The 288,358-nt window shown below is 38.5% G+C and overlaps 2 protein-coding genes across 2 annotated transcripts; both read left to right on the top strand.

Annotated features, from left to right (window-relative positions):
* The first annotated feature begins 4,638 nt into the window (after positions 1 to 4,638).
* On the top strand, positions 4,639 to 6,198 carry LOC147614744 (putative aspartic proteinase GIP2). Its single transcript, XM_086779762.1, has one exon. The coding sequence runs from the start codon at positions 4,689 to 4,691 to the stop codon at positions 6,003 to 6,005; it is 1,317 nt and encodes a 438-aa protein (XP_086635888.1). The 5' UTR covers positions 4,639 to 4,688; the 3' UTR covers positions 6,006 to 6,198.
* Positions 6,199 to 53,234: 47,036 nt separating this feature from the next.
* On the top strand, positions 53,235 to 54,590 carry LOC147614743 (uncharacterized). Its single transcript, XM_086779761.1, has one exon. The coding sequence runs from the start codon at positions 53,253 to 53,255 to the stop codon at positions 54,543 to 54,545; it is 1,293 nt and encodes a 430-aa protein (XP_086635887.1). The 5' UTR covers positions 53,235 to 53,252; the 3' UTR covers positions 54,546 to 54,590.
* The last annotated feature ends 233,768 nt before the right edge of the window (positions 54,591 to 288,358 follow it).

Genomic DNA, 288,358 nt, shown 5'->3' with positions numbered 1-288,358 from the left:
AATTTGTACATACACAATTTGATCTAATGACCTTTCGCTTTTCTGATGATGTTTGGGATTCTGTATTTCCATGAATCCATTTGACAGTTTCTACACATGTTAGCTACGAGAGTTTTTTAGGCATAACGACTCTGCTGCCCGCATGACCTAGCTTGACTATGGTTGGCTTCTTATAGAGCGGATATATCCCCTAGCTTTACACATGCATGGGGTGCTAAATAGTGTCAATTTCCAAAACAGTTTGCTATGTAATTTTGGGCATACACATTGGGCTTCTGCATGCCCTGATGAGTATCTTGTTTTTTTGATGGTCATAACTGAATACGGTTACTCTTTTTTTTAAATGAGTTTTATAAGGAGTCTTTAAAGCACATTTTTTTGTGACAAATCTGGTCTGGTTCTATCAGGTTGCATCCTATAGATAAACGATGAAGAAATGAATTCCCGATTGGGGTGTGAACATTCTAAACGGTTGAATAGATAAGCTCCTGGAACCTTGGATTATGATTTGTGTACCCTAGGTGATGGACTACCTGCATGATACTCATTTTGGTTGTTTGTTTTTACATCTTTGGATAGTACGACTAATTGTCCTATCAGTGCATCAGTATAAGGTCCTTACATCAGTTATTATTGTTATTTTTTGAGGATCTTAAGGGCATACACATTTTGTTAATTACTCAATGATGGGCATGATTTGCTGTTTTCTGAAAGCTGTGAATCTGGTTATGGATGGGCGACTATGACTGATGATGGGTATGATTCTTCATTCTTTGATTTCTAAAAGCTTTGAATCTGGTTATAGATGGGCGAATATGTATTGATGACTTATCTTGGAATTAATGTGTTAACATATGCAACCTAGAAAAAAAAATTGATTTACTGAACGACTGCTTCAGTTTGTAGATTAGACAAATGGATTGTTTACTTATAGCCATGTTGTTGATCTAATACAGATCTAGCAATGGATTGTTTACTTATGACAAATGTTATAATATGTAGAGGTGGTTTTGTATTGTATGATTGTGTACAATTAAATGAAATTGCTCTCTATCTGTCTTTCTCTCTTAACTTACTTTTATGATTCTTGAATCTTGATTAGTGAGTTGTGATCATAGCTAGCTACTTCCGATCTTGGTGGAGGACGTGGACCTGCTGGCTGCAATTTATTTCCAGGTTGGATTCTTATTTTGATTGTTTTAACATTTTGTTAAGCTATCTTCAGCTATTGGGTGTCTCCCTTTTGTGTCTTGTTTTTGTTGTTAGTCTGTTGTTCCCCTGCTATAGTAGTATAACTGCCTTGTATAAATGAACATGCTTAACCATTAAGGAGTATAACGGCCTTGTATAAATGAACATGCTTAACCATTAAGGTATGCTCTCTTCTCTTTATTCTCATGTGGCTTCTTTTTCTTATTTTATTCTTATATTTTCAGTTATGGTTGACCGTCCCAATCTAGTGCCTCATAGAGGACACGGCAAAAAGAAAAAGTCACAGCCTTCAATAGATTCTTTTTTGTCAAGACAAACCATTGCCAATGTAGGACATGAGAGTAGTGGTGGGAGCTCGAAAACTTGTAATGAGATTTCCCAAGAGTCTTCTCCCAACAATAAACCCAAAAGGAAGTGGAGGACTCTACATGTAATGAGGACCGCATAAAATGCACTTGGTGTGAAGAAGATGGAAGAGTGAATACTTTCACAATGGGTGGATCCCAAAGCACTCAGCTTTCAGCCTTGAATGAGCATGCAAAATCTACAGATCATAGGAGACCTGCAAGTATTTATCATGCAAAGCTAAAGGCTATTGGTGGCAAAGGACCAATAGATGGGGGTATTGACACAATGGTGCATTCTGAACAGTTTAGAATAATCACTTGTATGAAGCTGGTACACTTTTGTGCATGCAATGATATTGCATTGGAGAAATATCCCACTCAATGTAAGTTACAAAGGGAGCTTGGCACTCCTAATATGCCATCATCTGATGAGTATGGTGCATATACCAATCTCGTACCTGGAAGAGACTTCTTGATGGCTTTACGAGATTGTACTAGACAAGATGCTGAAATTTGTGGAAGTCCATTTTTTTCAATCCTCATTGATGAAAGTACAGATAGAACCATGGAGAAACATTTGATTATCTACATTTTGTACTTGGCTAGGAATGGCAAAGGAGAGCCCAATTATAAATTTGTGAGATTTCTACCAATTGATAATGGATCTGGGGAGGCAATCTACAATGATGTCCATGCCATGCTCTTAGAGAGTAATCTGGATTTGAAGAAACTAGTTGCATTTGTAACGGATGGTGCCTCAGCAATGGCAGGTCATAAGACAGGTGTAGTGGCACAGTTTCAAGCATCGGCGGCTTCATGAATTATGGGCGTGTATTGTATTGCCCACCATGAGGCACTTGCAGAGCAAAGGATGGTTTTGCATCGAATCCTCATGTGTTTGCTTTTGTTGATAAGGTTGCAAACAAGGTATATGCATGGCTAGGGAAATCAACAAATCGACATGTCGAACTTCGAAACTTGATGCATGAGTATCATATTGCAGACTTGAAAGTTTTACAAATCCATGCAATTCGATGGCTATCTAGAGGCTAAGTAATGGAAAGATTGGTTCCCTTAATGCCTACTATTTTGGAGCAATGGAGAATGCATGAGAAAAAATGGTACAATTATGCTACAATCTTTCAAGTCCAGTTTATGATGCATTTGCTGGCTGATGTTTTGGTTGAATTGAATAAATTAAATGCAGGATTTCAGAGGGAGAACATGGATGTTACTATGATTGGAGTCTACTTGGATTTGACATTTGAGAAGCTCACTAAAAGGTATATATCTTATGAGGGCCAATTTGGTGCTGGTTCAAAACAGCTTACAAAGTTTTTGAACATGGATGTTACTATGATTGGAGTCTACTTGGATTTGACATTTGAGAAGCTCACTAAAAGGTATATATCTTATGAGGGCCAATTTGGTGCTGGTTCAAAACAGCTTACAAAGTTTTTGAACATGTCAAAAGATGGGAATATGTTATATGTTGATTCTAATGGGTTTACTCATAAGCATGTGCTACACTTTGTGCCAGTTCCAAAATTAGCTCCAAAAAAGAAACGAGGCAGAGCAGTAAGTGATTCAGAAGAGGAGGATGCAACTCTTGATCTCAATGTACTGCCTCATGATGCTGGAACTGCAAGTGGTTCCCTCGCTGAATGTATTTGCATTGGAAGGACATTTGTACAAGATGTTTTGAATGCTTTAAATAATAGGTTTCTTGATCTTGGGGTTTTCAACTCGGTCAAGCTATTTAATCCCTCTGCCTATCCTTCAGATGTAATTGAAATGGATAAAAGGACTGAAGAATGGTTAGAGAGGCTTATTGGCAAGCTTAATGTTGATGATTCAACAATTGACATTAGGAAATGTTTGGGTGAACAGGAGGATTTTGTTGGCATGCTGTACAGGGTTGCTAGGAGTAGAGGTATGCATGATGCTTGGGCAATCTGCAGCAACACAAAGACTTGGTGGGACACATTTCCAGGACTGATGCATTTATGGCAAGCAAGCATAGTAATTCCAGCGAGTACAGCATCATGTGAGCGAGGTTTCTCTCGACAAAATGACATAAAGAGTAGCTTGAGAAGTAGCATGTGTCTGGAGACGCTTGATGCATTGATGTTGTTATCACTTAATGCAAGTGATGCATCACAAGTTTGTTGGAAAGATGTTTTTGATATTTGGTTACAAGGAAAAAAGAGGAGGGCGATGCCATTAGAGTGATTTGTTCACTAATTCCATGAAGTGCAACACAACTAAACAATAGTCAAAGGCCTAATTTTGGCAAGTTGGACATGCAAGGCATCTTGACTGGACAGCATGTTGGCCAATGTATGGGTACATAAGATGGTTGACAACATCACTCCAGCTATTTTGCCTTGAACACAACTAGTGAGTAGGTTGTACTAGGGTGGCTAAGCCCATTTTGGCAAGCTGGACACACATTTCAGATGGCTGGGCAGCTAGACACATTTCAGATGGCTGGTAGCCTGGTAGAAGAAATAGTCATAGATATGTCTATATGTAATACAAGGATAAGCTATCGCGCATCTCTCACATTAGTACTTTCATAGCATAAGTATTACATTGAAGCCTTTTGTTTGTAGATTGGATGCTTTATGTATATACAAGTTTCATCAACAATTATACCTAAATTTTTACTTTTAAAAAAAGCTTGTTTGTAGATTGATTGTTTAATTACATATAGTTTTTTAGTTTTTAAAAAAGCTTTTCATTTTGATAAATTGCTTGCCATTTGAATAACATGATTTTGGAAATTCATGTCACTTGAAATTTTAAGTAAACGGTCAAATTTAGGCCCTGTAGGAGAGCACTTTGAACGGTCAGCGGTCAACGTGTTCCGTACAGCTAGCAGTTGCCCCTTCCAATGTGCGAAGGGTTACCGTCGAATCTCGATTCGTCGAAGGTTCAAAAGAAGATGATGACAAAAACGACACGCGTGACACGTGTGCGCTTGGCCCAAAAAGCGTGTGGGCGGCGTCTGTCGACACGCGCAGCACGAGCCATATATATTTCCACATATCTGCTGTCTTCATCAACCTCTCATCTTTCCACATATCTGCTGTCTTCTTCAACCTCTCATCTTTCCGAGATAAATCCATGGCTACGCCTGTGCCTTTGCCCTTGTTACTATTAGTGTTGCTCCTGAGCCAGTACTCCATAGCTGCTGCTGCTCCGAAAGCTTTGCTTGCTCCCATTGCTTATGATCCTGCAACCTCTTTGTATTCTGTAACTCTTGGTGGTGGCGGCAAGCCCCCTCTCTTGCTGGATCTGGCAAACAGCAATCTATGGCGAGATTGTGTTAATCCCACATACAGGTCTCCAACTCTGAAGCCAGTGTTCTGCAACAGTGCTATCTGCCATTCAGCTAAGGTCTGCAGCTCTCTTGTCTGTGGCACGGCTGGCTGCCTCACATGTGATGGGCCAGCTTCTCCTGTTTGCTTCAACAATAGCTGCAGCACCCTCATCTCCAACAGTGCCATCTCCACATCCACCAGTGGCCTAGTGTGGACGGACACCATCAGTGTCCTCTCCACCGATGGCCACAACCCTGGCCGCCTCCTCCAGGTGCCCAAATTTGCCTTTGCCTGTGGCGATGATCTGCTCCTAAAAAACCACTCTGTCCCGCATGGTGTTGTTGGTGTTGCTGGCCTTAGCAGAGCTAAGCTTGCCCTCCCAACCCAATTAGCAGCTAAGCAAAGCCTTAAACAAAAATTTGCCTATTGCCTCCCCAGTACCAGCAATGCTAATGGAGTCCTCTTCTTTGGTGATAGCCCTTATGTTTTCCTACCAGGCATTGACATCTCCAGCAGCCTTGCCTACACCCCTCTTCTCAAGGACCCAAATGAGCCAGACTCCTACTTCATTGCTGCAAATTCCATCTCTGTCAATGGAGTTAAGCTCCCCATTAACACTAATCTGCTCAAGCTTAAGAATGATGGCATTGGGGGCACTAAAGGGGGGACAAGGATAAGCTCCACTGACAGGTATACAGAGCTAGAGCCCTCTATATACAATGCCTTGGCGAGCGAGTTTAGGGCGGCGGCGAAGGCGAGGGGGGTTAAGGAGGTAGCCCCAGTGAAGCCCTTTGATACATGCTTTGATGCATCAACTGCAACATCAACAAGGGTGGGCTACAATGTGCCAGAGATTAGCATCTCATTGAAGGGGAGTGGGGGTGTGGTGTGGCAGATTGTGGGGGCCAATTCAGTTGTGTCCTTGGACAATGACAAGGTGATATGCTTAGCTTTTCAGAGAACAAGTGAGTTTGAGCCTAGATCTATTGTGGTGGGCACCTTCCAGCAGCAGGATGCTCTGTTGCAGTTTGATCTGGCCACCTCTAGGCTGGGTTTCTTGCCCACTTTGCTTGGATTTAGGACCACTTGCTCCGACTTCAACTTCACCTCCTCCCATTGATGCGGCGTATTGAATATCCTATTAAATTTTATTTGTAAATAAAACCATTTGGACACTGTTTTTTTTTGGGAATTAGCTTGAATTAGAAAGTACATCACAACACACACACCCATGCGTGCCACCGCTTGCACAGTGAGGGCTTGAACCCATGACCTTGGGACTCTCAAGCAACACCTCTATCCACTACCCTAACTCGCGGTCGATTAATCTTTTTTTAATCAATCCATATTTATAAGAAACCAATAGGTTGACAATTGATTCTTAGTGTTGCAAAATGATTCTAATCGGTCATCGACGTGAGAACAAGACGTGCTATTAGACATGCACGTGTTAAAATGCACGTGTTAAAATGTTGAGACTAATTGTAAGAATCAAGGTGGATGCTAGATTATTGAAATATAGAAGAACCCTTTCACACAATCCTTGCAAACCTCTGAAGCACGGGATGCCAAAAATATTTAGGCTTTGATTAAGTTAATAGTTTTAAATGTACCAACGCTTCTTCTGTACATGTAAGTGTGGGGGGAGGGGAGGAAGAGACCACACACAAAGTCAAGCTAATTTATGGCCTTCAAATTTCAGCCCTACATTAAAGGCATGTAAATAGAGCACATTCTTATTGTGACTCATTTTCATAAAACAAGGTAATAAATAAATTCATTAATCCAATGCACATATATGGCACAAAAGAGAAGGCATTGAAACTTTTAGAGACCGAAGAAAACTATGGACTTGTCTCATCTCCTATAGGAAAGCTAAACTATACAAACAATTTACCATGGCTACAACTCTAAGGCACACAAGCTCACCATCTGGAAGGATTGGCTTTGAAATGAAAACTAAATTAAAAGACCGACAAGCTAAAAGTATGAATCACAAAAAGGACAAAAAATCTCCACAATTACAGGGACTTGTAAGGTAGGCTACATATGATGCCTTTCACTTTCCAAAATAAGCTCTCCATAGGCTTTTGATTCCATGGGAGTCTTCCTATTTTGAAGGCAAGACAAAAAGAGGAAAGAAAGGATCACTTCTTTTTAAACTCGTGTTTTGTAGTATTTGTGTGTAATAGAAAATGGAAAGCTTAATTTAAACAAAGACACGTAGATTAATTTTGTGGCTTCATGCTCACAAATGTTCTTTCTGGTGCTACCCATGTAAAGAGAATATGGGATTAAAACACTCAATAAAATGAACACTATATGTAGTAAACGCCTTTCAGAAGCTAATTCCATTCAATGACAATTTTACGCTAAGGTTTCATTAGGGAAAAAGGGAGCTCATTTTGGGGCCTTTTACGGTTTGGAAAAATAAGCTCTCAACCAATGAACAGAGGGCCAACGTAACGTTGGAAATTCACAAAAATAAAAGAAAATAGATAAAAGAAACAATATTTTATGTAGGTACAAGCGTGCTACATTAATGTGGAGATTGGTTTTTTATTCTCACAAGATCTTTGGACATGAAGATAGAATCTAGTCTGACATTTTCTCTGACAAGGGCCTTCCCGCTTCCACCTCCCTTTGAACTTTGAATTGTTGTGCTGCCTTTCCTTCGAAAGGTCTACCATTCTACACCACTACCTCATTGTGCAGTAACCTCTTCTTTTCCAAAACTGCTCCCTTGATCCAGTTTGGCTTAGAGTAAGATGTTTCTTGTCAACTATCTGTCTGCCTACTTTCTCTTTCTTGAAACGTCACTTTGTTATCTTGTTTACATTACTTTGCTGTGGTTACAGATTCACAAGGTATCCATGGTGAATAAAAACTATGGTCGTTCTTGTGGAAGACGCTCTGTGGATGATAATGCTATGAAGGCAGAATTATACCACACATCCTTACCCCGTCGACCTGCTTCTTCTATTTCTTCGGTGGAGAATTCAAGTACAGTCAAAACGGAAGGAACTTGGGAAAGGTTTACTGTTTCGAAAGGAGCATGGGTGCTCATGCAACCTAGTAAAAGAAGAGACCCCAGACAAAAAATATTTTCTTGGCATCATGGAAGGGAAGAGTACGAGATTTTAAAATCACCAGAGGAAAGATATCGGTGAAAGAAGTTTTGATTCAGCATGTGTACATGCATAAAGAACTTGTCTTACGAGACTATCCAAATGATCTTCCGCAACACAGGCCTAATTGTATATTTTTCTATTGTGGTTTTGTTCTTTATGAGGTGTATGGATTTTTAAGACAAAGCTTTCTTTCTTTGCTTATTGATATTCTTGTGTTATTTTATTTCAGATTTATACCCTTCATCGTATGAGACATGGCAAAACATCGATTGTATTCTGGGATTTATAGATGTTTTGCAGGATCGATAGGAGAACAACAATACGAAGGTCGATGTGCAACAGAGCTAGCTCAATCCGGTATATTTTTTACTGATCATTTTTATCAGTTGCTGGACAATGCAAACACACATGGTGTGTTAAGAAAACAAGACCTTCCAGCATGGAATTCAGTGGATTGGCCTCTCCCATATTTTAGTGTTATAGAGGCATATAGAGCCAAGCTTTTCAAAGAAGTGCAGAAAGCTCTTAGGCCCAATATTGCCACAAGGATAATAAAAATTTCTTTGTGCATGCCTCTCACAGTTTTTGTAGACTTGTTTAATACCTTTCCAGTGAAGGTTTCAAAAACAATGTTCACAGTTAAAGCAACAAGTCTGGCATGCATGCCACAATTTTTGGATAAAGGTTGGGATAAGAAGACATGTAGTTCAGTGTTTTGTGAGGTTGTCCAACCTTCTATGCAACTGAAGTACATGGTTGCATCACAAAATTTCATTTTTTCTTTTTATTATAAGCGCAGTCGAATGCTAGGTACAAAACTAGTCCCTATGGATCAAGATGAAGATTCTTTTGGTGCAGAAAATAAACTTCTTGATATTGATGTTGTTGAGAATGGTGATGTGCTAGTCAATATCACATTAAGACAATGTTGTTCCCTAGCTCAATTGCGCAATGACATTCTATTTGAGACAGAAGGTTCTATTTCAAAGGACTTTTTATTTATTTACAACAATAAGAAGGTATACCATGTGACTTATCCTAGTCTCATTAAGCACTGCTATTAGTTTACTTTACCCTATTGTTTCATATTGCTTTTTTGCAGGTGCTCAAAAGAAGAGAGAGATCAATAAAATGCAAAGACATTGAAAATTTTAAAATTGAGATAACACAGACTCCATAAACAAAGGTATTATATTCAGAAATGTAAAATTCTGTACAGAAGTGTTTAATTACATATGTAGAACATATTCTTGACAACAATTTTCTATTTATCTACAGGTTGATCTAGAGGCTGCTCTACATGGTCCAAGCTCACCGTATCATCTTTATTTGGAGAATCTACTTTCTGTTGCTCCATCTTGTCGTGTACAGTCTCTTGGTGCTGCTCCATTGTCTCCTCTACTACCCTTGGAGCATCTGTTTGCTGTTGCTCCATCATTTCCTCAATAACATCAGCAGCAACAGGTCCTTGTTCTTGTGGCTTCTCCTCATCAGCACTAGGTCCTTGTTCTTGTGGCACCACATCTGCATCATCTGTGTCATCAAGGTGTATGACACCTTCTCGGACTTTAGAGCTCTCACCTAACTCGACAGTAGCTGGTACAATAGGTTTGGGGAAGGCATACTTCAAAAACTTCCAAATTATATCAGCTCTGAAACTATACACATAGCTCGAGTTGAAGCTATCTTCTCTCATCTGCAATGAGATATGATGATTTAGAACACTTTGTACCAATATCAAATTTTTTGAAGCTAAATGAAAATTATTTTTTCTTACAAGCTCTGGCTGTCCTATCTCAAAATAGCTTGAAAGTATATATTTGGCACTAATCAGCACTCTCCAGCCACAGCTACTTGAATCATCTTGTTGTGGTGTCTGGATAGTTGGAAAGATATGTTAGAAACTGTTAATGTCTGAACAAAATAAAATTATTCAATAAGTTCAAAGGCATAGCATGAAATAGACATCAGTAGAGGGAGCAACTTTCTACCTCTAAATCTATTGGCTCTATTGAATCCAAAAGATTGACATTAGGAGGACACTGATCCAATGCATCTAGAAGTCTTCTAATACAACTGCAATACATATAATTCAGTTAGTGTGCATTAAATCCAAATAATGAAGTTTAAAGTTAAAAATAGCACACAAACCACTTACAATTTAACCTCTCTGTGTGTGTTTCTAAGAGAGTTGAATAAAAAGCATTGCTTCTGCTGGATGTCAATAGAAGCAAAGCTCCAGTGGTCACTGCATAAGGAAAAAAGCATTAAGAAATCAAAGGCTACAAGAGTACTCAATCTTGAAGGAAAATCCCAAAAGAAGCAACCACACACATACTTGTTATGGTATGGAAGTAGCAAAATATCAACATGATCAAAATCACAGTGTCTGAACCAATTGGAAATATCCATGGGAGTTTCCTTTGGATCTCTTAACTTGAAGGAAATTGCAGGATCAATAATATAAACTGTATGCTGTACAGCATGGTTCAGCCAGCTTCTCATCATGCTACATTGGACAAAACAATAATTAAGGTAAGGTGTAAGGGAGGAGGTACAATAAGGATTGTTTTGCAAACAAATGTAAAATAAAAGACACTTACTAGAGCATTGCAAGAATGATAGTATCTGAGCAATACTCATTCTTATGAGCCAATGCTGCCAAGCATGCTCTTGTCAAGTCAAAATTATTCTCTGAAAAATCATCTTCAATATGGACAACTATGTTAGAGCCCAGCTCCTGCAACCTTCTCTGTATCTGTAGCTCCATCTGTACAGTCTCCACATTTATAGCAGACTTGGATTCCTCTATTTGCTGCTTCAGTGACTCCTCATAAGCAGCTTTCCCTCTGGTGCTCATTGAGTGGGTCACTTCAACAACCTTCACCTTGTCTGCCTTCAATTTCCTTGTAGGTGGAATTAATAATATGTCCCTCATTTTAATGTCCTGCCATTCCACAGGATGGACCAGCTTGTCATACCTCCACCTCACTCTGGACAATGTGTTGAAGTCCTTGGCCATCAGAGTTACCCTGTGAGCATGGGCTGCTACAAGCATTGCATCTTCAAAGTACTTCTCCAAGTAATCCTCTGCCATTTCCTGTAAGGAAAGAATGGCAGTCCTGTTCCACCTGAAACCAAGGTGCCAGCTATCACAAATTTCTCTCACTAGCCTCTGAAAAGGTGCCTTGGGGATTGCAAAGCCTATAGCTTTTTGCTGTTTCCTGATCTCCTTTAGCACACGAGCAGAATGCTTTAACCTCTTGGACTTTTGCTGTAGCATGCTCATTGGCTTCCCCTTCCTGCCATGTGCAACTCTTCCTTTTGTAGGCACACTAGATTCCTTGACATCAGCCCCAGCTGCTGCTGCTGCAAGCCCTGGCCCCTTGCCAGACCTCCTTGCAGTTGCCTTGGTTCTTGCCATCACTCTGAAAAGGTCCATACAAAGCAATAGTAAAAGATTAGAAACATGGCGAACATAGAATGATTAAAGAAGGTGATGACAACTTGGATGAAGCAAAATTGAACAATTTGCAACAAAAGGCGATTATGAAGATTTGAAATTTGTAACAGCTCAAAATCGCGTTTTTCTGCAAATGCTTGAAACAACATGCTTTTGCATTCATATGATGAATTCTCTATCTTTCCAACTATAAACAATATGTATTGTGTTTATAGAAGAACTATGCAGGCTTGAAATGGGTGGATGAAGAAGCATTTTAAAATTTGCAACAAAATGCGATTTGAACTATTTTGAGATTTCTAAAATCCTCTCTTCGCGTTTTGCTGCAAATTCTAGAGACAACATACTTCAGCATGCCTTTAGTCATTTCAGTGTGTATGCAGCTTGGTGCAACATGGATTGAGCCTATGGACATCAAGAAGTGATCAAACTCTCATTCAACAGGGCCAAATAAAAAGTCTTCCTGCTTCTACATGCAGTGGAGAAAATCTAAAAAATGCATAAAATATTTATCATAATATGTAACCTACATCACATCAATCAATTCCTTACCCTAATATACTATTAAACAAGAAGAAGAGGAAAAAGATTTTCTTACTAACCTGGAAGCTATCTGCAAGTGTTCTGTGCTGATGATGAGTATCCTGTGCTGGGTATGAACCTCTGCTGCTGGTCTGGATGCTGATGGTGTGGAGTAGGGAGGTAGAGATGCAAGAGAACTGAGTTAGGAGGGTAGATTATTACAAAATACAAATAATGGAGTTATTAATACCACACGTGTGAGATATAGTCGTTTTTTAACATGTGTGGGTCCCACCAAATCTTTTGGGATTTGAAATTTGTGGGTCACTTTTTGCCTTGGAAATTGTGCCAATCATGATTTCATAATTAGATCCATTAACACTTTTCCCTCCCCGTATTCCATCCCTGCCAGCACCCTCCCATCATCCTCTTCTCTCCCACTTTGACCACTTTCTACCCAACACACTCCATCCACTCTGCAACCTGTCTGAAGACTACTACCATTACCAGATCTCCAGGTTACCAGTGCTACAGCTCAGTTTTGGAAGAGAGCAGGACAATCTCCAGGGCTATTCCATCAGTATGGAAGAGGAAAAGAAAGGTCAGAGATCTATACCATTTCCAATGTTTTCTGACATATATTTCTTCCATCTATAGAATTCTTAAATCTCAGTGCCTAGAAATCTGGCAGATCACCCTAGGATTTGATTAGAGATGGATATGAGTAGGATTTAGAATTTTGCAACAAAATGCGATTAGAGAGGTTTATGTTTTCCAAATGCTTCAAATCGCGTTTTCCTGCAAATTCTGATATTTGTTCTAGTTTTTATTTTTTCTCCTTCTTTTAATCTCTTTTGCACTGGGGAATTCCTCCTTGCATCATTTACTGTCCTGAACATTGTGAGATATCCCTAGCATTTGATTGGAAATGGATGTCAGTAGAAATTCAGAATTTGCAGCAAAATGCGAGGAGAGCACTTTACATTTTTCAAATGGATCTGCATCGCGTTTTGTTGCAAAGTCTTGTGTCTCTTTTGGTTTTTACTGTTTGCTCATTGTTTTGCTTTCTATGTCCATGGAGATGTCTTTCTTGATGATGAGAAATGTTTCTGCTTTGGAACAGTTGATCCTCAGGCCCCTCCTTTCAAGAGGAAGTTGGACTTCTCTGCTGCTATACTCAGACCACAGCAATCACCAGGTGATTCATGTGTGCTGATGAAGAGTTTTGTTTGGTGATATCCTATACATTATCTGATTGCATATGTGAGCATATAGAATTCATGTTATATAAATTTTGCTTCAGGCAAAAGCAAGAGACTAGAGCAGAAAGGTGAGTCTTCCCTTTCAAAACAAAGGGAACCAGAAGAGGACAAATCTCTAGATTTGCTCCTATTTGACTTTCTTCACAAGTGCAAGGCTCAAAGGAACTTCCACATATACCACAGTATTTTCAACAGGGAGTTCACTATGAGCTCTCTTTTGGACCATCACAGAGATTTCCTTTCAGACCATTGGGATACCTTCAAACAACTGACAGAGGCAGGAAGGATTGTGGAAGGTGAAAAGGTTTTTGTGCATTTAAATCATATTGTCTCCATTGACAAGCTGAGGTACCATGTGAATAGAAGGTTTGACAGCCTGCCTGAGGAATATAAATTCAGTTGTAACTTGCACACCAGAAAGTGTAGAGTGCTTGAGGAAAGCATGGCATTCCTTATGTACATTGTCTTTCAACAGCAATCTCTAGAAGAGCAAGGGCAGGAGACTGAAGAAGAAGATATATCTGTAGCAGAGGTAAAAGAGGATATTCCTATGGCAACAGATATAGCAGAGCAGGAAGAAGATATCAACCTCGAGGATGAGGGGCTGCAAGTGGCTGCTCTTGACCTTGTTCAACTAAGGACTGAGACTCTTAGGGCAGCACAGCCAGTTGAAGACTTTGATGTTCAGAGCAGCAACTATGCAGTGCCCATGCTTCCAGGTGTCTTGATTGGTGGTAAAGATTATGTTTTCCTCCATGATATAGAGTGTATGTTCAATTTGAGGGAGGACTATGCCATTTTCCTTATTGCCCAGGCTTCAAGGCTTGACAAGGAGGTTGGCATAGAGGATGACCATTCACTGCTAGCTTTGGAAACAACCTTTGATCCTGCAGAGGCCCTTACTATTTGTTTCAAAGAGGCTGAAAGTTTCCAAGAGCCAGATGAAGCTGCCTTCCAGCTCACCCAGGAAGCTATGAATCTCTCATCACTTCATAAGGAAAAACTTAAAGAAGAGGCTGGACTGGAGGGGAGAGGAATAAATATTTGGAAAGATGAACTTCTTGTTGCTGATGAAAATGAGAGGGTATGATATTATTACTTCAAATCAAATACTTTATGTTGTGTTTAAATGTTTTGTAGTTATGTATCATTGTCTCACTATAATCTTTTGATACATGGCAGCTACAAATTGAGGATGACACATTCCTCCAGAGATCAAGTGGAAGCAGGCCAGCTGGGTTTGGCAAAATGTCAAGCCTAGCTCATTATATTCATGATCTAGGTAGTGCTAAGATCTTGATTTACCATAGGCAGTTGAGCAACAATGGAGAAGCCATTGTTTACTTCTTTAAATGTTTGTCTAGGGTATTAGGTGGACATGATCTTCCATGGCAAAAGGAAAAGATCATTTTAATAGAGAGGTTGTCCGCCATAGATATATTTGGGGATTATGTGAATAAGCAGGCCTCTAGGGCCTCTTACTTTTTGTCTTACACTTCTTATGCATTAGCATGTGGTGTTAAGGAGCCCAAATGTCTAGAGGGCTATGGAAAACACAAGCTCATAAGGTTTCGAGAGCCACCCATGATTGCATCAGGCCACACAATCCAAGAAGAAGAACACGTGGAGATAGCTGAAGACAAGGATACCCCTCTCAGACAAGCAACAGAGGCAAGCATTGATAAACAGAAAGTCGACATCAAGCCAATAAGGAAGAAAAAGAGTCCAATCAAGTTCAAAAAGAGAGTTCCGACTCGCAAGCCTTGGGAGTAATAGGATTTAGTCATCAAATATAGCACAAACATTATGTTGAAGTTGAACTGATTTGTACAAAGTCTTTGATCCTCATCAGTTCCTTGTCCGTACGGACGATCAGTACCCTTTTGCATTTGTCCCATCACCGTACGACACTTCAGTACTCTTCCCACACTCAAAAGTATGTCTAGCATAATTAAGTAGTATTGATTGAATTTTTTGTGTGTTAATATATGGATGTATTGATGCTTGTTAATATAGATCACATGTTTCACAAAAGACTTACTTTTGATGGAGTCTCAAAACATATAGGCATTACACCAAGAGTCACTTGTTCCACAGAATAAAAATCTATTGATTGAGTTTGAAAACATGTGGACATAACACCAATAAGTTACAAACTGCTATTCATGTTTACTTGTCCATTTATGGTTTCTAAATATCTTCGAATCCCTCCACTGTCTATGTCTCTCTGCTGCCATTGAATTGTCCAAAGTTTGTCTTCGTCTTTGCTTTTGGGCTAGAATAAAAGCAAGCTTGACTTTGGAGTTAGCAACTTTTCTTTTAGCATGCAGCCTTTGTAGAATGCCTCGGTAAAACCATTGGAAGACTTCCTTCAGACTATTTGCCTTTTGACTCCCTCCATAGTGTTGTGTGTGTCTGAAAAATGCATTACGTGCCATGTAGTGAGATTTCTCCATGCCTTGGGTAGACCAAATTGCTGGGCATCCATACTTTTTGACAAAATAGGGAAGGTGGTTGTAGATGATATGTTGTTTTCACAAAGACATAAGAATGCATAGTAAGTTATAAAAGAAAAGAGGATCACACTTAAGTAAAAGAAGAAGACATCACTTTACCATGTAGTGAGTTATATTGCAGGCTGTCCATGCGTCTTTCATTGACTTCCCAAAATGTTTTATTGCCTCTTCAAAGTTCTTGTAATCACTCTTTGTCCATGTTACATTGTCACAGAACATGAAGAGTTGATCAAGAGACCTCCACACCTCTGCCTTCACATTTCGTGCTTCCCCATCTGCCTCATGATCTTTCACGGCATTATGGACTTGCTTCCACAATCCATAACTAATCCTTGAAACTGTTTTACCTTGCCTTACTTGCTTACTATTGTGTTTGGGTCGAGACAAGAATCTTCTTGCCTTAACACCACCAATAGAGGGCTTGATTGGTACCTCCTTGCCATTGCTAGACTTTTTAAAATCCTTTGTGATATGAACATCACCTCCATGCAGACCTATATCGGATAACACTTTTTCCAATGCATGAAGAGCATCCTTTCTATTTCTTTCGGGACGAAGTTTCCAAGCAAATCCAATATACAAAAATACCAATTTCTCAATAATTCGACATAGAGCATGCAATGTGCATATGTGAACATTACATAGTGGAATGTCAAGAATGGCCTTGAAGTCAGGGTCAACTTTATCTCTATTAGGTGCTCTCTTCCACCATTTAGAATCCATTACTTGCGCTGATTCTTTGCAGTAAAGACAAGGAGACTTTGAGTTACCTCCTTTACTAACGTTATACATGCACTTAAGTGTTTTAAGATCCCCCGCCATGTGCCACTCTACTTGAAAATCACCTTTTCCTGCAACATGGAGATTCTCTCCTTGCACCTGTCTTTTAATTATTCTTGGTATTTCCGTGTGGTGAAACACCCAATCTAGTGTTTCATGGTCTTCTGTCTTTACCTGTGATTATACAAAACAAAAGTCTTACTATAAAAGATTTGAAAACATTGACTAAAATCAAGTACGAAATAAAAAATGATCATACCTGGAATGAGCCCAACCACCATATGTGTTTCTCCGACTGCACACTAAAATACTTCGAACTCGCTTCATTCAATGATGTATCAAATGCTCCATTCATCAATGTGATAGTAATCCTTTCCATTTTCTTTTCCTTTACAACCTCACACTCATCCAGTTTGATAACAAATTTCAAAATGCCTTTGCACTCTTCAAATGTTATTCCATAAAACTCGACCATTCTTCTTTGAAGTTGTTGTAGATCTACAAATATATTGTTCCAAGGGTCATACACAGTGGTTCCTTTAGCACCATGAAATATATCTTCAATATGGATATATGGTCCAATAAACTCATCTATACTTTCATTCAAATGACCTCTTATCTTCCACACTGTTGCTGGATTTGGCAGTAAAACTCGTTTAATCCTTTGATCTCTCAAAGTTGAGGATATCGCATGGAAAATCGAACTATATCCCTTCCTGCTAACTCCACTAACATCAAGAGCCTCTTGGATTGTAGTACCATCAACTTGATTATTGGATATAAAGTCCTCTACAACATTGCGTTTGATTGTTTTGTATTTTTTTTCTTCAATCAAACCTTTTGCTACACCACAAGAAAGCAATCCTTTCATTTGTTTAACTGGAAGAAGGTTGGGATCCATATTTTCTTTTGCAGGCTCCAATAATTTCCTATAGTAACAATATAGTAACAACACAATATGCCTATATTATTCAACACTTCCAATCCTGTTTTGCATTAATGAACAAAATACATAGTCATTTGAGAGTATTTTTGAGTTTAAAAAATAAAAAATTGCAAACTAACCTTGCTTCCTGAATTCTTCGCTTGCATCCACCAGTCCCAGCCTTCAAATTTGCAATGTTTTTAATCTTCCTACTTCGTTGTCTGTCTCCAAGCATGGTTCTCTTCCTTCTTGATCTTGTTAACTCTTTTTTACTCTTTGAATGCTCCTCAATTTCATTCTGCAACTGCTGCTCCAATTTTGTACGAATAGCTATCTCTTGAATCCTGGCTCCCTTTTCTTGTAGGTACATTGTTTTATATGTTTCTGCAAATGCAGACTGTGCTGAAATATAACCAAGAAGTCCATTTTGTCCATCGCCCGCAAACCTCAATAGTGTGGTTGGATTGACAAATGGAGGTGTAGAGTTTTGTACTAGACATTTTGGATATATACTTCCATCACACCATAAGTCAATATGTTGGAGCCCTTCTCTTCTCATATTTTCCCGTTGTTGAGCATTTAGCACCGTATCCTTTCGTCTTTTTTGTGCTGGAGCATATTGTTCTTCTAAGTCGATGTGAAGATGATATAATCGCTTCTTCTGAGATTGTACTTCACTAGTATCGGCCATTTTTGTGCTTCTGAGGTTGCAAAGTTGGCTTGTTAATCTCATAGTCTTTTTGTAACATGAATTGTGGAAGTGTGGCGGTATCCATACAATCATTAAGTTCAGTGATGGATTCTTTATGAGAGGCCTGCACACGTCGTCAAAAGAGATGCGAAATCTTCGAGAAACAAAAAAAATTAAGGAGATATTTAATGCAAAATCGTGTTAGTTAGACAAAAGATTATCTTATTCTTTTCTGAACTGACAGTTCAGTGGTCCTTACTGACAGTTCTGAGCCACGTTTCCATATTTTGTTATTTTTGAGATCTTTTAGGAGAGAAATAAATCAAAAAATAGTGAATTTCTTACAGGGCCCCAAAATGAGCTCCGTTTTTTCCTAATGATACTTTAGAATAAAGCTTTATTACAAGACATCTTTAAAAATAAAGCACTTAATATAACCAATCTTTTGATTAAGATCTATTTTAGTTAAATTTTAGATTAATATTTTAATGATATTTAAGCCTGGGATCAACTTAATCCTCTTTATATATTAACATTTTCGCTACTCTCCATCAACTTCTTGGACCCAAGGTCTAGTCAATAGTAAAAGTAACCAAAAAGGAAAGTTTCTTCAAGAGTCTCTTCTTGGATCCAAGGTCTAGGTAAGCGGTAGAAGTAACATAAAAGCAAGTCTTCTTCATAACCCTCTCTTTGTGAGTGTCTATCAACGCATTTCTCATCATAATTTGATAATTTGATAAGCCTATCATCTCTCTCTCTCTCTCTCTCTCTCTCTCTCTCAAAGATGCAAGGATAAGGGAGCTTGAGCTCTTGCAAGCACGCACACACACTCACACAAACCCTAGAAGAGAACACACAAGATGAGAGGCTGAAAATTATTCTTCTTCTTCTTCAACAAAAGAGGTCTACCAAAGAGATAAAGTGACTAACACACATACTAGAGTATATACAAGTGGTGAACACACCAAAGTGGAGTGTGTAGATGTGGACTAGTTAGTGTAGTCCACCTGTAGAATCTCTAGCAAAGATATGTCAGTGCCAGCTACCAAACCCGCAAGTGATGTAAATGTCGAACGGTCACGCAGGCGCCTCATGAGTGTCAGCTCATGTTGAGCTTGAAATCTCAACACTCCCCCTCAAGCTCTACTCCAGCTCATGAACTCCAGGGTGGTTGCAAGATGAGGTTATCTAGTTTCATGTCGTGGGCGCCCTTGGCTTTAGTTGAAAAACAGGCATTTTTTCAAGAAGAATAGCCAATCTCTCATAGTTAGCCAAGGAGTTTCACTTCAAGGTCTTCTAATGAAACATCATATGCAAAGTTGGGCACCTAAAACTATAATCTGATCGAATATCCAATAATTGCAAATCCCCTTTTCTTTGGGAACCAAGTTTGTATACAGGCCCTGTCCTCCTAGGTTTAGACAGGTATAGTGAATGTGAGTAAATTGCCTATAACTTTTACATTATTACTCATACGATGTTCCCACTTTGCATATCACAAATACAAATAACATAGAGCTTAACTTGATTTATCGAGTAATTTTTGATGTGTTCTACTATTTTCTATATTATTTAAAAGATATTAGAATTGTTAAAAAACATACTATTTTATCCTCCCACCACATCTACCATTTAAAATGCTCAAATTGTATGGATCTAGTGATGATTAGATTGGGAAAGATTAGTATAATGTGGGTATAAGATAAAATTACAAATCTAATGGTTTGATTTTTGTAGATTTACTTTGGAAAATTTATTATGACTGTCAGAGGCCCATTAAATCAATAGTAATTTAATTCTAGAAAATTAAATATTGAATCTTTCAATCTAAAAACTCATGGGATCAATACTCTTGTTGCCATGAATTTATCAAAAAAAATTTGGCTTGATTTGAGTATGGGAAGGTCCATTTTCAATCCTCCCAAGTGAAAATTCCCATATTGTGTCCACTCTCCCCTTTTCAAGTCTAAAACCAATCCTAGTTAGGTTTGGAAATCTAGGCTTGGTAAACTTCACAGCTTAGGTTTCATTCCATGTGTGAGGCTTGGGTAGGCCCAAACCTTATACATGCATGCCACTTTATGTCCACGTGAGCATCGAGAGGATCCACATAAGCAGCTTGCCACCTCAGCTTGCCACCTCCACCCTCCATGTCAACATGGTCAACCTAGTTGACTCCCCACCTCATCATCCTAGTCATCATTAATGCCACATCATCTTGCTACCTTTGCATGCCACCTCGCACATGGTGACATGGCATGCCACATCATGGAATTGCCACATCAACCATAATAGTGCCACATGTCAAGAGAATGCCACATGTCGTGCACGCTTGTGACACGTGGCATCTCCTTCCCACCTCCCCTCTTTTTTCAAAAACATATTTTTGGAAAAGTTAATTTAGTAATTTAGAGAAATAGAATATAAAAATTTAAATAATAAAATATATGTAACTTATTAAATAAAAGAATTTAAAATCACTAATTTAAAAGGATTATATTTTGAGATTAGATCAATAAAAATATTATTAAAGATCATATTATTAATTTTAGAAAAAATAAATTTTTTATTTTTATATTTCTTGAAAATTTTTTATGTAGAATAAACCTTTGAATTAAATATGAAAAAAAATACTTTATTTAAAAAAAGCAGTTATATAATTATAAAATAAAAGATTTCTTTAAAGATATATTTATATATCTGGTAATGATAAATATTTAGACTTGTTAATAAATATTATAAATAATATTAATTTTTAAGTGGATAATAGTTTATCTTTAAATATCTTTATGTTTATCTTAGTTATCCAATCAATCTTAGATAGGAAATCCAGTGAGATTTGAAGTGGATAACCTATTTTTCTTATATAATCACACATCTCTAGTACTATCCCACACTTACCTGTAGTACTATCCCATCATTGAGCCCTTATAATATTTTCTCTCTTAGCTTCCTTGAGAATGGGTTCTCAAAGTCGTAGGAGTCGGAAACGTGATAGGACTAGACTCCTCCCCATCCACCAAGTTCAAGAGGAGGAGAGGAGAAGGGTAGCTCGTGAAAGAGAGTGGAGAGCACGTCAACGTGCAACACCTTCCGTTGGCGATGATCCAAGCCTTGCTCCTCCTCTTCCACTTCCTCTCCCTTCGCCCTCTTCCCCCCCACTACCCCTTAGTTTAGATAATCCACATGAACCCGCCCTTCTTGAGTCCTCTCTTCTACAAGAACCCACCCCCCCTCCTTTGGGCGCCCTTCGTGTGGATAGGAAAGAACTATCAAAGTCAGGGGCACATCGTCGTGCCCATGCAATCTTCCAATCCTATTTCAAAGACCTCACGTCTTCATCACACAGGCATGTGTGCTTGATGCTTTGATTGATCTGCCCAACATGGCCAACTGCAGGGCGCTTTCCGACATTGGAGGTCGAAGAGAGAGGAGAGCTGGCATGGCGGTGCTACAAAGTGTTTGTCATTCCTATATAGTTAACAAGAAGAGGAACTCTGCGGACGCTTTGGCTGCTCGACGGGCTATTGTGGCAGCCATAAGTAGCTCCCAAATGAAGGGTAAGGTTAGTGCCACATCTCGCATCCTTTCCATAGCACCACACGCACTTAGAGTTGGGTCTATTAGGCGACAAAGTTTAGATGCCAATGAGGTTGGTGCTATGTGGGCGAGTAGTGGTCGTGTAGCTAGGCATGATCGCCTACTAGATGAAACCACTAGAACCTTGATAGAAAGTTTTTGGGAGGAGAATTGTCGTGCATCGCCAGTTTTCAAGAAAGCTTTGCGTAAGAGAGTGACAAGAGGAGTGTTCATTGAGCACGGTGCTTGCTTTCTTGAAATGTCCCAAACTGAGTTGTATTCTCAGTTTGTGGCTTCGCCAGAGCTTAAAATTGGGCAAAGGTCATTTGAGGGGTGTAAGCCTTGGTTTGTGAGGTACTCACGTCAGCGTGACACATGTTGTTGTCGCTACCATGTTGAGTTCAATCTTTTTTATGATGTGTTCCGTTCTCTTAGTGGGCATAGAGAGTTGCCTCGTAGTCCACGTGATTTCATCCACTCTCTTTTGTGTGCACGCACGGAGGATGCCCAGTTCCACAGGATGCCTTGTGTGGAGAGCAATTGCACATCATGTGGTTCACTTGCACATCTACAGATGGTAGATCTTGATGCAAGTGACCAAGAGATAGTGGCATGGCAACGTTATGAGTATGTGACACACCAGCTCCAGAGTGGTGGACAGTCCAAGAAGTTGCAGCTCGTGGACAAACATACACCACGTTGTCACTTCACAGCCACATTTAGGGAGCAGATCTACCCCTACATACGGCACAGTCATTGTGCCAAGTGGCAGGATCGTCAGTTCCGAGCATGCCTAGCAGAGTTTCCTATTGGTGTGGTTGTCTCTGTGATTGATTTTGCAGAGAACTACACTTTCACACCTTTTCAGGAGATACAATCTGAGTATTACTTCTCAGAGCAGGTAATGGTTATATTTTGTAATATTTGTTTTATGTTTGAGCTTCATTACTTAATTGATTTTTTGTGTCCTAAACGTATGTATTGCTTCCCTCACCAGGTTGCTATTTTGGTCCACATTAGCTATCGACATGCAGAGGCTCATGTAGATGGGATAGCGAGTACCCCCGAGACCCGTGTCATTATTCGAGAGTATCATTTCTATATCAGTGATGATCGTTCACATGATGCACATTTTGTGCAACACTGTTTTCGTCTCCATGACGATTTTTTAGGAGATTGTGGGATCAGACATGTCCAGCGATGGGTTTGGTCGGATGGTTGTGGCGCACAGTTCAAGTCATCACGTCAATTCTATTGGCTCTATAGGTTGTACTTATGGCTTTCTTACATTTACAATTAAACTAAATTCACTAGAACATCTTAAAGAAAACAATAACTAAGACTATCTTTTATGGATTTATAGGTGGCATGTGCAGTCTAGTATCCCAGTGATTTGGTCATTCTTTGAGACTGGTCACGGGAAGGGTGAGCATGATGGTGCAGGCGCGTGTGTGAAACGTGCCTTGAGGCGTCATCAGCTGCGACAGGATGCTCAGCGGTTCAGAGATGCGGGCCACGTAGTCGAGTGGTGCTCCCAACATTTGTGTGGGAGTGCAGCATCATCGTACCCCAGACGTGATGCTCAGATTGTCAGGAGATTTTTTTGGCATGTGGATGGTGGCACGATTGACCGCAGAGCCTCCCATGATTGTGACACAGTACCTGGCACCTTGGGCTTACATTCCATCAGGAGCACGTGCATGGCGGCCCCCACGATTTACACACGACGGTTTGCATGCTTCTGTGGAGCATGTATGGATGGCGATTGGTCACATTGTGCCTCGAGAGGATGGGCAGATGCATGGATACAGACATTCCTCTCCCCCGAGCATCCTTCACATCCAGTGGTGTCTGATGAGCACACAGGTCCTGCGTTCATGGTCAGTTATGATGACCTGACAGATTTGCTACAGGAGGGTGATGTATTTGCTGTTATTGCCAGTGAGGGAAATAGCGAGGGAGTAGACTACTATCTGATGAGTTGCACTAGGCCAAAGTGCATGCTTGACCAGGATACAGTGGATGATCATGGGTTTTCTTATGACGCCCATAGCATGATTGTGGCAGGCCGGTTCTACCAGCAGATTCGACTTCATCGGGGGAGTCTTGAGTTCCAGCAGTGGAAGTGGGAGTTAGAGGCATTTCAGTTCTCTCATCTAGTGGTTGCTACCAGGCTCACTCTTGTTCGAGTACAGAGCCGAAAACACAGTTCTCACCCTCGTTTTCGGCTTCGAGTGGATGACCATGAGAGCATTCTAGAGCAGTTGAGAGCTAGAGAGGGTGCTGCTGACTAGATCTCTATCTTGAGAGTGACTAAACTCAGACTAGCTGGGTTAGCTCACTTACATTGTACTTAGATTTTTGGGCAGTGACTAACCTCAGACTAGCTGGGGTAGCTCATTTTCATTCTGATGTACTTATTTGATGTTTATATCATTATGAGTTTTCTCATTATTGAGTATCATTACATTTTAGTTGATGTTCTTGATTTTATTATATTTTTTAACACTTTGGCTATCATATTGTTTGTTGAAAATCTCCATGCCATCGTACCCAAACATGCTCCGATGGGGACCAAACTTTGCAAGCATGTGGGGGTGGGTCCCCCCCACATGCTTGCAAAGTTTGGTCACAATCAGAGCATGTTTGGATTGGCAATTGGCGCCCAGTGCGGGTTTTTCAAGTCTCTTGGTACTTAAGAGGCCATGGAAAATCCGGGCCTTCCCCATACCATCGTACCCAAACATGCTCCGATGGGGACCAAACTTTGCAAGCATGTGGGGGTGGTCCCCCCCACATGCTTGCAAAGTTTGGTCACAATCAGAGCATGTTTGGATTGGCAATTGGCGCCCAGTGCGGGTTTTTCAAGTCTCTTGGTGCTTAAGAGGCCATGGAAAATCCGGGCCTTCCCCATACCATCGTACCCAAACATGCTCCGATGGGGACCAAACTTTGCAAGCATGTGGGGGTGGGTCCCCCCCACATGCTTGCAAAGTTTGGTCCCCATCGGAGCATGTTTGGATTGGCAATTGGCGCCCAGTGCGGGTTTTTCAAGTCTCTTGGTGCTTAAGAGGCCATGGAAAATCCGGGCCTTCCCCATACCATCGTACCCAAACATGCTCCGATGGGGACCAAACTTTGCAAGCATGTGGGGGTGGACCGGTTGAATCCCCATGAGATCTCACCTGAATCGCCTCATCTATCTATTCCTGAAGAGTAGTTTGGTCCTGAGACCCAGTCTATGAATGTACCTCGTGTCTCATTTAGAGGAATCCCGTATGGGCATCCCCGTTAGCCTAGAGAACGACGGGCTGGTCCACCTTACCCGGCGTTCTCACCACTCTCCCACCACCCGTTTGCTTGATGTCTCACTTAGACAGAACAGCCAACGCCTCCTGGGGGTTGAAATCCCGGTGGAGCGCAAGGGGTAGTGCCCTGATTGAGGGGGAGACCAGTCAACCTATTGAAACTAGTAAAGTCTTGAGAGTATCGACACTATCGACACTCTTAAGCACCAAGAGACTTGAAAAACCCGCACTGGGCGCCAATTGCCAATCCAAACATGCTCCGATGGGGACCAAACTTTGCAAGCATGTGGGGGGGACCCACCCCCACATGCTTGCAAAGTTTGGTCCCCATCGGAGCATGTTTGGGTACGATGGTATGGGGAAGGCCCGGATTTTCCATGGCCTCTTAAGCACCAAGAGACTTGAAAAACCCGCACTGGGCGCCAATTGCCAATCCAAACATGCTCCGATGGGGACCAAACTTTGCAAGCATGTGGGGGGGACCCACCCCCACATGCTTGCAAAGTTTGGTCCCCATCGGAGCATGTTTGGGTACGATGGTATGGGGAAGGCCCGGATTTTCCATGGCCTCTTAAGCACCAAGAGACTTGAAAAACCCGCACTGGGCGCCAATTGCCAATCCAAACATGCTCTGATGGGTACCAAACTTTGCAAGCATGTGGGGGGGACCCACCCCCACATGCTTGCAAAGTTTGGTCCCCATCGGAGCATGTTTGGGTACGATGGTATGGGGAAGGCCCGGATTTTCCATGGCCTCTTAAGCACCAAGAGACTTGAAAAACCCGCACAGGGCGCCAATTGCCAATCCAAACATGCTCCGATGGGGACCAAACTTTGCAAGCATGTGGGGGGGACCCACCCCCACGTGCTTGCAAAGTTTGGTCCCCATCGGAGCATGTTTGGGTACGATGGTATGGGGAAGGCCCGGATTTTCCATGGCCTCTTAAGCACCAAGAGACTTGAAAAACCCTCACTGGGCGCCAATTGCCAATCCAAACATGCTCCGATGGGGACCAAACTTTGCAAGCATGTGGGAAGGACCCACCCCCACATGCTTGCAAAGTTTGGTCCCCATCGGAGCATGTTTGGGTACGATGGTATGGGGAAGGCCCGGATTTTCCATGGCCTCTTAAGCACCAAGAGACTTGAAAAACCCGCACTGGGCACCAATTACCAATCCAAACATGCTCCGATGGGGACCAAACTTTGCAAGCATGTGGGGGGGACCCACCCCCACATGCTTGCAAAGTTTGGTCCCCATCGGAGCATGTTTGGGTACGATGGTATGGGGAAGGCCCGGATTTTCCATGGCCTCTTAAGCACCAAGAGACTTGAAAAACCCGCACTGGGTGCCAATTACCAATCCAAACATGCTCTGATTGTGACCAAACTTTGCAAGCATGTGGGGGGGACCCACCCCCACATGCTTGCAAAGTTTGGTCCCCATCGGAGCATGTTTGGGTACGATGGTATGGGGAAGGCCCGGATTTTCCATGGCCTCTTAAGCACCAAGAGACTTGAAAAACCCGCACTGGGCGCCAATTGCCAATCCAAACATGCTCTGATTGTGACCAAACTTTGCAAGCATGTGGGGGGGACCCACCCCCACATGCTTGCAAAGTTTGGTCCCCATCGGAGCATGTTTGGGTACGATGGTATGGGGAAGGCCCGGATTTTCCATGGCCTCTTAAGCACCAAGAGACTTGAAAAACCCGCACTGGGCGCCAATTGCCAATCCAAACATGCTCTGATGGGGACCAAACTTTGCAAGCATGTGGGGGTGGGTCCCCCCCACGTGCTTGCAAAGTTTGGTCCCCATCAGAGCATGTTTGGGTACGATGGCATGGAGATTTTCAACAAACAATATGATAGCCAAAGTGTTAAGAAATATAATAAAATCAAGAACATAAACTAAAATGTAATGATACTCAATAATGAGAAAACTCATAATGATATAAACATCAAATAAGTACATCAGAATGAAAATGAGCTACCCCAGCTAGCCTGAGGTTAGTCACTGCCCAAAAATCTAAGTACAATGTAAGTGAGCTAACCCAGCTAGTCTGAGTTTAGTCACTATCAACAGCAACCTAATCAAAATCGTCATCTCTAACTGCCGGTCGACGTGCGCGTCGAGGCTGCTGTGCACGTCGAGGAGGCTGTGCCGGCTGCGGGGGTCGTCGAATGTCTGCGGGGAGGTCTTCCTCAAAGGAAGGATCGTGAGCTGGTGCCGGTATACTCGGGAGCTCACGAGTCCCAAAAGCTGCTATGGCCCTCTCTCTCTCTCTCTACGTCGTGCTAATGCAAGACGCCTCTGTCTGTAAACCCAAAATCTATAATCTGCAATGGTGCGTGTCTGCCACTCTGCTCGTGTAAGCTCCTCTGCTGTAAGGACACGCTGCTCATGAGAAGCAGCACTGCTGCTAGCACCATCACCCGCTGTGCCACTAGGGCCAGCACCACCCACGCGCTCAAATGCTGTCACCTGGCTCTCATGTAGGACTCTCTGGTAAGCGTCGAACTCATGTGAGCTCCACTCTATCTCAGGAGGCACCTCAGGCTCCTGGGCTCTATCGTCGAAGGCGTCGAGTCCCAAGTCCATAGCTGATGTAAAGTCGACAGGCCTGCCAGTCCTGGCATCTACCCGTACAAGGCCTGGGTGAAGATCATCGATGCCCAATACCCTGTACGTCGCTAAGTCGACGCGTGTACGGCAGGATGGGCATGCTGAGAACCGGACGAGCTCCTGGGTGATGCAAGACAAGTGGAAAATATGTCCACATCCTAGGGCATATCCTCCTGTACTATCAATGTCCTCGATACATAAACAGCAGCACGCATCACGTAGGAAGGGAGGTGCATCCTGAGGGAGAGGTCGTCGAAAAACCTCTGTGACAGGCCGTGGATATAACGGTAGGTAAGGCACTGTCACGTCCGATGATCTACGATACTCTCGAACATGCAGCATCAGCTGCTCTGCCCTGTGCTGGGCAATCTGCTCCATAATCTGATGATGCTGTGCCTCAACTCTGGAGCTCTCTACCTCGGTCCGAGCCTACGCAAAAAAGTAAAGCATTAAAATATTTGATTAGTCTCTCATTAGGTATTACTTAAAGAAATTTGTAACTTAAACGTGCAAGAGAAACCTACCTGCTGGATGTCGAACTCTCTCAGATGCTGTGCCTCTGCAGTAGCTGCCTCTGCCATCTGTAATGCAGCTCGGAGGCGGTCTATCTCCGCTCTCGCCTCTACCAACTCCTGAGTGAGCCTCTGAGTGGCAGGTGTGGGAACCTGCGTGACACAATCAACCATGCTGCTCATGTAAAAATATAGAAAAGTATATATAAACATGAAGATAAATGACCAAAAAAACTTAAGACGTAATATATATGTAAATACCTCCACATCTGTCGTCGATATAGCTCGTGAGAATAGGCGCACCACGTGCTGGATGCTCTCCGTGGTACTCCGTACGTCAATGCCGACCTGCGTGCCAAGAGCCTCTACTGTCGACAATGGCACAAATGAAGGATCTGTGGCAGGTGCTACACGAAGTGCTGGTGGAGGCCGCCTACCCTGGTCCTGGAGACGGCCTCGGCCAGCACCACCACTCGGACGATGGCTGGTGTAATCGACCTCCTCCCCTAAGACAAACTCCGCATATAACTGCTTTGCGAAGTATATGGGGATCTGGCGGTTGTTCGGCATCCTCCCATATGCGGCAACATATCGACTATAGATATGTGCCGCCATACGAGGATGCGAACACCGCGAAATAGTGAGGGGCTTGCCCGCCCCGGGCCTCATCCCACGACTATCGAGGAAAAGATCTAGGAAAGCCCCATCCCTAATAGGAGCAAGATCACAGACCTGACGATATGTCAGGCCATGTGACACAGGAGCAGCGCGATGGTGGGCTATCCACTCATCTACATAAACAATATCGTGAAGGCTACGAAGGGACGCAAGCATCGCCTCCAAGTCTGCCACGATATGTAATGTAGACGGAGTGTCTCTAGCACTCCTACGGATAGCCGCTAACTCACGGTCTATCTCCGCGATGAGGTCCGCAATAGATGAGCGGCCCTCCTCGTGGCCCTCCATGCTAAAACCTAAGCCAAATGTGAAGGGTCCAATGTGAAGGGTCTAATGTGAAAGGTCTAATGCTTAGTGCTAAGTAGCACTAATGAAGCTAAAAACAAAGCTAATGGGCTCACTAATACTAATCCAAATCAAGAGAGAGCAAGAGAGTGAAAACGACTTGTGAAAATGAGGCAAAAAAAAAAGTTTTCCGGTTTTATAACCTCGATCGAGGTTCGGAAACATCATGCAATTTAGGGTTTGCAAGATTAACGCTCTGGATATTAGGGTTAGTGCAACATACGGCCAAGATACACACATAATTCTAGGGTTGGGGAAGGATCGACGGCTGAGATTTGATATTAATATCTCGATCGAGGTAAATGGACGGCCACGATTTAAAGGCATTACCACGACAAGCTATCTCGACGGTCAAGATTCATTACATACCTCGATCGAGATATTTAAACGGCCGAGATCGCATCTTCCAGCGTCCGTGAATGGACGGTTTGGATTGCGTTTCCGTATCTCGATCGAGATAATTGGACGGTGGATATTGCATCTACGTATCTCGATCGAGATATTCGGACGGTGCAGATTGAATCTCTGTATCACGATCGAGATATTTGGACGGCTGAGATTTGAACTCAGTATCTCGATCGAGATATGGGGACGGTGGAGATTGTATCCGATTATCTCGAACAATGAATGGTCGCGATTGGATGTATATTTCTCGTTCGAGATACGTGGACGATGGAGATGTGCTGGTCAAATATGCCTACGGGGATACAGCGTGGCCCTGATGTGGATCCGAGTGGCATAGATATCTCGATCGAGATATTGTGGTGGCGGTGACATGTATTGGTGACATGGATGACGCCTGGAAAGCCGGACCTGCTAGCGTGGCATTAGTTGGCATCTCGATCGAGATATGTCGATTTAGGCTCGGGAGGCACGTGTCGTCTTTTGATTCGCGGCACTATCACGATCGAGGTACTCCGCCCGAGATGGATGGATGTCCCAATTTTGGAGAGAGTGAACGAAAGTGAGTACCCTCATCTTGCAACCACCCTCCAAGCATATCTCGAAATCTATGGAGCTTCTCAGCTCCCAAGGCCTTCGTGAAGATGTCAGCGACCTAATCCTGTGTGCTGACGTAGGTCGCCGATGTCACAAACCTGCCCCAAGACTCTCTCCTTGATGAAGTGTACCTCAATGTGTTTCATCTATGCATGGAAAAATGTGTTCCTGGCCAACTTTATATTGCTAAGATTGTTACAATATATGATAACCTTTCTCTCCACATGCAACCCCAAATCAGCAAACAAGTAGCTTACGTAACCAAGCTACCTCACATGCTACCATCGTAGGTCCTCTGTGATAAAAAACAGAAGAAAGAGGGAGCACACACAAGAGAAGCAAACCCTAATCCATATCCATCAATCATAAAGAAGGAGAGAAGCCATAGTCATCATCTCTCTCACACACACAAAAGAGAACACAACATAGTGTTATGTCCACACTACAAAGTAAACCTAATGTACTGTCCACACCACACATGACCAGCTGGACGCGGTCATAAACACACCACACGATATCCATCTACCATACTGTCACTCTGTCAGCACCCATGTGCTATCCTCCAGCTGTATACGAGCTTGACATTTCAACACTCCCCCTCAAGCTCGACATGTCCATCTCTAGGACTCCCAATCTAGTACGGAAATACTCGAACTTATCCTTACCAAGTGCTTTGGTAAAGATATCTGCAACCTGCTCATCTGTCTGTACATATGTCAAATCAACATGCCCATTAGCACTTTCTCTCTGATGAAATGATAGTGGACCTCAATATGTTTGGTCCTAGCATGATAAACTGGGTTGCTAGCAAGCTGAATACTACTCATGTTGTCACAATGAATGACAACTCTCATATCACTCTGTAACCTGACATCGTCTAGCAACTTCTTCAACCACATAGCCTCACATGCAGCTATGGCTGCTCCACGATACTCTGCCTCTGTGGTAGATAAAGCAACTGTAGGTTGCTTTTTACTGCTCCAACTCACAGCTCCACTACCAAGGCTGAAAACATAGCCACTGGTAGACCTCCTATCATATGCACTACCGGCCCAATCTGCATCTGTATATCCATAGACATGCATGTCTTTTCCTGCCTCATAGAAAAGACCATAATGCACGGTAGTTTTGACGTATCTCAAAATACGTCTCACAGCATCCAAGTGAGGTTTATGAGGACTTTGCATAAACTAACTTACCAAACCAACTGCATAGCTGAGATCTGGCCTCGTAATGGTCATGTAGATAAGGCTACCAACCATTTTTTTGTACATGGTGATATCATCAAGCTCATCACCCAAATCAGCCCTAAGCTTCATATTTTGCTCTAATGGTGTCAACATTGGTTTGCTTGCTGTCATACCATACTTTGCCAGCATGTCAAGTGCATATTGCCTTTGCACCAGCCATATACCCTTACTTGTTCTTATCACCTCAATGCCAAGAAAGAACCTTAAATCACCAAGGTCTTTCATATCAAACTCTTTGCATAAAGAGGCCTTAACCTCATCAATGCCTTTCCCACAATCACTTGTGATAATCAAATCATCAACATAAATGACTATCATCACGATACCATCATGTGTCTTCTTCACATAAAGTGAAGAGTCTGCATTTCCAACCACAAATCCAATACTGACAAGATATCTGCTGATCTTGTCACTCCAAGCACGAGGTGCTTGCTTCAAACCATATATTGCTTTCTTTAACCTGCAAACAAAAGTAGGATATTCTGGATGTACATATCCTTCTGGCTGTTCCATGTACACCTCTTCTTGTAGTTCACCATTCAAGAAAGCATTTTTTACATCCATTTGATGTAAAGCCCAACCTTTTTGTGCTGCTAGTGCAATGATAGACCTCACAGTAGCCATCTTAGCCACCGGGCTGAAAGTTTCATCATAATCAAGACCATAAGTTTGTGCATATCCTTTAGCAACGAGCCTTGCTTTATGTCTCTCTAGGCTGCCATCTGACTTGCACTTTACCTTATACACCCATTTGCAACCAATTGCATTCTTTCCTTGCGGTAACTCAGCCAATTCCCATGTATCATTTTTGTCCAAAGCATCCATCTCTTCATTCATGGCTTTCTCCCATACATGCTCTCCAATAGCCTCTGTATAGCATGTAGGTTCCACATGCTTCACCATAGATGTCATGTATGCATAGTGCATAGCAAAATCTCGATATGTCAATCTGTCAACTGGATATCTGACTCTCTGGGATCTCCGCAATGCATGCGGGTCACTCTGTACACCTGTGACTCTAGCATGTGGGGGCACATATCTGTCCTGCCTAGCACCAGGTGTGCGTAAAACAGGTATGCCAAGCTCCTCATCTAAACTCTCTGAACTAGATGACTCATAACCTGTGATTCCAATTCCTTCGACCTTCTTCTTTCTTTTATCCATAGCACTACTCCCAGTGCTCACACTCTCATGCCTCAAACATCCTGACCATGGACGTACACTGCTACTCTCAGCTTCTGCTGCTGGCCCAGACATAGTAGTAGAACTAGAACTTGCTTGTGGCAAGTTCACAGGCACATCTGCCTCAAGTGACTCAATGACTCCCTCATCTTTTGCTTTGTACCAACTAGCAAGCTCATCAAACACCACATCTCGTGAGATGACCACTTGTCTAGTTTGAGGGTTATAACATTTGTATGCCTTTCGATCCTGTGCATATCCAACAAATACACATTTCTCTGCCTTAGGATCCAACTTCCTTCTTCTTTCGTCAGGCACATGTACATAAGCTACGCATCCAAAGACTTTGAGATGTCCAATGTCTAGCCTGTAACCTGTAAGCCGCATCTCTGGCGTGCTTCCATGAATGGCTGTTGTAGGTGTTTTGTTCAGAATGTACACTGCAGTAGCACATGCTTCTGCCCAATAGTAATCTGGCATGCTCTTTTCATTGAGCATTGCCCTTGCCACTTCACATATGACTCTATTCTTTCTCTCAGCCACACCATTCTGCTGAGGTGTATACCTGCAAGTCAACTGTCTTCTTATTCCACGTTTCCTCAAGAAATGCTCAAAAGCTTTTGAGGTGTATTCACCACCTCCATCTGTTCTCAAACATTTAATCCAACAGCCATATTGCTTTTCTACAAGAGCTTTGAAATCCATGAACTTTTCCAACACTTCACTCTTCTCTCTCAGAAAGTATATCCATGTCATCCTGCTGAAATCATCTATAAATGTCACATAGTATAGAGTGCCTTTGATAGATGTGTTTTGTGCAGGACCCCATACATCACTGTGTACTATCTCAAGTGGCCTGTTACTCATATTTCCTTCTCTAGGAAACCTCAACCTTGCTTGCTTTCCAAACTGACAGGCTTCACAAACATGCATATGTCCATCATATTTGAATCTAGGCAATCCACTGACAATGCCTCTTGTTTGCATGTTCTTTAATCTCTGTATATTGACATGTCCAATCCTTTTGTGCCACATATCAATGTCTTGCACAATCCCATTGCTTTTAGAAAACATGGCTGAGCTCAATTCTGGTATGCCTGCATCATCCAATTTGAACAACCTTCCTTCCTTCTTGCCCTTGGCAATCAATCTACAGCCATGCTTAAAGTCTTCCACAAAACAACCATTCTCATTGAATCTTACTTGTAGTCCCTGCTCAACCATTTGGCCTACTGATGCCAAATTCTTTGTAATGGATGGTACATATAGCACTTCTGACATATTTTTCACATTTCCATCATGCATCCTCAAAGACACACTGCCAACATGTGTTATAAGATGCTGAGTATCATCTCCTGTGACCACATAACCATTTGTACCCAATGGTTGCATCTTCTCAAACCACTCACCATGACATGTCATGTGGTTTGAGGCACCCGAATCCATATACCATGACTCATCTCTAGCATTCTGAGAATCCATTGTCCCCATAATGTGCTTCATTGCAAAAAGATGATTTGAACTCCCATCATTGTTACTAGTAGATGCATAATTTCCATGTTGTGGTCTTCCATTCCTGACATCATTCTGCTTTTTGTAACAATCTTTTGCCATATGTCCAAGTTTGCCACAATAGTGACATTTAATCCCATTCAAATTTTGTTGAGGACCTTGCCATCGTCCTCTACCACGAGCACCTGTTCCAACTCTCCCCCTATGGGATTGAAATCCACGACCTCCACGTGGTCCAAATGATGACTGTGAATTCTGAAAATTCTGATTTGATTGTGGTTGAGTAGACCTGTCATTCCAACCACGTCCTCCACGGCCTCGAGGGGTAAATCTCCCCCTGCCTCGAGAGCCTCTAGATGAGTAAAAAGCCTGATTCCTTGCATGCTCATCATTACTGGATGAGGATGCACCACCTGTAATATTCATACCACCAAGTCCAAGCTTTAATTCTTCCACAATGAGCAATGACACAAGCTCATTAAAGTCTGGCATTCCTCCCAACCTTACTGAGATGGAAGTATCAAAAGATTTGTACTCCCGACCTAAACCACGTAATGTGAGAGCAACCAAATCATCATCATCCATTGGGGCATGAATTGATGATAGTGAATCTGCATAACCCTTGATTTCCTAAACATACTCATGTATACTCCTATTCCTTCGTGTTACACTGTGAATCTGTTGCTTTAGTTGTATCTTCCTTGCACCAGTGTTGTCTGTCTCATACATTTGGCACAATATATCCCACGCTTCTTTCGGTGTATCTGCATCTTGGATGTGAATAACCAAGGCATCTGTTACACATATTGAAAAGTAATGCAACACTTTCGAAGACCGCTCTACCCATTGCTTGTGAGCCACTAACTGCGCATTATTTGGTTGAGGAGGTAGAAATGGCTCCGGGTCTTCATCCGACACGAGACTCCATAAACCTTTGCCTTTCAAAAAACTCTTCATTCGAAACTTCCACACTTGAAAGTTAGTTCTGTCAAGCTTCTCTCCAACAATTTGTATCGGACCATCTCCCATGTTTGCAAGGTAGTAGATGCACCCCTTTGATCACAATGTATGAAGTACCTGTAATGCTCCAAATCTCTCCAAATCACATCAAATGATTGCAATATATGTGCTTTTAGATCCCACAATGCTTCATCAACAATGTATACTCGATCAAGGTTGAAAACAAATGATACTTCTTCACAAAACATTTTCTGGTTTTTTTCTCGCCAGAGAACCAGTCAAAGATCTTGCTCTAATTCCTTCAAATCTTGTTCAAATTTTATGTTTATGCATTCATTGGCTTCATAACACATTGCTCCAACATATCCTAGAAGGGTTTGATCAAATTCTTCAAATTGAGTGAGAACCACCAAGTTTTGTAGCTCCCTGGTTTGCCTTTTCCTGCATATGTCAGGTACCACCTCTCACTAAAAGTGCTCTATCTCCTTCAAATCTGATCCAAATTCAAAACTTTTTGAATCAAAAGTTTAGCAACTCATAGCTCTTTGCTTGTACCAAAGGAATTAGTCCAATTTGATATAGACAAGGATTAATGCCTTGATTAGTAATGCTCTGTTTCTGGACAGAACTTCTGCAAACCTGTAAATCTCTGATAAATGACTTCAATGAGCTCCAAATACATCACATGAGCTGCCCCAAATGTAATACAACTCTCAATCACACTTTTGCTAAGCACTCCAAGCTTTAAAGCTCCCAAATTGATGTAGAAATGAGTGTGCTATGCCAAAAACACCATAATCAGTCCAAAATACTGCATGAAGTAGCGCCGCCTGCTCTCCTGGGGCCTGTAGAGAAAGGGCTTTTGCTCATTGACAACATCAGCACCTTAGCAATGACCTAAGCTATTTTGTTCTTGAAGGGTTTGGCTCAATTTTTCCTCTAGCTTCTGCAATCGATCCTCCACGGGGGGTATGTTCACTGTTTTTGTGAAAAACCAGAAACTTTTGCATAAATTCACTTTCACTTGATTTTGCTCAAATCTGTATGCATCAATCTGCTTCAAGATTCTGTATGTTGCTTGTGCCCACTTTGCTAATACATGTGCAAGCTCAAATACACGTGCCTTTGTGTATACATTTGTCAAGAGTATATTCACTTCAAGCTTTCCATGAAAGCTTAGAGAAAAACCAGAAATTTTCTGCTTGCTTTATGCACTTCAATCTTCACTGAACCTGCTCTTTGGCACCTGCAATCCGCTCAAGGGAGTTTTGCTACTCTTACCAATTAGGCCAAGCTTCAGATCTGTAACCGAGGTGAGCTCCACAGCTTCAATGGAAATCTTCACAGCTTCTTCTTCTTCTTCCCTCTTCTCTCACTCACTCTCACAACACAACTAATGAGCTCTAGGCTCTGATACCATGATAAAAAACAGAAGAAGGAGGGAGCACACACAAGAGAAGCAAACCCTAATCCATATCCATCAATCATAAAGAAGGAGAGAAGCCATAGTCATCATCTCTCTCACACACACAAAAGAGAACACAACATAGTGTTATGTCCACACTACAAAGTAAACCTAATGTACTGTCCACACCACACAGGACCAGCTGGACGCGGCCATAAACACACCACACGATATCCATCTACCATACTGTCACTTTGTCAGCACCCATGTGCTATCCTCTAGCTGTACACGAGCTTGACATTTCAACACTCTGTACTCGACAAGGCAACTGTGGGTTGCTTCTTGCTACTCCATGTCATAGCAGCAGCACTCCCCAATGGAAACATAAATCCATTGGTAGATCTCCTGTTTGATATGGTACCTGCCCAATCTGCATCTGTGTACCCATATAGCTCCAATGGTACACCTGCATCTGTGTACCCATATAGCTCCAATGGTACACCTGCTACAATCTGCATCTGTGTATCCATATAGCTCCAATGGTACACCTGCTACAATCTGCATCTGTGTACCCATATAGCTCCAATGGTACACCTGCTACATAAAACAATACATAATCACAATGGCCCTCAAATACCGAAGTGAGCAATGTCATCCCCTGTTTCAACAAAACCTGGTATTTCAAGACTCTTCATTTCCTTGAACCACATAGACCATGACTTATCATGTGGTTTGAAGTACCTAAATCAACATACCATACATCATCCTTGCATGCTGCTACATCATTTCCAGACACAGCATTAACTACATATGTTGCATAACAAACAACCTCTCATTATTCTCATTATTTCTGCTAGAGGACATAGTTATTTTTTTACACTTTTTCATTTTGTATTTCATTCTGCTTCTTATAGCAATCTGCCTGCACATGTCTAGGCTTACCATAGTAAAAACAGCCTCATGTATCAGTATGTTGCCTTTGCCAATTACTATGACCTCTTTGACTCCCCCTGCCTCTAAACTGGCCTCTTCCACCTGTGTGTTGTTGTTGTGATTCATGGGACTGTTCTTGCTAACCATAATTCTGATTACCTATTCGGCCACCTATTCGGCCACCACCTTGACCACGTCCACGACCTCTACCTCGTCCTCTACTTGAACTTATGTACAGGCCTACTGCTCTAAAATGTTTTTGTTTTATGAATATTGTTAATCTTCACCCAAATTCTTCTCTTCCATGATTAGCATTCACACCAAATCTGTAAAGATGGGAATGTTTTCCTGAGTCTGAATAGACGTCTTGAATTCCTTGTATTGTGGTCCGAGACCACTTCCACCTTATCATCATCATCAACAAAACACCAATAGATGCAAGGGATTCCACAATGCCCTTCATCTTCAAGGCATAATCATTCACAAACATGTTTTTCTTCTCTACAGTCTGAAGCTCATTCTTCAACTGAATCTTTCATGCCTTGGTGTAAGTTTCATACAGCTTCACCAAAGTGTCCCATGCCTCCATGGGTGACTTGGCATCCTATATATGCCCAATCATGGTGTCCTGTATGCTAATAGAAAGCCAATACGTAACTTTCCTTACTCCTTGATTCCAATCCTTGTATTCTTTTACATTTGTAATAGTTGGATTAATCTCTGGTATCTCTCTAGTGCCTCCTCATGTTCACCTTCAATGTAGTCCCAGTAGCCTTTTCCCATCAAAAAATTTGTCAATCTGGACCTCCAAGCATGGAAGTTGTTCATGTCAAGCTTTTCTACAACAATCTGGTTAATTCCATCATTCTACATCTTGTCTGCAACACAAACTCACCAAAAATCAACACTTTGTTTGACGTGGACAAACTATTGTATTCTTTGCAATGGTACTATGCTACACCTAAACTGTCACAAACAGTGACCTCAACTTGCATATATACACCCAATAGCACCTATAAGACCTCTTACAGCACACATAGTGTCTGCACAACCAATCGCCCTTCCTACAGTACCAAAAATAGAATCCTGTAGAGAATCGAAACTTACCCAACAGTGCCTGTGAATGCATGCAAACTAAAAAACGGAGGTCCAGACGTGCCCGAAACATGTTTTCAGTTTGAAAAAATTCGTTCAAAGGACCCTATAGTTTCCTTTAAGCTCAACTCCCACGAAGAAAGCTCCTCAATCAGAGTTCGTTTGCCGGTACCTCCCGAAGAGCTCCCGACAAGTGTGTAGTAGTCAACACAAAGGGGGAAGAGTAGATGAAGCTCTTACCCTCGTATCGCTTCCTGTGCTTCTCTTGCTTGTTGCCACTCAGCTCCTTATCATGAACCAGGATCTATTACCATGAAAAGATGTAGGGGAGAAGGGAGCCTGAACTCTTGGAGACACACATAGAGTCACACAAACCCTAGAAGATGTAGGGGAGAAGGGAGCCTGAACTCTTGCAGACACATCTATTACCATGAAAAGATGTAGGGGAGAAGGGAGCCTGAACTCTTGCAGACACACATAGAGTCACACAAACCCTAGAAGAGAACACACAAGATGAGAGACTGGAAATTGTTCTTCTTCTTCTTCAACAAAAGAGGTCTACCAAAGAGATAAAGTGACTAACACACATACTACAGTATATACAAGTGGTCCATAATGTGAACACGCTAAAGTGGAGTGGGTAGATGTGGACTAGTCGGTGTAGTCCAGTTGTAGAATCTCTGGCAAAGATATATCGGTGCCAGCTATCAAACCCGCCAGTGATATAAATGTCAAACGGTTACACATGCGTCTTGTGAGTGTCAGCTCACAAGACGCATGTGAGCTGACAAACCCGCCAGTGATATAAATGTCGAACGGTCACACATGCGTCTTGTGAGTGTCAGCTCATGTTGAGCTTGACATCTCAACATCTCTCTCTCTCTCTCTCTCTCTCTCTCTCTCTCTCTCTCTCTCTCTCTCTCTCTCTCTCTCTCTCCATGCTTACCAACCTCAAGTGGATTGACAGACATAGCAGATGTGACCTCTCCCTACGTGCCTGTCAGAAGCAAGGAGGATTGCCAGTGAACTGGGTAGATCATTTTTCTACCATCATAGCATCTTCACCAACCCTACGCGATAAGTTCGGAGCTGCCATGGTCCTCAACAAAGTACTATGCCCCATAGGTTGGGAAGAGCTCTACGAGCCATATAGCCTACCAATGTGCTGCCACCTCAAGCAGGCCTCTTCCGTAAAACGACCATTTGGCTCCCTCCCCCACAGACTCCCCTCAAGCCGAAAAACTGAAGATGGATCAAATCCAGCAGAGGCTACCATAGATTCTTTCCAAAATTCTTGGAGACCCAACAACGGACAACCCCACACAAAGCAAATGATGAGACAGAGCTGAGGCAAGTGGTAGCCAAGCACCTAAAGAGCATACCGAATCATGAGGCCCCTCCACTAGAAAGTTTCCCATAGTAGAAGGGGTACAAATGTGCCTTGCTGGAAACACAAAGGAATGTGGTAATTGCATTGAATGACCAGCTTATAGGTGCAGGCTCTTGAGGCCAACTCCGATATCCATCGCCTACTATAATGGGAGCTAGATGTGTTACACACAGTGTAGGCCACTCTATGGGCTATCCATAGGTGTCACTCATTCCTTGGTATATGCCTTGTAGGCCTAGATATTATCAATTAGGACCTATGGTACAGTTAGTACTAGTTCCAATTGGGACACCTAGTACACGTATGACACCCAGTTTGGGTTTCATCATATTAGGTGTATCTTTTGTACTTTTTATAATTCAGCAATACATCTTCTATAGCACGCTTTGCTTCTAGCCTTCGTCTCCTGTTGCTTTCGTTGTCCACTCCACCCAACAGTGGTATCAGAGCACGCTTTGCCCTTCAGTTCTCGCCAGTTTCAACCTTCCCGAGCCTCCCCCTTGCTCATTGGAGCTGATTTCTTGCTGGTCGACTGGTTTCTACTGCTCGAATCCACACATGTGAGCTCCTACAACTGTTCAGAGGCATTCCATCGCTGAGAACTCCATCTTCTTGCTATTTCCAGCTGGGCACTAGATGACCGTTTCCAGCCATTTCGAAGCATCTAAAAGTATTTTGGATAGTTTTTTTGACTATTAAACCCTGGAAATTTGGGGTTTTGCTGAATTTACAGCTGTACTAGTGCTCTAAAGCATTTGGAAGTTGGCAGTGATATTCTGGTTGAGTATTGGGTAAAATTTCCTTCATCGCACATCGAGTCGGCTCCCGTCTTCTCCCGTTGCTCTTTGTACTTGGTTTTGGAGGTTGTTTGATTGTTGACCTAATCAAAACAAAGGGCTTTTGAGGGCATTTGCTGTCCTTCACCTCCTCTTGCTGTTCGACCCTCCCTCAAGCATTTTTAACAGTTTGGGAAGCTCTTTTATTGAGGTATTTCATTTCTGCAAATTTTTCCCTTTCATTTGCAGCTTCTTTGGCATTGGATAAGGCCCCGTGCTGCCTTGGGAAGGTCCCGTGCTGTGTTGGGATTTTTTATTGCAAGTCTATACTTTCTGACAGTTGCATATTTGCAGTCATTTTGTGGACAACAAGCATCATATTTGCAGTTGAAAGCCTTGAGGCTCATTTGGTCACTTTATTTGCAGTTGAGAGCTTGAGGCTCCTAATCTTGCCTTTGTCACATTTGGATTTGTGCATTTGTTTGCATAATGGCTAGTGGTGGCAAGGATGATCTTTCTGGGGCTTTCGGTGCTGAAGACAAGTGAATTATCCTATGTGGTCATTTATGATGAAGCATGTCTTGGTGGCCAAGAATTTGTGGAATATTGTGAATGGCAATGAGCCTAGGCCTGTCAGGCAAGCTACATCTTCCACTAGTGATGTCACATCCAGTGGTTCTTCCCGTGTTGCCTTTGTACCTCCTACTCAGGAGATGTGGGATGGCCGTGATGCTAAGGCACAGGCATTGATTGCTCTTTTTGTTAAGAAGAGTATTGTACCTCATATCAGATCATGCGTTATTGCTAGGGAGTCTTGGGATAAGCTTGCCTCTTTGTATCAGGTACGCAACGAGGCCCGTGTTGACTATCTCCGCAAGCAGTTAAAGGATCAACATATGAATGAGGGTGATAGCATGGATGCCTATTTGACAGCTATCAAAGATTTGAAAGAGCAATTGGCCAACATTGATGAGGATATTCCTGATTCTCAGCTTGTATCCGGCACATTGGATGGATTGCCTGACTCTTACCAAGGTTTTGCTACTACCTTGAGGTTGGTTGCCATGGGAAATGCCAACTACTATTCCTTTGATCACTTGGTTGCACTTTTATTGCAGGAGGAGCAGAGTCGCTCTAACAGAAATGCCAGTATGTGTTCTGATCAAGCATTTGCAGCCAATGATAGGAATAAGGGAAAATTTCAGAAATATGCCCCTAAAAATATAGCAAATCAGTCTTCTTCTTCATCATCCCACAGGGTGATCAAAAGAAGAAGAGGTGTAATTACTGCAGGGTTGCAGGCCATGATATAGCTGAATGCAGGAAAAGGATTGCTTTTGAGAAGAAGGAGAAAGAAAAGGGACTTGCGGTCTCCACTGCCTCTGGCAATGATGCCATTCCTAATGAGCATGCTCATTTTGCCACGAAATAGTCTTGGAGTTTCATAGTCCAATGCCATTATGATCCTTCTGTACATGATGCAGGTGATGCTTGCATGTCAGTTTCATCTTCCACGTGGTTCTTTGAAAGTGGTGCTTCTAAGCACATCACTGCCTGCAGGACACTGTTCACTTCCCTTGCTGATGCCCCAAAGGGGGGTTCTGTGACGTGTGCCAACAATGCATCCTATATGGTTAACGGTGTTGGGCAGGTGTTGCAGTCACTTCAATTGTTGCAGGCAATGTTGTCACTCTGGAGAATGTTTTGTATGTGCCAGCCATACGCAAAAATCTTATTTCCATTTCAGCTTTTGCTACTTGTGGACATAAGATTGTTTTTGATGGGCATAGGTGTGCAGTCTATGACTTGAGTCATGCCGATGCTATTGTTTTGACTGGTACTCTTTAGGGAGGCTTGTATAGCCTGGATGCATATGATAGATGCAGTGAGAGTTCAGCCCATGATGCCCATGCTGTGGATGCAGATATACTCCGTGACACATATTTATGGCATGAGAGGTTTGGTCACCTCAATCTTAATGCCTTGGTACGGTTGCCACACAAATGGTTGAAGATATGCCACAGATGTGCATGCCTACTAAGAAACATATCTGTGAAGCTTGCCTAAGATGCACCGCTTTGCTCTCCCCAAAGATGGCAGAGTTGGGGCATCTCGCAAGTTATTTCTTGTTCACAGTGATGTGTGTGGTCCCATGAAGACCGCATCTATTGGTGGCTACTACTTTGTCACCTTCATTGATGACTTTACCAGGTACACTTGGATATTTGCATTGAAGTCCAAGTCGGAGGTGTTCACATGCTTCAAGCACTTCATTCCCTTGGCTGAAAATGATGCAGGCTTGAAGATTGCCAATATGAAATCTGATAGAGGGGGTGAATACATGTCTAAGGAATTCAATGATTACTTGGCAGCTCGTGGTATTCATCACAGTGCCTTACACTCCTCAACAAAATGGAGTTGCTGAGCGGAAAAATAGGACCATTATGGAGATGGCTAGGTGTATGCTTAAGGGCAAGAATTTGCCTAATATGTTTTGGTTGGATGCAGTGATGTGTGGAAATTATGTCTTGAACAGATGCCCAACTAAAGCATTGAGAACAATCACCCCCTATGAGTCACACAAGCCATCCATTTCCCATATGCGTACATTCGGGTGTTTGGCCTATGCATATGTACCTTCACAGAGGCGAACAAAGTTGGATGATAAGGCTATCAAATGCATATTTTTGGGATACAATGCAGAGAGTAGAGGTTATAGACTTTATGAGCCCTCATCACGTAGGGTGGTTGTCAGTAGAGATGTTATCTTTGATGAGACATCCTCTATGCCTTTGCGGGATTGCAAAATGCAGTCCACACTTGGTGTCTCGGACCAGCGTGACCGAGGAAGTCTACCAAGCAGTTAAAATGTATAAGTGATGGTGCAATGCAATTGCTTTCTACCATGCATTTGAACAAGGCTGATTCTTCACTTATCATGCATGGGTTCACTGATAGTGATTGGGCTGGTTGCTATGATACACGCCGATCCCATAGTGGCAATTGTTTCATGCTTGGCTCTTCATGCATCTCTTGGTTCAGCAAGAAGCAAGCGACAGTTGCCACATCTAGTTGTGAGGTTGAGTACATGGCAACTTCTTTCACAGCTACAGTAGAGTGTGTTTGGCTATGGAAACTACTTGCATATCTTCTAGTTGGTCAGACTACTCCTACAGTCATTCATACTGACAGTCAGAGTGCTTTGGCTATTGCAAGAAATCTTGTGTTTCATGCTCGCACCACGAAACACATTGAGGTTCATTACCACTATGTCAGAGAGCGATGGTCAGATGGTGACATTCAGTTGTCTTACATTTCGCAACACACAGAAGTTGAGGGAGCTAGAGCAGCAACCAAGGGTAGAGATTCAAGAGATGAGCTCACACAGACACCACTACATTGCAAAGGTCTTGAGACAATGGCACAACAAGAAAAATCTCATGGGGATGAAGTCAACAACAAACTTTTTGACATAAAAAGGACTTTAGGAGAGCCATAGATGCAAAAGATAGAATCGCTTCACAAGTGGAGCAGCATATCATAGACATGAGAGTCGGGTCACATTAGTTGGAGCATGTCACACTCGATGCCGAGAAGGATGTTGACATCCTATGGATTCGGCTTACAAACCTTGCAGACCTCTTACCCCTCCCCAGTAGCCACCCCATGGCATCCTCAAGTTGTAGCACTAGAGCCTCTAGCTCAATCTTCTCCAACATAACATCTACATCAATGAGGAAATCCCCACATCCACCTTCCCGACCATGCTCTCTAAGGTGCCATGGGAATCCCAACCCACCATTGCTATACTGAACACCAGATAGCCCTCCACCATCTTCTGCCTCCCTCACCTTGTCTCCTCTGTCTCAACTTTTATTCCTAGTGTAGGGTCCTCACCTTTTATAACCGCATGGAAGAGGGCGATCACATCGAGCTCTTTGTCTGTATCCTTCCTCAAGATCACTAATTAGCAATGCCATAATGGATGCATACTAATCATTGGTATGTAGTGTGGATGACACTTAATTACATATATCTTACATCAGAGGGAAGAATCTTATACAAACCTTTTGGCACATTGGTGCTGTATAGGATTTGGAAGCAACTGCAACTCATGAGGTAAAGCCACTGACATTTATTTGACACTACCCCACAACGTTTTTGATGATGAATATAGGGAGTCCCATGAATATATAGATCCATGAGACCAATGGCCATTCTGAAGGAAGAGGAGGAGGACACCAATGACACTGCCAAGGACAAGGATGATGATGATGCAAGGATTACTCAGTGGAGGAGGACACCACTCACACTGCCAAGGACAAGGACGATGATGATGCAAGGAACCACTCAATGGAGGATCAACTTCAACAAGATTAGATGCCAAGTGAGGCCCCCCAAGACCCTTCCCCATTCGACCCCTCTTTAGATACACCCACTCGAGATGCTTTTGCCAATTGAGGCTCCCCCCAGAACCCTTCCTCGTCTGGCCTTTCTTCAAATACACCCACTCTAGATGCTTCTATACCCAAAGGCAAGGCCAAAGAACTTCAAGCCCAACCCTCAACATCAAATCCCCCTGCTCTTGACACTATCACATAGAACCCACGTGTAACAGCCTTACCTTTGGGAGTGTTAGAAGAGGGTGAAATCCTAGCACCTCCCATCAGAGAGAAAGAACATATGTTTCCCCTCAACTGCCCATTCATCAATTGCTGCTGGGTGAGATCCACTCGATGGAATTGACATTGACAGAGCCATTAGGATCCTAGAATAGAGGAAGCACCTTGACCCCACACCAAATATCAATAGGATCATTGATCGACTAGACATCTTCTTGATCAAAGTTTATCTAGAAGAGAAGTTCAACCCCAATGGTCAAGAGCTGATTGCAAGAGGGGCTGAAGGGGATACAAGTCATCACAAGTCAGATCTACCCCAATCACGCATGCCCTCATGGGTGAACAACCTATATGATGGTAGTGGCCCTACCTTCTCTAGGCCAAATATTGGAAAGAGTACTACTATGCTCCCAAGTTCTTGAGAATCAAACCAATCTCTGGTATGGAGGGGGATATAAGAGACCATAAGTCAAATCTACCACAATCACTCATGTACTCATATACTCATGGGTGAACAACTTGTATGGCATTGGTCCTACCCTCGCTAGGCCAAATATTGGAAAAAGTACTGCTATGCTGTCAGATACTTGACTCAGAGAGTCGGACCAATCTTTGGTAGCTCTTTGAGAAAGAGTTGGAAAAGAACCCGAAGCTGCAATTCAACTTTCTATGAATACCTCCACCTCGACCACCATCCCTCCTTCTCCATGAAGATTGGATGCTTCACACAATGTCCAAGTTTATCCAGGATTATGATATGAGGTGCTTGACCCTGACATAGTCATCACACAATGCATAAGTTTATCGAGGATTATAATGAGGTACCCTTACATAGATATCACTATTCACTTTTCTTGCCTCATCTCATCATTCTGTTGGTGGAGTTTCCAAAATGGCATGCTTTTGATGAAAGTCTCTAGGGCATGGCCTTCAACATTAACAAAGGCCCTTCCCTACTACGACAAATACTCAGTTGTTGCTACTACAAGAGAGTTTAGTGGATGGAAGGCTATAGGATGCTAGCATTCAAAGATATGATTGAAACCACCATTTGGACATCCTACAAGGCATTTTACTGCACCACCCAGTACACGAAGTCCTGATTTTTACTTCTACTTCTACTGGAACTTCACTGGCTTCCACCATTGACTCCCATGGAGCTTCACAACCGATTTTGAGGATGAAACTATGATTAGGGAGGGGTATGTTGACCACACTAGCTAACATTACTCTGAGCGTAACATTACTCCAAATGCACTGTAAATGATTATAGGAAATTTTTGAGCTTACGACTTGAGGATGAAACTGTGATTAATAGGGAGGGGGTATGTTAACCACACTAGCTAACATTACTCCAAATGTATTGTAAATTATTATGGGAAATCTTTGAGCTTACAGTTTGTGTAATTTTGGTAGTTTATACTTAGACTAGAAAATTACCCTAGACGAGCTTTTGGGCCCTTGAACATTACTTGTTAGGAGCGACCAAGCGTAATGTTAGCCAATGTGGTTAACAGAAAAGATGTTCAATGATTTAAGAATACTTGAGCGAAGAAGAAGAGGAATAATTTAAGGTTCTTACCGACTTGCACCTCTAGCCACTCTTATATTTGAGTAACCTTCTCTTGTGGAGAGCTAGGGTTTTCAACCTTGCCTCCTTTGTTGTTACTACTACAAGGGAGCTTTGCAAATGGAGAGAGAGAGAGAGAGAGAGAGAGAGAGAGAGAGAGAGAGAGAGAGAGAGAGAGAGAGAGAGAGAGAGAGAGATGGCAAGCTCAATATCTACTTCAATGTCTCTGTGAGTGAGAGCATGGGGGAGAATGGAAGAGAAGGAGAGAAGGAGAAGAGAACTTGAATCAACATACTATCACTCACCCAGACAATCCTTGAGCATTTATCCAACAAGGAAAAGAGAGTATACAAGCAAGTTTCAATCATAAGAGCAAGAGACTCAAACTCAATTATAAGAATGGGATTATGTCTTTTCTCATTAGTTATGTCTTTTATATAAGACTCATAAGTACAATGCCAACGTGTGTGAAAATGTCTTTGAGCCATATTTGTTTACCACGCAATGGCTAACATTACTCTGAACATGTGCAACAATGTTTTTGAGCCATATTTTTTTACCACGCAATGTGATTCATGTAAATGATTATGGAAAATCTCTGAGCTTACAACTTGTGCAATGTTGAAAGATAGTCAAAACCAAGCTTACGACTTGTATAATGTTGGTAGTGTATACTTAGACTAGAGCCGTATGCATGCATAAAGTGTTCTATGCATGCATAGAGTGCTCTATGCATAGATAGAGAGCCATATCCATGGATAGAGAGCCCTCTATGCATGCATAGAGTGCTCTATGCATAGATAGAGAGCCATATCCATGGATAGAGAGCCCTCTATGCATGCATAGGGCACATAGAGAGCCCTCTGCATGCATCGAGAGATCTATCTATGCAAAGAGCTCTCTATACATGGAGCTCATATAGAGAGCTTAATGTATGCATAGAGTGTCCTCTATGCATACATATATATTGTAGAGAGAACATGTGCATGCATAACATTGCACAAAGCTTGTAGATAGTTCTCGTGCATGTGGGAAAGCAAAGAGAATGAAGTTAATGATTTGAGGTATACCTATTAAATTGATGAAATAGTGAGAATATATACAAGCCAATATACCACACCAAAATGTTTTTTGCATTTCCATTAAATACATTCTGTGAGATTTTCAAGAATAAGAGTGTTTTCTAAGGTTTCATTTTAGTATGTAATGATTAATGCTTGAAAAAGTCAATGAAATGATGACCCTCCATATCCTCTCTATTTAAGGCAATGAAATGATGACCCCCCATATGCTTTCTATTTGCATGCATTCACCCCTCCATATCCTCTCTATTTAAGGCAATGAAATAATGATCCCCCACATGCTTTCTATTGCAAAAGCATTCACCCATTTCCTTTCTATTTAAGGTCTCACAATTCTCTATAAAAGGCTTCAAAGGGCATTCAACGAGTAGACTGAGGGAGAGAGAGGGGGTGGGGGGAACTCATGTACTAAGGTTGTATTAATTAAATGCCACGTTAGTGGCATTTAATTAATACATATACAATGAAAGTTGTGAATATATTGTGAACACGATTGTAGTGGAGCGGTTAAAGCGGAAGAAGTCCAAGCCAGTGGTGCGGGTTCGATCTGTGCTCTCTATAGTGTTATGCGTCTATGTAACCGGAGTTGGGTGTGTGATTAGTGTATATAAAAACCGGTGATTCTTCCTAAACTTTTTTAAAAAAAGTTGTGAATATACACCTAAAAGCCATTCGCTGTGGTGAGTGAAAAAGACAATATTCTTAAGCAATGATGTAATTTTTTCATACCTTCATTAACCTTTGACCTATATAGTGAACTCCAAATCCATGTCCTCAGCCCTTCATCTTCCTCTCGGTGCAACAATGTTGCAACCAAGCTACCAACTAGCTTAACACTTCCCTCATCCCTACCTATTTCTCTAAGCTCACAAGTCGCCACCATCAAACCAGAGATACTCACAAGCCCCAACTTTATAGAACTTGGCCCTGCTTGGTGCTTAATGCCCTCAGTGCAACACATTCACCCACACCTCCCACCACAAGCTCCAATGAATTGTTCATGAGTTGAGCGCTTCTGCCAAATTCCCTAGTTACAACTCATTTTTCGCAAATGTACCATTAGCAACAAGTGGGATAATGTATTGGGTATGTAAGATGTTCGTCACTAATTATACTATCTCTTATTAATAAGTTTGATTGTAGGTAACGGATCAACCTCGGAAAGATAGCAAGCAACTCAATCTGCATTTAATGACACCACAAGAAATAGCCCCCACCCTGTAGTTTGTTGGTGGGGATGATTCCAAGATAATTTTGATTTTACTTTCATCATTGGAAATCCTATTTTTGGACACTATCTGTCCTAAGATGACTTTGTGTTTAACCCTTTAATTCATGTGCATCAAGTAACAATGTAACCACTAAAGGCAATGATAAAAGTAAGGAGAAGAAGGTACAAGTGCACATTTTTATCAACTTGAAGATTACAATTTTAATAGGCATATCCAAGGATTTGTAATTTTAATTTCTATTAGAATGGATAAAGTGAACATGTCTCTTTTTTCTAATTTATGTTTCTGTATATTGAGCTATGATAAATTTGATCTTTAGAATGCTCAATCTACTTATTTAAACATGATTTTTTTGGTGGTCGATTCCTTGTATAATTTGCAAAATGTGACAAGAAAATGTGTGTTTGAGATTGGAAATTACCAAAAATAAGGTTAATAAAATTATAGAAGAACATTAATTACCAAAAATTACCTTCAAAAGAAGGGTAAGGTGTATTTTCACCATTCAAAGAAGAAATATAAGTTTATGGTTTGTTCTTCTCAAAGGAAAAAAATAGGTTCACCCTTCAAATTCAAGGACTAGTAAGCTTGGCCCATTTTCTCAGTTCACAAACTGCTTACTAGGTATTGAATCTAGAAAAGGAGTTCTTAAATACTATTTTTTGCAAGAAGCCCATTGGTTGTGATAGCAACTATGGAGAGTTGGGACATGGCAAAAGATGAGGTGGCACACAATGAGTGGAAAAAAATAGGGGTGTGCACAATGAGTTAGGACGTGGCAAAAGAATAGGGGCACACAATGAGTGAAAATTTCAAATCAATAATTAACAAGATACATTCGCAACTAATTAATGTAAGGTTTGTAGATTCAAGAAAATTCAATTCATTAAATGTTGCCAGCACAACTGCATGTGGATTATCAGTCTTCCATTTTGTTTTTTTCCCTTTTTCTTCATCAAATCATTCTCAGTTTTCATCGTGCATTCATTCTATCCGAACTCATCTTAAGTTAGTTTTGAATTCTCACATACGTTTCTAAAGGCCATTCACTAATTACTAATGCATATTACATTTTTTTAAATGTTGGATAAACCCATTTTGTTCTTTCCCCTTTTTCTTCATCATGAAAACATTTTCACTTTGCATTCATGTGTATTTTCTATCATGATATTTTTGCATTCACACATACATTTTATTAATAGTTTTAAAAATGCTTCATTTATTAAATACTCATTCTCTTCTCTCTTTGTCTGCATGTGTGTAGCATACATTTTCGACCCCATCATGCCTATAAACACACCAATTTATGGTGTGGATGATCTCAAAAATAAAGTTTGTCTCAATCCAACAAACATTTTTTTATAAAGCATTGATATTTTGGAAGTTCTATTTAAATTATCCTTTAGGAAATAATTTCTATAATACAATTCATAAAATGATCAAGATAGAAAAGTACTACCCATCTTCTAATTGGATAACACCATATCAAGTAGAGGAATGGAGATTTGAAAAAATGATGCTTTATGGAGGATAATGGTATATCCATCCAACATAACAATGAAAGATATCTATGATATTTTTATTAACAAATCAAAATTTTAATACTTCACCTCCAAGTATAGGTTGGTTCATGAACAGATGGAAAAGTAATGAGAATAAAGTTGATGATTTGAGGTATGTCTATGAAATTAATGAAATAGTAGAGGATGTATACAAGACCAAAAAGTAAACAACTGAAATAATGAAATAGTAGAGGATGTACACAAGACCAGAAAAGTAAACAACTGAAATAATGAAAACACAACGTAGACCTAGAAAAGAGATAGTGAAAGAGAATAACATTACTATAGAAAGTGAATATGATGATAGTGACAATGAGAAATATTGGTGTTGTAATCACATAAATATTGATTAAATGATAATTTTAATATGTTTTTCAAATTTGAATCCATGGGAATTTTCATTATCAATAATAAAAAACATCTACGATTTTGGTTTTATGTTTAGCTTTTTATTCAAGGTCTTTAAGAGAGCGATCACACCGGCAAGCAAGGGCCAAACTCTCAGTCCGGATTCGAGCCCATCGTGCAAATTGGCACATTATATAGAAATCCAAAAGCGGTCTAAACACTTGACCACTTCTCAGGCTAGGAAATGCCACGAATGCTGGAGACTGCCGTGGGTATAAAGCAAATATTTATGAATGTGTGTGTGTGTGTGTGTGTTTGTGTGTGTGTGTGTGTGTGTGTGTACTTCCAAAACCCTCACTAGTGCCATTCAGCCTTGCATTTCATGCGATTATTCCACTATGCCATTACAATGCTAGGTGATTGGCTCAGTAAGCTATCATTTTTTTTTAAAGAGTAGCTAGGCATTGGCAATATTGGTACGTGGTTTTTCAAACTGCCATATCTCAACTCTCATCTGGACCAATGAATGATTCAAAACATGTCTTAGGACAGTGTTAAAAAATAACTTCTTTTAAAACTAATAAAAAATAAGGATGACCTTAAAGCTCAACCAGCCATTATTGAAAAAATGCATAGATTAACCAGTTTTATAACTAAATTTAAAAAAAATGAATCTTTAAATTCAAGACTATGCAAAATTACATCTGGTTTTTCTTAATTTGAAGCGTAAAAATTACACTAAAGGACGGCTTTTTTCTGGCAGTGCCTTGGGAGCAGTTGGAGCTAGAGAGGCCACTTGGCACCCTAAACTCATGTGAATTAAACTCAGGAGGCCCATCCATAATTAGATATGTAACTCGATGATTTGGAGTGAACTAAATCCACAGTTTGCCAATTGTGGCCATATTTTGTACAACACACAAATAGCCTCATATTTAGTCTTCAAATGGAAAGGCCCTAGTGATGTGAAAGTACACTCAGTAATTTCATATTCAAATGTTGGGGTCTCAATACCCTTAGCCATTTCTTATATATGTAAGGTGTATGTACATCAACATATTATCTCTATTGTCTCCAAAAATTCATCTCTCCCAATATACAGTATAATGAAAAAAAATGCATCCATAGATTTTTTAAAAAATACCTATCTCTATTGTCTCAAAAAATTAATCTCTCCCAACATACAATATAATGGGAAAAAATGCATCCATAGATATTTTGAAAAGCTCATGCCAAAAATTCCTATGAAAAACTTTCTTTTTGTTCATGATCAAAAAAAGAGAGAGAAAAACTGTAAGAGAGAGGGAGAGATTCTCTATGGCCAGATCTCCCCACCATGAGAGAGATTTTCTATGTAGGGGTGAAATATTTTCTTTGCAAAGCTAGAGTGCTCTCCATCATGTGTGTCAAGAGAAGAGAGATCTCTACAACAAGCAATCTGACTTTAGAAATCATGATGATTCAGATTATTGAATTGTGATCCAACGTGCTATCGATCATGACGATCCAAGTCACAACATAAATTGTAGCAGAAAAAATTGCATGCAACGCCGTCAGTGTCCTCTCTCACCAAAAAAAATAGTAACGGTCTCTTTCTCGTTTAGAATGAGGAGAACCAAATGTTTGAAGTGATGTACAACATCAAACATTAGAAAGTTGCAAAGCAAACATTAAAATTTATAGATTGAATCTTTTTTTTGGATCTTTGTGCTCGTGTGTATGTGTGCTTTTTCATGCCGCCATCAACAGCCACCAGCAAGTTTTAAACCCAGCACCTCATGCATGGGACTTCAGCACCTTACCGCTAGGCTGTGTCTCCATTGGCTTACAAATCGAATCTTATTAATTAATGAATTCATTTTTCCACTCACTCATTGTGTGCCCCCTTTTAAGGTGATAATGGGCTTTTTTACATTATACTTACACCATGTTATTAAGGTTATTAAGAACTTTTACACCATGTTATTAAGGTTATTAAGAACGTTTTTACATTGAAGGCATTTCGTAAACGTTAGGGAACGTCGCGTCCCATCCCACAAAAGCACGAGCTTAATACGTGACCAGCTTTTGGCACGTGCGCTGGATGGAGCTTCTACGTGAGGTTGGCGGAGATGGCGGCCATGCAGATGACCTCGAAGCGGAGGCTGAAGACGCCGGGGCCCGGCACGTACAACGCCAACGTGCGCCCGGTCACGCCATGCCCGCCTTCCTTCAGCATGGGTGCCAAATGGGGCGAGCTCACCACAGGCCTCGACTGGGAGCCAGGCCCCGGCTCATACGCCGCTTCTGCGCACCGCACCCGCTGCCGCGACGGCCCCGCCATCACCATCGCGCCTCGCACCCAGTCCTCCTCCTCTCCCCTCCTCTCCAAAAGCGATGTGCCAGGCCCTGGCTCCTACAACTCCGACAAGTGCACGTTCACCCGATGGCGCCACCCGGCCTACACCATCGCCTCCAGAACACAGAGTTTCCATCGCGAGATCAGCCCGGGTCCCGGCGCCTATTCTGTCATCTCTGAAGCCTCCGGGCCTGCTTTCTCCATGGCTCTTGGCCGGAAACCGGCAGCGGCAGGCCTGTCTGACACCCCTGGCCCAGGAAGCTACTCTGCTGTTGAGCTTCTGCAGCGCCCACGCAGTCCCGTCATCTCCATTGCAGGCGGCCGCGAGTGCAGGGTTCATACGCTTGGCAGCACAAGCCCCGGACCAGGTGCGTATAACCCCGCCCGATCGCCTCGCGGGCGTGCATTCACCATCTCTTGCAGGAAGCCCGCCAGGCCCATTGAGGAGTCCCCGGGGCCGGGACAGTACTGCGCGGAAGCGGGAGATGTTCACACGCACCCCCGCGATCCCATGGTGTCCATCGCAGGGAAGACGAAAGGGAGCAGCAGCGGTGCCTCTTGCGCCCCAGGCCCCGGCGCGTATGACCCTCAAAAGTGGACCCGTTCTACATCGGCATTTACTATCTCTGGGCGGCCAAACACCCGAAGGCGCCCATTGTCCGGAGATTTCACACCAGGACCCGGGGCTTACTTTTTGGCTTCACCACCCTCTACAAACTACTCCTCCCCATCCATCAAAATTGCAAGCAAATACTACAGGCCTCCCCCTACCCCTAACCCAGGCCCTGGTGCTTATTCTCCTAGGCTTGACCATAATGGACGTGCCATTACCATCACATCGAAGAAAACAAGCCTTTATAGCCATGAAGGTCCTGGCCCTGCTAACTATTTCTGGGACAACAAATACTACACTAACCTCAGCTCGCCATCGATCTCAATGGGTGTTCGGTTTCCTAAAAGAGCAAGTGAGCTGAGCCCTGGGCCTGGTGCTTACTCAGTACTACATAGAAGGGCAAGCCCTGCTTTCTCTATGCACAGTGGATCGGAAAGATATTCCTTTGCATGAATTGGTAATTGATAATGCCGTATCTATTTGCGCGGCAATGTTAATTATGATTATAAATGCTCACATGAAAGCTTTGAGTTGTGATGTATTCAATCATCCTTTCCTTAATTGCATGTTTTTATTTGAAGTATTATGAAGTTCACTCAAGTTGGTAGTGAAGGTTAAACTTTCACATCTATAAATTCTAAGCTTTAATTTGTTTTGACACCTTCTTTATATGGAAATTTATGAAATTTCAAGCAACTAGCTCGATTCATTACACCAAACAATGACCTCACCATGAAGATTGTGCGCGTGCATGCACGGCACATGAGAGAGAGAGAGAGAGAGAGAGAGAGACCTTGCAAATAAATAGTTTATTGTCTCACATGTTTTAATTTTCTCAATTCACATGCTCCCTTTTGGACCCCTTATTTTGACTTTAAGATCCTTAACATGTATTTCACTTTCAGAGCTTGATTGCCATGTTTACCCAAAATGTTCCTTAAAAGTTTTATCATAATGCACCAATGCTTGAAAATAACCCAAGATTTAAATACCCCTCAACATGTATTTTGCCTTTAGATCTTTACTATTCTTTACCAAAATATTTTTAAATTTTTTACCATCATGCACTGATTCTTGAAATCCCAAATTTTGGTGGGTATACTTCGTTATGCTTAAAAACCAATGTAAAGATATACCTAGTATAGTTCTTGATGGAATGCATAAAGATATGTTTCTCTTAAACTAGGCTTAAACCTTGTCAAGATTGATTGGTCCACATTTGTTTTGCTAATGTTATGGCTTAAGGCCTGATTTATGTCACTATAGAGCTTACAAGACATGAGGGTTATCATGAATTTGTATATTTATTACCTTTCTTAGGCCTAAAGGGCCAAGGTTTTCAACCTTAGGAGACCTCATCAATTGTTAATATTCTCCATTTCTTTGAATAATCTAAGAATACAAGCTTAATAGCAAAGCTTCCGTACACAAGGTAAAGCGTAAAAAGACCATGCATGAGCATACATGTGTGTAGAAAGGAATATGTTCACAACAAGACAGCACCTGTGAACAAGGGATGAGGCTAGGAGCAATAAAAAAGGAACATAATGTCATCCACGAGCATGTCCATGAAGCAAGCACAGGTAGGCGAGCAGAATTTATTTCTATCATTTGTAGAAAGTTGAGCAAGCAAAAAAGGGTGAGAAGAAAGTAATGGAGTGAGTAAAAAAGGCAAAAAAGAGAGAGAAGTGTGAGCAACAAAGGTGAAAAGAAGAGAGTAGAGTGAGTAGAAAAAAGGTGAAAAGAAGACAGTAGAGAAAGCAAAAAAACGATGAAAAGAAGTTTATAGTATAGAATCCTAACAAAAGTGTTGTAGCCTTTCTAACTTTATTATTTAGAAAAATCCTTAAAACCTGGAGTTGCTAATTAGGGAGCAGTTTAAGGAATTAACTCTTGTGAGTATACTCTGAGACAAAAAGCAAGAAATGTGATCCTTACTTATGGAATGTCATTACCAATCTATCTTTGCCAATGGAAAAATTTCTTAAGAAAAGCCAACTTCAAAGCCTACAAGAATGAGTTTTCTTGCTTGCATGTTTGTCAGTTTGATAAATCTACGCTCACAGAGGATCTTATCTTGTATTGTGGTAAATCTTTGATAAGTGTTAAGTGGATAAGTGTGAACACCTCCTTTTGGACAAGTGTTAAGTGTTAAGTGGACAAGTGTGAACTTGTCCTTTGGATGGGAAGGTTTACAATTTGTGTGTGAGAGAGATGTATATAAATAAATTATAATGATTGTTCTTCTCTTTGAATAAACAGGCCAGTAAAGTCAATATTAGATCATTCGGGAATCAAATTTTATGTATAGTTTTGGACATATCTTAAACATAACAACTCTAAATTTTTTAGAGATTATAGATTTAGATTCCACTCTTCAAGATCTTTCTAATGATATGTCACATGAGGGGGTTTTGACAAAATTTTGGACAAGTTCACCAACCATGATCCCATTTTCCACATGGGAATGGGAATTTTCCCAAACTCTCTAATATGATGTTAATAGCAACTCCGATGCATCTATGCAAAAACCTCAATTCAATCCACAGCAAAAATGAGATGGGTATCATTATATGTCGCACCACCTCCTGGAAATCCTTCGTCTTCTTCTGACTCTGATATCAATGGGATATTTTAGCAAGGATATGCTGTTGTGCATGCTAAGCACACGAGTTTACAAGAGGATTTTGTGTTCGACCTCGACGGGGTGACTTTGTACACTTACTTACTCTTCATCTCATATTGATTTAAAAAAATGATTTTTTAAACTCATTACTTGTTTAACATGTAGGTTGCATCACATAGTCAAGCACTAGTGGATCCTAGCCATGATAGCTCAGACTCCTCCCATGATGATGAGGTGTCAAGATGTCTTATCATAGTGTGTGATACACATCATCACTTGACTACGATCCAAGCTATACAAGATCGTCTATGTCAATTGAGGAGGACATAGACTTATAGCTAGGTCTTGTTGGAGAGACAGCTAGTGGTTTTTTTCCACCACCACATTTTGTCTAGGCTTCTTTATGACCATAGAGCAGCAGGTGGATGGATAGCACAGGATCTTGTGTCCGATTAGGAGGAGTTTAGTCATTGGGAATGTCACTTTATTATAGCACCATCCACCACAATTTGAGGTGCAAGTCATGGTTTATACATTGCTCAGGACTACATGTACCCACAAGAGGTGTAATGACACTAATGAGCTTTTGTGGTCCTTTATATTCTTGGGGAGTATGGCAACTTACTTGTTATGTGATTAGCATGGCCATGTACATGATGTGCTTGAATGTAGCATCCATTGTTGAGAGAGAGCACACATATGGTAGTATGGTCACTTGGAGAGCACACTTTCATATATGGTTGCCCTTATACACATGGGAACATAGCAGGATTGATAAATAGTAGCAAGGGAGAGCTAGGAGTGCAATCGAACTATATTTTAGCACATTAGCATTGAGAAGATGAGAGCTGCTAGCTATATAGTAGTGGTTTTGCTACTAGGAGTTTACAAGATGGGGAGGAGTTGTTAGTGGACTACATATTTCATGGACCCACTCCCACTCATCATACACATGAGCAAGTAGGATTTCCATTAGATGATGTAGGAGATGCAGGAGGGCCAGATGATTATGCTCAGATATTTTTGTAGTCACATGATTATACTCATATTGCTTTGTACTCATAAATTGTTGTACTCATATACTTTTTTACTCAAATATTATTATACTCAAATACTTTTGCACACTGAAATATTGTTGTACTCTTATACTTTTATACTTAGATATTATTGTCCTTAGATACTTTTTCACTTAGATGATTGTTCTCAGTTATTTATGTTCTTAAATAATTGTACTCACATATTTTATAAAAAGAAAGAGCATGTTTTTGTTCATGTGTACAATCAATTTTTATGAGCTACCTTATTCATGTGTAGATGATTGTGTGTGTGTGTGTGCACGCGTGCACGCGTGTGTGAAAGACAAAGAGAGAGAGAGAGAGAGAGAGAGAGAGAGAGAGAGAGAGAGAGAGAGAGAGAGAGAATGTTGAATTTTGCTTTTGTTTTATTAGTTTAGGAAACAAACGATATGGATAAATAAGTCTGTAGAGATCTCAGCCCTCACCATGGACCACATATTTTGTAATTTCCATGAGAATATGCCAATCTCATAAGAGATAGGGATCCCATCGGATATCAAAATCTAAAATGTCAAAGATCACTTATTGATAACTCAGAATATAATGACACTTAGGATGACATCATCATCTATATGTTGTGCGATATATTTGATAATCATGAAACATATAACTTAGATGGACCGAGTGGGAAAAGGTAAAAGAATGTGATCAACATAGCCATGATAATTTAATGAAGGAAGCCTCAACTCCTATTTTTTAAAATGCAAAACACTCTAGGCTTTCCACAAGCCTACTCATTCGAAATCTACAAACTCAACATGGATGGACCAATAACTCAGTGATCACACTACTAGAGTATGTCTTCCTTTCTCTTCCTTGCAATCATCAAATATGAGAGTATACTTTATATGATCTTCTTCGTGAAAACATGTCAAAAATTCACAAATGTGAAAATTGAGTGTCTTTTTGTAGATCCCTATTGACAAGATTGTTGTTGCTGGTAAATAATATGTTACAAAAGTCAAGATCCGAGGAGGTAAAGTCTAGACTCTCTAAATTGGATTACAAGAATATTCATGCTTGTGTCAATGATTGTATCTTATATAGAGGAGAATATACAAAAATTATACATTGTCCTAAATGCAAAGAGTACTGGTTTAAAGAGGAATCCACAAGAGCAATGTGCCAACAAAAGTCCTACGACATTTTCCTCTTAAACCTCGTCTAATGTTTATGTTTGGCACTAATGGAAAGCTCCAAATCCCTATAGATTGTGAAGAATTTCAACATTTGAACGACAATGGTGGCCAGTCTTTCAAAGAGGAACCCTATAATCTATGGCTTGGACTAGCACTTGATGAAATCAATCCTTTCTCTCCATACCATCATCTAAATGGTCGACTTGGGCTATTGTATTGGTTAACTACAATATTCCACCCATATTCCACCTTTCATGTGGCGATAAAAAAGGAGCACTTGATTCTTAGTCTTTCGATTCCCAGTAATAGTTCTTATGGATCTCTCCTTTATTTATTTATCAAGATGTATAAAGGTGTAAGATTAACTTGACTATATTCATGACATGCTAGGAAAGCACCAAGTATCAAACATGAACATGTAATTGGCACCTCTTATCAAAGAGCTCCAAGAGCTTTGGCGGGGTTTTGAGATGCAAGATAGATCTAGAGATCAGACGAGCATCAAAACTTCCTTCTACAAGACATACTCACATATGGACCGTTCATGAGACTGGCTTTCACTGTGTTCAGGTATGGATGAAAGGTCTTGCTACAAAAGACCATCATGCTTATCCTACACTTGTGGACCAAAATTTATTCAAAATGGAGCGAGAACTTAAATAAGTGTGTATACCCATTTTATACGAGGTTTTTATCCATGCACCACTTGTTCAAGACTACCGAGGCACTAAAGTTTAATGCAAAAATAGACAATCAACCCCCACCTCGCGCAAGATGACTCCACACAATTAGAGTTTAGCATGGACTACATTTGAAATTCAAAGATAGGGAGAGACCCATCAAAATGAAGCCTGAAAAGTCAATCTTCTATAGACTAGAGTATTGAAATAAGTTAAGAATTATTCACCTACTAGATCCTATGCACATTTTCAAGAATGTTGCAGACTCCCTCTAGAGGCATCTTACAGGTAAGGACTCGCTCGCATTCAAAAATGATGTTGTCAAGTTTGAAAGTAAACCACATAGATATGGCCTCAATAAAACTCAGAATGGACCGTAAGCTTTTATCATCCTACTCCATGGGCTCTTTCAAACCAAGAGCAAGCAACAATGTTGGAACAAATCAAGGAATTACGAACACCAATTGGATATGGACCTTGATTTCAAAACCTTTTCACCTCAAATAATGACAAGTTTTATATCAAGACTTAAGTCCCATGATTGGCATAACTTCTTATAGATTGAGCATAATGAAGCACTAACTCAAACCTACATTTCTCATTTTCTTATGTGTGCTAGTCTAATTATCACTCACTTGATACTTTATTTTGTAGTATGTTCTACCATTGGTTATGTTCAGGGCTTCTTTTGACTCTTAGGATATGCGATATTATGTTCAGGGCTTCTTTTGACTCTTAGGATATGCGATATTATTTATCGATAAGGAGCACTTTCTCGATAAGGAATACTTCTTCAAATCATGTTTTTTAACCTACATATTACTTGAAATATGCATAGGTTTATGGTTGCCGAAGAAATTGACCCCACTGATTTGCCGAAGATAAAAGAAGATACCGTAAAATACTCTTATGCCTTATGGAAAAGAAATTACCTAGAGGCTTCTTCAACATATAAGTGCTGCATGGTCTTATCCACCTCATGGATGAAAATGTCTCTTACAGATGTCATGAGTAGCTAATGGATGTTCTTTATTGAGCTTTTCATGGTGGTCAAAAATTTTGTCTACCAAAGAAAATGACGGAAGGGCTCCATGATGGCAGAAGGTTGACAACAAACACTCTTTTTTACATAACCGAGTACATGGATCCTAATGCATCAAGATTTTGGATAAAAGAATAATCTGATAAAGTCACACGAGAGGTGCTATCTAGAAAAGGCAAGGAGATAAAGCTCTCATAACAAGCTTTGCCAACAAATAAACACCTTTCTATTGTATAATACATAATGCATGCCAAAGTGGGTTGACTTGTACAAGGAGGAAAGAATGCATCGCAAAATGGGCTGACTTGTATGAGGAGGAAAAGAGCATGAGACTCCTTGCAAAAAGCAAGAGACCATGACATTTCCACTCAACTACAAGCATGCCTAATGCACTTAATTGGATTCATTTGACTTTGGATAGGGTGGCAAGAGTAAGGAAACAACAATTTCTCATAACGAAGTTGAGATATCTCATGGGTGTGATTTTCATGTAAAATACATGTATTTGCAATTTCTACCGTTATGTAAATAATTTTATTTCTAAACTCACACACTATCACTCTACTTGTCTGGATAGGCATGATATTATAATGGTGTGTGGGCTTATGGTCGGCATCTTTGGATCGTAATCTAGCTTTTTTGTGAAGTGTCATGATGGATTCTAGCATTGTTGCCTCATTTTAAAAACAAATCCAAGCTATAGTTGTATGGATACAAATCTTGTCGTGATGGTGACCTCGGCTATGTTGATGTGTATTTGTTCCCTGAAAACTTAAATTCACATAAAGCAGGAACCAATTGGGAAAAATAACTCCAACATGTATAGTAAGTATAGCACTTATACCAAACACACAACACCTAACCCATTATGACATTTTTTTATATAGAAAAGGAGCTAAGCACATATTTAAGTAAAAGAGAATACATAGAATATAGTAAATGAGGTTTCTTTGCATGACCTATAGATCTTGAGCAATGGATTTCATTTTGTGCGACACAAGTGCACGGATTCTAGACCTAGACTTTTAAGAATGGTATTATCAGGGAGTTTCCAACATACTATCTTTCTAGACCAACACTCATTACTTTTATGCATCTTTAGGAGAGACTTGTTGTGGAAATAATTTTATTGATATGTTTTTATTACAATTCCATCCCATTTCTCCATATCATGCATGTAAACGACGTATGCTCTTTGTTGTGTCCTATCTTTGTTGGCAATGTAGGACATATTTTGATGCTATGGGATTGCATTACTCCAATCCATGGTAGGAGTGACACCCCAAGGTCATTTTAAAAAAAATCTTACATGGCATTTCTTAGAGGACCCCTTTTTGAGTCCAAACTTTACCTAATGTGACTGACAAGTTATGCTATGGGTCTATGCTAGGGTTGTTATGGTAGAGCTTGTTGTACTTTGTGACTAGATGTCCTATTGGGATTCGACTCTCTTGAACAAGCATTGGAATAGTAAAGCAATCAAATATTTGTAGCAAGTTCTATAAGAGGAGTTTACACTAGCCAAGATAAGAGCTAATAGACTTAAATAAATGATTTGAATGAATGTCAAGATCTAAGGATTTGCTTACATAGGCTTATTCTCCTTATGTATTCATGAAGATGACGTGAATTAAATTACGAGGGAAAATATGTTACGTCCCAATCGGTGTAGGGTTAGGGTAGGAAACACGTGGAATTAATGTGGACTAACCCAAGATTAAGATTGGAGTTAAGACTTAGCACAAGCATGGGCACCTTGAGGTTTCACACGTGGGCTAAGGGTGCTAACAAGAGGAGGCCTAGATCAGACCGTAAGGTCAATAAAGCTATAATTAATAGCCTAAGGCTAAAGTCTTATAAAGTAAGAAAATTTTATAATTAAAAGCAATCTACTTATAGTGAGGTTATTACTATATAAGTGACCTTAGGGACACTTTTTTATAAATAGGGTTATTACTAATAAGTGAGCAAGCCACCTATAGCGAGGTTATTACTATGTGAGTGACCTAGGGACACTTTTTAGAAATAGGGTTATTACTAGGGTCACTTATTAGATATAAGAGATCAAATAGCCTAGGGTTACCAAGAGAGCGTACAGGATCTCATGGCCATGGATCTTCAAGCATGTGGTGCCATTTGGTGGTATGGGATGCTAGGTTGGGTCTACATAGCTTGGCAAGCTCGTGATAATCTAACCTCATGCTCGGGGTGGTTTAAGGTATTGAACCTATAGCTTTGGATGATGAGTCACTAGCCACAATCTATCATAGTCATGTGACAAGTTTTGATGTCAGGTCTATGGAAACCTTGCTAGGGTTTCTTAGGTATGTCCTATGTCTTGATTCATAAGGGTTCTATGTTAGGTGATCCTAGGACATAGCCCAAGGGTTCTATGCCAGGTGATCCTAGGGCATAGCCCAAGGGTTCTATGTCAGGTGATCCTAGGGCATAGCCCAAGGGAGGTTCTTAGGTATGTCCTCTATCTTTATATATAAGGGTTCTATGTCAAGTGATCCTAGGGCATAGCCCAAGCGGGGATCTTACATTTTCCTATAAGCCAATTAACATGCAAGCATGTAACATAAATACCACACAAGCATGCTCATTCCATGCATACTTTTTGACTTACAAGCCCATCAACCAACAAGCATGCAAGTCGGAAGTCCACAAGAAAAAAGCAAGCATGCAAGAAAATAGTCCCAAAGTATGAAAGCTATTTATAAGCATGCACACTTCCTAGCTTGCATGCTTGCAAACCAGCAGGGTGAACATGTAGAGTTCCTAGCTTCCTTGCTTTTGCAGGTAACTTCTTAGCTTGCATGCTTACAAACTTCCTAGCTATCTTGCTTATAGGCTAAATGGCTTACATCCTTGCTGGCATCTTGGCTTTGGAAGCTAATTTATGGCTTGTAAACTTGTAGGATAACCTACTTATGCTTGTGGATTGGACTTCCCAACTTGCATGCTTGCAAACCAGCAGGGTGAACATGTAGAGTTCCTAGCTTCCTTGCTTTTGCAGGTAACTTCTTAGCTTGCATGCTTACAAACTTCCTAGCTATCTTGCTTATAGGCTAAATGGCTTACATCCTTGCTTGCATCTTGGCTTTGGAAGCTAATTTATGGCTTGTAAACTTGTAGGATAACCTACTTATGCTTGTGGATTGGACTTCCCAACTTGCATGCTTATGGCGGGCGAACTTAATTTTATGCTTGTGGATCATCTAGCTTGCAAGCTTGTTAGCATGAAAACGTGTAAACTACAAAATCTACAAGCATGCAAGGTAGTTAGCCCATAAGCATGTGGATTTCTCAGTTTGTGGACTAACTAATTTGCATATTGACAAGCACAAAAACTGAGAAGCTCACAAGCATGTTCTTTATTATCCCTATGAGAGATCCCTTGGAACACTAGATTACCAACACAAGAAAATAAATTAATCTATTAACTAAACAATACTTTATTGTCGATGTTAAATATCCATAGATTCTTAATGCGCAAGTACAAGTTTACTAGGAGAGCTACTTAAATGCATCGTGGTCTTCATCCTACGCATCTCCTAGGTAACCTCCTCCCAAAGGTGTTAGTGTCGGAGTAGGTGATGGAATCTCATCGAGGCTCTCGAATGGTAATTAACACCTCCCTCTATCTACTAGTGATTGGCCCCCTCCAGCCAATGAAATCATAGAATCAGAGGCCATAGAGGCCATGGTATCCTCCAAAACCTCCCCTATGAAACCATTATCTACTAGGATCTACCTAAGAAAGATCAATAATGTGGAAATAGTAAGATCCATGGCTAAGGATGCGAACAATGCCAAGTGTATGCAGGCAAGAAAGTAGGCTATCAGGTGTGGAGAAATAGGCTGCTAAGGTGGAGATGCAAGAGAGTGCAAATGCAGTCAGCTAACTCTGTAAGATTCCTCCCCAGCCTCTCAAAATGACCAGCATATTTTCCTGTAATCAATTCCCTCTTCAGAAATATAAGAGATCTTGTTTCTAACTGTTTTAACCTAGAGAGAGAAAATATTCTAGAGAGAGAATATTCAGATTTTTAATATTTTTGGATATAAAATTATCTCATCTTATTAAAATAAGTTCCCCTGAAACAGAAATTCAAAAAGAACTTTCCAATGTGCAATTGGGATTAATTGGAAAATGGGTATAAAGGACCTTAGCCTAAGGGTCTAGATTTTCAGAAATTTTTGGATTATGGTCCAATTAAGGTTCCTATGGGCCAATAGCATCAATCCATGTGTAGGGAGGAGATAAATCCAATTTGTAAAAGAAGATATCCAAAAATGAGTAAATGCTCACATAAGATGAAGAGTTGAAAATGTACAAGGTTTATTAGTAAAAAACTATGAGCAATATTAAAAATATGAGATATTTTGGGTATAATGATTCCATTTTGACACATATGTAAGGAAGGGGAGTTCTTTAAAGGAGGTGCATATTTCACATAAGATAAAGAGTTGAAAATGTACATACAAGGTTTATTAGTAAAAAACTATGAGCAATATTAAAAATATGAGATATTTTGGGTATAATGACACATATGTAAGGAAGGGGAGTTCTTTAAAGGAGGTGCATATTTCACATTAGATGAAGAGTTGAAAATGTACAAGGTTTATTAGTAAAAAACTATGAGCAATATTAAAAATATGAGATATTTTGGGTATAATGATTCCATTTTGACACATATGTAAGGAAGGGGAGTTCTTTAAAGGAGGTGCATATTTCACATAAGATGAAGAGTTGAAAATGTACAAGGTTTATTAGTAAAAAACTATGAGCAATATTAAAAATATGAGATATTTTGAGTATAATGATTCCATTTTGACACATATGTAAGGAAGGGGAGTTCTTTAAAGGAGGTGCATATTTCACATGCTTGAATGAGTTTTAAACTCATAAAAATTGAGATATTCATCTCTCCTCTCTCCTAATTCAAGTCTAGTTACAAAAAGTTAGCTCAACTGACCTAAAAATGGTCAAAAATTGACCAAACTGAGTTGGAAAATTCTAGAATCAGTTTGTTTGGTTAGGAACTCACTTTTTCCTATAAAAAGAGGCCTTCCCCTTTGTTGAAACTCAACAATGTTTAATGCATTGTTACTCTACTTCACCTAAGCCAAGAACTGTGAATTCATTAATAATTCACTAGTTTTTGATACTTCCTTCTTTCTTCAATCCCCATTGGTGGCTCCATCAACATACTAAACCAATTGATTGGTTGGGGGCCTCTACCGTGAACAAAGAATCAAGCAATTTGTAAGGTAATTAGTGAATATTGATCTTTTCTATAATTTCTCAATGTTTCTCTCTTCTCAACCCCTCTCAAGCTTGAGAAGCTTAATTGGTATGGTTTTTAAAGGCTATTGAAGTTAATTGATGAATAGTAGTGAAGAGTTACATAATTTGATGAATGCTATTGAAGTTAATTGATTAATGATAGTAAAGAATTACATAAATTTTTATTTATATTTAAATTCTAATGGTTTTTATGTAATTTCTCTCTCACTCAAGAAATGGTCATACTCATGACCCATTCTCAATCCAAATGAAGCTTTTCATAAAGCTTTTCCTTAATCCAAGATTAATCTATGCTTGATACCAAATTAATGGTTTTTTTTTCTATGCTTTTAGTTTATGTATTTCATGATTAGTTTTGATTCAATCCATTATTGGTTAATGATCCAATTAGGAATCATTCTAATCATTCCCTTAAAGATAAGCTTTATCTTTTAAAATAATTGAGATTTATCAGTCATAGCAGCGGAGCTATGGCAAAATTTTATAAAAATTTACACATAAAATAATTTCATTCAAAGCATGAAAAGAGGACTTCCTACCATATTCTAGGAATTATCATCCTAGATTAATTAAAAGAATTTCATTGTAATCATGGAGAAATTGAATTTTTATATTATGCATAAAGGATAAATTTTTATATCAAAAGTGTTACTTTTATCATTTTTATTTTCATGCATAGAAGTATGCATAATGGATAAATTTTTATATCAAAAGTGTTACTTTTATCAATTTTTATTTTCATGCATAGAAGTTTGCATAAAGGATAAATTTTTATATCAAAAGTGTTATTTTTATCATTTTTATTTTCATGCATAGAAGTATGCATAAAGGAAAAATTTTTATATCAAAAGTGTTACTTTTATCAAATTTTATTTTCATGCATAGAGGTATGCATAAAGGATAAATTTTTATATCAAAAGTGTAATTTTTATCATTTTTATTTTCATGCATAGAAGTATGCATAAAGGATAAATTTTTATATCAAAAGTGTTACTTTTATCATTTTTATTTCATGCATAGAAGTATGCATAATGGATAAATTTTTATATCAAAAGTGTTACTTTTATCATATTTGAATTTCATGCATAAAGGTATGCATAAAAGTTGATTATTTTATTATAAAAGTGTGACTTTTATCATAATTGAATTTCATGCATAAAGGTATGCATAAAAGTTGATTATTTTATTATAAAAGTGTGTCTTTTATTATATTGAATTTCATGCATAGAGGTATGCATAAAAGTTGATTATTTTATTATAAAAGTGTGACTTTTATCATTATTGAATTTCATGCATAGAGGTATGCATAAAAGTTGATTATTTTATTGTAAGAGTGTTACTTTTATCATATTGGATTTCATGCATAGAGGTATGCATAAAAGATATTCTTTTGATACTAAAAGTGTGATTTTCATCATAAATGGATTTTATGCATAACTTAGATGCATAAGAGAAATTCTTTTATTCTAAAAGTGTAATTCCTACCAAATTGAATTTATGCATAAGAAGATGCATAAAAGTTTGATTTTTAATTCAAATTGAATTCATGCACAAGAAGATGCATAAAAGAATAAGATTTCAATTCAAAAGCGTTATTCTCATCCAAATTGAATTTACGCATAGGAAGATGCATAAAAGATGGATTTTTAATTCAAAAATGTCAATTCTCATCCAAATTGAATTTATGCATAGGAAGATGCATAAAAGATTGAATTTTAATTCAAAAGTGTCATTTTCATTTAAAATGAAATTATGTATATGAAGATGCATAAAAGATTGATTTTTAATTCGAAAGTGTTAGTCTCCTTAAATGAAATTTATGCATAAATAAAAATGTAGAGAAATCTTATATCAAATATAAGAATTCTCTTGTATTCTATAAAAAGATATGAAATGTGATAAGACGTGATAAGAGGTGTATGAGATGTGATAATATGTGATAAGATGCGTATGGGAAGTGATAAGATGTGATAAGAGGTGTATGAGATGTGATAGGATATGATAAGATGTATATGGAATGTGTAGGGCGAGAATGGATGTAATATGGATGTATGGATGTAGATACGGATATGTATGTATGAATGTGAATGTGGATGTGGATGTGTATGTATGAATGTGAATGTGGATGTGGATGTGGATGTGGATGTATGGATATGAATGTAGATGTGGATGTGGATGTGTGGATGTATGGATGTATGGATATGAATGTAGATGTGGATGTGGATGTATGGATGTAGATACGGATGTGGATGTATGTATGTGGAAGTGGATGTATGAATGAGGATGTGAAAATGGATGTATGCATGGATGTGTATGTAGAATAATGAATGTGAATGTGTATGGAAAATAATGTGTCGTCGATATGAGTGAATGGATGATGATGAATACATATGAATGGGATGTGGAATAAGTAATGTGGACTAAGGAGGATAAAATGGAAAAGACGAGAGTTCGATATAGAAACTGTATTTTGTGAACTGTTTGTAAATGAATGTTTTATGTCAAGAATGCTGGGGAAGCATTTTGACCGTCTTGTGGATTAAGGTCAAGGAGACCTAACTGATAAAGTTGCAACTGCTGACGGAGAGTCAATGAAGGACGTCTCGCGTATCAAGGTCGGCCGAGGTCTTTATCCCAGCCTGGTGAGCTTCCGGTACGGTGGATTAGGGACCAAGGAAACGGCCTATGAGTGAAGCGCTAGGTCACCTGCGAAGGATCCTAGAGGGTGCTAACCATACAGTGCTCGGGCTCTGGGTCGCCGAAGATACCCACACATGCATCGTGGAAGATATTGGAACAAGGAGTAAGAGTTGTTTTCTGAAACCGGGCATGGATCTGGTTGATTGACCTTGCTGGTCCTTAACGGATGAGTCCATGGCTCTTTTATATGGATCTGTGGGTTGATCTTGCTGATCTTCCACGGAGATTCCATTCTATTATCTGAATATATTGCCGGTTACTATGAGCTAGGAACTATGGAAAAGGCCCCTGAGTGAACAGGTAGTGAGCGTTCTGGTTGCCAATGATGCCATAAGTATACCGAGATGAATGAATGACTGGAAATAAGGATTCAACCAGAGACTGAGGATTGTCATCAGTGACATAATGGTTTCATTAAAGGATTGTTTTAAAGTTAGCTGATGCTAAGAAAAAGGCAATTTGTGTGACTAGTTTTATGTTTGTATGAACTTCCGGCTAGGGGACCTTGGAACTCTTTTCATTGGTACCCGGGAGAAAACCTAACCAAATTCTTAATTGGATCCCATCACTACAGTGGTTGGGCGGTTCCATGGGACTGGATGGGGTTAGGCTGGACTGATGGATCCGTAAATCGAGATTTAATTTCTATTATTACGATAGATGAAGTAAATCCCGGATAGTAATTGTTCTATGGATAGGAATCAACGGCTGTGCCTCTTTTAATGGGGAAAAGAGCGTTGATCCCACTGATCCAAGTGCAAGTTTCTTCCTTGATCTGACCAAGTACCGTTAGAGGTGCAGTTGAATCAGTTTGATCAGTAATGATCTTGACTACGTTAGAGTAAAGAGATATCCATTGGTGGAATCACCCGTGCTTTCCGGTAAAGGAAGTTTTTCCGGTTTCGGTTTTGGATAAACCGACGGATTAGTCTCTTATCCGGATATCCGTAGGCGAGGCCCCGAGTGTGAGACCCCTGCCCCGCGCACGATGTGTTACTTCCGCTGCTAGTACCCCGAATCCGTTGCGCGGTGGAGACGGGGATCTTACAGTTGGTGGAATCACCCGTGCTTTCCGGTAAAGGAAGTTTTTCCGGTTTCGGTTTTGGATAAACCGACGGATTAGTCTCTTATCCGGATATCCGTGGGCGAGGCCCCGAGTGTGAGACCCCTGCCCCACGCACGATGTGTTACTTCCGCTGCTAGTACCCCGAATCCGTTGCGCGGTGGAGACCGGGATTTTACAGTTGGTATGAGAGAGAAATTGAAAGCTAATAAAGATAATTAAATTCTTATCTGAAATTGGTAATAAGAATTCAGAAACAGCATTTTCATAATGTATTTTCATTCCGTAAGCTTCTTTAATGAAGAAATTTTAATCAAAGAAATTATTTTTATAGATGGAAGTTTCCCATTTATCTGGTATTCCCGACCTCACCCAGTCTCAAGATGATATGATTGCATTTGCCTTCGAGGATCTCATCTCTTCCGCTTCAACTCGAACAAGCCGAGCAAGACTCGCATGCCATTTCGCGGATTTATATTTTCCTACCCCAGCGGAGAGAATACAACATAAGTGGTTTGCAGGGCAATATGTCCACGCCCCTTGTGACCGCCGTACAATGCTGTGGCAGAATCTCTCATTGGCTATGATCCTGTTAAAGCTGAAAATGGTGCGTGGTGTCATTTTATATCATTCGACGCCTCGAAATTTCAGATTTTCATGTCGAATTTATAGACTCCTTAGTCGATTTATCCCTAAGGAGAAAATAATAACTCCCTTTGCAGTTAGAGAACTTATGTAACAGGGCATGACTATGGCCCAGTACGGTCCTCTTATATGTCTTTCGAGGAGATTTTGAACTCAAAGCCGAGTTGCTCTATGTACATATTGCAACTTTTATATAAATAAAGAAACGTTTTTTGGTTAAAAAAATTCCTGTTGGATAAATGATTGTTTATCTGCTCTGCTGATAAAGAAAAAAAAAATCTGTTATCGAACATATGTCATAGATCTCCATTAAGATATTGTCTTGTATAAGAAATTATTTTCCGAACTCTTAAGTCTTAGGATCTCGTGAATAATATCAAAATAAAAATTTAATAATATATAAATTTTGGCAGAATCATGAGACGAGGAAACCGTGGTCGTCAGCCAGACCTTGTCTCTGAAGATGACGAGCTTGACCTTGATATTCGCAAGGCTCTTCATAGGTCTCAGCCAGGACCCTTCAAAGGAGAAGGGGAGAACCTGGGCGAGGCTGTGGAGAAATGGGTGGAAGCCTTGGAAGAGTATTTTGACGTCACAGGATACAATCATCAAAGCAATTGGCTAATAAAGATCAACTGAGAAGCCAAATATGTCAAAAATTTATCAAGAAACACAAAAAGGTTGTAATTGTGTGATATAATTCATACAATTTGATATTCAAACTGAAAAATTTGTAATTTAGTAATTGGGTTTTCAGATGGAAGTACCGCAATTGTATGGAACCCTGACTTGCTTGAGACCTAGACATGATGGTATCTATCTTATAGTTCCAAGTATCATGACTACCCGTATATACCGAGAGTATAACTGCAGCTCTTTACTGACAGTATATACGAGTAAATCTAAGACTTGAAATTATAAGCGTTAATGCTATCCAGATGATGATTTCAAATGTGGTTGATATGATTTTTAATTCTGTTTGAGAATTGATGAATTGATTTGGATTCTGATTGAAAAATAATGATTTTTGAAATTTAGTTGAAATATTATAACCTGAGCGAAACCACAATGAGGATGAATGGGACGAGTCTCTGTTATGATACTCATAACTAGAATGATGATAATGATTTCAGCAAATCACTATGAGATTAGTGGATTGTGCTGTCAAATTGCTACTGTTAACACTTGTCATGGTAGATCAAGTTAAGGGATGACAAATTGATAACTTACTTAACTGAAATTCTCGTGGAGGAATGTTCAGAAGGAAATTTTTCGGTCTAATGGACCATTATCGTAGGAATGATATGATCTAAATGAATTATTATTTAATGATGAGTTCTATATAAGGAATATTTATCCCAGTATTATGTTGGGTTGACCAGAATCTAAGGAACCCAGAATAAATTGGATCTTAAGAAAAAGAGTTGTCCTCTACTTTGCGAGATGAGGACATCTCGCACCTTTTTAAGTGGGGTAGAAGTTTGTAAGATTCCTCCCCCCAACCTTCGAGGTATATAGGAGTAAGAATCTCCCTTTCTGATCTTAAAATTATTCCCTCTCTAAAATAAAAGAAAGATTCTGTTTAAAAAGGGAAGACACTTTTCCCAGAATACCTTATCAGAAGCCCACCTGTTTTAAGGATTCAGAACAATGAGTTCAGAAGTGAGAACCGGTGTTTTGGATGCCAAGGTTTTGGTCATCAGTTAAAAGACTGCCCGACTCCTACCATGAAAAGGGCACAGGGAAGTCTAGAACCCAAATTCAGAGACCAATTTCTTCATACCAATCTAATCAGGGTCCGTCTTCTCGGACAAGATTGCTTAAACTAGGTCCAACCCATTGATTAGGGTCGAGATGACTAGTCAAATGCTTGGCGACTTAGAGCAACAGATGCAGGCAATTCATAAAGATATAAACGCTGCCCAGGATCGACAGAAACAATATACAGATAAGAAGAGGACAGTCAGAGAATTCAAAGAAGCAGTTATGGTCTTCATTTGAATACGGACCAAAAGAATTTCTTTATCTCTAGGGGAGTATAAGTAGCTATCCCCCAGATATTGTGGACCAAAGAAAGTAGGTGACTTAGCCTACGAACTTCTTTTATCTCCTCATCTCAAAGTTTTTAATGCCTCCTATAGAAATATGTGCCAAAACCAAATCATGGAAAGACGATAAAACTTCAATGGCAAGATACCGTTGGCTTCTAGGTTACGCTAGCTCCTTCCTTTATATAAGTCATAACTTTTACTTGTCACTCAGAGTAATCTTACTTCCATCGATCTCCTTTGTTTCTTAATCTCCTTCATGGCTTGGCAACAAGAATTAGTTTTATCCATGATGATTTCTCACCTTCAAGACGCAAGCGAGTCTGTGAAGAAGGATTTTATAGAACAGTATGAGCGCTCACTTTTTCCTCACTTGGGAACGTCTGTAGCTCAGACCAAATGGCGGACCTATCAAGACATAACTAGGGTAACACCTTGGGGTCAGCAGCACTTTCGTAACAATGTCCGCTTGGCCATGGTTATTGAAGCCTTGGGTTTGGGTCCCCGATACTATTGCGTCATGAGATCAAGACATCTTGGGTTTTCTGAGCGGGTCTTCTTACTGGCATGTTTTCTTCCTCATCAAAAGATATGCCTTTTATCCCGTTTTTGGCTTGCCTCTCAGAGGTCCTTTTGTTAGATCACCTCATACCACTGAGATAGGTGCGACAATAACCAACAGAATTATTCCCATAGATGAGTTACCTTATACGTGCGCAGCTTGTGAATGCTGCTTTTGTGATCATATGATGGACAGGCTTATGCAAGTGTAAAGAGTTCTTCTATCTTTACTGTATATGTTCCAAGAATGAATAAAGTTTAAATCTTGTTCTTGTCTTGACCCTTACTCTCTTGAGACTTTTTTTAATTGGTGGTTAATCTTAATTAAATTTTTCTCTAAGTCTCATGTTCGTGCATCTTGCGAAATTATCCCAAGTTTGCGAGATGAGGACATCTCGCGTTTTTCAAGTGGGAGAGAATGTAAGATTCCTTCCCCAGCCTCTCAAAATGACCAGCATATTTCCCTGTAATCAATTCCCTCTTCAGAAATATAAGAGATCTTGTTTCTAACTGTTTTAACCTAGAGAGAGAAAATATTCTAGAGAGAGAATATTCAGATTTTTAATATTTTTGGATAGAAAATTATCTCATCTTATTAAAATAAGTTCCCTTAAAACATAAATTCAAAAAGAACTTTCCAATGTGCAATTGGGATTAATTGGAAAATGGGTATAAAGGACCTTAGCCTAAGGGTCTAGATTTTCAGAAATTTTTGGATTATGGTCCAATTAAGGTTCCTATGGGCCAATAGCATCAATCCATGTGTAGGGAGGAGATAAATCCAATTTGTAAAAGAAGATATCCAAAAATGAGTAAATGCTCACATAAGATGAAGAGTTGAAAATGTACAAGGTTTATTAGTAAAAAACTATGAGCAATATTAAAAATATGAGATATTTTGGGTATAATGATTCCATTTTGACACATATGTAAGGAAGGGGAGTTCTTTAAAGGAGGTGCATATTTCACATAAGATGAAGAGTTGAAAATGTACAAGGTTTATTAGTAAAAAACTATGAGCAATATTAAAAATATGAGATATTTTGGGTATAATGATTCCATTCTAACACATATGTAAGGAAGGGGAGTTCTTTAAAGGAGGTGCATATTTCACATTAGATGAAGAGTTGAAAATGTACAAGGTTTATTAGTAAAAAACTATGAGCAATATTAAAAATATGAGATATTTTGGGTATAATGATTCCATTTTGACACATATGTAAGAAAGGGGAGTTCTTTAAAGGAGGTGCATATTTCACATAAGATGAAGAGTTGAAAATGTACAAGGTTTATTATTAAAAAACTATGATCAATATTAAAAATATGAGATATTTTGAGTATAATGATTCCATTTTGACACATATGTAAGGAAGGGGAGTTCTTTAAAGGAGGTGCATATTTCACATGCGTGAATGAGTTTTAAACTCATAAAAATTGAGATATTTCATCTCTCCTCTCTCCTAATTCAAGTCTAGTTACAAAAAGTTAGCTCAACTGACCTAAAAATGGTCAAAAATTGACCAAACTAAGTTGGAAAATTCTAGAATCAGTTTGTTTGGTTAGGAACTCACTTTTTCCTATAAATAGAGGCCTTCCCCTTTGTTGAAACTCAACAATGTTTAATGCATTGTTACTCTACTTCACCTAAGCCAAGAACTGTGAATTCATTAATAATTCACTAGTTTTTGACACTTCCTTCTTTCTTCAATCCCCATTGGTGGCTCCATCAACATACTAAACCAATTGATTGGTTGGAGGCCTCTATCGTGAACAAAGAATCAAGCAATTTGTAAGGTAATTAGTGAATATTGATCTTTTCTATAATTTCTCAATGTTTCTCTCTTCTCAACTCCTCTCAAGCTTGAGAAGCTTAATTGGTATGGTTTTTAAAGGCTATTGAAGTTAATTGATGAATAGTAGTGAAGAGTTACATAATTTGATGAATGCTATTGAAGTTAATTGATTAATGATAGTAAAGAATTACATAAATTTTTATTTATATTTAAATTCTAATGGTTTTTATGTAATTTCTCTCTCTCACTCAAGAAATGGTCATACTCATGATCCATTCTCAATCCAAATGAAGCTTTTCATAAAGCTTTTCCTTAATCCAAGATTAATCTATGCTTGAGACCAAATTAATGGTTTTTTTTTCTATGCTTTTAGTTTATGTATTTCATGATTATTTTTGATTCAATCCATTATTGGTTAATGATCCAATTAGCGATCATTCTAATCATTCCCTTAAAGATAAGCTTTATCTTTTAAAATAATTGAGATTTATCAGTCTCATAGCAGCGGAGCTATGGCAAAATTTTATAAAAATTTACACATAAAATAATTTCATTCAAAGAATGAAAAGAGGACTTCCTACCATATTCTAGAAATTATCATCCTAGATTAATTAAAAGAATTTCATTGTAATCATGGAGAAATTGAATTTTTATATTATGCATAAAGGATAAATTTTTATATCAAAAGTGTTACTTTTATCATTTTTATTTTCATGCATAGAAGTATGCATAATGGATAAATTTTTATATCAAAAGTGTTACTTTTATCAATTTTTATTTTCATGCATAGAAGTTTGCATAAAGGATAAATTTTTATATCAAAAGTGTTATTTTTATCATTTTTATTTTCATGCATAGAAGTATGCATAAAGGAAAAATTTTTATATCAAAAGTGTTACTTTTATCAAATTTTATTTTCATGCATAGAGGTATGCATAAAGGATAAATTTTTATATCAAAAGTGTAATTTTTATCATTTTTATTTTCATGCATAGAAGTATGCATAAAGGATAAATTTTTATATCAAAAGTGTTACTTTTATCATTTTTATTTCATGCATAGAAGTATGCATAATGGATAAATTTTTATATCAAAAGTGTTACTTTTATCATATTTGAATTTCATGCATAAAGGTATGCATAAAAGTTGATTATTTTATTATAAAAGTGTGACTTTTATCATAATTGAATTTCATGCATAAAGGTATGCATAAAAGTTGATTATTTTATTATAAAAGTGTGTCTTTTATTATATTGAATTTCATGCATAGAGGTATGCATAAAAGTTGATTATTTTATTATAAAAGTGTGACTTTTATCATTATTGAATTTCATGCATAGAGGTATGCATAAAAGTTGATTATTTTATTGTAAGAGTGTTACTTTTATCATATTGGATTTCATGCATAGAGGTATGCATAAAAGATATTCTTTTGATACTAAAAGTGTGATTTTCATCATAAATGGATTTTATGCATAACTTAGATGCATAAGAGAAATTCTTTTATTCTAAAAGTGTAATTCCTACCAAATTGAATTTATGCATAAGAAGATGCATAAAAGTTTGATTTTTAATTCAAATTGAATTCATGCACAAGAAGATGCATAAAAGAATAAGATTTCAATTCAAAAGCGTTATTCTCATCCAAATTGAATTTACGCATAGGAAGATGCATAAAAGATGGATTTTTAATTCAAAAATGTCAATTCTCATCCAAATTGAATTTATGCATAGGAAGATGCATAAAAGATTGAATTTTAATTCAAAAGTGTCATTTTCATTTAAAATGAAATTATGTATATGAAGATGCATAAAAGATTGATTTTTAATTCGAAAGTGTTAGTCTCCTTAAATGGAATTTATGCATAAATAAAAATGTAGAGAAATCTTATATCAAATATAAGAATTCTCTTGTATTCTATAAAAAGATATGAAATGTGATAAGACGTGATAAGAGGTGTATGAGATGTGATAATATGTGATAAGATGCGTATGGGAAGTGATAAGATGTGATAAGAGGTGTATGAGATGTGATAGGATATGATAAGATGTATATGGAATGTGTAGGGCGAGAATGGATGTAATATGGATGTATGGATGTAGATACGGATATGTATGTATGAATGTGAATGTGGATGTGGATGTGTATGTATGAATGTGAATGTGGATGTGGATGTGGATGTGGATGTATGGATATGAATGTAGATGTGGATGTGGATGTGTGGATGTATGGATGTATGGATATGAATGTAGATGTGGATGTGGATGTATGGATGTAGATACGGATGTGGATGTATGTATGTGGAAGTGGATGTATGAATGAGGATGTGAAAATGGATGTATGCATGGATGTGTATGTAGAATAATGAATGTGAATGTGTATGGAAAATAATGTGTCGTCGATATGAGTGAATGGATGATGATGAATACATATGAATGGGATGTGGAATAAGTAATGTGGACTAAGGAGGATAAAATGGAAAAGACGAGAGTTCGATATAGAAACTGTATTTTGTGAACTGTTTGTAAATGAATGTTTTATGTCAAGAATGCTGGGGAAGCATTTTGACCGTCTTGTGGATTAAGGTCAAGGAGACCTAACTGATAAAGTTGCAACTGCTGACGGAGAGTCAATGAAGGACGTCTCGCGTATCAAGGTCGGCCGAGGTCTTTATCCCAGCCTGGTGAGCTTCCGGTACGGTGGATTAGGGACCAAGGAAACGGCCTATGAGTGAAGCGCTAGGTCACCTGCGAAGGATCCTAGAGGGTGCTAACCATACAGTGCTCGGGCTCTGGGTCGCCGAAGATACCCACACATGCATCGTGGAAGATATTGGAACAAGGAGTAAGAGTTGTTTTCTGAAACCGGGCATGGATCTGGTTGATTGACCTTGCTGGTCCTTAACGGATGAGTCCATGGCTCTTTTATATGGATCTGTGGGTTGATCTTGCTGATCTTCCACGGAGATTCCATTCTATTATCTGAATATATTGCCGGTTACTATGAGCTAGGAACTATGGAAAAGGCCCCTGAGTGAACAGGTAGTGAGCGTTCTGGTTGCCAATGATGCCATAAGTATACCGAGATGAATGAATGACTGGAAATAAGGATTCAACCAGAGACTGAGGATTGTCATCAGTGACATAATGGTTTCATTAAAGGATTGTTTTAAAGTTAGCTGATGCTAAGAAAAAGGCAATTTGTGTGACTAGTTTTATGTTTGTATGAACTTCCGGCTAGGGGACCTTGGAACTCTTTTCATTGGTACCCGGGAGAAAACCTAACCAAATTCTTAATTGGATCCCATCACTACAGTGGTTGGGCGGTTCCATGGGACTGGATGGGGTTAGGCTGGACTGATGGATCCGTAAATCGAGATTTAATTTCTATTATTACGATAGATGAAGTAAATCCCGGATAGTAATTGTTCTATGGATAGGAATCAACGGCTGTGCCTCTTTTAATGGGGAAAAGAGCGTTGATCCCACTGATCCAAGTGCAAGTTTCTTCCTTGATCTGACCAAGTACCGTTAGAGGTGCAGTTGAATCAGTTTGATCAGTAATGATCTTGACTACGTTAGAGTAAAGAGATATCCATTGGTGGAATCACCCGTGCTTTCCGGTAAAGGAAGTTTTTCCGGTTTCGGTTTTGGATAAACCGACGGATTAGTCTCTTATCCGGATATCCGTAGGCGAGGCCCCGAGTGTGAGACCCCTGCCCCGCGCACGATGTGTTACTTCCGCTGCTAGTACCCCGAATCCGTTGCGCGGTGGAGACGGGGATCTTACAGTTGGTGGAATCACCCGTGCTTTCCGGTAAAGGAAGTTTTTCCGGTTTCGGTTTTGGATAAACCGACGGATTAGTCTCTTATCCGGATATCCGTGGGCGAGGCCCCGAGTGTGAGACCCCTGCCCCACGCACGATGTGTTACTTCCGCTGCTAGTACCCCGAATCCGTTGCGCGGTGGAGACCGGGATTTTACAGTTGGTATGAGAGAGAAATTGAAAGCTAATAAAGATAATTAAATTCTTATCTGAAATTGGTAATAAGAATTCAGAAACAGCATTTTCATAATGTATTTTCATTCCGTAAGCTTCTTTAATGAAGAAATTTTAATCAAAGAAATTATTTTTATAGATGGAAGTTTCCCATTTATCTGGTATTCCCGACCTCACCCAGTCTCAAGATGATATGATTGCATTTGCCTTCGAGGATCTCATCTCTTCCGCTTCAACTCGAACAAGCCGAGCAAGACTCGCATGCCATTTCGCGGATTTATATTTTCCTACCCCAGCGGAGAGAATACAACATAAGTGGTTTGCAGGGCAATATGTCCACGCCCCTTGTGACCGCCGTACAATGCTGTGGCAGAATCTCTCATTGGCTATGATCCTGTTAAAGCTGAAAATGGTGCGTGGTGTCATTTTATATCATTCGACGCCTCGAAATTTCAGATTTTCATGTCGAATTTATAGACTCCTTAGTCGATTTATCCCTAAGGAGAAAATAATAACTCCCTTTGCAGTTAGAGAACTTATGTAACAGGGCATGACTATGGCCCAGTACGGTCCTCTTATATGTCTTTCGAGGAGATTTTGAACTCAAAGCCGAGTTGCTCTATGTACATATTGCAACTTTTATATAAATAAAGAAACGTTTTTTGGTTAAAAAAATTCCTGTTGGATAAATGATTGTTTATCTGCTCTGCTGATAAAGAAAAAAAAAATCTGTTATCGAACATATGTCATAGATCTCCATTAAGATATTGTCTTGTATAAGAAATTATTTTCCGAACTCTTAAGTCTTAGGATCTCGTGAATAATATCAAAATAAAAATTTAATAATATATAAATTTTGGCAGAATCATGAGACGAGGAAACCGTGGTCGTCAGCCAGACCTTGTCTCTGAAGATGACGAGCTTGACCTTGATATTCGCAAGGCTCTTCATAGGTCTCAGCCAGGACCCTTCAAAGGAGAAGGGGAGAACCTGGGCGAGGCTGTGGAGAAATGGGTGGAAGCCTTGGAAGAGTATTTTGACGTCACAGGATACAATCATCAAAGCAATTGGCTAATAAAGATCAACTGAGAAGCCAAATATGTCAAAAATTTATCAAGAAACACAAAAAGGTTGTAATTGTGTGATATAATTCATACAATTTGATATTCAAACTGAAAAATTTGTAATTTAGTAATTGGGTTTTCAGATGGAAGTACCGCAATTGTATGGAACCCTGACTTGCTTGAGACCTAGACATGATGGTATCTATCTTATAGTTCCAAGTATCATGACTACCCGTATATACCGAGAGTATAACTGCAGCTCTTTACTGACAGTATATACGAGTAAATCTAAGACTTGAAATTATAAGCGTTAATGCTATCCAGATGATGATTTCAAATGTGGTTGATATGATTTTTAATTCTGTTTGAGAATTGATGAATTGATTTGGATTCTGATTGAAAAATAATGATTTTTGAAATTTAGTTGAAATATTATAACCTGAGCGAAACCACAATGAGGATGAATGGGACGAGTCTCTGTTATGATACTCATAACTAGAATGATGATAATGATTTCAGCAAATCACTATGAGATTAGTGGATTGTGCTGTCAAATTGCTACTGTTAACACTTGTCATGGTAGATCAAGTTAAGGGATGACAAATTGATAACTTACTTAACTGAAATTCTCGTGGAGGAATGTTCAGAAGGAAATTTTTCGGTCTAATGGACCATTATCGTAGGAATGATATGATCTAAATGAATTATTATTTAATGATGAGTTCTATATAAGGAATATTTATCCCAGTATTATGTTGGGTTGACCAGAATCTAAGGAACCCAGAATAAATTGGATCTTAAGAAAAAGAGTTGTCCTCTACTTTGCGAGATGAGGACATCTCGCACCTTTTTAAGTGGGGTAGAAGTTTGTAAGATTCCTCCCCCCAACCTTCGAGGTATATAGGAGTAAGAATCTCCCTTTCTGATCTTAAAATTATTCCCTCTCTAAAATAAAAGAAAGATTCTGTTTAAAAAGGGAAGACACTTTTCCCAGAATACCTTATCAGAAGCCCACCTGTTTTAAGGATTCAGAACAATGAGTTCAGAAGTGAGAACCGGTGTTTTGGATGCCAAGGTTTTGGTCATCAGTTAAAAGACTGCCCGACTCCTACCATGAAAAGGGCACAGGGAAGTCTAGAACCCAAATTCAGAGACCAATTTCTTCATACCAATCTAATCAGGGTCCGTCTTCTCGGACAAGATTGCTTAAACTAGGTCCAACCCATTGATTAGGGTCGAGATGACTAGTCAAATGCTTGGCGACTTAGAGCAACAGATGCAGGCAATTCATAAAGATATAAACGCTGCCCAGGATCGACAGAAACAATATACAGATAAGAAGAGGACAGTCAGAGAATTCAAAGAAGCAGTTATGGTCTTCATTTGAATACGGACCAAAAGAATTTCTTTATCTCTAGGGGAGTATAAGTAGCTATCCCCCAGATATTGTGGACCAAAGAAAGTAGGTGACTTAGCCTACGAACTTCTTTTATCTCCTCATCTCAAAGTTTTTAATGCCTCCTATAGAAATATGTGCCAAAACCAAATCATGGAAAGACGATAAAACTTCAATGGCAAGATACCGTTGGCTTCTAGGTTACGCTAGCTCCTTCCTTTATATAAGTCATAACTTTTACTTGTCACTCAGAGTAATCTTACTTCCATCGATCTCCTTTGTTTCTTAATCTCCTTCATGGCTTGGCAACAAGAATTAGTTTTATCCATGATGATTTCTCACCTTCAAGACGCAAGCGAGTCTGTGAAGAAGGATTTTATAGAACAGTATGAGCGCTCACTTTTTCCTCACTTGGGAACGTCTGTAGCTCAGACCAAATGGCGGACCTATCAAGACATAACTAGGGTAACACCTTGGGGTCAGCAGCACTTTCGTAACAATGTCCGCTTGGCCATGGTTATTGAAGCCTTGGGTTTGGGTCCCCGATACTATTGCGTCATGAGATCAAGACATCTTGGGTTTTCTGAGCGGGTCTTCTTACTGGCATGTTTTCTTCCTCATCAAAAGATATGCCTTTTATCCCGTTTTTGGCTTGCCTCTCAGAGGTCCTTTTGTTAGATCACCTCATACCACTGAGATAGGTGCGACAATAACCAACAGAATTATTCCCATAGATGAGTTACCTTATACGTGCGCAGCTTGTGAATGCTGCTTTTGTGATCATATGATGGACAGGCTTATGCAAGTGTAAAGAGTTCTTCTATCTTTACTGTATATGTTCCAAGAATGAATAAAGTTTAAATCTTGTTCTTGTCTTGACCCTTACTCTCTTGAGACTTTTTTTAATTGGTGGTTAATCTTAATTAAATTTTTCTCTAAGTCTCATGTTCGTGCATCTTGCGAAATTATCCCAAGTTTGCGAGATGAGGACATCTCGCGTTTTTCAAGTGGGAGAGAATGTAAGATTCCTTCCCCAGCCTCTCAAAATGACCAGCATATTTCCCTGTAATCAATTCCCTCTTCAGAAATATAAGAGATCTTGTTTCTAACTGTTTTAACCTAGAGAGAGAAAATATTCTAGAGAGAGAATATTCAGATTTTTAATATTTTTGGATAGAAAATTATCTCATCTTATTAAAATAAGTTCCCTTAAAACATAAATTCAAAAAGAACTTTCCAATGTGCAATTGGGATTAATTGGAAAATGGGTATAAAGGACCTTAGCCTAAGGGTCTAGATTTTCAGAAATTTTTGGATTATGGTCCAATTAAGGTTCCTATGGGCCAATAGCATCAATCCATGTGTAGGGAGGAGATAAATCCAATTTGTAAAAGAAGATATCCAAAAATGAGTAAATGCTCACATAAGATGAAGAGTTGAAAATGTACAAGGTTTATTAGTAAAAAACTATGAGCAATATTAAAAATATGAGATATTTTGGGTATAATGATTCCATTTTGACACATATGTAAGGAAGGGGAGTTCTTTAAAGGAGGTGCATATTTCACATAAGATGAAGAGTTGAAAATGTACAAGGTTTATTAGTAAAAAACTATGAGCAATATTAAAAATATGAGATATTTTGGGTATAATGATTCCATTCTAACACATATGTAAGGAAGGGGAGTTCTTTAAAGGAGGTGCATATTTCACATTAGATGAAGAGTTGAAAATGTACAAGGTTTATTAGTAAAAAACTATGAGCAATATTAAAAATATGAGATATTTTGGGTATAATGATTCCATTTTGACACATATGTAAGAAAGGGGAGTTCTTTAAAGGAGGTGCATATTTCACATAAGATGAAGAGTTGAAAATGTACAAGGTTTATTATTAAAAAACTATGATCAATATTAAAAATATGAGATATTTTGAGTATAATGATTCCATTTTGACACATATGTAAGGAAGGGGAGTTCTTTAAAGGAGGTGCATATTTCACATGCGTGAATGAGTTTTAAACTCATAAAAATTGAGATATTTCATCTCTCCTCTCTCCTAATTCAAGTCTAGTTACAAAAAGTTAGCTCAACTGACCTAAAAATGGTCAAAAATTGACCAAACTAAGTTGGAAAATTCTAGAATCAGTTTGTTTGGTTAGGAACTCACTTTTTCCTATAAATAGAGGCCTTCCCCTTTGTTGAAACTCAACAATGTTTAATGCATTGTTACTCTACTTCACCTAAGCCAAGAACTGTGAATTCATTAATAATTCACTAGTTTTTGACACTTCCTTCTTTCTTCAATCCCCATTGGTGGCTCCATCAACATACTAAACCAATTGATTGGTTGGAGGCCTCTATCGTGAACAAAGAATCAAGCAATTTGTAAGGTAATTAGTGAATATTGATCTTTTCTATAATTTCTCAATGTTTCTCTCTTCTCAACTCCTCTCAAGCTTGAGAAGCTTAATTGGTATGGTTTTTAAAGGCTATTGAAGTTAATTGATGAATAGTAGTGAAGAGTTACATAATTTGATGAATGCTATTGAAGTTAATTGATTAATGATAGTAAAGAATTACATAAATTTTTATTTATATTTAAATTCTAATGGTTTTTATGTAATTTCTCTCTCTCACTCAAGAAATGGTCATACTCATGATCCATTCTCAATCCAAATGAAGCTTTTCATAAAGCTTTTCCTTAATCCAAGATTAATCTATGCTTGAGACCAAATTAATGGTTTTTTTTTCTATGCTTTTAGTTTATGTATTTCATGATTATTTTTTATTCAATCCATTATTGGTTAATGATCCAATTAGCGATCATTCTAATCATTCCCTTAAAGATAAGCTTTATCTTTTAAAATAATTGAGATTTATCAGTCTCATAGCAGCGGAGCTATGGCAAAATTTTATAAAAATTTACACATAAAATAATTTCATTCAAAGAATGAAAAGAGGACTTCCTACCATATTCTAGAAATTATCATCCTAGATTAATTAAAAGAATTTCATTGTAATCATGGAGAAATTGAATTTTTATATTATGCATAAAGGATAAATTTTTATATCAAAAGTGTTACTTTTATCATTTTTATTTTCATGCATAGAAGTATGCATAATGGATAAATTTTTATATCAAAAGTGTTACTTTTATCAATTTTTATTTTCATGCATAGAAGTTTGCATAAAGGATAAATTTTTATATCAAAAGTGTTATTTTTATCATTTTTATTTTCATGCATAGAAGTATGCATAAAGGAAAAATTTTTATATCAAAAGTGTTACTTTTATCAAATTTTATTTTCATGCATAGAGGTATGCATAAAGGATAAATTTTTATATCAAAAGTGTAATTTTTATCATTTTTATTTTCATGCATAGAAGTATGCATAAAGGATAAATTTTTATATCAAAAGTGTTACTTTTATCATTTTTATTTCATGCATAGAAGTATGCATAATGGATAAATTTTTATATCAAAAGTGTTACTTTTATCATATTTGAATTTCATGCATAAAGGTATGCATAAAAGTTGATTATTTTATTATAAAAGTGTGACTTTTATCATAATTGAATTTCATGCATAAAGGTATGCATAAAAGTTGATTATTTTATTATAAAAGTGTGTCTTTTATTATATTGAATTTCATGCATAGAGGTATGCATAAAAGTTGATTATTTTATTATAAAAGTGTGACTTTTATCATAATTGAATTTCATGCATAGAGGTATGCATAAAAGTTGATTATTTTATTGTAAGAGTGTTACTTTTATCATATTGGATTTCATGCATAGAGGTATGCATAAAAGATATTCTTTTGATACTAAAAGTGTGATTTTCATCATAAATGGATTTTATGCATAACTTAGATGCATAAGAGAAATTCTTTTATTCTAAAAGTGTAATTCCTACCAAATTGAATTTATGCATAAGAAGATGCATAAAAGTTTTATTTTTAATTCAAATTGAATTCATGCACAAGAAGATGCATAAAAGAATAAGATTTCAATTCAAAAGCGTTATTCTCATCCAAATTGAATTTACGCATAGGAAGATGCATAAAAGATGGATTTTTAATTCAAAAATATCAATTCTCATCCAAATTGAATTTATGCATAGGAAGATGCATAAAAGATTGAATTTTAATTCAAAAGTGTCATTTTTATTTAAAATGAAATTATGCATAGGAAGATGCATAAAAGATTGATTTTTAATTCGAAAGTGTTAGTCTCCTTAAATGGAATTTATGCATAAATAAAAATGTAGAGAAAACTTATATCAAATATAAGAATTCTCTTGTATTCTATAAAAAGATATGAAATGTGATAAGACGTGATAGAGGTGTATGAGATGTGATAATATGTGATAAGATGCGTATGGGAAGTGATAAGATGTGATAAGAGGTGTATGAGATGTGATAAGATGTGTATGAGATATGATAGGATATGATAAGATGTATATGGAATGTGTAGGGCGAGAATGGATGTAATATGGATGTATGGATGATACGGATATGTATGTATGAATGTGAATGTGGATGTGGATGTGTATGTATGAATGTGAATGTGGATGTGGATGTGGATGTATGGATATGAATGTAGATGTGGATGTATGGATATGAATGTAGATGTGGATGTGGATGTGGATGTATGGATGTATGGACATGAATGTAGATGTGGATGTGGATGTATGGATGTACATACGGATGTGGATGTATGTATGTGGAAGTGGATGTTCTATTATTACGATAGATGAAGTAAATCCCAGATAGTAATTGTTCTATGGATAGGAATCAACGGCTGTGCCTCTTAATGGGGAAAAAAACGTTGATCCCAATGATCCAAGTGCAAGTTTCTTCCTTGATGCCACCTCTCCCATGTCTCTCTCTCTCTCTCTCTCTCTCTCTCTCTCTCAATCTCTCTCCCCCATGTCTCTCTCTCTCTCTCTCTCTCTCTCTCTCTCTCTCTCTCTATTTTTCGCTTACCCACTGTATCTCTTTCCATCTCCTCTGTACCCTAAACCTGCTGCTGCTGCCACCTTGTTGTTTACCTCTCTCTCTCTCTCTCTCTCTCTCTCTCTCTCTCTTTATTGGCAGGCCCCTTTTACTATTGTTTCACCCGACACACACACATACACACAAGGACCTTTCACCCATCATAGATTCCCAAGCATTTGTAGGCAAATGTGTAGAAGTTCAACTTGTGGTATAGAGGGTTGCGAGTCATGCGTAAAGTTTTCTTCCAATGCAATGAAGGATTATCATGCGCAGAGGAAGCAAGCACAACGTGCAAGGATGAAGTCTTAGGTACAATAAGAACAAGAACACAATGCAAGTCATGGTGCAAATAAGCAGAAACAACAATGTTGTTTTTACTTTAACCAGCGGGACCAAGGGTCTAGATGAGAAGACTAGGTTTGATATATTAGCTCAAGTTCTCCAACATCGCTCCATGAACTATGGAACCAGACAAGTCTAATAGATCGCATACAAAATACACTTAAAGCAGTCAAAGTGCCTAGAAACTTTGAGGAGCTATTTCTTAAAAGTTCTATTCCAATGATTCTTATGAATGGCGCTGGCACAAATACATCCTCTCTTAACATTGCAGATGCTTCAAGGCAGTTGGACATACACAGACGTAATTTCTATGCAACTAGAGAGAATTTGCAAACCTCTACTAATGGTATTTTGCCATTATCTTCATGCCATCGATAAGCCCATGTAGTAGGCATAATCAATGATGAGGTGAAAGAGCTTGTTTTCATTTTTTGGTTAAGCCATACTCGTGTTTCACCCACCAACAAAAAGGATGTATGTTGCAAGCGCCTTGGCATAAAATCTTATGTTAAGCATCCGACACACCTTCTCGATCAATCTCAGGTAACAGCAACAACCCGTGCTCCCAACAAAAAGGATGTATGTTGCAAGCGCCTTGGCATAAAATCTTATGTTAAGCATCCGACACACCTTCTCGATCAATCTCAGGTAACAGCAACAACCCGTGCTCCCAACACCTGTGCTAATTTGGTGTGCTTTTATACATTGCATATTCCTTCAGTATAGATTCAGATACTAGATTAGATGTTTCCAACCTCTATACAAACAAATGCCAAATTCTCTACTCTTCTATGATTCTATCATCCTTGTATGTGCGTTGTTTCCTTCTTTTATCATGTGTCTATGTGTGTATTATGTCTGACTATCAAATTTCCAGTCAGCCAACCTATAGATCTTGGACTACTTGGAGAAGTTAAGTGGTTCAAAACGGTTTTCAACTTGGGGCGGCAATAAACAAAACCAAGAAAACCGATAAGAGATTGGTGTTAAACTAGTAAGTTACCCGATCGAAAACAACCTTTATACACAGGCTATAGCAAAAAAAAGCATTCCTAAGGCTTTTCACCAGTATCACACCACTCCCAAACCAATATGATACCGGTTATGAAATAATAGTTGTATACAACTAACACTACTGATAGGGAAAAGACCACCTGTGCCAGTTAAACATTGCTATCATACTGGCTTAAGAGCATGGTATCCTCTAATGTACTCTGTACATAGCAAATTTTCTAATCGGTATTATACCAGGGTTGAACATTGGTATATGATACCAGGTAAAGACCGGAAGGAGAACTTGGGGTGGCCATATAATACCAGTGTTTTGTACCGATATGATGATACCGTTCGGAACATTATCTCTATGCAACATGCATGAGATATAAGGTAAAGATCAGCTTTGCTTTAGACAACACCAGTTTTGAAACAATATAATATCGGCGTTAAACCAATAAGATACTGGTTGGTGTACCAGCTGCATACACCTAGGAACCTATAACTACAAACCAGTTTCAAACGAAATGTTTAACTTGTACGATGGTTTTGTATTGCAGGTTGAAATATATTTGTTGTTTAAAGAGATGTATCCATAGGCACCAGTTCATCAACGAGTTTTTGAGAAATTAAAGCCATACTTTGTGTGCAAGCATAAGGATCGATACACTTGTTGCTGCATAACACATGTCAGATGTCATTCTTAAAAGATGCATTGAACCAGATTAGAGCATCTACTTTTAGGTTTCATGGCAAATAATGTCAATGTAATTGTGTCATTTGTAATGTGGGTTCTCAGCCAGGTGGGTGCAAGGCTACAGAGAAGTCCTACAAGAGCATCACAAGCTCATGGGAGTTCATCCTATGTCCCAAAGTTGCATTGTTTGTGGTCCTCGAAACATAGTAGTTTGTCTAGTTGCATCTGCATCTGTTAGTCGACTTGTCATCGTGAAGATCTTTCATGACAGAGACTGTGGAACCACTGATGATGTGGCAAGACAAAGAAGAGGAAAGAGTTCATACACAAGGAAATGTCATGCAAGGCACTGAATCAAATGTTTGGACGAACAGCTCATAATTTTGTGTACATTTGGCAAGCTGAGCAATACAAATAATGACTATCCAATTTTCCTAAAGATGTGGTAATATCTGTTGTAGACTTTGCTGAGAATTACTCTTTTAAGGAGCAAAATGAGATATAGTCAATGCACTGGTATTTAAGCCAAATGTCCATCCACAAAACGATTCACTTTTATATCTCTGATGATAAGAAGCATGATACCCATTTTGTGCAACATTGTTTCATGCTACATTATAATTGGGTATTACCCTGTGGTATTCCCCTACAATGTCATTGGGTTTGGTCTGATGGTGCTTCATCTTAATTCAAATCAAAAAGGCCTTTCTACTTGTTTCCAGGTACACTGCCATCACAGGTTTACAAATGACTTGGAATTTCTCTAGCTCTGGTCATGGAAAGGGAGAGCACGATGGTGCAAGGGATGTGGTGAAGAGAGCACTAACTCATGAACAACTCAAGCCTACTGGTTCTAAGCTCCAATGTGCAGCTGATGTGGTAAAGTTTTTGCAAGAAACGCTTCACCACTAGCCGAGTCCACATATGAATCACAAGCTCGGTACGTTAGTAGAGTCTTTTGGGAGATAAAGTTGGGTGATATAGATAGAGATGAGGCATGGAATGTCAAGGCCGTAACAAACACAAGATCCCTACATTCAGTCTCTGCATACTCTCAACACGATCCAACAGCATTGAGGGTGCGTCGATTATCATGTTATTGTAGTAATTGTCTGGAACAATTATGGCGTAGGTGCAATAATCAGTCTCATATTCATAGTTGGGACTACATTGCCCTTGAACCATTGATTGATGGCACTGAAGAAGGCAATGTTGACATTGATGTGTTAACATCGCAAACATTGAAGAGGCCACCTATGAAGGGCACCATCATACCCTTAGTGATGTCCTTCTTTTGTAGGAGACAATTTTGTGGTGATAGTTTAAAAAGGAAATCCAGAGCATGCGGACTTCTACATTCTCAAATGCACAAAGGAGAAAGAGCTCTGCAAGAGACCTACAAAGGACGGATGGGGGAATGCCATTGCACAAGGTTGTTTTACTATGAAAGGGTTCTTCTATGCACCTAAAGACGAGCAAACCTACAAGTTGTGGGATTAAAAGTCGAAGGCCTTGATAGCGACACATCTTGTACAAGCAATCAAATTTCCAATGGACCTACACCTAGTTAACAAAAATCTATTTTTCCTATCCCCTGAGGTACACGGAGCTGTGTACAATAGTATGCCATTCAATTTTTAGCATAATTGTTAGATACAAAGTTGTGTAAAACAGTATGCCATCCAATTGTGTGCATACTTGACATGTTTCTATCTGCGCTCATGAAATTTAGTGCTTGGGGACTATGTATTATGTAGCTTTGATGATTCAATTCTCGTGAATATTTGATTGGATGCATGTAAACCTTGTCTAATGAAGATTTTGATGATTTGAGGTAGTTATGTATAGAAACTTTAATGATCCGTCTGCCATTAAAAAGAATTTCATGCATCCTTTTACTGATCATGCCAATTCCCTTTTCAACTCGATATTGTTAAAAAATGCAGAGAACACTTGCTTTGCAAATGAGAAAATTAATCCTAAATTGGGGATTCCAATTAATACAACACCGACACATGAAGAAACTCAAGTATGCAATAACAATAGTAGAAATGACACACCAAGAAGAAGAAGATGACTTAAGAGAATCTCAATACTTCAAGTCTAATTTATACATACATCTGGTTTTGTTCTATTTATGACTACAAAATATATTGTGTAATCATACACCATATTTTAGAGTTGATCTGCTTTGGGAGGAAGTGGGTTTGATGAGGAGGTGGGCTTTATCTTCTTTGGTGGTCTTCCTACTCCTTCGTCTTCTTCTTGAATGTTACTGCTGGGAGATATATTCTTGGTAGTTGCACCTGTGGAGGCAATAGTTCTGGAGGAACACACCGGCTCTTTCCTATCCTCAAATTAGATATATTTTGCCATAAGGAGGCAATGAGTCTGGTTCATTTATTCCTGCCACAAGATCCTGGGTTTTGTATGATAGGTAGTAGGGGCATCTTAGCACTTGACACCCATGCCCCTGACCAAACACCCGCAGAGCAAACTATTTCTCCCACCAGCACCACTTTCTTAGCATTCAATGGCACATCATATCCACCACAAAACCTAGAGAGTACTTTTAATGCAAATAAAGGAAATTTTGCATTGTCTTTTAAGAATTCTTTATGAAATATAGAAATTCCCAAACTCCCCAATATGGTGTTATGCTATGGAGGAGGCCCACCAAACCAAGATTATATGGATGGATCTTATATTCCACATAAGTGACTAAGTCTATTGTTGCAAAAGTTTTTTGAGGTTGGCAGATGAGTTTGAAATTGTTGCCAAACACTCACTCAGTTCATTAATTGCTCATTGATAGACTTTAAATAGACTTAACCATATAATATTTGTTAACCTTGATTGTATAGAAAGAAAGCAACACTTGTGCTAGTGAATAAGACTTTGATGTAGTAGAAGGCAGTGGTGCCCCTTATTATATCAGGAGGAAAGCTTCAAGGGAGGCTATGACTATTCTGTGCTTTGAAGAAAGCTTTGCAAAGCCCAATAAAAGTATATGGAAATCTGCTCTCTATAGATAGTTAGGACAACTGTAACTAAATTAAATGAAATCAATTTAAAGAAATTTTTAGGTCGATCTTTCAAATTGGTATGCCATCTTGAAAAGACTCACTATTAAATTTTATTGAGGTCTCATGAGTTTGAAATTTGATCTTGGACACTCACCCTTGATTCGTTGATAGATTTTAAATATTGTCGACCACCATAGGATATTATTTCTGCATGAGGTCGTGGTGGAAGACCTATATGTTAAAGTTGCAACTGCTGAGACGGAGAGTCAACGGAGGACGTCTCGCGTAGCAAGGTCGGCCGACGGAGGTCTTGACCAGCCTCGGTTTGATTTAAATGGTGAGCTTCCGGTACAGTGGATAAGGGACCAAGGAAGCGGCCTATGAGTGAAGCGCCAGGTGACCTGCGAAGGATCCTAGAGGGTGCTGACCATATGGTGCTTCGCCCCGAAGATACCTACATGTACGTCGAGGAAGATATTGGAACAAGAAGTAAGAGTTGTTTTCTGAATTCAAGCATGGATCTGATTGGTTGACCTTGCTGGTCCTCAACGGATGAGTCCATGGCTCTTTTATAAAGGATCTGTTGTTGATCTTGCTGATCTTCAACGGAGATTCCATTTTGATATGTGAATATATTGCCGATTACTATGAGCTCGAAAAGGCCCCTGAGTGAACAGGTGGTGAGCGTTCTGGTTGCCAATGATGCCATAGGTACACCAATGAAGGAATGATTGGAAATAAGGATTCAACTGGAGATTTTGAGGATTGTGATCAGGGACACAATGGTTTCATTAAATGATTGTTTTAAAGATAGCTGGTGCTGCTGAGAAAAAGGTAATTTTATATTGGGTGTGTAAGTTGTGTGACTAGTTTTAAGTTTGCATGAATATCCGGTTAGGGGGCCTGGGAACTCTTTTCCCTGGTACCCACGACAAAACCTAGCCAAATTCTTAATTGGATCCCATCACTACAGTGGTTGGGCAGTTGGCTAACCCACGGGACTGGATGGGGTTAAGGCTGGAGGACTGATGGATCCTTAAATTGAGACTCAATTCTGTTATGGTCCGATAGATGAAGTAAATCCCGGACAAAAATTGTTCTATGGAAAAGAATAAACGGCTGTGCATCTCAATGACTAAAAAAGCATTGGTCTCTATGATCCAAGTGCAATCTTTTCCCGGATCTGGCTTGGGACTTACGGGTTTGGTCAGATTAGTTCAGTTAGTTAAGGCTTTTGACTACGTTAGACTAAAGTTATCCTAGAGGAATCGCTCGTGCTTTCCGGGCAAGGGAAGTTTTTCCGGGATCGGTTTTGGAAGAACCGATGGATTAGTCTCTTGTCTGGATATCCGTGGGGCAAGGCCCCGAGTGTGAGACCCTGCCCCATGCAAGAAGTGCTACTTCCGCTGCTCACACTCGTCGAGGCAAGGCCCCGAGTGTGAGACCCTGCCCCACGCAAGAAGTGCTACTTCCGCTGCTAGAACCCCTGAATTCGTTGCGCGGTGGGGATAGGGACCTCACAAGAATCAACTAGGAGGTGTTTGTCAACTCCTTACTCTACCCACCCCATGTCTGCTTCACTATAATTTGCTAAAGAAGCCAAGAAATAGTCTTCACGATTATTAAAATGATGCATAATGTCTGTCAATAATACATTATCACACTGGTCTACCATAGTAAAGCTAGGAAAAGAAAAAAGTGACAAGTCCCCCTATTCGTTCTCATTAGGTGGACTGACTTCCAATGGGATTATTCTCATGGGTGCTACTGCACATCGACACCCGACAAGGGATATACTAGTGGAAAACATTTCCTTTTTGGCCTCTGCCCTCTCCTCAGATGGATCGATAGCCACCTCTTCTTCAACTACATCATCCTCGATTGGCACTTGACTGCTTGGTAAATCCGTTTTGTCTGGGGCTCAGAGTCTTTAGTAAGGAGATGCAGAAAACAAAGAAATCCATAACTGTATTGGAGAAGGCGTTACTTCTTTGAGTGTAATGGGAATTTCTCCTCTACTCTACTGCCGCTAGGGATCTTTTCAAGACAGCGGTTGAGCCTTCTTTTCATGACTTTTGTCTGTTGCAAAATTAGATGGATAAACATATCGTTCACCATCGCACGTCACGATGTTACCAGAAAATATATGTTCATATTCCTGCTTCGAGTTCCCAGTCCACTGAGAACAATCCTAGAAATTTTGATAATGTTCTCAAAAAAAGGAAATTTTGCATTGAACATTATAGACAATTCAGGAGCACGGTGGTGGGCATGTGCATTGTATAGGAACATATACAACTTTTTTGCGCTCTTCCGTCTCGTCACCATATTCCAAGAGAATGTCCAAATTAGGAGCCAACATGCCTAAAGAAACATTTCAGGTCGATTAGGAAGAGCATGCTTAGTATACAAGGGGTCAGTACCAAGCGATAAGAGTCTTAGGCGATGCATGCAAGCACCTTGTCGTCGCTTGGTCAAAAGGATACAAAAGGGGTCAGTAGCGATTAGGGGCTACTAAGATGCCTGCAAGCTCCCTAGCGCTTGGTACTGACCCCTTCTATATAAAAGAATAAACATGGGGGTAAACATGAGGCCATATGGATTATGGGGTCAGTACCAAGTTGTAGGGGGATTACGCGATGTCCACAAGCCCTTTACCACTTCGTACTGACATAGATAACAAAATGGAAGTTCCCAAAAACAAAAGAGGGTCAGTATCAAGCAATTAGGGGCTTACGCGATGCCTGTGAGTTCCCTACCGCTTGGTACTGACCCCTTCTGTATAAAAGGATAGACATGGGGGTAAACACAAGGCCATATGGATCACGGGGTCAGTACCAAGCGATAGGGTGATTACGCGATGTGCGCGCCCCTTACTGCTTCGTTACTAACCCAGATAACAAATAGGAAGAACCCAAAAGAAACAAAAACAAAAGAGTGTTAATATCAAGTGATTAGGGGCTTACGGGATGCCTGCGAGTTCCCTACCGCTTGATACTAACCCCTTCTGTACAAAAGGTTAGACATGGGGCCAAACACGAGGCCATATGGATCATGGGGTCAGTACCAAGCATTAGGGGGATTACACGATGTCCGCCGCGAGCCCCTTACCTCTTTGTACTGACCCAGATAACAAAATGGAAGATCCCAAATGAAAAAAAAACAAAAGAGGGTCAGTATCAAACGATTAGGGGCTTATGCGATGCCTACGAGTTTCCTACCACTTAGTACTGACCCCTCTATACAAAAGGATAAACAGGGGGCAAACATGAGGTTATATGGATCATGGGATCAGTACCAAGAGGTAGGGGGATTACACAATGTCCGCGAGCCCCCGCTTCGTAATAATGACCCAGATAACAAAATTAAAGTAAAGGGAGTCGGTAAGAACAAGCTATAAGGCTCTACAAGGATACCTGCTTTAGCGGCAGTGTTGGCGATGACGATGGCGAGCGCGACACCACGACAATGGCAAGGCACAGGTTAGACGATGGCGATGGAGATGCAAAGGGACAACATGAAGGGTAGAGAGCTCGACGCCAAGGGTTTTGGAAGAGTTCAGGATGGACAGAAAGCTTGATGTTCCCAAGGAGATTCGGGCCGTTTTAGACCCACGTGGTTTTCTTAGCACCATGCTTGTGGTGTGTCCTATTCATAAGTGGAATTATAAGGTCTCACGCATTTATAAGCCATTTTACCCTTCATATATATAAGGCCACCAAAAAATTTAAGGGTGAATTTTTCAATGTCCCCTTATAATGCCTAAGAAAGAATGCCTAAGAAAGAACGACATAGTAGAATTAACCCTTCGAATCAAAGTTTCATCCCATGCCTTCAAAAATGAGCATGCATCACACTTTAGCAGGCTATGGTTCATTAAAACATCATAACATTTCTCGTTTCCGTAAGGTTGTTGGAGACAAAGAAGAGCTTTTTTCTTTCTGTGTGTGTGTGTGTGTGTGTGTGTGTGTTCAGAATGAATATTATGAGAGTTTAATTAGAGAGAGAGAGATAGAGAGACAAGCATGCCTACAGATTTGATTAAAAGCCTCAATTTTCTTGTGGAGATAGAAGAAGAAGAAGGGGCGATGGCGATGCATAGGGGCGACGCAAAGGGCAATTGCAGCAAGGAACTCAACGCGAATGAATGAAGCTCTCGAGGGAAATACATACCGTTTTAAAGACCAACGTGGTCCCGTGCCACGTGGTCTAAGCACCACTCCCATGGTGTGTACTGATGATCATAAGTGGCATTTATAAGGTTTGACGACTGAATGACATGTCAATATTCTAGGTACTCTCACTCCTCTCCTCTCCTACATCATGTGTTTGATTTCTTTTTGTAAATGTTATCGCGGTGCCCTATTGCCTTTTTCTCGCGACTGCATTTGCCTCCTCATCGACCCCCCCCTAAACTTAGACGCCATCCCCTCTACATCCATCGCGTTACTTTTATCATATTTGATTTTAATGCATAGAAGTATGCATAAAGATAAATTTTAATCGGAGATCGACGTAAATGAATATTCCTCAAATCCATATTTTTGAAATGAGTAAACAAATATTCATTGAAAGAAATTTTAGAAAAAAAAGAGAAATTGAGATAGTACCTTCGAGAAAGATAATTTTAGGACCTAGACTCTGACTCAGACTATTGACCACCAACACCTAATTTCTTCGTCAGTTTCAATCAATGACGATGTACCAGTTCGGGAAAAATGTACCCAAATCACCCCCACCGAATCTGAAACTAAGTTAAGATTTATGATTATGATCTAAGGATCAAGTTAACAGAACTCGAGGAATTCTGTTTAGAATTGAGAACTGGATCTAGAAGTAATGAGATACGGATTTAAGATACTCTCATGGTATTCAAACAAAATCAAAACTGTAAACTTGCATAGAAACCCTGCCTTCTTAAAAGACTGTCTTACGCCAGAATGCTAGAGGGAGCATTTGGCAAATATATTTATCTAAGGGAAGTTCGGTTGCAACAGCTGGCGGGGAGTGTTCGAGGGACAGCTCACGCGGCAAGGCTTGCCGAGGTCTTGACCAGCCTTGGTATGGTTAAAATGGTGCGCTTCCGGTACGATAGACGAGGGCCGACGAAGCGGTCCCTAAGTGAAGTGCCAGGACACCTAAGGAGGATCCTGGAGGGTTCTGACAAGGCGATGCACGGGCTCGCGGTGCCGAGGACATCCATGCGTATGTCGAGGAAGATATTATATGATGGACCTATGTTTTTTGCAATCTATCACTGGATCTCGTTGTTGACTCGCTGGTCTCAACGGAGAGTCTAAAATGATACTGTTTTGTTGAGAAACAAAGACTCAATGAGAAATTTTGAAGTATGACATGTATAAACTGTAAATTGTTTATCAAGGATTGTTTTTATTAAAGTTTAATAAAGAGGAGTGTGTGCGTATCTGTTTTCTAAAGCTAAAGTTAAGAAAGGCATTTCAATTATGGGTGGGTGAGTACTTGTTTGGTTCCACCGATTCCAGTGGGGGTGGTGGCTAACCCATGGGCCGGATGGGGTTAGGCTGGAATCAGTGGAGTTTTAATAATCAAACTGAAAAATATTAGAATTACGCTAAGATTCGAATAGTTAGACAATTCCCTGATAAATTTTTCAAATAAGTGGATCAACGGCTGTGCCTGACCTTGATCAGGAAAAAAGCGTTGAATTTACTAAAATGATCAAATTATATTAGTGATAGTTTCCTTCTATCTGATTTATTCAGTTGAAGGATAGCGTAGAATTGTTCACGTTAGAAAAAAAAATGAAATTTTTTTTTTAAAAAAAATCATAAAGGTGGAATCGTCCCTGCTTTTCGGGCATGGGAATTTTTCCTGGTTTCATTTTTTTTTGGAGTGACCCCACCAGCTTAGTCTCGTGCCCGGACATTCAAGGGCGAGGCCCCGAGTGAGAAACCCTGCCTCGCGCGGAGGGGCAGAGGGATCTTACAATTAAGAGCAAACCCTCCTTTCCGCAATTTATCATCTTTTATGCAATTTGTTGGTGAAGGAGAGCTTGGCTTGTTTAGGATACTGCAAAAGATTGACTACAAGTGGATCTTGGCAAACCCATATTCTCCAAGCATCACAATAAATCAAGAAATCAAGTTTTATCAGAGGAACACTGAGTTGCTAATAAGAAGAGCCCCTTTCGCTCGCACAGTGAAGGAGATTCTCCAACGATATAGAACAAAGTTCTGTGTGCAGGGGGATTGCCCTTGAAGCATTGCAAGAAGCCTCCGAGGCTTACCTTGTTGGGCTTTTTGAAGACACCAACCTCCTTGCAATACATGCAAAGAGGATTACCATATCTGCCAAGGACATGTAACTAGCTCGGCGCATTCGAGGCGAGTGAGATACGATCTTAAGATGTTAACCTTCTTTTTGAAGCAACTCTTTTGTTTCAAACCCCCCTTTGTAACAAGCCTAACTGGCTTTCATTTGTAACCTTCTGATAATTAAAATTTTAAGTTTCTCTTACAATGTCTCGGTGTCATCATGTTTGTTTAACATGGAGTGTCAGTTTGTCACCCAAGGCATCAGAAATGCTTCTGGAGGACTGAGGAAGTTGTGCCAGAACAGTGCGAATTTGGCCTCTACAACACGGTGATGTAGGCTCAACATATGCACTGTTCTAGCACTTCTCTCCTAGCCCAGGATCATTTTTGATGCATAATGAAGTTGAGCACACTAATTGTGAGAAACAGTAGTTTACAAGATAAAAACACCTTTAATCATGTGTAAAAATATAGTGTTTATCATCCAATCATCAGAATTGCTCCTGGAGGATTGGGGAAGCTATGCCAGAACAGTGCGAATTTAGGCTCTGCAGCGGCGATGCAGGCCCAAAATTCACACTGTTCTAGCACTGCTCCCATAGCCACTCAGGATTATTTTTGATGCATTTATAATGAAGTTGAGTACACTAATTGTGAGAAACAATAGTTTATAAGATAAAAATAGCTTTAATCATGTGTAAAATTACATTGTTTGTCATCCAATGCATCAGAATTGCTCCTGTGGGGAGGACTGGGGAATCTATGCTAGAACAATGCGAATTTAGGCTCTGCAGCGACGGTGCAGGCTCAAAATTTGCACTGTTCTGGCACTCCTCCCCCAGCCACTTAGGATCATTTCTGATGCATTTATAATGAAGTTGAGTACATTAATTATAAAAAATAGTAATTTACAAGATAAAAATACCTTTAATCATGTTTGTCATCCAATGCATCAGAATTGCTCCTGGAGGACTGGGGAAGCTATGCCAGAACACTGCAAATTTGGGCTCTACAGCAGCGGTGCAGGCTCAAAATTCGCACTATACTGGCACTGCTCCTCCCAAGCTACTCAGAATCATTTCTGATGCATTTATAATGAAGTTGAGTACATTGATTATGAAAAATAGTAATTTACAAGATAAAATAAGTTTACATTGATACATTTATAATGAAGTTGAGTACATTAATGCATTTATAATGAAGTTGAGTACATTGATTATGAAAAATAGTAATTTACAAGATAAAAATACCTTTAATCATGTGTAAAAATATATTATTTGTCATCCAATGCATCAGAATTTCTCCTAAAGGGTTGAGAAAGCTGTGCCAAAACAGTGCAAATTTGGGCTCTACAGCAATGGTGCAGGCTCAAAATTCGCACTGTTTGCAGGCTCCCAGGGTCATTTCTAATGCATTCACAAAAACATTGATGGTACAAACTAGAAAAAACAATGATATACTTGATGAAAATAAGTTTGCAAAAACTGTATTGTATTCATAATAAGAAGTGATACATCATCTTTACAAAAGCTTTCTTACAATATTGAGTTTCCTTCTCTTGTTATTGGGCAGAGTGTGCTCAAGGAGTGATTGGGCTATTTCTTGAAGATCCTCTATGCCTATGCTTTTGGCTATACCTATATGAGCAAGAAGCTTATCCCTAAATCCAGAACCAAAAACATCGAAGAAATGCAAGGGATTTTTTAATCAGAACTATACATTTGGTGCTCTATGCCATAGAGGCTACACAGAGCACCTTAGAGAGGGCTTTCAAAAAGAAGAGAGTGAAGGCAGATTGAGGCATGTAGTCCCTGCTGTGGATAATGGTGATGCCATCCACAGGAAGCCGACCAAGATAGTGCGCCAACGCAACATCATGTCCATGGACCTTGGCCTGGTCTCTCTGCCTGCCGCCGCCGCCGCCTCTCCCAGCAAATGCATTAATTTCAACCACCCTCTGCAATCAAAGGAAAAATCAAAATATTTTCCTATACATAATTCCCATGGTTGTCCCCTCCTTCCGCTTCCCAATCTGTAAAAATATAGAAAATGGCACAATAACCAGAAAGTGTAAGGGTTAATTCTAGACATGTAGTGGAATCAGATATACCTTTCTTCTCATCAACTTGAAACTTGACTCTTCCACATTGTCAAAGCCCATGATGCTAAAGTGTTGACGCAGGTCTGCTAGGCTCCAATGCTTGCTTGCTGCCACTCGCTCAATCCATCCATTTTGCATCATCACAGCTACCTTAATAGGCATAATGTATTCTTCTGAGGCTTGAAGTGGGATCCATGTCCCGTGCTTTTGCATCTATCTTTGGTAGTGCAGACGCATGTACAAAATAGAGCGTGCATTCAAGAACCTGAAGACACTGTAGAATCTACTACATTGCACTCATACACATCACCTTGATGTGACCCCTCATTAACCTCCCAACCCTCTCCTAGTAATCCTTGAATGAGGTTAGACCGTACCTCCTTACAAATATACATTGTTTTTGTTTGGTGCATTGGCATGGAATTGAACATGTGCACAAAAACATGTAAAGGATAAAACCAATTTAGCCCTGTTGACCTAGATGCCTTTGAAAACTTGAGTGATGTCTTGATATCACTTACCATCTTAAACTTTAAGCATAAGATGGTCCAAGCATTTGGTTTGCGCCATTCGGGATTGTTAAGAGGGGGGTTGGAGATCTCTTCTAGCTTGCCAAATAAACCTGGTTTTTTATCTACAAAATATGAGTGAGAAAAGAAAAAGATATTGTTCTGTACAAGATCACTTGGGCTTTGAGATACAAACATTGCCTCTCCAATGTGGATGCATGCATAGCATAGAAAACTCCAGTGAGGCTTTGGAGTGGTTGTTCCTCAATATAATTAGAGGGAAAAATATCTGCAGAAGCAGAGAGAGCAGAGAGATATAAGAAAATGGAGGATCATAGTATGCTTGAAGCCTTGTAGCCGCCCCTTCCAATGATGTAGCATATTCCCCAGTTGACGCACTTGATGTGGTTCCTTAGAGCTTGGCTGCATGTAGACCCAAGCCCCAACCCTGAATCTTGTTGGAGCCCAAACTCCATTCTCATCTCTTGTGTTATGCAGCACAAGCTCTCCCTAGGTCTTCTCACATTACTGGAAGAGGCTATGGTGGTAAGAAAAGAGAAGAAGGGAAAATAAAAGCTTGTTTTACAACAAAGGAGTGGAGAGGAGAGAAAGTTTAGGGTTTTCAGTGCAGCAATGGAAAGCTTAAAAGAGGGTTAGAGTTTGAGAATAGGCTTCCTGAACCTAGAGTAAACTAAAGAAGGATAGAGTTTCTGCACAGCAAAATGAAGAGAGAGGGAGCTTGAGAGAGAGAGAGAGAGAGAGGGAGATTGAGAGGGAGGGAGCTTAGAAGGAGGGAGAGCTTGAGAGGGATGGAGTTTCTGCAGCAATGGAGAGCTTAGAAAAGGAAGAAAGAGCGAGAGGGAGCTTGACAAGGAGGGAGAGCTTGAGAGATATGGAGTTTCTACAGCAATGGAGAGCTTTGAAGAGGAAGAAAGAGGTTCAAAATGAGCTTTCCAAACCTAGAGTATGTTGGGGGGAAGTTTGAGAGGGAAAACACACTTTTGGGAAAAAATTAAAAATTTTCAAATTTTAGGGTTTTTAATCTGCGCGATTCTAGGTGGAGGGACCTCTAAGTTTAGGCCTAGGAGGTAGGGGGACAAGAGTAGTAATTAGGCCCCATTAGCAAACCAAAGCCTAGGCCCCCTAGGGTCAAAGAAGTAAAAAATGTGCACCCAGGACCTCTTCCTATTGGTCCATTCCTAATCAAAAGTTAATCCAAGAGGCCCTCTTTGGGTCCACAAAATTCCTAATGTGGATAGTTGTACATTGATTTGTCTCATAGGTCAAGTTCGGCCTCTAGTAGTAGATGTTAATAGTAGATACAACTTTCTTTTTTTCTTTCTTTCTCTCATCACTCATCAACTTGCTAATCGAGCTCCACAGATGTTCGTGGTCTTGAGCTAAATATATGAGAGACAAAGAGAGTGTGTTTTCTTGTCTAACCAATGTTCTCTACATGCCAGAAGCAGGCACCCACCAAGTTTCACCACCACACTGAGGTTAGAGATAGAGCCATTGAAAGAATTTTGTAGGACTGGCAAAGGTTTTTTCTAGAGTGTATGGTTTCAATCTTGAGGGGGAGGATGCAAGGTGTCTGATTCCCAATGAGGTGCCACCAAAGCATTGGCTAAGAGTGTTTTTAGAGCTCCTTGAGAAAGACAAGAAGGTGATGTTGCAAATGGCAAATCAGGAGCACTACCTACCCTTGTATACATTATATAAATAGGTTTACCAAACTACACCCTCAAACTATTCTGTGGGCCTTCAATTTGCCCGAGGCTACGTCTACTAGGTCTGCACACCAATCCTATGAAGTGGGCCGTATTTGCTAAGTAGGTTGTTAAGAAGACAAGTGTCGATGGGGTAATTGCACAAAAAAAAAGAACTCAGTGGATGTGCGAGGCAGGTGTACAGTCGATGTCATTTATGAGTTGTAGTGTAACACTATCTCAGGACGCATGCACTCCGTTGGCATAGGGTAGCCTATATGAGGCAAAGGTGGAGATCTTAGGTCAAGTGTGCAGACATTGGTGGATGACATTTTACTGAATACTGAGTGCAACAAAGAAGCTGCATTGTTGGCTCTTCGTACAGCGACGACAGCCAGGATAAAGGAGGCAAAGTGCAGCTTGCATTACATTGAAGGTACAATTGAATACCACATCATGATGCATCCATCAAATAACATGCCTCCTGATGCACAAGAACAAGGAGAGTAACAGCTTCAAGATAAACTTTGCATCACTAGAGAAGCTCTAGAAAAAGCAAAGGTATGTATATTTGTTTTCTGTATATGAAGAAAGTCCATGCCATGTTCATTGTCTCTTTGTATGTGTTTATAGGCCAATTTAGACCTGCAAGAATGAGGCTATGGAGAAAGCAGGTGCTAGTACAACTTTCATGATGGGTGTGAAGTTAGAGAACTCTAGCATGATGATCATTCCACAACCGCCAAAGATTCTTTTGCATGAGGATAATATGATGATTGTGACAAAAAGTTGTCTAAGGTGTGGCCTCGGGTTTGAAAGCGGACCAGTATCTTGTTGGTTAATTTATATTTCCTTGCAAGCATACGTACCATGCATTTTGCTATCGAGGAAGCTAAAAAAATGGTGGTAAGGATACCACTTGGTCATGCCATGATTGAAAACAAAGGTAGCAACCTATACTCTTTAACTGGGTTTATTTGATTAGCACTGCTGAAAATTTGTTAATACCACCTTTAAGCACTTGCTATATGCCAGTCCGTTTGAAACTGGTTAAAAACCCGTTTGTAGTGCTTCCAAGCTATTACAGTGGGTGTCAATCTAGTGATTGAAAACCTATTGTTATGCTCCAAACATATAAATTGGCTATCAGCAGACTCAAACCAATAGTCCAAAACCCTTTCAAGTGCCCCTTCTCTTATAAACTTGTCTTCAACTAGTTGCCATTTGTCATACTCTCAATTTATAAACCACTTGTCAACAAGTTGGTAGCCAGCTGCCATTTGTCATACTCTCAAATTATAATCTGGTTGTCAACCAATGGTGGTTATAAACCCTTCCAACCCATAAACTAGTTTTAAAGGGGTTGGAAAACAAGGCTTAAAAACCATTATAGCCTAATTTATAATCTAGTTTAAACTAGTTTTTAAGTTAACTACCAATGTTTATATAACTGGTTGTCAACTTATAAACTAGATTTAACCATTGGGTTGTAGACCCTCACAACCTATTATACGAAACCCGATTGGAAACATGTGGTAAAAAACCCTTTTTTAGGGGTGCCTCAACTTATAAACTTGGAATCCACCGGTTGGACAAACCATTAACCGGTTTGCAAATCACTTGCTTTGCTCCCCAACCTCGAAATTCGTAGATGAATTACCATGTGTTAAAGCAGTTTGCATGTCTTCTTCTAATCATTTGAAAGATGTGCTGCTACCAATGAATTTCAAAATGTGCACGCTACACTTCAGCACCGTCTTTTGGTAGGCAAGGAGGGGCATAAGTAAGACATGAATATGTTTATATGAGAGTGAGGTTGTGGAGCATAGGATTCTCCTTCTTGCAGTAGAGGAAACCCTAGAGCAAATGTCTCGTGTGGAAAGAACACCTGGTGAGTGTTTTTCGATCTCCATCATCATGCTTTCACATGATGAGACCACACTATTGATTCAATAAGTGTTATCACTGTTGGCTTGGAAGAAGGGGAGGGTGATGTCAATAAGGAACCAAAGAGCACCACTCTGAGAACTAAGTTGAGTGCAAGAGAGCTGTCACCCATGAGGCATGATATAGAAGAAGCTCTCCAAGTGGGCACAATCACACTTTAAGCGTAGAACCAGGGCAAGCATGTACTAATGGCGTGACTTGTTCTAGGACACCAAAGAAGAAGGGTTTTGATGATCAGGGTGTGCTAAATGATCAGCGTGTCACCCGTGAGAGGCAAGAAGGAAGATTTCCAAATAGGCAAGCTTGTACTAATCGTGTGACACGTTGCCGGACACCAAAAAGGAAGAGTTCTGATGATCAAGGTAAGCATTATTTATGAGTCATTTGAAAATACCCTACCACTATCCCTAGTGCTGGCCACTTATATTTTCTTATTCTTGTAGTTGAAGAAGCTTCGCCGGATGTGACCTTGCACCAACTAACAAAGAGAACGAAGAAGAAGAGAAAGACTGATGGTTTGCCACCCTCAAGGGGTGTGCACTCAAAAGAAGATGCCCTGTTGCTCGAGAAATCAGCACAACAGCTCTGCAACATCTGGGTTTGTAGAGGGTGAGAACAGAGAATTCAAAGTTACAGATGAGCAAGCATCATGTGAGAAGGAGAACGAAGTTACTATGGGGCTAAAAGAAGTCAACAATTTTGTTGGTCGAACCTTAAAACCTAAAGGGCACAAGTTCTTCTTGTAGCCATCTACATAACACTCCTCTTTTATACTCTTATGATCTCCCACGATTAATATATTTCAAGTTTCATTTCACTATTATCCCTCTACAGTCCTCTTTCAAGTTTTAATATACAGATAGAATTATAGAAGAGACAACATTACATAGAAGAGACAACATTATAAAAGAGACAACAGTATTCATATATTCCAGAAAATATACATGTTTCTCGCTGTGTATATGTATATACATGGGCTAATTTCAAGGGAGACGACCGTAATGTGTTTGTGATGATGAATGTGAACGAGGACGTGAATGTGTTTGTGATTGGGTTAGCCTTGGATGAATGCTCTCTTCTGCTCTTGACATTTCTTCCCACAGTCTTTCCTCTGCTTGCCTGCTGGCCTCCTGTTCTTACCTCCAGGCCTCCAACTCAACCTGTCTCCTGGATTCCACTCATTTATCCACCTTAGTTGTGCATCTCTCAAATTCATTCGATAGTAGCTTGGTGGCTTACACTTCCCTTTGGTATTTTTCTTCTTGGTGGTGATGCCTACGCTCTTTGGCTTCCCTTTGCAAAATCTCTTGCCCATCTTATCTCTTCTTCTGCATGATCATGCACTGCCCCAAAATAATTCTTTGTACATCTTTTATCCTGAATTTTTTAACATGCAATTGAGTATATTTGTGCAGATTAAGTTCCTGCACACAAAGAAAAATGTTTTGTTAGAAACCTCATAGAGCTGTACTCGAGATGTTGATTATAAACATCACTTACATCAGGAATATTAAATATCTTTTCTAGCAAGAGAAATGCGTTAAGACACGTCCTCCATCCACAGTTATTAGCACCTGGGAGGACTAGCACCTTTATCCTTTTTTGATATCTCATGGTTTGAATAAGATTAGGCTCCAATAACAGGTGTCCCACAACTGATGCAAATGTTCGAGCACATCTGAAAGGACGCCTCAATAAATCTACCTAAATGATTGTGGAAAAGGGAAATATCTATAGGGACTTTGTAAGATTCCTCCCCAGCCTCTCAAAATGTCCAGCATATTCCCCTGTAATCAATTCCCTTTTCTGAATTATAAGAGATCTCGTCTCTGCCTGTTTTGACATAGAGAGAGAAAATATTCTAGAGAGAGAATATTCAAATTTTTAATATTTTTGGATAGAAAATTATCTCATCTTATTAAAATAAGTTCCCCTGAAACAAAAATTCAAAAAGAACTTCCCAATGTGCAATTGGAATTAATTGCAAATGGGTATAAAGGACCTTAGCCTAAGGGTCTAGATTTTCAAAAATTTTTGGATTATGGTCCAATTAAGGTTCCTATGGGCCAATAGCATCAATCCATGTGTAGGGAGGAGATAAATCCAATTTGTAAAAGAAGATACCCAAAAATGAGTAAATGCTCACATAAGATGAAGAGTTGAAAATGTACAAGGTTTATTAGTAAAAAACTATGAGCAATATTAAAAATATGAGATATTTTGGGTATAATGATTCCATTTTGACACATATGTAAGGAAGGGGAGTTCTTTAAAGGAGGTGCATATTTCACATGTTTGAATGAGTTTTAAACTAAAAAATAATGTGATATTTTTATCTCTCCTCTCTCTTGAACCAAACCAAATCAAAATGGAACCAAACCAAATCAAAATTGAACCAAACCGAATCAAAAAGTAACCAAACTAGGTCTAAATCTAGTCCAAATTCAACCAAACTGAATTTGGAAAATTCTAGAATTTAGTTAGTTTTGGTTAGAGCTTCCCTCTCCTATAAATAGAACATGAGTCCTTTGAAAAAAATAGAAGAATTTTACTATACTAGAGTTATGCTGAAATAATGCTAATTTTTACTATTCTCTAAAATTCTCTCCAAATTGAAGAAATTGGAGCTTCTCTCTTTCTTCAATCCCCATTGGTGGCTCCATCAACATACTTAACCAATTGATTGGTTGGGAGCCTCTACCGTGAACAAAGAATCAAGCAATTTGTAAGGTAATTAGTGAATTTTGATCATTTTCTATAATTTCTCAATGTTTCTCTCTTCTCAACCCCTCTCAAGCTGGAGAAGCTTAATTGGAATGGTTTTTGAATGTTATTGAAGTTAATTGATGAATGGTAGTGAAGAGTTACATAATTTGATGAATGCTATTGAAGTTAATTGATTAATGATAGTTAAGAATTACATAAATTTCCATTTATGCTTAATTCAAATGGTTTTTATGTAATTTCTCTCTCTCACTCAAGAAATGGTCATACTCATGACCCATTCTCAATCCAAATGAAGCTTTTCATAAAGCTTTTCCTTAATCTAAGATTAATCTATACTTGAGGCCAAATTAATGGCTTTTTATATGCTTTTAGTTTATGTATTTCATGAATATTGATGATTCAATCCATTATGGATTATTGATCCAATTAGGGATCATTCTAATTATTTCTTAATGATAAGCTTTATCCCTTAGAAAAATTGAGATTTATCAGTCATAGCAGCGGAGCTATGGCAATTTTTTTATAAAAATTACGCATAAAATAATTTCATTCAAAGCATGAAAAGAGGACTTCCTACCATATTCTAGGAATTATCATCCTAGATTAATTAAAGATATTCATTGTAATCATAAAGAAATTTATTTTTATATTATGCATAATTGATTTTCATGCATAGAGGTATGCATAAAAGATTATTATTTTAACATAAAAGTGTTACTTTTATCATAATTAGAATTCATGCATAGAGGTATGCATAAAAGATTATTATTTTAGTGTAAAAGTGTTACTTTTATCATATTTGAAATTCATGCATAGAGGTATGCATAAAAGATGATTATTTTATTATAAAAGTGTGACTTTTATCATATTTGAATTTCATGCATAGAGGTATGCATAAAAGATTATTATTTTATTATAAAAGTGTGACTTTTATCATATTTGAATTTCATGCATAGAGGTATGCATAAAAGATGATTATTTTATTATAAAAGTGTTACTTTTATCATATTTGAATTTCATGCATAGAGGTATGCATAAAAGATTATTATTTTATTATAAAAGTGTGACTTTTATCATAATTGAATTTCATGCATAGAGGTATGCATAAAAGATGATTATTTTATTATAAAAGTGTTACTTTTATCATATTTGAATTTCATGCATAGAGGTATGCATAAAAGATTATTATTTTATTATAAAAGTGTGACTTTTATCATAATTGAATTTCATGCATAGAGGTATGCATAAAAGTTGATTATTTTATTATAAAAGTGTGACTTTTATCATATTTGAGTTTCATGCATAGAGGTATGCATAAAAGATATTCTTTTTATACTAAAAGTGTGTTTTTTCATGGATTTTATGCATAACTTAGATGCATAAGAGAAATTCTTTTATTCTAAAAGTGTAATTCCTACCAAATTTAATTTATGCATAAGAAGAAGCATAAAAGATTTATTTTTAATTCAAAAGTGTCATTCTCATCTAAATTGAATTTATGCATAGGAAAATGCGTAAAACATTGAAATTTAATTCAAAAGTGTAATTTTCATTTAAAATGAATTTATGCATAGGAAGATGCATAAAAGATTGATTTTTATTTCGAAAGTATTAATCTCCTTAAATAGAATTTATGCATAAATAAATGTGTAAAGAAATCTTATATCAAATATAAGAATTCTCTTATATTCTATAAATAGATATGAGATGTGATAGGATGTGATAAGAGGTGTATAAGATGTGATAAGAGGTGATAAGATGCTTATGAAATAAGTTAGGAGGTGATAAGATGAATTAAGATGTGATAAGATGTGTATGGGATGAGGTAAGAAGTGTATGTGATAGGATAAGATGTATATATATGGGTTGTGATAGGGCGAGAATGGATGTGATGTAAAAGATTAGATGTGAAGGCATATGGGGTTATATGAATGGGAATGTGAAAATGGATGTATGTATGTGGATGTGTGGATGTGGAGATGGGAGTGTGGATGTATGAATGTGAAAATGGATGTATGCGCATGAAGATGTATATGCATAGATGATGTGAATGTGGATGTAGATGTGGATGTATAGATGTGAATGGGAATGTGGATGTGGATGTAGATGTGGATGTATAGATGTGAATGGGAATGTGGATGTGGATGTATGTGAATGTGGATGTAGATGTGGATGTATAGATGTGAATGTGGAATGTGGATGTGGATGTATGTATGTATGTGGATGTAGATGTGGATGTATAGATGGAGAGACGGAAAACTCTCTCACTTGTAGTAAGAGTAGCACGATCCACGTGTAGCTCAATCCAATGGGATTTGCATCCCTGTCGGAGCTAGGGATTCGACCCGTACCGGTGCACAAGAGCTTATCCACAAATGGAGAGAATGCTCATGGCTACCATCACTTGACACTAGACTAAGCATACACACAAGCTCAACTTGTCCTCATTCCTACACACCCCTTCATTCACAAATACAAGCAAGAGGAATACAATCACTATGCACTCAAGCAAAGAGAAAGACCTCACTCCACTCCTATCTTCCTACAAGCATGCACACATTCAAGCATCAAGCTTCCATGAAAGCTTCAAATCAATCCATGTACTCAAAAATGAAATACTAAAAGCATGCATAAGAGTAAAATGATTAGAGAAGAGGATGAGAAAGGCTCATGACATTGCTAATGATTCAATGAAGAGATTTACCTCATACAATAATGTAGATGGGGTGAGAGAAGAGTCTTCACCTCTATGGAGAAGAGGGAGAGTAGGTCTCTCAAAGGAGCTCTTGCATGAACTAAGCCCAAAGTGTGTCTAAACTCTCAAATGAGCCACCTTTTATACAAAAATTCTAGGACTCCCATAAGTCCCCATGTGGGATTATTATCAAACCCTCTCCCACATTCATCTACAAAGTGGAACTCTTTACAAGAGCCCTAAGTATCTTTTTTTGTTGCATCCTCGGCATCCTTGTATTGATCTTCATTTGCATGCAACACTCCCCCCTTCCTATTTTGCGCACGTCCTCGAGCGCGGTAGTAGCAAGAGCTGCAACAAAAAAACAATTGATACAAGTAAAGTCCTTTATTGATAAAAAGAAAAGAAAAGAAAAATCAGCAATAATAATTACACACGTGAGCATACAAGTGCAAGGCTGATTAAAGTTTTAATGAGTACTAAAAGAGGTGAGTAAAAACTAGTCAAAGTGAGACTTAGGTAGTAGATAATGCTATGCAAAGGCAAGTGTCTTTGTACACCTCCGGTTATGACCGCAGTCTCAATGTCCTATCAGTATGTAAGTTACTCCTAAGTGGCAACCCTACTCCTAAGTATGAGCAAAGGTGATTGGAGCTCTCTCTTGTTGTTCTTTTTTTTTTTTTTGATATGTGTGTAGAAAGTGATAAAGATTAAGGTTCTATCCCCATGAGACCCAAGCAATGGCCAAGAGACCTCCGCCAAGAGAATCTAAAGACCGCTAAGTATCTCAAGGGCGACAGACCCTTTTTCTTTCCTTTTATGACCTAAGGAGTACCCCCTGAAGATGAGGGCATCGGTCTTGAGGGCCCATAGTGTACCCCCGAGTCCTACCAACATCTATCAAGGCGATAGATTCCTCAAAGTTCTTCTTCTGAAGTTTTTAGACATCAGTGTTCACCCCATGGAAACCAAGGCATCGGCCCCAAGGTTCTGAGACATCCCCAGGTCCTACCAAGCACTTCGCATGGCAGTAGACACTTCATGTCGCAATTCACTTTGTATATATATATTTTTGTAGGGTATATTTTCATAAATTTTTATTACTCGTAGCACTAGCTCATATCTAAGAGATAACTACCACTAGGGATAACTAATATACCTTGAAGACATAAGTACTTGGCATACTCCCTTGGTATATATCCTACACTGTCTTTGGATAGACATATCTTTTACTAAGTCTTCTAAGACTCTAGAATTCACTCACCATATTTTAACTACAAATCAAAAACTCAAACCAGCCAATATTGTGTACATGCAAACCATATATTCGAAAGATAAGAGCACTTAAAGAAATAAAGATTAAGATTTGCATACACCTGTTGTAGTGCCCTGTTGATGTTGTTCGTTTGCCTTGAATAATTGCTGATTTTGTGCAGATTGCTTCTCCTTGATCCCTGTAGGCATAGCATATCTCCCCCCTTCCTAATTTGTGTGCACGATAGGTGGACTGTAGGGGCGTATCTGATGCTCTTCTTAAGCTGAGATCTCTGCAAAAATTTTATTAACAAACAAAGAAAAAACAAAAGAATAAAATTTGTTAGTGGTGCCAATCACCAAATATAGCCGAGGGGAAAAAACCCAATGGGAGAAAAGTGCCCTGGCTTGTCGATCTTATTGCGGAGTCGTTGAACTTACCCTTGCGCTGGTAGTGGAGATCATCTCAAAAAGAACATAATCCTTTAAAGGCATAAGGAACCACACTATTCAAACATTGATCGACCAAAGAGCTTCATTTGTAGTGTTAATGCCTTATCTTTGGTTTTAGGTATGTCCTTCTTGGGTGGGAATTTTATCAATTGTCGAGGAATTTGAGCAAGATAAGAGGATTTAGGCATTGAAGTACCAGAATCTATGCTCCAATGAGACTCCTTTGGACTTGTCTTAGGTACACCAGTTGATGGTTGAATTATGTAACAAGGAGAAATCGGGACAACCGGTGTTTCAATACATGTTTTAGGAAGATCAACACCAGTAGATTTGTAGGTGCTATTACAACCACCTATCTTATCTTGAAGAGTTTGTGTTGATTTCTTTTGTACCCACTGATATGGAAAATCAAGGGTGGCTCTTGGAACCTTTCTGAAACACTCTTTTACCTTTAGCAATCCATGGCATTTTGGAAGCCAAATTGATGTTGCACCCTCATAATAGCCTTGTGCTTTAAGAACCCGTTTTGGGACCCATCGAGTAACAATCCGAGGTTTGGGCTTGGAAATGATGTGCTTCGTAAGAGGCTTAGCAACTGGACTAGATGGTACAAGTTTGTACGCATCTTTGGGTAGCCACATTGATAATTCCTTCTTGCCCGGCCTTCTTTGAGCAGCAACTAGAGTAGTTGGAACATGCCAGCCATGGCCCTCACTTGAGTACTCATCAATTATCCACAGCATTTTTTTTGGAGCTTGTGTCTCTTTCTTATCAGCATCATTAACAAATTTGAGTGTTAAATTCTCAACTGAGACTTCCTCGACATGCATAGCTGTTGTGGATGCATTCCTATAGTACAAATCATCTCGAAGGTTATGTGGTTGTACCATTCGTATAGGTATAATGTCATATCCATCTGAGTCACAGAATTGAATTGGCTTCGGTAAAGCACATGTCGATAATGTTGCAAGGACATGACTCCATTCTAATGGATCAATTAAATGCTCAGGGAAGGGTTGTGGAATGTATGCCTCGTCAGATACACTTCGATTACCCTTAAGTCTCTCAGTGTTGAAATCCCTACATGAGGCTCCACACATCCATAGATCTTCTCGCCCATCTGACAATGTAATTTTTGAGCCCTTAGATGAAGCAGAATCAAACTCATCTATTGGAGACCTTGTTACATCACGATATGAGTGATTCCTTAGGTTGACCCTTGTGATGACAGAATCATGTCGGAGGTACAAGTAATTGTATCCCCAATCTTGAATCATTTTAAATTGTCGCATGAATGGTCTACCCAATATCACTTCGTAGTTTGGATGTTTTCCAAAATCCACCACTGCAAAGGTATGCTCATATTCAATCCCACATGTGGTGACCAATATGTTCTCAAGCAGCCCAAGGGGATGTTCTAAGCTTCCATCTGCTAGCTGCAAGCGCATCCTTGTACTCCTAATAGCTGGTTTGCCCCACTTTTCCCAAATGGACCGGGTTACAATGCCCACTCCTGCTCCACTATCAAGTATTGCAGTTGAAGATACTTTTCGCACTTCCAATGGGAGGGTAGCATTTCCCTGATCGTCTTCACAAAATTTTCCAACTTTGTTGATAGGAACTGGCATAACATGCTTTGTCTCAGGGTGTATAGTACACTCATGGTGACCCTTTTGTAGCAATACCTGCTCTGACAAACATGTGGCAATATCATTCCACAACTCAGGTTTAAGCTTTATCAACTCAAGCAAAGGTAAGTTACAAGCCACTGGTGCTGACAAAATAGCTTGCACCATACTCATATCTTTCTCCTTTGTCAACCTTTTATGCATGGAGGGTATCCTCAAGGTTTGAGAATAATTCTCATATTCTCCCAGATATGAAGGTAAGGTTTTCATTGTATGCTTACTTCTAGGAGAAACCATTGTTTGACCTTCCTCCTGGATGCTTGGGCGTCCAAAGTTGTTTTCCTTGTCTCTGGTAAAATCCACCTCAGAGAATGGAGGCGAACTAACAGAAGACATGTTCTCATTAATTTTCTCAGTTACTGCGGCCCACATTTCATTTGCCATGTCCTCATTAGCATCAATAACTTCATCATTGCATGGGAAGACAAGGCTGGGTGATGGCAGAATTTCTTCTTTCAATGGAGTGTCAATTGGTGCAGACCTTTCGCTCTGAGCTTGTGAAATGAACTCACTTTTCATTTCCCTACTTGATGACACTTCCGGTATAGTTTCTAATGTTGGCTTAAGAGAGGTTGGGCCCCGAGGAATAGGTGGTGGTGGTCCCTCAAGTATCGACTGAGCTTCCCTAATGATTTGCTGATGTACAGCTAGATTGATCTTCTCCTCACGAGGTTTTGGGTATTCTTGAAGTTTCTTGGGTAGCTCAGATAAGGCTGTAATGCGACTTCTATGAGCATCAATGATGGCCTCTAGAGTCTCATTCACTTTATCCACAAAAACAGAACCCCCAGAACTATCCTCAGTCGTACTAGCCTTATCTTGTTTAACACTAGGCTCAGGTTGAGGTTGATGTTCCTCACGCACTTCCTGGGATGTAAAAGTTTTATCCCGTATGTTTTGTTTAGAGGTCTCCTGAGAACTAGTGGATGTACTTTTAGTTGGCTTGTTTCGGTTCTTCTTTCTCCTAGTGGTTTTTTTTCTATTGGACTGTAGGGTCTTGTCCACTAGATTTGTCTTTGCGTCCCTAGTTCGAGGTGTCTCATCAGTTTGTATTTCAGCGTGTCGTGTCTGTGATCTAGTCATGACCCTAAGTGGCACGACATCCTCATTCTCAGATGAAGGTGGTGATGGAACTGTGCCTACAAGGTTAAGTGAAACCTTTGGTTGAGAGGTGCCTTCCTCATGTGGTTTCAACAGACAATCCTTTGGGAAGTGTTCGACACAACACCCCAGACAATATCTTTCTATTGGTGGAAATTGTTGTGCTGTTGTATTGGATCTAGATGCTTGCCTTGAGCGATGTGGACAATCACGAGCCCAATGGGGTTCTCCACACTCATAACAGGGGCCCATTGGTTTGGTCTCTACTTTCCTTGGCTGCCATTGACCTGAGGGGCCTGGAGTCCTAGGTTGGTAGCCGCCTAGCAACATTAAAGAGTTTTGTTTCCCTGGTTGAATCTCCAGTGCTTGGCTTGGGTATGCGGGACTTTCACAGATATTTTCTTTGGATGAATATGATACATATTCTTCTTCCACATAGCCTGGGTTTACCAATTCTCTACACATATTTGAATTGTCATAGTCCACAACCCTTACAGGAGCAGTCCCTGGAGCAGGAGGTTGAGCACCAAGAACAGGTCGTGCTTGTTCTTGTGTCATCGGTGGCTTACGTGCAAAATTTGTATATTGTTGATACATTTGTGGAGCCATTCCACCCCTCGGCTGCTCACGTTCCTGTCTCATTCTCGCAATGCGAGTACATTCCTGTGTGGTATGAGTAAAGTTCCAAGCACAGGCTTGGCACCACTTCTTCGTGGGTTGGTTTGTGATTAGAGGAGAAAAGGTATTACAGTCCTCTGTTTTATGGTCACCGCCACATGCTCCACAAAGATGAGGACCTGTAGGAAGCACACTCCTCATTCTCTGCTGCTGTTGTTGTGGCTGCATGGGTGGACGATAGGTCTATCCCAATCTCCGTAGGACTAGGTTAGCTATCTGATCTGGATTTACTAGCGCGCTAGACCCTGAACTTTGGTCATCACCCCATTGATTTCTAGGTTTCACCTCAGGGCCAGAACCATCTTGGAACTTGAAGTTATCGGTGAAATCCATAGCATCATGGCAACACTCATTGAAACTTGTATGCTTCTTTGCATAGAGATGTGTATGCAGTGTCGAATTTTTGAGGCCTTTTAAGAAGAGAGAAATTAATCGACTTTGGGCGGGCTTCTCATCTTCTGGGCAACGATTAATGTACTGCTTCATTCTATTTACACAGTCTCTAACACTCTCATTCTCTCCTTGCTTGAAAGAGTAGATGTGTGCTACCGTGTCATGTTGAATTCCCATCAAAGAAAAAGCAGCAATGAATCTCTCTTCCAAAACTCGTAAAGAAGTTTTGTCAGAAGCTTCTAATGCCTGAAACCAAGCCAGGGCTTTTCCTTCAAGAGTGAGTCCAAACCCTTCTATTTGAGTATGCTTATCAGCAACTTGCTCAGCTCGAACTGCTTGCCTAAAAGCTGCTACATGGTCGTATGGATCTCCCGACCCTTCATATTTCTTTACCAGTTTCTGAAGAGTTGATGGCCTTACTTGTCGTGAATACTCATCATAGGGCCTACGGCCTCTTACCCTTAGTGGGAATTGTTCCTCTCTTTGGAAAGATGGTTCACATGTTTCCAAAATTGGTGTGGGTACCCTATTACCAGCCTCACCAAACCCCTCTAAAGATCTTGGCACCCTCATTTCAGGAGGTGCATTGATGGGAGGCCTAGTTGGCTCCCTTCTCATCCGATTGTCATAGTGGGAAAGATGTTGTTTTGGTGTGACCTGTGGTCGCACATTTGGTGTAGGACGATATCGTGGTGCTAGAGTTGGGCTACTAGCTGAGGTCCACTTAGATGTTGAAGGTCCCTCTCTAGTGAACTCTCGTAGGGGAGGAGCAACAGTTTCTCCAAGAAAGGCTGTCTCTCCTGGTTTGGCTGTATGTGTTGAGAACACTTCCATAAATAATGGTTGTCCTTTCCACGTGAGTTCCCTAATCTCTTTCCAATCTAACGTTCGATATTCATTGGCCCATTTATCAACTATTCTGTGCATGTGTCCTGCACACTTCTCAACTACCACTACATAAGCTAGAGGAAGATCCAGCTCTGGCGATTTTGTTGTGGCATAGTATCCCTCTAACGAATCCTTATAGACCTCTTGAAGTTGGTCATCCTGTAAAACCTTTGTCACAGGAATTTGTCGTACAAACTCCCATTGACTTTCATCCCCCTGATCCATTTTACACTTGCCTTTCCTATCCTTGTCCAAATTTAGATCTACAAGAAGTAAATCATCTATGGATGGCTTTGAGGACTGGGCATTGGATGGTCGAGGTATGTCCGGCTCGATAAGCCAGTCATCTCTAGACTCTTTTGCTCTGGAAAGTTTTGAATAGTCTAGCAACTCAGTTTTAGAGAGCTCCCCTAATTTGTCGACCTTTTCTGGATGGTAGGTGACTTCGTAGCGAACACCATCTCCACCCATGTACATGTTACCCTGGTCATTGACTAGAGGTGCTCTATCAAGTTCTGAGAATATGTCGGCTATCTTAACAAGATACCGTTGTTGAGGATCCCTAAAGATCTCAGCTCCTTGAGCATTTGTGTAGACATATTGGAGTCTCACATTGAATGTTAACCCCATGGTGTCAGCTTCAAATGGATTAAAGGATCGTGTGGGTGTTCTATTTGGGGCTACGGGATAACTAGTTGATGGCCCTAGATTGTCCATGGACAATGAACTAGTTGTTCTAGAGGAAAGGGTATCGGATTGGGATTCAGTAAGGGTTTCAGCAATATCTGCCAAATTGCCTACCGATTGGGTCCCACTTTCCTGAGTAGGTACTCTAGAAGGTGCCCTAGGCCCTATGGCAGAATCTACACGATGTCCCGACCGTAAGTGCATAAGGTCAAAATTTGTTTTGGGTTTTTATGTGTTTCTGTTTCGTTTGTTTTTGGTTTTTGTGTTTTGTTTTGTTTTGTTTTTGTTTTTTTTTTTTTGATAAATATATATATATATATAGGTATATATATATATATATTTTACCCTACCTAACCACTAGAGACAATTAAAAAAGAAAATGTATGGTGTACTTATCTAACCTATTTTTTTATTATTTTTATTGTTTTTTTTAATAATGATTTTATGATTTTTTTGATTTTTACTCCTTTTTTTTTTAATTTACACAAAAATTATGAATCACCCTAAAAAATACTAACTATGCACAAAGTTACAAAAATGAAAAAATGCAGGTTACACTATTTATGCAAAAAATTAAAAAAATGAAGAACTGCAAAAAATAATAGACTCCTAAAAAAAATCAAAATTTTCTTTTGTTTGTTTTTTTCTCCTTTTGTTGGTTTTTATTGGTTGTTTGTTTGTTTGTTTGTTTTTGTTTTTGATAAAATGAATAAATTTTGTGCCAAATAAAAAATTATAAATCTACTAATTATGCATGCAATAAAAATAAAAAATGCAGGCTACCTTAAATTATACAAAATTTTGTACAAAAATTTAAATAATGAACAGTGGATTCAAAAAATAAAAATTATTTTTTCTTCTTTTTCTTTTTTTTTTCTTTTCCTTTTGTTTTGTTTTGTTTTGTTTTGTTTGTTTTTTTAATATATATTACAAAAATTTAAAACAATGCAAATTACTCTAAATATGCTAAAAAATATAGAAATGAAAAAATAAAAAATATACACACAATATGGACTCCTAAAAATAAAATTAAATTTTTTTTTAATTTTAATTTTTTTTTAATTTTTTCTTTCTTTCTTCTCTCTCTCTATATATATATATTTTTTTAATTTTCCACTATTCTCTTTTTTTTTCTTCTTTTTTTTAAAATCTCTTTTTCTCTTTATTGTTTTTTTTATAATTATTGTTCTTTTTTTTAAATTTTTTTTTCTTTTTCTTTTTATTATTTTTATTATTATTTTTTTTAAAAAAAATGCAATTAATAAGGCAATTAACAAAAATAAAAAATAAATATAAATATAAAGAAAATAACTAACCTTGTATTCCTTATCGTCTCCGGACTGTACGCCGCTGCAGCCGCCTTCACGTGCTTCGTCAGGCGCCCTTCTCGCTAGTCTCACCACCGCCTCTGCTTCCCTTAATGGCCAGGTGCCCCTTCACCTTATCGCCTCCACTTCACGGCTGGCCTTCTTTTTTTCTTCTGCACTCACCTTACCTCCACGCGGCCACTTCTTCCAGCCCGCAGAGCAGCCGCCTCTTTCGCCTGCAGCCGCCTTACGCTTTCTTACGCTTCCTTCCTCGACAGCTGCAGCCGGCCACGTCCAGTGCCGACGACCAGCCTTTGCAGCCGGCCACGTCAGTCGTCTTCTGCCGGCGCTTAATACTCCATCGCCTTCTGTCGGATTCGTCGCCCAGCTGTTGCGCTTCCACAACGCCTACACCAACGTTTCCACACTGGCCACTCTTCTCTGCTGCCTTCAGCGGCGGCCAGGTGGCGCTGATGCCTTCACCGCCTCTACTGCAGTGTGCCCAATGCAGACGCCGACCACAGCGCCTCCTTCAGTGTATATATATATTCATATATTTTGATAACCCCACTACAAATCACACTAGCTTTGCTGCACCAAAGCTGGTAACTCTGCTATTTGTATCTCAACGTAGCTTGGTAGGTTTAATTATTATCATTAGCCGTTTCTGATAATCAAAGATGACGGGCTACGTATACATCTCGATCCCGGCGCTGGTACTCTTGATAGAGCTCTGCGTAACTTGCAGAAGGAGGCGCGCTTATAGTAGAGTGGGGTCGACGCCTTATCCTGATCATCAAGAAGGACCCCCTCCTCTCGCAAAGCAAACCTTTCTACGCCTTCTATTCCTTCGCCTCTGCCGCCGTCAACGTATATATATATATATATATATCTAGTGTTTGGCCGCCTACACTTTAGCTTTTCAACTGGCCGCCTTACAGCCACATGAAATAGATTTCTTTGCTATGCTTGATGGAAGCGCCTCCCCACACCATAACAACACAATCAAAACAATAGAAGAAAGGTCGCCTTCTACGCTTTCAACCTACCTCTCTCCTCTCATCCTTAAGCGGACTTCATGCTTGGGAGTCTATGGGGCTTGCATAAGCTATGGAAAAGCTTAGCAATGCACCTCTTTTATTTTATTTTTATTTTTTTTTATTTCTTTACTAATTACATGTTTAGCGAAAAGCATGAAAGCATGAAATGACAAAAAACAATGAATGTAAGCATAATGACGGTACTTGAAAAGCAATAAAACAATAAAACATAAAAAAAAACAATGCGGGAGAAATCTCAACCGCTTAATGGTTAACCTTATCCACTCACACTGGGATCACACACCCAAACTTAATCTAATCACTCAATGGTTTTGCAACCAAAAGAGGAAATAGTGGTGGTTTCCACACACTCTCAACCGGATTTGAGTCTTCTCCCCGGCAGCGGCGCCAATGGAGAGACGGAAAACTCTCTCACTTGTAGTAAGAGTAGCACGATCCACGTGTAGCTCAATCCAATGGGATTTGCATCGTTGGAGCTAGGGATTCGACCCGTACCGGTGCACAAGAGCTTATCCACAAATGGAGAGAATGCTCATGGCTACCATCACTTGACACTAGACTAAGCATACACACAAGCTCAACTTGTCCTCATTCCTACACACCCCTTCATTCACAAATACAAGCAAGAGGAATACAATCACTATGCACTCAAGCAAAGAGAAAGACCTCACTCCACTCCTATCTTCCTACAAGCATGCACACATTCAAGCATCAAGCTTCCATGAAAGCTTCAAATCAATCCATGTACTCAAAAATGAAATACTAAAAGCATGCATAAGAGTAAAATGATTAGAGAAGAGGATGAGAAAGGCTCATGACATTGCTAATGATTCAATGAAGAGATTTACCTCATACAATAATGTAGATGGGGTGAGAGAAGAGTCTTCACCTCTATGGAGAAGAGGGAGAGTAGGTCTCTCAAAGGAGCTCTTGCATGAACTAAGCCCAAAGTGTGTCTAAACTCTCAAATGAGCCACCTTTTATACAAAAATTCTAGGACTCCCATAAGTCCCCATGTGGGATTATTATCAAACCCTCTCCCACATTCATCTACAAAGTGGAACTCTTTACAAGAGCCCTAAGTATCTTTTTTTGTTGCATCCTCGGCATCCTTGTATTGATCTTCATTTGCATGCAACAATAGATGTGAATGGAAATGTGGATATGGATGTATGTGAATGGGAATGTGGATATGGATGTATGTGAATGTGGATGTAGATGTGGATGTAGATGTGGATGTATAGATGTGAATGTGGAATGTGGATATGGATGTATGTGAATGTGGATGTAGATGTGGATGTATAGATGTGTATGTGGATTGTGGATGTGGATGTATGTATGTACGTGGATGTAGATGTGGATGTATAGATGTGAATGGGGATGTGGATGTATAGATGTGAATGGGAATGTGGATGTGGATGTATGTATGTATGTGGATATGGATGTATGAATGTGAAAATGGATGTATGCATGAAGATGTATATACATAGATGTGAATGTGGATGTAGATGTGGATGTATAGATGTGAATGGGAATGTGGAAATGGATGTATGTATGTGGATGTGTGGATGTGGAGATGGGAGTGTGGATGTATGAATGTGAAAATGGATGTATGCATGAAGATGTATATGCATAGATGTGAATGTGGATGTAGATGTGGATGTATAGATGTGAATGGGAATGTGGATGTGGATGTATGTGAATGTGGATGTAGATGTGGATGTATAGATGTGAATGTGGAATGTGAATGTGGATGTATGTATGTATGTGGATGTAGATGTGGATGTATAGATGTGAATGGGAATGTGGATATGGATGTATGTGAATGTGGATGTAGATGTGGATGTATAGATGTGAATGTGGAATGTGGATGTGGATGTATGTATGTACGTGGATGTAGATGTGGATGTATAGATGTGAATGGGGATGTGGATGTATAGATGTGAATGGGAATGTGGATGTGGATGTATGTATGTATGTGGATGTGGATGTGGATGTATGAATGTGAAAATGAATGTATGCATGAAGATGTATATGCATAGATGTGAATGTGGATGTAGATGTGGATGTATAGATGTGAATGTGAATGTGGATGTGGATGTATGTATGTGAATGTGGATGTGGATGTGGATGTATGTGAATGTGGATGTAGATGTGGATGTATAGATGTGAATGTGGAATGTGGATGTGGATGTATGTATGTATGTGGATGTGGAATGTAGATGTGAATGTATGTATGTGGATGTAGATGTGGATGTGGATGTATAGATGTGAATGGGAATGTGGATGTGGATGTATGTATGTATGTGGATGTGGATGTATAAATGAGGACGTGTGATAGTGGATGTATGCATGTGGATGTGGATGTATGGATGTGGCTATGGATGTGTATGTATGAATGTGGATATGGGATGTGGATGTATAAATGAGGATGTAAAAATGGAGGTAAGCATGTAGATGTGGATGTATGGATGTGAATGTGGATGTGGATGTGGATGTATGGATGTGGATACGGATGTGTATGTATGAATGTGGATATGGGATGTGGATGTATAAATGAGGATGTAAAAATGGATGTATGCATGTAGATGTGGATGTATGGATGTGAATGTGAATGTGTATGTGAATTAATGTGTCGTCGATATGAGGAAATGGATGAGAATGAGTACACATTGAATGGAATGTGGAATAAGTAATGTGGACTAAGGAGGGATAATGTGGAAAGACGAGAGTTCGATTTAGAAACTGTATTTTGTGACTGTTTGTAAATGACTGTTTTATGTCAAGAATGCTGGGGAAGCATTTTGACCATCTTGTGTATGTTTGTATTTTGTGACTGTTTGTAAATGACTGTTTGTAAATGACTGTTTTATGTCAAGAATGCTGGGGAAGCATTTTGACCGTCTTGTGGATTAAGGTCATGAAGACCTAACTGTTAAAGTTGCAACTGCTGAGACGGAGAGTCAATGGAGGACGTCTCGCGTAGCAAGGTCAACCGAGGTCTTGACCAGCCTCGGTTCGATTTAAATGGTGAGCTTCCGGTACGGTGGATGAGGGACCAAGGAAGCGGCCTATGAGTGAAGCGCTAGGTCACCTGCGAAGGATCCTAGAGGGTGCTGACCATACGGTGCTCGGGCTCTGGGTCGCCAAAGATACCCACATGTGCGTCGTGGAAGATATTGGAACAAGGAATAAGAGTTGTTTTCTGAAACCGGGCATGGATCTGGTTGATTGACCTTGTTGGTCCTCAACGGATGAGTCCATGGCTCTTTTATATGGATCTGTGGGTTGATCTTGCTGATCTTCCACGGAGATTCCATTCTGTTATATGAATATATTGCCAGTTACTATGAGCTAGGAACTATGGAAAAGGCCCTTGAGTGAACAGGTGGTGAGCGTTCTGGTTGCCAATGATGCCATAAGTATACCGATGAATGAATGACTGAAAATAAGGATTCAACCAGAGACTATGAGGATTGTCATCAGTGATATAATGGTTTCATTAAAGGATTGTTTTAAAGTTAGCTGATGCTAAGAAAAAGACAATTTCATATTGGGTGTGTAAGTGGTGTGACTAGTTTTATGTTTGCATGAACTTCCGGCTAGGGGGCCTTGGAACTCTTTTCCTTGGTACCCGGGACAAAACCTAACCAAATTCTTAATTGGATCCCATCATTACAGTGGTTGGACCATGGGACTGGATGGGGTTAGGGTGGACTGATGGATCCGTAAATCGAGACTCAATTTCTGTTATTACGATAGATGAAGTAAGTCCTGGGATAGTAATTGTTCTATGGATAGGAATCAACGGCTGTGCCTCTTGATGGGGAAAAAAGCATTGATTCCAATGGTCCAAGTGCAAGTTTCTTCCTTGATTTGACCGAGTATCTTTATAGGTGCAGTCGGATCAGTTTGATCACTAATGGTCTTGACTACGTTAGAGTAAAAAGTTATCCTGGAGGAATCGCCCGTGCTTTCCGGATAAGGGAAGTTTTTTCGGGTTCGGTTTTGGAAAAGTCGACGGATTAGTCTTTTGTTCGGATATCCGTGGACGAGGCCCCGAGTGTGGGACCCTGCCTCATGCAAGAAGTGCTACTTCCGCTGCTAGTACCCCGAACCCGTTGCGCGGTGGGAACAGGGATCTCACAGTTGGTATCAGAGCTTTTTGGTTAATGAGGATCAACCGAGAAGCCAAATATATCAAAAATTTATCAAGAATCAAAAAGGTTATAATTGTGTGATATAATTCATACAAATTGTTATTCAAATTGAAATTCGTAAATTAGTAATTGGGTCTTCAATTGAAAGTACCGCAATTGTATGGAACCCTGACTTGCTTGAGGCCTAGACATGATGGTATTTACCTTATAGTTCGAGTATCATGACTATCCGTATATACCGAGGGTATAACTGCAGCTCTTTATCGGCAGTATATACGAGTAAATCTAAGACTTGAAATTATAAGCATTAATGCTATCCAATTGATGAATTCGAATGTGGTTGATATGATTTTTAATTCTGTTTGGGAACTGATAAATTGATTTGGATTCTGATTGAAAAATGATGATCCGTGAAAATTGATTGAAATGTAATAAGGTGAGCGAAACCACAATGTGGATGATTGGGACGAGTCCCTGTAATGATAAATGATGATAATGATTTCAGCAAATCACTATGAGATTAGTGGATTGTACTGTCAAATTGCTACTGTTAATACTTGAGACGGTAGATCAAGTTAAGGGATGACAAATTGAGAACTTGCTTAGCTAAAATTCCCGTGGTGGAGGAATGTTCAAAAGGAAATTTTTTCGGTCTAATGGACCATTATCGTGTTAAAGATATGAATGATATAAATTGAATGAAATTGTTATGTAATGATGAGTTCTATTTAAGGGATAATTATCCCCGTATTCTGTTGGGTTGACCAGAATATAAGGAACCCCAGAATAAATTGGATCTTAAGAAAAAGAGTTGTCCTCTACTTTGCAAGATAAGGACATCTCGCACTTTTTAAGTGGGGTAGAATGATATAAATTGAATGAAAGATATGAATGATATAAATTGAATGAAATTGTTATGTAATGATGAGTTCTATTTAAGGGATAATTATCCCTGTATTCTGTTGGGTTGACCAGAATATAAGGAACCCCAGAATAAATTGGATCTTAAGAAAAAGAGTTGTCCTCTACTTTGCGAGATAAGGACATCTCGCACTTTTTAAGTGGGGTAGAATGTAAGATTTCTCCTCCAGCCTTCGAGATATACAGGAGTAAGAATATCCCTTTTTGATCTTATAATTTTTCCCTCTCTAAAATAAGAGAAAGATTCTGTTTAAAAAAGGAAGACCCTTTTTTAAAAAAGGAAAACCCTTTTCCTAGAATACTTCTCAGGAGTCACGCCTGTTTTAAGGATTCAGAACAATGAGTTCAGAAGTGAAAATCGGTGTTTTGGATACCAAGGTTTTGGTTTTCATTCGAGTACGGCCCAAAAGAATTCCTTTATCTCTTGGGAAGTATAAGAAGTTATCCCCCAGATATTGTGAGCCTTATATCTGAATTCAATGAAAGTAGCTGACTTAGCCTACAAGCTTCTTTTACCTCCTCATCTCAAAGTTCTTAATGTATTTCATAGAAATATGTGCCAAACCCAAATCATGGAAAGACGGTAAAACTTCAATGACAAGATACCGTTGGCTTCTAAGTTACGCTATCTCCTTCCTTTATATAAGTCGTAACTTTTACCTGTCGCTCACAGTAATCTTACTTCCATCGATCTCCCTTCTTCTTAATCTCCTTCATGGCTTGGCAACAGGAATTAATTTTATCCATGATGATTTCTCACCTACAAGACGCAAGCGAGTCTGTGAAGAAAGATTTTATAGAACAGTATGAGCGCTCACTTTTTCCTCACTTGGGAACTTCTGTAGCTCAGACCAAATGGCGGACCTATCAAGACATAACTAGGGTTTACACCGTGGGGTCAGCAGCACTTTCGTAACAATGTCCGCTTGGCCATGGTTATTGAAGCTTTGGGTTTGGGTCCTCGATACTACTGCGTCATGAGATCAAGGCATCTTGGGTTTTTTGAGCGAGTCTTCTTACTGGCGTGTTTTCTTCCTCATCAGAAGATATGCCTTTAACCCGTTTTTGGCTTGCCTCTCAGAGGTCCTTTTGTTAGATCACCTCATACCACTGAGATAGGTGCAGCAATAACCAACAGAATTATTCCCATAGATGAGTTACCTTATACGTGCGCAGCTTGTGAGTGGTGCTGATGGACGGGCTTATGGAAGTGTAAAGAGTTCTTCTATCTTTATTGTATATGTTTCAAGAATGAATAAAGTTTAAATCTTGTTCTTATCTCGAATCTTACTCTCTTTGAGACTTTTTTTTTTGTGGTTAATCTTAATTAATTTTTCTCTAAGTCTCATATTCGTGCATCTTGCGAAATTATCCCAAGTTTGTGAGATGAGGACATCTCGCGTTTTTCAAGTGGGAGTGAATGTAAGATTCCTCCCCAACCTCTCAAAATGTCCAGCATATTCCCTTCTAATCAATTCCCTTTTCTGAATTATAAGAGATCTCGTCTCTGCCTGTTTTGACATAGAGAGAGAGAGAGAAAATATTCTAGAGAGAGAATATTCAGATTTTTAATATTTTTGGATAGAAAATTATCTCATCTTATTAAAATAAGTTCCCCTGAAACAAAAATTCAAAAAGAACTTTCCAATGTGCAATTGGAATTAATTGGAAATGGGTATAAAGGACCTTAGCCTAAGGGTCTAGATTTTCAAAAAATTTTGGATTATGGTCCAATTAAGGTTCCTGTGGGCCAATAGCATCAATCCATGTGTAGGGAGGAGATAAATCCAATTTGTAAAAGAAGATACCCAAAAATGAGTAAATGCTCACATAAGATGAAGAGTTGAATATGTACAAGGTTTATTAGTAAAAAAACTATGAGCAATATTAAAAATATGAGATATTTTGGGTATCCAAAAAGGAGTAAATGCTCACATAAGATGAAGAGTTGAAAATGTACAAGGTTTATTAGTAAAAAACTATGAGCAATATTAAAAATATGAGATATTTTGGGTATAATGATTCTATTTTGACACATATGTAAGGAAGGAGAGTTCTTTAAAGGAGGTGCATATTTCACATGCTTGAATGAGTTTTAAACTCAAAAATAATGTGATATTTTTATCTCTCCTCTCTCTTGAACCAAACCAAATCAAAATGGAACCAAACCGAATCAAAAAGTAACCAAACTAGGTCTAAATCTAGTCCAAATTCAACCAAACTGAATTTGGAAAATTCTAGAATTCAGTTAGCTTTGGTTAGAGCTTCCCTCTCCTATAAATAGAACATGAGTCCTTTGAAAAAAATAGAAGAATTTTACTATACTAGAGTTATGCTGAAATAATGCTAATTTCTACTATTCTCTAAAATTCTCTCCAAATTGAAGAAATTGGAGCTTCCCTCTTTCTTCAATCCCCATTGGTGGCTCCATCAACATACTTAACCAATTGATTGGTCGGGGGCCTCTACCGTGAACAAAGAATCAAGCAATTTGTAAGGTAATTAGTGAATTTTGATCATTTTCTATAATTTCTCAATGTTTCTCTCTTCTCAACCCCTCTCAAGCTTGAGAAGCTTAATTGGAATGGTTTTTGAATGTTATTGAAGTTAATTGATGAATGGTAGTGAAGAGTTACATAATTTGATGAATGCTATTGAAGTTAATTGATTAATGATAGTTAAGAATTACATAAATTTCCATTTATGCTTAATTCAAATGGTTTTTATGTAATTTCTCTCTCTTACTCAAGAAATGGTCATACTCATGACCCATTCTCAATCCAAATGAAGCTTTTCATAAAGCTTTTCCTTAATCTAAGATTAATCTATACTTGAGGCCAAATTAATGGCTTTTTTCTATGCTTTTAGTTTATGTATTTCATGAATATTGATGATTCAATTCATTATGGATTATTGATCCAATTAGGGATCATTCTAATTATTTCTTAATGATAAGCTTTATCCCTTAGAAAAATTGAGATTTATCAGTCATAGCAGCGGAGCTATGGTAAAATTTTTATAAAAATTACGCATAAAATAATTTCATTCAAAGCATGAAAAGAGGACTTCCTACCATATTCTAAGAATTATCATCCTAGATTAATTAAAGATATTCATTGTAATCATAGAGAAATTGATTTTTATATTATGCATAATTGATTTTCATGCATAGAGGTATGCATAAAAGATTATTATTTTAACATAAAAGTGTTACTTTTATCATAATTAGAATTCATGCATAGAGGTATGCATAAAAGATTATTATTTTAGTGTAAAAGTGTTACTTTTATCATATTTGAATTTCATGCATAGAGGTATGCATAAAAGATGATTATTTTATTATAAAAGTGTGACTTTTATCATATTTGAATTTCATGCATAGAGGTATGCATAAAAGATGATTATTTTATTATAAAAGTGTGACTTTTATCATATTTGAATTTCATGCATAGAGGTATGCATAAAAGATGATTATTTTATTATAAAAGTGTGACTTTTATCATAATTGAATTTTATGCATAGAGGTATGCATAAAAGATGATTATTTTATTATAAAAGTGTGACTTTTATCATAATTGAATTTCATGCATAGAGGTATGCATAAAAGTTGATTATTTTATTATAAAAGTGTGAATTTCATGCATAGAGGTATGCATAAAAGTTGATTATTTTATTATAAAAGTGTGACTTTTATCATATTTGAGTTTCATGCATAGAGGTATGCATAAAAGTTGATTATTTTATTGTAAAAGTGTTACTTTTATCATATTGGATTTCATGCATAGAGGTATGCATAAAAGATATTCTTTTTATACTAAAAGTGTGTTTTTTCATCATAAATGGATTTTATGCATAACTTAGATGCATAAATGGATTTTATGCATAACTTAGATGCATAAGAGAAATTCTTTTATTCTAAAAGTGTAATTCCTACCAAATTGAATTTATGCATAAGAAGATGCATAAAAGATTGATTTTTAAATTAAATTCAAAAGTGTCATTCACATCTAAATTGAATTTAGGCATAGGAAAATGCATAAAACATTGAAATTTAACTCAAAAGTGTCATTTTCATTTAAAATGAATTTATGCATAGGAAGATGCATAAAAGATTGATTTTTACTTCGAAAGTATTAATCTCCTTAAATAGAATTTATGCATAAATAAATGTGTAAAGAAATCTTATATCAAATATAAGAATTCTCTTATATTCTATCAATAGATATGAGATGTGATAGGATGTGATAAGAGGTGTATAAGATGAGATAAGAGGTGATAAGATGCTTATGAAATAAGTTAGGAGGTGATAAGATGAATTAAGATGTGATAAGATGTATATGGGATGAGGTAAGAAGTGTATGTAATAAGATGTGTATGGGATGAGGTAAGAAGTGTATGTGATAGGATAAGATGTATATATATGGGTTGTGATAGGGCGAGAATGGATGTGATGTAAAAGATTAGATGTGAAGGCATATGGGGTTATATGAATGGGAATGTGGAAATGGATGTATGTATGTGGATGTGTGGATGTGGAGATGGGAGTGTGGATGTATGAATGTGAAAATGGATGTATGCATGAAGATGTATATGCATAGATGATGTGAATGTGGATGTAGATGTGGATGTATACATGTGAATGGGAATGTGGATGTGGATGTATGTGAATGTGGATGTAGATGTGGATGTATAGATGTGAATGTGGAATGTGGATGTGGATGTATGTATGTATGTGGATGTAGATGTGAATGAGAATGTGGATATGGATGTATGTGAATGGGAATGTGGATATGGATGTATGTGAATGTGGATGTAGATGTGGATGTATAGATGTGAATGTGGAATGTGGATATGGATGTATGCGAATGTGGATGTAGATGTGGATGTATAGATGTGAATGTGGAATGTGGATGTGGATGTGGATGTATGTATGTACGTGGATGTAGATGTGGATGTATAGATGTGAATGGGGATGTGGATGTATAGATGTGAATGGGAATGTGGATGTGGATGTATGTATGTATGTGGATGTGGATGTATGAATGTGAAAATGGATGTATGCATGAAGATGTATATGCATAGATGTGAATGTGGATGTAGATGTGGATGTATAGATGTGAATGGGAATGTGGAAATGGATGTATGTATATGGATGTGTGGATGTGGAGATGGGAGTGTGGATGTATGAATGTGAAAATGGATGTATGCATGAAGATGTATATGCATAGATGTGAATGTGGATGTAGATGTGGATGTATAGATGTGAATGGGAATGTGGATGTGGATGTATGTGAATGTGGATGTAGATGTGGATGTATAGATGTGAATGTGGAATGTGGATGTGGATGTATGTATGTATGTGGATGTATAGATGTGAATGGGAATGTGGATATAGATGTATGTGAATGGGAATGTGGATATGGATGTATGTGAATGTGGATGTAGATGTGGATGTAAAGATGTGAATGTGAAATGTGGATGTGGATGTATGTATGTACGTGGATGTAGATGTGGATGTGGATGTATATATGTACGTGGATGTAGATGTGGATGTGGATGTATATATGTACGTGGATGTAGATGTGGATGTATAGATGTGAATGGAGATGTGGATGTATAGATGTGAATGGGAATGTGGATGTGAATGTATGTATGTATGTGGATGTGGATGTGGATGTATGAATGTGAAAATGGATGTATGCATGAAGATGTATATGCATAGATGTGAATGTGGATGTAGATGTGGATGTATAAATGTGAATGGGAATGTGGATGTGGATGTATGTATGTGAATATACGGGTCGTCATAATACTTGGAACTATAAGGTAAATACCATCATGTCTAGGCCTCAAGCAAGTCAGGGTTCCATACAATTGCGGTACTTCCAATTGAAGACCCAATTACTAATTTACGAATTTCAATTTGAATTAACAATTTGTATAAATTATATCACACAATTACAACCTTTTTGTGCGTCTTGATAACTTTTGACATAATTGGCTCCTCAGTTGATCTTATTGGAGATCTATGACATAAATCTGATAAACAAATTTTTCTTTATCTGATCGTCCGTAAACAATCACTTAAAAAAAACATTTGTATATTTATATACAAGTTGCAATAAGTACATAGAGTGGCTCGGCTCCAAAATTCAAAATCTCCTTGAGAGACACATAAGACGACGGTACTGTGGGCCATAGTCATGCCCTGTTACATAATTTCTCTAATTGCGAAGGGAGCTATTATTTTCTCCTTATTAGGGATAAATCGACTAAGGAGTCTATAAACTCGGCAAGCAAGTCTGAAATTTTGAGGCGTTGAAAGATATAGAATGACACCACGTGTCATTTTCAGCTTTATCAAAATCATGGCCAATGAGAGGTTCTGTCTCAGCATTGCATGCCGGTTGCAAGAGGCGTGGATATATAGTCCTGCAAACCACTTATGCTGTTGTCTCTCCACTAGGCTAGGAAAATATAATTCCTCGAAATGGCGTGCGAGTCTTGCTCGGCTTGTTCGAGTTGAAGCGGAAGAGATGAGATGCTCGAAGGCAAATGCAATCATATCTTGAGACTGGGTGAGGTCGGGAATACCAGATAAATGGGGAACTTCCATCTATAAAAACAATTTATTTGATTAAAATTTCGTCATTAAAGAAGCTTACGGAATGAAAATACATTATGAAAATGCTGTTTCTGAATTCTTATTACTAATTTCAGATAAGAATTTAATTATCTTTATTAGCTTTCAATTTCGCTCTGATACAAACTGTGAGATCCCGGATTCGGGGTACTAGCAGCGGAAGTAGCACATCGTGCGCGGGTAGGGGTCTCACACTCGGGGCCTCGCCCAACCCACAGATATCCGGACAAGAGACTAATCTGTCGGTTTGTCCAAAACCGAAACTGGAAAAACTTCCTTTACCCGGAAAGCATGGGCGATTCCACCAGGATAACTCTTTACTCTAACGTAGTCAAGATCATTACGGATCAACTGATCTGACTGCACCTTTAACGGTGCTTGGTCAAATCAAGGAAGAAACTTGCACTTGGATCATTGGGATCAACGCTTTTTTCCCCATCAAGAGGCACAGCCGTTGATTCCTATCCATAGAACAATTTCTATCCGGGTTTTACTTCATCTATCGTAATAATAGAAATTAAATCTCGATTTACGGATCCATCAGTCCAGCCTAACCCCATCCAGTCCCATGGGTTAGCCAACCGCCCAACCACTGTAGTGATGGGATCCAATTAAGAATTTGGTTAGGTTTTGTCCCGGGTACCAAGGAAAAGAGTTCCAAGGCCCCCTAGCCGGAAGTTCATGCAAACATAAAACTAGTCACACCACTTACACACCCAATATGAAATTGCCTTTTTCTTAGCATCAACTAGCTTTAAAACAATCCTTTAATAAAACCATTATGTCACTAATGACAATCCTCAAAGTCTCTGGTTGAATCCTTATTTCCAGTCATTCATTCATTGGTATACTTATGCCATCATTGGCAACCAGAACACTCACCACCTGTTCGCTCAGGGGCCTTTTCCATAGTTCCTAGCTCATACTAACCGGCAATATATCCATATAATAGAATGGAATCTCTGTGGAAGATCAGCTAGATCAACCCACAGATCCATATAAAAGAGCCATGGACTCATCCGTTTTGAGGACCAGCAAGGTCAATCAACCAGATCCATGCCCAGTTTCAGAAAACAACTCTTACTCCTTGTTCCAATATCTTCCACCACGCACGTGTGCGTATCTTCGACGGCGACCCAAAGCCCGAGCACTGTATGGTCAGCACCCTCTAGGATCCTTCGTCGCAGGTGACCTAGCGCTTCACTCATAGGCCGCTTCCTTGGTCCCTAATCCACCGTACCGGAAGCTCACCATTTAAATCGAACCGAGGCTGGTCAAGACCTCGATTGACCTTGCTACGCGAGACATCCTCCATTGACTCTCCGTCATCAGTTGCAACTTTATCAGTTCGGTCTTCATGACCTTAATCCTCAAGACGGTCAAAATGCTTCTCCAGCATTCTTGACATAAAACAGTCATTTACAAACAGTCACAAACAGTCACAAACAGTCATTTACAAACATTCATTTACAAACAGTCACAAAATACAGTTTCTATAACGAACTCTTGTCTTTCCATATTATCCACTCTCGGACCACATTACTTATTCCACATTCCATTCAATGTGTACTCGTTCTCATCCATTCACTCATATAGACTACACATTATCTCACATACACCTTCATATTCATTATTCTACATACATATCCATGTTCGTACGTCCACATCATACATCCAATTTCACATTCATACATACGCATCTACATGCATACATCCACATCCACATTCATACATCCATACCTCCATTTCCACATCCACACATCCACATTCATATTCATACATCCACATTCACATGCATACATCCATTTTCACATCCTCATTCATACATCCACATTCACATACATACATCCACATCCGTATCTACATCCATACATCCACATCCACCTCTTCATTCACATTCATTTCCATACATCCACATCTACATACATACATCCATTTTCACATCCTCATTCATACATACACATTCGTATCTACATCCATACATCCACATCCACATCAACATTCACATTCATACATATACATCTACATCTACATACATACATCCACATCTATATACATACATCCATACATCCACATCTACATACATACATCCATTTTCACATCCTCATTCATACATACACATCCGTATCTACATCCATACATCCACATCCACATCAACATTCACATTCATACATATACATCTACATGTATACATCCATTTTCACATCCTCATTCATACATACACATCCACATACATACATACACATCCGTATCTACATCCATACATCCACATCCACATCCACATTCACATTCATACATATACATCTACATGTATACATCCACATCACATTCATACAACCATATTACATCCATTCTCGTCCTAACACATCCCATATACATCTTAACACATCCCATATACATCTTAACACATCCTAACTCATCTTAACACATTCTATCACATCTCATACACATCTTATCACATCTTTTTACATCTCATACACCTCTTATCATATCCTATCACTTTCCATACGCATCTTATCAAATCTTATCACATCTCATACACCTCTTATCACATCTTATCACATTTCATATCTTTTTTAAGAGAATTCTTATATTTGATATAAGTTTTCTCTACACATTTATTTATGCATAAATTCCATTTAAGGAGACTAACACTTTCGAAATTAAAATCAATCTTTTATGTATCGTCTTATGCATAAATTCAATTTAGTAGGAATTACACTTTTAGAATAAAAGAATTCCTCTTATGCATCTAAGTTATGCATAAAATCCATTTATGATGAAAATCACACTTTTAGTATAAAAAGAATATCTTTTATGCATACCTCTATGCATGAAATCCAATATGATAAAAGTAACACTCTTACAATAAAATAATCAACTTTTATGCATACCTTTATGCATGAAATTTATTATGATAAAAGTCACACTTTTATAATAAAATAACCAACTTTTATACATACCTCTATGCATGAAATTCAATATAGTAAAAGACACACTTTTATAATAAAATAATCAACTTTTATGCATACCTTTATGCATGAAATTCAAATATGATAAAAGTAACACTTTTGATATAAAAATTTATCCATTATGCATACTTCTATGCATGAAATAAAAATGATAAAAGTAACACTTTTGATATAAAAATTTATCCTTTATGCATACTTCTATGCATGAAAATAAAAATGATAAAAATAACACTTTTGATATAAAAATTTATCCTTTATGCATACTTCTATGCATGAAAATAAAAATTGATAAAAATAACTCTTTTGATATAAAAATTTATCCATTATGCATACTTCTATGCATGAAAATACCTCTCAAAATGTCCAGCATCTTCCCCTCCTGTAATCAATCCCTCTTCAGAAATATAAAAGACTTGTTTCTAACTGTTTTAACCTAGAGAGAGAAAATATTCTAGAGAGAGAATATTCAAATTTTTAATATTTTTGGATAGAAAATTATCTCATCTTATTAAAATAAGTTCCCCTGAAATAGAAATTCAAAAAGAACTTTCCAATGTGCAATTGGAATTAATTGGAAATGGGTATAAAGGACCTTAGCCTAAGGGTCTAGATTTTCAGAAATTTTTGGATTATGGTCCAATTAAGGTTCCTATGGGCCAATAGCATCAATCCATGTGTAGGGAGGAGATAAATCCAATTTTGTAAAAGAAGATACCCAAAAATGAGTAAATGCTCACATAAGATGAAGAGTTGAAAATGTACAAGGTTTATTAGTAAAAAACTATGAGCAATATTAAAAATATGAGATATTTTGGGTATAATGATTCCATTATGACACATATGTAAGGAAGGGGAGTTCTTTAAAGGAGGTGCATATTTCACATAAGATGAAGAGTTGAAAATGTACAAGGTTTATTAGTAAAAAACTATGAGCAATATTAAAAATATGAGATATTTTGGGTATAATGATTCTATTTTGACGCATATGTAAGGAAGGGGAGTTCTTTAAAGGAGGTGCATATTTCACATGCTTGAATGAGTTTTAAACTCATAAAAATTGAGATATTTCATCTCTCCTCTCTTGAGTCAAACCAAATCAAAATGGAACCAAACCGAATAAAAAAGGAACCAAACTAGATCCAAATCTAGTCCAAATTCAACCAAACTAAATTTGGAAAATTCTAGAATTCAGTTAGCTTTAGTTAGAGCTTCCCTCTCCTATAAATAGAACATGAGTCCTTTGAAAAAAATAGAAGAATTTTACTATACTAGAGTTTTGCTGAAATAATGCTAATTTCTACTATTCTCTAAAATTCTCCTATAAATAGAACATGAGTCCTTTGAAAAAAATAGAAGAATTTTACTATACTAGAGTTATGCTAAAATAATGCTAATTTCTACTATTCTCTAAAATTCTCTCCAACTTGAAGAAATTGGAGCTTCCCTCTTTCTTTAATCCCCATTGGTGGCTCCATCAACATACTTAACCAATTGATTGGTTGGGGGCCTCTACCGTGAACAAAGAATCAAGCAATTTGTAAGGTAATTAATATTGATCTTTTCTATAATTTCTCAATGTTTCTCTCTTCTCAACCCCTCTCAAGCTTGAGAAGCTTAATTGGAATGGTTTTTGAATGCTATTGAAGTGAATTGATGAATGTTAGTGAAGAGTTGCATAATTTGATGAATGTTATTGAAGTTAAGTGATTAATGATAGTTAAGAATTACATAAATTTCCATTTATGCTTAATTCTAATGGTTTTTATGTAATTTCTCTCTCTCACTCAAGAAATGGTCATACTCATGACCCATTCTCAATCCAAATGAAGCTTTTCATAAAGCTTTTCCTTAATCCAAGATTAAGCTATGCTTGAGGCCAAATTAATGGCTTTTTTCTATGCTTTTAGTTTATGTATATTGATGATTCAATCCATTATAGATTAATGATCCAATTAGAGACCATTCTAATTATTTCTTTAATGATAAGCTTTATCCCTTAAAAAAATTTAAGATTTTTTAGTCATAGCAGCGGAGCTATGGCAAAATTTTTATAAAAATTACGCATAAAATAATTTCATTCAAAGCATAAAAAGAGGACTTCCTACCATATTTTAGGAATTATCATCCTAGATTAATTGAAAGAAATTCATTATAATCATGGAGAAATTGAATTTTTATATTATGCATAAAGGATAAGTTTTTATATCAAAAGTGTTACTTTTACCATTTTTATTTTCATGCATAGAAGTATGCATAATGCATGAAAATTAAAAATGATAAAAGTAACACTTTTAATATAAAAAAATTATCCTTTATGCATACTTCTATGCATGAAAATTAAAAATACTAAAAGTAACACTTTTGATATAAAAAAAATTATCCTTTATGCATACTTCTATGCATGAAAATTAAAAATGATAAAAGTAACACTTTTGATATAAAAAAAATTATCCTTTATGCATAATATAAAAATTCAATTTCTCCATGATTACAATGAAATTCTTCCAATTAATCTAGGATGATAATTCCTAGAATATGGTAGGTAGAAAGTCCTCTTTTTATGCTTTGAAAGAAATTATTCTATGCGTAATTCTTTATAAAAATTTTGCCATAGCTCCGCTGCTATGACTGATAAATCTCAATTTTTCTAAGGGATAAAGCTTATCATTAATGAAATAATTAGAATGAACTCTAATAGGATCATTAATCCATGATGGATTGAATCATGAATATACATAAACTAAAAGCATAGAAAAAAGCCATTAATTTGGCCTCAAGCATAGCTTAATCTTGGATTAAGGAAAAGCTTCATTTGGATTGAGAATGGGTCATGAGTATGACCATTTCTTGAGTGAGAGAGAGCATATACATAAAAACCATTTGAATTAAGCATAAATGGAAATTTATATAATTCTTAACTATCATTAATCAATTAACTTCAATAGCATTCATCAATTTTATGTAATTCCTAACTATCATTAATCAATTAACCTCAATAGCATTCACAAACCATTTCAATTAAGCTTCTCAAGCTTCAGAGGGGTTGAGAAGAGAGAAACATTGAGAAATTATAGAAAGAATCAAAATTCACCATTTACCTTACAATTTTCTTGATTCTTTGTTCACGGTAGAGGCCCCCAACCAATCAATTGGTTTAGTATGTTGATGGAGCCACCAATGAGGATTGAAGAAAGAGGGAAGTGCCAAAAACTAATGAATTATTAATGAATTCATAGTTCTTGGCTTAGGTGGAGTAGAGTAACAATGCATAAACACTATATATTTTTTCAACAAGGGGGAGGTTTCTATTTATAGGAAAAATTGAGCTCCTAACCAAACAAACTGATTCTAGAATTTTCTAAATCAGTTTGGTCAATTTTTGACCATTTTTAGGTCAGTTAAGCTAACTTTTTGGAACTAGACTTGAATGAGGAGAGAGGAGAGATGAAATATCTCACTTTTTATGAGTTTAAAACTCATTCAAGCATGTGAAATATGCACCTCCTTTAAAGAATTCCCCTTCCTTACATATGTGTCATAATGGGATTATTATATCCAAAATATCTCATATTTTTAATGTTGCTCATAGTTTTTTACTAATAAACCTTGTACATTTTCAACTCTTCATCTTATGTGAAATATGCACCTCCTTTAAAGAACTCCCCTTCCTTACATATGTGTCATAATGGGATTATTATATCCAAAATATCTCATATTTTTAATATTGCTCATAGTTTTTTACTAATAAACCTTGTACATTTTCAACTCTTCAGCTTATGTGAAATATGCACCTCCTTTAAAGAACTCCCCTTCCTTACATATGTGTCATAATGGGATTATTATATCCAAAATATCTCATATTTTTAATATTGCTCATAGTTTCTTACTAATAAACCTTGTACATAGTCAACTCTTCATCTTATGTGAGCATTTACTCATTTTTGGGTATCTTCTTTTACAAAATTGGATTTATCTCCTCCCTACACATGGATTGATCCAATTGGCCCATAGGAACCTTAATTGGACCATAATCTAAAATTTTTAAAAATCTAGACCCTTAGGCTAAGGTCCTTTATACCTATTTCCAATTAATTCCAATTGTACATTGGAAAATTCTTTTTGAATTTCTGTTTTAGGGGAACTTATTTTAATAAGATGAGTTATTTTTCTATCCAAAAATATTCATAATCTGAATATTCTCTCTCTAGAATAGTTTTCTCTCTCTAGGCTAAAACACTTAGAAATAAGATCTTTTATATTTCTGAAGAGGGATTTGATTGCACGGGAAGATGCTGGACATCTTGAGAGGCCGGGAAGGAATCTTACATTAATGGAGGGTCAATTGGATAGAGATACCCATCAACCCAAAGATCTGCATTTTTCTCCTTAGCTATCCTACGAGCTTGGACAGATTGTGCATCAGTAGGATGGTTTTTTTTAGAGCTGTCATACTCTTCAGGAATACGAATGTGTCCATTTTCTAGCTTCACAAGGGGCTACACACACAGCTTGCAAAGGCTCCATAGCTAAGAAGAGGAAGCAACTAAAGTAGAGAGATCCTGAGAGAGAGAGAGAGAAAGAGAGAGAGAGAGAGAGAGAGAGAGTGAGTGAGAGAGACTGTTAAAACTTTGGCTGTTGTTGAAAGTTTAACACAAATCCGTTTTTCTAAGTAGAAAATGATATTTTTGATATACAAATATACTAACATGGAGTTTTTCATCAATAAATTACATTTATGAGAAAAATTAAAAATATTAATTTTTGGGATCCCACAATTTTGGGATCTCATGGATGTAGTGGTTCCTAACAGTTAGTTATGTTTATGGGGTTGTGGGGACCTTATGGATGTACTGGCTTCTCTTGACAGGCTTCTGACGTGACCCTTGAATTACAAGCTTTTTGGAGGGAAAAAATTATTTTCATCATACATATTGGTTGGGTGGTGTTCTTTCCACCTCAAAATGTAAAAAAAATAAAAAATAAAAAATATTCACTTTTTGGGGCCCACCTAAATACGAGAATGTTTTGCTAATGTGGAAGGAAGATACGGTGGGAGTTAATGAGAAAGGAGATTTCAAACTGACAAGAAAGATTCAATTAGAGAGTAAAGATAAAAAATTCATACATATTGGTTGGGTGGTGTTTTTTCCACCTCAAAATGTAAAAAATAAAAATAAAAATAAAAATTTTCACTTTTTGGGACCCACCTAAATACGAGAATGTTTTGCTTATGTGGAAGGGAGATATGGTCGGAGTTATGAGAAAGGAGATTTCAAACTGACAAGAAAGATTCAATTTGAGTGAAGATAAAAAAATCAAAAAGTAAGAGAGTATCAGAATAGTCAAAAAGTAAGAGAGAGAGTATGATAATATTCCCTTTAAAAAGTGAAACTAGGGGGGTATGGCTGATGTGGCAAGGCAAAAAATAGGGGTCATCATAGCCTTTGTCTCCCTTAAGCCCAGCTTTTTAAGCTCTAATCCCTTAAAATTAGGAATCCTTAGGAGGCTCTTTTTGGGTCCAAAAAATTCCTAATGTATGTCCAGAAAAAAAAGGACAAATGAACATGAAATAAACTATGAAAGTACTGAGCTAGTGGGGGGGGTGATGGATGGAGCACTACTGCTAGAGGCTCAGTATGCAACCTATATGCGTAGGGTATACAAGAATGCAATGCAGATATGTCTAGCTCTAGCCAATACCATAATGGGGGTGTAATATGTGATACATAGGCGATGGCAAGGCAAAAATACCTCGGAGCATAATCTTCAGGTGTGAGTGTAAGTGAGCTAGCCACTCCTGGATATGGTGCTGATGTCGAGCCCATATCTCTATGATCTCCCTCTGATGTAGTCTGGTAGCCTGGTGCTCTTGGTCTCTGTCCGACGGCTCGGAGGTCCGTATCGCACTGAAGTGTAACCCCCTCCTATGTCAAAATAGGCACTGGGATAGATCTCTGGAAGAAATCAGTGAGTTGGAGCTGTCGCCCACCTCTCCCCGTGTGGTATGAGTCTATAGTAGTGTCTCTCTGTGGCGCTATGTCTCTAGCAAGAACTAGCCAAATCTACGCTGGTCTGCAGACTCCATGATCTGGCAGAGTGAGGGATGTTCACTGAAGATGATGGTGAATCTCTCTCTAATGACACTATATGCTCTACATCTGCATACATAATGTTCCTCACTCTCAACCTCCTCCTGGCATAGTCTGCATATCCTCTCTACTCTGGGAATCCGTGCTGCCCTACCTGCCTCAATCTCAAGCTAGTGTGATGACACTCTGAGGAGCTGGCCAATCACCAGTTGGGCACTGTGAGGCATGTACACATCCATGTATCCAAGTCTCTGTATGAATCCATCCGCTGAGATACGCATAAACTGATCTCTCTAGTATAGCATCTTCGGCGTTACAGGCTGACTAGGTGTAATCCAAGTCTGGGAATCCATGCTGCCCTACCTGCCTCAATCTCAAGCTAGTGTGATGACACTCTGAGCTGGCCAATCACCACTCGGGCACTGTGAGGCATGTACACATCCATGTATCCAAGTCTCTATATGAATCCATCCGCTGAGATACGCATAAACTGATCTCTGTAGTATAGCATCTTCGGCGGTAGAGGCTGACTAGGTGTAATCCAAGTCTCTTGAGTGTGTCACTGCCACCATAAATCCTGCCAAAGGACTGTGTTCCTCTCACTGTTGACGTGTGGTGCATGTATATCATACTGGAAAGAATCATACTGGAAAGGTGGCAGGTGATCTATGTCAAGACCATGCTGAGTGAGCCACTATATCATCTGTGAATACCATGATCTCCTATCTCCACTCTCTGCGAGCTGCTTGGATGCCTCAAAAGCTCTATGTGAGAGTCGATCTGATGGCATATCTCTGATCCTCTGTATGAAGCAGATCGTCTGGAAGAGGGCCTCTACTAGCATAGGAGGTGCAACAAAGTCCATTTGGATAATGTCATGTGGGACGGAGGGTTTGCTCTGCAGATCATTCGTGAGAGCATGAGAATCTGAGGCCTCTCTATCATCTGAGACCATGTGGAGGTGGCGAGCCGAGGTGCCCATACTGCTACAACATACATCAAAGTAGGGGTGACTAGTGTGTCAAACAACCACCCCTTCATGCGGGGCTCCTGGAAGTGTGCATGGTGACACTTTCTCTCTAGCATGGCCAGAGCTGCATACCCTCATGTGGGAGTCTATCCTTGGCTGCCTGTGCCATAGTAAATCTTCTTGGCGGAGTCGGGCGGAGTCATAAATGTAATCCCCAGGTACACATATGAGTCTACCACCTCTACCTATCCTCGTGCTAATGTGAAGATGGCCGGCCCTAAGGTGTGGAAAATCATGGTCTTTGTTTTCCCAAGGTTCACTGTAAGCCCCCTCCGTGTGCAGAAGTCATCGAGTGCATGGAGATGGTGCTGTAGTCCCATCTACAACTCAGAGACTAGAATAATATCATCTGCATATAGCATAATCTAAGATGTCTACCACGTCCCCACCACCGTGACCAATGAAGTCAGCCACCTCATCAATGTATAGCCCAAATAGTGTAGGAGAGAGTGAGTATCCTTGCTTCACACCTATGGTGCTAGCAATAACATCAAATTGCCCCCCGGGGCATCGTATGCGCCCGAAGACCTGCTGATATAAAGCATAGATGCCCCAAACCATCTCTGATGGGATTGTAGGCACTGGTGGAAGAGTCTCTCTCATGGCACCGTGTCAAATGCTTTGCGGAAATCCACAAAGCAACAGTATAATCTCTTCTCCCGCGCCCTAGCCTGGTCAATCAAACATCTCAGAGTGAATATATGGTCAATAGTGGCATCGTGTCAAATGCTTTGCGGAAATCCACAAAGCAGCAGTATAATCTCTTCTCCCGCGCCCTAGCCTGGTCAATCAAACATCTCAGAGTGAATATATGGTCAATAGTGGAGAAAGCTTAGCCTGCCCTAGTGCTTGTAGTCCCTCCTTCTCTGCATATGAGTTCAACTCTGCCTCGAGCCTTGCGCCATAAAGTTTGGCCAATGTATGACCAATCATGATACTCCTGTAGTTGCTAGGGTCTAGCATGTTTCCGCTTTGTGGAGAGGCACGATGGTGTGCATAGTCCACTTAGTTGGTAGGCCCTCCACTAGTGCCCTATTAAAGAGGTGAGCAACAAAGGGTCCTAGCGTGTCAGCTACATAAATAAGATGCTCACTCTGTATACATGTGTGGATCCTCAATTGGGGTACGAGGGCGAGGCTCTCTCATCCTGCGCCATGCAGTGGCTGCATCTCTACTCATGTGAGTAGGTGGTATATATGCCAGTACTATGCCTCCTCATATGCACACCTCTTACGGCGTGTGAGGATCCTCATCTGTTGGCTTGCCTGTCTCTATGTAATGGTCCCCATTGCTCTCTAGGCATGGAGGTGTCTATATAGCTCTCTGCACTCATCATCATACCACCGATTCTGAGGCATGCTCCCAGATCTATCTGTATGTGCAATGTGTGTATGATGGGGGAAGCTGTGTGGCATCCGTATGTAGTAGAGATGACAGTTGGGTGGTGAGTGTGTCTAGGGTGACAGGGGATCCATCTAGAATAGCCCGTCATATATACTCATATATGTCTGCCAAGTCATGGGTGAAGTAGAAGGTTGTATGCAATGCCTGTGTGGGCTGTGTGGGTGCTGGTGTGGATCTCGCCCCCAGTGGAGCTCGCCACCAGTGATAGTAAGAGGTATGTGTGATCCGCACCAATAGGACAAGGGGGGATGGTGAAAGATGTCACTGCCTGTGTGGTCTCCATGGACCCCACAATGTAGTCCACTGTGCTACCCTCCCCTGATCGTGGAGGAAAGCATGTCAGTGCTCCTCAATCCTGCCACTGTCTCATCCCGTTATAAATAATAAGATGGTGTCACGCTCCCAGCTCAAGTAAGTGATGACCATATCTAGTGTTATCCGGCCCCATGTCCTCTGACACCCTGCAGGCTCCCGTGTCCTCCACCTCTAGTGTGTGCATCACCTCAGGGTGCTCGAAATCATAAATGTCGCACTGTTGGCTCTGTGTCCGTGCATTAAAGTCCCCCATAAGGAGGACTTCCCCCAGGTTGGAGTAGTGTATGATCTCACATCTAAAAAAAGGGCTGCAGATGGTAACTCTCCCAATAGCCCTGTGTTCTTGTCCTTGCCTCTACTCTCATCCTCTGCTGTCATGGCATATCTCGATCCGCTAGGAGAGAAGTTGCATAGAGCAATGTATAACACTCTGCTGAGTGCTGCAGTCTACTAATCCACATGTATCTAGCCTCCTGGTCACATGCTACCACCTGGGCGCTCCTGTAGCTCTCGCTTGAAGAGTACCCGCTATACCTCCAGATCCTCTCGATGTGCTCTGCCGTGTGGTCCCCCTGTATGTGTAAACTCCCACTGATAGCCCTCTACTTTGGGTAGGCCCCTCTCTGGGGGCTCTTGTGTCTCTGTAAGTAGTATGATGTCCCGTCCCTCCATGACCTCCTCCATCTTCCCAGGATGTGTCCAAAGTGCTCCATTGCAATTCCAAACTGCTATGTGTATCTGTGAATCTGGATCCTCCATAGCCGATGTCCCATAGGCCGCCTGGCGCTAATCGGTGGCCTTGCCATCGATGATGACACGGCCATTGCGATAGAATGCTTACCATACATCCACCCACATGCTCCGTTAGTTGTGTAGCATGTTTCCTAGAGCCCTAGCTTGTAGGCCTAGCTGGGGCTATGTGTGAGGTTTTGGATCTCCATTGTGGTTTAAGGGGATGGTCAACATGGTGTGGCATGAGGGATGCAATCACAACGTGGTGAGGCATGAAGGATGTTGAGCTTAAGGGATTTGAGATGAGGATACATATTTGGATGATGTGGCTTGGGATGGTGAAGGGTTTGGGGTATCCTCACTCCCCAAAGGTACATTAACCATCTCATGTAAAATCTTGCATGTAGTGGTTCAATTAATTATGTAATAGTAATAGATGGCCACAATCCTAAGGATGATTATCTCTTTCATTGTATATATGGGTATACGGGTTTGTGTGACTGGTGGGCTGTATTCCAATTATGTTTATAATTGCATTTTAATTACATTTATAATTGTATCTATAATTACATTTATAATTATGTCTATAATTACATTTTAACCATGTTTATAATCACATATTTTAACCGTGTTTATAATTACAAAATGAAGAAAATTACAAAGAATTTAGGATAGAATGGGGGAGATTAATCTCCCCTATTCTACTCAATTTTTTTAAATTAAATTTAAGAACACATCATTAAGAGCAAGAGCACATTAAGAAGATAAAGATCTCATAACATACATTCAATATTAAACATATCAAAAGTATATTTACAATATATATGATATATAACAAAAAGAGGAATTATAGATTCCTCAACCATGTGTTCTAAATAAGAAAACTATCATTAGAGTGCCCTATTCGTCTTCAGCCTCAAGCTTCTCTCATCATCATCATCCTATACAAAATAGAAAAGAAATAAATTATATAGAGAACTATAATGTTGTTAGAGAGGATAGAAGAGAATATAAAAGAATATGAAATTCACCTCAATAGGATCTTTAACTATTGCCCCCTTTTCAAGAAGCCATTACCATATTTCTCTCTCATTATTGTCGATAACCATATTCTTATTTTGTTGGTGTGATTAGCTTGTTCTTTATAGACAAAAAATTAATCATATAAACACTTCAATGCATAAGATGAAAATATGAATTTAAAAAGGTAATAATTCTTACAAATTTTACATGAAAGGTGGCTTTCCCACCTCGAAACATAGTGTGAGGAGCCTTGTAACCAATTTAACTGAGTTGTACCATTTGTTGTGCATGGGTTCTCTCTAAACTGTTCTCTTTGAATTGCTTCTCTATACTCTCCACTCCTTATTTGAGTAACAACTTAAATGGGGACCATCATATTGCTTTATTTATTGGCATATGGTAGACCTATAAAGAGATGAAATTTCATTTTCTCTTTGGTCTAACCTTAATCAAAGCCTAGGCCCGTGTAATTTAAAAACTTTGTATTCATCACATCTATTATACACTGCCTATCCCTAGTCTTTTGCTTGGTCCACTTGATAAATGAGTTCTTGAAAGTTTGGTTGACTAAGGTATGTAGATGGTTTTTGAAATGGTTTCCCAGGGCATCCATGAGACACTCCCACCAACATCCACCATGTAATATAATCTCTCCATCGTGATCCTTCCTCTCATCATCCATGGATGGCGAGCTAGCATCTCTCCCACTAAGGAAGCATACACTAAAGCATCTATCCACTAAGGCAGCATACACTAAAGCATCCTCAAGAATCACAACTTTGAGAGCTTGTTTGTCTTTTTAGAAAGCCCTAGAGATGATGGTGAGTGGATCCTGAAGTATCATTGCACACCTCACATGACTTTGGGGAGATGGCAGGGTTAATGAGGGCATGGATGGAGTCATATAAGGAGGCATGGATAGAGGTGCTGATGGAAAAGGGGTGGCCTAGGTAGATAAGAATATAGATGGAAAGAATGAATGGCGTGATTAGAGATTTGAAGGAGATGGTAGATATGGGGGGGTTGGATTGTAACCAACTTGCGAAATGAATTTAGACCCATATCTTCAAAAGCATAGGTCATATATCTCATGTAAGCCAAAGACCATCATGTAAAGGTCTAGATTGTCATGAGCTTCTTGTGGATTTCTAGAAGAAGAGATAGGCCACATATACAACAAGGCATAAGGTAAAGACACATGCATAAAGTAAGGGGCAGAGACATAGAGGTAATGTAGAGGCATAAAGGCCTCTATGCAAGCCCTTGTGAAAAGATACATAAATTAAGTAATAGGCATAGGCACTAGTCTATGCATAAATTAAGTAATAGGCATAGGCATAAGCACTAGTCTATGCATGGCTAGCTCTTTATTAGCTCTATGTATGCATAACAAGATCTCTATCCATGCGTAGATCTCATAGAGTGTCCTATGCATGCATAGGGTTCTCTATGCATAGATATCCATGCATAGAGAGCTATATCCATGCATAGAGAACTCTATGCATAAATAGATCAAAAGAGAGTGCTATGTATGTATAGAGAGCTATATGCATGCATAGAGCACTCTAAACACTCATAGGGAACCCTTTGCATGCACAGGGAACCGTTTGCATGCATAGGGCTCCCTATACATGCTATATAGGGCTCTCTATGCATGCGAGGGCACTCTATGCATGTATAGAAGAGCACATATAGAGCCCTATGCATGCACAGGTCCCTCTATGCATGCTAGGGCAGTCTATACATGCATAGGTCCCTCTATGCATGCTAGGGAAGTCTATACATCTAGAGAGATCTCATAGTCTTAGATAGAGAGACCTATCCATGCATAGAGTACTTTATACATACATATCATAGATCTGAACGAGAACCCTATGTTCATGTACCTATACATGTATAGAGCTCAATATATTTGCATAATAGCTCTACCTTCTTATGCAGAGATCTCAAGAGAGAGCTCTATACAAAAGAGAGCTTAATACATTTGCATAATAGCTCTACCTTCTTATGCATAGATCTCAAAAAGAGAGCTCTATACAAAAGCTAAGAGCCCTTGCAAATTCATATAGACCTTTATACATAAGGTAAGAGCCCTTATGCAAATTTATAGAGAGCTCTATCCCATAAGGTAGAGCCCTATATGTATACATAAAGATCATAGAGATCCCTATGCATGCATAGAGAGCTATATCCATGCATAGAACATGTTATCTATGCATCTGCATAGAGCTCATAGAGATCCCTATGCATAGAACATGTTATCTATGCATCTGCATAGAGCTCATAGAGATCCCTATGCATGCATAGAGCTCATAGAGATCCCTATGCATGTATAGAGCGCATGCTCTATGCATGCACATAGCGCTCATAGAGTTCCCTATGTATGTATAAAGCACGTGCTGTATGCATGTGCATAGAGCTCATAGAGTTCCCTATGCATGCATAGAGATCTATAGCACATGCTCTATGCATGTGCATAGAGCTCATAGAGATCCCTATGCACGCATAGAGCATGTACTCTATGCATGCACATAGAGCTCATAGAGTTCCCTATGCTTGCATCAATCTCTGTGATCTATGCATGCATAGAGTGCTAGAGAGCTTTATCCATAAGGTAGATACCTTTATTCATGCATAGAGCTCATAGAGAGCCTTATTCATAAATAGAAGGACATATCCATACATAGAGAGCCTTATTCATAAATAGAAGGAAATATCCATACATAGAGCTCATAGATATCCCTATGCATAGAGCTCATAGATAGCCCTATGCATGTGTAGAGATCAATGAATTTGCATAAGGGATCCACCTTATGCATAGAGCTCAAATATAGAACTATGCATAAGGTAAGGTCCCTTATGCAAATACATATAGCTTAATGCATTTGTATGAGAGCTCCATGCATGTTTTAAAAAAAGTACTCCTAGGACCTAGGGAAACGATATTTTAAAAAAAGAGCATTGGTTTAGAGATTATTATAAGAGAATGGAGAAAGCGAAGACCTAGAAAAGAAAACATAAAAAGATTTGCATGCTCTTCAAAGAGAGTTCTATGCATAAGATTAAGCCCTTACACAAATATAAAGAGCTATATCCATGCACAAAGTCTATGCATGGAGCTCATAGAGAGCCCTATGCATGCAGCCCATAGAGAGCCCTATGCATGGAGCTCATAGAGAGCCCTATGCATGTAGCCCATAGAGAGCCCTATGTATGCATAGAGAGAGCTCTATGCATGCATAAAATGATATATCCATGCATAGAGTACTCCATATATGCATAGAGCTCATAGAGATCTGTGTTCATACATAGAGTATAGTTCTATACATACATAGAGCTCATAGAGATCCATGTTCATGCGTAGAGCACTCTATGAATACATAGAGCATACATAGAGCACTCTATGCATGCATAGAGATCTCTATCAATAAATTTCCCTCTATGCTACATGCATAGGGAGCTCTATCCATAACGTCAAGCCCTCTATGCATAGAGCTCATAAAGATCCCTATGTATGCATAGAAAGCTATATCCATGCATATAGCACTCATGTATGCATAGAGCTCATAGAGAGAACTATGTATGCATAGGGCTCTTTATAAATGCGTAGGGCTCTCTTGAGCTCATAGAGAGAACTATGTATGCATAGGGCTCTTTATAAATGCGTAGGGATCTCTTGAGCTCTATAAATGCATAGAGTACTATATGCATGTATAAAAAAATGCATATAGTACTCTATACATGCATAGAGCACTCTCTATGCATGTATAGAGCTCATAGAGATCCCTATGCATGTATAGAGCTCATAGAGAATCCTATACATAAATAGAGATCTCTATGCATTCATAGAGCACTCTCTATGCATGCATAGAGCTCATAGAGATCCCTATGCATGTATAAATCATTGTACAGAGTACTCTATACATGCATAGAGCACTCTCTATGCATAAATAGAGCTCATAGAGATCCCTATACATGAATAGAGATCTCTATGGCGCATGAATAGGGATCAAAGAGATCTCTATGTATAAGGTAAAAACCCTTATGCAAATGCATAGAGCTCATAGATCCCTATGCATGAATAGAGATCAAAGTGAGTGCTATGCATAAGCAAAGAACCCTTATGCAAATGCATAGAGCTGAATGCATTGTGTAAGGAATTTACCGAGTCTTATGCAAATGCATAGAGCTCATAGCGATCCCTATGCATAAATAGAGATCAAATAGAGATCTATGTATAAAGTAAGAACCCTTATGCAAATGCATAGAGCTCATAGAGATCCATATGCACGAATAGAGATCAAAGAGAGCTCTATGAATAAGGTAGTAAGAACCCTTATGCAAATTCATAGAGCTCTATGAATTTGTATAAGGGTTTTACCTCTTATTCATAGAGCTATGTGCATAAGGTAACAACCCTTATGAAAATTCATATAGCTTTATGTATGCATAGAGCACTCTGTGCATGCTCTATCCATAAGGTAGATCCCTCTATATATGCATAGAGAGCTATATCCATATATAGAGCCATGCATAGAGCTCCCTATGCATGCATATAGTTCAATGCATCTACATAGTGACTCTACCTTGTGTATAGATCTATATCCATGTATAGAAGAAAGATCCCTGTCCCCACCGCACAATGAATTCGGGGGTGCTAGCAGAGCGGAAGTAACACTTCTTGTGTGGGGCAAGGTTCCTCACTCGGGGCCTCGCCCACGGATATCCAGAAAAGAGACTAATCCATCGGTTCTTCCAAAACCGAACGTGGAAAAACTTCCCTCACGGGCGATTCCTCCAGGATAACTTTACTCTAACGTAGTAAAAAGCCTTAACTAACTGAACTAATCTGACCAAACCCGTAAGTCCCATAGTCAGATCAAGGAAAATATTGCACTTGGATCATAGAGACCAATGCTTTTTCTCATTGTTGAGAGGCACAGCCGTTGATTCTTTTCCATAGAACAATTTTTATCCGACATTTACTTCATCTATCATACCATAACAGAATTGAGTCTCAATTTAGGGATCCATCAGTCCAGCCTAACCCCATCTAGTCCCGTGGGTTAGCCAACCGCCCAACCACTAGTGATGGGATCCAATTAAGAATTTGGTTAGGTTTTGTCCAGGTACCAGGGAAAAGAGTTCCTAGAACCCCTAGCTAGATATTTATACAAACTTAAAACTAGTCACACCACTTACACACCCAATATGAAATCGCCTTTTTCATAGAATCAGCTGTCTTTAAAATAATCATTTAATGAAACTATAGTGTCACTGATCATAATCCTCAAAATCTTTGATTGAATCCTTATTTCCAATCATTCCTTCATCCATGTACCTATGGCATCATTGGCACCCAGAACGCTCACCACCTGTCCACTCAGGGGCCTTTTCGATGGTTCTTCCTAGCTCATAGTACTCGGTAATATATTCACATATCAAAATGGATCTCCGTTGAAGATCAGCAAGATCAACCAAAACGGATCCATATAAAAGAGCCATGGACTCATCCGTTGAGGAGACCAGCAAGGTCAATCAACCAGATCGATGCCCGAATTCAGAAAACAACTCTTACTCCTTGTTCCAATATCTTCCACGACGCACGTGTGGGTATCTTCGGTGACCCAGAGCCCGAGCACCGTATGGTCAGCACCCTCTAGGATCCTTCGCATGTGACCTAGCGCTTCACTCATAGGCCGCTTCCTTGGTCCCTCATCCACCGTACCGGAAGCTCACCATTTTAATCGAACCGAGGTTAGTCAAGGCCTCGCGACCGACCTTGCTACGCGAGACGTCCTCCATTGACTCTCCGTCAGCTGTTGGCAACTTTATCATATTAGGTCTCCACCACGACCTCATTCACAAGACGGTCAAAATGCTTCCCCAACATTCTTGACATAAAACAGTCATTTAAAAACAGGTCATAAGTACAGTTTCTATAATGAGCTCTCATCTTTCCATATTGTTCCACACATCAATTCTCATTTATTTCATATGTATTCCATTTCTCATCACATCATTTTTCATTTCGTTACATCTTTTCTCATTTATCCGCATCAGATCTCATCCACTCACATCTACCCATATCCACATCTCATCACATCCTATTCGTTCACATCACATCACATCTATCTCCATTTACATCACATCATATTCATTCATATCCATCACATTCATTCGTTCATATCCATCACATTCGTTCGTTCATATCTACCACATACATTCTCATAACCATCCCATCAACTACATTCTCTCCACATTATATCACATTACTTCTATCCACATCATATCTCATTCATACACATCTCATCTCATTCATCCACATCCATCCAATCGTTCATAGGTACGACTTCTCACATCTATCCATATATTCATATCTATCACTTCACATCCACATATATTCATGACACATCACATCACATTCTTTCACATACACATCTATATCCATTGTTTCACATACATCCACATCCATTCTTTCACATACTCATTCACATCCAATTTCATCACATATCATCCACATATCCCATATCATTCATTTACATCCTGATTCACATGACATCACATCTTATCCATTCATTCACATCTATCTGATTCACATCTACCTGATTCACATCTACCTGACATCACATCTTATCCATTCATTCACATCTATCTGATTCACATCTACCTCTATTCACATCACATCCACCCATCCATTCATTTACATCTATCTAATTCACATCACATCTCATCACATCTATTCACATCACATCTATTCACCTCACATCTCATTATCTCTATTCACATCACATCCATCCATCTATTCATTCACACCTATCTGATTCTCATCACATCTATTCACCTCACATCTCATTACCTCTATTCACATCACATCCATCCATTCACACCTATCTGATTCTCATCACATCTATTCACCTCACATCTCATCACCTCTATTCACATCACATCCACCCATCCATTCATTTACATCTATCTGATTCACATCACATCTCATCACATCTATTCATCTCACATCTCACATCTCATCACATCTATTCATCTCACATCTCATCACATCTATTCATCTCACATCTCATTACTCTATTCAACACAGAATTTCAACATAGAATTTAAGAGAATTTTAATTTTGATATAAAGATTCTTTACACATCTATTTATGCATAAAAATCACTTCAGTGGGAATAACACTTTTATAAAAATCCTTTTATGCATAAAAATCAACTTTAATGAGAAGCACTTTTGAAATAAAAATAAATCCTTTATGCATCTTTCTATGCATAAAATCAATTTTAATGAGAATAACACTTTTGAAATAAAAATAAAACCTTTATGCTTCTTTCTATGCATAAAATCAATTTTAATGAGAATAACAATTTTTAAATAAAAATAAATCTTTTATGCATCTTTCTATGCATAATGATATCCATGCATATTCATAGGTGAATATGTACATGGAGTAAATTAGAATATTTCTTTTAGAATGCACAAACGGTGGGAATTACTCTTTTGAAATAACAAAAAAATAAACTTTCTTTTCCACAAAATTCTAGAAAATTTTACCATAACCTCCTTTGTATGGCTGACCATTTCTCATTTTTATTATTCTATTTCTAACTTAAATATATGTCAAACTATTTTGGCAGCATAAACATGGCAAAGCATTTGTTCCTTTTCCTAGGTATGGGTACTTTTTTGTTGTTTCACCATACCCGATCTTCTTTCACTCTGACCTCTAGATTTATAATTTATTTTTCTTGATGTTTGAGGCGTTGCAATTGAGCATATATTATAAGCGAACATTACGGTGTTGTTTTAAGTCGTGGAGCGTGGCTATAGTGATCCATTCTGTAAGCTAGTTTCAAACTAGGAGTTGGATTGGAATGTAAACCAGAATTTAAACTACGACAAAAACTAGAATGTAAAGTAATACTTGAGAGGGTGCATACGTTGTGGGTAAACTTGTTTGTGTTGTAGGTAAACTTGTTTGTGAACTGGGGTGTAAACTAAAGTGTAAACCTAAATGTAAACTAAGGGAAACTTTGGAAATCCGTGACCCGAGAGGGTGTAGTAGTACTAGGGGTAAACTTGTTTGTGAACCAGGGTGTAAATTTAAATGTAAACCTGAATGTAAACTGCGGGAACTCTAGGAATCCGTGACCCGAGAGGGTGTAGTAGTACTAGGGGTAAACTTGGTTGTGAACTAGGGTGTAAACTAAGGTGTAAACCTGAATATAAACTAAGGGAACTCTGGAAAGCTGTGACCTGAGAGGGTGTAGTAGTATTAGGGGTAAACTTGGTTGTGAACTAGGGTGTAAACTAAGGTGTAAACCTGAATGTAAACTAAGGGAACTCTGGGAATCCATGACCCGAGAGGGTGTAGTAGTACTAGGGGTAAACTTGGTTGTGAACTAGGGTGTAAACCAAGGTGTAAACTAAGGGAAGTCTGGGACACACCTTCCCTATATGATGCGACCTTTTCCACTCCTCTATATAGGGAATTTTTAGCTTAGGGGAAGACTTTAAATAGAGACAAATAGAACCATCCCTCGTGACTGTCAGAATACGTAGCGGAGATGATGACCAGGTCTGGGAGCACAAGAGCAAAACGCAATGGAGAAAAATAACAGCACAAGAGATAGAGAGGTAGAGGCATGTAACTTTGCTCTATATACACAAAGTAATCGTGGAAATGATACAAATGTGACAAGGGGGCTAGGGGGCATTTTATATGGCCCCCCAACAGCAGTCGGCCTACAGCAGTCAGCCTGCTGTAGGGTAGCCGACAGGGGCATGTCCACCACGACTGGTTATAAACTAGTTGGCCAGTACAATGTACAGTCGGCTAGCACCAACAAGGTGTCCACACAGTCGGCCAGCATCACTACATGCAAACAGCCGCAGGCGGCTACAAGGACATCTTGCCACCTCAGGGTTGCCTCCCAAGCCACAGAAAAAATAAAAAAAATAGGAAAAAATGGGAGAAAAATACGAAGAGTGGGGAAAAATGAGAAAACACCTAATAAGGGCGGGCACACCCACAACAGAGGCCCTGGTGTATATATATAGACAGGAGATGACTTCTAACACCCCCTCTCAGCTCCTGGTTGTGAAACCAACCACCACAGGGAGCTGGGGTGCCGCATGAGCAAATCCTGAGATAACGACTTCGTGAAGAGGTCCACCGTACTGTCCTCCATTGAACAAAACTCTAGCAAGATGTCATCAGCAACGATATGTTCACGAACAAAGTGCCTCTGGATGACCATGGGTTCCATCCTGCAATGCAACCTTTGCATCCTCACCACCTCATAAGCAGCATCACAAGTAGCCCGGTACTCTGCCTCTGTCGTCGACAAGGCAAAAGATGACTGCCTCTTACTGCTCCATGAAACTGCTCCTGGGTCTGAAGTAGATCTCCTCGTGTCCGGATCTCCTCCCCAAACTGAGTCAATCCAACCGTGGAGTCGGACTCCATCCAACAATCCCCCTCCTGTGTACAAGAGTCCATGATCCTTCGCATGCCATAGAAACCACAGGAAACGCAATCCTGCCTCCCAAAGAGTCATCCGCCGCCACAACCATGAGGCTCATCAGGAAGCTCTCGTCCAATCTGGTGTCCATCAACCAGATCAATGAACCATTCTGCTCCTGAGTCAAAGAGGCATCACACTGCTCATCACAAGGATCTGTTATTACGGTGCAAAACCAAGTCCTGGAAACTTGCTGAAGACCACGCAAGGCCTTCTGAAACCTGTCAACCACCCCCTCTAAATCTAGAACCACAAAGCCTGGAGAAACCACCTCCTTCTGCAAGTAATCACAACTGCCACCTGCTTGGCTTTCCAAAAGGTCCCCGTGGAAAGAACATCCTCATCTGCAGGAGTTTCTTTGTCCCAAATACTACGAGACATCAGAGCATAAGTTACCTGTTCCGTTTCCTCTGACACTGACGAACACAAGAACCACCAACATCAGTACTAGAAGGTTCCTGCCAAGTGCTGCCATCAACTGGCAAGCTATCCACCACCATCTGGCCCCGGAAAGCTTGCACCTGCAGCATATCCACACTTAAGTGGCCATTACCAGACTGCTACTCATCACAAACCTGAGGACTTGGGAGAGAGAGTGCTGAAAGCTTGTAAACTCCATTCTCCACTCCGCCTTCCCAAACTATCTGGCCTGTTGCTTTGTCCCGGAGAGCAACAAAATGCTCATCAAACTCCACCCGTACCACGCCAGTCTTGCAAACCTGATGCATTGACAACAGATGAAAACCAAGTAACGGAACATACAACACCTGGGAGGAATGCTTCCCCTCTCTGCCCCATCGGGAACTATCTCCATCCTGCCCTCACTGTGAATTGGGATAGTGGATGTATCCCCCGTAAGAATGTAACCAGAATACTTGCAGAGATCTTGTAAATTTGAACGGGAAGGAGTCACATTCCTGGAAGCACCACTGTCTAGAATCCACTCTTGAGTATCCGTTTTGCGGAGAATCCTCCAACCTCCTCCCTGCCTAAAGAAAATGAAGCATTGGTGTCCATCACCTCCAGGTGCACAAAAGCCGAAGTCTTCATGATTGCTGCTGCTGATGAGGAATCTTCACCCTTCTTGGTCTTCCGCTTAGGACACTTTCTCCAATAGTGGCCTTTCTCGCCACAATCATTACAGGTCCTCTTTGCCTTTAGTTTCTCGTGGTCAGTAATAATAGACTTCTTCTCAGAAGACTTCTCCGATGAAGCCTTCCCTTTGCCCGTGTTATGGCCTTTTGACCGTTGGCTAGTTAAGGCCTCTGAACCTCCACCCTGAGGAGGGTTCGTGAATCGTTCCTCCTGGTCCAAGACCATGGGCACAAGCTCCTCAAACAAGATGGTGCTGAGCCTGCCACCACTGGTAATCAAAGACGAGTAAAATGCTGAGTACTGAGAGGGAAAGTGCGACAGCAACGTTATGGCCATGTCCTCCGACGATATCTCCTTTGCAGCCTGAAGAACTTCCTGCTGAAGAGCCTACAGCTTGTTAATATGCTCCTGCATTGTCGACGACTTTGCAGGGCTCATAACCCGCATCTGTACTTCCAAGGAAATCCTCTTCATGGGCGATACCCTGTTGTAAAGAGAGGCCAAACGCTGCCATATACTCTGGCCAGCATCATATGCTTTACATGATTGATACCAACGGTGTGCAGTTGAGAAAGATAAACGAACGGACCGTGCGTTGACACGATCCCACATCTGTGCCTGTGCCTCCCGGTCCTTTCGGATCGACGGTAACTCCCCTTCCTCTACTGCCGGCCATGGAACCCCAACAACGACGAAATCAGCGAGGTCGCAGGACTCCAGAATAGATTCCATCATAACCTTCCATATGCTGTAGTTGTTCCCGTCGAACTGACGGTGCACAGGGAACGTGGGGAGTGTCGGGATCTTCACATGCCGTCCACGACTCATGCAATGCAGTCGGCCACTTCCAGCATCTCCACAGATGCAGTCGGCCAGGTTCAAGGTCCTCGTGCCACTACTAGACTGCCTCCCATGCCACAGAAAAATAGGGAAAAAATGGGAGAAAAATACGGAGAGTGGGGAAAAATGAGAAACACCTCATAAGGGCGGGCACACCCACAACAAAGGCCCTGGTGTATAAAAATAGACAGGAGATGACTTCTAACACCCCCTCTTAGCTCCTGGCTGTGAAACCAACTAGAGGGAGCTGGGGTGCCGCCTGAGCAAATCCTGAGATAGGTCCACCGTACTGTCCTTCGTCGAACAGAACTCTAGCAAGATGTCATCAGCAACAACGATCTGTTCACGAACAAAGTGCCTCTGGGGATGACCATGGGTTCCTCCAGTGTGGAAGCCCAAACCTGCAATGCAACCTCTGCATCCTCACCACCTCACAAGCAGCATCACAAGCAGCCTGGTACTCTGCCTCTGTCACATCGATAAGGCAAAAGATGACTGTCTCTTACTGCTCCAAAAAACTGCTCCTGGGCTGGAAGTAGATCTCCTCGTGTCCAGATCTCCTCCCCAAACTGAGTCACTCCAATCGTGGAGTTAGACTCCATCCAACAATCCCCCTCCTGTGTAGTACAAGAGTCCCTGATCCTTTGCATGCCGCACGAACCACAGGAAACACAATCTTGCCTCCCAAAGAGTCATCCGCAACCATGAGCTCAACTGCCTCATCACTCAGGAAGCTCCCGTCCAATCAACTAGATCAATGAACCATTCTGCTCCTAAGTCAAAAAGGCATCACACTGCTCACAAGGATCAACACCTGTTACGGTGCAAAACCAAGTCCTGGAAACCTGCTGAAGACCACGCAAGGCCTTCTGAAACATGTCAAGCACCCCCTCTAAATCCGCGGAACCACAAAGCCTGGAGAAACCACCTCCTTCTGCAAGTAATCAACTGCCACCTGCTTGGCTTTCCAAAAGGTCCCCGTGGAAAGAACATCCTCATCTACAGGAGTTTCTTTGTCCCAAATACTATGAGACATCAGAGCATAAGTTACCTGTTCCGTTTCCTCTGATTGACGAACACAAGAACCACCAACATCAGTACTGGTTCTTGCCAAGTGCTGCCATCAACTGGCAAGCTATCCACCATCTGCTGGTCCCGGAAAGCCTGCACCTGCAGCGTATCCACACTTAAGTGGCCATTACCAGACTGCCACTCATCACAAACCCCCGAGGAACTCGGAGAGAGAGTGCTGAAAGCTTGTAAACTCCATTCTCCACTCCGCCTTCCCAAACCACTTGGCCTGTTGCTTTGTCTCGGAGAGCAACAAAATGCTCATCAAACTCCACCCGTACGCCAGTCTTGCAAACCTGATGCAATGACAAGAGATGAAAACCAAGTGACGGAACATACAACACCTGGGAGGAATGCTTCCCCCCTCTGCCATCGGGAACTATCTCCATCCTGCCCTCACTGTGAACTGGGATAGTGGATGTATCCCCAGTAAGAATGTGACTACTAGAATACTTGCAGAGATCCTGTAAACCAGAACAGGAGGAGTCATGTGCCTGGAAGCACCACTGTCTAGAATCCACTCCCGTTCCGTTGCGGCGGAGAATCCTCCAATCTCCTTCTGCCTGAAGAAAATGAAACATCGGTGTCCACCACCTCCAGATGCACAAAAGCCAGAGTCTTCATGATTGCTGCTGAGGAATCTTCACCCTTCTCGGTCTTTCGCTTGGGACACTGCCTCCAATAGTGGCCTTTCTCGCCACAATCATTATAGGTCCTCTCTGCCTTTAGTTTCTCGTCGTCGGACTTCTTCTAAGAAGACTTCTCCAAGGAAGCCCTCCCTTTGCCTGTGTTATGGCCTTTCGACCGTTGGCCAGTTAAGGCCTCCAAACCTCCACCCTGAGGAGGGTTCGTGAAACGTTCCTCCTGGTCCAAGACCATGGGCACAAGCTCCTCCCACGTGATGGTGCTGAGCCTGTCATCACTGGTAATCAAAGACGAGTAAAATGATGTACTGAGAGGGCAAGTGTGATAGCAACGTTATGGCCATGTCCTCGATGATATCTCCTTCCCAGCCTGAAGAACTTCCTGCTGAAGAGCCTGCAGCTTGTTCATATGCTCCCGCATCGTCGACAGGGCTCATAACCCGCATTTGTACTTCCAAGGAAATCCTCTTCATGGGCGATACCCTGTTGTAAAGAGAGGCCAAATGCTGCCATATACCTCTGGCCAGCGTCATATGCTTTACATGATTGATTACTTGCGGTGTGCAGTTGAGTAAGATAAACGAACGGATCCTGGCGTTGACACGATCCCACATTTGTGTCTGAGCCTCCCGGTCCTTTCGGATCGACGGTAACTCCCCTTCCTCTACTTCTGGCCATGGAACCCCAACAACGACGAAATCAACGAGGTCGTAAGACTCCAGAACAGATTCCATCATAACCTTCCATATGCCGTAGTTGTTCCCGTCCAACTAACAGTCCACCGGGAACGTGGGGAATGTCGAGATCTTCACATGCCTCTCGGCCATCTCAAACAAATCTGCCATTGCGGGGATGTACACTAAAAAAGTGTGGGTGAGTGGGAACAAAGAAGAACTAACACCTGCAAGTGGCTGTCCAGCAAATCAGCCTGCCGTTCTCTTGCTTCTCCTTATCCCGAACAATCTCGTACGGTCCACCAATCAACCTCTGCCGTTCTCTTGCTTCTCCTCGTCCCGAACAATCCCGTACGGTCCACCAATCAGCAACACAATAGTCCCCCTCTTACTCACACAAATCCCAAGAACTATCTAGATCTGGGATCACAAGAGCAAAACGCAGTGCAGAAAATCACAGCACAAGAGAGAGAGAGAGAGAGGCGTGTATCTCTGCTCTATATACACAAGAGGATCCCGAGAATAATACAAAAATGAGAAGGGGGCTGGGGGCCATTTTATATGGGCCCCCCATTAGCACTCGGCCTGCTGTAGGGCAGCTGCCGATAGGACACAAAAACACCCCCACGACTGAAAAATCCACAGTCGGCCAGTATCAGGGAAGTCCACGACTCATGCAATGCAGTCGGCCAGTAGAGGGGGTCGGCCAGCATCAGGGAAGTCCATGACTCATGCAATCCAGTCCGCCACTTCCAGAGTCTCCACAGATGCAGTCGGCTAGGTTCAAGGTCCTCCTGCCCCATAGAAACGTAAGATCCCGGTCTCCACCGTGCAACGGATTTGGGGTACTAGCAACAGAAGTAGCACATCGTGCGCGGGTAGGGGTCTCACACTCGGGGCCTCACCCACGGATATCCGGACAAGAGACTAATCCGTCGGTTTGTCCAAAACTGAATTCGAAAAAACTTCCTTTACCCGGAAAGCACGGGCGATTCCACCAGGATAACTCTTTACTCTAACGTAGGCAACATCATTACTGATCAAACTGATCCAACTACACCTCTAATGGTACTTGGTCAGATCAAGGAAGAAACTTGCACTTGGATCATTGGGATCAACGCTTTTTTCCCCATCAAGAGGCACAGCCGTTGATTCCTATCCATAGAACAATTACTATCCGGGATTTATTTCATCTATCGTAATAATAGAAATTAAATCTCGATTTACGGATCCATTAGTCCAGCCTAGTCCCACTGTAGTGATGGGATCCAATTAAGAATTTGGTTAGGTTTTGTCCCGGGTACCAAGGAAAAGAGTTCCAAGGTCCCCTAGCCAGAAGTTCATGCAAACATAAAACTAGTCACACCACTTACACACCCAATATGAAATTGCCTTTTTCTTAGCATCAGCTAACCTTAAAACAATCCTTTAATGAAACCATTATGTCACTGATGACAATCCTCAGTCTCTGATTAAATCCTTATTTCGAGTCATTCATTCATCGGTATACTTATGGCATAATTGGTAACCAGAAGGCTCACCACCTGTTCACTCAGGGGCCTTTTCATAGTTCCTAGCTCATAGTAACCGGCAATATATTCATATAATAGAATGGAATCTCCGTGGAAGATCAGCAAGATCAACCCATAGATCCATATAAAAGAGCCATGGAACTCATCCGTTGGAGGACCAGCAAGGTCAATCAACCAGATCCATGCCCGGTTTCAGAAAACAACTCTTACTCCTTGTTCCAATATCTTCCACGACGCACGTGTGGGTATCTTCGGTGACCCAGAGCCCGAGCACCGTATGGTCAGCACCCTCTAGGATCCTTCGCAGGTGACCTAGCGCTTCACTCATAGGCCGCTTCCTTGGTCCCTAATCCACCGTACCGGAAGCTCACCATTTAAATCTAACCGAGGCTGGTGGTCAAGACCTCGACCGACCTTGCTACGCGAGACATCCTCCATTGACTCTCCGTCAGCAGTTGTAACTTTATCAGTTAGGTCTCCTTGACCTTAATCTACAAGACGGTCAAAATGCTTCCCCAGCATTCTTGACATAAAACATTCATTTACAAACAGTTTACAAAATACAGTTTCTATATCGAACTCTCGTCTTTCCATTTTATCCTCCTTAGTCCACATTACTTATTCCACATCCCATTCATATGTATTCATCATCATCCATTCACTCATATCGACAACACATTATTTCCCATACACATTCACATTCATTATTCTACATACACATCCATGCATACATCCATTTTCACATCCTCATCCACATACATACATCCACATCCGTATCTACATCCATACATCCACATCCACATCCACATTCATATCCATACATCCACATCCACATCCACATCCACATTCACATTCATACATCCACATCCACATTCACATTCATACATACATATCCCTATCTACTTCCATACATCCATTCTCGCCCTACACATTCCATATACATCTTATCATATCTCATACACCTCTTATCACATCTTATCACTTCCCATACGCATCTTATCACATATTATCACATCTCATACACCTCTTATCACGTCTTATCACATTTTATACCTTTTTATAGAATACAAGAGAATTCTTATATTTGATATAAGATTTCTCTACATTTTCATTTATGCATAAATTCCATTTAAGGAGACTAACACTTTCGAATTAAAAATCAATCTTTTATGCATCTTCCTATGCATAATTTCATTTTAAATGAAAATGACACTTTTAAATTAAAATTCAATCTTTTATGTATCTTCCTATGCATAAATTCAATTTGGATGAGAATTGACATTTTTGAATTAAAAATCCATCTTCCTATGCATAAATTCAATTTGGATGAGAATAACGCTTTTAAATTGAAATCTTATTCTTTTATGCATCTTCCTATGCATAAATTCAATTTAGATGAGAATGACACTTTGAATTAAAAATCAAACTTTTATGCATCTTCTTATGCATAAATTCAATTTGGTAGGAATTACACTTTTAGAATAAAAGAATTTCTCTTATGCATCTAAGTTATGCATAAAATCCATTTATGATGAAAATCACACTTTTAGTATAAAAAGAATATCTTTTATGCATACCTCTATGCTGCATGAAATCCAATATGATAAAAGTAACACTCTTACAATAAAATAATCAACTTTTATGCATACCTCTATGCATGAAATTCAATTATGATAAAAGTCACACTTTTATAATAAAATAATCAACTTTTATGCATACCTCTATGCATGAAATTCAATATAATAAAAGACACACTTTTATAATAAAATAATCAACTTTTATGCATACCTTTATGCATGAAATTCAATTATGATAAAAGTAACACTTTTGATATAAAAATTTATCCATTATGCATACTTCTATGCATGAAATAAAAATGATAAAAGTAACACTTTTGATATAAAAATTTATCCTTTATGCATCATATGATCACAAAAGCAGCACTCACAAGCTACGCACGTATAAGGTAACTCATCTATGGGAATAATTCTGTTGGTTATTGCCGCACCTATCTCAGTGGTATGAGGTGATCTAACAAAAGGACATCTGAGAGGCAAGCCAAAAACGGGGTAAAGGCATATCTTCTGATGAGGAAGAAAACACGCCAGTAAGAAGACCCGCTCAGAAAACCCAAGATATCTTGATCTCATGACGCAGTAGTATCGGGGACCCAAACCCAAGGCTTCAATAACCATGGCCAAGCGGACATTGTAACGAAAGTGCTGCTGACCCCAAGGTGTTACCCTAGTTATGTCTTGATAGGTCCGCCATTTGGTCTGAGCTACAGAAGTTCCTAAGTGAGGAAAAAGTGAGCGCTCATATTGTTCTATAAAATCCTTCTTTACAGACTCGCTTGTGTCTTGAAGGTGAGAAATCATCACGGATAAAACTAATTCCTGTTGCCAAGCCATGAAGGAGATTAAGAAGAAGGGGGATCGATGGAAGTAAGATTACTGTGAGCGACACGTAAAAGTTACGACTTATATAAAGGAAGGAGTTAGCGTAACTTAGAAGCCAACGGTATCTTGCCACTGAAGTTTTTCTGTCTTTTCATGATTTGGGTTTGGCACATTTTTCTATAGAAGGTATTAAGAACTTTGAGATGAAAAGAAGTTCGTAGGCTAAGTCACTTACTTTCTTTGGTCCACAATATCTGGGGGATAACTACTTATACTCCCCTAGAGATAAAGAATTTCTTTTGGTCAGTATTCAATTGAAGACTATAACTGCTTCTTTGAATTCTCTGACTGTCCTCTTCTTATCTGTATATTGTCTCTGCCGATCCTGGGTAGCATTTATATCTTTATGAATTGCCTGCATCTGTTGCTCTAAGTCGCCAAGCATTTGACTGGTCATCTCGACCCTAATCGATGGGTCGGACCTAGTTAATGGAGTTAAGCAATCTTGTCCGAACGGATCCTGATTAGATTGGTATGAAGGAATTGGTCTCAGAATTTGGGTTCTAGACTTCCCTGTGCCCTTTTCATGGTAGGAGTCGGGCAGTCTTTTAACTGATGGTCAAAACCTTGGCATCCAAAACACTGGTTCTCACTTCTGAACTCATCGTTCTGAATCTTTAAAACAGGTGGGCTCCTGAGAAGGTATTCTGGGTAAAGTCTCTTCCCTTTTTAAACAGAATCTTTCTTTTATTTAGAGAGGGAATAATTATAAGATCAGAAAAGGAGATTCTTACTCCTATATACCTCGAAGGTTGGGAGAGGAATCTTACAAACTTCTACCCCACTTAAAAAGGTGCGAGATGTCCTCATCTCGCAAAGTAGAGGACAACTCTTTTTCTTAAGATCCAATTTATTCTGGGTTCCTTATATCTGGTCAACCCAACAGAATACTGGGATAAATATTCCTTATATAGAAATCATCATTAAATAATAATTCATTTAGATTATATCATTCCTACGATAATGGTCCATTAGACCGAGAAATTTCCTTCTGAACATTCCTCCCACGGGAATTTCAGTTAAGTTATCAATTTGTCATCCCTTAACTTGATCTACCGTGTCAAGTATTAACACTAGCAATTTGACAGCACAATCCACTAATCTCATAGTGATTTGCTGAAATCATTATCATCATTTACCATTCAGGGACTCGTCCCATTCATCCTCATTGTGGTTTTGCTCAGGTTATTATATTTCAACTAAATTTCAGAAATCATCATTTTTCAATCAGAATCCAAATCAATTCATCAGTTCTCAAACAAAATTAAAATCATATCAACCACATTCGAAATCATCATCTGGATAACATTAACGCTTATAATTTCAAGTCTTAGATTTACTCGTATATACTGCCGGTAAAGAGCTGCGGTTATACCCTCGGTATATACGGGTCGTCATAATACTTGGAACTATAAGGTAAATACCATCATGTCTAGGCCTCAAGCAAGTCAGGGTTCCATACAATTGCGGTACTTCCAATTGAAGACCCAATTACTAATTTACGAATTTCAATTTGAATTAATAATTTGTATAAATTATATCACACAATTACAACCTTTTTGTGTATCTTGATAACTTTTGACATAATTGGCTCCTCATTTGTTCTTATTGGAGATCTATGACATAAATCTGATAAACAGATTTTTCTTTAGCCGATCGTCCGTAAACAATCACTTAAATTAAAAAAAACAATTGTATATTTATATACAAGTTGCAATAAGTACATAGAGTGGCTCGGCTCCAAAATTCAAAATCTCTTCGAGAGACGCATAAGACGACGGTACTGGGCCATAGTCATGCCCTGTTACATAATTTCTCTAATTGCGAAGGGAGCTATTATTTTCTCCTTAGGGATAAATCGACTAAGGAGTCTATAAACTCGGCAAGCAAGTCTGAAATTTTGAGGCGTTGAAAGATATAGAATGACACCACGTGTTATTTTCAGCTTTATCAAAATCATGGCCAATGAGAGGTTCTCCCTCAGCATTGCATGCCGGTTGCAAGAGGCGTGGATATATAGCCCTGCAAACCACTTATGTTGTTGTCTCTCCACTAGGTTAGGAAAATATGATTCCTCGAAATGGCGTGCGAGTCTTGCTCGGCTTGTTCGAGTTGAAGCAGAAGAGATGAGATGCTCGAAGGCAAATGCAATCATATCTTGAGACTGGGTAAGGTTGGGAATACCAGGAACTTCTATCTATAAAAATAATTTCTTTGATTAAAATTTCTTCATTAAAGAAGCTTACGGAATAAATACATTATGAAAATGCTGTTTCTGAATTCTTATTACTAATTTCAGATAAGAATTTAATTATCTTTATTAGCTTTCAATTTCGCTCTGACACCACCTGTAAGATCCCGGTCTCCACCGCGCAACGAATTCAGGGTACTAGCAGCGGAAGTAGCACATCGTGCGCGGGTAGGTGTCTCACACTCGGGGCCTCACCCACGGATATCCGGACAAGAGACTAATCCGTCGGTTTGTCCAAAACCGAATTCGGAAAAACTTCCTTTACCCGGAAAGCACAGGCGATTCCACCACGATAACTCTTTACTCTAACGTAGTCAAGATCATTACTAATCAAACTGATCCGACTGCACCTCTAACGGTACTTGGTCAGATCAAGGAAGAAACTTGCACTTGGATCATTGGGATCAACGCTTTTTTTCCCATCAAGAGGCACAGCCGTTGATTCCTATCCATAGAACAATTACTATCCGGGATTTATTTCATCTATCGTAATAATAGAAATTAAATCTCGATTTACGGATCCATCAGTCCAGCCTAACCCCATCCAGTCCCATGGGTTAGCCAACCGCCCAACCACTGTAGTGATGGGATCCAATTAAGAATTTGGTTAGGTTTTGTCCCGGGTACCAAGGAAAAGAGTTCGAAGGCCCCCTAGCCGGAAGTTCATGCAAACATAAAACTAGTCACACCACTTACACACCCAATATGAAATTACCTTTTTCTTAGCATCAGCTAACCTTAAAACAATCCTTTAATGAAACCATTATGTCACTGATGACAATCCTCAGTCTCTGATTCAATCCTTATTTCCAGTCATTCATTCATCGGTATACTTATGGCATCATTGGTAACCAGAACGCTCACCACCTATTCACTCAGGGACCTTTTCATAGTTCCTAGCTCATAGTAACCGGCAATATATTCATATAATAGAATGGAATCTCCGTGAAGATCAGCAAGATCAACCCACAGATCCATATAAAAGAGCCATGGAACTCATCCGTTGAGGACCAGCAAGGTCAATCAACCAGATCCATGTCCGGTTTCAGAAAACAACTCTTACTCCTTGTTCCAATATCTTCCACGACGCACGTGTGGGTATCTTCGGCGACCCAGAGCCCGAGCACTGTATGGTCAGCACCCTCTAGGATCCTTCGCAGGTGACCTAGCGCTTCACTCATAGGCCGCTTCCTTGGTCCCTAATCCACCGTACCGGAAGCTCACCATTTAAATCGAACCGAGGCTGGTCAAGTCGGCCGACCTTGCTACGCGAGACATCCTCCATTGACTCTTCGTCAGCAGTTGCAACTTTATCAGTTAGGTCTCCTTGACCTTAATCTACAAGACGGTCAAAATGCTTCCCCAGCATTCTTGACATAAAACATTCATTTACAAACAGTTCACAAAATACAGTTTCTATATCGAACTCTCGTCTTTCCATTTTATCCTCCTTAGTCCACATTACTTATTCCACATCCCATTCATATGTATTCATCATCATCCATTCACTCATATCGACAACACATTATTTCCCATACACATTCACATTCATTATTCTACATACACATCCATGCATACATCCATTTTCACATCCTCATTCATACATCCACTTCCACATACATACATCCACATCCGTATCTACATCCATACATCCACATCCACATCCACATTTATATCCATACATCCACATCCACATCCACATTCATATCCATACATCCACATCCACATCCACATTCACATTCATACATACATATCCCTATCTACTTCCATACATCCATTCTCGCTCTACACATTCCATATACATCTTATCATATCTCATACACCTCTTATCACATCTTATCACTTTCCATACGTATCTTATCACTTCCCATATGCATCTTATCACATATTATCACATCTCATACACCTCTTATCACGTCTTATCACATTTTATATCTTTTTATAGAATACAAGAGAATTCTTATATTTGATATAAGATTTCTCTACATTTTCATTTATGCATAAATTCCATTTAAGGAGACTAACACTTTCGAATTAAAAATCAATCTTTTATGCATCTTCCTATGCATAATTTCATTTTAAATGAAAATGACACTTTTAAATTAAAATTCAATCTTTTATGTATCTTCCTATGCATAAATTCAATTTGGATGAGAATTGACATTTTTGAATTAAAAATCCATCTTTCTATGCATAAATTCAATTTGGATGAGAATAACGCTTTTGAATTGAAATCTTATTCTTTTATGCATCTTCCTATGCATAAATTCAATTTAGATGAGAATGACACTTTGAATTAAAAATCAAACTTTTATGCATCTTCTTATGCATAAATTCAATTTGGTAGGAATTACACTTTTAGAATAAAAGAATTTCTCTTATGCATCTAAGTTATGCATAAAATCCATTTATGATGAAAATCACACTTTTAGTATAAAAAGAATATCTTTTATGCATACCTCTATGCATGAAATCCAATATGATAAAAGTAACACTCTTACAATAAAATAATCAACTTTTATGCATACCTCTATGCATGAAATTCAATTATGATAAAAGTCACACTTTTATAATAAAATAATCAACTTTTATGCATACCTCTATGCATGAAATTCAATATAATAAAAGACACACTTTTATAATAAAATAATCAACTTTTATGCATACCTTTATGCATGAAATTCAATTATGATAAAAGTAACACTTTTGATATAAAAATTTATCCATTATGCATACTTCTATGCATGAAATAAAAATGATAAAAGTAACACTTTTGATATAAAAATTTATCCTTTATGCATACTTCTATGCATGAAAATAAAAATGATAAAAATAACACTTTTGATATAAAAATTTATCCTTTATGCATACTTCTATGCATGAAAATAAAAATAATAAAAGTAACACTTTTGATATAAAAATTTATCCATTATGCATACTTCTATGCATGAAAATAAAAATGGTAAAAGTAAAACTTTTGATATAAAAACTTATCCTTTATGCATAATATAAAAATTTAATTTCTCCATGATTATAATGAAATTCTTTCAATTAATCTAGGATGATAATTCCTAGAATATGGTAGGAAGTCCTCTTTTTATGCTTTGAATGGAATTATTTTATGCGTAATTTTTATAAAAATTTTGCCATAGCTCCGCTGCTATGACTGAAAAATCTCAAATTTTTTTAAGGGATAAAGCTTATCATTAAAGAAATAATTAGAATGGTCTCTAATTGGATCATTAATCCATAATGGATTGAATCATCAATATACATAAACTAAAAGCATAGAAAAAAGCCATTAATTTGGTCTCAAGCATAGCTTAATCTTGGATTAAGGAAAAGCTTTATGAAAAGCTTCATTTGGATTGAGAATGGGTCATGAGTATGACCATTTCTTGAGTGAGAGAGAGAAATTACATAAAAACCATTAGAATTAAGCATAAATGGAAATTTATGTAATTCTTAACTATCATTAATCAATTAACTTCAATAGCATTCAACAAATTATGTAACTCTTCACTAACATTCATCAATTCACTTCAATAGCATTCAAAAACCATTCCAATTAAGCTTCTCAAGCTTGAGAGGGGTTGAGAAGAGAGAAACATTGAGAAATTATAGAAAAGATCAAAATTCACCATTTACCTTACAAATTGCTTGTTTCTTTGTTCACGGTAGAGGCCCCCAACCAATCAATTGGTTAAGTATGTTGATGGAGCCACCAATGGGGATTGAAGAAAGAGGGAAGCTCCAAAAACTAGTGAATTATTAATGAATTCACAATTCTTGGCTTAGGTGGAGTAGAGTAACGATGCATAAACACTATATATTTTTCAACAAGGGGGAGGCTTCTATTTATAGGAAAAATTGAGCTCCTAACCAAACAAACTGATTCTAGAATTTTCTAAATCAGTTTGGTCAATATTTGACCATTTTTAGGTCAGTTAAGCTAACTTTTTGGAACTAGACTTGAATGAGGAGAGAGGAGAGATGAAATATCTCAATTTTTATGAGTTCAAAACTCATTCAAGCATGTGAAATATGCACCTCCTTTAAAGAACTCCCCTTCCTTATATATGTGTCAAAATGGAATCATTATACCCAAAATATCTCATATTTTTAATATTGCTCATAGTTTTTTACTAATAAACCTTGTACATTTTCAACTCTTCATCTTATGTGAAATATGCACCTCCTTTAAAGAACTCCCCTTCCTTACATATGTGTCATAATGGAATCATTATACCCAAAATATCTCATATTTTTAATATTGCTCATAGTTTTTTACTAATAAACATTGTACATTTTCAACTCTTCATCTTATGTGAGCATTTACTCATTTTTGGATACCCAAAATATCTCATATTTTTAATATTGCTCATAGTTTTTTACTAATAAACCTTGTACATTTTCAACTCTTCATGTTATGTGAGCATTTACTCATTTTTGGGTATCTTCTTTTACAAATTGGATTTATCTCCTCCCTACACATGGATTGATGCTATTGGCCCATAGGAACCTTAATTGGACCATAATCCAAAATTTTTTGAAAATCTAGACCCTTAGGCTAAGGTCCTTTATACCCATTTCCAATTAATTCCAATTGCACATTGGAAAGTTCTTTTTGAATTTCTATTTCAGGGAAACTTATTTTAATAAGATGAGATAATTTTCTATCCAAAAATATTAAAAATTTGAATATTCTCTCTCTAGAATATTTTCTCTCTCTAGGTTAAAACAGTTAGAAACAAGTCTTTTATATTTTTGAAGAGGGATTGATTATAGGGGAAGATGCTGGACATTTTGAGAGGCTGGGGAGGAATCTTACAAGAAAAATAGGGAAAAATGAAGGAGAAATACGGAGAGTGGGAAAAAATGAGAAAACACCTCATAAGGGCGGGCACACCCACAACAAAGGCCATGGTGTATAAAAATAAACAGGAGATGACTTTTAACAAGCCATGCTTCACAACTTAAATGTTGGGTGTTGGACTCACACACTCACACACACAAACGTGCACATTAGGGTTAGATGCAGGGTAGAGAAGCTCACACACAAAAATGAGAGAGAGAGAGAGAGAGAGAGAGCCAAAAGTGTGGTATCCACAAAATGCAAGTTAACCCTTGCATGTGTGCCACATCCATATAATATACAAGTACAAAATATTATATGTTAGAGTGTCCTTTCACACTTGATGTCCAAGGGGAAAAACCACATGGGAAAAAGTGCCCTTGGTTAAGCCTTGTTTACATGTAGCACTACCATAAGTGAGCATATGCCTACAAATCCCCCCTGTAGTGGAAGTGTGAACCTGTACAAGGTAGCAGATCACTTTCTGTATGAGAGTAAGCCCAAAGCTTTGCGGAAAGCTTCAAACTTTTCTCGAGGTAAATCCTTTGTGAATAGATGTGCAACATTATCCTGTGTAGGCAGTAAGATAAACTGATCTCCCCTGCATGTAGCCTCTCTCTAACATAGTGATAATGAATCTCAATGTGCTTGGTACGTGCATGAAATACTGGATTTCGTGCCACGGCCATAGCACTCTGGCTATCAGTGAGAATGGTGGTGGGTGTCTGTTGTCACTCACAAAGATCAGTCAATAGTCTCCTCAACCATACACAATCTACTGTAGTAGCTGCTGTGAAGACTGCCCTGTACTACTCAGCTTCACAAGTAGATGTGCCAACAGTGGGTTGCTTTTTACTCAACCAAGATATGCATGAACTGCCAAGAAAGAAACAATTCCCACTAGTGGATTGCCTAGTATCATAGTCACCAGCCCAATCTGAATCACTGTATGCATAAAGCTGCAAGCTGCCCCCCCTGGGATAGGACAAACCAAGATCCAGGGTACCCTTAAGATAACGAAAAATGCATTTGAATGCTTGCCAATGCTTTGTGCCTGGGCTATGCATGAATTTGCTCAACAAAGACACCCCAAAAGATATGTTTGGCCTCGTGTTACACAAGTAAATGAGGCATCCCACTGCCTGGCTGTAAATGCCGGCCTCAAAAGGCTCTCCAATATCATGCATAGTAAGCCGTACACCTGGTTCTACTGGAGTAGAAATGGGCTTACATTCATCCATGTGAAACCTTTTTAGCAAACTTTTTATGTACTTAGTTTGCTGCATAACAATGCCATCATTTGTATGCATAAACTGTATGCCGAGATAGTAGTGTAAAGGTCCCAAATCTGACATATCAAATCCAGCTTTCAAATCAGCTTTGAAATCTGAAATTTGTGCTTTGCTAGTACCTGTAATGAGCATGTCATATACATATCATCTACATACAAGATGACTATGAGAATATCTCGGGGGGGGTCACTTGTATAAATATGTAAGTATCACGTGGGTTCAACAGAAGGACATTTTAAATATTTAGAACTTACAGAAATATATTTATAGAGGGGATTTATTTATTATATTTTAAAAAAAATTTACAAATTTGAATAGGAAAGGATACATTATATTCACTAAAAAATTCACAGATAAGGGATTTTTTAAATAGGCCTTGAACGCACGTGATATAGAGGATTTACATATAGTGACCCCCCCGAGGAGAATATCGGCATCGATTTTCTTCACATACAATGTGCTTTCAGCTGGGACTATTCTCATAACCTTGGCTGGTTAGATGAGCATGTATCTTATCATACCACCAAGCTCTTGGAGCTTGCTTTAACCCATACAATGCTTTGTGTAACCTGCATACTACTACATGCTAATTGTTGATGATTATTCAAGGTACATGTGGGTATATTTCCTAAAGCATAAATCCGACGCTTTCCAATACTTTTCCACATGGGTTTGGTTAGTCACTAATCAAATGGGCGTCTCAATTGGGATTGCTCGTGGTGACAATGGCGGTGAATTTATCTCCCACCAATTTACTAAGTTCTTACAAGACCAAGGCACTAAACGCCAACTCACCTCCACCAACTCTCCCTCACAAAATGGAGTGGTCGAGTGCAAGAACCGAACTGTGATGGATATGGCACCTTTGGTCAGAATCAGTTTCAACACACTACGGTGTACCTTCTGAACCGTTGCCCCACAGTCGTTGTTCCCCACAAGAGTCCGTTTGAGGCATTTTTGGGCGAAAAGCAACCGTTTCCCACTTTCGTGTCTTTGGGTGTCGGGCATACACTCACACTCCGAATGACACAAGGGGCAAGCTTGAGCCAAGGAGTGAGTTGGTCATTTTTGTGGGCTACTGTTCTGAATCAAAACCTTACAAAGTTTTTGATCCAAGATCAAACAAAGTCTTCGTTCGTCGAGACGACGTATTCAATGAGCGAGATTTACTTCGCCTTTCGCTGCCCATACCAACTAAACAAGAATCTCAGACTGCTTCATATGAACCCCATCAGTCACCTACAACTTCACCTCTTGAGGAGGCTTCCTCCTCCTGACAGCCACCTAGGGACCCTTCACCTCGCTGGTATCAACAAACCATGCGTGATTCTGGCATGCTTCCCCATGATACCCCTTTGGATGGTCCTCGTCGGTCCACCACTCCTCATGCCTCATTCGCCTCTGTCTTTTCCACAGACTATGTGGCGCATGATGAGCCAACATCGTGGAAAGATGCTATCAAACTTCCATCCGAGACACAAGCTATGGAACTTGAACTCAAAAGTAACGACACGTGGTCCCTTGTGGATCGCACATTGGAACCAAATGGATCTTCCGCACCAAATTTAAAGCCGATGGTAGCTTGTTGTGCAAGACTTTCGCCAAAAAGAAGGCATTGATTTCAACAAGACCTTTGCACCCACTGCTCGAATGACGACAATCCGTCTTTCACTCAATCTGGCTGCTCACCACAAATGGCCAGTCTATCAGATGGATGTTAAGAGTGCCTTTTTAAATGGCATTCTCGAAGAGGAGGTCTACATTGACCAACCTCCGAGCTTCCCACTCCCCGGGTTTGAGGACAAAGTCTTTCACTTGCATAAAGCTCTGTATGGGCTTAAGCAAATCCCCCGAGCGTGGTATCATCGCAACAAATTTTTTCGCAGCCAAGGTTTTCAACCATCTCACTGTGACCCCAATATCTATATTCACAATGATCAAGGGATGGTTTGTTGTATGTCGATGACCTCATTATTTCTGGGTCACATCAAGCCAAAATGGCTGATATCGTAGCACAGCTCAGACGAACTTTTGAGATGACTGATCTTGGTCTTCTCTCACATTTCCTTGGCATGGAGGTGGTCCAACATCCTGATGGTATTTTTGTGTCTCAACAGAAGTACTGTCTCCAACTTATTACTTCCTACTTTCCTGATGGTGCTATCCCTGTGGCTACTCCATTGGATCCCACTGTCAAACTATCAAAGGAAGTGGACTCACCTCCACATGAAGAGCGAGCCTACCGCCAAGTGGTTGGAAAACTTATCTGGCTCACAAATTCTTGTCCTGATATATCCTATTGCATATCCATTTTAAGTCAGTATTTTAATGCTCCTAAGGGGCCACACTAGAGTTCAGCAATGAGGGTTGTTTGCTATCTAGCATGTACCTATTTGTATGGACTTCACTATAGTCATGGGATCACCCTGCGTGGTTACATGGACTCCGACTGGGCTGGTGATTTCGATTCCCGACGTTCTCATGGTGGTTATTTGTACTCCCTCGGATCTGCCCCTTTGTCTTGGTCTAGCAAAAAGCAGGATACCCTTGCAAGTTCTTCCGCTGAAGCCAAATACCGGACCCTCTATGACGCCACCACTAAGGCTATGTATCTTTGTCAGCTTCTTACGGAGATGCGCGTCCCCATTGACACCGCTTCTATCATCTTCAACGACAGAGTGCGATTGCCCTTGCTGGCAATACTATTTTTTCTAACCGTACCAAGCATGTGGGTGTCCATTTTCATTTTACCAGGAAACAAGTTGAGCTTGGTTTTTGTGTTTGGGACGCATGTGTGAATGAAAACCCAAAAAATGGGCGTTCATGCATGTGAAAACCTCTTGCATTGTGGCATTTTTCCAATACCTCCCAAACTCAGAAGCCTCTCCTCCGGTCTCAAAACACATGGTCCTCATCTTCGACAACTAAAGTTTTTTCCCCTCATCTACTCTCATGATCCCTTTTTGGTCTGAGAGGGGGTGTGTGAAAATATACCCAAAAGGGTATGTTACCCAACCCAAAAAGGGTTATTTTGATTATTTTTATTTCACCTTTTTTCTACTCGCTAACCAGCACCCTCCCTTCCTACATATATAGGAAGCGTATCTTCATTCAGCACCACCACGACAAGTACCTCCTCTGCTGGTTGCCTACATCTGGGTCACCATCAGCGTATTCCTCTCCAGCTCTGCTGGTGCTAGTGTAGGCCGCCTACGACGATAGGTGAAATCCTCATTCTGCCTGCTGCTGGATTGGTCACCTACATCAGGGCTGATCATTAGTGTTTCACTTCAGCATACATCTGCGTTTCACTACTTCAGCATCATCTGCGTACATCAGGAGATCAACGCTTACATCTGTCGTACATCAGGAGATCAACGCTTACATCTGTGCTTACATCAGTGTTTATCATCTGCCTTACATCACGACATCAGCGCTTTCATCTGTGCTTACATCAGCGCCTACATCTCACCTCACATCAGCCTTACATCAGGCATATATCGGCGCTTACATCAGGCTTACTTCGGGACTGTTATCTGCATTTTTGGGACATCAGACCTCCCTGCTCCTTCGGAGTCTCACATAGAGCTCCTGTACTGGATTTTATCATTTATATATATATCCCCATTGCATGCTGTGTGATTTGCTCTAATCTCTCATATATTTGGTCCTTTGGTCTCTTTTGCCCTCACACAAAGTTCTACTGCCTACAATAATGTAATGCTGTAAAAGGCAGATTATACACAGCACATATAAGAGTTGGTTGGGAAGTGATGTGTGACCTGGTAGGTAAAGGTGAATGTCTGAATTAGGCACCTGCTGGTCAACCCAATGATCAGGTTGGTTGGCTTTCAAATTGGTTTGGTCAGCCTACAGGCTGATCAAACCTGGGCTATCTGACGCCCAAATTTGCACTGTCCGGCCTACCAGGCTGTGCTTACTATGTTCCACAGATTGGAGGTCACAAATGCAAGGTTACCTGATAGTAGCTGGAGATTTTTTATGTGCCACATACATGAAGTTTAGGTATGTGCAACATTTTTTCTCCTAGCTGTTGTCCTAGGGATTTGTCTGTCCTGGCAGCTCACATGGATGTTGCCCATACTCTTGGTCTGTCCTAGCACTCACTGATTGGAGATTGATTTTCGGTCACAGATTGCAGTTAGCTGCTTAAGATCTTGTGCATCAATCAAAACTAGCACATCGAATGTTCATCTTTCATCGTCACCAGTTGCAGCCTCTCACTCAAACGTTGTATCTGGTTTTCCATGTCACGAAGCTTGTTGACAGCTTGTTGACAGCTAAAACAGTAGCATCAATTATTCCTCTTGTCACTTACATGATAGAGAAAGGGTATAAACATAAATGCGTGCAGGCATACACTGTGACAGGAAAAAGGTGTAAAGGTAGTTGGCATACACATCAATAACATGGCTGGCAATAAAGCAATGGAACTCCGGTATTGTCTGGATCTTTCTAGAGCAGTAATACAATTGACTTCTTGTGCTAAGGCCAGAAGACATAAGAATGAGGGTTTTCTAAAGCTTAAGGCACCAGTAGTTCTGATTTATCATGTTTCATCCATCACCAAGATAAAGACTAGGTGTGTTTCTGTTCATTTGATCCAATATTCCAAAAGAGTGCACAGAGTGGAAGCAAGATGAGCACTATAGTGTGCTTATCTAAAAGTGCAAGAGAGAGAGAGAGAGAGAGAGATGAAGCTAATAAGCTGAATATACTACAATGAAAGCAATCCCGAGCAAGAGACAACCTAGTTTCATAAGTGAAGGATGCAAAAGGTGAGAGCGTGTCAACACATGAACCACACATGAATGAATGAAAGGGGAGAGACCATCCCACCTATAAACAGGTAAGATGGAGCTAGCCGACTGGAGTAGGCTCACCCGACCTGGGAAAAATCAAAATGGGAGAAAAATACGGGTGGCCAACCCACAACCAAGGGCCATAAAAGGGATCAACTATGGGCAAATACATGGGCAGAGCACCATGAGATCTACATTTCACAAATATGAGCTCAGAAATTATGGAGAAAAAAGGGGTTAGACCAATGGCATCCTTACCCCCAAAAACTTGCGAGAACTTCCATTCCAGAGCTGGTGGTGCAGACCCCAATGAAGGCACCTCTCGAGGTCCTCCCCCAGAGATCATCACTCTCTTTTCTCCCTGAAAAATGTTTTGGTAATTTTTAGGAAACTTTTGGGGTTAAAATGGCAATTTTGGGTAAAATTAAGGTACTTTGGGCCTAAAAGAAGCTCTGAAACTTTCTAGGTGAGAGAGAAAATAGTTTGAAGAATTTGTGATGGGTTGTGGGTTGGGATTTTAAAATAATAATAATAAACTTGATAGCCTATACCCAAAGCTAAGTGTTATAAAGCTTTACACTTTTCAAACCTTAAATATTTAAGCTTTTGTAAGCTTTGAAGCTTATAATGCAGAGAAGTAAATCGCTAGCACATAGGAAAATTTGCAAAGTAGCTTAGGAAGAAAAATGTGCCGTGTGATGGAGGAAGATGATCTTCAACTACAAAACATGAGAAAGAGGCAATTGAAGCCTATGGGATGTGAGAAAATCATATGTGGTGGCTATGATTTACAAGAGGGAAAGATTTGGGAAAATCCGCTTTTGGGTTTTGGAAAGCAATTTTTCACCTTTCTTTGCCTTGTGGGTAAAAGAGTTGTGGGAATTTGTTATCCAATGGTGGTCAGAAAGAAGCCTTTCTTTGAATCTTAGCCTTAATTGAAAAATTACCTTCCCTTTAATTTCCAAAGCTTCTTTATCTTTTGGTTCTTCACCAACTTCAATCTTTGCAATTAATCTTGGCTCCAATATCACTATTGGAAAAAAAAACGACCCAATAATAAATTGCAAAGTAATAATCAACATAGCATAGAATAAAATTTGCACTTATTAATACAAGATTGAGTCCAATTTTTCCCCACACAAGAGTGAGCCTATGCTTCCTCTTGGTGTATTTTAATCATATTGCTTGAAATAACTCGTGGGGACCAATATAGTGTCAACTTTTACAAAGATGTCTACTTTAATAAAAATAGCTTGCTTCATTGGATGTGCAAACCAAACTACTCAAAATAGGTGTAAACCTTAAACCATATAAATGTGTATAAGGGAGCTTTCACATGTTTCAATAAATATATCCATCAATAATAAATATGGAAACCACCTACAATGGAATAAATGACACGCGCTGTCACAAAAATCAAATAATATTCCACTGACACCACCCAAAGTCGACTGTCTCAAATTCTTCCTAACTACCATGAGCTTGCCTCCATAATCCAACCCAAGCATTTACACTTACATCAGCTATGTCAATTAATAAATAAATTAATTGATTAAAAATATAAATAACTATACGAAACTCACAAAATCAAGATGATGTAACCCATACTCTCACGTATGTATAGAATCACCTAGTACGCACATAAAGTAGGCTATAATCATCCAGATTTAGAAAGGTGTCTCAATCTCAACATGTCTAGGAGAATTCATAAATAATGAGAAGCATGGGAATATAAAATTCCATGAATTAACTCCTCAAAACAATTGCAAAGACAACGGATCAAGATAGCCCAACTGGATCAATTTTTTCATGTGTATATTGATGTTTCAACATTTACTATATTGGATGTGTGTTAGTATAGTCAGGGGAGCACAACATGGACTTCCTTTGACCTTTGTTAGTCGTCAACTTAATGATGTTGAGCACAATTATATAACCATTGAAAGAGAGAGTTTAGCCATGGTATATGATATTGTTAACCACTTCATAGGTTAACATGGTTTCACCTGCTCAATTTACTGTAAGGTGCTTTCCCATCTTACCCACTCAAATGGGCACCTATCTTTTGTAAGGTGATGTTGGAACATTCCAGTGTGACAACGGAGTTAGGACGTGCTAGTGTACCCATATAGGGGAGTTGCAAGGTACGACCAAGGACACTTGGTTCGACAAGGCTAAGCTCTTAATGTGAACATATTAAGTGTTGCCAAAGGGAACAACCTAGGGCTTAGCTCAATTCTTCTGTCCATTCCAAGCATTGAGATTACCCAATATTGTATGGTGTTGATTAGGAGGCCACACTTTGAAAAATATAGGGTTTTGGAGCCTTGGATTTACGTTTGATTTTTTTAATTATGTTTTGAGGCTTATTACATTAGGGCATTCAAGTTTATGTCTTGGAAGGGGAAACCCTGTTTTCTTGGTTATTTGAATAATTTTGGAGTCCACAAGCCTTAGATTTCATTGCATTGAATAAAGAAATAGCTTAACAAGTGTGATTAGGAATAGAATCCACTCCAAAAACATAAGCATTGAGCTATATTGGGAGTGGATTAGATTTTGAAGCCCACAAGGCTTAGATTTCATTGCATTGAATAAAGAAATAGCTTAACAAGTGTGATGAGTGGAATCCACTCCAAAAACATAAGCATTGAGCTCCATTACATGTGGATTTGAGTGGGATAGTTAATTTTTATTCATGAATTTCATTTTTTTATATGTTGTTGGAATTGGTATCTTAGAAGCATGGAAAAATCAACAAAAAAATTTAAAAAGTACTTAATTACTTGTCTAACCACCATCAACTACAATTAGGAACCGTCATCACCCCCATGTCCTAGAAACCTCAAGAAACTTCAAAAACTAGGCCAAAGGAGCTCTTGGGTTGGGAGATGGGTGAGTGAGCACACATTCTTGAAAAAAAAGGCATAAGTCAAATATGTGAATCAACACACCATAGCTTGGAGATGTCAAGTCGTGAGCTATGCCATGAGTCGTGATCCTAGACACGTGAGAGAGTCTTGACACGTTAGTCGTGAGTCTTAACACATGAGTCTGTTGGAGCTCTATATATGGCTCACTCTACCTAACTTGGTCTCACCTATATATATGTATCTTGTCCTCAATATGAATCAGTCTTTGGGAGCGTACATAATGTGTCTCTTGTCTCGTCTCTTTCTCTCTACATTTCAACATAGTATCAGAGCATCTATGAGGGAAGCATCTATGTCTTGTTGTTAAATTCATGATTATAATTTCATGTCTTACAAGATTGTTCTTTGATTATGTGTTGTCTACATGATTTTATAGCTTAACTTGTTGTAATTAGAGTTGTTTCTTAATCACGTCCTTAAAACCAAAACCAGGTGCAGGTGCGTAGATTGTATTGTGCTGGTGAATCCTATCAAAAAAGTTTGTCAAACGGAGTTGTGAGTCAAAAGTTATGACAGTTCAGGCAAACTGCATCTGTAAAACAGCAAAACAGGTTCTTTGTGTGAGCACACAGGTTTCGTCTTCATCAAGTGTCTTTGTGAGCACACAGGTTTCGTCTTCGTCAAGCGTTTTTAGCAACCCGCCCCAAATCTAGCTTCTTTGTCAAGCATTTTTAGCAAACCGCTAAATCTAGCTTTTTCGTCAAGCGTCTACCAATGAATCTTACATCCCAGGTCTCGGATTTTGCTATTTTTAGCAAAGCGACCAATCTAGCTTTTTCATCCAGCGTCTACCAATGCATCTTGCGTCCCACGTCTCGCTATTTTGAGGACTCTTTTCTTATTGACGTCTCTTATCTCTTGCAGTCGTCCTTGTCTATGGTGTGCAGATTTTGTGATTTTATCTTATAAGTCTTCTCACAGATAGATATGGCTATGACTGTTCTCGTCAATGGTTTTCCTTCTGGCCAACGTTCTATTCCTTCTTTTCAAGGCCAAGGGTTTCCCGGTTGGAAAGCAAAGATGCTGTTAATTCTTGAAGGCGATGAGCTCTCAGATGTTGTTATTGGCAATTCTCTATGTCCGTCTCAGCCTATTATTCCGAATTCTGACAACGTTCTTATCACCGAAGGCCCTGTTTTTGATGCATGGCGTGTTGCTTATATGGATTGGCAGAGGCGTGATAAAGCAGCTCGTCGGTATATTCTTTCTGCTCTTAGTGATTCTCTCATGCTTGATGTGTATGACTTTCCTACTTCCCATGACGTATGGGAGTATCTTATAGCAAATTTTCAGAAAAAGTCTGTTACAGAAACACTTTATTTGAGAGGTTTGCTTTCAAAGTTACAGTATGAAATTGGTACTGCTATGACGGGACATATTGAATCTTTCAAATCTATTATTAATCAACTTGCTGCTGTGCGGGTGATCCTGTTCCACGAAAGCAACTTATTACAATTCTTCTTGATACAATAAAGGATCCGTCTTATGACAACATTGTTACCATTCTTTCTAACAAGGACGGTCTTGATTTTGACCAAACTTGCATATCTTTGATTGAGTATTCTCAACGTCAACAACGACGTAGTGTTGGTCATGATGCAGCTATGTTTTCACAACAAGAGGAGCCTGAGTCACAACAGTTTGAACGTGCCTTTAATGTGCGAAGGCATTCTTTTCAACGAGGCAACCGTAGAGGTGGTCGTCGTGGTGGTAGTTTCTCTCGTCTCAAATTTCCTAACAAGCATTGTTCTTACTGCAATAGGAATGGTCATACTGAAGATGACTGTTGGGCACGTCAATATGATGAAGAACACAACATTACCACAAAACAACCACGTTTATCTAGAGGTTCTTCTTCTTGTGATTATTGTGGAAAATCTGATCATCTCTCTTCCATGTGCTTTAAGCGTCGATTTGATGTAGATCGAAATCGAGCATATGCAGCCGAGCATCATGATAATGTTATGCCTGAAACAAGTTGTGTTTTATGTTCAGTTCCCCCAGACAGAATACTTCATGTACGTGATGGTTCACTTTTCATTATTGATTCTGGTGCTACAGGAAATATGACATATGAATCTAAGTGGCTACATAACTATCATTCTTTACCTGTTAAGCGTGTTGTTTATCTTGCTGATGATACAACTTGCCAAGTCAAGGGTATTGGAGATTTATATCTTGGCACCTTATCTTCTTCAACTCGAGTTTTACGAGGGGTTTTACATGTCCCAGAACTTCAACGTAATCTTCTTTCAGTTGCAAGACTTGTTGATCTTGGTTTGTTTGTTGGATTCGACCACACCAAATGCCACATTGAGAAAGATGGACAGATTATTGCAACTGCTTCTCGTAATGGCAATTTGTTTGAGCTCTCTCTTAATGATGCTGTAGCAAATGTTGTCACTGCTCCAGGGGATCATGATTGCAAGATATGGCATCATCGCTTTGTTCATGCTGATTTCTCAAAGCTTCTTAATCTTCATCGTCAAGGTCTTGTACGCGGAATGGATCTTAAAGCTCATCCTCATATGGGAATCTGTGAGTTTTGTGCTCTTGGCAAACACAATCGTAAACCCTTTCCTCTCTCGAATTCAGTTCATTCTCATGATTTGTTGGATCTTGTTCATACCAACATTTGTGGACCTTTGCCTCCATCGAGAACACAACATCGTTATTTCATTACGTTTATTGATGATTACTCACGATATACAGTTGTTTTCTTGCTTCAACAAAAATCTGAGGCGTTATCTGTTTTTAAGCAGTTTCACAAGGCTATCGAACTTCAAACTGGACGTCGCCTCAAGAAACTTCGCAGCGATAATGGTGGAGAATATGTGTCTCATGAGTTTGAGAGTTATTGTACGGACCATGGTATTCATCATGAACATACAATTCCATATTCACCTCAACAGAACGGTGTTGCTGAACGTAAGAATTGCACTATTATCAATGCTATACGATGTATGCTGATGATTCATTCTGGGTTATCTCGTGTCTTCTGGAGTGAAGCTCTCTTGACAGTAGTCTTTGTTCAGAATCATCTTCCTACTACTGCTCCTTCCGGTAAGATACCCATCACAGCATGGACAGGTGAAATTCCTTCTGTATCTCATTTTCGAACCTTTGGATGTATTGCTTACATTCATGTTCCTAAAGAAACACGAGCAAAGCTTGATGCTCCTGGCCTTAAAGTTATTTTTATTGGGTATTCTGACACTTCCAAAGGCTACAAATTCTATGACCCGTCCTCCAAGAAAGTGCTTGTGAATCGTGATGCTATTTTCAATGAACAGCTTATGGGCGGTACATTGTCCATGGATGATTCTGATGATACTAAATCTTTGCTTCAAGCTTTTCCATTCTTGTGTGATGATGAATCTTCTTCTATAGAGAAAATTTCCTCTTCACAACCATCTAAAGAGCAACTTTCCTCTTCACAACCATTGATTCCGAATGCTGTCATTGATGATGTTGACATTTTTATTGATCTGCCTATTGATTTTGAGCATGGTTCTTGTCATGTTTATGATGAAGATTTTGAGGCTAATGTTTTCTCTGTTGAGATTCAAGCTCGATGTCAGTGTGAGCCAGCTATGCTATGTGCTGGCAGATTAGGTAGGAACATGTGTGAGACATAAATGACCACGTGTCCAGCTGGTCATAGTGTGTGGACATTAGCTAGGGTTAGTAGAGTGTGGACACAACTCATTGTGTGTGTGTGGATTATGGATTAGTGCATTATGCTTTGTGTGAGAGTGGACATGGCTTCCCTCTATGGTTAGGGTTTGCAATATACATTAGGGTTTGCTCCTGTGTGTGTGTCTCCTCCTCCTCTACCGTTCTTTCAACATGGTATCAGAGCCTTGTGCTGTTTATTAGGGTTTATGAGTGAGTGAGTGAAGAGGGAAGAAGAAGCTGTGAAAAGAAGCTGTGAAGCTGCCATTGGAGCTGTGAAGCTTGGAGCACACCAAATACTATCAGATCTGAAAGCTAGGCCTACCGGGTAAGGTCCTCTAAACATCCTTGAGCGGATTGCAGGTGAAACAGGCAAAAGCAAAGCATTTTAGAGCAAATCAAAGCAAGGCAAAATTCTGGTTTTTGAAGGTTTCCATTAAAGCTTGGGAACATTGATGTATGGTGGAAATATGTGTGATTCTGGCAAAGCAAACATGTATCTGACAATGAGAGATGTAATGGCAACTCTTATGCAAGCCCTACTGTGAGTTTGGAGCAATTTGGATGTATTTAATTGAGTGGAAAACTCTGGTTTTTGACCTCTCACAAAACAGAGAAAAGGAGGTGAAGATTTGATGCATTTGGAGCATATTTTTGGCAAAAATTCAACCATTGACTTGTTGCACACATACCCAAGTGTGTTGGGGACTTGGTTAGCTCTTCAATTAACAAGTTAAACACTCCCAAACACCCTGAATGCAGGCGGCGCAGCTCATACAAAGAAAACAGGGCAATTTTCTGGTCTTTTCACTACGAGGAGGTTGATTTCTCATTGGTTACTTGACATCTTCCACAATCCCTTTAGCAATTGGATGCTTTACATCTTGGAGAAGAGGGCTATGTGATTTGTTTGACCAATGATGCTTAATTGAGCTGGGAATGAGCTGATTAAAACAGGCTGTCCACTGGTTGCAGAGAAACAGAGCATTTTAATCGAGCAATTAATCTTTGGTGTTTTACAATTGGACAAATTCCTCTTACATGGAGTTGATGGACACTATTGCTAAGCCAATGAATGCCTGGTTGCTCAATTTGGTGAAATATTGAAGGAATTAGAGCAAATTTTCTACTGGTTTTTCTGGTTTTTCCAAAAACAGAGAAAGGGGTTTTCAAAAATTGATAATTATACATGTCAAATGGAGTTGATACTCAACATTGAGGTTCATTAGGTGTCAATGCAAGTTGCCTATACTTGATTGCACCATTACATTGCGATTTGGAGCCTTGGAAGGCGTGTCAATTCAGGGTATCCCGCACTGAGTGAGTCAGTTCATCTCGGATGATTACAGGTTGATTTCCTACATCAAATTTGGAGTTTGTTGGCTACCTTGGAGTATCTCGAACATTAATTGGAGTGTGGTTGAGCTGAGGAAGGCTCATTTACAGATTTGAAGTGTGCGAAAGGTGTATGCATTGAGCAACATGTCGGATAATCCAGTTCAGATTGTTGGTGAAAAGCTGGATAGGAAGAACTTCCAAGCATGGAAGTACAGGATAAAGAGTTTCTTGAAAGGGAAAGGATTTTGGAATCTCATTACAGGTGCTGAGCCTGAGCCTGAGCTACCTCGGCAACCTACACAGCAGCAGCTTATTGCTCATAAGCAATGGTCAGAGAGAGCATTCAAAGTGCTGCATTATTTGTCTATATGCATTTCTGATGCTATGCTCATACACATTCAGGATGCTGAGAATCCCAAAGATGCATGGGATACTTTGGTTAAGATGTTTGATACAGATACGAGTGCTCGCAAGTCTCAATTGCGACAGCAGATACACAATGTGAAAAGGAATAAAAGGAGCATACATGATTATGTGCAAGAAATCAAGAAGTTTGCAGATGCATTGGCCACAATAAATGCCCCCATGCTTGATGATGATTTGGTGGATATTACCTTGCGTGGTCTTGGCAAGGAATACAAATCATTTGATACATCTATCTCAGTGAGGAGTACAGGTTTACCCGACTTCGATGAGTTGGTTTCACTCTTGTTGGTTGAGGAAATCAAGCTCAGTGATTCATTTTTGGATGCATCTTCTAGCCATGATGATGGCAGAAATCAGGCTTTTTACTCGCAGAGAGGTTTTAGAGGCAGGGGGAGATTTGCATCACGTGGACGTGGTGGTAATGGTCGTGGATGGCAGGATAGACCTCCACAACAGAATTTTCAGCCTTCTTATGGTGCTCGAGGTGGTCGTGGATATGCACCACAAAGAGGCAGAGGTAACCCCCGTGGAAGAGGACGTTGGCAAGGCCAACAAAATTCAATGCAAGATGTGGAATGCCATTATTGTGGCAAATATGGTCATATGGCGAGAGATTGCTTTCGCAAACAGAATGATTTGAGAGGGGGAAGAGCACAACGTGGTGGTCATTATGGTGGAAACTATGCACAACATGGTGGCAACTATGCATCAAGTAGCAATGATGGAACTGCAAATCATTTGTTTGCCATGAAGCATGTTGTGGGTTCTATGACAACAAATGCAGAGAATGATGATACATGGTATATAGACTCAGGAGCATCAAACCATATGACATGCCATGGTGAATGGTTTGAGCACATGAAGCCAATGGATGTCAAAGGCTATGTGGAAACAGGTGATGATACCCAGCATGTCATTACACATGTTGGAAGTGTACCATTGGTCATGCATAATGGTCAGACAAAGTCTATGTCAGATGTGCTGTATGTGCCTTCGATCACTAAAAGCTTGCCCTCAGTTGGTCAAATGGTAGAACAGGGATTACAGGTTCGCTTCAATGAGCATGGATGCTTTGTTGAAGATTTTAAACATGGATGTAGAGTGATTGCTAAAGGCAAGAAAGAAGGAAGACTGTTTAAGCTGGATGCTGGAATTCCTGAGCTAAAATCAGCCATGTTCTCAAAGAGCAGGAATGTGGTACAGGATATTGATATGTGGCACAAGAGGATTGGCCATGTAAATATACAGAGATTAAAGAACATGCAAACAAGAGGCATTGTCAATGGATTGCCTAGGTTCAAATATGATGGACATATGCATGTTTGTGAAGCCTGTCAGTTTGGGAAGCAGGCAAGATTGAGATTTCCTAGAGAAGGAAATATGAGTAACAGGCCACTTGAGATAGTACACAGTGATGTATGGGGTCCTGCACAAAACCCATCTATCAAAGGCAGTCTATACTATGTTACATCCATTGATGACTTTAGCAGGATGACATGGATATACTTTCTCAGGGAGAAGAGTGAAGTATTGGAAAAATTCATGGATTTCAAAGCTTTTGCAGAAAAGCAGTATGGCTGTTGGATTAAATGTTTGAGGACAGATGGAGGTGGTGAATACACCTCAAAAGCTTTTGAACATTTCTTGAGGAAGCATGGGATAAGGAGACAATTGACATGCAGGTATACACCTCAGCAGAATGGTGTGGCTGAGAGAAAGAATAGAGTTATATGTGAAGTGGCAAGGGCAATGCTTAATGAAAAGAGCATGCCAGATTACTATTGGGCAGAAGCATGTGCTACTGCAGTATACATATTGAACAAAACACCTACAGCAGCCATTCATGGAAGCACGCCAGAGATGCGGCTCACAGGTTACAGGCCAGACATTGGACATCTTAAAGTTTTTGGATGCATAGCCTATGTGCATGTGCCTGATGAAAGAAGAAGGAAGTTGGATCCTAAGGCAGAGAAATGTGTATTTGTGGGATATGCACAGGATCGAAAAGCCTACAAGTGTTATAATCCACAAACTAGACAAGTGGTCATCTCACGTGATGTGGTGTTTGATGAGCTTGCTAGTTGGTATAAGGCAAAAGATGAAGGTGTTATTGAGTCACTGGAAGCAGATGTGTCTGTGAACTTGCCATCACAAGCAAGTTCTAGTTCTACTACTATGTCTGGGCCAGCAGCAGAAGCTGAGAGCAGCAGTGTACGTCCATGGTCAGGACGGTTGAGACATGAGAGTGTAAGCACTGGGAGTAGTGCTATGGATAAAGGCAAAAAGAAAGTCGAAGGAATTGGAATCACAGGATATGAGTCATCCAGTTCTGAAAGTTTGGATGAGGAGCTTGGCATACCTGTATTACGCACACCTGGTGCTAGACAGGACAGATATGTGCCACCACATGCTAGAGTCACAGGTGTACAGAGTGACCCGCATGCATTGCAGAGATCCCAGAGGGTCAGATATCCTGTTGACAGGTTGACATACAGAGATTTTGCTATGCACTATGCATACATGACATCTATGGTGAAGCATGTGGAACCTACATGCTATACAGAGGCTGTTAGAGAGCATGTATGGGAGAAAGCAATGGACATAGAGATGGACGCATTGGTCCATTAATGATACATGGGATTTGGTTGCCCTACCAAAGGACAAGAATGTTATTGGATGTAAATGGGTTTACAAAGTGAAGTGCAAATCTGATGGTTCTATTGAAAGACATAAGGCAAGATTGGTAGCAAAGGGTTATGCACAGACCCATGGATTGGATTATGATGAGACGTTTAGCCCAGTGGCTAAGATGGGCACAGTGAGAGCAGTCATTGCTATGGCTGCAGCTAATGGCTGGGAAATGCATCAGATGGATGTTAAGAATGCATTTCTGAATGGAGATCTACAAGAGGAAGTATACATGGCACAGCCAGAAGGGTATGTACACCCTAGATACCCCACTCACGTATGCAGGTTGAAAAAGGCATTATATGGTCTGAAGCAAGCACCTCGTGCTTGGAGTGATAAGATGAGCAGATATCTTATCTCACTTGGTTTTCAGACTTCTACAGCAGATTCTTCACTGTATGTGAAGAAGACACAGCATGGGATTGTTTTACTAGTCATCTATGTGGATGACTTGATTATTACAGGTGATCATGGTGCAGATGTGATGCATGTCAAGAAAGCCTTGAGTGGGCAATTTGACATAAAAGATCTTGGTGAGTTGAGATACTTCCTTGGCATTGAAGTGGTGAAAGATCATGCAGGTACTTGGTTAGTACAGTGCCAATATGCATTGGATATGTTGGCAAAGTATGGCATGACAGGGTGTAAGCCTATGAGTACACCATTGGAGCAAAATGTAAAGTTGTGGGCTGATTATGGCGAGGAATTGGATGATCCTTCCATGTACAGGAAGATGGTTGGTAGTCTCATATATATGACTATCACACGCCCAGATTTGAGTTATGCGGTGGGGCTAGTGAGCCAGTTTATGCAGAGCCCCAGGAAACCACATTTGGATGCAGTGAGACGCATCATGAGATATGTGAAGACCACAGCACATTATGGTCTATTTTATGAGAGTGGTGCCTCCGCTACGGCTGCGTCTTCCTCAAGCCGCCATAGCCTAGGCGTGGAGAAGAAGAGAGGGTGGAAGTCGGTTCATCTCCCAACCATATAATGACGAGTTAGGGTTTCTCGTTGGGTTTATACCAAAACCCTAGCCTGTGTCCACACCTCCTAGCCCGGCCGCCCATCTTACTTAAGAGCCGTGCTAACTTAGATGTGTATACACATCGACCAAACCCTAACACCCATTAACCCCTGAACCCAGCTAGCACTAATAATACTCTGGAGACTCCGAAAGCTATTAACTTATGCTAGGGTTCGACTTCCGTAGGACCATAGTCCTGACATTACTCCCCCCTTCGAAAAGAGTTTTCGTCCTCGAAAACAAAAGTGGGGAAACGTTTCCTCATCACACTAATGTTTTCCCAAGTGGAGCCTCGGTCCTTCCACTTGATAAGAGCTTGTTTCCAAACTTGGTGGCGAGTACGTAACATGTGGTAATCCAATACTCTTTCTGGTTCATGAGGCAGTATTGGGGGTTCTACATATTCTACCAAGAACGAATCATCCCATAAGGCGTTTCCTCAAACGGCTTACGTGAAAGATGGGATGAACCTTGGAATGTGCTGGTAACTCAAGTTTATAGGCTACTGGGCCCTCCTTCTTGAGTATCTTAAACGGTCCACAAAATCGGGGCGATAATTTTGGTACGGGACCTGTTTTTAAACTGGTGGAGTTTTCTGGTACCTTCAGAAATACCCAATCACCTTCTTGAAAGTGAAGTGGCCTACGTTTCTGGTCCGCAAACTTCTTGTAACAGTCTTGCGCTTGACGAACATTTAATCGTGCAAGGCGCAACATATCCATATGGTCTTGGATAAAAATCCTTAACCTGATTGATTTTCTCATTCGCCAGTCCCACCGACACTGGTGAACGTGGCTGAAAACCATACATCAACATGAAAGGGCTAAAGCCTGTCGAGACATGCTTTGCACTATTGTAAGCAAACTCAAGAATAGGCAAATAAGACTCCCAATCAGATTGTTTTTTGTTGACATATGCCCTAAGCATATCTTCCAGCACTTGATTAACCCGTTCAGTCTGACCATCTGTCTCTGCGGATGATCAGCTGTACTAAGGTTCAACATAGTACCCAGCTTACTGAATACTACTCGCCAAAAATGGCTGTTAAACTTGCGATCGCGATCACTGACAATATTGGATGGTAAGCCATAAAGTCGGTAAACATTCTCCACGAAAAGGCGTCCCAATTCTGGAGTTGTAACTGTTTTCTTAGTAGGCACAAACCGACAAAGCTTGGTTAATCGATCCACGATTACCCAAATGGCATCATGTCCACGATTCGTTGTGGGCAAGCCCGTTATAAAATCCATAGAAATACTTTCCCACTTTCTGTCGGGAATCTCTAATGGATGCAGTAACCCGCCAGCTTTAAGACGTTCTGCTTTGTTCACTTGACACTTCTGACACTGCAGAACATAGTCAGTAACATCCTTGTGAAGTCTAGGCCAATAGAAATGCTTTCTTACGAGAGCATACGTTTTGCGAATGCCCGCATGACCTGCACTTAGACTATCATGACACTCAAAAAGAATTTGGTGCCTAGTGTCTAAGTCCACCAATGGAACACAAACTCTCCCCTTGTGGAGTAAGTATCCATCATCGATGGAAAAGTTTTTCCATCGCTGTAGTTCATCTTATGATAAAGAAGAACCATGTGTGGAAGAACTGGGAACACTACCGTTTGAGTGAGAGGGACCCCTCATTTGAACATGATTCCATACCTTTGAGTATGTTAAATCCTGCTTGCATTTGCCTCGTAAAGATTCTAACAATTCGCTTTTCAACTCTATGAATAACAGCGAATTAATCTCTAGCATACGACTCAAAGCATCAGCTACAATATTGTAACGTCCTTTGCGATAGCGTAGCTTGCAATCATACTCCTGAAGGATCTCAACCCATCTGGCCTTTCAACCCTGCAAATCTGTTTGGTTCATAAACCACTTTATGCTTTCGTGATCAAAAACATGCTCGAATTGCGCACCATATAAGTAATGTCGCCATTTTTGTAAGGCATATATGATGGCAAAGAGCTCACGCTCGTAAGCTGAGTAGTTTTGTTGAGCACGATTGAGCTTCTTGCTCTCATAGGCAACAGGATGACCATCTTGAATGAGAACCGCACCCACTGCCTTAGCACTGGCATCCGTTTCAATCACAAATGGTTTTTGAGGATCCACAATCGCCAAGATGGGAGCTGTAGCCAAAGCAACTTTGAGCTTATCAAAGCTACGTTGTTGCTCCTCACGCCATTGAAAGGTAATTGCCGCACCTTTCAATTGATCAGTCATGGGAGCGGCAATCTTTGCATAACCGTTCACATATTTGCGATAAAATCCTGCCATTCCCAAGAAGATTTGAAGTTCTTCCTTACTTCGAGGTGTTGGCCATCGCATAATAGCATCAACCTTACTAGCATCCATAGCAATTCCGTCTGCAGAAATTACATGACCTAGGTATTGTATGCTATCCTTGAGAAATTCGCACTTACTTTCTTTCGCGTAAAGTGCATTCTCGCGTAGTAACTGAAAAACTTTTCGTAAGTGTTCCAAATGCTCTTCTAAAGTCGAACTATAGACCAAAATGTCATCAAGAAAGACAATGACAAATTTGCCTAAGTACGGCCTTAGTACGCTATCCATAAGCGTCATAAACGTTGCCGGGGCATTAGTAAGCCCAAACAGCATAACCAAAAACTCATAGTGTCCAAAGCGAGTCCGGAACGCAGTCTTGGTTATATCATCAGCGTTAATACGCACTTGATGATATCATGAACGTAAATCAATTTTAGAAAAATACTTCGCACCTTTGAGTTGATCAAACAACTCATCTATCTTAGGTAGCGGGTATTTGTTCTTAATGGTTACCGCATTCAAGGAGCGATAATCCACACACATGCGCATGGATCCATCCTTTTTCTTCACCAAAAGAATGGACGATGCCCATGGTGAAGCACTATGGCGAATGAAGCCCTTACTAAGGTAATCAGCAAGCTGACGTCCCACCTCAGCTGCTTCAATCGCACTAAGCCTGTACGACGGCTTACTAATTGGTTTGGTGCCCGGAACGACATCAATGCAATGAGGCAAAGCTCGTTCGGGTGGCAAACCCTCTGGTAAATCATTAGGAAAAATATCTTTAAATTCTTGTAACAGTTGTTGCAAAAACAAAGCATTAACTGGTTGCTTAAGATTATTTAAAGAGATTTTAGAAGAAGGTAAAGAGAAAGAAGGCATCGCTGAGGAAGATTCATTTGAAGAAGAAACATCATGCACATCAAACCCACTAGTTTGAGACACACAATAACAAAAATAGACTTCTTCTATTTGATTACTATGCTCCAAAAAAGAAGTTCGGCATTACATATGAGTGGTGTTGGGGGTACATCATGTTCCCCAATAAGTAAAACATGCTTACCATTGGCCTCAAACGTAAACGTATTATGTTCATAACTCCTTTTGAGTGATGACCCTAACCCATACAACCACTCCCGTCCTAAGATGACATCCGCACGAGACATATTCATCACTTGGAAGTCAAGAACCATAGTCTGTTCTTGCACAAACACAGGCACTTGCCGTACTAGAGTATCCCACACATCGTGATCATCCCCCTGAATGGTGGACACCACATAACGATGAGAACTCTTTGTCTCCGGCAACTTTAATTTCTTAACTAATGCATAGTTCAAGAAATTGTGCATGGCACCATCGTCAATGAGAATACGTACTCGATGACCATAAATGGAGCCATGCATACGGACCAAATCATTGGTCCAACTGTCTCTTGCCACATAGATGCAGTGAGATTACACTCATGTATCTCGGTAGTGTGCAAAACCTCTACTGCAGAATACTTAGGATCAGCATCCAAGGGAAGTGTTTGCACCATGTGTACAGCCTTCTCCTTGACCTTCTCCTTATCCTTATTCTTGCGAGGCAACTGTGGACAATTTTTCTTCTTATGATCACTACCTAAGCAATGATAACATAGTTTCTCCTTCTTGGCCCGTTCAAAGTCGTGAAGACAACGGACCACTTGACCCTTTCGACTTCTTTGTGTTTTCAGTAGAATTGCTGGCAAGTTTACGCTTATTAGCATTAAATTGCGAGCCATTGAATTTGGCCGGTCTATCCATGCCCTTCTTATCCATGGTGTCATCAAAGATAAGGGCACTTTGGATAGCCGCTTCCAAAGTTTTAGGATATTGGGTTTTAACCTTTGCCTGATATTCTTTATCAAGGCCTCTAACAAACGCACGAACCTTTTGAAAGTCGTCAAAACCATCTAGCTTGAGAATGACTTCACGGTATTTGGACACATACTGATTAAGTGTAAGACCTTCCATCTTGCACTTGTCCCAGGCTGCTGTCCAACTCCGATCTTTCTCGTTTTGCGGTAAGAACTCCTTTTTAAATGCTGTCGCAAACTCCTCCCAAGTCTTAGGGCGAGTTTCAATAGGTAGACTCATCCACCACTTGTAGGCTTTACCTTCAAGTGTGAGACTCGTCTCAGTGACCATAACAGCACAGCGGGAGTGCGGCGTAAGCGATGCAAGTCCGTCCACTTGTGTAAAAATGTATGGACCGCATCCTTGTTATGATCGCGCTCCTCTCCCTTAAACACAGGCGGCTTTACGTTTTTCAACATAGCCCCTTCCTGCGTTGCTGATGGTGCAATAGATTCTACTGTAGGATTTGGAACAAGAGGAGGCATAACTATCGGAATAGGCCCTCCACTTGCCACCGATCCACTTGCAAAACGTGCCATAAATTTAGTAAAAAGCGTGCTCATGTTTGTGAGATTGGTATTGACATTTGTTATAGTGCGCTCAAGTGCAACTACCCTTGAAGTGAGACGCCCAAACTCTACCGTGTCTACCAAACCATAATCATCTATTGGACTCGCACCCCCTTCGGCATCGGTCATGTTGTCATCCCAATCAGGCGCAACGGCCTGTCGCGAATCACCCACACCACCACCCAAAGGGTGTGCCTCACTAACATCATGCATATCATTCTCAAAATCGAAGTGAACATGAGACGGTTTCGCTGAGGCCATGGTATGCACGTGCTTACAAATAGAGAACGGATTACCTTCAAAAGCGAACTCCAATTGAAGCGTCGTAGAAGAATTCCTCTTGCATGCACGGAAATCGAGAAGAAATCACCACTTGAGTCGTCAATCAACACATGCATGCAAAAAAGTGTGTTGCATGTAGCATGTCTTTGAAGATCCGTCCACCAAAAACTTCCAAACTTGGAGCATAGAAAACTCCTCTCACAAATTGAAAGAAGGAAAGTTGAAGGTGAAAAGGTCACTTTCCTTGTAGTTTGTGTCACTTTCCTTGTAGTTTGTGTCCTCCCTTGAAAGAATAAGTAGAGCTCTTTTGAAGAGAAGAACAACACAAGTGAAAAGGTGAAGTGGCTAGCACACTTGCCTTGGAGCTTGAGGTGGTGGGTTCAAAACCCCACTCCTTGGATGGTGAAGCCTCCCCCTTGTGCCACTCAAGTAAGGGAGAATTCTCGTGCGCTCGCCAACGGCGCGCCAACGATCGCTCACCGATCGCCTTCGAGGACTGCCGGTCTGCCTTGGTCGCCGCCTTAGGCGTCCGTTGTGGTGGCCGTACGGACGGCGGTAGTAGGCGATGGAAATGCTCGCTGTGGGCTGTTCACGCAGTCGCGCGTAGGCTGCGGCTATGCTCGTGTAGGTCACCGTACGGGCGGCGGCTGCGCTCGTTTCTTTTGCTGCGGCGTTGAGCTCTTTCTCGTGCAGGTCACGTCAGTCGCCGGCTGGCTCTGATACCAGTGTAACGCCTCCGCTACGGCTGCGTCTTCCTCAAGCCGCCATAGCCTAGGCGTGGCGAAGAAGAGAGGGTGGAAGTCGGTTCACCTCCCAACCATATAATGACGAGTTAGGGTTTCTCGTTGGGTTTTATACCAAAACCCTGGCCTGTGTCCACACCTCCTAGCCCGGCCGCCCATCTTACTTAAGAGCCGTGCTAACTTAGATGTGTACACACATTGACCAAACCCTAACACCCATTAACCCCTGAACCCAGCTAGCACTAATAATGCTCTCGAGACTCCGAAAGCTATTAACTTATGCTAGGGTTCGACTTCCGTAGGACCATAGTCCTGATAGCAGGTATGAGCCTACATCCATGAGCCTAGAGACATGAGTCTAGAGGTGTGAACCTAGAGACATCATGAGCCTACAGGTGTGAGCCCACCAGGTATGACGAGTCTAGCTCATCAGACCTGCATGAGCTTATTTCATACAAAAAAGGTGATCCTACAAGCGTGAGCCTATGAATATGAGCTTAGACACGTGAACCTAAAGACATGAGCCAAGTAAACAAAAAGGGGGGTTCAAAAAAACCTAAAAACTTCAAAAAAAAAACTTATTTTTTGTACATTGAGTAGAATAGATGTACATGAAATTAGTTTTTTCAGGCTTGCTTTAGAAAACACTAGAGACCGTTTCACCAAAGTGAAACCTTTGATGCAAAGTTGATTTGGACTAACTGTGGAAAATGATAATATAGTCGATTATAGTGTATCAAACCACACTTTCTCAAACCCACCCAACCTTTGGTTTTATAAAACAACAATGAGGACTAATAGAGCGTTTCCCTATTCAAAAGATAAACTCCTTCGAATGTACCTCAATCAAAGGAGCTTTGGGGGACAAGATAAGCCAACTAAATGCAGGTGTGAGTAAAGGAAAAGCAAAACCCCTGGAAAACCGGAGCCTCCACATAGTCCTTAGAGCCCTAGATTCACCAATTGGCTCTCTAAATAGCTCTATAAACTTTGTGAAAAGGGCATTAAACTAACCTATCTTCCAATGAAGAAGAAGCGGGAGAAAACCATGAACCAGAAAGTGGTTAAACCATGTCAGGCACCATAATGTTTCAAAATTTTGGTGTTGATCTTGAGATACGTTTATCCCAAGTTAACCATGACCAAGTAGCCCAACAACCAGAGTTATAGCCATGGGGTTATGTCTCTTTTGTTGTACCATTAGGGATAAGCGTTGCCACAAATATAGCACCTAGAGGCTAGGAGTTGAGCACAACAAAGCCAATCCATATCTCAAGGTGATGACCAAATTTGATGGAACCGGAGGATGGAACCGGAGATCCCATTCAATATATATAAATTTTTGATCAAATTTGCAAGGACACGAGAAATAATGATGATTCCATCAAGATCTCCATGATATGTTCATTCGGACTTTGCCTTAAAAGCAAAGCAAGCCCAAGGTTTTCAGTCTTCTCTAAACCCACTTGAAAAGGCTATCTATGAGGTCAAGACACAAATTCATTGTGGAATTCACACCGAGTGGAGCCAGATAGAGCCATATTACATAGATCTATAACCTTAAGCAAGAGGAGGGAGTGACAATGTAAGACAGAAACAAGTATCTCCACATGAGATATAGCCCTCCCACTAAGAGACTAGATGACTTACCACTTATTGCTCCTTGGTCTCAAGATCAAGAGGGCAAGGTACAACAAAGTTTCCGCATAGCCAAGATGAAGACCAACCCACCAAAGCCAACCAAAGTTAAGGTAGACAACAATAAATGATAGAAGCCGAGAACATAAGCGAAAAGTTGGGAGAGAAAAATGGCCAAGAAAGGGTAGAATAGGATGGGAAAATCTTGGCAAATCAATGCCCAACAAAGAAGTCGGTAAAGCAGGATAAATAAGCCTCATAGAAGTTGCACAAGGAAGTACAGAATGAAGAACAAGAAGCTGCTAGAAAAAGCCCACTCCAAGAAGCCCAAGAAACCTACATTCATAAGCAAGGCCGATCACAAAAAGGAGAAGATCACAAAGAAGATTCCAAGAAAACTGGGAAAGGGGAAATTGGCTTCAAATAACACACACAACAAGGGGAACCTGACACCAACAAGAAGAGTCCAGCAAGACACACAAAGGAAGCAAGAAGGCTAAGGACCAAGCCGGGCATGAAAATATGAATGAGCCCAACAAGGTCAGTAAAGCCAAAGAAACTGTTGGAAAAGGGAAAGCGATAGCAATTGAGAAGGCACCGCTTGTAACCACAAATGTAGAAGACTAGGGAAAAGAGCCAATAGAGCAGAATGACACCAAAAAAGCCCAAGATACCAACCGGTAGCCTTGATAAAAGCAACTCTAAAAGCAATCCAAAAAAGAGAAGCTGTGTTATGGCTTACCCTAACCCCCTTGAAACACATCCAACAAGAGATTACCTGGTGAACTGCAATTGTCGTCAGGATCTTTCTAATGGCTGAGCTCGTAACCCTTGAGGTCTCCAAGCTCTACAACTCCTTAACAAGCAATTCCACCGTGCCTCCCGTGCTCGTTGTCACACCGTCGCGTTGCACTATGGGTACTCGTCCCTCCTCTCAACTCACTTCACTCACACACACTCACTAGCATGCATTAGGGAGAGAGATTAGCAAGAGGATTAGTAAGAGCAAGAATCAATTGCACAATGGGAGAGTATGTTGTATTATAAGAGAATTTTGCTTATATACATGGCCATAAGTGTTCACACTCACTTAAACTATGGCTGGCCGGGCACTTTAGGTTCATAAGAGTCCTAATGCTATTACAATGACTTCTCTCATAATATATCCATGAAGTTTTGGTCTTTCTCCCCTCTCCTTCGAATCTATACCAGCTTTTGATATGTTCATTATTGTAGTTTGATATTATGGCTTTAGGTTCATAAGAGTCCTAATGCTATTACAATGACTTCTCTCATAATATATCCATGAAGTTTTGGTCTTTCTCCCCTCTCCTTCGAATCTATACCAGCTTTTCATATGTTCATTATTGTAGTTTGACATTATGGCTTTCGGGATCCACACCTGTTTTGGTTGCTTATTAACCTTAGCTTTTGGAGAAGTAGTTAGGGTAAAACAACTGGAATACTTGAGACTTTTGGTACCCATACTTGTCAAATTTTACCCTTGGATAGTGGTGGAGAAGTGGAGATAGCATAATTTTTATATCTTTGGCTGTTTTTCTATTTCTTCTACAATTCCTTTCTGTTTTTTTAATTTGGATATTACTTCCTTAGGTATAGCTTTTGGCTTGTAGGCCCCTTCTTGTGAAAAGGTTACAGTTGTGGTTATTTCAACAAGGCTTAGTGTTTGCGGATAATCAAACGTATCGGCTTGATTGGACCTTCTTGTAAATAGAGTGAGAAATTTATGCATCTCCAAGGAAAAGAGACTTGTCATGGTTATCCTTCTATAAGAAGAACATTCATGGTTCTCTTTGCTCGAGTTTGATGTTGCAGTCATGCTTGGAAATCCACCCTCTTCCGAGGATGATTTCTTTAGGCATAGCTCATGCAACTATGACAAAGAATTTGCCTTCCATGGGATAAGACTTTATGTGGATTTTAAGCTTTACAACATCTTCATAATCATTATATATCCCTAGAATATTTTGTAGTAAGGCCTTTATAGGCTTAAGAATTGGTTTGCCTAATGAGATTTATGTCAAATAGTACATTAAGTTTCTTCGTGCTGCTCATAGGACATTTTCTTCTTGCTCCAATATCTAGCAGAGCAAGTTTGGCTATACCTTTTGTGACGGTTGTGGTGGGGAACTCCAAGCAAATCCTTGTAGGCTTCACATCTTCTTCTATGTCATCATTGTCTACAATAGCCATGCGAACATGTATAATTCCTCTCCATTATTTAGCTTTCTTCTTGTAAGCTTTAGCGTCTCATCGAGCTTATTTTTTCCTTTCTATTTATTTCATTTTTGTGTCCTTAGCTAGGTGGATGGCTTCGAGTGGTTCATGGGAGAGAGGTATGTAGGGTTTTCTAAGTTTACTCCCATTGAGGAATCCCTTCATTTGGACTCCATCCAATGTTTCTAAGTAACAGCTCCTCTCGAAGTCATTTCATAAATCCCAAAAAGGACCCATTCCTCTAAAGCTTGAGTTTTAATTTATTTTTCTTGAGGTTATAAAGTATGACCAAGTCCCCTACCTTGAACCTCTTGGTCTTGATGTCCATAATGTTGATGGAACCTAGCCGATCCTGGAAGCTTAAAATGTTTTTGAGACATAGCCCCTTTAACATTTTGTAGGCGGTTTGATATGTTCATAATGTTGATGAAAGTTTTTATTCCTAGTCTATCCTAGAAGTTTCAATTGTTTTCGAGAGATTCAATCTTTGTCCCATACTTGGAAATGTTTTTAGATTCGACTAAGGCCAAATCGATGGGATTTTCTTTTGCTAAATCGTTGGCAATCTTATGATCTATTTTCAATGGGATTTTCCTTTAGCAATCTCAGAATCTATTTTTAAAACATTATGAGTTGATTTCTTCATTAGATCCTTCAAATTGGAACATAACTCCCCAATAGCTCTCAGGGCTTCAAAGTAACACAAATAATGGTCTTCATCCCCTTAAGGCTAGGCAGGTCTCTCGTTCTAACATATGTTGGATTTTTAAGCTTTCTCAAGGAAACTTCTCTATTTTTAAGGAAGCCTATGAGGAATACCTAGTGTTCTTTTGACACATCGTTGTCCTCTTCATCTTCATCTTGGCTCAAATCTTGCACTAAAGCCTTTGAGTGGTACAATTTCACATTTCTTAGGAGTTAATTTCATCATTTTCAACTTATTGAAGGCACGTTGGCTATGATCATAACCTCTTCTTATGCAAGACATGGTCCTTAATAAGTTTCCTTTTGACTGTTGTGATAGCCATGCCCAATCTGACTCATTTCCCTGAGTGTTTTCTCCTATCATAGATTACTTGAGAACAAGCTACATCTCACGAATGTCCCATTCTCTCAGCATATGGTCATCTATAGCTCTCTAAGGTTTCCTACATCTTTTGGTTTTAATGGCATTATAGGTATCCTCTTTGGTTCTAAGCTCATTTAGCACCTCCTTATTTTCCCATTGTTGTCCTGAGTGGTCCTTTGATTGTTGATGTTTTTGTGATTCCTGGCTCAAAACACTACCTTTATGAGATGCTTCTAAGATGGGCTCTAGAGGTCTTGGTGTAGGAATATTTTGTGGAAGCAGCATGATAGGTCATGTGGGACCCTCTATTTCTAGTTAGGCCTGTTGTGTACCAAATTCAAATTTCACATTCAAATGACTACAATCTAGCTAAAGAGATTGACTATGAAATTCTTAATCCTTTTTGGAAAGTTACCTTCTCTCTAATAGCACTAAGCTGTACTTTTGATAGCCAAGCTGAATGGTGCTAAGTTATGGTGTGATACCTTTTTATAAAAGGAAATGCACCAATTGTTTGTAATCCCACTCGAGATTACACTTATTTGTAAGATCCCTGTTCCCACCGAGCAACGGATTCGGGGTACTGGCAGCGGAAGTAGCGCTTCTCGCGTGGGACAGGGGTCCCACACTCGGGGCCTCGTCCACGGATATCCGGATAAGAGACTAATCCGTCGGTTGTTCCAAAACCGAACCCGGAAAAACTTCCTTTACCGAAAAGCACGGGCGATTCCACCAGGATAACTTTTTACTCTAACGTAGTCAAGATCATTTCTGATCGAGATGATCCGATTACATCTATAAGATACTTAGTCAGTTCAAGGAAGAAACTTGCACTTGGATCATTGGGATCAACGCTTTTTTCCCCATTCAAGAGGCACAGCCGTTGATTCCTATCCATAGAACAGTTACTGTCCGGGATTTATTTATTTTTTTTTTCTATCGTAAAAACAAAAGTTTGAGTCTCGGTTTACGGATCCATCAGTCCAGCCTAACCCCATCCAATCCCATGGGTTAGCCAACCGCCCAACCACTGTAGTGATGGGATCCAATTAAAAATTTGGTTAGGTTTTGTCCCGGGTACCAAGGAAAAGAGTTCCAAGGCCCCCTAGCCGGATGTTCATGCAAAATAAAACTAGTCACACCACTCACACACCCAATATGAAATTGCCTTTTTTTCAACCAGATTCAACCAGTTTAAAACAATCCTTTAATAAAACCATAGTATCATTGATCACCATCTTCCAATTTATCCAATTGATTCTTAATTTCCCATCATTCCTTCATCAGAGTATCTATGGCATCATTGGTAACTAGAACGCTCAGGAGCCGTTTCGATAGTTCCTAGCCCATAATACTTGGCAATATAATCACTTAACAAGATGGACTCTCGTTGAAGATCAGCAAGATCAACCAACAGATCCATATAAGGAGCCATGGACTCATCCATTGAAGACCAGCAAGGTCAATCAACCAGATCCATGCTCGATTTCAGAAAACAACTCCAACTCTGTTCCAATATCTTCCTCGACGCACGCGTGGGTATCCTAGGCAACCCAGAGCCCGAGCACCGTATGGTCAGCACCCTCTAGGATCCTTCGCAGGTAACCTAGCGCTTCACGCATAGGCCGCTTCCTTGGCCCCTCATCCACCGTACCGGAAGCTCACCATTTTAATCGCACCGAGGCTGGTCAAGACCTCGGCCGACCTTGCTACGCGAGACGTCCTTCATTGACTCCCCGTCAGCAGTTGCAACTTTACCATCACGACTTTAATCACAAGACGGTCAAAATGCTCCCCCCAGCATTCTTGACATAAAACAATCATTTACAAACAGCATTTACAAACAGTATTTACAAACAGTATTTTACAACAGTTTACAACACAATTTCTATTTTAACTTTCATTTTTCCACATTATCCTTTATCAATCTACATTACTTATTCCATATTCCATTTATATGTATACTCATCCCATCACATCATTTCTATCTCATCACTTCAGATTCCCTCACATCGCATATCGTATATTCACATCCATACATCCACATCTATATGCGTACATTCACATCTACATGCATACATCTACATCTCTATGCATACATCCACATCCACGTTCACATTCACCTCCATACATCTACATCTACATGTATACATCCACATCTCCATTCACATCTACATCTATACATCTACATCTACATGCATCCATCCACCTCCACATCCACATCTACATCTATACATCTACATCTACATGCATACATCCATATCTCCATTCCCATCTACATCTATACATCTACATCTACATGCATCCATCTACCTCCACATCCACATCTACATCTATACATCTACATCTACATGTATACATCCACCTCCACATCCACATCCGTATCTATACATCTACATCTACATGTATACATCCACATCCACATCTATACATCTACATCTACATGCATACATCCACATCTCCATTCACATCTACATCTATACATCTACATCTACATGCATCCATCCACCTCCATATCCACATCTACATCTATACATCTACATCTACATGCAAACATCCACATCTCCATGCATGATAAAATTCTTTTAATTAATCTAGGATGATAGTTCCTAGAATATGGTAGAAAGTCCTCTTTTTATGCTTTGAATGAATTTATTTTATGCGTAATTTCTATAAAAATTTTGCCATAGCTCCGCTACTATGACTGATAAATCTCAATTTTTTTCTAAGGGATAAAGCTCTTTATTAAAGAAATAATTAGAATGGTCTCTAATTGGATCATCAATCCATAATGGTCTCTAATTGGATCATTAAGAAAACAATTAGAATGGTCTCTAATTGGATCATCAATCCATAATGGTCTCTAATTGGATCATTAAGAAAACAATTAGAATGGTCTCTAATTGGATCATCAATCCATAATGGTCTCTAATTGGATCATTAAGAAAACAATTAGAATGGTCTCTAATTGGATCATTAAGAAAACAATTAGAATGGTCTCTAATTGGATCATCAATCCATAATGGTCTCTAATTGGATCATTAAGAAAACAATTAGAATGGTCTCTAATTGGGTCATCAATCCATAATGGATTGAATCATCAATGTGCATAAACTAAAAGCATAGCAAAAAGCCATTAATTTGGCCTCAAGAATAGCTTAATCTTGGATTAAGGAAAAGCTTTATGAAAAGCTTCATTTGGATTGAGAATGGGTCATGAGTATGACCATTTCTTGAGTGAGAGAGAGAAATTATAAAAACCATTAGAATTTAAATATAAGTGGAAATTAACTTCTATAGCATTTATTAAATTATGTAACTCTTCACTACTATTCACCAATTAACTTCATTAGCATTTAAAAAAAACCATACCAATTAAACTTCTCAAGCTTGAGAGGGGTTGAGAAGAGAGAATCATTGAGAAATCATAGAAAAGATCGAAATTCAATATACTTACCTTATGATTTGCTTGATTCTTTATTCACGGTAGAGGCCCCCAACCAATCAATTGGTTTAGTATGTTGATGGAGCCACCAATGGAGATTGGAGAAAGAGAGAGGTATCAAAAACTAGTGAATTATTAAAGAATTCACAGTTCTTGACTTAGGTGGAGTAGAGTAACAAAGCATAAGACTCTATCTAATTTGGCTTAGGTGGAGTAGAGTAACAAAGCATAAGACTCTATCTAATTTGGCTTAGGTGGAGTAGAGTAACAAAGCATAAGAGACTATATATTTTGGCTTAGGTGGAGTAGAGTAACAAAGCATAAGAGACTATGTTTTTTTCAACAAGGGGAGGCTTCTATTTATAGGAAAATTTGAGCTCCTAACCAAACAAACTGATTCTAGAATTTTCTAAGTCAGTTTGGTCACTTTTTGACCATTTTTAGGTCAGTTAAGCTAACTTTCTGGAACTAGACTTGAATGAGGAGAGAGGAGAGATGAAATATCTCAATTTTTATGAGTTTAAAACTCATTCAAGCATGTGAAATATGCACCTCCTTTAAAGAATTCCCCTTCCTTACATATGTGTCAAAATTGTATTGCTCATAGTTTTTTACTAATAAACCTTGTACATTTTCAACTCTTCATCTTATGTGAAATATGCACCTCCTTTAAAGAACTCCTCTTCCTTACATATGTGTCATAGTTTTTTTACTAATAAGCCTTGTACATTTTCAACTCTTCATCTTATGTGAAATATGCACCTCCTTTAAAGAACTCCCCTTCCTTACATATGTGTTTATTTACTAATAAACCTTGTACATTTTCAACTCTTCATCTTATGTGAAATATGCACCTCCTTTAAAGAACTCCTCTTCCTTACATATGAGTTTATTTACTAATAAACCTTGTACATTTTCAACTCTTCATCTTATGTGAGCATTTACTCATTTTTGGGTATCTTCTTTTACAATTTGGATTTATCTCCTCCCTACACATGGATTGATGCTATTGGCCCATAGGAACCTTAATTGGACCATAATCAAAAAAAATTTCTGAAAATCTAAACCCTTTAGACTAAGGTTCTTTATACCTATTTCCAATTAACTCCAATTGCACATTGGAAAATTCTTTTTGAATTTCTGTTTCAGGGGAACTTATTTTAATAAGATGAGTTATTTTTCTATCCAAAAATATTCATAATCTGAATATTCTCTCTCTAGAATAATTTTCTCTCTCTAGGCTAAAACAATTAGAAACAAGGTCTTTATATTTCTGAAGAGGGATTGATTACAGGGGAAGATACTAGACATCAAAAAGGGGTTGGGAGAGGAATCTTACATTATTAGTCAATAAAATGAATGTTGACTATGAAGTTTGTTTTGATCATGTACATAGAGTAAAAGGTTGGCTGACCATGGTTGTATATGCATACAATCCTTTATGAGTATTGTTCAAGATTGTGTTACTAATAATTACATGAAAATTATGTCATTTAGTGTTTTAATCTATAGTGGTTCTGGTATTTCTCTTGTTGGGCAAGAGTTTCACAATTTTGTCATGCGAATTCAAAGAAGAAGAGGATATAGAGTCACTCACAAGTGTTATTTATTCTACAGTCATTTTGGTGTATTGCTCTTGTTGTGCAAGAGTAACAATTTTGGTAAAAGAAGAGGGTATAGAGCCACACGTGTTATTTAGGGAGAGCTTGAACCATGTTATGATTCAAGCGAATAAATTTTTAATGGATTCATTTTTTATGATGCAAGATCCAATTGAAACACTGTTTGTATTGTCTACAACAATGGGAAGGAGATGGTACATATTATGCCTTTTACATAACATAATAAAAGGGAGGAGATGGTACATATTATGCCTTTTACATAACATAATAAAAGGGAGGAGATGGTAAAAATTCCCATCCCATTGTCTACAACATTGGGAAGGAGATGGTACAGATGATGATTTTTACATAACATAAATAGGCTTAACTTACACATACACAAATTTATTTAAAGAAGCAAGCATAAGGAGCTATGCCAAAAATGGAGGAGGACAAGTGAGACAAAATAAAACACTACAACCTACGCGGGGGTCTAGTAACATTGGCTTATTGAAAAAACTTACGGGTGTTACACGAACACCACAAATCACTAAACGTGTTGCTAAAATTGTGTCACTAAGCAACATTTATAGTGACAGTATGCCCATCTAATAGCACGTGCATTATACTATAGAGATTGTACTTCAAAATTCATTTATCTACGTCTCACCTTTTTCTTGAGAGTTTGTAAGATCCCGGTCTCCACCGTGCAACGATGGAAATAAGGATACAACCAGAGACTTTGAGGATTGTCATCAGTGACATAATGGTTTTATTAAAGGATTGTTTTAAAGCTAGTTGATGCTAAGAAAAAGGCAATTTCATATTGGGTGTGTAAGTGGTGTGACTAGTTTTATGTTTGCATGATCTTCCGACTAGGGGGCCTTGGAACTCTTTTTCTTGGTACCCGGGACAAAACCTAACCAAATTCTTAATTGGATCCCATCACTACAGTGGTTGGCTAACCCATGGGACTGGATGGGGTTAGAGGCTGGACTGATGGATCCGTAAATCGAGATTTAATTTCTATTATTTTGATAGATGAAGTAAATCCCGGATAGAAATTGTTCTATGGATAGGAATCAACGGCTGTGCCTCTTGATGGGGAAAAAAGCGTTGATCCCAATGATCCAAGTGCAAGTTTCTTCCTTGATTTGACCAAGTACCGTTAAAGGTGCAGTCAGATCAGTTGATCCATAATGATCTTGACTACGTTAGAGTAAAGAGTTATCCGGGTGGAATCGCCCATGCTTTCCGAGTAAAGGAAGTTTTTCCGGTTTCGGTTTTGGACAAACCGACGGATTAGTCTCTTGTCCGGATATCCGTCGGCGAGGCCCCGATTGTGAGACCCCTACCCGCGCACGATGTGCTACTTCCGCTTCTAGTACCCCGAATCCGTTGCGCGGTGGAGACCGGGATCTCACACGACCCGTATATATAGAGGGTATAACTGCAGCTCTTTACCGACAGTATACACGAGTAAATCTAAGACTTGAAATTATAAGCGTTAATGTTAATATCCAGATGATGATTTTGAATGTGGTTGATATGATTTTAATTTTGTTTGAGAACTGATGAATTGATTTGGATTCTGATTGAAAAATGATGGTTTTTGAAATTTAGTTGAAATATAATAACCTGAGCAAAACCACAATGAGGATGAATGGGACGAGTCCCTGAATAATAAATGATGATAATGATTTCAGCAAATCACTATGAGATTAGTGGATTGTGCTATCAAATTGCTACTGTTAATACTTGATACGGTAGATCAAGTTAAGGGATGACAAATTGATAACTTAACTGAAACTCCCGTGTCAGGAGGAAATTCTTCGGTCTAATGGACCATTATCGTAGGAATTATTATGATCTAAATGAATTATTATTTAATGATGAGTTCTATATAAGGAATATTTATCCCAGTATTCTATTGGGTTGACCAGAATATAAGGAACCCAGAATAAATTGGATCTTAAGAAAAAGAGTTGTCCTCTACTTTGCGAGATGAGGACATCTCGCACCTTTTTAAGTGGGGTAGAAGTTTGTAAGATTCCTCCCCCAACCTTCGAGGTATACAGGAGTAAGAATCTCCTTTTCTGATCTTATAATTATTCCCTCTCTAAATAAAAGAAAGATTCTGTTTAAAAAGGGAAGACACTTTACCCAGAATACCTTCTCAGGAGTAAGAATCTCCTTTTCTGATCTTATAATTATTCCCTCTCTAAATAAAAGAAAGATTCTGTTTAAAAAGGGAAGACACTTTACCCAGAATACCTTCTCAGGAGCCCACCTGTTTTAAAGATTCAGAACGATGAGTTCAGAAGTGAGAATCAGTGTTTTGGATGCCAAGGTTTTGACCATCAATTAAAAAATTGTTTGACTCCTACCATGAAAAGGGCACAGGGAAGTCTAGAACCCAAATTCAGAGACCAATTCCTTCATACCAATCTAATCAGGATCCGTCTCGGACAAGATTGCTTAACTCCATTAACTAGGTCTCGGACAAGATTGCTTAACTCCATTAACTAGGTCATCCATTGATTAGGGTCGAGATGACCAGTCAAATACTTGGCGACTTAGAGCAACAGATGCAGGCAATTCATAAAGATATAAACGCTGCCCAGGATTGACAGAGACAATATACAGATAAGAAGAGGACAGTCAGAGAATTCAAAGAAGCAGTTATAGTCTTCATTTGAATACGGACCAAAAGAATTTCTTTATCTCTAGGGGAGTATAAGTAGTTATCCCCCAGATATGGTGGACCAAAGAAAGTAAGTGACTTAGCCTACAAACTTCTTTTATCTCCTCACCTCAAAGTTCTTAATGCCTTCTATAGAAATATGTGCCAAACCCAAATCATGGAAAGACGGTAAAACTTCAGTGGCAAGATACCGTTGGCTTCTAGGTTACGCTAACTCCTTCCTTTATATAAGTCGTAACTTTACTTATCGCTCATAGTAATCTTACTTCCATCGATCTCCCTTCTTCTTAAACTCCTTCATGGCTTGGCAACAGGAATTAGTTTTATCCATGATGATTTCTCACCTTCAAGACGCAAGCGAGTCTGTGAAGAAGGATTTTATAGAACAGTATGAGCGCTCACTTTTTCCTCACTTGGGAACGTCTGTAGCTTAGACCAAATGGCGGACCTATCAAGACATAACTAGGGTAACACCCTGGGGTCAGCAGCACTTTCGTAACAATGTTCGCTTGGCCATGGTTATCGAAGCCTTGGGCTTGGGTCCCCGATACTACTGCGTCATGAGATCAAGACATCTTGTGTTTTCTGAGCGGGTCTTCTTACTGGCGTGTTTTCTTCCTCATCAGAAGATATGCCTTTACCCCGTTTTTGGTTTGCCTCTCAGAGGTCCTTTTGTTAGAACACCTCATACCACTGAGATAGGCGCGGCAATAACCAACAGAATCATTCCCATAGATGAGTTACCTTATACGTGCGCAGCTTGTGAGTGCTGCTTTTGTGATCATATGATGGACGGGCTTATGGAAGTGTAAAGAGTTCTTCTATCTTTACTGTATATGTTCCAAGAATGAATAAAGTTTGAATCTTGTTCTTGTCTTGACCCTTACTCTCTTTGAGACTTTTTTAATTGGTGATTAATCTTAATTAAAAAATTTCTCTCAGTCTCATACTTGTGTATCTTGCGAAATTACCCCCAGTTTGCGAGAAGAGGGCATCTCGCGTTTTTCAAGTGGGAGAGAATGTAAGATTCCTCCCCCAGCCTCTCAAAATGTCCAGCATCTTCCCCTGTAATCAATCCCTCTTCAGAAATATAAAAGACTTGTTTCTAACTGTGTTAACCTAGAGAGAGAAAATATTCTAGAGAGAGAATATTCAAATTTTTAATATTTTTGGATAGAAAATTATCTCATCTTATTAAAATAAGTTCCCCTGAAACAGAAATTCAAAAGAACTTTCCAATGTGCAATTGGAATTAATTGGAAGTGGGTATAAAGGACCTTAGCCTAAGGGTCTAGATTTTCAGAAATTTTTGGATTATGGTCTAATTAAGGTTCCTATGGGCCAATAGCATCAATCCATGTGTAGGCAGAAGATAAATCCAATTTGTAAAAGAAGATACCCAAAAATGAGTAAATGCTCACATAAGATGAAGAGTTGAAAATGTACAAGGTTTATTAGTAAAAAACTATGAGCAATATTAAAAATATGAGATATTTTGGGTATAATGATTCCATTATGACACATATGTAAGGAAGGAAAGCTCTTTAAAGGAGGTGCATATTTCACATAAGATGAAGAGTTGAAAATGTACAAGGTTTATTAGTAAAAAACTATGAGCAATATTAAAAATATGAGATATTTTGGGTATAATGATTCCATTATGACACACATGTAAGGAAGGGGTCTTAAAAGGAGGTGCATATTTCACATAAGATGAAGAGTTGAAAATGTACAAGGTTTATTAGTAAAAAACTATGAGCAATATTAAAAATATGAGATATTTTGGGTATAATGATTCCATTATGACATATATGTAAGGAAGGGGAGTTCTTTAAAGGAGGTGCATATTTCACATGCTTGAATGAGTTTTAAACTCATAAAAATTGAGATATTTCATCTCTCCTCTCTCCTCATTCAAGTCTAGTTCCAAAAAGTTAGCTTAACTGACCTAAAAATGGTCAAATATTGACCAATTTGATTTAGAAAATTCTAGAATCACTTTGGTCAATATTTGACCAAACTGATTTAGAAAATTCTAGAATCAGTTTGGTCAATATTTGACCATTTTTAGGTCAGTTAAGCTAACTTTTTGGAACTAGACTTGAATGAGGAGAGAGGAGAGATGAAATATCTCAATTTTTATGAGTTTAAAACTCATTCAAGCATGTGAAATATGCACCTCCTTTAAAGAACTCCCCTTCCTTACATATGTGTCATAATGGAATCATTATACCCAAAATATCTCATATTTTAAATATTGCTTATAGTTTTTTACTAGTAAACCTTGTACATTTTCAACTCTTCATCTTATGTGAAATATGCACCTCCTTTAAAGAACTCCCCTTCCTTACATGTGTGTCATAATGGAATCATTATACCCAAAATATCTCATATTTTTAATATTGCTCATAGTTTTTTACTAATAAACCTTGTACATTTTCAACTCTTCATCTTATGTGAAATATGCACCTCCTTTAAAGAACTCCCCTTCCTTACATATGTGTCATAATGGAATCATTATACCCAAAATATCTCATATTTTTAATATTGCTCATAGTTTTTTACTAATAAACCTTGTACATTTTCAACTCGTCATCTTATGTGAGCATTTACTCATTTTTGGGTATCTTCTTTTACAAATTGGATTTATCTCCTCCCTACACATGGATTGATGCTATTGGCCCATAGGAACCTTAATTGGACCATAATCCAAAAATTTCAGAAAAACTAGACCCTTAGGCTAAGGTCCTTTATACCCATTTCCAATTAATTCCAATTGTACATTGGAAAGTTCTTTTTGAATTTCTGTTTCAGGGGAACTTATTTTAATAAGATGAGATAATTTTCTATCCAAAAATATTAAAAATTTGAATATTCTCTCTCTAGGTTAAAACAGTTACAAACAAGTCTTATATTTCTGAAGAGGGATTGATTACAGGGAAAGATGCTGGACATTTTGAGAGGCTGGGGGAGGAATCTTACATTCTCTCCCACTTGAAAAACGCGAGATGCCCTCATCTCGCAAACTGGGGGTAATTTCGCAAGATGCACAAGTATGAGACTGAGAGAAATTTTTTAATTAAGATTAATCACCAATCAAAGAGAGTAAGGGTCAAGACAAGAACAAGATTTAAACTTTATTCATTCTTGAAACATATACAGTAAAGATAGAAGAACTCTTTACACTTCCATAAGCCCGTCCATCATATGATCACAAAAGTAGCACTCACAAGCTGCGCACGTATAAGGTAACTCATCTATGGGAATGATTCTGTTGGTTATTTCCGCGCCTATCTCAGTGGTATGAGGTGTTCTAACAAAAGGACCTCTGAGAGGCAAACCAAAAACGGGGTAAAGGCATATCTTCTGATGAGGAAGAAAACACGCCAGTAAGAAGACCCGCTCAGAAAACCCAAGATGTCTTGATCTCATGACGCAGTAGTATCGGGGACCCAAACCCAAGGCTTCGATAACCATGGCCAAGTGGACATTGTTACGAAAGTGCTGCTGACCCCAGGGTGTTACCCTAGTTATGTCTTGATAGGTCCGCCATTTGGTCTGAGCTACAGACGTTCCCAAGTGAGGAAAAAGTGAGCGCTCATACTGTTCTATAAAATCCTTCTTCACAGACTCGCTTGCGTCTTGAGGGTGAGAAATCATCATGGATAAAACTAATTCCTGTTGCCAAGCCATGAAGGAGTTCAAGAAGAAGGGAGATCGATGGAAGTAAGATTACTGTGAGCGATAAGTAAAGTTACGACTTATATAAAGGAAAGAGTTAGCGTAACCTAGAAGCCAACGGTATCTTGCCACTGAAGTTTTACCGTCTTTCCATGATTTGGGTTTGGCACATATTTCTATAGAAGGCATTAAGAACTTTGAGATGAGGAGATAAAAGAAGTTCGTAGGCTAAGTCACTTACTTTCTTTGGTCCACCATATCTGGGGGATAACTACTTATACTCCCCTAGAGATAAAGAAATTCTTTTGGTCCATATTCAAATGAAGACTATAAGTGCTTCTTTGAATCAAATGTGAGCACAAGTACACAACGAGGCACTAGGCAGAATACAAAAGTGTAGGCAGTAGGCTAGTGGATGAAGGTGGCTAGAGTGAGTAATGCACGCTCGTGGAGCAGCAACTTAGCCAGTGAGACAACACCTAACCATAGGGTGGAGGGCTAGTGGGGGCAACAACTCATGAAGTCTAGCAGTGATGGCATAGCCATGGCAGCATAGCTAGAAGCAACCTAAGAGGCCCATGGAGTGTAGCACAAACATATGATGGGAGGGAAGGGAAGGCATGACACCAACATGCATGTTAAGAAATATGGTGCCACCCACGGAGCACAAGTCTTGGTACGGATTGAGAGTTAAGCACCTAGCATGTTGCCACATAGCAAGAAAAAACAAATCTCACATGAGTAAGCAAAGCCAAGTTATACTCTCACCACATATAAAAGGGGGTCATTTCAAACAATGAGCAATCAAGTCTTTCTATAAGTACAAGTCTCAATCTTGTAACCCTAACTGAACTTGATACTAATTGAGTCTAAAGCTTTATTAGCACTCACACACACTCATGATGAGTTCCCTTCACTTCTATTCACCTTAGCTCACCTTCATCATCATCACCTCCATGGCTTTGGAGAGCTCTAGATCCATGTTTTTTAACATGGTATTAGAGCTTGGTTTTAGCTCTCCGTAGTAGCTGGTGTTTCAGCTTAGCTTTTCATCACCCTCTGAGTTTTTTTTAATCTCTATTAATGCTAATCTTATCCTCATCTTCTAGTTGTGGGGCTAATCTTGTAGAGCTCATTACTCACTATACTCACTCCACCATTACTTTTCAAACTTTAAGAGCATCTTCCCCTATTCTAGATGCATAACTCCACCATAGGATTTCACCAAATTTAAAGCAAATCAGTGTAATTTATGCTATTTTCAACCACTATAGACCTTCTTTGTTCTCTCGTCGTTGTGGTTACATTTGAGCCAAATTCAACCACTAAGGACCTTACCTATCAAGTAGCCATTTGCTTGACATAGCACTTGTGAGAAGCAAAACAATAGTCCATCGATTTTAGCTCGTTTGCACATAATTCAGAGGCTCCTACTATTGTTTTTTTTTTCTTGGGACACTTGTTCCCATTAAGAGCAACACACTCCTTGTTGCAAAAGTTCCATCGAAAATTGTTTTGGTAAGCTCAATTCCATCCTCTAAGTTTTGCTTTCATTACTCACCATGTTTCTTCCTTAATCACTTTAATTAGTGATGAGTAATTAGTTATAATCAGTTCATATTCTCAAAATTGGAAAGAGAGGGTAGTAGTTTTCTCTAAGGCATATTCATTTGCAAGCCAAATATTTTCAAAATCAACTCTTTTAATATTGCTTGTATTTTCACTTCCTACTAGTTTCTAAGCTAAGCTTATTCTAAGCCTAATTAAACTCATTAACCTCCATTATTCTCTACAAATTCTCTAGTCTTAGCACCTGCACTTTCAAGTTTTTTCCACAAAAGAAAATCTTAAAAAGAATCTCGTGTTAAGTTTTTTAAATCTATTGCATAATCATTTTGCATATCAAGCTTGCAAAAAGCTTGCATCAAATCATTATAAGAAAATCAAAAGTTTTTGATTGCGATGTCTTCATCTTCAAAACAAGTAGCTCCAGTGAGGATGAATCCCTTCATTTCCACCATCGCGAAATGTGGTTGGAGCAAAAAATCAAATGTATGTGTGATCAATGTCGAGGAAACATGTATCGTGCACGCAGGATTACACTCAATCACATCTCAAAGTATGGAGAATGGGATGCGACCGTAAACATGGTAAGTGTTATGGGTGTTCATATTTGTGAGTTATGATCCCTTTTAATTTGATACAACATGCAGTGCCACACCCGCATATGTTGCCCTATGCTCGTCTCGTGAGGAGGCAAAGCGTCGACGGCGATATGAGGTGGGATCTTCAGGAGGGATCGTTACGGATGCATGGAGTGATGGTGATAGTAGCCCTCCGCCATTACCTCATGAAGCCGTGGAGGAGGAGGTGTTTGATGATATGGTGCGGGATTTATATGTCCATCAATCCGAAGGGAGGGATGATAGCATGGAGCAGGACGATCTTTTTACCGCAGCATCGACTCCACTGTTTGAGGGGTGCACATTCTCTGTTCTACGTGCCTCCCTTGAGTTACTAAACTTGCAAACCATATATGGATGGAGAAATGCAAGTTTGAATGCATTACTCGAGTAAGCTTTAAAGTCTATTTTGCAAACATGGTGAACTATGCTAGTGGGTCAATTACTCAAATGCTTTTCCTCATTTATGGTCTTCATGTGTAGGCTATTGTGTCTTCCACCCTCTATGGCGAGATTAAGAAAGGACATGTTATGTTATCCCTTCTAATTCCAGGGAAACATAAAGTCAAAAATCCTGATGTTTATTTGGAGCCTTTGATTGACGAGCTAGAGATACTTTGGAGAGGTATCGAGGTGCATGATGTGAGCAGGCCTCCCTCGTCACTCACGAGACTTCAACTGCAAAGCAATCTTGATGTGGACGATGCATGACTTCCCAGGCTATGGCGAGTGTTCAAGTAAGCATTGCACTTCTAATTATGAGTAGGCAAAAAATGTGGAACTCTAAACCCACATTCAACTCTTAATTGCATCTATTGTTCAGGTCTCACTACATCGGGTTACCATGCATGTCTTGTTTGTGGTCCTTCGCTTGTTGCCTCACGGTGGGCAGACGCATTGAATAAGGTCATCTATGAGAATCACCATCGATTTCTCCCACCTCATCATCCTAGATATGTTGCCCCTTGGAATGAAGTCCTCCCACAATCACTCACAGCGGGAGATTGGATGAGAATTTGGGACGGTTCCACGACTCCTCCACCACTTGGCATGAGCCGGCGGTAAGGGTTTGTAACTATTGTGTGCTATCTGCTTGATCCCATGCATATCTTCAAGAATGTGGCATCTACCATTTGGGAACATTTGAATGGGACACGAGATTCCGTAGGCATAAGGGAGGATCTACGTACCACAGGGAGGATGCGTGAAGCTTGGCCACAAGAGAGACCAAATGGGCGTGTTTTTTTACCTCGTGCACCATGGAGATTATCAAAGCTAGAGATGGTCGCGGGTGAAGCGTGCTATTACTACAATTCGTACTCCCACTGGATGCATGAGGTGTTTGAAGGGGGCCTTTACAAAGAGCAAGAAAAGAGGTGTAGAGCAATTATATGGCTTGAAATCTCATGATTGGCACAAGATGCTCCAAGTAAGTATTTTATGTGCATAATATCTTTTTCCTTTCAAATTTGTGAGTGAATTAGAAGAAACTAATCAACCATTCCTCGTGTTAGTTCATACTACCTACTAGCATTTCTCGTAGTGCATCAAAGGATGTGAAAGATTGTATTTACAAGATGGGCGAGCTTGTGAGATACTTTACATGATACAAAATGTGATGCGTATCAATGCTCCATGCAAGGTGTTCATATTGCTAAAATGGTGTACTTTTTCATTTCTAGGTATGTGAGCTCAAAGGAAATAGATCCCACCACGCTTGAGAATGCTCAAGTTATGTCAGTGGAGGTGGTTTGTTTACTGGAGGAGACATTTCCACGTCCTATTCTCACAAGCCAACTACATCTCATAGTGCATTTGGTGGATGAGATTGCTATATGCGGTACTATACATGCACGATGGTTGTTCTTCCTCGAGTGCTTCATGAAGACCTTGAAGGGTTTCGTGAGACAAAATGCAAGACCCGAAGGTAGCATGGCCGAGGGTTGGTTGATACAAGAGTCACTTGTATATATTTTTGAGTTTCTTGTTGATGTGGATAGCTCTCTCCCACGACTATGGAGAGATGATGAAGACCTAAGGATGACCTCTATTGTGCCTCAAGGGAAAGGACGCAACAAAGTAATAGACACGGAGTTGCTTAATAATATCAACCTCTATTGCGTGCTTAATAGTGATGTGATGAAAAGATGGGTGACAAGATACGAGGATGCAAAGGCAAGAAGACAAGAAGAAAGGGCCCTCTTTCGTACACACCACGGATCTCGTGTGCCATACCCTCAGTATCTAAGAGCACTTCCAAAGGATATTCATGTGGATTGGCTACTTGACAAAATGGAGAAAGCCATTAGGACTTGTTTGGGGTCTTCTTGGGCCCTTTAATTTGCCCCAAGCCTAATGATAGTCATTAAGGAGTGGTGCAATGGGAGAAGGCCATGTGGAGAAAAATGTTGGGTTTCCCTGCCCCTAATATGTAGGGGTCAAACTTGAATCATACCATTTTTTTTAAAGAAATTGGGCTGAAAAATGCAAAATCTTTCAATAAAATCAAATTTCCCACCTTTTTTTAATAAAGACAGCTCAAACTGGCATAAATGACCCCACCTCAAAAAGTGGGCTAGGGCCAAAAACGCCCCCCCATCATTATCCCTCATTTAAAGCTACTTTTCCCTCTCCCCACTCCCTCTTCCTCTCTCTAAAACTAGCAATTCGGTTTTGAGTCTCTCTCTAACTAAAAGAGTCTTTTTTTGGCCTCTTCCCTCTCCATTCAGCCTTCCCCTTCCCTCCTAAAGTTAGATCTATCTTTCTGTGCCTTCTTGGCTATGGAAAGCTTGGAAAACAGTCCACTTTTCCCCCCATCAAGTCCATCCTCTCTTGCTTGCACACATTCTTCACTCTCCTCTTGCTAGCTTATACACATTCTTGACTCCTCTTGCCAGCTTATATGCTCTGCTAGCATTAGGTTGCAGAGATCTTCTTGGCTATGGAAAGCTTGGAAAACAGTCCACTTTTTTTCCCATCAAGTCCCTCCTCTCTTGCTTGCACACATTCTTCACTCTCCTCTTGCTAGCTTATACACATTCTTGACTCCTCTTGCCAGCTTATATGCTCTACTAGCATTAGGTTGCAGAGATCTTCTCACACACCTACAACTTCATAGCATTTAGCTTAATCGGTTAGCCAAGCACAATGAGTTGCCGACCTCGTTCAAGGGTGGAGTCCTTTAGCAGCAGCAACGAACAAGACGACACTGGCTTGTGGGTTACAAGCACCTTTGCAAAAGGAATGTGGGTGACGATGCGTCCAAGCACAAGAGGAGCCCACAAAGTCTCCCGCAGCACAGATACATAGGGTTAAAGTCACACCATTGGAAGGGTCGCATAGTGGATCTCAAGCAGGGGGCTGACGGAAGCAAGCAGGTGATGATCCAACACGTCTACAAGGCATCGCAACTCCGTGTTGACAATGCCAATCACAAACGCTTTCCTACAAATTGTAAGTTTTATTTGTGCTTCTTGTTTTATTTGTGCTTCTTGTTTTATGGGCTGCACTGAGATATGCTAATATCATTTCATGTTACGGAAGCTTGATTTTTTCAAGTGTGTTCTTGTAATGTTCTGTGCAGACATCTTTCCGTTCGACATTTGTGGAATGGGAGCCTTTAGAGGCCCTTTCTGGAACCTTTGAGGCGCACCACTTTGAAATCGGCAAGCTACTATATACTGGTTGTTCGGCATCAGAGCTTTTAGAGCGCTCAGTTTTCTTCTTTCATGCAGAGTATATTGTACCCACGTCAAGAGATGGTTCTGGGACTCTACGGAGGCTCCCTACACCAAGTCTCACGGACCATGATTGGCCAAAGCCCGACAATACTTTGGTTGCTAACCAGACGTCGGATTGAGATTGATGTGTGCAATGCAATGAAGTGCACCTATGGGTCACATCGTGCGACTCTCACGTTCTTCATGCCTTTACATTTGTTTGTGTTTTTGTTCAAGGAGGCTGATGTTCACCGGACTCCTACAATGTGGATTGCAAAGGGAGGCACAGCAATGAGTGCCTTTCTGCCACCTTCGTGGGATTTGAAGGTTATTCAACATCAGGGTGACAAGATAAAGTGCATGGTGGTGTCGGAGAAGATGGTCGTTCGGTACCAGCTTGGAAAGCAACAACTCTCTATTATCTTTCCTTACAGACGTTGGAAGCTGACTGGAGGCGAATGGCAAGCACTCGATTCGGACATCAACGATGCAGAACAGCTTGATGTACATGTTAGCACGCAAGCTGATGTGTGGGATATCGTAGTAAATGCTGATTGGAATATGGCAAACCTAAGGGAGTACTTAGGCCTTAGGTTTGCACTGAAAGGTGACTTTTCATTTGTGATTGATAACACACCTTTACGTAAGAGGAAAGAGGCATCTTACTTTTGTAAAAGCATTCCCTTCCCTGGATGTATCCATATCAAGCAAGCTATGTAACAGATTTTGAGAGATTAATTCAAAACAATTTTGGCTACTCGCAATTTGCGTTCAATTTTGTGCACTTTTAAGTTCATACATCCACATTCACATACATACATCCACATCCGTATCTACATCCATATATCAACATCCACCTCTTCATTCACATTCACATCCATACATCCACATCTACATACATACATCCATTTTCACATCCTCATTCATACATACACATCCACATACATACATACACATCCGTATCTACATCCATACATCCACATCCACATCCACATTCACATTCATATATATACATCTACATGTATACATCCATATCACATTCATACAACCATATTACATCCATTCTCGTCCTAACACATCCCATATACATCTTAACACATCCTAACTCATCTTAACACATTCTATCACATCTCATACACATCTTATCACATCTTTTCACATCTCATACACCTCTTATCACATCCTATCACTTTTCATACGCATCTTATCAAATCTTTTCACATCTCATACACCTCTTATCACATCTTATCACATTTCATATCTTTTTTAAGAGAATTCTTATATTTGATATAAGATTTCTCTACACATTTATTTATGCATAAATTCCATTTAAGGAGACTAACACTTTCGAAATTAAAATCAATCTTTTATGCATCTTCTTATGCATAAATTCAATTTGGTAGGAATTACACTTTTAGAATAAAAGAATTTCTCTTATGCATCTAAGTTATGCATAAAATCCATTTATGATGAAAATCACACTTTTAGTATAAAAAGAATATCTTTTATGCATACCTCTATGCATGAAATCCAATATGATAAAAGTAACACTCTTACAATAAAATAATCAACTTTTATGCATACCTCTATGCATGAAATTCAATTATGATAAAAGTCACACTTTTATAAATTAATCAACTTTTATGCATACCTCTATGCATGAAATTCAATATAATAAAAGACACACTTTTATAATAAAATAATCAACTTTTATGCATACCTTTATGCATGAAATTCAAATATGATAAAAGTAACACTTTTGATATAAAAATTTATCCTTTATGCATACTTCTATGCATGAAATAAAAATGATAAAAGTAACACTTTTGATATAAAAATTTATCCTTTATGCATACTTCTATGCATGAAAATAAAAATGGTAAAAGTAACACTTTTGATATAAAAATTTATCCTTTATGCATACTTCTATGCATGAAAATAAAAATGGTAAAACTAACACTTTTGATATAAAAATTTATCCATTATGCATACTTCTATGCATGAAAATAAAAATAATAAAAGTAACACTTTTGATATACAAATTTATCCATTATGCATACTTCTATGCATGAAAATAAAAATGGTAAAAGTAACACTTTTGATATAAAAATTTATCCATTATGCATACTTCTATGCATGAAAATAAAAATAATAAAAGTAACACTTTTGATATAAAAATTTATCCATTATGCATACTTCTATGCATGAAAATAAAAATAATAAAAGTAACACTTTTGATATAAAAATTTATCCTTTATGCATAATATAAAAATTCAATTTCTCCATGATTATAATGAATTTCTTTCAATTAATCTAGGATGATAATTCCTAGAATATGGTAGGAAGTCCTCTTTTTATGCTTTGAATGAAATTATTTTATGCATAAGTTTTATAAAAATTTTGCCATAGCTCCGCTGCTATGACTGAAAAATCTCAAATTTTTTTAAGGGATAAAGCTTATCATTAAAGAAATAATTAGAATGGTCTCTAATTGGATCATTAATCCATAATGGATTGAATCATCAATATACATAAACTAAAAGCATAGAAAAAAAAACCATTAATTTGGCCTCAAGCATAGCTTAATCTTGGATTAAGGAAAAGCTTTATGAAAAACTTCATTTGGATTGAGAATGGGTCATGAGTATGACCATTTCTTGAGTGAGAGAGAGAAATTACATAAAAACCATTAGAATTAAGCATAAATGGAAATTTATGTAATTCTTAACTATCATTAATCACTTAACTTCAATAGCATTCATCAAATTATGTAACTCTTCACTAACATTCATCAATTCACTTCAATAGCATTCAAAAAAACCATTCCAATTAAGCTTCTCAAGCTTGAGAGGGGTTGAGAAGAGAGAAACATTGAGAAATTATAGAAAAGATCAAAATTCACCATTTACCTTACAAATTGCTTGTTTCTTTGTTCACGGTAGAGGCCCCCAACCAATCAATTGGTTAAGTATGTTGATGGAGCCACCAATGGGGATTGAAGAAAGAGGGAAGCTCCAAAAACTAGTGAATTATTAATGAATTCACAGTTCCTGGCTTAGGTGGAGTAGTAGAGTAACGATGCATAAACACTATATATTTTTCAACAAGAAGGAGGCTTCTATTTATAGGAAAAATTGAGCTCCTAACCAAACAAACTGATTCTAGAATTTTCTAAATCAGTTTGGTCAATATTTGACCATTTTTAGGTCAGTTAAGCTAACTTTTTGGAACTAGACTTGAATGAGGAGAGAGGAGAGATGAAATATCTCAATTTTTATGAGTTTAAAACTCATTCAAGCATGTGAAATATGCACCTCCTTTAAAGAACTCCCCTTCCTTACATATGTGTCATAATAGAATCATTATATCCAAAATATCTCATATTTTTAATATTGCTCATAGTTTTTTACTAATAAACCTTGTACATTTTCAACTCTTCATCTTATGTGAAATATGCACCTCCTTTAAAGAACTCCCCTTCCTTACATATGTGTCATAATGGAATCATTATACCCAAAATATCTCATATTTTTAATATTGCTCATAGTTTTTTACTAATAAACCTTGTACATTTTCAACTCTTCATCTTATGTGAGCATTTACTCATTTTTGGATACCCAAAATATCTCATATTTTTTATATTGCTCATAGTTTTTTACTAATAAACCTTGTACATTTTCAACTCTTCACCTTATGTGAGCATTTACTCATTTTTGGGTATCTTCTTTTACAAATTGGATTTATCTCCTCCCTACACATGGATTGATGCTATTGGCCCATAGGAACCTTAATTGGACCATAATCCAAAAATTTTTGAAAATCTAGACCCTTAGGCTAAGGTCCTTTATACCCATTTCCAATTAATTCCAATTGCACATTGGAAAATTCTTTTTTGAATTTCTGTTTCAGGGGAACTTATTTTAATAAGATGAGATAATTTTCTATCCAAAAATATTAAAAATTTAAATATTATCTCTCTAGAATATTTTCTCTCTCTAGGTTAAAACAGTTAGAAACAAGTCTTTTATATTTCTGAAGAGGGATTGATTACAGGGGAAGATGCTGGACATTTTGAGAGGCTGGGGAGGAATCTTACAGGTTGTCATAATACTTGGAACTATAAGATAAATGCCATCATGTCTAGGCCTCAAGCAAGTCAGGGTTCCATACAATTGCGGTACTTCCAATTGAAGACCCAATTACTAATTTACGAATTTCAATTTGAATTAACAATTTATATAAATTATATCATATAATTACAACCTTTTTGTGCGTCTTGATAACTTTTGACATAATTGGCTTCTCAGTTGATCTTATTGGAGATCTATGACATAAATCTGATAAACAGATTTTTCTTTATCCGATCGTCCGTAAACAATCACTTAAAAAAAACATTTGTATATTTATATACAAGTTGCAATAAGTACATAGAGTGGCTCGGCTCCAAAATTCCAAATCTCCTCGAGAGACGCATAAGACGACGGTACTAGGCCATAGTCATGCCCTGTTACATAATTTCTCTAATTGCGAAGGGAGCTATTATTTTCTCCTTAGGGATAAATCGACTAAGGAGTCTATAAACTCGGCAAGCAAGTCTGAAATTTTGAGGCGTTGAAAGATATAGAATGACACCACGTGTCATTTTCAGCTTTATCAAAATCATGGCCAATGAGAGGTTCTATCTCAGCATTGCATGCCGGTTGCAAGAGGCGTGGATATATAGCCCTGCAAACCACTTATGCTGTTGTCTCTCCACTAGGTTAGGAAAATATAATTCCTCGAAATGGCGTGCGAGTCTTGCTCGGCTTGTTCGAGTTGAAGCGGAAGAGATGAGATGCTCGAAGGCAAATGCAATTATATCTTGAGACTGGGTGAGGTCAGGAATACCAGATAAATGGGGAACTTCCATCTATAAAAACAATTTCTTTGATTAAAATTTCTTCATTAAAGAAGCTTACGGAATGAAAATACATTATGAAAATGCTGTTTCTGAATTCTTATTACTAATTTCAGATAAGAATTTAATTATCTTTATTAGCTTTCAATTTCGCTCTGTTACCAACTGTGAGATCCCGGTCTCCACCGCGCAACGGATTCGGGGTACTAGCAGCGGAAGTAGCACATCGTGCGCGCGGGTAGGGGTCTCACACTCGGGGCCTCGCCCCCACGGATATCCGGACAAGAGACTAATCCGTCGGTTTGTCCAAAACCGAAACCGGAAAAACTTCCTTTACCCGGAAAGCATGGGCGATTCCACCAGGATAACTCTTTACTCTAACGTAGTCAAGATCATTACGGATCAACTGATCTGACTGTACCTTTAACGGTACTTGGTCAAATCAAGGAAGAAACTTGCACTTGGATCATTGGGATCAACGCTTTTTTTCCCATCAAGAGGCACAGCTGTTGATTCCTATCCATAGAACAATTTCTATCCGGGATTTACTTCATCTATCATAATAATAGAATTAAATCTCGATTTACGGATCCATCAATCCAGCCTCTAACCCCATCCAGTCCCATGGGTTAGCCAACCACTGTAGTGATGGAATCCAATTAAGAATTTGGTTAGGTTTTGTCCCGGGTACCAAGGAAAAGAGTTCCAAGGCCGCCTAGCCGGAAGTTCATGCAAACATAAAACTAGTCACACCACTTACACACCCAATATGAAATTGCCTTTTTCTTAGCATCAACTAGCTTTAAAACAATCCTTTAATAAAACCATTATGTCACTGATGACAATCCTCAAAGTCTCTGGTTGAATCCTTATTTCCAGTCATTCATTCGTTGGTATACTTATGGCATCATTGGTATACTTATGGCATCATTGGCAACCAGAACGCTCACCACCACCTGTTCGCTCAGGGGCCTTTTCCATAGTTCCTAGCTCATAGTAACCGGCAATATATTCATATAATAGAATGGAATCTCCATGGAAGATCAGCTAGATCAACCCACAGATCCATATAAAAAAGCCATGGACTCATCCATTGAGGACCAGCAAGGTCAATCAACCAGATCCATGCCCGGGTTCAGAAAACAACTCTTACTCCTTGTTCCAATATCTTCCACAACGCACGTGTGGGTATCTTCGGTGACCCAGAGCCCGAGCACCGTATGGTCAGCACCCTCTAGGATCCTTCGCAGGTGACCTAGCGCTTCACTCATAGGCCGCTTCCTTGGTCCCTCATCCACCGTACCGGAAGCTCACAATTTAAATCGAACCGAGGCTGGTCAAGACCTCGATCGACCTTGCTACGTAAGACGTCCTCCATTGACTCTCCGTCTCAGCGGTTGCAACTTTATCAGTTCGGTCTTCATGACCTTAATCCTCAAGACGGTCAAAATGCTTCTCTAGCATTCTTGACATAAAACAGTCATTTACAAACAGTCACAAAATACAGTTTCTATAACGAACTCTTGTCTTTCCATATTATCCACTATCGGACCACATTACTTATTCCACATTCCATTCAATGTGTACTCGTTCTCATCCATTCACTCATATAGACTACACATTATCTCACATACACCTTCATATTCATTATTCTACATACATATCCATGTTCGTACGTCCACATCATACATCCAATTTCACATTCATACATACGCATCTACATGCATACATCCACATCCACATTCATACATCCATACCTCCATTTCCACATCCACACATCCACATTCATATTCATACATCCACATTCATATTCATACATCCACATTCACATGCATACATCCATTTTCACATCCTCATTCATACATCCACATTCACATACATACATCCATATCCGTATCTACATCCATACATCCACATCCACCTCTTCATTCACATTTACATCCATACATCCACATCTACATACATACATCCACATCTACACACATACATCCATACATCCACATCTACATACATACATCTATTTTCACATCCTCATTCATACATACACATCCACATACATACATACACATCCGTATCTACATCCATACATCCACATCCACATCCACATTCACATTCATACATATACATCTACATGTATACATCCATTTTCACATCCTTATTCATACATACACATCCACATACATACATACACATCCATATCTACATCCATACATCCACATCCACATCCACATTCACATTCATACATATACATCTACATGTATACATCCACATCACATTCATACAACCATATTACATCCATTCTCGTCCTAACACATCCCATATACATCTTAACACATCCTAACTCATCTTAACACATTCTATCACATCTCATACACATCTTATCACATCTTTCCACATCTCATACACCTCTTATCACATCCTATCACTTTCCATACGCATCTTATCAAATCTTATCACATCTCATACACCTCTTATCACATCTTATCACATTTCATATCTTTTTTAAGAGAATTCTTATATTTGATATAAGATTTCTCTACACATTTATTTATGCATAAATTCCATTTAAGGAGACTAACACTTTCGAAATTAAAATCAATCTTTTATGCATAAATTCAATTTGGTAGGAATTACACTTTTAGAATAAAAGAATTTCTCTTATGCATCTAAGTTATGCATAAAATCCATTTATGATGAAAATCACACTTTTAGTATGAAAAGAATATCTTTTATGCATACCTCTATGCATGAAATCCAATATGATAAAAGTAACACTCTTACAATAAAATAATCAACTTTTATGCATACCTCTATGCATGAAATTCAATTATGATAAAAGTCACACTTCTATAATAAAATAATCAACTTTTATGCATACCTCTATGCATGAAATTCAATATAATAAAAGACACACTTTTATAATAAAATAATCAACTTTTATGCATACCTTTATGCATGAAATTCAAATATGATAAAAGTAACACTTTTGATATAAAAATTTATCCATTATGCATATTTCCATGCATGAAAATAAAAATGATAAAAATAACACTTTTGATATAAAAATTTATCCTTTATGTATACTTCTATGCATGAAAATAAAAATTGATAAAAATAACACTTTTAATATAAAAATTTATCCATTATGCATACTTCTATGCATGAAAATAAAAATTGATAAAAATAACACTTTTGATATAAAAATTTATCCATTATGCATACTTCTATGCATGAAAAGAAAAATGGTAAAAGTAACACTTTTGATATAAAAATTTATCCATTATGCATACTTCTATGCATGAAAATAAAAATAATAAAAGTAACACTTTTGATATAAAAATTTATCCATTATGCATACTTCTATGCATAAAAATAAAAATTGATAAAAATAACACTTTTGATATAAAAATTTATCCATTATGCATACTTCTATGCATGAAAATAAAAATGGTAAAAGTAACACTTTTGATATAAAAATTTATTCATTATGCATACTTCTATGCATGAAAATAAAAATAATAAAAGTAACACTTTTGATATAAAAATTTATCCATTATGCATACTTCTATGCATGAAAATAAAAATGGTAAAAGTAACACTTTTGATATAAAAACTTATCTTTATTTATAATATAAAAATTCAATTTCTCCATGATTATAATGAATTTCTTTCAATTAATCTAGGATGATAATTCTTAGAATATGGTAGGAAGTCCTCTTTTTATGCTTTGAATGAAATTATTTTATGCGTAATTTTTATAAAAATTTTACCATAGCTCTGCTGCTGACTGAAAAATCTCAAATTTTTTTATTTTTTAAAAGGGATAAAGCTTATCATTAAAGAAATAATTAGAATGGTCTCTAATTGGATCATTAATCCATAATGGATTGAATCATCAATATACATAAACTAAAAGCATAGAAAAAAGCCATTGATTTGGCCTCAAGCATAGTTTAATCTTGGATTAAGGAAAAGCTTTATGAAAAGCTTCATTTGGATTGAGAATGGGTCATGAGTATGACCATTTCTTGAGTGAGAGAGAGAAATTACATAAAAACCATTAGAATTAAGCATAAATGGAACTTTATGTAATTCTTAACTATCATTAATCACTTAACTTCAATAGCATTCATCAAATTATGTAACTCTTCACTAACATTCATCAATTCACTTCAATAGCATTCAAAAACCATTCCAATTAAGCTTCTCAAGCTTGAGAGGGGTTGAGAAGAGAGAAACATTGAGAAATTATAGAAAAGATCAAAATTCACCATTTACCTTACAAATTGCTTGTTTCTTTGTTCATGGTAGAGGCCCCCAACCAATCAATTGGTTAAGTATGAAGAAAGAGGGAAGCTCCAAAAACTAGTGAATTATTAATGAATTCACAGTTCTTGGCTTAGGTGGAGTAGTAGAGTAACGATGCATAAACACTATATATTTTTCAACAAGGGGGAGGCTTCTATTTATAGGAAAAATTGAGCTCCTAACCAAACAAACTGATTCTAGAATTTTCTAAATCAGTTTGGTCAATATTTGACCAGTTTTAGGTCAATTAAGCTAACTTTTTGGAACTAGACTTGAATGAGGAGAGAGGAGAGATAAAATATCTCAATTTTTATGAGTTTAAAACTCATTCAAGCATGCGAAATATGCACCTCCTTCAAAGAACTCCCCTTCCTTACATATGTGTCATAATAGAATCATTATACCCAAAATATCTCATATTTTTAATATTGCTCATAGTTTTTTTACTAATAAACCTTGTACATTTTCAACTCTTCATCTTATGTGAAATATGCACCTCCTTTAAAGAACTCTCCTTCCTTACATGTGTGTCATAATGGAATCATTATACCCAAAATATCTCATATTTTTAATATTGCTCATAGTTTTTTACTAATAAACCTTGTACATTTTCAACTCTTCATCTTATGTGAAATATGCACCTCCTTTAAAGAACTCCCCTTCCTTACATATGTGTCATAATGGAATCATTATACCCAAAATATCTCATATTTTTAATATTGCTCATAGTTTTTTACTAATAAACCTTGTACATTTTCAACTCTTCATCTTATGTGAGCATTTACTCATTTTTGGGTATCTTCTTTTACAAATTGGATTTATCTCCTCCCTACACATGGATTGATGCTATTGGCCCATAGGAACCTTAATTGGACCATAATCCTAAAATTTCTGAAAATCTAGACCCTTAGGCTAAGGTCCTTTATACCCATTTCCAATTAATTCCAATTGCACATTGGAAAGTTCTTTTTGAATTTCTATTTCAGGGGAACTTATTTTAATAAGATGAGATAATTTTCTATCCAAAAATAATAAACTTATTTTAATAAGATGAGATAATTTTCTATCCAAAAATATTAAAATTTTGAATATTCTCTCTCTAGAATATTTTCTCTCTCTAGGTTAAAACAGTTAGAAACAAGTCTTTTATATTTCTGAAGAGGGATTGATTATAGGGGAAGATGCTGGATATTTTGAGAGGCTGGGGGAGGAATCTTACAGTGGTAGATATTGAAGTATATGATGCAGAATCAACCTTGCTCTCACAGTCATTTCAGAGCGGGAGTTATGCAGTCTATAGCATTTGAGGAAAGATATCATAGACAAATGCATACATGAAATGCGATTAGAGTTTTCTTTCTTTAACAAAATGGAAGAAAGGTGTAGCAAAGAAGAGAAAAGATAATTATTTGCAAAGATTTGCAGAACAAAGTAATTATCATTCCTATGTAACTTCAATTACCCATGTACTTTTGATCCAAGACAATGTACTTTTTTATAGTATTAACACTTTTGATTTTGCAAGACAATGTACATCATTTTTATATTATCAGTACTTCTTTTTTATATTAGCAATGAAAGAAAGCTTACAATGTATACGAGTTATCACTTTGATTTATAAGAAATTACTTCAATTAAATGGATTGTTTTTTATATACTCTGGAACTGTGCCAAAAAAATCGTACAAGCCTTTTAAATAAGGAATTAGTGTTTGTTCCAAAAACCTATCATCTACATCTCCCTCAAAAGGTAGGGGTAATATACAAGTGTACTCTGGATTAAATATCCTCTTCTCAGAGGTATCATGTATCAACAAAGTATTATGTATGTTAATAGGTAGATGGATAATGGCAAAGGGCTTAGTGTACACAGCGACACTACTCTTTGCTTGGATGAAACATACTAGGATGCACTTCACAAGCCCTTTGATCATATAGATAAAATAAAAGTCGCTTGGCTCAAAACATGTTTATGTGCAAAGCACTCTAATCATAGGTTCCAAGTTCTACGAAGCCATTGAGGACCAAATGGTGGGTGGTTGCAAGATCAAGGTGCCCAGTTTTGTCCACTCAAGCACCCTGTAAACAGTAAAAAAACAGGCATTTGTTTACCTTTAGTAGCTAATCTCTCCTAGTAAATGAAGGAATTTCGTTTCAAGTTCTTTTGTTGGAACATCATATTCAAAGTTGGAAATATAGTTGCATAATTTGATTAAGCATTAGATAGTCAAAAGTCCTCATTTTCTTAGGTACAAAGTCAATGTATACACCCTGTCCCAAATTTAAACTGATTCCGTAAAATGCTAATATCTTTTACATATAAACTCATATGAGATTCCCACTTTGTACCTTAGATCTTCACACAATATGGAGCTTAACTTGAATATTTGTCTATTTTCTTTAAATATTTCAATGTCTTTAAAGTGTTATAATATACGCCACTTTTTGTACCCACAATAGCTACCACTTAAAATCCTCAATCTTGTAGATCAAAAGAGTGGGTAGATACTGAGACATTAGTAGAATGTGGTGGTTAGTAAAAATTTCAAATCCAATGGTTGGATTTTTAATGATCTCTTTTTCAAAATTCTTCTAGACTATCAGAAGGCCTGTAAATATTAATAATCTAATTAGTAAAATTACATTTTTGATGTGAATCATCTAAAACCTATAGGGACTAGTGTACTTGTAATGGTGCATCTATGGAAAAATAAATTGGATCACTCTAAGTATGGAAAGATCATTTGTTTATCATTTCATCATATTTTTGATAAATTTTCATTAATTAGACTAATTTATATTAATTTAAGTTATATTAGATTAATTTAAGGGCAAGTGTATTTTCTATTATTTGCTTGATCTCATTTTAAGTACCTTGCCTCCCAAAATTTACTCTCCAAGCATTGTCCCAGTCCAGCATAAACTGGATAAAACTGGACACCCTGATCTTGCAACAACCCTGGTAGCCTGGAACAAAATAGAGCACAAACTTGACAAAATCTACCACTCTTGGCCTCAGCATCATGTGCATATACCCTATACAAAATGTTCTCGCCCTGCTATAATATTGAAAGGAATAGATTCCCTTTGAGAAGAAGACCATTTATGTCTAGAATGATCAGTCTCTGAATTCAAAAAACATTTCAATTAGTTTGATAAGAAATGTTACAAACCTTCACTACTTAAAAATGTAGTGGGCATGTCTTTAAAGAATGTTATAAATAAATTGTCTACTGGCTCACATCAATCTTTTGAGGTGTATGTTCCACATCTCCATCTGTGTCCTTGAGCTTAACTCCCTCCTCCTCTTCTAGCTCATTGTTTTGATCTTCCACAACATTCTCATCCTTCTTCTCCTCCTCACCCATACTCTCCACCTCACACTTCTCTTCCTTGCCCTCCTCAACCTTCTCATCTTTCTTATCCTCCTCATCCATCTTCTCCTTCTCACCCTTCTCTTCCTTGCCCTCCTGAACCTCCTCCTCTGCCCTCCTCCTTCTCACCCTTCTCTTCTCTGCCCTGCTCCTCCTCCTCTCCTTTTTCGTCCTCACCGTTCTTCTCTTGCTCAACCCTCTCCTCCTCCTTCCCCTGGTTGGGGGCCCTGGCTGACTAGGTCCATTGTCGAGATGAGAACCTCAACCTCATGTGGGAAAGTAGGTTCGTTCTATGGGGTCTTCTCGTTAGCACATTTTAAGATCATCCGTATCATGGTTACTCTATAGCGCTCCACAAAGAGGTTGTCGTATCTTTCAATAGTTGACTATAGGTGAAAGGGGAAAAAATCATCAAGTTTAGTAGAGCATAAATTTATGATTGCTGAGGGAGAAATTATCAACAAGATTTATTACCTTGATCCATGTAGGGTTATGTTGAAATAGGTTGTCTCTAGTAGGTACTCTGCTAGGTACTCTGCATGTATAATAGTTCTCCAGCCACACGAATAGCCATCTGTTTGATATGGCACATATATTTTCTTGATTGCAGAGTAAAAATGCCTTCAACAAGGCAAACAAGGCCAGTAGAGCCACCCACAAGCATTCTCTTAATACAACTGTCAAGGCATACAAATTTAATAAGACACTAGAAATTACAGAAGGACTTGGTAATTTAGAGTAACATAAATGAGCAAGAATCACAGCCTCAATTCAGGGTGTGTGCCTAGTATGGAATTCATAGTCTAGACAATCTTCTTGCCTAGTATGGAACTCATAGTCTAGACAATCTTCTTGTCTAGCTCCAAACAGACAAGGCTCCAATGATTGCTGAAACATTAAAAACCAGAGTTAAAAATAAGACATTAGTCAATTGAAATTTTAAATAATATCAAAAAATATGTATATTTACCTTGATTCATATGGAAAAATAATCGTGTTGACTTCCTTGAAGTTGCAGTAGACCATCTTCTTATGTTATCCAGTGGAGTACTTTTGATCCTTAGTAGAGGAGCCAGCTGAGAATTAAGAATAAAAACTTCAGTCTGGGACTCTGTAGGGATCTTACACTTTACCAAACTGCCAAATAAAAAAATAAACATTAACACCAGAAATTATCAAACTTGAAGCAAACAAATACAGTAGACTGAGATGAAGAAGAAATTACTTTAGACAAACATACACAATAGAGTTAGATACCTGATCTCTCTCTTGCTTCAGTATATTTAAGTCCACCAAGTCGAGAGACTAAGTTGTCTCTTCCCATCGTCTAGGGCTACGAAGACATATATACCATTCTAAAATTTTAACAATTCATGTAAATTAATAGCATCTAATTCTGTAGTTTCCTCCTGGTACAACTTGTCCCTTGAAACAGCATCTAATTCTGTAGTTTCCTCCTGGTTCAACTCCTGGTTACATCTCATTCTCTGTAGGCTTATCCATGGCCTTTGCATTCTTTTGCTTCAGTGCTTCCTGCTGTAACCTGGCCTCCTGTTCAACCCTGGATCTTGTATTAACTTCATGTGTAACCTCTATGATCTTTATGTCATTGCTCTACTTCCTAACAGGGGGTATCATAAGAATATCTCTCATTTTACGATCAATTATTTCGGTAGGAAATAGAAGCTTCTCGAATCTCCATCTAACTCTCTTTAGAGTATGCGAATCTTTAACCATGATGGTGATTCTATGTGCGTGTGCAGCAACTATACACATATCATTGAAATATTCTAGAATAAAATCTTTGGCTGCCTCCTAAAGACAAAGCAAGCCTGTTCTCTTCCACCTCATATCTGAAGAGACCATTGATGACAAACTGATCTCACTAACCTCTGGAAAGGAGCCTTAGGAATATAGAGCTTAATACATTTTTGAGCTTTCCTAAATCTCCCTTAAAATAGTTACCCTTTGAGAAAATCTTCTACACCTGGTCTGTTTCAAAATGTGCATAAGCTTTCCCTTTCTCCTCTATTTAGCAGCAGCCTTCGTACCAACATCGAGACCATTGCCTTGCCTATGGGAAGTTCTCTTAGTCCTCGCCATACAAAAAACTGCACATTTCAAAACATATCCATAAGCATCTCTCTCTCTCTCTCTCATATATGCTTTATACACACACACACACATACACATCCACATATACGCTTTACATTTCTATATAAACGTAGGTACAAGCATTTCAAAACATATCCATAAGCATCTCTCTCTCTCTCTCTCTCATATATGCTTTATACACACACACACACAAACACACACACACACACACACATACACATCCACATATACGCTTTACATTTCTATATAAACGTAGGTACAAGCATATGAGAAATGTTGAAATATACAAGTGAATAGGGTGTGTGTGGGAACAAGCTCTTGGATAGAGGTTGTAAAAGAGGAGATGTAATTGTGAAAGAACCTGTGAAAAGGTTAGAAGAATCTACTGGGAGAGAATAATGGGTAGCATGAGGGAATTTAGGAGTGTGGAGTTATTCTGGGAGATAATCTGGGAAAAGAGAAGAGGTGGAGAGAATCAGGCAAGAGGTGGAGATATTCAGGGAGTGAATCATGGAGAAATCAAGGGGATTTAATGCTTGATGTAAACACTATAAATTGAGGCATAGCCCTAATGAGAATTTGCTGGTTTTTGAGTATCCATGCCTACATTAATCTATCTGCTAATTATTCACTAATTATTTCTTAATCACTTGCTAATCACTTTGTTAATCATGTTGATTCTAGTGTATGATCCACCATAGCTCATCATTATGCTCAAATTTCAACATGGTATCAGAGCCATGCCTAGAATCAACCAGATTTATGAGCCCATTAGTGAATTAATTAGGATTAGTAGGTAATTAGCAAAAAAATCAATTTTTAGTGAGTTTTTCATCTTCCCCTTCACCCCCAGCCAGTGGAGGACTCCATTCTCCTTGCACACATAAAATTAGGGCAAACCCTTCTAGGACATGATAGCCATCTTAGTGCTCTTCAAGCTCATCAAAAAAGAAGTGCAAACCGTCAACGGAGGTGGGAGAAATCGCTGTTTTAGCAGGCTACGTTTTTCTGCAGCAAATCACTAATTCCCACTTCATCAAATCAAATTGCTCTAATTCCTCTTAGCCCCGGGGGTTTTCAAGCATGCTCTACAAGCTGGTGAAGACAGAATTCAATTTCATCAAGTCTACAGTGAGATCCAAGCTCTTCATCAAATCTGCAGGTGACTTTGGTAAAACAGAGATTAAGCTTTCATTATTTGGTCAAATCTTGTGTTTCTTGGCTTAATCCTCTACTAGACTCATTGCTATTGATGCCTTTGAAAGCATTTGAGTTCATTTGAAGTGGAAGGCATCAGATCTGGGCTCCCCGCATACTCTGTTTTCTGCACACAAACCAGAGCATTAATTTGCTAATCAGTGATTAATCAGTGCTAATCACTGTACTTTGGTGCAATTGAGGGCTCAAATTAACCATTAGGTATTTGATACAGATCCCTATAACTTCAGATTTCAAATCGGAGTTGGTTTGATACTCCAACCATCCCGTACAAATTGGTTACTCTCAATTTAGTGTAATTTCTGGAAAATTGTGCTGATAAAATTTGTGAAAATCATCATTTTGCATTTAACCCTTGGTTAATGCCTGTAAATCTCACTCAAAATCAAGATTATTCACAGCCAGAATTGCATTTGGAATGTGCATGAGAATGAATGCTATACACATTATGTATTGGGCACATTTTATCAGTGAAAAAATGGGAACAGACACTGCCCTTGTCCAGATTAAGGCAAGAGGTAAGACCTCCTGCATAAATTTGGGTTTGCATTGCATAATGATAAAAGATGAACATCAAAAGCCCAAAGGAACTGTCAGCAAAACATTGAAACATGTTGCTCACATGGAGCAAAATGACCTGACGAACGAGCTCATGGCCCCAGCCATGAAAGAAGAAGAATATCTCTTCCCAAGAAGAGGATCCACACCGAGAAGAAGACCTGAAGGAAGACATGGACACAAGAAGAGAAGCTGCCACGACAAGAAGACTGAAGACAAGAGAAGATGTGAGGCTCCAAAGAGTGAGGAGCCATGTGAAAATCTCTAAGAGAGAGAGAGAGAGAGAGCCCACAACCCAATGTAACCTGCCCCAATAAAGTAAAACCACCTCTGAGCCACCGATGATGTAGGCCATGTGGTAGATGTATGTGTGAGCACTTTAGTCAAGGTCGCGGGCACTTATAGTAGCCTTGGACACATAGAGAGAGAGAGTGTCAAGGACTATGGAGTTTAGGGACTTGAGGCACTGGTCGCGGACTGTCAAGTAAGAGAGAAACTTGATACAGGGTCCAGGTGTGCTGAGATAACTTGAGGGGAGGAGTAGACACTGGTCGCGGACTACCAAGTAAGGGGAGGCAAACTTGGTAGAGGGTCTAGGTGTTCTAGGATTATTCACTTGAGGGGAGGTGTTGAAATATACAAGTGAATAGGGTGTGTGTGGGAACAAGCTCTTGGATAGAGGTTGTAAAAGAGGAGATGTAATTGTGAAAGAACCTATGAAAAGGTTAGAAGAATCTACTGGGAGAGAATAATGGGTAGCATGAGGGAATTTAGGAGTGTGGAGTTATTCTGGGAGATAATCTGGGAAAAGAGAAGAGGTGGAGAGAATCAGGCAAGAGGTGGAGATATTCAGGGAGTGAATCATGGAGAAATCAAGGGGATTTGATGCTTGATGTAAACACTATAAATTGAGGCATAGCCCTAATGAGAATTTGCTGGTTTTTGAGTATCCATGCCTACATTAATCTATCTGCTAATTATTCACTAATTATTTCTTAATCACTTGCTAATCACTTTGTTAATCATGTTGATTCTAGTGTATGATCCACCATAGCTCATCATTATGCTCAAATTTCAACAAGAAATTGGTCATGATAGCCGAAAGACTCGATATCCCATTTCCAAACCTCTTAGATTTTCATATTCGCGTCAAATGGCTACAAAGATGCAAGCATGAAAATATATGTATATAAGTATATATATATATATATAATAGATACATATATATACGTACACACATATATATATATATATGTCTATATATATATATACACACATATTTAGATATATTTTCATGCTTGCGCCTTCATAGCCATTTGATGCGAATATGAAAATCTAAGAGGTTTGCAAACGGGATATCATGTCTTTCGACTATCGTGGCCAAATGCTTGTGTGTGTGTGTGTGTGTGTGTGTGTGTGTGTGTGTACACATACACAACTATATTCAGAGGAGGTAGAATCATATAGAAATATGGTGCATATAGCTGAAAGATGCGATATTCACTTTGAGTAGCTACTAATTTGGGATCTTTTAATTTCGACTATTCGCTTTGAGTAGCTAGAATATATGCATCTACGCGAATTTAAAAAAATAAGAAGATTGAAAACAGGATATCACGCCTTTCGACTATCATAAAGATTTTGGTATATTATGTTGTATGTTAAAATATATTTAAGTATATTTCTTTACAAGTATGACAATACAGTTGTCATACTTGTACATATATATATATATGTATGTATTAAACATACATATATTTTTATGTACAGGGACGACTGTATTGTCATATTTTTAAAGAAACAAGCTTAAATAATGACTTCTTCACTCGACATGTGTTACCCTTAAGAAATAAGGAAACAAATGCGCTTCCAATGAGTTCTGGTTTTTAAAAGGTAATTTTAATACTATTTTTGTGATGGTAATGTGATTTGGAATAGGTACCTGGTAAGATATTTCATTGAGCTGAAGCGTTGGTCGTGAGGCAGATGGAGCGTTGTGAGGCAGCTAGGACCGGGATTCATGAGTTAGAGCATTGGAGGCTGAGCTGGAGCATTGGTCGATGAGGCGTTTAAAGTACACAAGATCAACTTAAGTCGGCTTTTGAGACAAAAAACCAAACACGCGTTCACCGATTGAGAAATAAAATGACATTAAATAATGAAAAAGTGCGCTTTAAATGCGACACGTGTAGAGAGTACTTTTTTGCCACGTGTCATTGTTTTATTTGTTGCATGCAGATTGACCGTTTGACATAAATATCGAAGCACTCCACATGTCACGCTACGATTGAATGTCATACGATCACGTTTAAATATTACGTTTGGACTTAAATAGCATGTCCCAATAAACTATTCTCACACAAACTCACGGAACATTAGAGTCTTTTGCCCCAAATTTGTCTAAGGTTTCTCGAAAGTCTAGATTTTGACACAGTTAGAGTTTCTACACCACCCCAGTTGCGAGAATCTACCTGTCACTTGCTTTCGAGAGAAACAATGACTTAAACTACACTTTGAGTAGAGTTATTTCACCTGTTAGAATGGAGGAAAAGTGCGACAAAATGGAAACTGACATCAATCAAATATATATTCCACAGCAGGTAGGTGTATTACGCTTTTTCACGTACCGTCTTTCAAGAAATTATTTTAAAATCTTTAGATGCTTTTAGATCTCAAGGAATCCCTGCATTTCATAATTATGGGTATTTATTTAAAAGTAGAATTTTGAGAATTCTCAAAAAATACTGTAAAATTATGGTAAAATTTTTTAAAAAATGAATTTCATTTTATGCATAATTTTGTTAATACAAAAAGAGGAATTTCCATCGTATTCTAGGCAAAAATAGTTTTATGCTAAAAGAATGATTTTTGTTATATTTATGAAAAATACTTTTATAGTATTTATACATAATTGTTTAAATAGAGAAAAGAGAAATTTTTGTTATATTTATTTTTATATATGTACATGGATAAAAATTTAGATGCAAAAAGAGAAATTCCCACGATATTCTAGATACAAATATTTTAAATATTAAAAGAAAAATTTTGGGCATCTTTAAAATATGGGTATTTTTATTTATTTAAAAGATGAATTTTCATCGTACTTTAATTAGAAAATGTGTAGTTTAATTTCGGTGTTAAAAGAGAAAGTTTCACCATAATTTCATGTAGAAAATTATGGTATATTAATGTTGAGGATCAAAATGGAGAAAAGAATATTTTAAGATATTTCTATGTGAATAAATCAATAAAATGATGTATGCATATTTATTAGAAAAAGAGTTATCTTTATAAAATTCCATCATTCTCGAACAAAACTATTTATAATTCTATTGTGACCAGGAAAGAATAAAGTTTCATAATTTTTTCTTATTACGAATTGGAAATCACTCTGTTAATTTATAAGAAAAATCCTTAAGAATCAAAGCTAGGATTAAATCCGAGTAATTTATGGTTAGACCACGACCACGACCACGACCACGACCACATGAGAATGGTGGGCCAATAAGATGCTTGCTCATCTCTCGAATCAGAAATTCAGCAAAACCTTGTGACCATTCCCATTTCTTCAGTACGAAGAATGGACTACCGTGGATTTATAGAAGTTTTTCTTAAGACCCGAAATCGATGAAAATTAATTAGAAATTCATTGTATAACTGATGGTGGATGACAGAGATATGAGATTTGTGATTTTCATTAAGAAAGTTTAGATTTTGAGAAAAAAGGTTGTAAGATTCCTCCCCCAGCCCCTCAAGATATCCAATCTCTCCCCTGTAATCATTCCCCTTGTCAGAATATTAATAGATCTTGTTTCTACCTATTTTAACTTAGAGAGAGAAAATATTCTAGAGAGAGGTTATTTAATTTTTAGATATTTTTGGATGGAAAAATATATCTTCTTATTAAAATAAACTCCTTTGAAACAGAAGTTCAAAAAGGATTTCAGAAGGTGCATTAGAAATAAATTATAATCTGTTCCTAAGGGTCTAGATTTTTTTAAAATTTTAGATTAAGGTTGTGAGGGACCAATTAGATTAATCCAAATGTAGGGAGGAGATAAATTGAAGAAATAAAGAAAATCCCCCCCAAAAATGAGTAAATACTCACATAAGATGAAGAGTTGGCTAGGACAAGGTTATTAGTTAAAAAAGAAGAGATATTTAGAGGAAATGATGCATTTTTGACATCTGAGTGTGGGGGAATTTTCCTCATGAAGGAGGTGCCTATTTCACATGTGTGGATGAGTTTTAAACTCACAAATAATGAGATATTTTCATCTCTCCTCTCTCTTGTTTCACCTAGAACCAAAAAGTAAGCTAAACTGACCTACAAAAAGTGACCAAACTGATCTGGAAAATTCTAGAATCAGTTTGCTTGGTTAGAGGCTCACTTTTTCTTATAAATAGAAGCCTCCCCCTTTGTAAAAGCTTAATAGTATTTTATGCACTGTTACTCTACTCCACCCTAGAGCCAAAAACATTGAATTCATTAATAATTCACTTGTTTTTTACTATTTCCCCTACAAAGAATTGGTGGCCACTCTTGATCCAAGCAAGAGTAGAACCCTCAATCCCTCAAGCCAAAGGATAGCTCACAAAACTCCATGTAAGTTAGAAATTCTACCTTTTTCTAATTCTATTCTATGGTTTTATGATTTCTTGCTTCTTTTAAATTGAAATTGGATGTTATGCCTTGATGGAAAGGCTTCCCCCTTCTCTTCATTGAATTCAGCCCTTCTTTATCCAAGATGTGTAATCAAATAAATAGAGTTAAACTTTTCGTATTGTTTTCTCTTAAAAAAATGGAAATTGATTAAATTAGAGTGCTAAATTCATCTTGGGATAAATTCTAAGTAGATTTAGAATGTAAAAATTAAGAAATGGTCAGCCATACAAAGGAGGTTATGGAAAAATTTTCTTAAATTTTGTGAAAATAAGTTTTATCTTTATAAAATTTAAAAAGAGTAATCACCTCCGTTTGTGTATTCTAAATGTGTTTTTTTATTCTATGCATAGAAAGATGCATATTGGAAATATTTTTATTATAAAAGCGTTATTTTCATTAGAATTAATTTCTATGCATAGAAAGATGCATATTGGACATATTTTTATTATAAAAGTGTTGCGTTCACCAATATTGATTTTTATGCAAAAAGTGATGCATAAAAGAGTTTTTTTATTATAAAAGTGTTACTTTCACCAATAAAAGTGTTACCTTTTTTTATAAAAGTGTTACTTTTACCAATATTGATTTTTATGCATAAAGTGATGCATAAAAGAATTTTTTTATTATAAAAGTGTTACTTTCACCAATATTGATTTTTATGCATAAAGTGATGCATAAAAGAATTTTTTTATTATAAAAGTGTATTGATTTTTATGCAAAAAGTGATGCATAAAAGATTTTTTTTAATTATAAAAGTGTTACTTTCACCAATATTGATTTTTATGCATAAAGTGATGCATAAAAGAATTTTTTTAATTATAAAAGTATTACTTTCATCAAAATTGATTTTATGCATAGAAAGATGCATAAAGAAATTTTTTTTCCAAAAGTGTTATTCTCATTAATTTTGATTTTATGCATAGAAAGATGCATAAAGAATTTATTTTTATTCCAAAAGTGTTATTCTCATTAATTTTGATTTTATGCATAGAAAGATGCATAAAGGAATTTATTTTTATTCCAAAAGTGTTATTCTCATTAATTTTGATTTTATGCATAGAAAGATGCTTTTATTCCAAAAAAGAGTTATTCTCATTAATTTTGATTTTATGCATAGAAAGATACATAAAGGAATTTATTTTTAATTCAAAAGAGTTATTCTCATTAATTTTGATTTTATGCATAAAAAAATGCATAAAGGAGTTTTCTTTTAATTCAAAAGAGTTATTCTCATTAATTTTGATTTTATGCATAGAAAGATGCATAAAGGAATTTATTTTTATTTCAAAAGAGTCATTCTCATTAATTTTAATTTTATGCATAGAAAGATGCATGAAGGAATTTATTTTTATTTCAAAAGAGTCATTCTCATTAAATTTTATTTTATGCATAGAAAGATGCATAAAGGATTTATTTTTATTTTTCGAAAGTGTTATTTTCCTTAAAATTGAATTTATGCATAAATAGATGTATAAAAGGATTTTTATAAAAGTGTTATTCCCATTGAAGTTGATTTTTATAAAAGAATGAATGGATGGATAGATGTGATGTATAGATGTGGATGTATGTGAAAGGATGGATGTGGATGTATGTGAAGAATGGAAGTGGATGTATGTGAAGAATGGATGTGGATGTATGTATGTGAAAGGATGGATGTAGATGTATGTATGTGAAAGGATGGATGTAGATGTAGGTGAAAGGATAGATGTGGATGTGTATGTGATAAGTATGGATGTGGATGTATGTGGAAGAATATATGTCGATGTGAATGTGATGAATATGAACAAGAATAGAGGTGATAAGATGTGATGTAAATTGGATAGATATGAATGATAAGGAATGTGAATGAATGATATGGGATGTGAATGAATGTGATGGCATGTGAGTCAGGATGTGAATGAATGATAAGGGATGTGAATGAATGTGATAGCCTGTGAATCGGGATGTGAATGAATGTGATAGCCTGTGAATCGAGATGTGAATGAATGATAAGGGATGTGAATGAATGTGATGGCATGTGAATGAATGTGATGGCATGTGAATCGGGATGAGAATGAATGGTATGGGATGTGAATAGATGTGATGTCATGTGAATCGGGATAGATGTGAATGAATGTGATGTGGTCTGAATGAGATGTGTTGTGAATGAATGTGATGTGGTCTGAATAGATGATGTGTTATGAATGATGTGGTCTGAATGAGATGTGTTGTAAATGAATGTGATGTGGTCTGAATAAGATGTGATGTGAGTGAATGTGATGTGGTCTGAATGAGATGAGACGTGAGTGAATGTGATGTGGTCTGAATGAGATGTGATGTGAGTGAATGTGATGTGGTCTGAATGGATAAGATGTGAATAAATGTGATGTGATGAGATGTGGATATGGGTAAATGGGAGTGGATGAGATCTGATGAGGATAATTGAGGAAAGAAGTGATGAGACGAAAAATGATGTGATTGGATGAGAATGGGAATTTATATGAAATGAATGTGGATTAAGTAATGTTGATTAATGTGGAAAGACGAGAGTTTGTTATAGAAATTGTATTTATGACCTGTTTTTAAATGACTGTTTTATGTCAAGAATGTTGGGAAAGCATTTTGACGGTCTTGTTGAATGAGGTCGTGGAGACCTAGCTGATAAAGTTGCAAGAGCTGACGGAGAGTCAACGGAGGATGTCTCGCATAGCAAGGTCAGCCGAGGTCTTCCAACCTCGGTTCGATTTAAATAGTGAGCTTCCAGTACGGTGGATGAGGGACCAAGGAAGCGGCCTATGAGTGAAGCGCTAGGTGACCTCTGCGAAGGATCCTAGAGGGTGCTCACCATACGGTGCTTGGGCTCTCGATCGTCGAAGATACCCACAAGTACGTCGGGAAAGATATTGAATAAGGAGTAAGAGTTGTTTTCTGAATTCCGGCATGGATCTGGTTTGATTGACCTTGCTGGTCCTCAAAACGGATGAGTCCATGACTCTTTTATATGGATACGTTGGTTGATCTTGATGATCTTTAACGGAGATTCCATTTTGATATGTGAATATATTGCCGGTTACTATGAGCTAGGAACTATCGAAAAGGCCCCTAAGTGGACAGGTGGTGAGCGTTCTGGTTGCTAATGATGCCATAGGTACACCAATGAAGGAATGACTGGAAGTAAGGATTTAACCAGAGATTTTGAGGATTATGATCGGTGACACCATGGTTTCATTAAATGATTGTTTTTAAAGATAGCTGATTCTGTGAAAAAGGCAATTTCATATTGGGTATGTAAGTGGAGTGACTAGTTTAATTTTGCATGAATATCCAACTAGGGGGCCTGGGAAATCTTTTCCCTGGTACCCGGGACAAAACCTAACCAAATTCCTAATTAGATCCCATCACTACAGTGGTTGGTGGGCGGTTGGCTAACCCATGGGACTGGATGGGGTTAGGCTTGACTCATGGATCCCTAAATTGAGACTCAATTCTATTATGGTATGATAGATAAAGTGAATCCCGGACAAAAATTGTTCTATGGAAAAGAATCAACGGCTGTGCCTCTCAATGAAGAAAAAAGCGTTGGCCTCTATGATCCAAGTGCAATCTTTTCCCTGATCTAACTATGGGACTTACGGGTTCATTCAGATCAATTCAGTTAGTTAAGGCTTTTGACTACGTTAGAGAAAAGTTATCCTGGAGGAATCGCCCGTGCTTTTCGGGCAAGGAAAGTTTTTTCGGGTTCGCGGTTTTGGAAGAGCCGATGGATTAGTCTCTTGTCCGGATACCCATGGGTGAGGCCCCGAGTGTGGGACCCTGCCCCGTGCAAGAAGTGCTACTTCCGCTACTAGCACCCCTGAATTCGTTGGGCGGTGGGGATAGGGATCTCACAAGGGTCTTGTGGAATCAAACTCAATGGGATATTCTTACTTGCATAGAAACTTTGTTTTTTTGAAAAGGGCTGTCTTATTCCAGAATGTTGGAGGAAGCATTTGGCTTATGGTTTAAACTAAGGAGAGTTACGTTGCAATAGCTAGCAGGGAGTTGTTCAAAGGATGTTGCTCGGTTGCAACGGCAAAGCCTTGTTGACCAACCTCGGTATGGTTAAAATGGTACGCTTTCGGTACGATGGGCGAGGGTCGACGAAGCGGTTCCTGAGTGAAGTGCTAGGACACCTAAGGAGGATCTTAGAGGGTTCTGACCAAGCGATGCAGAGGCTCGACTGCTAGAGTGCTCTATGCATGAACATGGATCTCTATGAGCTCTATGTATGTATAGAACGTATGTATAGAACTGTACTCTATGTATGAACAGGGATCTCTATGAGCTCTATGCATATATGGAGTACTCTATGCATGGATATATCGTTTTATGCATGCATAGAGCTCTCTATGCATACATATACATAGGGCTCTCTATGGGCTGCATGCATAGGGCTCTCTATGAGCTCCATGCATAGACTTTGTGCATTGATATAGCTCTTTATATTTGTGTAAGGGCTTAACCTTAAGCATAGAACTCTCTGTGAAGAGCATGCAAATCTTTTTATGTTTTCTTTTCTAGATCTTCACTTTCTCCATTCTCTTATAATAATCTCTAAACCAATGCTCTTTTTTTAAAATATCGTTCCCCTAGGTCCTAGGAGTACTTTTTTTAAAACATGCATGGAGCTCTCATACAAATGCATTAAGCTATATGTATTTGCATAAGGGACCTTACCTTATGCATAGATCTATATTTGATCTCTATGCATAAGGTGGATCCCTTATGCAAATTCATTGATCTCTACACATGCATAGGGCTATCTATAAGCTCTATGCATAGGGATATCTATGAGCTCTATGCATGGATATTTCCTTCTATTTATGAATAAGGCTCTCTATGAGCTCTATGCATGAATAAAGGTATCTACCTTATGGATAAAGCTCTCTAGCACTCTATGCATGCATAGATCACAGTTATTGATGCAAGCATAGGGAACTCTATGAGCTCTATGTGCATGCATAGAGTACATGCTCTATGCATGCATAGGGATCTCTATGAGCTCTATGCACATGCATAGAGCATGTGCTCTATGCATGGATATAGATCTCTATGCACATAAGGAACTCTATGAGCTCTATGCACATGCATAGAGCAGCAGGTGCTTTATACATACATAGGGGACTCTATGTGCATGTATAGAGCATAGGGGACTCTATGTGCATGTATAGAGCATGTGCTTTATACATGCATAGGGATCTCTATGAGCTCTATGCAGATGCATAGAGAACATGTTCTATGCATGGATATAGCTCTCTATGCATGCATAGGGATTTGTATGATCTTTATGTATACATATAGGGCTCTACCTTATGGGATAGAGCTCTCTTTGCATAAGGGCTCTTACTTTATGTATAAAGGTCTATATGAATTTTCAAGGGCTCTTAGCTTTTGTATAGAGCTTGTGAGATCCTAGTCCCCACCACGCAACAGATTCGGATGCTAGCAGTGGAAGTAGCACATCTTGCGTGGGCCAGGGTCCCACACTTGGGGCCTCGCCCACGGATATCCGGACAAGAGACTAGTCCGTCGGTTTTTCCAAAACCGAACCTGAAAAAAAACTTCCTACACCCGGAAAGCACGGGCGATTCCACCAGGATAACTCTTTACTCTAACGTAGTCAAGACCATTACTAATCAAGCTGATCTGACTGCACCTATAAAGATACTCGATCAGATCAAGAAAGAAACTTGCACTTGGATCATTGGGATCAACGCTTTTTTCCCCATCAAGAGGCACAGCCGTTGATTCCTATCCATAGAACAATTACTATCCGGGATTTACTTTATCTATCGTAATAACAGAATTTGAGTCTCGGTTTACGGATCCATCAGTCCAGCCTAACCCCATCCACCAGTCCCATGGGTTAGCCAACCTCCCAACCATTGTAGTGATGGGATCCAATTAGGAATTTGGTTAGGTTTTGTCCCGGGTACCAGGGAAAAGAGTTCCCAGGCCCCCTAGCCGAAAGCTCATGCAAACATAAAATTAGTCACACCACTTACACACCCAATATGAAATTGCCTTTTTCTCAGCATCAGCTAACTTTAAAACAATCCTTTAACGAAACCATTATGTCATTGATGACAATCCTCAAAATCTCTAGTTGAATCCACATTTCCAATCATTCATTCATTGGTGTACTTATGGCATTTTTGGAACGCTCACCACCTGTTCACTCAGGGGCCTTTTCAGCTCATAGTACCCGGTAATATTTTCTCATATAAAAATCAAGATGGAATCCTCGTTGAAGATCAGCAAGATCAATCTCAATAGATCCATATAAGAGAGCCATGGACTCATCCGTTGAGGACCAGCAAGGCCAATCAACCAGATCCATGCTCGGTTTCAGAAACACAACTCTTACTCCTTGTTCCAATATCTTCCACGACACACGTGTGGGTATCTTCGGTGACCCAAAGCCTGAGCACCGTATGGTCAGCACCCTCTAGGATCCTTTACAGTTGACCTAGCGCTTCACTCATAGGCCGCTTCCTTGGTCTCTCATCCACCGTACCGGAAGCTCACCATTTAAATCGAACCGAGGCTGGTCACGGTCGACCTTGCTACGCGAGACGTCCTCCATTGACTCTCCGTATCAGTTAGGTCTTCATGACCTTAATCCACAAGACGGTCAAAATGCTTCGCCAGCATTCTTGACATAAAACAGTCATTTACAAATAGTCACAAAATACAGTTTCTATATCGAACTCTCATCTTACCACATTATCCCTCCTCAGTCCATATTACTTATTCCACATTCCATTCAATGTGTACTCATTCTCATCCATTTACCCATATCGAGACGACATATTATTTCACATACACAATCACATTCATTAATCTACATACATATCCGTGTTCGTACATCCACATCATACACCAATCCCATATCCGCATTCATACATACACATCCATATCCACATCCATACATCCACATCCATCTCCACATTCATACATCCACATCCATACATCCACATCCATCTCCACATTCACATCCATACATTCATCTCCACATTCACATCCATACATTCACATCCATACATTCACATCTATATGCATATATCCATTTTCACATCCTCGTTCATACATCCACATTCACATACATACATCCACATATGTATCTACATCCATACATCCACATCCACATCCACATTCACATTCATACATCCACATCCGTATCTACATCCATACATCTATACATCCACATCCACATCCACATTCACATTCACATCCATATATCCACATCTACATATATCCACATTTACATGCATACATCCATTATCACGTCCTCATTCATACATCCACATCCACATCCATTATCACGTCCTCATTCATACATCCACATCCACATACATACATACATCCACATACATACATACATCCACATCCACATTCCCATTCACATCTATACATCCACATCTATATCCACATACATACATACATCCACATCCACATCCACATTCCCATTCACATCTATACATCCACACACATACATACATCCACATCTACATCCACATTCACATCTATGCATATACATCTTCATGCATACATCCACATCTACATCCACATTCACATCTATGCATATACATCTTCATGCATACATCCATACATCCATTTTCACATTCATACATCCACACTCCCATCTCCACATCCACACATCCACATACATACATCCATTTTCACATTCCCATTCATATAACCCCATATGCCTTCACATCTAATCTTTTACATCACATCCATTCTCGCCCTATCACAACCCATATACATCTTATCCTATCACATACACTTCTTACCTCATCCCATACACATCTTATCACATCTTAATTTATCTTATCACCTCCTAACTTATTTCATAAGCATCTTATCACCTCTTATCACATCTTATACACCTCTTATCACATCCTATCACATCTCATATCTATTTATAGAATACAAGAGACTTCTTATATTTGATATAAGATTTCTTTACACATTTATTTATGCATAAATTCCATTTAAGGAGATTAATACTTCCGAAGTAAAATCAATCTTTTATGCATCTTCCTATGCGAGAATGACACTTTTGAATTAAAAATCAATCTTTTATGCATCTTCCTATGTATAAATTCAATTTAGATGAGAATGACACTTCTGAATTCAAAATCAAATTTTTATGCATCTTCTTATGCATAAATTCAATTTGGTAGGAATTACACTTTTAGAATAAAAGAATTTCTCTTATGCATCTAAGTTATGCATAAAATCCATTTATGATGAAAATCACACTTTTAGTATAAAAAGAATATCTTTTATGCATACCTCTATGCATGAAATCCAATTATGATAAAAGTAACACTTTTATAATAAAATAATCAACTTTTATGCATAGCTCTATGCATGAAATTCAATTGTGGCAAAAGTAACACTTTTATAATAAAATAATCATCTTTTATGCATACCTCTATGCATGAAATCCAATTATGATAAAAGTAACACTTTTACATTAAAGTAATCATCTTTTATGCATACCTCTATGCATGAAATTCAAATATGATAAAAGTAACACTTTTACATTAAAGTAATAATCTTTTATGCATACCTCTATGCATGAAATCCAATTATGATAAAAGTAACACTTTTACATTAAAGTAATAATCTTTTATGCATACCTCTATGCATGAAATCCAATTATGATAAAAGTAACACTTTTACATTAAAGTAATAATCTTTTATGCATACCTCTATGCATGAAATCCAATTATGATAAAAGTAACACTTTTACATTAAAATAATAATCTTTTATGCATACCTCTATGCATGAAATCCAAATATGATAAAAGTAACACTTTTACATTAAAATGATAATCTTTTATGCATACCTCTATGCATGAAATATAATAAAAGTAACACTTTTACATTAAAATAATAATCTTTTATGCATACCTCTATGCATGAAATATGATTAAAGTAACACTTTTATGTTAAAATAATAATCTTTTATGCATACCTCTATGCATGAAAATCAATTATGCATAATATAAAAATCAATTTCTCTATGATTATAATGAATATCTTTCAATTAATCTAGGATGATAATTCCTAGAATATGGTAGGAAGTCCTCTTTTCATGATTTGAATGAAATTATTTTATGCGTAATTTTTATAAAAATTTTGCCATAGCTCTGCTGTTATTGACTAATAAATCTTAATTTTTCTAAGGGATAAAGCTTATCATTAAGAAAATAATTAGAATGATCCCTAATTGGATCATTAATCCATAATGGATTGAATCATCAATATTCATAAACTAAAAGCATAGAAAAAAGCCATTAATTTGGCCTCAAGCATAGATTAATCTTGGATTAAGGAAAAGCTTTATGAAAAGCTTCATTTAGATTGAGAATGGGTCATGAGTATGACCATTTCTTGAGTGAGAGAGAGAAATTACATAAAAACCATTTGAATTAAGCATAAATGGAAATTTATGTAATTCTTAACTATCATTAATCAATTAACTTCAATAGCATTCATCAAATTATGTAACTCTTCACTACATTCATCAATTAACTTCAATAGCATTCAAAAACCATTCCAATTAAGCTTCTCAAGCTTGAGAGGGGTTGAGAAGAGAGAAACATTGAGAAATTATAGAAAAGATCAAAATTCACCATTTACCTTACAAATTGCTTGATTCTTTGTTCACGGTAGAGGCCCCCAACTAATCAATTGGTTTAGTATGTTGATGGAGTCACCAATGGGGATTGAAGAAAGAGGGAAGCTCCAATTTCATCGATTTGGAGAGAATTTTAGAGAATAGTAAAAATTAGCATTATTTCAGCATAATTCTAATATAGTAAAATTCTTCTATTTTTTTCAAAAGGACTCATGTTCTATTTATAGGAGAGGGAGGCTCTAACCAAGGCTAACTGATTTCTAGAATTTTCCAGATTGAGTTTGGTTGAATTTGGACTAGATTTGGACCTAGTTTGGTTCCCTTTTGATTCGGTTTGGTTCCCTTTTGATTTGGTTTGGTTCAAGAGAGAGGAGAGATAAAAATATCACATTATTTTTTAGTTTAAAACTCATTCAAGCATGTGAAGTATGCACCTCCTTTAAGGGACTCCCCTTCCTTACATATGTGTCAAAATGGAATCATTATACCCAAAATATCTCATTTTTTTGATATTACTCATAGTTTCTTACTAATAAACCTTGTACATAGTCAACTCTTCATCTTATGTGAGCATTTACTCATTTTTGGGTATCTTCTTTTACAAATTGGATTTATCTCCTCTCTACACATGGATTGATGCTATTGGCCCATAGGAACCTTAATTGGACCATAATCCAAAAATTTCTGAAAATCTAGACCCTTAGGCTAAGGTCCTTTATACCCATTTCCAATTAATTTCAATTGCACATTGGAAAGTTCTTTTTGAATTTCTGTTTTAGGGGAATTCATTTTAATAATATGAGAAATTTTTCTATCTAAAAATATTCAAAATCTGAATATTCTCTCTCTAGAATATTTTCTCTCTCTATATTAAAACGGTTAGAAATAAGATCTTTTATATTTCTGAAGAGGAATTTAATTACACGGGAAGATGCTGGTCATCTTGAGAGGCTGGGGAGGAATCTTACATTCTCTCCCACTTGAAAAACGCGAGATGTCCTCATCTCGCAAACTGGGGGTAATTTTGCAAGATGCGTGAATATGAGACTAATAGAAAATTTAATTAAGATTAACCACCAAGAAGTCTCAAAGAGAGCAAGACTCAAGACAAGAACAAAGATTTCAACTTTATTCACTCGTGGAACATATACAGTAAAGATAGAAGAACTTTTTACACTTCCATAAGCCCGTCCATCATATGGTCACAAAAGTAGCACTCACAAGCTGCACACGTATAAGGTAACTCATCTATGGGAATAATTCGGCCTGTTATTGCAGCACCTATCTCACTGGTATGAGGTGACCTATTAAAAGGATCTCTGAGAGACAAGCCAAAAACGGGATAAAGGCATATCTTCTGATGAGGAAGAAAACACGCTAGTAAGAAGACCCGCTTAGAAAACCCAACATGCCTTGATCTCATCACGCAATAGTATCGGGGACCTAAACCCAAAGCTTTAATAACCATAGCCAAGTGGACATTGTTACAAAAGTGCTGCTAACCCCACGGTGTTACCCTAGTTATGTCTTGATAGGTCCGCCATTTGGTCTGAGCTACAGAAGTTCCCAAGTGAGGAAAAAGTGAGCGCTCATACAGTTCTATAAAATCCTTCTTCACAGACTCGCTTGCGTCTTGAAGGTGAGAAATCATCATGGATAAAACCAATTCCTGCTGCCAAGCCATAAAGGAGATTAAGAAAGAAAGGAGATCGATGGAAGTAAGATTACTGCGAGCGACAAGTAAGAGTTACGACTTATATAAAAGAAGGAACTAGCGTAACCTAGAAGCCAACGGGGTATCTTGCCAACTGAAGTTTTACCATCTTTCCATGATTTAGGTTTGGCACATATTTCTATAGAAGGCTTACATGAGATACATTATGAACTTTGAGATGAGGAGGTAAAAGAAGCTCGTAGGCTAAGTCACCTACTTTCATTGAATTCAGATATGGCCCACAATATTTGGGAGATAACTACTTATACTTCCCAAGAGATAAAGAACTTCTTTTGGGCCGACTCGAATGAAAATCATATCTTCTTCTTTGAATTCTCTGACTGTCCTCTTCTTATCTGTATACTGTTTTTGTCGATCCTGGCAGCTTTTATATCTTTATGAATTGCCTGTATCTGTTGCTCCATGACGTCAAGCATCTGGTCATCTCGACCCTAATCAATGGGTCGGACCTAGTTAATGGAGTTAAGCAATCTTGTCCGAGAGACGGACCCTGATTAGATTGGTATGAAGGAATTGGTCTCTGAATTTGGGTTCTTGACTTCCCTGTGCCCTTGTCATGGCAGGAGTCGGGCAGTCTTTTAACTGATGACCGAAACCTTGGCATCCAAAACACCGGTTCTCACTTCTGAACTCATCGTTCTGAATCCTTAAAACAGGTGGGATCCTGATAAGGTATTCTGGGGAAAGCGTCTTCCCTTTTTAAACAAAATCTTTCTTTTATTTTAGAGAGGGAATAATTTTAAGATCAGAAAGGGAGATTCTTAGGGGAGTAATCTTACATTCTTAGGGGAGGAATCTTACATTCTACCCCACTTAAAAAGTGCGAGATGTTCTCATCTCTCAAAGTAGAGGACAACTCTTTTTCTTAAGATCCAATTTATTCTAGGGTTCCTTATATTCTGGTCAACCCAACAGAATACGGGGATAAATATCCCTTATATAGAACTCATCATTAAATAACAATTCATTCAGATCATACCATTCATATCTTTAACACGATAATGTTCCATTAGACCGAAAAATTTCCTTTTGATTCCTCCACGGGAATTTCAGTTAAGTAAGTTCTCAATTTGACATCCCTTAACTTGATCTACCGTGTCAAGTATTAACAGTAGCAATTTGACAGCACAATCCACTAATCTCATAGTGATTTGTTGAAATCATTATCATCATTTATCATCACAGGGACTCGTCCCAATCATCCACATTGTGGTTTCGCTCAGCTTATTACATTTCAACTAAATTTCAGAAATCATCATTTTTCAATCAGAATCCAAATCAATTCGTCAAACAGAATTAAAAATCATATTAACCATATTCAAAATCATCATCTGGATAGCATTAATGCTTATAATTTCAGGTCTTAGATTTACTCGTATATACTGTCGCGCGGTAAAGAGCTGCAGTTATACCCTCGGTATATATAGGTAGTCATGGTACTTGGAACTATAAGATAGATACCATCATGTCTAGGCCTCAAGCAAGTCAGGGTTCCATACAATTGCAGTACTTCCATCTGAAGACCCAATTACTAATTTATGAATTTTCAATTTGAATATCAAATTGTATGAATTATATCACACAATTACAACCTTTTAGTTTCTTGATAAATTTTTGACATATTTGGCTTCTCAGTTGATCCATCAGTCCAGCCTAACTCCATCCAGTCCCATGGGTTAGCCAACCTCCCAACCACTGTAGTGATGGGATCCAATTAGGAATTTGGTTAGGTTTTGTCTCGGGTACCAGGGAAAAGAGTTCCCAGGCCCCCTAGCCGGAAGCTCATGCAAACATAAAATTAGTCACACCACTTACACACCCAATATGAAATTGCCTTTTTCTCAGCATCAGCTAACTTTAAAACAATCCTTTAACGAAACCATTATGTCACTGATGACAATCCTCAAAATCTCTAGTTGAATCCATATTTCCAATCATTCATCGGTGTACTTATGGCATTTTTGGCAACCAGAACGCTCACCACCTATTCACTCAGGGGCCTTTTCAATAGTTCCTAGCTCATAGTACCCGGCAATATTTTCTCATATAAAAATCAAGATGGAATCCTCGTTGAAGATTAGCAAGATCAATCTCAATAGATCCATATAAGAGAGCCGTGGACTCATCCATTGAGGACCAGCAAGGTCAATCAACCAGATCCATGCCCGGTTTCAGAAACTTAACTCTTACTCCTTGTTCCAATATCTTCCACGACACACGTGTGGGTATCTTCGGCGACCCAGAGCCCGAGCACCGTATGGTCAGCACCCTCTAGGATCCTTCGCAGGTGACCTAGCTCTTCACTCATAGGCCGCTTCCTTGGTCCCTCATCACCGTACCGGAAGCTCACCATTTAAATCGAGCCGAGGCTGGTCAAGACCTCGGTCGACCTTGCTACGCGAGACGTCCTCCATTGACTCTTCGTCAGCAGTTGCAACTTTATCAGTTAGGTCTTCATGACCTTAATCCACAAGACGGTCAAAATGCTTCCCCAGCATTCTTGACATAAAACAGTCATTTACAAAAAGTCACAAAATACAGTTTCTATATCGAACTCTCATCTTACCACATTATCCCTCCTCAGTCCATATTACTTATTCCACATTCCATTCAATGTGTACTCATTCTCATCCATTTACCCATATCGAGACGACACATTATTTCACACACACATTCACATTCATTATTCTACATACATATCCGTGTTCGTACATCCACATCATACATCCAATCCCATATCCGCATTCATACATACACATCCATATCCACATCCATACATCCACATCCATCTCCACATTCACATCCATACATTCACATCTACATGCATATAGCCATTTTCACATCCTCGTTCATACATCCACATTAACATACATACATCCACATGTGTATCTACATCCATACATCCACATCCACATCCACATTCACATTCATACATCCACATCCGTATCTACATCCATACATCCATACATCCACATCCACATCCACATCCACATCCACATTCACATTCACATCCATATATCCACATCTACATGCATACATCCATTATCACGTCCTCATTCATACATCCACATCCACATACATACATACATCCACATCCACATTTCCATTCACATCTATACATCCACACACATACATACATCCACATCTACATCCACATTCACATCTATGCATATAAATCTTCATGCATACAACCATTTTCACATTCATACATCCACACTCCCATCTCCACATCCACACATCCACATACATACATCCATTTCCACATTCCCATTCATATAACCCCATATGCCTTCACATCTAATCTTTTACATCACATCCATTCTCACCCTATCACAACCCATATACATCTTATCCTATCACATACACTTCTTACCTCATCCCATACACATCTTATCACATCTTAATTCATCTTATCACCTCCTAACTTATTTCATAAGCATCTTATCACCTCTTATCACATCTTATACACCTCTTATCACATCCTATCACATCTCATATCTATTTATAGAATACAAGAGAATTCTTATATTTGATATAAGATTTTCTTACACATTTATTTATGCATAAATTCCATTTAAGGAGATTAATACTTCCGAAGTAAAATCAATCTTTTATGCATCTTCCTATGCATAAATTCATTTTAAATGAAAATGACACTTTTGAATTAAAATTCAATCTCTTATGCATCTTCCTATGCATAAATTCAATTTAGATGAGAATGACACTTTTGAATTAAAAATCAATCTTTTATGCATCTTCCTATGCATAAATTCAATTTAGATGAGAATGACACTTTTGAATTAAAAATCAAATTTTTATGCATAAATTCAATTTGGTAGGAATTACACTTTTAGAATAAAAGAATTTCTCTTATGCATAAATTCAATTTGGTAGGAATTACACTTTTAGAATAAAAGAATTTCTCTTAAGCATAAATTCAATTTGGTAGGAATTACACTTTTAAAATAAAAGAATTTCTCTTATGCATAAATTCAATTTGGTAGGAATTACACTTTTAGAATAAAAGAATTTCTCTTATGCATCTAAGTTATGCATAAAATCCATTTAGAATGAAAATCACACTTTTAGTATAAAAAGAATATCTTTTATGCATACCTCTATGCATGAAATCCAATTATGATAAAAGTAACACTTTTATAATAAAATAATCAACTTTTATGCATAGCTCTATGCATGAAATTCAATTGTGACAAAAGTAACACTTTTATAATAAAATAATCATATTTTATGCATACCTCTATGCATGAAATTCAAATATGATAAAAGTAACACTTTTACATTAAAGTAATAATCTTTTATGCATACCTCTATGCATGAAATCCAATTATGATAAAAGTAACACTTTTACATTAAAGTAATAATCTTTTATGCATACCTCTATGCATGAAATCCAATTATGATAAAAGTAACACTTTTACATTAAAGTAATAATCTTTTATGCATACCTCTATGCATGAAATCCAAATATGATAAAAGTAACACTTTTACATTAAAATAATAATCTTTTATGCATACCTTTATGCATAAAATATGATAAAAGTAACACTTTTACATTAAAATAATAATCTTTTATGCATACCTCTATGTATGAAATATGATAAAAGTAACACCTTTATGTTAAAATAATAATCTTTTATGCATACCTCTATGAATGAAAATAAATTATGCATAATAAAAAAATTAATTTCTCTATGATTACAATGAATATCTTTCAATTAATCTAGGATGATAATTCCTAGAATTTTGTAGGAAGTCCTCTTTTCATGCTTTGAATGAAATTATTTTATGCGTAATTTTTATAAAAATTTTGTCATAGCTCCGTTGCTATGACTGATAAATCTCAATTTTTCTAAGGGATAAAGCTTATCATTAAGGAAATAATTAGAATGATCCCTAATTGGATCATTAATCCATAATGGATTGAATCATCAATATTCATAAACTAAAAGTATAGAAAAAAGCCATTAATTTGGCCTCAAGCATAGATTAATCTTGGATTAAGGAAAAGCTTTATGAAAAGCTTCATTTGGATTGAGAATGGGTCATGAGTATGACCATTTCTTGAGTGAGAGAGAGAAATTACATAAAAACCATTTGAATTAAGCATAAATGGAAACTTATGTAAGTCTTAACTATCATTAATCAATTAACTTCAATAGCATTCATCCAATTATGTAACTCTTCACTACCATTCATCAATTAACTTCAATAGCATTCAAAAACCATTCCAATTAAGCTTCTCAAGCTTGAGAGGGGTTGAGAAGAGAGAAACATTGAGAAATTATAGAAAAGATCAAAATTCACCATTTACCTTACAAATTGCTTGATTCTTTGTTCACGGTAGAGGCCCCCAACCAATCAATTGGTTTAGTATGTTGATGGAGTCACCAATGGGGATTGAAGAAAGAGGGAAGCTCCAATTTCATCAATTTGGAGAGAATTTTAGAGAATAGTAAAAATTAGCATTATTTCAGCATAATTCTAATATAGTAAAATTCTCCTATTTTTTTCAAAGGACTCATGTTCTATTTATAGGAGAGGGAGGCTCTAACCAAGGCTAACTGATTTCTAGAATTTTCCAGATTGAGTTTGGTTGAATTTGGACTAGATTTGGACCTAGTTTGGTTCCTTTTTGATTCGGTTTGGTTCCCTTTTGATTTGGTTTGGTTCAAGAGAGAGGAGAGATAAAAATATCACATTATTTTTGAGTTTAAAACTCATTCAAGCATGTGAAGTATGCACCTCCTTTAAGGGACTCCCCTTCCTTACATATGTGTCAAAATGGAATCATTATACCCAAAATATCTCATTTTTTTTATATTAATAAACCTTGTACATAGTCAACTCTTCGTCTTATGTGAGCATTTACTCATTTTTGGGTATCTTCTTTTACAAATTGGATTTATCTCCTCCCTACACATGGATTGGCCCATAGGAACCTTAATTGGATTTATCTCCTCCCTACACATGGATTGATGCTATTGGCCCATAGGAACCTTAATTGGACCATAATCCAAAATTTTTTGATAATCTAGACCCTTAGAGGCTAAGGTCCTTTATACCCATTTCCAATTAATTCCAATTACACATTGGAAAGTTCTTTTTGAATTTCTGTTTCAGGGGAATTCATTTTAATAATATGAGAAGTTTTTCTATCTAAAAATATTCAAAATCTGAATATTCTCTCTCTAGAATATTTTCTCTCTCTATATTAAAACGGTTAGAAACAAGACCTTTAATATTTCTGAAGAGGAATTTAATTACACGGGAAGATGCTGGTCATCTTGAGAGGCTGGGGAGGAATCTTACAGAGCTCTTTTTTTGCGATCTATGCATTAGAAGGTAGAGCCATTATGCAAATGTATTAAGCTCTCTTTTGTATAGAGCTCTCTCTTTGAGATCTATGCATAAGAAGGTAGAGCTATTATGCAAATGTATTGAGCTCTATACATGTATAGGTACATGCACATAGGGTTCTCAATCAGATCTATGATATGTATGTATAAAGTGCTCTATGCATGGATAGGGCTCTCTATGAGATCTCTCTAGATGTACAGACTTCCCTAGCAGCATGCATAGAGAGACCTATGCATGTATAGACTGCCCTAGCATGCATAGGGCTCTATATGTGCTCTATACATATAGACTGCCCTAGCATGCATAGGGCTCTATATGTGCTCTATACATGCATAGAGTGCCCTATATAGCATGCATAGAGTGCCCTAGCATGCATAGAGATCCCTATATAGCATGCATAGGGAGCCCTATGCATGCAAAGGGAGCCCTAGCATGCATAGAGAGCCCTATGCATGCATAGAGAGCCCTATATAGCATGCATAGGGAGCCCTATGCATGCATAGAGAGCCCTATGCATGCAAAGGGTTTCCTGTGCATGCAAAGGGTTCCCTGTGCATGCGTATAGCTCTCTATACATACATAGCACTCTATACATAGCACTCTATACATACATAGCACTCTCTTTTGATCTATTTATGCATAGAGTTCTCTATGCATAGATATAGCTCTCTATGCATGGATATCTATGCATAGAGAGCCCTATGCATGCATAGGACACTCTATAAGATATACGTATGGATAGAGAGCTTGTTATGCATACATAGAGCTAATAAAGAGCTAGCCATGCATAGACTAGTGCTTATGCCTATGTCTATTACTTAATTTATGTATCTTTTCACAAGGGCTTGCATAGAGGCCTTTATGCCTCTACATTACCTCTATGTCTCTGCCTTACTTTATGCATGTGTCTTTACCTTATGCCTTGTTGTATATGTGGCCTATCTCTTCTTCTAGAAATCCACAAGAAGCTCATGACAATCTAGACCTTTACATGGTCTTTGGCTTACATGAGATATATGACCTATGCTTTTGAAGATATGGGTCTAAATTCATTTGGTAAGTTGGTTACAATCCAACCCCCCCATATCTACCATCTCCTTCAAATCTCTAATCACGCCATTCATTCTTTCCATCTATATTCTTATCTACCTAGGCCACCCCTTTTCCATCAACACCTATATCCATGCCTCCTTATATGACTCCATCCATGCCCTCATCAACCCTACCATCTCCCCAAAGTCATGTGAGGTGTGCAATGATACTTTAGGATCCACTCACCATCATCTCTCCACTCAATGGTCTAGGGCTTTCTAAAAAGACAAACAAGCTCTCAAAGTTGTGATTCTTGAGGATGCTTTAGTGTATGCTGCCTTAGTGGATAGATGCTTTAGTGTATGCTTCCTTAGTGGAGAGATGCTAGCTCACCATCCATGGAGGATGAGAGGAAGGATCACAATGGAGAGATTATATTACATGGTGGATGTTGATGGGAGTGTCTCATGGATGCCCTAGGAAACCATTTCAAAAACCATCTACATACCTTAGTCAACCAAACTTTCAAGAACTCATTTATCAAGTGGACCAAGCAAAAGAGTAGGGATAGGCAGTGTATAATAGATGTGATGAATACAAAGTTTTTAAATTACACGGGCCTGGGCTTTGATGAAGGTTAGACCAAAGAGAGAATGAAATTTCATCTCTTTATAGGTCTACCATATGCCAATAAATAAAGCAATATGATGGTCCCCATTCAAGTTGTTACTCAAATAAGTATTAAGGGACTAAGGTTATGTAGAAGGGGAAGAGAAGGGTGTGAGTGTGAATGGGCTTAAGGTCCACTAGCTCATCTATTTATACTCCATCTTCATCACACCTATATTCCAAACCTTGTACGCCTAATGTTATAAAGACATCCTATGTCCAATACCACCTATTCTATCCTTTCATAGTTGGTATTGAGGGGGGGTATTAAGGGACTAAGGTTATGTAGAAGGGGAAGAGAAGGGTGTGAGTGTGAATGGACTTAAGGTCCACTAGCTCATCTATTTAAAGGTGGATCTATGAGGCATTTTGTATTGAGCAAGGCCTAGTTGTATTCATAAACAACTTAATAAGCAAGATATTGTTCTTGTATTTTGTGAGCTCTTTTTCTCCACACACTTGATCTAGCATGAGCACCACGTTTTCTCAACAATAAGGAGTGGAGAGTATAGAGAAGCAATTCAAAGAGAGCAGTTTAGAAAGAACCCATGCAAAACAAATGGTAACAACTCAGTTAAATTGGTTACAAGGCTGCTCACACTATGTTTCGGGGTGGGAAAGCCACCTTTCATGTAAAATTTGTAAGAATTATCACATTTTTAAATTCATATTTTGTCATCTTATGCATTGAAGTGTTTATATGATTAATTTTTTGTCTCTAAAGAACAAGCTAATCACACCAACAAAATAAGAATATGGTTATCGACAATAATGAGAGAGAATCATGGTAATGGCTTCTTGAAAAGGGGGCAATAGTTAAAGATCCTATTGAGGTGAATTTCATATTCTTTTATATTCTCTTCTATCCTTTCTAACAACATTATAGTTCTCTATATAATTTATTTCTTTTCTATTTCGTATAGGATGATGATGATGCAAGAAGCTTGAGCCTGTTGAAGACAAATAGGGCACTCTAATGATAGTTTTCTTATTTAGAACACATGGTTGAGGAATCTATAATTCCTCTTTTTGTTATATATCATATATATTGTAAATATACTTTTGATATGTTGAATATTGAATGTATGTTATGATATCTTTATCTTCTTAATGTGCTCTTGCTTTTAATGATGTGTGCTTAAATTTAATTTAAAAAAATGAGTAGAATAGGGGAGATTAATCTCCCCCATTCTATCCTAAATTCTTTGTAATTTTCTTCATTTTGTAATTATAAACACGGTTAAAATATGTGATTATAAACATGGTTAAAATGTAATTATAAACATAATTATAAATGTAATTATAGATACAATTATAAATGTAATTAAAATGCAACTATAAACATAATTGGAATATAGCCCACCAGTCACACAAACCCGTAGTCAGATTGTCCCATATATACAATGAAAGAGATAATCATCCTTAGGATTGTGGCCATCTATTAATTACATAATTAATTGAACAACTACATGCAAGATTTTACATGAGATGATTTTTTAATGTACCTTTGGTGAGTGAGGATACCCCAAACCCTTCACCATCCCAAGCCACATCATCCAAATATGTATCCTCATCTCAAATCCCTTAAGCTCAACATCCTTCATGCCTCACCATGTTGTGATCACATCCCTCATGCCACACCATGTTGACCATCCCCTTAAGCCCCACAATGGAGATCCAAAACCTCACACATAGCCCCAGCTACACCTACAGGCTAGGGCTCTAGGAAACATGCTACACAACTAAGGGAGCATGTGGGTGGATGCATGGTAAGGTGGTACACTTTGGACACCAGTAGAAATAGCGATTTTTGGGTTGTGGTTTGCAACTTGGAGATGAAATTTAAATTGGAAAAAAAATGAAAATATTTTAAAAACTAAGAAAAGAAAATGTACATAACTGAAAAGATAGTGGGGGGGATAACTAAAAGTGGTAGGGTAAGTATTATTTTTTGTATGCATTCTCTACGTGCACTGTCTCATTCAAAAAACTCAAAGTCAGCAGATCTCTTCTCTCTTCCTCTCCCCCACTGATAGCGGTTAGCGGCTTGAGAACATGTCTGCATCTTCGACGATGGCTAACTCGAAGGGCACCAGCACGCGAAGACACAAATGTGGCCCTTCTCTCTCTCTCTCTCTCTCTCTCTCTCTCTCTCTCTCTCTCTCTCTCTCTCTCTATTCACTTTGTTGTTCGTCACCACCCTCTCTCTCTCTCTGTTCACTGTTCGCCCGTCGCTTCACTGTTCGCCTACCTGTCTCTCTCTCTGTTTGCTTCATTGTTTGCCTGCCTCCCACCTGGGCTGGCTCGCTATGCTGGCCCCCGTCTGCCTTTCCGCTAGGCCCTCCGCCTCCCTTTCCCCACCCACCCTTCCTCAGGCCCCCAAGGCAGCAACATAAATCTCTCTCTCTCTCTCTGTTCACTGTTCGCCCGTCGCTTCACTGTTTGCCTGCCTCTCTCTCTCTCTGTTTGCTTCATTGTTCGCCTGCCTCCCACGTGGACTGGCTCGCTATGCTGGCCCCCGTCTGCCTTTCTGCTAGGCCCTCCACCTCCCTTTCCCCACCCACCCTTTCTCAGGCCCCCAAGGCAGCAACATAACTCTCTCTCTCTCTCTCTCTCTCTCTCTCTCTCTCTCCTCCCTGCCTGTGGGAAGTGCTGCAGAGTAAGCTCAAGGAATGGCTCTGAGTCTCCAAGAGAAGCTCGAGGCCCTCGAGATGGCAATGAAGGCACTAATCAAGGAGAACAAGAAGACATCTGATTCCAACCTCAATGAGGTGGAGAACCAATTACACCGGCACATCATGGCCCTCGAAGCACGGGTCACGGACCTTGAACAAGAGAACACATCACTCAAGGAGGAGGTGAGTGCATTGAAAGTGGAACTGGTAGCCGTCAAGAACACCAAGAAGGAAGAAGGGGAGATCAATGAAAACACTCTCACGGCCATCAAAGAAGAGATCTCCAAGGAGATCACAAAGGACATGGAGGGAAAACTCGAAGCAGACAGGATGGGTTGAGGTGGTGAAGAAGAACATCCGTAAGAAGTGAGGGAGGAGACTCAAAGGGAAGAACACCAAATCATTCACACCACCATTGAGGAGGAGAAGATGAGGCATGCCCGCCGCCTCAACATTCGAGTCACAGGTATAGCCAAGACACCTGACTCCACTCCCGAGAAAGATGGACAGCTTCTATGCATGAAGCTCGGCTATAGGGAAGAGGATCCTCTCCCCTTCACCAAAGCATGGAGAGCCGGGAAAGACTCAACACGCAAGCGAGACCTCATCCTACAGTTTGCAAGAGAGACAGAGAGGGTCACCTTCATGAGAAAGAGGGTGATTCTATGAGGATTACAGGATTTACAAGATAAAAATACCTTTAATCATGTGTAAAAATATATTATTTGTCATCCAATGCATTAGAATTGATCCTGAAGGGCTGAGGAAGCTATGCCAAAACAATGCGAATTTGGGCTTTACAGCAGCGGTGCAGGCTTAAAATTCGCACTGTATTCGCACTGTTCTAGCACTGCTCCCCCAGGCTCCCAGGGTCATTTCTAATGCATTCACAAAAACATTGATGGTACAAACTAGAAAAAACAATGATATACTTGATGAAAATAAGTTTGCAAAAACTGTATTGTATTCATAATAAGAAGTGATACATTATCTTTAAAAAAGCTTTCTTACAATATTGAGCTTCCTTCTCTTGTTATTGGGGGCAGAGTGTGCTCAAGGAGTGATTGGGCTATTTCTTGAGGATCCTCTATGCCTCTGCGTTTGGCTATACCTATACGAGCAAGAAGCTTACCCCTAAATCTAGAACCAAAAACATCGACCAAAAACATCAAAGGCAAGGGATTTTTTAATCAGAACTATACATTTGGTGCAGGGGTGTAGTCCCTGTGGATAATGGGGATGCCAACCATAGGAAGCCGACCACGATAGTGCACCAACGCAGCATCATGTCCATGGACCTTGGCCTCTGCCTGCTCTACTGCCGCCGTCGCCTCTCCCAGCAAATGCGTCAATTTCAACCACCCTCTGCAATCAAAGGAAAAATCAAAATATTTTCCTATACATAATTCCCATGGTTGTCCCCTCCTTCCACTTAAAAATATAGAAAGTGGCACAATAACCACAAAGTGTAAGGGTTAATTCTAGACATGTAGTGGAATCAGATATACCTTTCTTCTCATCAACTTGAAATCAACTTGAAACTTGAAACTTGACTCTTCCACATTGTCAAAGCCCATTATGCTAAAGTGTTGACGGAGGTCTGCTAGGCTCCAATGCTTGCTTGCTGCCACTCACTCAATCCATCCATTTTGCATCATCACAGCTACCTCAATAGGCATAATTTCTTCTTCTGAGGCTTGAAGTGGGATCCATGTCCCGTGCTTTTGCATCTATCTTTGGTAGTGCAGACGCATGTACAAAATAGAGCGTGCATTCAAGAACCTGAAAGACACTATAGAATCTACTACATTGCACTTGTACACATCACCTTGATGTGACCCCTCATTAACCTCCCAACCCTCTCCTAGTAATCCTTGAATGATGTCAGACCGTACCTCCTTTCAAATATACATTATTTTTGTTTGGTGCATTGGCATGGAATTGAACATGTGCACAAAAACATGTAAAGGACAAAACCAATTTAGCCCTACTGACCTAGATGCCTTTGAAAACTTGAGTGATGTCTTGATATCACTTACCATCTTAAACTTTAAGCATAAGATGGTCCAAGCATCTGGTTTGGGCCATTTGGGATTGTTAAGAGGGGGGTTGGGGATCTCTTCTAGCTTGCCAAATAAACCTGGTTTTTTATCTACAAAATATGAGTGAGAAAAGAAAAAGATATTGTTCTGTACAAGATCACTTGGGCTTTGAGATACAAACATTGCCTCTCCAATGGATGCATGCATAGCATAGAAAACTCCAGTGAGGCTTTGGAGTGGTTGTTCCTCAGCATAATTAGAAGGAAAAATATCTGCAGAGAGACATAAGAAAATGGAGGATCATAAGAAAATTTGAAACAAAAAATCCAATATTAGCATGTTGTTAAAGATGTGTTTATGTTACACTGACAATTTGAAGGAAACCTTGGTCGTTGGCCTTGAATGTACAGGTCTCCAAGGGTATACACATGTTGCACTATGGCAACCAGTCCTTTCTTCTTAGTATGCTTGAAGCCTTGTAGCTGCCCCTTCCAATGATGTAGCATATTCCCCAGTTGATGCACTCGATGTGGTCCCTTAGAGCTTGGCTGCATGTAGGCCCAAGCCCCAACCCTGAATCTTGTTGGAGCCCAAACTCCATTCTCATCTCTTGTGTTATGCAGCACAAGCTCTTCCACCTTCTCCCTAGGTCTTCTCACATTACTGGAAGAGGCCATGGTGGTAAGAAAAGAGAAGAAGGGAAAAGAAAAGCTTGTTTTACAACAGAGGAGTGGAGAGGAGAGAAAGTTCAGGGTTTTCAGTGCAGCAATGGAAAGCTTAAAAGAGGGTTAGAGTTTGAGAATAGGCTTCCTGAACCTAGAGTAAACTAAAGAGGGATAGAGTTTGTGCAGCAATGAAGAGGGAGGGATCTTGAGAGAGAGAGAGAGAGAGAGAGAGAGAGAGAGAGAGAGGGAGATTGAGAGGGAGGGAGCTTGAGAAGGAGGGAGAGCTTGAGAGGGATGGAGTTTCTGCAGCAATGGAGAGCTTAGAAAAGGAAGAAAGAGGGAGAGGGAGCTTGAGACTGAGAGAGCTTGACAAGGAGGGAGAGCTTGAGAGGTATGGAGTTTCTACAGCAATGGAGAGCTTAGAAGAGGAGGAAAGAGTTTCAAAATGAGCTTTCCAAACCTAGAGTATGTTGGGGGGAAGTTTGAGAGGGAAAACACACTTTTGGGAAAAAATTAAAAGTTTTTAATTTTCAGGGTTTTTAATCTGTGCGATTCTAGGTGGGGGGACCTCTAAGTTTGGGCCTAGGAGGTAGGGGGACAAGAGTAGTAATTAGGCCACATTAGCAAACCTAAGCCTAGGCCCCCTAGGGTCAAAGAAGTTAAAAATGTGCACCCAGCCCTCTTCCTATTGGTCCATTCCTAATCAAAAGTTAATCCAAGAGGCCCTCTTTGGGTCCAAAAAATTCCTAATGGCAGTTGTACATTGATTTGTCTCATAGGTCAAGTTCGGCCTCTAGTAGATGTTGATACAACTTTCTTTCTTTCTTTCTTTCTCTCATCACTCATCAACTTGCTAATCGAGCTCCACAGATGTTGGTGGTCTTGAGCTCAATATATGAGAGACAAAGAGAGTGTGTTTTCTTCTCTAACCAATGTTCTCTACATATGCCAGAAGCAGGCACCCGCCAAGTTTCACCACCGAGGTTAGAGACAGAGCCATTCAAAGAATTTTGTAGGACTTCAGAGGATTTTTCTAGAGTGTATGGTTTCAATCTTGAGGGGGAGGATGCAAGGTGTCTGATTCCCAACAATGAGGTGCCACCAAAGCTTTGGCTAAGAGTGTTTTCAGAGCTCCCCGAGAAACACAAGAAGGTGATGTTGCAAATGGCAAAGCAAGAGCACTACCTACCCTTGTATACATTATATAAAGAGGTTTACCAAACTACACCCTCAAACTATTTTGTGGGCCTTCAATTTGCCCGAGGCTACGTCTACCAGGTGTGCACACCAGTCCTATGAAGTGGGCCGTATTTGCTGAGTAGCTTGTTAAGAAGAAAAGTGTCGATGGGGTAATTGCACAAAAAAAAAGAACTCAGTGGATGTGCGAGGCAGGTGTACAGTCGATGTCGTTTTTATGAGTTGTGGTGTAACACTATCTCAGGACGCATGCACTCCGTTGGCATAGGGTAGCCTATATGAGGCAAAGGTGGAGATCTTAGGTCAGGTACAGACATTGGTGGTGGATGACATTTTAATGATACTGAGTTCAACAAAGAAGTTGCATTGTTGGCTCTTCGTACAGCGACAGCCAAGGTAGAGAAGGCAAAGTGCAGCTTGCATTGCATTGAAGGTGCAATTGAATACCACACCATGATGCATCCATCAAATAACATGCCCCCTAATGCACAAGAATAAGGAGAGCAACAGTCATCACTAGAGAAGCTCTAGAAAAAGAAAAGGTATGTATATTTGTTTTCTGTATATGAAGAAAGTCCATGCCATGTTCATTGCCTCTTTGTATGTGTTTATAGGCCAATTTAGACCTGCAAGAATGAGGCTGTGTGTGAGATCCCAGTCTCCACCGCGCAACGGATTCGGGGTACTAGCAGTGGAACTAGCACATTGTGCACGGGTAGGGGTCTCAGACTCGGGGCCTCTCCCACGGATATCCAGACAAGAGACTAATCCGTCGGTTTGTCCAAAACCGAAACCGGAAAAACTTCCTTTACCCGGAAAGCATGGGTGATTCCACCAGGATAACTCTTTACTCTAACGTAGTCAAGATCATTACAGATCAACTGATCTGACTGCACCTTTAACGGTACTTGGTCAAATCAAGGAAGAAACTTGCACTTGGATCATTGGGATCAACGCTTTTTTCCCCATCAAGAGGCACAGCCGTTGATTCCTATCCATAGAACAATTTCTATCCGGGATTTACTTCATCTATCGTAATAATAGAAATTAAATCTCGATTTACGGATCCATCAGTCCAGCCTAACCCCATCCAGTCCCATGGGTTAGCCAGCCGCCCAACCACTGTAGTGATGGGATCCAATTAAGAATTTGGTTAGGTTTTGTCTCGGGTACCAAGGAAAAGAGTTCCAAGGCCCCCTAGCCGGAAGTTCATGCAAACATAAAACTAGTCACACCACTTACACACCCAATATGAAATTGCCTTTTTCTTAGCATCAACTAGCTTTAAAACAATCCTTTAATAAAACCATTATGTCACTGATGACAATCCTCAAAGTCTCTGGTTGAATCCTTATTTCCAGTCATTCATTCATTGGTATACTTATGGCATCATTGGCAACCAGAACGCTCACCACCTGTTCGCTTAGGGGCCTTTTCCATAGTTCCTACCTCATAGTAACCGGCAATATATTCATATAATAGAATGGAATCTCTGTGGAAGATCAGCTAGATCAACCCACAGATCCATATAAAAGAGCCATGGACTCATCCGTTGAGGACCAGCAAGGTCAATCAACTAGATCCATGCCCGGTTTCAGAAAACAACCTTACTCCTTGTTCCAATATCTTCCACGACGCACGTGTGGGTATCTTCGGCGACCCAGAGCACCGTATGGTCAGCACCCTCTAGGATCCTTCGTAGGTGACCTAGCGCTTCACTCATAGGCCGCTTCCTTGGTCCCTCATCCACCGTATCGGAAGCTCACCATTTAAATCGAACCAAGGCTGGTCAAGACCTCGATCGACCTTGCTACGCGAGACGTCCTCCATTGACTCTCCGTCAGCAGTTGCAACTTTATTAGTTCGCGAGACGTCCTCCATTGACTCTCCGTCAGCAGTTGCAACTTTATCAGTTCGGTCTTCATGACCTTAAACCTCAAGACGGTCAAAATGCTTCTCCAGCATTCTTGACATAAAACAGTCATTTACAAACAGTCACAAAATACAGTTTCTATAACGAACTCTTGTCTTTCCATATTATCCACTCTCGGACCACATTACTTATTCCACATTCCATTCAATGTGTACTCGTTCTCATCCATTCACTCATATAGACTACACATTATCTCACATACACCTTCATATTCATTATTCTACACACATATCCATGTTCGTACGTCCACATCATACATCCAATTTCACATTCATACATATGCATCTACATGTATACATCCACATCCACATTCATACATCCATACCTCCATTTCCAAATCCACACATCCACATTCATATTCATACATCCACATTCACATGCATACATCCATTTTCACATCCTCATTCATACATCCACATTCACATACATACATCCACATCCGTATCTACATCCATACATCCACATCCACCTCTTCATTCACATTCACATCCATACATCCACATCTACATACATACATCCACATCTACATACATACATCCATACATCCACATCTACATACATACATCCATTTTCACATCCTCATTCATACATACACATCCACATACATACATACACATCCGTATCTACATCCATACATCCACATCCACATCCACATTCACATTCATACATATACATCTACATGTATACATCCATTTTCACATCCTCATTCATACATACACATCCACATACATACATACACATCCGTATCTACATCCATACATCCACATCCACATCCACATTCACATTCATACATATACATCTACATGTATACATCCACATCACATTCATACAACCATATTACATCCATTCTCGTCCTAACACATCCCATATACATCTTAACACATCCTAACTCATCTTAACACATTCTATCACATCTCATACACATCTTATCACATCTTTTCACATCTCATACACCTCTTATCACATCCTATCACTTTTCATACGCATCTTATCAAATCTTATCACATCTCATACACCTCTTATCACATCTTATCACATTTCATATCTTTTTTAAGAGAATTCTTATATTTGATATAAGATTTCTCTACACATTTATTTATGCATAGACTCCATTTAAGGAGACTAACACTTTCGAAATTAAAATCAATCTTTTATGCATCTTCTTATGCATAAATTCAATTTGGTAGGAATTACACTTTTAGAATAAAAGAATTTCTTTTATGCATCTAAGTTATGCATAAAATCCATTTATGATGAAAATCACACTTTTAGTATAAAAAGAATATCTTTTATGCATACCTCTATGCATGAAATCCAATATGATAAAAGTAACACTCTTACAATAAAATAATCAACTTTTATGCATACCTCTATGCATGAAATTCAATTATGATAAAAGTCACACTTTTATAATAAAATAATCAACTTTTATGCATACCTCTATGCATGAAATTCAATATAATAAAAGACACACTTTTATAATAAAATAATCAACTTTTATGCATATCTTTATGCATGAAATTCAAATATGATAAAAGTAACACTTTTGATATAAGAATTTATCCATTATGCATACTTCTATGCATGAAATAAAAATGATAAAAGTAACACTTTTGATATAAAAATTTATCCTTTATGCATACTTCTATGCATGAAAATAAAAATTATAAAAATAACACTTTTGATATAAAAATTTATCCTTTATGCATACTTCTATGCATGAAAATAAAAATGATAAAAATAACACTTGATATAAAAATTTATCCTTTATGCATACTTCTATGCATGAAAATAAAAATGATAAAAATAACACTTTTGATATAAAAATTTATCCTTTATGCATACTTCTATGCATGAAAATAAAAATGATAAAAGTAACACTTTTGATATAAAAACTTATCCTTTATGCATAATATAAAAATTCAATTTCTCCATGATTATAATGAATTTCTTTCAATTAATCTAGGATGATAATTCCTAGAATATGGTAGGAAGTCCTCTTTTTATGCTTTGAATGAAATTATTTTATGCGTAATTTTTATAAAAATTTTGCCATAGCTCCGCTGCTATGACTAAAAAATCTCAATTTTTTCTAAGAGATAAAGCTTATCATTAAAGAAATAATTAGAATGGTCTCTAGTTGGATCATTAATCCATAATGGATTGAATCATCAATATACATAAACTAAAAGCATAGAAAAAAGCCATTAATTTGGCCTCAAGCATAGCTTAATCTTGGATTAAGGAAAAGCTTTATGAAAAGCTTCATTTGGATTGAGAATGGGTCATGAGTATGACCATTTCTTGAGTGAGAGAGAGAAATTACATAAAAACCATTAGAATTAAGCATAAATGGAAATTTATGTAATTCTTAACTATCATTAATCACTTAACTTCAATAGCATTCATCAAATTATGTAACTCTTCACTAACATTCATCAATTCGCTTCAATAGCATTCAAAAACCATTCCTCTCAAGCTTCTCAAGCTTGAGAGGGGTTGAGAAGAGAGAAACATTGAGAAATTATAGAAAAGATCAATATTCACTAATTACCTTACAAATTTCTTGATTCTTTGTTCACGGTAGAGGCCCCCAACCAATCAATTGGTTAAGTATGTTGATGGAGCCACTAATGGGGATTGAAGAAAGAGGGAAGCTCCAAAAAATTATTAATGAATTCACAGTTCTTGGCTTAGGTGGAGTAGAGTAACGACGCATAAACACTATATATTTTTTAACAAGGGGGAGGCTTCTATTTATAGGAAAAATTGAGCTCGTTACCAAACAAACTGATTCTAGAATTTTCCAAATCAGTTTGGTCAATATTTGACCATTTTTAGGTCAGTTAAGCTAACTTTTTGGAACTAGACTTGAATGAGGAGAGAGGATAGATGAAATATCTCAATTTTTATGAGTTTAAAACTCATTCAAGCATGTGAAATATGCACCTCCTTTAAAGAACTCCCCTTCCTTACATATGTGTCATAATAGAATCATTATACCCAAAATATCTCATATTTTTAATATTGCTCATAGTTTTTTACTAATAAACCTTGTACATTTTCAACTCTTCATCTTATGTGAAATATGCACCTCCTTTAAAGAACTCCCCTTCCTTACATATGTGTCATAATAGAATCATTATACCCAAAATATCTCATATTTTTAATATTGCTCATAGTTTTTTACTAATAAACCTTGTACATTTTCAACTCTTCATCTTATGTGAAATATGCACCTCCTTTAAAGAACTCCCCTTCCTTACATATGTGTCATAAGGAAATCATTATACCCAAAATATCTCATATTTTTAATATTGCTCATAGTTTTTTACTAATAAACCTTGTACATTTTCAACTCTTCATCTTATGTGAGCATTTACTCATTTTTGGGTATCTTCTTTTACAAATTGGATTTATCTCCTCCCTACACATGGATTGATGCTATTGGCCCATAGGAACCTTAATTGGACCATAGTCCAAAAATTTCTGAAAATCTAGATCCTTAGGCTAAGGTCCTTTATACCCATTTCCAATTAATTCCAATTGCACATTGGAAAGTTCTTTTTGAATTTCTGTTTCAGGGGAACTTATTTTAATAAGATGAGATAATTTTCTACCCAAAAATATTAAAAATTTGAATGTTCTCTCTCTAGAATATTTTCTCTCTCTAGGTTAAAACAGTTAGAAACAAGTCTTTTATATTTCTGAAGAGGGATTGATTACAGGGGAAGATGCTCGACATTTTGAGAGGCTGGGGAGGAATCTTACATTCTCTCCCACTTGAAAAACGCGAGATGCCCTCATCTCGCAAACTGGGGGTAATTTCGCAAGATGCACAAGTATGAGACTGAGAGAAATTTTTTAATTAAGATTAATCACCAATTAAAAAAGTCTCAAAGAGAGTAAGGGTCAAGACAAGAACAAGATTTAAACTTTATTCATTCTTGGAACATATACAGTAAAGATAGAAGAACTCTTTACACTTCCATAAGCCCGTCCATCATATGATCACAAAAGCAGCACTCACAAGCTACGCACGTATAAGGTAACTCATCATATGATCACAAAAGCAGCACTCACAAGCTGCGCACGTATAAGGTAACTCATCTATGGGAATGATTCTGTTGGTTATTGCCGCGCCTATCTCAGTGGTATGAGGTGTTCTAACAAAAGGACCTCTGAGAGGCAAACCAAAAACGGGATAAAGGCATATCTTCTGATGAGGAAGAAAACACGCCAGTAAGAAGACCCGCTCAGAAAACCCAAGATGTCTTGATCTCATGACGGACCCAAACCCAAGGCTTCGATAACCATGGCCAAGCGGACATTGTTACGAAAGTGCTGCTGACCCCAGGGTGTTACCCTAGTTATGTCTTGATAGGTCCGCCATTTGGTCTGAGCTACAGACGTTCCCAAGTGAGGAAAAAGTGAGCGCTCATACTGTTCTATAAAATCTTTCTGCATAGACTCACTTGCATCTTGAAGGTGAGAAATCATCATGGATAAAACTAATTCCTGTTGCCAAGCCATGAAGGAGATTAAGAAGAAGGGAGATCGATGGAAGTAAGATTACTGTGAGCGACAAGTAAAAGTTACGACTTATATAAAGGAAGGAGCTAGCGTAACTTAGAAGCCAACGGTATCTTGCCACCAAAGTTTTACCGTCTTTCCATGATTTGGGTTTGGCACATTTTTCTATAGAAGGCATTAAGAACTTTGAGATAAAGAGATAAAAGAAGTTTGTAGGCTAAGTCACCTACTTTCTTTGTTCACAATATCTGGGGGATAACTACTTATACTCCCCTAGAGATAAAGAAATTCTTTTGGTCCGTATTCAAATGAAGACTATAACTTCTTCTTTGAATTCTCTGATTGTCCTCTTCTTATGTGTATATTGTCTCTGTCGATCCTGGGCAGCGTTTATATCTTTATGAATTGCCTGCATCTATTGCTCTAAGTCGCCAACCCTAATCAATGGGTCGGACCTAGTTAATGGAGTTAAGCAATCTTGTCCGAGAGACGGACCCTGATATGAAGGAATTGGTCTCTGAATTTGGGTTCTAGACTTCCCTGTGCCCTTTTCATGGTAGGAGTAGGGCAGTCTTTTAACTGATGGTCAAAACCTTGGCATCCAAAACACCGGTTCTCACTTCTGAATTCATCGTTCTGAACAGGTGGGCTCCTGAGAAGGTATTCTGGGTAAAGTGTCTTCCCTTTTTAAACAGAATCTTTCTTTTATTTAGAGAGGGAATAATTATAAGATCAGAAAAGGAGATTCTTACTCCTGTATACCTCGAAGGTTGGGGGAGGAATCTTACAAACTTCTACCCCACTTAAAAAGGTGCGAGATGTCCTCATCTTGCAAAGTAGAGGACAACTCTTTTTCTTAAGATCCAATTTATTCTGGGTTCCTTATATTCTGGTCAACCCAACAGAATACTGGGATAAATATTCCTTATATAGAACTCATCATTAAATAATAATTCATTTAGATCATATCATTCCTACAATAATGGTCCATTAGACCGAAAAATTTCCTTCTGACACGGGAATTTCAGTTAAGTTATCAATTTGTCATCCCTTAACTTGATCTACCGTGTCAAGTATTAACAGTAGCAATTTGACAGCACAATCCACTAATCTCATAGTGATTTGCTGAAATCATTATCATCATTTATCATTTAGGGACTCGTCCCATTCATCCTCATTGTGGTTTTACTCAGGTTATTCTATTTCAACTAAATTTCAAAAATCATCATTTTTCAATCAGAATCCAAATCAATTCATCAAACAAAATTAAAATCATATCAACCACATTCGAAATCATCATCTGGATAACATTAACGCTTATAATTTCAAGTCTTAGATTTACTCGTATATACTGCTGGTAAAGAGCTGCAGTTATACCCTCGGTATATACAGGTCGTCATAATACTTGGAACTATAAGGTAAATACCATCATGTCTAGGCCTCAAGCAAGTCAGGGTTCCATATAATTGCGGTACTTCCAATTGAAGACCCAATTACTAATTTACGAGTTTTTCAGTTTGAATATCAAATTGTATGAATTATATCACACAATTACAACCTTTTTGTGTTTCTTGATAAATTTTTGACATAATTGGCTTCTCAGTTGATCTTTATTAGCCAATTGCTCTAATGATTGTATCCTGTGACGTTAAAATACTCTTCCAAGGCTTCCACTCATTTCTCCACAGCCTCGCCCAGGTTCTCCCCTTCTTCTTTGAAGGGTCCTGGCTGAGTCCTATGAAGAGCCTTGCGAACATCAAGGTTAAGCTCGTCATCTTCAGAGACAAGGTCTGGCTGACGACCACGGTTTCCTCGTCTCATGATTCTGCCAAAATTTATATATTATTAAATTTTTATTTTGATATTATTCACGAGATCCTAAGACTTAAGAGTTCGAAAAACAATTTCTTAGATTAAAATTTCTTCATTAAAGAAGCTTACGGAATGAAAATACATTATGAAAATGCTGTTTCTGAATTCTTATTACTAATTTTAGATAAGAATTTAATTATCTTTATTAGCTTTCAATTTCTCTCTGATACCAACTGTGAGATCCCGGTCTCCACCGCGCAACGGATTCGGGATACTAGCAGCGGAAGTAGCACATTGTGCGTGGGTAGGGGTCTCACACTCGGGGCCTCGCCCACGGATATCCAGACAAGAGACTAACCGAAAAAACTTCCTTTACCCGGAAAGCATGGGCGATTCCACCAGGATAACTCTTTACTCTAACGTAGTCAAGATCATTACGGATCAACTGATCTGACTGCACCTTTAACGGTACTTGGTCAAATCAAGGAAGAAACTTGCACTTGGATCATTGGGATCAACGCTTTTTTCCCCATCAAGAGGCACAGCCGTTGATTCCTATCCATAGAACAATTTCTATTCGGGATTTACTTCATCTATCGTAATAATAGAAATTAAATCTCGATTTACGGATCCATCAGGCCAGCCTAACCCCATCCAGTCCCATGGGTTAGCCAGCCGCCCAACCACTGTAGTGATGGGATCCAATTAAAAATTTGGTTAGGTTTTGTCCCGGGTACCAAGGAAAAGAGTTCCAAGGCCCCCTAGCCGGAAGTTCATGCAAACATAAAACTAGTCACACCACTTACACACCCAATATGAAATTGCATTTTTCTTAGCATCAACTAGCTTTAAAACAATCCTTTAATAAAACCATTATGTCACTGATGACAATCCTCAAAGTCTCTGGTTGAATCCTTATTTCCAGTCATTCATTCATTGGTATACTTTAGGCATCATTGGCAACCAGAACGCTCACCACCTGTTCGCTCAGGGGCCTTTTCCATAGTTCCTAGCTCATAGTAACCGGCAATATATTCATATAATAGAATGGAATCTCCGTGGAAGATCAGCTAGATCAACCCACAGATCCATATAAAAGAGCCATGGACTCATCCGTTGAGGACCAGCAAGGTCAATCAACCAGATCCATGCCCGGTTTCAGAAAACAACTCTTACACCTTGTTCCAATATCTTCCACGACGCACGTGTGGGTATCTTCGGCGACCCAGAGCCCGAGCACCGTGTGGTCGCAGGTGACCTAGCGTTTCACTCATAGGCCGCTTCCTTGGTCCCTCATCCACCGTACCGCGGAAGCTCACCATTTAAATCGAACCGAGGCTGGTCAAGACCTGGATCGACCTTGCTACGCGAGACGTCCTCCATTGACTCTCCGTCAGCAGTTGCAACTTTATCAGTTCGATCTTCATGACCATAAACCTCAAGACGGTCAAAATGCTTCTCCAGCATTCTTAACATAAAACAGTCATTTACAAACAGTCACAAAATACAGTTTCTATAACGAACTCTTGTCTTTCCATATTATCCACTCTCGGACCACATTACTTATTCCACATTCCATTCAATGTGTACTCGTTCTCATCCATTCACTCATATAGACTACACATTATCTCACATACACCTTCATATTCATTATTCTACATACATATCCATGTTCGTACGTCCACATCATACATCCAATTTCACATTCATACATACGCATCTACATGCATACATCCACATCCACATTCATACATCCATACCTCCATTTCCACATCCACACATCCACATTCATATTCATACATCCACATTCACATGCATACATCCATTTTCACATCCTCATTCATACATCCACATTCACATACATACATCCACATCCGTATCTACATCCATACATCCAATCTACCTCTTCATTCACATTCACATCCATACATCCACATCTACATACATACATCCACATCTACATACATACATCCATACATCCACATCTACATACATACATCCATTTTCACATCCTCATTCATACATACACATCCACATACATACATACACATCCGTATCTACATCCATACATCCACATCCACATCCACATTCACATTCATACATATACATCTACATGTATACATCCATTTTCACATCCTCATTCATACATACACATCCACATACATACATACACATCCATATCTACATCCATACATCCATATCCACATCCACATTCACATTCATACATATACATCTACATGTATACATCCACATCACATTCATACAACCATATTACATCCATTCTCGTCCTAACACATCCCATATACATCTTAACACATCCTAACTCATCTTAACACATTCTATCACATCTCATACACATCTTATCACATCTTTTCACATCTCATACACCTCTTATCACATCCTATCACTTTTCATACGCATCTTATCAAATCTTATCACATCTCATACACCTCTTATCACATCTTATCACATTTCATATCTTTTTTAAGAGAATTCTTATATTTGATATAAGATTTCTCTACACATTTATTTATGCATAAACTCCATTTAAGGAGACTAACACTTTCGAAATTAAAATCAATCTTTTATGCATCTTCTTATGCATAAATTCAATTTGGTAGGAATTACACTTTTAGAATAAAAGAATTTCTTTTATGCATCTAAGTTATGCATAAAATCCATTTATGATGAAAATCACACTTTTAGTATAAAAAGAATATCTTTTATGCATACCTCTATGCATGAAATCCAATATGATAAAAGTAACACTCTTACAATAAAATAATCAACTTTTATGCATACCTCTATGCATGAAATTCAATTATGATAAAAGTCACACTTTTATAATAAAATAATCAACTTTTATGCATACCTCTATGCATGAAATTTAATATAATAAAAGACACACTTTTATAATAAAATAATCAACTTTTATGCATACCTTTATGCATGAAATGCAAATATGATAAAAGTAACACTTTTGATATAAGAATTTATCCATTATGCATACTTCTATGCATGAAATAAAAATGATAAAAGTAACACTTTTGATATAAAAATTTATCCTTTATGCATACTTCTATGCATGAAAATAAAAATGATAAAAATAACACTTTTGATATAAAAATTTATCCTTTATGCATACTTCTATGCATGAAAATAAAAATGATAAAAATAACACTTGATATAAAAATTTATCCTTTATGCATACTTCTATGCATGAAAATAAAAATGATAAAAATAACACTTTTGATGTAAAAATTTATCCTTTATGCATACTTCTATGCATGAAAATAAAAATGGTAAAAGTAACACTTTTGATATAAAAACTTATCCTTTATGCATAATATAAAAATTCAATTTCTCCATGATTATAATGAGTTTCTTTCAATTAATCTAGGATGATAATTCCTAGAATATGGTAGGAAGTCCTCTTTTTATGCTTTGAATGAAATTATTTTATGCGTAATTTTTATAAAAATTTTGCCATAGCTCCGCTGCTGTGATTGAAAAATCTCAATTTTTTTTAAGGAATAAAGCTTATCATTAAAGAAATAATTAGAATGGTCTCTCTAGTTGGATCATTAATCCATAATGGATTGAATCATCAATATACATAAACTAAAAGCATAGAAAAAAGGCATTAATTTGGCCTCAAGTATAGCTTAATCTTGGATTAAGGAAAAGCTTTATGAAAAGCTTCATTTGGATTGAGAATGGATCATGAGTATGACCATTTCTTGAGTGAGAGAGAGAAATTACATAAAAACCATTAGAATTAAGCATAAATAGAAATTTATGTAATTCTTAACTATCATTAATCACTTAACTTCAATAGCATTCATCAAATTATGTAACTCTTCACTAACATTCATCAATTCACTTCAATAGCATTCAAAAACCATTCCAATTAAGCTTCTCAAGCTTGAGAGGGCATTAGGAACTCAATGGAGTCTTTTTGGGCCCTTTAATTTGCCATGAGGTTATGGAAACGTTCAACTTTTTGACAAATAGGAGCCCGCCATGTAAACAAAAACCAATGGTTTGTAAGAGAGGTGTAAGAGTGGTCAAAGGGTGCACTTTTTCCCCCAAAAAGGGGAGGGGACAATTTTACAATTTTCGGACCTCCATAACTTCTACATACAAGCTCCGATTTGAGCGGAGATTACAGATCCGTGATCTACGCATCAAGAGCTTTCCATAGATATGTTACATGAGATGGTTTTATCCGCTAGATTTTAAATTTCATTTTCCTCCCAAAATTTAAATTCGAATAAAGTAGCCGTTTTGAAGCTTCTAATTAGAAAACGTTTCTTCTTAAGAGAAAAGGTTTGACTCCCTTAAACTGCCAAATAAAAGGGCCCAAGAAGACTCCATTGAGTTCCTAATGGGTTGAGAAGAGAGAAGCATTGAGAAATTATAGAAAAGATCAATATTCACTAATTACCTTACAAATTGCTTGATTCTTTGTTCACGGTAGAGGCCCCCAACCAATCAATTGGTTAAGTATGTTGATGGAGCCACTAATGGGGATTGAAGAAAGAGGGAAGCTCCAAAAACTAGTGAATTATTAATGAATTCACAGTTCTTGGCTTAGGTGGAGTAGAGTAACGACGCATAAACACTATATATTTTTTAACAAGGGGGAGGCTTCTATTTATAGGAAAAATTGAGCTCGTTACCAAACAAACTGATTCTAGAATTTTCTAAATCAGTTTGGTCAATATTTGACCATTTTAGGTCAGTTAAGCTAACTTTTTGGAACTAGACTTGAATGAGGAGAGAGGAGAGATGAAATATCTCAATTTTTATGAGTTTAAAACTCATTCAAGCATGTAAAATATGCACCTCCTTTAAAGAACTCCCCTTCCTTACATATGTGTCATAATAGAATCATTATACCCAAAATATCTCATATTTTTAATATTGCTCATAGTTTTTTACTAATAAACCTTGTACATTTTCAACTCTTCATCTTATGTGAAATATGCACCTCCTTTAAAGAACTACCCTTCCTTACATATGTGTCATAATAGAATCATTATACCCAAAATATCTCATATTTTTAATATTGCTCATAGTTTTTTACTAATAAACCTTGTACATTTTCAACTCTTCATCTTATGTGAAATATGCACCTCCTTTAAAGAACTCCCCTTCCTTACATATGTGTCATAAGGAAATCATTATACCCAAAATATCTCATATTTTTAATATTGCTCATAGTTTTTTACTAATAAACCTTGTACATTTTCAACTCTTCATCTTATGTGAGCATTTACTCATTTTTGGGTATCTTCTTTTACAAATTGGATTTATCTCCTCCCTACACATGGATTGATGCTATTGGCCCATAGGAACCTTAATTGGACCATAGTCCAAAAATTTCTGAAAATCTAGATCCTTAGGCTAAGATCCTTTATACCCATTTCCAACTAATTCCAATTGCACATTGGAAAGTTCTTTTTGAATTTCTATTTCAGGGGAACTTATTTTAATAAGATGAGATAATTTTCTACCCAAAAATATTAAAAATTTGAATATTCTCTCTCTAGAATATTTTCTCTCTGTAGGTTAAAACAGTTAGAAACAAGTCTTTTAGATTTCTGAAGAGGGATTGATTACAGGGGAAGATGCTCGACATTTTGAGAGGCTGGGGAGGAATCTTACATTCTCTCACACTTGAAAAACGCGAGATGCTCTCATCTCGCAAACTGGGGGTAATTTCGCAAGATGCACAAGTATGAGACTGAGAGAAATTTTTTAATTAAGATTAATCACCAATTAAAAAAGTCTCAAAGAGAGTAAGGGTCAAGACAAGAACAAGATTTAAACTTTATTCATTCTTGGAACATATACAGTAAAGATAGAAGAACACTTTACACTTCCATAAGCCCGTCCATCATATGATCACAAAAGCAGCACTCACAAGCCACACACGTATAAGGTAACTCATCATATGATCACAGAAGCAGCACTCACAAGCTGCGCACGTATAAGGTAACTCATCTATGGGAATGATTCTGTTGGTTATTGCCGCGCCTATCTCAGTGGTATGAGGTGTTCTAACAAAAGGACCTCTGAGAGGCAAACCAAAAACGGGGTAAAGGCATATCTTCTGATGAGGAAGAAAACACGCCAGTAAGAAGACCCGCTCAGAAAACCTAAGATGTCTTGATCTCATGACGGACCCAAACCCAAGGCTTCGATAACCATGGCCAAGCGGACATTGTTACGAAAGTGCTGCTGACCCCAGGGTGTTACCCTAGTTATGTCTTGATAGGTCCGCCATTTGTTGGTCTGAGCTACAGACGTTCCCAAGTGAGGAAAAAGTGAGCGCTCATACTGTTCTATAAAATCTTTCTTCACAGACTCACTTGCGTCTTGAAGGTGAGAAATCATCATGGATAAAACTAATTCCTGTTGCCAAGCCATGAAGGAGATTAAGAAGAAGGGAGATCGATGGAAGTAAGATTACTGTGAGCGACAAGTAAAAGTTACGACTTATATAAAGGAAGGAGCTAGCGTAACTTAGAAGCCAACGGTATCTTGCCACTGAAGTTTTACCGTCTTTCCATGATTTGGGTTTGGCACATTTTTCTATAGAAGGCATTAAGAACTTTGAGATGAAGAGATAAAAGAAGTTTGTAGGCTAAGTCACCTACTTTCTTTGGTCAAAATATCTGGGGGATAACTACTTATACTCCCCTAGAGATAAAGAAATTCTTTTGGTCCGTATTCAAATGAAGACTATAACTGCTTCTTTGAATTCTCTGATTGTCCTCTTCTTATGTGTATATTGTCTCTGTCGATCCTGGGCAGCGTTTATATCTTTATGAATTGCCTGCATCTGTTGCTCTAAGTCGCCAACCCTAATCAATGGGTCGGACCTAGTTAATGGAGTTAAGCAATCTTGTCCGAGAGACGGACCCTGATATGAAGGAATTGGTCTCTGAATTTGGGTTCTAGACTTCCCTGTGCCCTTTTCATGGTAGGAGTCGGGCAGTCTTTTAACTGATGGTCAAAACCTTGGCATCCAAAACACCGATTCTCACTTCTGAATTCATCGTTCTGAATCTTTAAAACAGGTGGGCTCTTGAGAAGGTATTCTGGGTAAAGTGTCTTCCCTTTTTAAACAGAATCTTTCTTTTATTTAGAGAGGGAATAATTATAAGATCAGAAAAGGAGATTCTTACTCCTGTATACCTCGAAGGTTGGGGGAGGAATCTTACAAACTTCTACCCCACTTAAAAAGGTGCGAGATGTCCTCATCTCGCAAAGTAGAGGACAACTCTTTTTCTTAAGATCCAATTTATTCTAGGTTCCTTATATTCTGGTCAACCCAACAAAATACTGGGATAAATATTCCTTATATAGAACTCATCATTAAATAATAATTCATTTAGATCATATCATTCCTACGATAATGGTCCATTAGACCGAAAAATTTTCTTCTGACACGGGAATTTCAGTTAAGTTATCAATTTGTCATCCCTTAACTTGATCTACCGTGTCAAGTATTAACAGTAGCAATTTGACAGCACAATCCACTAATCTCATAGTGATTTGCTGAAATCATTATCATCGTTTATCATTTAGGGACTCGTCCCATTCATCCTCATTGTGGTTTTGCTCAGGTTATTCTATTTCAACTAAATTTCAAAAATCATCATTTTTCAATCAGAATCCAAATCAATTCATCAAACAAAATTAAAATCATATCAACCACATTCGAAATCATCATCTGGATAACATTAACGCTTATAATTTCAAGTCTTAGATTTACTCGTATATACTGCTGGTAAAGAGCTGCAGTTATACCCTCGGTATATACGGGTCGTCATAATACTTGGAACTATAAGGTAAATACCATCATGTCTAGGCCTCAAGCAAGTCAAGGTTCCATACAATTGCGGTACTTCCAATTGAAGACCCAATTACTAATTTACGAGTTTTTCAGTTTGAATATCAAATTGTATGAATTATATCACACAATTACAACCTTTTTGTGTTTCTTGATAAATTTTTGACATAATTGGCTTCTCAGTTGATCTTTATTAGCCAATTGCTCTAATGATTGTATCCTGTGACGTTAAAATACTCTTCCAAGGCTTCCACTCATTTCTCCACAGCCTTGCCCAAGTTCTCCCCTTCTCCTTTGAAGGGTCCTGGCTGAGTCCTATGAAGAGCCTTGCGAACATCAAGGTTAAGCTCGTCATCTTCAGAGACAAGGTCTGGCTGACGACCACGGTTTCCTCGTCTCGTGATTTTGCCAAAATTTATATATTATTAAATTTTTATTTTGATATTATTCACGAGATCCTAAGACTTAAGAGTTCGGAAAACAATTTCTTAGATTAAAATTTCTTCATTAAAGAAGCTTACGGAATGAAAATACATTATGAAAATGCTGTTTCTGAATTCTTATTACTAATTTTAGATAAGAATTTAATTATCTTTATTATCTTTCAATTTCGCTCTGATACCAACTGTGAGATCCCGGTCTCCATAATAAGATAATCAACTTTTATGCATACCTTTATGCATGAAATTCAAATATGATAAAAGTAACACTTTTGATATAAAAATTTATCCATTATGCATACTTCTATGCATGAAATAAAAATGATAAAAGTAACACTTTTGATATAAAAATTTATCCTTTATGCATACTTCTATGCATGAAAATAGAAATGATAAAAATAACACTTTTGATATAAAAATTTATCCTTTATGCATACTTCTATGCATGAAAATAAAAATTGATAAAAATAACACTTTTGATATAAAAGTCTATCCATTATGCATACTTCTATGCATGAAAATAAAAATGGTAAAAGTAACACTTTTGATATAAAAACTTATCCTTTATGCATAATATAAAAATTCAATTTCTCCATGATTATAATGAAATTCTTTCAATTAATCTAGGATGATAATTCCTAGAATATGGTAGGAAGTCCTCTTTTTATGCTTTGAATGAAATTATTTTATGCATAATTTTTATAAAAATTTTGCCATAGCTTCGCTACTATGACTGAAAAATCTCAAATTTTTTTAAGAGATAAAGCTTATCATTAAAGAAATAATTAGAATGGTCTCTAATTGGATCATTAATCCATAATGGATTGAATCATCAATATACATAAACTAAAAGCATAGAAAAAAGCCATTAATTTGGCCTCAAGCATAGCTTAATCTTGGATTAAGGAAAAGCTTTATGAAAAGCTTCATTTGGATTGAGAATGGGTCATGAGTATGACCATTTCTTGAGTGAGAGAGAGAAATTACATAAAAACCATTAGAATTAAGCATAAATGGAAATTTATGTAATTCTTAACTATCATTAATCACTTAACTTCAATAGCATTCATCAAATTATGTAACTCTTCATCACTAACATTCATCAATTCACTTCAATAGCATTCAAAAACCATTCCAATTAAGCTTCTCAAGCTTGAGAGGGGTTGAGAAGAGAGAAACATTGAGAAATTATAGAAAAGATCAAAATTCACCATTTACCTTACAAATTGCTTGTTTCTTTGTTCACGGTAGAGGCCCCCAACCAATCAATTGGTTAAGTATGTTGATGGAGCCACCAATGGGGATTGAAGAAAGAGGGAAGCTCCAAAAACTAGTGAATTATTAATGAATTCACAGTTCTTGGCTTAGGTGGAGTAGAGTAACGATACATAAACACTATATATTTTTCAACAAGGGAGAGGCTTCTATTTATAGGAAAAATTGAGCTCCTAACCAAACAAACTGATTCTAGAATTTTCTAAATCAGTTTTGTCAATATTTGACCATTTTTAGGTCAGTTAAGCTAACTTTTTGGAACTAGACTTGAATGAGGAGAGAGGAGAGATGAAATATCTCAATTTTTATGAGTTTAAAACTCATTCAAGCATGTGAAATATGCACCTCCTTTAAAAAACTCCCCTTCCTTACGTATGTGTCATAATGGAATCATTATACCCAAAATATCTCATATTTTTAATATTGCTCATAGTTTTACTAATAAACCTTGTATATTTTCAACTCTTCATCTTATGTGAGCATTTACTCATTTTTGGATACCCAAAATATCTCATATTTTTAATATTGCTCATAGCTTTTTACCAATAAACCTTGTACATTTTCAACTCTTCATCTTATGTGAAATATGCACCTCCTTTAAAGAACTCCCCTTCCTTACATATGTGTCATAATGGAATCATTATACCCAAAATATCTCATTTTTAATACTGCTCATAGTTTTTTACTAATAAACCTTGTACATTTTCAACTCTTCATCTTATGTGAGCATTTACTCATTTTTGGATACCCAAAATATCTCATATTTTTAATATTGCTCATAGTTTTTTACTAATAAACCTTGTACATTTTCAACTCTTCATCTTATGTGAGCATTTACTCATTTTTGGGTATCTTCTTTTACAAATTGGATTTATCTCCTCCGTACACATGGATTGATGCTATTGGCCCATAGGAACCTTAATTGGACCATAATCCAAAAAATTCTGAAAATCTAGACCCTTAGGCTAAGGTCCTTTATACCCATTTCCAATTAATTTCAATTGCACATTGGAAAGTTCTTTTTGAATTTCTATTTTAAGGAAACTTATTTTAATAAGATGAGATAATTTTCTATCCAAAAATATTAAAAATTTGAATATTCTCTCTCTAGAATATTTTCTCTCTCTCTAGGTTAAAACAGTTAGAAACAAGTCTTTTATATTTCTGAAGAGGGATTGATTACAGGGGAAGATGTTGGACATTTTGAGAGGCTGGGGAGGAATCTTACACTTTGGTTAGAGCTTCCCTCTCCTATAAATAGAACATGAGTCCTTTGAAAAAAATAGAAGAATTTTACTATACTAGAGTTATGCTGAAATAATGCAAATTTCTACTATTCTCTAAAATTCTCTCCAAATTGAAGAAATTGGAGCTTCCCTCTTTCTTCAATCCCCATTGGTGGCTCCATCAACATACTTAACCAAATGATTGGTTGGGGGCCTCTACCGTGAACAAAGAATCAAGCAATTTGTAAGGTAATTAGTGAATTTTGATCATTTTCGATAATTTCTCAATGTTTCTCTCTTCTCAACCCCTCTCAAGCTTGAGAAGCTTAATTGGAATGGTTTTTGAATGCTATTGAAGTTAATTGATGAATGGTAGTGAAGAGTTACATAATTTGATGAATGCTATTGAAGTTAATTGATTAATGATAGTTAACAATTACATAAATTTCTATTTATGCTTAATTCTAATGGTTTTTATGTAATTTCTCTCTCTCACTCAAGAAATGGTCATACTCATGACCCATTCTCAATCCAAATGAAGCTTTTCATAAAGTTTTTCCTTAATCCAAGATTAATCTATGCTTGAGGTCAAATTAATGGCTTTTTTCTATGCTTTTAGTTTATGTATTTCATGAATATTGATGATTCAACCCATTATTGGGTTAATGATCCAATTAGGGATCATTCTAATCATTTTCTTAATGATAAGCTTTATCCTTCAAAATAAATTGAGATTTATCAGTCATAGTAGCGGAGCTATGGCAAAATTTTTATAAAAATTACACATAAAATAATTTTATTCAAAGCATGAAAAGAGAACTTCCTACCATATTCTAGGAATTATCATCCTAGATTAATTGAAAGAATTTTATTGTAATCATGGAGAAATTGATTTTTATGTTATGCATAATTGATGATTATTTTATTATAAAAGTGTTACTTCTATCATATTTGGATTTCATGCATAGAGGTATGCATAAAAGTTGATTATTTTATTATAAAAGTGTCACTTTTATCATATTTGGATTTCATGCATAGAGGTATGCATAAAAGTTGATTATTTTATTATAAAAGTGTGAATTTTATCATATTTGGATTTCATGCATAGAGGTATGCATAAAAATTGATTATTTTATTATAAAAGTGTGACTTTTATCATATTTGGATTTCATGCATAGAGGTATGCATAAAAGTTGATTATTTTATTATAAAAGTGTGACTTTTATCATATTTGGATTTCATGCATAGAGGTATGCATAAAAGTTGATTATTTTATTATAAAAGTGTGACTTTTATCATATTTGGATTTCATGCATAGAGGTATGCATAAAAGTTGATTATTTTTTATAAAAGTGTGACTTTTATCATATTTGGATTTCATGCATAGAGGTATGCATAAAAGTTGATTATTTTATTGTAAAAGTGTGACTTTTATCATATTTGGATTTCATGCATAGAGAAATGCATAAAAGTTGATTATTTTATTGTAAAAGTGTTACTTTTATCATATTAGATTTTATGTATAGAGGTATGCATAAAAGATATTCTTTTTATACTAAAAGTGTGATTTTCATCATAAATGGATTTTATGCATAACTTAGATGCATAAGAGAAATTCTTTTATTCTAAAAGTGTAATTCCTACCAAATTGAATTTATGCATAAGAAGATGCATAAAAGATTGATTTTTAAATTCAAAGTGTCATTCTTATCTAAATTGAATTTATGCATAGGAAGATGCATAAAAGAATGGAATTTCAATTCAAAAGTGTTATTCTCATCCAAATTGAATTTATGCATAGGAAGATGCATAAAAGATGGATTTTTAATTCAAAAGTGTCAATTCTCATCTAAATTGAGTTTATGCATAGGAAGATGCATAAGAGATGGAATTTTAATTCAAAAGTGTCAGTTTCATTTAAAATGAATTTATGCATAGGAATATGCATAAAAGATTGATTTTTAAATGAGATGTGATAATATGTGATAAGATGCATATGGGAAGTGATAGGATGTGATAAGATGCGTATGGGAAGTGATAGGATGTGATAAGAGGTATATGAGATGTGATAAGATGCGTATGGAAAGTGTTAGGATGTGATAAGAGGTGTATGAGATGTGATAAGAGGTGTATGAGATGTGAAAAGATGTGATAAGATGTGTATGAGATGTTATAGGATATGATAAGAGGTGTATGAGATGTGATAGAATGTGTTAAGATGAGTTAGGATGTGTTAAGATATGTATGGGACGAGGTAGAGAGTGTATCTGATGGGATAAGATGTATATGGGATGTGTTAGGGCGAGAATGGATATAGTATGGATGTATGGATGTAGATACGGATGTATGTATGTATGTGGATGTGGATGTATGAATGAGGATGTGAAAATGGATGTATGTATGTAGATGTGGATGTATGGATGTGAATGTGAATGAAGATGTGGATGTGGATGTATGGATGTAGATTCGGATGTAGATGTATATATGTGAATGTGGATGTATGAATGAAGATGTGAAAATAGATGTATGCATGTAGATGCGTATCTATGAATGTGAAATTGGATGTATGTATAATGTGGATGTATAAATGAGGATGTGAAAATAGATGTATGCATGTAGATGCGTATGTATGAATGTGAAATTGGATGTATGATGTGGACGTACGAACATGGATATGTATGTAGAAGAATGAATGTGAATGTGTATGTGAAATAATGTGTAGTCTATATGAGTGAATGGATGAGAATGAGTACACATTGAATGGAATAGGGAATAAGTAATGTGGTCCGAGAGTGGATAATGTGGAAAGACGAGAGTTCGTTATAGAAACTGTATATTGTGACTGTTTGTAAATGACTGTTTTATGTCAAGAATGCTGGGGAAGCATTTTGATCGTCTTGAGGATTAAGGTCATGAAGACCGAACTGATAAAGTTGCAACTGTTGACGGGGAGAGTCAATGGAGGATGTCTCGCGTAGCAAGGTCGGCCGAGGTCTTGACGAGCCTCGGTTTGATTTAAATGGTGAGCTTCCGGTGTACGGTGGATTAGGGACCAAGGAAGCGGCCTATGAGTGAAGCGCTAGGTCACCTGCGAAGGATCCTAGAGGGTGCTGACCATACGGTGCTCCGGCTCTGGGTCGCCCCGAAGATACCCACACGTGCGTCGAGGAAGATATTGGAACAAGGAGTAAGAGTTGTTTTCTTAAACCGGGCATGGATCTGGTTAATTGACCTTGCTGGTCCTCAACGGATGAGTCCATGGCTCTTTTATATGGATCTGTGGGTTGATCTTGCTGATCTTCCACGGAGATTCCATTCTGTTATATGAATATATTGCCGGTTACTATGAGGTAGGAACTATGGAAAATGTAAGATCCCAGTCTCCACCGCGCAACGGATTCGGGGTACTAGCAACGGAAGTAGCACATCGTGCGCGGGTAGGGGTCTCACACTCGGGGCCTCGCCCACGGATATCCGGACAAGAGACTAATCCGTTGGTTTGTCCAAAACCGAAACCAGAAAAACTTCCTTTACCCGGAAAGCATGGGCGATTCCACCAGGATAACTCTTTACTCTAACGTAGTCGAGATCATTACGGATCAACTGATCTGACTGCACCTTTAACGGTACTTGGTCAAATCAAGGAAGAAACTTGCACTTGGATCATTGGGATCAACGCTTTTTTCCTCATCAAGAGGCGCCGTTGATTCCTATCCATAGAACAATTTCTATCCGGGATTTACTTCATCTATCGTAACAATAGAAATTAAATCTCAATTTACGGATCCATCAGTCCAGCCTAACCCCATCCAGTCCCATGGGTTAGCCAACCGCCCAACCACTGTAGTGATGGATCCAATTAAGAATTTGGTTAGGTTTTGTCCCGGGTACCAAGGAAAAGAGTTCCAAGACCCCCTAGCCGGAAGTTCATGCAAACATAAAACTAGTCACACCACTTACACACCCAATATGAAATTGCCTTTTTCTTAGCATCAACTAGCTTTAAAACAATCCTTTAATAAAACCATTATGTCACTGATGACAATCCTCAAAGTCTTTGGTTGAATCCTTATTTCCAGTCATTCATTCATTGGTATACTTATGGCATCATTGGCAACCAGAACGCTCACCACCTGTTCGCTCAGGGGCCTTTTCCATAGTTCCTAGCTCATAGTAACCGGCAATATATTCATATAATAGAATGGAATCTCCGTGGAAGATCAGCTAGATCAACCCACAGATCCATATAAAAGAGCCATGGACTCATCCGTTGAGGACCAGCAAGGTCAATCAACCAGATCCATGCCCGGTTTCAGAAAACAACTCTTACTCCTTGTTCCAATATCTTCCACGACGCACGTGTGGGTATCTTCGGCGACCCAGAGCCCGAGCACCGTATGGTCAGCACCCTCTAGGATCCTTCGCAGGTGACCTAGCGCTTCACTCATAGGCCGCTTCCTTGGTCCCTCATCCCGTACCGGAAGCTCACCATTTAAATCGAACCGAGGCTGTCGACCTTGCTACGCGAGACGTCCTCAGCAGTTGCAACTTTAACAGTTCGGTCTTCATGACCTTAGTCCTCAAGACGTTCAAAATGCTTCTCCAGCATTCTTAACATAAAACAGTCATTTACAAACAGTCACAAAATACAGTTTCTATAACGAACTCTTGTCTTTCCATATTATCCACTCTCGGACCACATTACTTATTCCACATTCCATTCAATGTATACTCGTTCTCATCCATTCACTCATATAGACTACACATTATCTCACATACACCTTCATATTCATTATTCTACATACATATCCATGTTCGTACGTCCACATCATACATCCAATTTCACATTCATACATACGCATCTACATGCATACATCCACATCCACATTCATACATCCATACCTCCATTTCCACATCCACACATCCACATTCATATTCATACATCCACATTCACATGCATACATCCATTTTCACATCCTCATTCATACATCCACATTCACATACATACATCCACATTCACATACATACATCCACATCCATATCTACATCCATACATCCACATCCACCTCTTCATTCACATTCACATCCATACATCCACATCTACATACATACATCCACATCTACATACATCCATACATCCACATTTACATACATACATCCATTTTCACATCCTCATTCATACATACACATCTGTATCTACATCCATACATCCACATCCACATCAACATTCACATTCATACATATACATCTACATGTATACATCCATTTTCACATCCTCATTCATACATACACATCCGTATCTACATCCATACATCCACATCCACATCCACATTCACATTCATACATATACATCTACATGTATACATCCATTTTCACATCCTCATTTATACATACACATCCACATACATACACATCCACATACATACACATCCTCATACATACATACACATCCGTATCTACATCCATACATCCACATCCACATCCACATTCACATTCATACATATACATCTACATACATACATACACATCCATATACATCTTAACACATCCTAACTCATATTAACACATTCTATCACATCTCATACACATCTTATCACATCTCATACACCTCTTATCATATCCTATCACTTTCCATACACCTCTTATCATATCTTTTTACATCTCATACACCTCTTATCTTATCCTATCACTTTCCATACGCATCTTATCAAATCTTATCACATCTCATACATCTCTTATCACATCTTATCACATTTCATATCTTTTTTAAGAGAATTCTTATATTTGATATAAGATTTCTCTACACACTTATTTATGCATAAATTCCATTTAAGGAGACTCACACTTTCGAAATTAAAATCAATCTTTTATGCATCTTCTTATGCATAAATTCAATTTGGTAGGAATTACACTTTTAAAATAAAAGAATTTCTCTTATGCATCTAAGTTATGCATAAAATCCATTTATGATGAAAATCACACTTTTAGTATAAAAAGAATATCTTTTATGCATACCTCTATGCATGAAGTCCAATATGATAAAAGTAACAGTCTTACAATAAAATAATCAACTTTTATGCATACCTCTACATGAAATTCAATTATGATAAAAGTCACACTTTTATAATAAAATAATCAACTTTTATGCATACCTTTATGCATGAAATTCAAATATGATAAAAGTAACACTTTTGATATAAAAATTTATCCATTATGCATACTTCTATGCATGAAATAAAAATGATAAAAGTAACACTTTTGATATAAAAATTTATCCTTTATGCATACTTCTATGCATGAAAATAAAAATGATAAAAACAACACTTTTGATATAAAAATTTATCCTTTATGCATACTTCTATGCATGAAAATAAAAATGATAAAAATAACACTTTTGATATAAAAATTTATCCTTTATGCATACTTCTATGCATGAAAATAAAAATGATAAAAATAACACTTGATATAAAAATTTATCCTTTATGCATACTTCTATGCATGAAAATAAAAATGATAAAAATAACACTTTTGATGTAAAAATTTATCCTTTATGCATACTTCTATGCATGAAAATAAAAATGGTAAAAGTAACACTTTTGATATAAAAACTTATCCTTTATGCATGAAATGCAAATATGATAAAAGTAACACTTTTGATATAAGAATTTATCCATTATGCATACTTCTATGCATGAAATAAAAATGATAAAAGTAACACTTTTGATATAAAAATTTATCCTTTATGCATACTTCTATGCATGAAAATAAAAATGATAAAAATAACACTTT

Source organism: Cibotium barometz, chromosome 41 (assembly GCF_041138505.1).
Source record: "Cibotium barometz isolate CiBa-2024 chromosome 41, ASM4113850v1, whole genome shotgun sequence".
Taxonomy (NCBI): domain Eukaryota; kingdom Viridiplantae; phylum Streptophyta; class Polypodiopsida; order Cyatheales; family Cibotiaceae; genus Cibotium; species Cibotium barometz.
The sequence above is the reverse complement of the archived record's forward strand: the minus strand, read 5'-3'. Positions and strand labels throughout refer to the sequence as shown.

Bases quoted from the DNA above. Each gene is read 5' to 3' on its own strand.
- LOC147614744 (XM_086779762.1), top strand. From the start codon at position 4,689: ATGGCTACGCCTGTGCCTTTGCCCTTGTTACTATTAGTGTTGCTCCTG.
- LOC147614743 (XM_086779761.1), top strand. From the start codon at position 53,253: ATGGCGGCCATGCAGATGACCTCGAAGCGGAGGCTGAAGACGCCGGGG.